Below are 283,684 nucleotides of genomic sequence, written 5' to 3'. Positions count from 1 at the left end.
GGGTCTTGCCGGCCATCCTCAACCCCCCTCGGGGCCCTTCCTTCCTTCCTCAATGAACGGGCGACACCGGATGTCTTTATGCCCCAAGAGAGTTCCGAGCTCTTCAGCCTTTGGGCTGCTGTCCCCTCTGCCTGGACTTCAGACTTTGCTCTTGTCCTGGAAAACCACGTCCTACCTCAGGGCTCAGACTCGCCAGGACCGTCATGGTCCCAGGGAGGAAGAGACGGAGTCCCGACCCCGGTTCGATCCGTCTGCTCCGCCCCGGGGTGACTGGCTCTGCGTCCCGTCTTATTAATCAGTAATTATTTATTGGTTTGTCGCCCTCCTTGGCCAGGCGTGAGCTCTGTGTTGACGGGATCGCACACGGCGTCCCGCGCAGCCTGCTGTGTGAGAGCCACAGAAAGCGCGGGGGTCGGATTGGCCCCTTCTCGAGGAGGACAGGCGGAAAGTTCTCCTGCAGGTAAGACCTGGAGCTCTATTTGGTCAAGGCCATTTTGAAAGTCAGATTTCAAAAGAAAGTTTCTTTAATCTACTTAATGCATCGTGTCCCAAACTGTTTATTAGCGAACATTAAAAAAAATCAATTCTAGCCATTAAAAGGAAAGGTATTTAACTATACGTAGGGCTAATGATTTTCTAGTTTCAAAATATACTTAAAACACAGGAAATTATGCAGGCAGCCCTAGGAAGCAAGACACGTTTTCCGAGCCCTTCGACGGAACCTGACTTCTCCTGGCGACGGCTGCGGGCTCTCAGCCGGCCGCCCGGGGCAGCCACGGAGGTAGATTTCTTATCTCAGGCTCACTAGCAAGAAGCAGATGTTGGTTCATCCGGGATCAGTGTCTCCTGTGGGCAGGGGCGAGCGGATGCGACACTGCTGTGGAGCGGCAGAGTGACCACGTCTATGAGGCTCGCCCTTGCTGTGATGGCGCAGGGACCCCCAGGTGTCCCCCAGGTGTCCCCCATCGCCGGCATCACGCGGTGGGCCGCTGTGACAGTCTGGGGGCTGGACAGTGCCCTTTATAATGCATAGATGGTGTAAAGCAAGCATGACCTTGAAGTCACCTTTGTTTTCCAAGAAGTAGACCAGGTTACAGAACGGTCACTGACCTCCATTTCCCTGGTGAATGGTGGGGACGCATGTGACACCCTGACGCTTGCCCCGCACGACGACAGCTTCCGGGAACGACCGGTGTGTAGTGGCCTCTAACAGCGCCACCCCCCCTCCCCGTCCGCTTTGTTCCCTGACAAGTTCAGCTCTTTCAGTGGACGCGGCAGTAGTTCTTTCCCTGCTTGCGCTGCCTTCGTATTCTATGGGATTGTTTTGACTATCGGGCGGTGGTGCCACCTGCTCCAGCGTTCAGGTCCCGCGGATACTGTTTTCAAAATTCAAATTAAGACTAGATGTCAGCAGGTGCAGCATCTCTGGGCATTTGCTCGTCCCCGGCATTTCCAGATCACCCAAGAGCTTGCCCGGACTGCGGAGGTGTCGTGGGGACAGCCCACCGGAGTCCCCCCACGGGGCTTCTGTCTGCATCTCCTGCAGATCCCAACAAGGTCAGCTTCCCGTTCCAAGTGGCAGGACAGCCGGCTTCCCCAAGAGAGCTGCTCGCCCAGGGAACACTGGGCTTCCTGGAAGGCTCAGCTCCCGGGGCGGCCCCTCCTCTCCACCCTCGTCCGGACCCTCCGTCCTCCCCCATTTCTCACAACCTCCTGCAGATCACTACCCTCTGGCTTGGAAAACGTCACTGAGGGTTCATCTGCTTTTACATCTCAGCAGGTTATGAACTGGAGAATTTGGACTGGGTGGTGCCCACGTGTGCCCGTGCACGATGTATGTGCCCCGCACGCCGGCCAGACCCCAGCTCTGCGGCTGGAGGAGACACCGGCAGCGCTCCCCCGAGTGACCGCGCTGTGTCGCCTGACGCGTTGGCTGTCCCCTGAGTGACTTCACTGTGTCACCCGATGCGCTGGCTGTCCCCTGAGTGACTTCACTGTGTCACCCGATGCACTGGCTCTCACCTTAGTTTTCGTGCTGATCTCCACGTTCTGGAAGTGAAGACTTGCCCTTCCAAATGAAGACTGTGTCTTAACCTTTCCTCCTACTTTGAATTCCCAGTACTTAATGCAATGTTTGGTTCAGAGCAGCCACTTAGTGAGGATTTGACGAGGCAGGAATGCGTGAAGCTGTGCACAGGTACCCACACAATACTTACTCACGCGGATGTAGAGCGATGGCTTCGCCACCAGCTGCCCCCTGACAAAACTCTGGAAACTAGAAACACACGTGTACAGTCTCACATAATAAGACTTGTGTGTAGCATTTACTAAGTTAAATTGCTTTTCCATGTAAATAACATATGGCGACTTTTCTGGGGGCCTGTCTGCTTTTGTCCACTTCTCCGCTACAAGGAATGTGTATTTTCACTACTTACTATAAAATTTAGACCTTAGGAAGCTCGACAAATATAAAAACAAAAAGAGACTTCAGACCAATGCTGCTTATGAATGTACATTAACACCCCGAATGCAACACTGGACCGTCCAGTGATGACGCGGCGACCCGGGAGCTCACCACGGAGTTTCTGATGATGGTGGGAATGGTTTGACACCGGGAAGAATTTCCTCCCGAGCATGCCATCGGACAGATGTCGCGGAGACGCACTGGGCGATGGCGTCAAGCAAACCCAAAAGGACTTTGTAGAAAACATCAGAGTTTGTGAAACTGATACAGTTCCTAACTCAGGAAGACCTTTTCTTTAAAGTAGGCTCCATGCCTGGTGCAGAGCCCAATGTAGGGCTTGAATTCACGACGCTGAGCACAAGACCTGAGCTGAGACCAAGAGTTGGACACATCACCGCCTGAGCCCCCCGGTGCCCCGAGACTTCATTTTTTAAACCAGAAAAGAAGGGCTACCGACCCCTCGAGCCAGCGTGAGCAGAGTCTCCCAGGGTTTCTGGGAAAGCCGGGAACGCGGAGACACGGTTCCATCCACGCCATTATCCACTGTTACTGCTCCGATTCCCGACGTAGCTGCAGCCGGAGCAGTGAAGGGTCCTGACATTACAGGATGCGGAGATACCAACAGGCCTTTAAGGTGGACCATACAGGACCTGACGGTCAGACAAAAATCACATGGAGGCCAAGGGAGTTCGGTCACTGGCTGGTTAGAAGTAGGTACGCACGGCCCGGAACGCCGAGGCGCCCGTGATGGCAGTTTGATGCGGGTCGTTGAAAACATTCCAAACGCACCGCAGTTCTCTCTACAACGGGGATCACGACGCATGCTTAGGAACGTATTTGTCGAGAAATGTGAACGCCTAAGCCAGGCAGAACTACGGAAAACACGGAGGCCCAAACATGCGGTGTCAGAGGCGCCGTGGCCAAGCAGCCTCCGTAGACGAGGACCCTCTGCCCCCGCCGCCCAGGCTGCCTTGTCAAGGTTGTTTCCGCGCTCTCGTGCGGCCTGGTCTCCTGGTCAGGCTGGGTTCGTGAGAGAAGACGATGCTTTTCTTACTCGCTGAGCTGAATGCCCCAAATCACACCGATACATGGTTGAATAAATTCATGGTTCAATGAATTTTTACCAATTTTGGTTGAAAAACTTTTCTGAAAAAAAGCAGTTTTGCATTTCCATTCCGCTCAACTCCTTCTGCTTGATAAGCGTGTCCTGGGTCATCTACTTTCCGCTGTGCACCCTCGGCGTGCAGTGGTTTTACAATTAAAAGGTCATTTCTTTAGGACGAAAAGGACGTTTTAAAATATTTCTGAAATTCACTTATGATAAAGGGTCAGACAAAAACTAAGAGCGGGCTCCAAGCCGTCCCCACTGGGCGCCGGCTGTTAGGCTCTGGAGAGGGCTGACGGCGGACGGGCGGGCCGCGGGCAGTCTGGTTCCAGCCGGCCCTGTCCTCGCGGCCGGTGACGAGCGGCTGTGCCCGGTGACGGGGGAGAGGAAGCTCTCAGACTGTACACACGATGTGACTTCAGATTCATTTAAATGTGTGTGGATATGTGTGTGAGTGTGTCCGTGGGTGTGCATGTGTGTTTTTGTGTCTGCGTGTGTGTCCGTGTGTCTGCTCGTGCGGGCGTCCACGTGTCCACGTGGGGTGTTGATGTCACTGAACGGCAGGTCTGCCCTCAGGAATCTGTCTCTGTTTCCAGCTCAGTGTTCCTGTGTCTGCCTGCTTGATTTCAAATTTGAGAATTTCCTTGTGTGATGACCTCATGGTCTTGTATGGGTTTTCCTGGTTCCTACTTTATGCAGCTGACATTTACGGGGCACACAGCACGCCCGAGGCATTGCAGGGGTCGCAGAGGTGACCCACCGCCCAGGGCCTCTGCCTGCAGAGCCGGCTTCCACGGGGCTCAGGGGTCCCACATGCGTTTAAAGAGTGCAGGCACACTCAGGTCACCGGGAGCCCTTCTGCACGAGCCGTTCTGCACCCTGGGCACCCCAGGTGGGTTCATATCCCTCCAGGGGCCCTTCACCGGGTCCTGCACCACGGCTCCCGACCCCCACATGTCTGGGAGGATGTGCAAATGCCCCAGGGAAGTTACCTGGGGACACCGCCGTCCCTGCGTGTGCTGGACGCTGGCGGGAGACGCCGCCCCCTGGGTGTGCTGGACGCTGGCAGGAAGGGGACCCCGTGGGGAGGCCAGACCCAGCGGAGCGAGCCTCCGAGTCAGAGCTGCTGGGATGAACTGCCTGAGCGGAAGCAGGAGCCCGAGGAGAGCAGAGGCCGGGGCTGCCCCACGGGCGCAGTGAGCCCCAGACCAACCCCAGTCTCCCCGCCCACGCTATTTAGGGGCAAACTCACTGGGCTTCTAAATGTTAACAAGTGATTCTCATGAAAACTCCTGGGGGAGCCTCTGGATTAAGTGAGCTCTGAACTCAACCTTCCAGGTCCTCAGAGGAAGGCAGAGGTGAGGCCCCGGAGGGAGGGAGAGAAGGGGGCGTGGGCGGTTCCCCTCCGGATCGCTTCCCGGGTTTCTCTGCCCGCCGCCCGGACGTCACGCTCCTGCACACGCGCAGCAATGTGGGCCATGGTCAGTGGGACTAACATCTGAGTCATTTACTTCTGGTTCCCTCTCCCTCGGCCCGTCCCGGAGAAAGCGGTCGTCGAGAGAAGCAGGGACCTGAAGGGGATCCTATCATTCCAAAGCACGACGGAGCAGAGCGCGAGCCAGGGCTGCCCCAGACTGCCGAGGACTCCGGGTGCCTCTCTGCGGGGTGCCGGGCTGGGGGACAGACACGCACCGGCGGAGGAGGAAGTGCGGCCTCACTGAAGGCACCTCTGCTCCTCTGGGTTCGACTCCCCCCACCAGCCCGCCTGCCCCGACGGCCGGGTCTCTGGGACCCACACAGCAACCCTGAGGGCGGACGGGGCCTGAGGGGCTCCAGCCTGACTTCCAGGGAGAAGGACCAGGACACGGGGATAGTGTGGGACGGGGCCGGCCGGGCAAGCCAGCCGGGGCGAGGCCGTTCTCATGGGCCAGAGTGTCCCCTCGTCACCATCACAGTCAATCCTCTGTACGGACTTGGTGGGATCAAATTCCATGGAAAGAAAGCAAACAGAAGAGTAACCTCTGTGTGAAGAAACAGGAATGGGATTCTGGGGGGGGGGGGGGAATGGCTTGATAATAGCTCAGAGTCGGCTCGTGGCGAACCAACTTAAGTGTGTCCAGATTAATGTATATTCACTTCAAACACATCCCAACTCAACCAGCTACAACTGATTCTCGGGCTTTGAAATGACGGAGTCTGCCACGGCGACACAGCTTTGAAATCCGGAGACGGCGGGGGAACTTTCTTTGTCTGGGTCGCCTCTACGCCCCGGAGAAATGACCGCGCGGGGGGCTTGCGATCGTCGAGAAATGTCTGTCTCTCTCACTCAACGTTTCTGGAGCAGGACCGATCAGGCCATTGTAATTCCAATAAACATCAGAAAATCTGGCCATCGTTTGGGGTAGATTCAGTCATCTACCTGTGCAACCGCTCCCCCCCTCAACGGAGACGTCCGCCTGGAGTTTTACTATTTCCCAGATGCAGCCTCAAGGCAGCGCGCGGCAGAGCGATTACTTGATTGTAGACCTGAAGGATCCAGAGCGTCCTGGTGAGGACGCGTCCTCTACTCAGAAGTGGAGAAGATGGGATGTTCTGTTGTTGGAGCGGAGAGCAGACGGCGCACCCCGACCCCGCCACCTGATGGCGGTCAACGTCGCCGCCAGTCCCGGTGTCTTTTCCTACCGGAGAAGACCCAGACACAGCCCTGCGTCTCCCCGTAGACCCGTGAGCGCGGGGAACGCCAGGGCCCTGGGCGGTGGATTTTCCCGCGGGAGCGCACCCAGGTCATGGGCTAGAGAGTGGACCAAGGGCTGATTTCTCCGTTTGGGGTTTTCTAACGTTATGGCGACGGACCCGGGCAGGAAAGCTACAGAACGGGGTTGGAGGTGAGTCGGTGCAGGGGAGGCATCGGGCCCCAGGCTGGTCTATACCGCCTGCACACGTGCTTCGCCGTCCCGTGGGCGCTAGCCGGGCAGTCGCTCGCCTCCTCTGAGCTGTACTGCCATCACCTGCAGAACGGGCCGGACGCCAGCCAGGCTCAGGGCTCAGTCAGCGCCGGCCACCGCGACCAACCAGGGAGGGACCGCGCAGGGCGGCTTCCCTCGGCATTTCCTCGGGCTGGAGCGCTAACCCTGCGCCCCGGGCACTTTGGCTGGCCCCGCCGTTGCTAACGGCCCGGAGGCCGCCAGGTTACTGCGTGTGTCCGCGCATTTAAAGCTGCTCATTTCCCGGGCCTGCCTCCGGGGCAGGGCAGCGGCAGGGATGCCGTGCCCGGTGTCCTTGCTTCTGTTCAACGGCAGCCTTTTCCGCCGTGTTTTGGTCCACAAAGCCGCGAGTACCAGCTATAATCTGAGAAAACAAAGTCTCCTAAACTTGAGTGATGGCCACATTAAATAGTAATGGCGCAGGGACTGGGAGCAGCTTTGACCCAATGTTCCGGCCAAAACTTGGGCAGCTGCCCAGACTCCACTGCTCCAGCCCCTACAAAGGAAGTCGGCCTTGGCATCTCTGTGCAGAGAAGGGGAAGAATTTACTCCCCGGCCCCCACCCCCTCGTGTCCTCTCTGAAAGCCCCCAGTCCCAGGGCTGCACATCGGCCGCCGCTAGAAGCTCCGGCCGGGGTCCCATCAGATGTCAGGCCCCACTGCTCATCTTAGGGAAAAGCGTGGGCAGCCTCCCTCATGTGGATTCTGTTCCCACAGCAATCGGGTGGGACACAGGACTGGGTCAGCTGAGTTTGCAAACTCAGGACGACAGAGGATCCTGCTGCAGGGGACCGTGTCTCAGCCCTGTCCCGGGCAGGGACCTCTCCTGGGGTCTGTGTCCACGCCCCAGTGCACCCGCTGTCCCCTACGGGGGGGACAACCACAGAAGACGTAGCACCTGAGATGTTCCCTCCTGGCAGACGGCAGGTGGCAGGTTCCGCCGGGGGTGACTCTGAAGGGTGTCCTGGCTCCAGAGCTCCCGGCAGATGTGGCGACAGCCTTGTACAGCCGGGGTCTGTCCTTCCTTTTGCCAGCGCACAGGCCATGCCAGCCCCGGACAATGTGGGGAAGGGCTTTCATTGGTTCTGCTGTTTTTTCAATTCCAAAGGCGTTGAGAAAGTCCTGACAGCCTCCTGCTATAGGAGTGACGGAACCCGACTCACAATTTACCCATCACCCTGCCGCTGGGGAGCTCCATGGAGAGTGGGAGCCACGGAACGCGGTCTGGGATGGGCTTAGGGCCCCAGGATCTCAGCCCGATTCCTCTCTGGTGTGATACCACCACACCGGCTGCCGTGAAGGCTGGAGGGCCTGAGCCGTGCAGACCGCCGGGCACAGGGTACCTGCTTGTGCAAGGGACTCCGACGGGACCCCGTGTCCCTGACCATCTCTGAGACCCCAGAACTGGGCCTTCCCCAGAACAGAAGTCAGGCGCTGCCTGCGGTTCTTCTGTGCACTGGGGGCTGTACAGTTTGGTGTACGGCACCAAACTCTGTACGGCAGTAGGTTGCCCCCCAGGGGCTGCAGCACTGTGTCCCCCGACTCTCAGCTCTAAGCCAGGTCGAGCCCACAGGGGCATCAGGAGGAAGAGTGAGGTGTGGCCCCTTCCCGGCCCGCTCCCCAGTGTCTCCCAGCCGTGGCCCCGACCCCCCGGCAAGAGCAGACTCCCCGGTCTTCTCCGGAGGCAGACGGCGCGCCGCCCCACTCCTTCTGGACCCTCGGTGTGTCAATCGCCTCCATGCAGCCCGAACTCTGTCCACACCCCACGGCCCCCTCGTTCGGTTCTGTTGAGCCAGGCCCGGTGGAGGGGCCGCTCCTTCCTGCCGGCATCCAGACCGACACAGCGGGCGACACCGTCTCGCCGGACGTCAGCGTCATGTGTCTCACGTTCTGTGCATGGCACGGCACATGACGCGTCCTCACAAGCAGCTCAGTCATCGGTCTGAGGTGATCATTCGCCGGGTTGGCGTGTCGGAGGCCCACCGCTCTTCGTTGTGACGCCTGCGGGCCGGGGCGTTGGGCCGGGTTCTGAGCCAGGATTTCAAAGGAACCGGGTTGATTCTTCGTTCTCTTCTGAAGGGGCCACAGGCACAGATCACGTGAGCTACCAGAAACATCGAGAAAAAACGAGAAAGTTTTCCGTGCTCTGGAGCGGCAGCTGAACGCCCGAGACTGTCGCTGGAGGAAGCGAACCAGAGGTCGCAGATGAGATTCACTAATTTTCACGTCCAGTGCACTGTTATTATCCAGTTTCTTATCAAAAAAATAATGCACAATAACCTGGAGCAGGTAACACGCGGGGGAGGCAGTAGCCACAGACATGTACTTATTTTCTCAAGTTTCCAGAAGTCGGTCTTTGCCCCGAGCCCTTGGGCTCCCTGCAGGAGTCACAGTCGGCACATTCTGGGGTGACAGAGGCCGGATACCACCTTATCTTTGGTTCGTTTTCCACAAGGGCCGCCTCTTCTGAAAGATGTCCCGGCCCCCGGTGGGCACCAGTACCTGGAAAGCGGGCCCTAATGCTTTTTCTCCAAGAAATTCCATTTCACCTTTGCAATGTCTCTCCATTCTGAAAGGTTATGACATGACGGACGAGCCCTCTTTTCAGGGAAGTCCCGGCTGGCTGACACCGCGCGTGACGTCGGTCGGGTCGCAGGCCGTGGCGACTCCATGCTTCCTTTCGTCACCCGGTGCTCACGGCCACGGCGCCACCCTTCACTCCCATCTCCGATTTCACCCACTCCCCGCCCCCTCCCAACAAATGAGTCTTTAAAACTCAAATCTTACAAACTTGGTGAACTTAGAAATAAAAGTTAGAGATAATTACTGTTAAAAATGTATGTCGTTTCTTCCGGGTCTCTTCCCGCACATGGATTCTTGTTTTGCGTGTGTGTGTCTATAACGACGGTGACATTCACTCACCTTCTACACGCCTGCTTTCGTCTGTGACATGGGAGGGTCGTGCCGTCTGCGCTTGGGGCACAGAGCCTGGCGTGGGCTCCTGGGTGTGCCGTCGGACTGCAGAGACCCCGTCGTGACCACTGCCACGTGCTGCTCATCACCTTGTCACAGGCTGCGTGTCCCTGAACCGTACGGTCCCCTGTGCATGCACACTCTGGACTCTGTGCTTGACTTCACCATGTAATGTCGCTGACTTTGTATGTCCAAGTCAGGTTATGCTCTAGTGCCATCATGATGTCACTTGAACGGATGACCGTCCTGTCTTCCGTCAGTGGATGTGCGAGCTGTTTGAAATTCTTCCCTTTGACACTCCAGGCTGCCAAGATTATCACGTTACCTGCTTGTTGGGAACTTGTGATGGTGTTTTGGTTGGTGGCTGGAAGGGAAAATCTGCCCATCAAAGAGCGTACACATTCGATTTCATTAGATATTGACACAGTGACTTTGAGCTCCTGGAAAACGGTCAGCGGTAAAGGCTGTTTCCCCACATCCTCCAGGAACTGGGTATTATAGTTTCGTTTTTTTGGTTTTTAAATCTTTGCCCGTCTGACAGGGACAATGGTGGCTCGTGTTGTTTTTAAGTGCATTTCCTCGGTTTTTAATGAGGGCATGTCTCCGGATACCTACCGGCCATTGGCACGGCTTTCTCCAGGGATTTCTTGTTCCTGCCCCTTTTTATACTGACTTTCTAGTTTTATCATTTTGTAATAATTTTTTCATAATATCTTAATTCTGTAAAAATTTACTTTTATTATTTTGCTTTTATTTTATTTTGCTTTTATTTTACTTTTATTATTTTTAAGATATGAAGGACATTGCTGTGAAAGTACGCAGCCAATAAAGTCGACATCCGTAGGTCAACAGAAACTGCGGAGTTGAACGAATATGTAGGACGTAAAGACATACATGACGCTAGTCTTTGTAAATGAAGACCCACGTTCATGACTCCTTCGGTCACAACGGGCAAGTGCACGTACTACGATGTGACCTCTGATGCAGCCAGAAGATGCAGGGGGCTGCCGAGGCGGTCGGGGTGGACGTGGTGGGTGTTGTCAGAACCAAGGCACGGAAGAGCCAGCTCTGGAGGCAACGCGATGCCGTCGAACCGCCAGCAGGTTCTTGTTTGCTGCTGTGGAGTTTCTTCAGCTCGGAAGCATACGCGGAATGTCCGTGGGAACACGGAGGCCTCGGACCGGGAAGGGGAGCCGGAGGCCGTGACCGCCTGCCATCTCTGCGGGTCCTCCGTGAGCTTTGCTGCTGCCGTGAAGCAGGCACCGGGGCCCACGTACCACAGTGACACCCAGCGCGACCGCCGTGTGCGCGGACGGGTGATGCCAGGCAGCGAGCAGGTGCGCAGATGGGGCTGCGTCTGTTTCTCCCACACCCAGAAACGGGAGCTTTCCCTGATGTCCTACCAGACAAGAAATGTCACTCCAGACGGGTTACCATTCTAGACGGGGAAGGCAAAACTAGAAGTGGGGGGTGTGTCTCCATCTCAGGAACCTGCTGTCCCTGTGGAGGACAGGGAGGGGCACAGAGCGCCAGTCTGCCGGGTGGTGCAGGGCTGCAGGACGGAGCTCTGGGGAGGCAGGAGCGCTGCAGGGGCGCAGGCTGACACTCCTGTGACCCTTCCTCACGGGCCGCTGGCCAGTCCGGGACATGAGGGCCGGTGGAAGCTTTGGGCGTTGTCTGTGCAGAAAACAACAAAGCCGAGGGTGGCGGCTCAGGCTGGGGCTGACCCGGAGCCTCTGAGCAGCGGGAGGGTCTGTAGCTCGAGTCTGGACCCGAGATCCCAAACCCCTCGTGCGCCTGGAAGGAGCGGACGCAACAGCAGCGAAGAAAATGCCCCGAAAATAACCCCAGCTCTTGAGAACAGGAATGCTGGGGACACGGGAGCCGCGAGGGCACAGGACCCGTTTGCCGGAGCAGCGCGCACGGACCCCTCAGGGCAGTGGAAACCCCTCCACCGTGAGGGCAAACCAGGTGCCTCGTGAGAACAAGGAAGGACAGAGGACTCGGCGCGCGGGTGTCCGCCAGGCGGGAGGGGCGACCCCGCGGGAAACGGAGAACCGCGGTGGGAACCAGGGGGGTCGGGAACTGACGGAAGAGAGAAAACCGCAAATCCACTCCGGGCGTGAGCAGAGCACGCATCCAGCGGCCGCACGCGGGGATCCTGCGGCTTCCGGGCCTGGATTCAAGCTTCCATGGAATTCTTTAAAAATCGGAAGCCGGCCAGCGATCCCTCGGAAGCAGCAGGGAGTGAACGGCCGGGTGAGCCCACAGAGGGAGGTGAACCGTGACAGACTCGTCCCACAGGAGCAGGCGGAGGGCGCCAGGGGCCGGGGCCGGGCGGCGGGCAGTGAGGGTGAGGGGACCCGGGATGCCACGAGCCCGGGTGCGGCACGCACCTGCCGGATCCCGAACTCTGCCTCTGACACTCATGCTGCACCGTATGTGGATTGAATTTTAAACAAAACATTAAAATAAAAATAAAAAACAATGTCTCAATTTAAAATACTAAATTTAGAAAAATGCTCCCGCGAGCTGTTTTCAACAGGACAACAGGACCCGCGTGACCCGGTGCCCCTCAGATGTTTCAAGCCGCGGGACCTGACAGGCTCGTGTTTAAGGATGTAAAATATTGTTGTGACTTGGCCAGCGGATACCGGCGTGAAGCAGCCCCTCCTGGTTACCGGGTGCGAGAATGGCTTTGTGCTTCCGACGGGCCCTGGGCGCATCAATAAAATAAAAATGTACCTTCTCAGCCCAAACGCCTTCGTACGAGTGATGATCACAGAAAGGGCATTTCCACGTGTCCGGCGCCGCTGGGAGCCGTCTGCACGGATGATCTTTCTCGCTCAGCCCCAGGGGCCTGGCCTTCGGCCGGGCTCACACCAGCTTCCAATCCCACCCACGGAGTGCCCCTGGGCCAGACTCCCCCTCTGCACCAGCGGCCCCGTCGGCCGGGGAGCTGGGTCCGGCACCCGAGGGACAGCGGCTGTGTGGACTGAGCGGGGTCATGCCCGTGGCAGCTTCTGGCGCAGGCGTCACGTACCTGGAAATCAGAGCTCCTGTGGGCCCCCCGGCAAGATCCGAGCACGGCCGCCTGGGCAGGAAGAAGCCGAGAACGGGACGGGCTGCTTTGCTCTCTGGCTTTGCCATCTTTCACGATGTTCAGCCCCGGAGAAGTCCTGGCTGTTGGGGAGCGGCGGGCAGAAGCAGCCCCATTGTATAGATTCGGAAGGACAGCCTCTCCCCCAAGGTCACGCATTATCTGCACACAATCAGAGGAGAAAACCCATTTTTGCTTCGCAGTGTACGCCCCATCCTCCCGAAATGCACTTGAAGTGATTTTAGAAGCGGCGGCAGTGGGGTGTTTCGAGGACGGAGCTGAGGAGGACATGCCTCATGTTTATGGGTTTTAAAAAGCATTCGAAGGACATTTACCCAAATGAGGTTATTAACACAACTTTTCCTCGCTGTCAGGTCCATTCATTGGCTCCTCTTTCTTTTCTCCATTTTCTTGGCCAATGAGAACATTAAAAGATTTGCTTAGTAAACTAATCTTTTAAGTTCGCAGAGAAACACAAGCTCGGAGCTCACATTGCTTCTTCCCTAATCTTTTTAGCTTAGCGAGAAAATTTACTGTGGTCCTCCCCATTTTTCCTTTCACAGACCATTGGTGACACATCATGGGGGATAATAAGTGAGAAAATGAAATTCTCTCTCCCTTCCAGAGACACGCAGGCACATCATTCTAGCCCCTGGCACTTTTATCCGTCCCTTCTCTCCAGCTTTCCCTGAGAATTCAGCAGGTCCAGCTGCACCTTGAAAAGAGAAATGCCAGGGCGGTGTGTGACCATATAGCCCATCCGTTTTTAAGTGCATTTCCAAAGCAACCTCATCGTTACTGGTTACACCCAATAGGTGATCTCCTTTCCTGAGTGGCTGGCGTGCAGGCCTGCCGAATGGCTTTTGACAGCCGGGCCCCAACGGGGGTTACACTTCCTGGAAAGAGGAACAAAGGTACTGGTTTTCAAGTCAAAGGCAGACAGTTACATTACAGAACCTAGTAGGGGGAAAGCATGCACAGGGAAGGTCTCAGGTGGACCTTGGCCGTCATGTGTGTGGGACCCTCCACGGTCCTCCAGGGTCCTCCAGAACTCTCCAGGCCACTCCACGGCTCTGTGAGGAGGTCTTCTGCCCCCCGATGACCAGGAGTCACTCAGCTCGCCCCGTCCTCTCCGCCTGCTTAGGACGACACACACCTCCCCAGAGAGATTGCCATCAGCCGGCTGCTGCTGTCCGAGAGGAGCCAGAGGGCCTGAAAGTCTGCGAGGGTTCCCCGGGATCTGGATTGTTAGTTCTTCCAATTCCCTCCATTCCTACCAACACAGATAGGGCTGTTCCCCAGTCTCTGAGGCAGGCTGGGGCTCCGGGGCCATCAGGCCACGATGCTCTCCTCCCCCTGCCTCCACCCTGCCCACCCCTGCAGGTCATTTCTAGCTCTGGTGAGTTCCTGGCCTGACCGTGACAATAACGGAGGGCTGTCTGTCGGTGCCAAACCGGTCACTAGTGTCCTCTCGTCCACCCTGTCCTCTGGGCTGTTCTCCGCTGAAGGGCCCCAACGGGGTCTTTCTAAATTGCAAAGTGGACACTTGAGCCTGCTTGGCACCCTATTCTTAGATGAAGTCCTGGATCACAGGCTTCCAAGGTCCCTGGTGGCCTGTCCCCCCTCAGCCCATGTGGGTGCCCACTGCAGGAGCCCCATGCCCTGTCCACATGCACACAAGCTTCTCTTGTCTGCTGCATAAGCCTCCGGGGGCAGCTGTCACAAAGCTCCTAACAGAGCCAGGACCTCGAGGTGTCTCTCAGCAGGTCCTTGATGCCCAGCTGAGCTCGAGGCTAGCAGTGGGGGACGGGACACCGGGCTCAGCGGGGACGCACTGAGACAGGGGTCTTCCCACAGGTACTTGGACCCCGGGCAGGTCTGCTGAGCCGCATGTGCTTCTGGGGTCAGCTGAGGCCGTCAGGCCACAGGGCAGAGGGAAGCTTTAAGGCTTCATCTGGTGGGGGGTGGGGGGTGAGGGGACAGGCGGAGCAGGGACACAGGTCAGACATCTGCACCCCTTCCTCGTGGCTGTCTGTGAGTCCTGGTGCTCGGCAGAAGGAAGGGCCCATCAGTGCTTCACTGGACAAAGGCCACCTGCTGACGCACCTGGTTCCCAGCAGAACCCCAGAGGGCTCGACCGTCTCAGGCTTTTCCAAAGATGCTTCTCGACGCTCGTGCGGTCTGTTCCGCTGTGCTCAGACCCTGCGGAAGCGGGTAAGACCCGTCCAGAGCTCTTCAGAATGCTCCAGGGACCTTCAGGACCCTTCAGGACTCTCAAGAGTCTTCTAGAACTCTCCAGGACTCTCCAGGACCGGCGAGCCCGGTTCGTCCCATCTGGGGTCTGCTCCGCGGTGGTGTCTCTGGGTGCCGCATCTGCGAGCCCGTCCACACCTGAGTGTCCGTAGCTAGAGAAGGACTCCGTCGACGGGGGACAAGGCTCCCTGCACAGGGCGTCCACGCTCCAGCCGCCCCACCACGTCCGGCCGGCGCATGCTTCCGTGGCCTGAAGGGAAGAACCGTCTCCATGGCTTTGCGTTTTCTTTTGATTTTTTATCAAATTCGCATTGTCAACAGCAGCGTGGGCTCGCCCATCTCCCGGCGCCTCCCCTGTGTGAGCTAGGATAGCGTAAAAATTGCCCAAGTCTCACTTTGTGTTTTGTTCTCATGAAATATGAAAGTCAGTAAATGCGTACAGGTACCAAGCCAAGATTTTTTTAATGGAATATGTCTGTAAAATTACATAACTCACGGAGACTTGGGAAAACATGCAAAACACGACACCAGAAAATCTCAGCAAAGGCTGGGAAGATGACAGCCACGCGGGAAGCAGGTTTGCTTTCAAACCACGGGCGGCTCTGGAGGGACAGTGGCTATTTGCTGACACCTGAAGAGTGTGTGACATCTGGGCCACAGCGTCCACAGGTGGGGGACACCAACACACGGAGCACCCGTGTGCTCACGGGATGGCGAGGGGTGCCTGTGCCCGGCGCCAGAGACTGCCCCATGGACTGCTTCACTGGGCAGGTCTGCTGACCTCGGCTCCCGGAGCTGGACATGCGGACCACGGAGCTGGGCCCCAGGGCGGGGAGCGGCCTCTGCGCCACGCCGTCCATGGCTGTCAAGTCCCGTGGCCATGGGAGAGCCCGTGTCGGCCCCCATCTCACCTTCTCTCTGACCCTGGGGGCTCTTGCTGTACACGTGCAAGTTTCCTTGTACAGACGTTAATTCTTACAAAACCCGGTTTAGATTTCCTCTCTCTGGCTCTTCCCGGGTGTTTGGCCTCCCTCAGAGCCCGCAATAGCGTCTGCGCCTTGCATTTGGGCATTTTTACAGAAATTCTGGTTCTCTGGAAAGCTAACCCTTGAAGCGATGTGACTCTCGTAGGATAAAACAGTGAAAACGTGGTCGTCTTATTCCTGTGCCCCGAGGGCCTGGGATCGGGGCCTGGGATCGGAGGCTGGGGACACTGGCCTGCAGAGCATCCGGTCCGCAGCTGCTGTCCATGAGGGCCTCTCTTGTTCACGGTCTGAGCGTCGCCTGAAGACAGGCCCAGTTAGCTGTGTCCTGGGATGCACAAGGCCTGTCTCCCATGGGCTCTGTCTCGGCTCTGCTCAGCGGAGGCGGACACCCCTGGGAGACCAGGCGTGGGGGCTAACGTGTCGCCTGTGTCCAGACAACCCAGCCCCAGCACTGTGCTAGATTCCTGGGCTCCCTTGACTAATGCCACAACTTGGTGGCCGACGAGAACAGAGCTTTACTCTCTTCATCCGGAAGCCAGAAGCTCCGGGTCATGGTGTGGGCAGGGTTGGGTCCCACCAGAGGTACAGTGTCCTCTGTCCCTTGGTGGCTGGCTGACGACAGTCCTCGTGTCCCCTGGCTTGTAGACACAAGGACATGTGCATCTCTGTGTCCAAACCTCATCTTCTTGGGCACTTCATCAGGGGACGAGGGGCCCACCCTACTCTGGTATGACCTCACTAGAACTTGATTTTATCTGCGAGCCTCTATTTCCAGATAAAGTCACAGTCTCAGGCGCTGGTGGTAAGGACTTAGCCCATCTTCTGGGGACATGATTCTGTCCACAAGTGACTGTGTCACTCACACCATCTACACGGAGGGTCTCCTCTGTTTTGTCCGTGTCCAGCAGGCCGAGATCATCTCCGCCCCTGCTGGGCTTTCCTCCCTGTCGTCTTCCCAGCGGCAGTGCTGAAGGTCACCGACAGGCTCTGACCCTCGCCTGACTCTCAGTGTGGCCGGTGATTAGATACAGCCGGTATGGGGACCCCACAGAGAAGCCCACGGCCCCCGAGATCCAGAGGCCGGCTTGCCACCATACAGCTCTGCACCCTGTGTGCACGGGTTTGGGGCTGGCACCGGGGAACGTGAGGCCCCTTCCCACCACAGCAAGGGGTCCCCGAGAACGGTTCCTCCGAGCTCACTTCCCGTCTCCGAGTCTCCGCCTCCTGCCGAGTCCTGGCCACGAGCCTTCCCTCCAGACACGTCGTAACCAGAGAGTGTAATAAACCCGATCCACACTGCGAGAACCGGAGAACGGGCTGTGTCTTCGTTCTGGGATCGCCCTGACGTTGTGGGCCTGATTGAAACACGTGCCGGGACGCACACGATCTTCGTGGGGAGCCGACGGAGCCTCTCTTCAGCCTGCAGCGCTGACCGGGAATCCGCTTTGCTGGGAACCGGTCAGCGCCCGGCAGGGTGAGAAGGGCCCGGGGACACCGCAGTCCTGGGGCCTGCGCTGGGCTGCCGTCCTGGGGTCTCTGGGGCTCACGGGTATCTGTACCTCTGCAGGCTCTGCCTGGGTGCGGGGGTCCTGACAGCCTTCCGAGAGGGGCTCCCCAGGCGGGGTCCTCAGCAGCCGGTTCGCAGCCGAGGCCTCCACGCCGCTCTGACAGTTAGGGCAGCGGCTCCGACTGTCCCTGAGCGGAACATTTTCCAAGAGCTCCGTGATGGCGGGTGAGTCTCGCCGAGCGCTGGGTGGCTCCTGCCTCAGGTCGATGTGCTTGTCTCCTGCGTTCTCGTAACTGCTGTGGTTTACGGGAGCCGTTACCGTGCGACGGAAGCATGAACCCTGGGCACGGCGGTGAGGCCCCTTGGGCGAGAGGAGGGTCGCGGGTGTGCGGAGGCCCGGACCCCGCCTGGAGCCGGGAAAGAAACCCGGTCACGCGTGCAGGGACCCCTGAGCACTTTCTCCTTCCTGCGGCTTTGGCCTGAGCTGGGGGTGAAGTCAGTAACCGCGGCTCCGCACTGGAGGAAACACAGAGCCGGGCAGCCGCCCCTCGGAGCCCGGGCACAAGCCGTGTTCGTCTCAGGCACGCCCGCAGCTCCGCGAGCCTCTTTGAGTCTGTCACCGTCCGGGACCCCACGTCCCCCTACCGGAGCGCCCGCTCGCTGCTGCAGAGAAGGAGGTGGAGGCCGTGCTGGGAAGGGGACTGCCTCCGGGACCTCCTTCGGGTACTGGGGTCCTGGACCTCTCTGATGTCCCCTCTGCAAGCCTCAGCCCGCGCAACCCCTGCTCCCCATTTTGCTCTGGAAATACGACGCCTCTGCCTTCACACGTGGGCCACAGGCACATGACCTCGTCCTGCGGGGCTCCGCTGCGTCCTCTCTGCCTCTGTGCAGCCCCTTGGCTGTCTGGGCGTCTCCCTGCACCTGGAGCCAATACCTGGCTACTGGCCCTGGTCTCCCCCGTCTGTTCCTTTGGTGGGGAGTTCTTCCCAAGAGGGGTGAAGGGCACAGCCTCTGGGAAGGGTTTCCTCTGCGTGGAGCCGGCAGGATGCCGCTAGAGGCCCGACCCCAGCTTGGCCGTCAGAACGCTGCCACGACCCAGTGGTCGGCCTCGGACGATGCCGTTCCAGGCCAGCCACCCTGAAGGTGTCCGCCATGTCCCCTTCCCCGGTGGGGGCCCCGCCAGCTTCCGTCGCCCGCACGCTGTGTCCCTGGGGCCCTGGCACAGCCGGCGTCCTGGTCAGGTCTGCCTTCCCTGGGCTCCTCCCGGCACCCAGAGAGATGCTGCGTGGGTCTGACCTCCGAGGGCCCCATGGAGGCCCGGGCCGGCAGCGGGTGCCCACGGCTGTGGGCGTGGTGCCCCATGGCCCTGGTCTGAGGCCAGAAACAGGACCTCTGGACTTCAGAAACAGGACCTTGGGGGTGGTGGGAGGAGGGATACCCACTGTCCGGGTTGTCCTGGGGCGGATGGAGACAGCACAAAACCCCCGGCGGTTGGCTGCGCTCCTGCGTGGTCTGCTTTGTGGTGCGCGCCCCTGGGCCCCTTTCTAGGCACAGCTGTGTCTCTGACCTGTGGCGGCTCTGTTCTGCAGCACCCCAGACACTGAATCAGTGATCGAATGTGGAGCTGTCGCTCCCGAGGAGACACAGGGCTCGGTCCCACAGCCTCCGGTCCCGGCGTGTTTCTCGGTGCATAACGTGGCTGCCAAGTGTTGTCCACAGACACCCTGTGTCCTGCACAGCCCCCGGCACTGCGACTCGTGCCCAAGGAGGCTTCCGGAGCACACCTGTCTCCTCCACAAGACGCCCCCCCAGCGCTCTTGCCCGCAGGAACCCCGGCCAGCATGTCGGCGCTGGGCTCAGGGGCCGCTGAAGCAGCAAAATCACCAGCAAAAAGCACAAAGATGTGCCAAGTCTGGTTCTCGACAGACGGTGACCTGAGACTCGCTCGTTGTCTCAGAGCGAGACAGGACGGGCGTGCCGCGCGTCTGACCTCAGCGGGCGCACAGGGCGGACCCGGACTGTTCCCCTCGCTCACCAGCCCGAGCACGTGCGAAGCGACTGCAAACGCAATGGAAGTAGCCGTCTGGGGGTCGCGAGTAAATTGTAGTGAGTGGGGGATTCACGTATGCGGAGAGCGAGGGTCGCCCCATCCGCCCTGCGTCCCCACACACCCACGACTGTCTCCCAAAGTGCCCCAGCCACGCGCCACCCACCCAAACCTGCCTCGTCCCCCCGAGCCCCCGCATCCTCGCTGTCGCTGGCTGACCGTGCCCTCCCACGCACCGCGGGGAGCGTCTCTCCTGGAGGTGTGCCGGGTCGGAGGCCAAGCAGGGGACAGCGTGTGGGGTCGCGACCGGAGGAAGCGATTGTGCAGGTGCGTGGCCCCAGGACGTTCCTTCTGGGCTCCGGTCCTCTGTCCTCTGTTGTGCTGCTCCATCCACGAGGACGGCCAGGGAGTGAGGTGACACGGGCGGGCGGGCAGGACCTGGCACGTGGTTCCTGGTGCTGCAACACGGTGGTCTTGCTTCTCTTGCTGGAGACTCACCCTGCTTGTCTCTGGGTGCTCTGCTCCCGTGCCTCTCCTGCTTCTGCGGTCCTGCCGGAAGGACTGAGCTCCCAGTCGCTCGCCGTCCTGCCCCGGCGGGGCCGTCCCCAGAGCAGACGGGGGCGAGCCACAGGTCTGCATCGCCCCACCCGGACTCCGTGGGCGACCCCCGTGGCCAGCCCGGCACCGTCTCTGTCTGCTCCCAGCGTCTCCCCTGGGACCCCCTCGTGGGGAGATCGAACTGTCTTCTTCTCCTGGAAGAAATGACATTTGTATCTGTTTAGATGCCCTGACAAATAAGGCTTCTGAGGTAGAAAATGTTTTCATGTTATTTATTGCCATTTCCAAGAAGAAAATCTGAATTTAGATCTAAGCCATCGATAGTGCTTACAACCCTCCACATTACTGTGAAATTCTGAACGACCCATCTCCATGTGTCCGGCCCGTCTCTGAGTCCCAGCACACGGAGCCATATTTCAGGGTGAATTACCAGCCGGCGCGGCCGTGAGTCTGGACCCCGTGATGGCATCTGACCAGTTCACCCCGTCGGCTCACGGGGCACAGACGTCCCCCCACAGAGGTCTGGCAGGAACCCCAGAGGCTCCCCTGTGCCTGACAGTGAGGCCTTCTGGAGGCGGGGAATGAAGCGGTATACTTCGGCGCTTAATGCATGCGTCGACAGAGATGGAAAGGGGTTCCTGGGTGACGCAGCAGCTCCAGGCGACTTCCGCTGGGTGACCAGGACGAGGGGCAGTTGACACCCCCACGCCTGGGGAACCCTCTCGAGGCGCAGTGGCTGGCGAGGGGCCATTAGACCCCGGTCACCATGCTTGGGGCGCAGGGGATCCTCTCCGCACGGTGGACGCGACGTGGCCGGCTGGGTTCCTTGGGTGACGTGGCCTGTGACTCCCCTCTACTCAAGCGTCTGCAGGCCCGAGTGGGGAGCCGGACCTGGAGCGGGCAGGGCCGGGGCGTAGGACCACCGTGGAGGTCCCAGCAGCCACACGCACGTGGTCAGCTTGAGATCGGGACCTCTGTCCCCCGCCGCCGTCCGCTGCCGTGTGCATCCCAGCCCCGGCGGCAGACTGGATTTGCCCGCCGGTGTCCTCTCCTCCAGGCTGCCCTGGGTCCGCATTTTCCCTCACTGTGGTGGTTGTTTCGTTCCTAGTGATGGTTTTGCGGGGGACGGGCGCCGTGTGACTGCCTGCCTTCCCGTGCCCCCGATGGGCGATGTGACAGACTCCCCTGGAGGGCCACCCCGCGGCCTCCGTGGAGCGCTCAGGGCGGCTCATGAGCTGCGGGAGCTGTTAGGAAGTGTTCGCTCCGAGTTTGCAGTTCTGAGACACGGAGTCCTGCCCTGCTCTCTGCGACCCGAAAGGGATCTGGAATCGGCCGTTTGGGGCCATAACGGCCAGAGAGGCAAAAATAGACCAAATCAGGAGGAACGTTTTGTTTTAAATGAGCACTTTTTTATGCTCGAGCTCTCAGAAGCTATCTCCAGACACATGGTGGCTTCCTATCCAGAGACAGGGGCCTTGCTCACCCTCGTTCGTGGACCGAACACCACAGTCCTCAGGGTCTGGGACAGGACACTCTTCTGGCCCACACTTGGGGACGACTTCAAGGCCGTGGGCCACAGTCTGTGGAGGAGAGCCATCCGTTGGGATCCGGTGATGCAGAGACAACAGAGAGCTTTCTGGAAGCTGGGTCTCAGGGCAGCCTGACCCGCGAGAGCCTGGGGGTGTGGGGAGTCCCCGTTATTCCGATTGAAGGGCTTAAAACTAACCTCCAGTGAGACAGAGATACGCTGTTCAAGGTGGCTGACGGGACTGGACACAGCTGGAGCCGTGGCTTCATTTTCTTTTTTTTCTGCTTTGCTGGGTCTGGGACGCAAGTCTCATGTCTGGCAGGAGGTGACCAGGAGCTACCGTCGCCCCCAAGGCCCATGTCGTCCGGTTCTCGAGGCCAAGGGGCCAGACTGAGAGCATGTTCCTTGGTGGCTTTCCACACTGGGCTTCTAGAGTGGACGCGCGGCCTCTGGGCACCTCCTGCAGGGGAGCCGAAGGCCCCTGAGCCCCCTGAGCCTGGAATGGATGTGATTCTAGCACGTTAGCCTCGGGGGACTTCTCTAAACCCATCTCCTGCGTGTGCGGTGTCAGAGCTGTCGTGCCTCCCTTCAGAACGGGGCCAGGAACACGCCCAGAAAGGACAATCCTCCAAGATGCCTGGGAGCTTTCTGGTCAAGCACCGGCTGGACCCGTAAGAATCGGTCGGCTCTGCCGACTTGTCTCCCGGGACCCCAAGCACGGGGTGGTGTTGCTTCTCGGCAGCGACGGGCTCTCTGCGTGTAACGGAGCACGACCCAGGCACGACCAGCTCCAGTTTTCACGTAACTAATGCTGAATTGCCTCTCCCGGCAGTGGATGGCGTGTGTCTCAGGGCAGTCCCTGTTGCGTCAGCACGAAGCCTGCCCACGCTCCTGTTTGTGACGACGAGTCCTCAGCAGCTCCCGTCCCATCCCGACCGCATGGGCTGGGTTACGAGGGGCCACCCCCTCGGGGAGCACCGAGCAGAAGCAGGAATGAGCCCATCTTCTGGCAAATCTGTCGGTTCTCAACACAAGAGTTTGATCTGGACTCGGGATCGTTAGCGGCTGGGACCGGTATTGACCGGGCCGGGAGATCCAGCGACCCCGTGCGAGCCGAACGGCCCTGCTGCCTGGAACCCACGACGCGTCACCTTGCACGGCAACGAGGACTCTGTGGGTGTGGTTCAGTTACGGGTCTTAGCTGCGGAGATGACCCTGGATGACCCGGTGGCCTGATGCCATGGCGAGGAGGGAGGCTGAAGTTCCCAGTCCTGGGAGGTGATAGAGGAAGGTTGGAGAGGGACTGGAAGGTTCCGCGTGCCTGGCCACGGAAGTGGAGGTAAAGGGTCGTAGCCAGGGGTCAGCTGCCTCTAGAGTCTGGAAAATTCAATTTTTCACCCTGAAGCCTCCAGAAATAAGCCAGTGCCACCGACTCCGTGACCCCAGCCCGGCAGACAGACCAGACTTCTGACCTTCAGAGCTGCAGAGGATGGGTTTTGTTGCAGCGGCCGCAGAAGCAAGTACACGGATGTGGCAGGTGGGCCAGGTTCCTCTGGGGTTTCATGGGGGCCCCTTCCTCACGGCCGCCGCTCAGGTGTGGCCAGGGAAGACCCCAGCAGGAAGCAACAACTGAGTTGAGGTTTTCAGGATGGGGGGTGGGGGAGGCGAGAAGCTCGCCGGTCAGGGAGAGCAGAGCACGAAGGCCGAGGGCAGAGCGCACGGTAGCCGAGGAGCCCGGGGCAGAGGCCAGGGAGGTCACGGCGAGAGGCCGCAGGTCTGCGCGGGGACAGGCCTGCAGGGCCCTGGGAGGGGCTGCGACAGGCTTGGAGTGCCGGGCCGGGAAGTTTCTCGTTCGTGTCTGTATTCCACGGACGGGGTCGGTCGGGAGTAGGAGGCCAGGAGAACTGGACCAGAAGTACCCCAGGGACAAGGAGAACCTGCAGAAACCTCTCCTGGCGGGCCGTCCCCTTCCCACGAACACTTCCCAGCAAGAAGGGAGCCGGCCGAGGGGACGGTCTCACAGTCTCACCGAGCATGAGCGCTTGCCTCCGTCGCTCAGCCGCCACATCAGCCTCCGCGCAGCACGCAGCGGGTGACTTTCCGTCCCAGCGCCGCGAACGCTTGGGCCGGGAAAATGAAGCCACCGCAGGTGCCACTCCGGCTCCTGCTTCCTCCGTCCTTCCCCAGGGCCGTGGCGCCACCTCCGCCCTCCACCCCCTCCTGGTCTCTCATTTTGCACAAAGGGAAGCTGTAGCTAAACATGCTGGGACTTGCCAGGCGTCGGCCTTGTCCCCAACCCGCAGGCGGGTCCTCACAGTCCCGAGCACAGGGGTCCTCTTCGTGGGGAGCAGCGCGAAGCTCAGAATCAGGGCGTGGGGTGGCCCCGAGGGAATGCTCCCCAGAGGGAAGAGCAGAGCGGCTCCGGCCAGGTGGTGGGAGAGGACGTCGCAGCTCGGAGCTGGCGCCTAGCAGAGGCAGGGAGGCCAGTACCGGGCCCTGGAGACCAGCCGTCCGTGCGGCACTGCCCTCGCCAAGTGCCAGGGATCTGAGGCTGTCGGGACAGGCCCAGACTCAAGTGTGGATTCCAACGTCCCCAGACCGACACCCGATTAGCGGAGTTCAGACACTCCCGTAGAGCTGTGGAGCAGACGGACCGAGTCGGCCTGTGCACACCCGCCCATGCGCGAGCATCCCCGACCCCGGCTTTGGGACGTCAGCACGAGAAGACCGCAGACCCAGTCAGGGCCATGCTTTGCACAGCGGAGCTCCCAGACGTAGGTAACAACGTTCCAGAGTGATTACGGAGGAATCCAGAGACAACCTGGTGCCCGGATTAGTGCATGCCCACAAAGGCCGTTGCCCTGAGCCTTTGGACAGCAACGTCCATGTTTCTGCTCACCGTGATGCGTCTGCGGCCTTTCGGAGGTGCTAATGGCCCCTTCCACCTGGTGTCCTGCAGGGACCGGAGGAGCCAAGGAGCTCGGGGGCGGAGCTGGCGGCGGCCGGATGTTTCCCAACTGTGGCTCCAAGTATGAGCTGACCGTCCTCTCTCGCTTCAAGTCATTCATTAGGACGCGCCATCAGCGGAGTTGGTAATTACTATTCACGCGGGTCTTTTCCACGTAAGCCGGAGTCGGCGACCGCAGCAGAGAGGAGAGGCCCGGGTCCGCCCAGCGCGTGGCTAAACCTTCTGCTGGAAAGAACAAAGCCAATGATGGCGCATGGACTTCGCTTCTGGGCACCGTCTTCCTCTACCCAAGAAGCTCTCCCTGATGTTGAGAATTTGGAAATGGGAACTGGAGGGACGTCTCCAAGTTTTCTGATGAGGAGCTAGCCAGGGCTTCAGCTGGCTAACAGCTCTCTGGAGCTTTAAGAGGAATTAATGCCTGTGTCCTTGAGTGAGGGCACTTGGCCATTAGAATAAGCTCAGGGTTTCTCTAGCTGAGAATTCTGTGATTTTAGCAAAATGAACACTTCACCTTGTTGGCCGCTGGTGCACCATTTCTGGAAGGTGCTTTGGGATGGCAGGGAACTGAATATGGAATGTAGAATGCGAATCCCCATGCTCGTTCGGCGTGTCAGAACTTACGAGGAGCTGTGCACCCGTCACGTGATTCCATTCCCACGCGGACGGTGCCGACCTTACCGCTCGCCGCTCCAGGGAGATGGAGATGATGTCCCTGACTCAAAGCTGAAGCCCAGATGGTGGGCTCCTGAGAACCAGACAACGCATTCTACAAATGTTTGTCACGGGGCACACATTCTGGGGGGCAAGGCCCACAGAGCCAAGGTCAGGCACGTGGTCAGAGGTCTGGGCTGACTCGTGAGGGAATCTCTCAAGGCTCCGCTGGTGGGCCACAGAGGTGGGTGAGGAGGGGCCCCGCAGGCAGGCTGCACGGCCGCCGGTGGGTGTGAGTCAGCACGCGGAAGCAGCGTGGTAGGAATGAGAAGCAGGTGCGTGTGAGGGCTGTGCTCCTACCTGGATGCCTGTTGTTGGGGATCCTTCCAAATGCCCTGGGTGTACGATGCAATTTTAGTATAATTAAAACTTGAATCACTCCAATTATATAATTAATTACATTCCGCTTTAATCACAATTTCTAATTGGTCCCAGTTGCTGGTTCTGCACCTGGAGACCTGGGGCACAGCAGGATCAGCGAGCAGGTGGCCCGGCCTGGCGGCACCCTCACTCCCATTCCATCGCCTCCCAGGAAAATGCCTCGAGGTAGGTCTCAGGGAGTCCACCTGCCGTGCGCCTGTGCCCAAGGTACGCACGCGTGGTGGGGCATGTGCTGAGGGTGGAAAACTCAAAGACCAGCCAGAGCCCCCGAAGGAAGGCTCGGTCCAGGCCCCTGAGAGTCGGAGAAGAGCCGTGGTGTCAAAGGAGGACAAGGACCCTGCTGGTGACAGAGAATTGTACTCCAGCCCAGCAAGCACACACCAGATGTCTACACCTGCTGGGTTCACCGCCCCCACCACGAGCCCCACACCCCACACCCGCACTCAGGACGCGGAGAAGAATGACAACACCAAGACGTCAGAGGCTTGCCAAGCCTCCAGAAACTGCCACCGTATGTGGGCTCACACCTTCTGGAACGATTTCCAAAGCCCTTCCAGACTTGTCACATGACCTTAGCGAGTGAGAGAAATAGTGTAAGTGCCACGTGGAAAACAGTGCCCCGTGGGCACCGTGGTCCCAGCCTTCGTGAACGCAGCGGCTCTGCTTATCTCTAGACCAAGCTGATGCCCAGCTCTTGCAGATAAGCCCGTAGAGGAGCACTTGTGTAAGCCTGTGGCCCTGGGTCGGCCTCCTGGTGGCACCATGTGGCCCCCACATCCTGAGATGTCATAGGCCCACATCTAAGCAGACAAAAAATAGGATCATTTTAAAAAGGGTTCCTATGACCATCGCAAAGAGAGCCTCCTGTTTGTTTTCTTTATCATTTGAAGGAAGAAGACAAGAAAAAGAATAGGATTTACTTTTACTTCGGGGTCAAAAACCACATTTGACACGAAGCCGTCTGTTTGGCCGGGTCTCGGGTTCCGAGAACGCCTGTGCCCATGCGCGCGGCGTGAGTGTCCATGAGTCTGTGTCTGAGCTTGGACTTTTGAAAATGTCAGAGAATGAAAGAGAAGTGCCCAGCCAGCCTCCAGGCCAGCGGTGTGAGCTCCAGCCGGAGCAGGGAGCAGGTGAGCTGTGGTCCTGCGGGCCAGACCCCGGGTGCCCTGCGGGTTCAGGCCGCCGGCAGAGGACCTAGAGATGAGCTGCCGGAGCGAGGTGGCTCGGCGGGTTTTCCCGGACGAGCCCCGTACATCTGTTACCTGCAGGCGACGGCCATACAGTTAGGGGATGGTGAAGACCTCAGGAGCCGCCCCGGCTGAAGGCTCATCGGTTCAGGATCTCTGCTCACCTCTTCCGTGGGGTCTGTGCCGAAGCCCAAGAATCTTCGCGCCGGGCAAGTGGCACCGAAGCAGAATTTAACCGAACACAAACGTGCGCAGCCGGAGGGCGGCCGATAACGTTTGGTTATGAATAACATTAGCCGGTGGTTCCAGCCAGAGAGCGTCATCCCTCTGCCTTTTTCCTCAGAGATTCTTAAACAGATAAAATGAATTTTTCAAAACATTTTAATAGTTATACATTATTCTAAGCTTTCAATTTATGTGCCTTTCTTTTCCCTTCCTGTTTATTTATATCTCACCGCTCTTCCCTCAAATCCAATACACCTTTTACTCAAATGGCTTATTTTTCCACAGGATCCTGTCGGAGGCTTAGACATGCACTATCTGTAGCAAAGTCTCGGACGTTCCAGAAAGACCCAGACGAGATGCACATACGTGCCGCGGCCCGGGAGGTTCAGTTCCGAGGGCGCAGAGCCGTGGGCTGCCGACGCCAGCTCCGGGCCCAGACAGAGCAACACAGGCCACAGACAGTCTCTGGAAGGAAGCAGGTTGCATGCGGTTTTGGTTCAAGTTTTGGTTAAAGTTTAAGGCCCAAGAGCCTTTGTAATGAAAAGTTTATATGAAGAATTTACATAAAGCCGAGGACGGGATGGGAATTCTTATGGATTTATATCAGTCGCCCCACACCCATGTACCCCATCGCACGTGCGCTTACACACACACACACACACACACACACACACTTCAATTAATGACCACAACCGTGGAGGTTGGCGGATGGAAGAGTAAGTCAGGAGCTGACGGGTTTTGGAATGAACCACGGAATGCTGAGGGTTGAGAGTGGGCTTTGGGGTCAGACGTGCCCGGCCCGAGCGCTGGACTCTGCTGTGTACCAGACGCGGGACTCTGAGCCCCGGTTTCTCGTTTGTGGGATGACGTGGGACATCTCCACGGGTTACCGTGGCCCCGACGATGCGGCCACTGATGCAACAAGCGTTTGGTCAATTGTCCTTCGATCCTTGCATCCTGGTTCTGGGCCTCGTGGAGACGACCCCACCTGAGACAGGACAGTAACGGCCCCAGCGTGCCCAGGACCTTCCTGGTTTGCGGACTGAAAGACTGGTGTCCCGGGAAGCTCTCAGTCCCCCGCACGCCGGACGGCGGGTCATCCCACCTCTTCCCCCGCCGCCACAACAGCCACACACCCCTGCCCTCGCCCCGGGATCTGGGGATGACATTTCACGGGTGAGAAAACAATTGGAAAGGAGGCTTCGGAGTCTCCGTCTGGTCTATTTCATCGATTAGCTTAATACCAGGGGAGGCGTGGGTCTTCCCTTGTCAACCGTCCAGGACGGTTTCAAATCCTTACAGTCTAAGTCAACCAAGAGCTGATTTGTTGACACCAAAGACCGCGACAGACGACTTTGACTTTGCTCTGCGTGGGTGGAGTTTCTCTTTGCTTCTTTTTTCTATATCTGTGGTGAGAACGATGGTCTAGATGTTTCTATTTAGCTTCTTTTGTTCCAAAAGATTGCAAAGTGCATATTCAGGGCTTCGCCGTCACACATGGATTATTCTGTTACTGCCTTATCCTGCCTGGGGGTGTGCTCCCCGGCGGGGCGGGATGTCGTCCGCACACACCCGGTGATGTCCGCGTCCAGACCCTTGAACACGCGGATAAATTTGGATCTGCGACAATGGAGAGGTAACAGATGAGCCTGAAATAAATCGGGGGATGGTCCTGGGCCCTCCGACGGGCTCGACCTTTCATGAGGGTCGTTGAAAGAGGAAGCTGGGTCAGAGGCGGAGATACCTGCTGTCCAAAGCGGGGCCGGAGAGGTGGGGCAGCGGCTCCGAGCCGAGGAAGGCGGGTGTTTCTAGAAGCTGGAAAAGGCAAGGACACGGATCTCCCTGGAGCCTCCGTTTTAGCCCGAGACCCGTTTTGCATGTGTGACCTGCAGCTCTGTAAGGCGGAGAATTTCCCAGTTTGGGGTGATTTGTTACGGGAGTGCTAGAGAACAACACCGTAGCACAGGGGATTTGATTTGGGCGTTTTTACCAACAGACATAGTTGCTGGGAAAAGTGAAGAGGGAGCCGGACGTGGACCCGTATGCCTGGTTTCCGGCAAGTCTGCAGGGACAGCGGGCTGAGAGATGTCCCCCGGCAGGTGCCGGTTGACGTGGGAGCCCAGCTGTTCCCAGGAGCTGTCCAGGTGATGCACAAGGGCCGCCTGCCCCTGGAGGGTCCCTAGTGACACTGACCAGCACGTTTGTCGCCTGGACCCCGGGAGAAGGCCCCTGGGTGCCTGGTTTCCAGTCCAGAGAAGGGCAAGAGAGGGTGCGGAGGGGACGCCAGGGGCCCGGGGGCTGCCCAGTGTAACAATGGGGGACGTTCATGGCCATGGGCAGCCTGGGGGCCCCCAGACCTACACAGGACACGGGTCAGGTCCGAGGCAAGGCAGGTAGGTGAGCAAGAGGACATGTGGGCAGGGCTGGGTGGGAGCTGGACAGACACACGGGCCTGATGACCTTGCTCCTGACTGCACACCCTCCTGGGACAGTGAGGACCCTGCCTGCCCCCCACGGCAGCCTCCGTGCTGAGTCAGGAGCAGGGACTGCTTCACTGGTCAGCGGCTTCCATGTCGTACCTTGAAGCCACAAAACAACCCTCCCGAAGGTCTTAGCGCATCTACTGTGCAGTTCGGATGCCTGGATCCCTGACCCTGCCCTCCTCCCCAACCTGGCTGCCCAGAGCTCTGAATAGAGGACAAAGTGCACACGGGTCCCTCCTATGTCTGGGGAACAGTCTGGCCCTCAGCTCACCCCTCCTGGCCTCTCCCACCAGACGGCCGTCTACACTCTGCACCATCTGCGGGGAAGCGATCACTTCCAACACACTGTTTCTCGCTCCAGCCCCAGGGCTCCCAGTCCGCCCAGCTCTGCCCTGCCGGCCACTCCCACTCATGAGCAGAGGCTCTGGGTCTGCAGGGCGAGACCTGCCCACTGCTCAGGATGCTCCTTCTCCTGGAGGCGGGACACCTGCTGCCAGGGACCCACCTTCTCAGCACAGCGACAGGACGCAGCTCTTGTCTGATGGGCTGCTGGTTGACTGGTTACTGGAAAAAGACAGTAAAAAAGGAAAATTATACTCAGTGTTACATAGCTTAAATTTTTTGAGTGAAACATAAACATTCCGTGTAGTCTTGAAACGTGGAGTAGAGCCAAGGCTCTTTTCCGAGCAAGTTCCCACCAGCTGGAGTCCTGCCCCGCCTCCTGCCATCCTACCGGGCCCCCCTCCTCCCCTCCTCCGCATGCTCGTGTGGCTGCCGGCCAAGGTCAGAGGCGGTGTCGTGGTCCAGCTAGCCATAGGTCATTCCCTGTCACGTTACAGTCCAATGGCTCCTGCAAGAGACGCTCGAAGCTTCGGGCTTCGGGATACTCCGTGAGCTTGATTCTAGGGTCCGACGTCTGCCCCTTTGCTCCTCACTCTCTTCCCTACGAACAAAATCACATGGAGCAGATGAGGCACACGCAAGCAGTAAGCTCTGAGTATCGATTCCGATTTCACACACACACGCACGCACACACACACGCACGCACACACGCGTGCACGCACACACACACGCACGCACACGCACGCACTCATGCACACGCACGCACGCGCACACGCACGCACACACACACGCACGCGCACTTGGAAACATTCGAGACGCTCACGGAATGTTCTGAGTTCATCGGAGACGCCCGTGGGTGTCATTGGCTCCCCTGAGAGTCGGAGCCATGAACCGTAATGGTCGATCTCCTCCAAGTAGCTACTCTGAACTCAACAAACCAAAATCATTTGTTTCTCATGGAAAATCACCAATGTTCCTGCCTGACGTTGCACTGTGTGCAGGACAGCTGGTGTGCACTCCGCAGTCTTGGTGTCGGAGACCAGAACGGTCTTCCCAGCCGGGCCTCCAGCTCTGGGGAGGGGCACCAGCCCCACGAGGACATAGAACAGGACGCGGCTTCCTGCGCGGAACCTTCGAAAAAATGTATGTGGACGTCCTCCTCTAGGATTTCAGCTGAGTCACCCCAGGCTCGTCCAGAGGCCCTTGGAATGAAACAGACCAGCCTTCATGCTTCACAAGCCTGGACTCTGGCAGCACAGAGGAAGACACCTGCTTGAGCTGAGAGACCAGCAGAGTGACCTAGCCCTTCCCTGTGGTAAGATGTGTCCCATAGGCTGCGGGTCTTGGGACCCTGGGATCCTGTCCTAAGGACCAGGCGGCCAAGGCTTGGCCCTGCAGGGAGCACGGACCACCCTGTAGCTGGAGAATGTGTGGAGTTGTGTCCACTGGACCCTGGAGACGGGGACAGCAAGCCTGGTGTGCAGGAGGCACTGCTTGGTCTCAGGAGGCACCCAGGAAGTTACAGTGAGTGTTGGTGGGAGCACCTGTGTCCCAGGAGGTGAGCTGGAGCCCAGGGACGCCTGGATCTCTTGTCAGGACATCATCGTGGGCGCCCGTCCCGTGAGCGGGAAAACCCTGCTAAGCAGTCACGCTGCGGATTTTTCTGAAAATCGGATAATCACGTTTGGGTCTGGGGTGCAGGCACACCACAACTTTGTGTCCACATTCATACTTCTGTGCCCCGGAGATCAGAGCCCTCGGGCGACTCCAGCTGGGACGTCTCTGTCAGCCAGCGTGCTGGGAGGGAAGACTCGGGCGTCACTTGACTGGCCCCAAGGACCGCGTGCTTTCTTCCAGAGCCATAGGTCACATGGACTCCAACGCGCAGGTCGGGCCAGGAGGAGAGGTTGTGTGATGACCATATCCGGGGGCACCCTCACTGGTGGAGGACGTGGAAGGCTCCGATCACGTGACTCCCGCAGGAGGTGAAGGCAGGTGTTAGGGTTTCGGGGCACACAGCACAGACTGCTGAACTGGACTTCGTTTCGGCCCATCCCAGTCATGAGTGATGTGGTCGCCCCCGGGGAACAGATCCCTTAGCAGCTGCCGGGCCCCTCTCCAATGAGGCCGGCAGAACCACAGAGGGAAATGGATGCCTTGTCCGTCAGGCTCCCCGTCCGTCAGGGTCCCCGTCCATTAAGCGTCCCTCCACCAACCAGCCCTGAAGATCAGCGAGTGAGCTTGGGTACGCACCGTCCCCCATCTCTGCGGAGCCAGCTGCATGTCCTGTGGTTCCACGTCCCGTGGTTCCACATCCTGCGGTTCCACGTCCCGCGGTTCCACGGGCCCTGGGCTGCTCCTTCCACTCTCACCGGGGACCACGTGCTCGCGGTGGCTTGACCTGGGGGAGGAAGGGGGCAGCCGTACCCACAGAGGCCAGAGCAGGTGGGGGTGTGTGGGGCTCCTGTGGACAGTGGGGGTGTGGCCCCGAGCGGGAAGGGACCCACTGTAGGCAGAGGGAAGTTTCCGGAGCCATCCAGATACAGTCATTCTGGAGGCGCAGAAACTCTCCCCACTGAATGAGAGCATGAGCACTCTGTCACCAGAAAAAATTGTCTTAATTAGAATATCACGTCCCTATTTCCAGAGCCTGAAGAAACAGGGACCTGCCGTGTGCAGCAGGGATAAAAAATACTCCAGTTTAGATTTCCAAGGTCCAAAAGACCCTCAGACAAAATGTCATCATTCCAGACTCTGGTCCTGAACATAAGCTCCTGTTCAGCCTTTCCGAGTCAGTGAAATCGTACTATGGACGGATGCCCGACATGGCTCCTGCCTGCTGGGGCAGCTCCTCCGATGGCACGGCCACCGGACCTGGCTTCAGGCACTGCATGGGGACAAGCTCTGAGGGAAGAGACAGCCCTGGTCCAGTGGGGAGACAGACAGAATTCCGGTCATCATAAACTGACTGTGGAGTCTCGGTGTTATAAGTGCTGAGCAGGGAAGGCTCCCAGGGCTATGGGGAGGAGGCAAGAGGGGTCTAGGCCAGGGACTGGGGTCAGGAAGTCATCTCTGTCAAGTTGCTCCTGCGATGAGTCCCCCATGGATGACCGGGAAGTGGTAGAAAGGATGGTTGTTGGGGGAGCAGAAATGCAGGCAGAAATCATGTGCAAAGGGCCTGTGGCAGGAAGGCCAGTGGGTTGGAACCATAGCTCGTGTGTGATGAGGCTGGGGTGGGGTCTTTCTGGACAATTATAGTGAGGGTAATAGCTTTCCACTGAGTTTTTAAACAAATAAATTGTATTTAAAGTCAGGTCATAGATAAGAATTTTGAAGTTAACTATAGTTTTAAAAGTAATTTCATTTCACCATTCATATATGGTAATCTTGATGAGGGGTTTAATCAAAATGTAGAGGAATTCAATTATTTTTAAAAAAACCTGCATTTTGGGCCACTTAAGGGAACAGAAAATCTCATTTAAAATATCCAACTTTAATAATATAAAAATAAGACTATCCCAGTAATTACAAAAATCATATTTTGCAACTGGTTTAGTGTATTCTTAAATTTTATTGTGATGAGACATTTCTCCATTCACTATGCTTTGGGGAGATGCTTGTCAGCGGATGTGAAAGACATTTCTTCTCCCGTCCAGATTCTACCAGGGGCCCCAGACCGAGGCTCATTGTCTGTGGGTCAGAAGGTCTCCTTTCCAGAGATGGGTGGGGGGGTCGTCCTTGCGACCTGAGCGCAGGGAGGTGTGCTTCCAGACAGGGAGATGCCCGGAGATTTCCGTACACAAGAGAAAACATCTCAGCATCGTTCGCTCCAGGTGAATAAAAGGGTCAAAGAAAAATGAAGTTTAAAAGTGGTATTTCTTTTCATTTTTTTAGAGATTTGGGCTCTAAACCTTGTGAGAGGGGGATGGTCTGAGGCCAGGACCCAGAAAGCCCAAGCCCCCTGCCGTTTCCCAGACACTGGCTCCCGGGACACCTGCCCCTGGGGGGTCTGGGGAGGGGCTGCGTGGGGAGGCCTGATCCCCAGGCCTTCAAGGCTGACCCGCAGGCGCCGTCATGGGGGCACATGTGAGTCTCAGCCCCGCCCCCACCCCCGACGGGGCTGAAGACGCAGCAGGAAGATTCCCCGTGGGACGGAGGCCTGGACCTCGTCCACACAGCAGACGGCCGGGACGCTTGGCACAGGTGGATCCGAACTCAGGGAAGGGACTCCGCTGAGACCAGACCAGCTCACGGAGGCCACCCTGGAGCTGGGGCTGAGGAGGGGGCACCGGATGCAGGTGTGGGTGGTGCAGAGCAAGGCTTGGCCCCCAGACTCTGGCCCCAAACCTCATGTCAGAGCCTTCTTCCTTCCTGGGAGGGTCTCCCCGAGACCGGAGGCTGACCATGGGGGCTCTTGGCCTCAGTGCTCACCAGGGAGGGGGACGGGGCGAGAGGGGGCTGCTGTGGCCGCACGGGGCCTGGGGGGCCCGAGGAGACGTAGCACCGGGGCCCCGAGGCTGTCCCGTGAGGGGCCGGGCTGTGAGGCCCGGCAGAGGCTGGCAGCGCACTTTGTCCCAAAATGAGAGGGTTGGGGGGGGGCTCGGTGTCCTCCCCCGCGACTCCGCAGGGTGCCCGCTTCTCACAGACTGAGACCCGACTCAGGGAGGGGCAGGACACACACGTTGCCCAAGCAGCGCTGGCGGAAACACTCCGTTCCGGCGAGCTCAGGACCGGAGCGCGCGCTCAGCTTACCGCGTGGCATCTCGGAATACAATTTTTTTTTTATTTTTAACAGTGACCCCTCGAGGCGTAGTGCTGTAAAGCTGCCTGCTCTCCAGTAATCACTGCACGACGCACTTACCACCAGTCTCACGGCCCTTTTTCCGAGGAACACGACTACTGATTCCAGAATGGCTGGGAAGCCGGGAAGAGAGAGCTCGGTCCAGAACGTCCGGATGCGTCTTCTCGTCTCACGGTGGTAAAAGCTACAAGTTGTGCGGGACAAACCGGCGCAACCATGATCCGACGGGTCGCCGGCGCAGACACCCCCAGCGGGACCCGGACGTGGGAGAAAGAAGCAGAACGTCTGCCGGACCCGCGGCCCACGCAGACCCCACGTCCTCCGCGCGGAGGACACAGGTACGCGTGGAGAGTGACACGAGGAAGGGCACCGGGGGGCGGTGGAGGCTGCGCGACCACTGGGGACACAGGAGCTTCCCGGAGGCCAAGCCTCACCCCCGCCATAAAGCAAAGTGAGGAGTTTCGGCAGAGGGACTGGTGAGACACGGTTGTCGCCACGGACAGCACATGGAAAAGCCAGTGATGACACCACCTGGGCAGGACAGCGGGGTGAGGGGCACGTGCTGGGGAGCGGGCTTGGGCAGCCGCTCTGCTCTGGGGGTGCTGGCCGGCCCCTGGATGTGGGCTGGAGCGGAGGCACCGTGCACCGTGCCGAGAAGCCTGTGGAGACTGTGCACCCGAGCACCGTGCACTGCGCCCAGGCCGAGGAGCCTGGGCAGGGCTGGGTTTCCCTCCAGAAAGATCCCAGGACGGGCCTGAGCTGGAAACCTATGCAGAAGGCTAGAACGGCTGACCCGGCAGAGGGGCTCACTGCCCGGGGTCCTCCCGGGGACCCAGAGGAAGCCCGGAGGGCGCGGGCCGGGCCGCGGGAGACCCAGTTCAGGTGGGCGCGTCTGCAGGTCGGAATGAGGCGACCGGACACCGCGGATGGGCTCCGAAGGGGGAGAGGAGACTCTCTGGAAGCGGGGGCGGGGGTGACGCCATCAGACGCTGGGACGTGCTGTAGACGGTGTCTCTAGAAGCCGTGCCAGAGGGTGCAAATCCACGAGGGAAAGTGGGCCACGGAACCAATCCGTGTCCCTGCCGCACTTGAGGCTGGCCCACAAGGACCCGTGGTGACCGAGTCACCGTGTCGGAGGAGGCAGCCGGGAAATGCTGGCTTCGGGAAAGGAAGGGCACCGCTGCCAGGGAACGGAGCTCATCCCGGTGAACCCAGTGGAGGGCCTGGGGCGGAGAAGCTGCTGCCCGACCGCAAGCCCCAGGCTGCAGGTCCCCAGAAGCCGCCGAGCCTGTGAGGGCACCGCAGGGGGGGCCGAGCAGACCCAAACCCAGGCTCCCCGAGAGGGGGACGTGAAACCGCGGAGCTCCGGAGAAGCGGGAGGCGTGCCGCCATTCAGAACCTCCTGCAGCTGTGACGCCAGAAGGAGAAAGTGGATGAAAGGAACACAGCAGACTTGGGTGAGAAGGCACAAGAGGCAGGTCTCTGAAGCAGGGCGAGTGGGAAGGCCGGGCAGAGTCCTCGCGGAGGGGGCGTCCAGCGGGAGGGCCCGGGAAGGCACCGTGGGCCGGTGAGTGCGGGGGCACGTCTCAAGCCCACGGGGTGTCCACGCTCCCAGCAGCTAGACCCGAGGCCCCGCGGAATGCCCACCAGACTCCCCAGACCCTGGAGGGACCATCCCTCGGAAGAAGCTAGCCCAGGCTTGCCCAGAGTTCGGATGAAGTCAAGCCAAGGAGGGAACGGGCAGAGACGACGCTGACTCTTACCTCATTGCGTTCACAAAATTTAGCTTCAGACAGAAACAGAAGAAAGTGTAAAGGCTTAGAAATATATTTCTGGAAGAAAACGTAGGAGAAAACCTTGCATTAGGCAAAGATTTCTGAATCACTCTTAATCATAAATGAAAAGAATTGGCACGTTGGACTTCATCACAATGAAGTCTTCTGTTCTTGTCCAGTATCATTAGACGTGAAACGATGAGCTGCGGCCCGGGGGGAGGTAGTCCCCGGCGTGTTCTTGACGTATCTGCGTCCGCTCTGAACGCGGTTCTGCGCAGAACACGCAGGGGGCTGCCCGGTGCCTGGGCCAGCCTACCCTGCTCCAGAGCACACCGTGGACGGGCTCACACAACGCTTGTGTCTCACGGCGGTGGGGCTGCAAGACAGAGATCGCGGCACGTGGGGGCTGGCTCTCGGGGACGTCACCCCGCCGGGCTCACCGACCGCCGGCTCCTCCACCTGTACTCGTGTGGCGGACAGAGATCTCTGCGCTCCTCGTCCCCTCACGAGGACACTAGTCTGACCTTTGGGGGCTCCCCTCACCACCTACTCACCTCCCAAAGGCTTCACCTCCAAACACCATGCCTGGGGATTTCGGGCTCATCATGGAAGTTTGGGGATGGTGAGATCAAACGTCTGTCCCCGGCAACCTAATGAAGCGCAGGCAGAACACAGACGCTTCTCACAAAGAAGATAGTTGGCGACTGATCGATGCATTCGAGGGTCCACATCACGAGTCCTCAGGGAGGTGAGGTAAAGCTACAACAAGCACTTTGTGACCAACGTGGAATACGCTTGACGCTACGGTGAAACCACGTCCACGAAGCGCAGCGGCCCGGAGAGCTGCGCTGTCCGTCTCCGCGGAGGCTGGAGAGTTCGTTCTGGGATGGTACAGAGTGAGGTGGGGACATGGGCTTGGGCCCCGGTGGGCAGCTTCTCACAGAGGCAGACGGTACCTGCCACCTGAGCCCTGGTCCCCCACCTCGGCTCTCACCCGACAGAAAGAACAACCCGACGTCGAGTCAAGACGTGTGCCGGGCTGTCCGGACCCGCTTCACCCACAATCATGATGTTTCAACAGGGGAATGCATACACCGGGTTTTGAAAAGCATTCGCAATAAAAATGAGTAAAATATGGACTGACACAACCACAGGGATGGGCCTTAGAGCCACGGCGCTCGGCACAAACCGCACGGCACCGCACGCTTCCTCCTCCGTGTTGGCAGTTCTCAAAGACTGCAGCCAACCCTCAGGAACAGACGGGTCAGCGGCTGCCCGAGCGCTGGGGCAGGAGGCCTGGCCAGGAGGGACGTTAGGGCCTATTTTAGAGGATGAAAATGTACATATTTGTCAAAACTCATCCAACCACTCACTTCAAATAAGTGTGTTTTAAGGTATGTAAATTGTTCTTTAATAAACTCGATGTAAAGTGCCGTGTTGTACCACTACCGAGGCCGGCCAGCGGTTAACATGACATCCGTAGGTAATACGGCCTCTCGGAGGAAATCGGGAGCCACTGGAACCCTTGGATACTGGCAGAAAGCAGATGAACCCTACGTGGTAGTTTATGGCGAGTGTCAAAACTGCACAAAAACACGGACGTCCCAGTAGAATAACAGGCAAAATATTTTACTGGAGCTCGTGTAATACAGGTGGGACCGAGAGCATACATACCTGAGTGGGCTGTGGTGGGGCTGGGCATCACGAGGGGACGGTGGACTCTCCCGTGTGGCAGGACACTCGGGCACGTGCCCCTCCGTCCTGATGGAGGCTTGACGGACAATCGCCGGCGTCCTGCGGGACACGCGGCACGTGCACGGCGTGGGCCCCTGTATGTGCAGAACATGGCATGACTGGTCCCGAGAGCTCCGGCACGGCCGAGTCAGAGGGCACAGCTGCTGCCAGCAAAGCCCATGTCGTGGGTCTTTCACTAGTGCACGAAGTGTTTATGGGCTGTTTTACCGATCTGTTTAAAGTAAACGAGAGACACTCAGCAGAGAGCATGGACACGACACCATCTCCCACAATCAGCAGCTCCCTTTCGTGTGCTGGAAGGACGGAGCCCGTGCACGCTGGTGCCGGTCTAAAGAGCCCGCGCTTGGCGGTGGTGCAGGGGCACCATGGACAGAAGCGGGGGGACGTCCTTGTGAGCCGAGGTGTCTGCCCGGCAGCCTGGAGACACGTGCGTCTGGACAGCAACGCCGCTAGCTCTGCTCGTCCCCGGCTCCGCCGTGTGTTATGTTATTGTGTAGAATGTGCTCTTAAAACTTCATCTGTGCTTTAGGAAGCGATGAGTTATCTGCCAGAGAAATAATTCGAAAGTAGACAGCCCGTGAAGAAAACAGAAGTCACTCACCTTTTTCTACAGAAGCGTGCGTTGATGCAAAATGAGCGACGCTGAATGCCGTTCGGTACAGACGCGTCGACCTCTCGGTGGGCAGGGCACAAACAAGCCTGGAAGCCGAGTGCTGTGCTGGGATCGGGCCAGCGCCAGCGTTCTTGCCGGGGCAGAGCTTCGGCGGGAGCCGAGGGTGCGCGTGCCGGGTCGGTCCCACAGAGGCGCGCAGTGAGGAGGAGACGGAGATGCATTCGGACCCCGTGTTCTTCCTCGTGCCCAGACGTCATTCACAGCGATCGCACATCCTACTAGGGAAGAGATGAGAAGGAGCTCCTGGCTTGTCCCTGGGACCCCACATCAGCGTGTAACTGACCCCTGCGGCAAGGTTGTCAGAGGAGGACTTGGGGCGCAGGGCCGGGAGCCACGCCGTCAAGCGGAGCCGTGGATTTGGACACCAGAAAAGCTAAACCCAAAATGTCACACTCCACCTGCCTGCTTCTGTATCATGCCCCACTTTTTATTAAGACTTTTGGTTTTTGCTTTTCAAACATCACAGTCATCCAGCAAAGCGGAAGACCTGCTTCCTTCGCTGAATCAGACGATTTCCTCTTTTCAGACAGGCCGGGAGCTCGGTGGCCTCACACCAAGCAGCCCTCCCGTTTCATGCCTCAGGATGGGTTGCAGACCACGCGTCCTGAATGTAAGTGAGGGTGCTCGTCACGCCGCACGCCTTCCACGCACCCGCCCCACGGGACCCTGCCCAACGGCCCTCATGCCCTGTTCTGACGGACCCACGGCAACACCGAGCTAATTGCTCAGGTGGAGAAGGAAGGCTCTTTGCGAAATGAGGCGGCTTACTTCGGAAACATTACATTTCTGATATTGAGGGAGTAGAAGGTTTAAGTCATTTTTAAACTCCTGTGTAAAACTCACTCTCATACAGCACTCGCTTTGTGAACCACAAGAAAAACACTCGCGGGGGCAGACATGATCATTTAATTTCCATGTCAGAAAAGCAGCCAAGAAAACAGAGAACAGCTTGAGAATGTGGCGCTGCCAAGTAGCACAGCTTAACAATTCATTCCAACTTTGTAAAGCAAATATTTCTCCTCCCACTTCGGCAAAGCGCAGAAGGAGGGGTCCCGGGAAGCCCGCCGGCTGGGTGGTGCTGGTGGCAGTCACCATGGGGGCCCATCTCCCCGGGGAAGGGGCAGGGGTGGGGAGCTGGCCGGAGCTGCCCAGGGAGCTGATGGGGGGGGGGTCGTGGGCCCTGGGGCTGGGTTGCAGGCCGCCTGCGGTCCTGAGTGGCGGGACGACCTTGCCTTATCGACCAGGAGGACAGATCAGTTACGGCCACACCGGGCACTGGAAGGCAGGTCCTGGTCCAGACTCGGGGTCTAGGAAAGTTGGATTGGACAGCACCGCCTGTTCGAACGTGACCCTGCAGTGAAAGTTCACGAGCAGGTCCGTGTCTGGTTTGCCTCCCTGTCCCCGAAGAAGGCGCGGCCCCTGGAACCTCATGGGTGCCCAGTGGGTTAATAATAACGCTGACCTGGGGCCCCTGAGTGGCTCAGTGGGTTAAAGCCTCTGCCTTCAGCTCGGGTCATGATCTCAGGGTCCTGGGATCGAGCCCCACATCGGGCTCTCTGCTCAGCGGGGAGCCTGCTTCCTCCTCTCTGTCTGCCTGACTCTCTGCCTACTTGTGATCTGTCTGTCAAGTAAATAAATAAAATCTTTAAAAAAAATTAATAATAACGCGGATCCCAGCAGAGGCCAGTGCTGGTGTGCACGGCTTTGAAACTCCTTTGTCCCATCACCGTGCTAGGACGCGTGCATCCTTGCAACAGATGAGCAATCCAGGGTTCTTAGTGGCTAAGAAAACAGGTGCAGGTGTCACTCTGAGGTCGAGGCAGAGCCGTGGCAGCAAGCAGGGTCTCCTTGTGCACTAGAACCAAAGCCTCGTCTCCCTCTGCCGAGACCCGAAGATGTGCTCATAATGCAACACCTGGACAAGCACCAACACGGCTTTCAGTGATTCGTGTGGCTACGGGGCAGGAGGTGTGAACAGCACATGAACACAGAACGTGGCAAGTTCGGGCAGGAAATGGAAGCCTGGGTTTGTTTTCCCTCCCAGATGCCCTTGATGCCCCGTGCCTTCAATACTCCTTCGTCCCCGGTGCAGGCCAGCTTCAGCTGGGCACCAAGCATAGTCCCTCAAACACCGTGCCCTGTCCCGACAACGTCCCAGCTCCAGGAGGGCAGCTGCCCATAAGGAAGGACAAAGCACGGTGTGAAGTGCACGTCAGAGGAATGTTCTTGTTTTTCGAGAAACATCACAGAGGATTGGCCACCTGTGTCTGCGGTGTTCAGGCACACATCACCAGAAAGGTGCATCTGACCTAGATTTTGAAGAAGCCAGACCAGCGGGTAGCGGAGAAGGCCCTGGGCTTGCAGGAGAGAGACGCCGGGTTTCTGGGTACAGCAGGCGGTGGGGCAGGACCCGCTGGTGGGGCAGTCGGGGCGGTGAGGTCAGCCGTGTGCAGTGCAGGGGCTAGACCGGCGTCAGACGCTGCAAGCTGTGATGGGACAGGTCAGGTTTGTTGGGTGGAAAGCACTCTAGTGCAGGAGTCGTGTGCACATGGCATACGTCGTAAAGGGAAGGTACAAGCGCCAAAGCAGGGAAACTGTGGAGAACGGGGTGGTCCCCTCACGCAGACTCAGAGCAGCCAGACGGATGGGACGGAAGAGCCTTGGAAGGACCAAGGCCTGGCACGGGGTCAGTGAGGGGCCGGCGTGTGCCAAAGACGGCTCCACATGTCCCCAGTGGGCTTGAGAGGCTGGGCCATCCTCCTCCGAGCAACAATTCGGAAGGGGGCAGATGGTCGGGGTCAGGGAAAAAGATAATGAGCTTTGGGCATGATTCTGGGTGCTGGGGGTCAGGAGGCTCTTCTGGGACTCAGTGGCAAGTGGCTGAAGTCACTCAGGGAAGATATTTCAAGAGAGAAGAGATGGCCGAAAACAGGTGACTCTGAGATAGACCGAAGGGTAGAGGTCAGGCTGCGAGAGACCATGTGGGGTGTCCCATGTGGGGCATGCCAGGGAAGGGTCTGGGCCACGGGCCCCAAGAGAGGAGAAGGTCAAGGAGGGGCTCGCTGAGCCGGAAGGGGAGGCAAACTGAACGGAGAAAAGCCATCGCCGTGGTCACGCTTGCGACGAAACTCAGGCCGGGACCTGTCCGACGGAGCTGATGCCGGCGACACGGAGTGCGCCGCGTCCTGTCACGTCTCCCCGTCTGGAGCCCAAGTCTTGGCACTCAAAAGAGTATTTTGAAGGAGCGAGTATGGGACTGACTCTCTCTTCCACGCAGGATTGGAAACCACAGACTCTGTCCATGTGCTGGCGATGACGCCACGTACGGATGCGTCCTCGGAGAGCCCCAACGAGGCCTCGCGGGTTCACTCGGCGAACAATTACCTGAGAGCAAACATTGCGGCTAAAACTCTCAAGATCACTGCGGCAGGGGGTTCATGATTTGGGAATCAGCAGTGCTGAGGGTTGCCGACCTGATGCGCCCCAGCCGGGGAACGTCAAGGGGCCTGTGGATCTTGGGTCCTGTCCTGTGATGTCACCGTCATCAACCACTCCAGGTCCCCCGGGCTGTCGCCATGCCTCGCCACGGATGGACAGCCACTTCATCCACTGAGATGCCAGGACCGTAGAGGCAGGACAGCTCCTCCTCCCCTGCGGAGGAGGGACTGGGCCATCACCGTGGCTGAGATCCAGGGTGTGGCTCCCGGTGTGCCACCGCCTCCAGGCAGACCCCGTGGTTTCAGGCTGTCTTGATCTAGAGCTCCGGCGGTGCTGGGGAACAAATCTGCAGGGGCATTCGAGGTGAGATGGTGAGAAACCAACGGTCTCTGAAGTCTCTTCCCTGAACGTGTAAGAGCCACTTGGCGGCCGGACCCTCCTTCAAGTGTGCCCTCTCCGACCCGCAGGAGCCCCTCTGAAGTCGAACCTAGTGTCTGTGAACCACATCTTGCCCAGATACGATTGAATTGGATGCAAATGAGATGGAGAGTCAGAAGATTTTCTGTATGACACCAGCACGTTCCCCCTCAAATGCTGTGAGAGTTCCCTTTCGCAAGGGGCCCACCCTCCTCCTTCCAGAATGCAGCGCCGGCCTGGCCCTTGTCCGCGCTGGTCCTGCGCCAGGAATGGGATGCAGTTTTTGGCATGGCAGCACAGGGGCCAGAGCCCCCAGAAACCTCCGAGTCCCCTTCAACCTCATGGACAGCCACGTGGCCCCACGCAGGGACCTCTGATGACCCCGTGCTCTCACGAGGGCAGGCTCTGTGGGATGGTTTGTACCCCCACGTCTCCCGATGGGGGGGCGTCCCTGCTCTTCCCAACGCCCCGTCCTCCTCTCCCTCCGTTCCTGGGGCATCTCCGGGTGAGGGGGTCACATGACCAGTTGGGTCAGAATCGTTATGTCACCACCAGGCCAAGTTTCTGGCCGTTGAGGCAAGACCCTCCAGCAGACGGAGGAAGCTTGGTGCTCAGATGACGCAGCCTCTGGGTCTGGCCTTTATCTGTCCCTGAATCACCGCGCGAAGAGAGCCGGCCCTAGTGCGTTCCCAGAACGGCAGCCGACCTCGCATGAACAAGAAAACAGCTTTGCCTGCCAAGTCCGGAGGTGTGGGCGACGTGGGACCCCACCTGCGCTGGCAAATACGGCCGCCTTGAGCCCAGACATCTCCCTCTTCCGAGCACGCGAGCGCCCGCCCCCACCGTGCGTCCGTGCCCCCGCGCCCACCCCCGGCTGAGCCCCTGCCTGCTCCTTGTGGCTCCTGCTGTCGCACGAGCACGGCCCTCTGGAGGCACTTTGTCAGGCTCGATCACAGCCGCCAGCTTGCACGTCTGCCTCCCGCTCCCCAGCACAAGCTCCTTAAGGATGGGCCTGTGCTTGTCTCATTTATGGTTACGGCCTCAGTGTGTGTTCAGGGATGTTTGTCCAACAAATGAATGAATGAAAGCTTTGCAAAGAGAAGAAAAATTGTATAATGCAAATAACGACTTGCTAATTTATTGCTTATGTGAATTAGGGATGGTTTATGTTGGGCTGTTTTAAATGGGACACACATGTTACACCACGGCTAGAATCTAATTTTAATTAAGCAGGCACTTCTGCTGAAGTTGTTCTGGGTTTAATCTTTTAATGTCTCACATTGTTCACCAGCAGTCCTGCCTGCCGCCGTGCCCTCGGCAGCGTGCAGGCCAGCCTGACTTTCAGGAACAGCCCTCTGCCGCCCTGGCAAAGTAGTCAGTTCAGACTGGGCGAACGCTTCTCCAGCGGGGTGCCTGGGTGGCGGGGAGGGGGTTCCCACTCCACGGTATCGGACGGGCTGGGAGGGCGGCCGGGCCAGGTGCGGGGTGGTGACTCACTCACCGCACGAGTCACACAGCGGTGGACGGCCTCAGAGGGTCTTCAGGTGGGGCCTGGCTCTGCTCCCACCAACCATCTACTCACCCGTTTAGTCTGTTGCTGGCTGTGGGCCGGTGTCTGGACCCACGGCGAACGGGTGCAGCCCTTGTCCTCAAGGAGCTTAGAGGGACTTTCTTTGGAGGCCTCTCCCTGCAACCCTCCCCCCATGACAGGTACATGCACACACTTGTACACACACTGCACACACAGACACATCTGTGCACAGGTGCACACACACATTGGTACCCACATGCACACCTATACATGCGTACTCATAGACCCCCGTGCACAGAAGACCCCTCCCCACATGCACCTTCAGGCTTCCAGGACTCCCTGGTGGGAGTGGCCTGCTGGGTCCCAGGCCCCCCCAGCAGCGGCGTCAAGGCACCACACTGCCCTAGACGGCGAAGCCCGACACCTTGTCACAAAACCTTCAAGGGAGCCGTGCGTGACCACAAACTAGTTTTCCATGGAAGCAGTGGCTCTCCGGTCTCCGCGCTGTGCCGACACGCTAAGTGGGCGCTGACACCGCGACCGCGGACAAATGGAAGGGACAGTATCTGCTTTGGGGGATTTTGCCAAGCGCTTCTCTCAGCTATGAAAGGAGGCACGGTCGGCCCGCAGCCCGTTGCTTCCCGCAGCAGGACGGCCAGGACGCGGCGAGCAGCGGGGTGGGGGTGGGGGTCCTCTGAGCTCAGGCGACACCGGGAGCACGGCGGACACCCTGGCCGCCACGCGCTGCCACCAGCAGAGTTGACTCAGAGACAGTGCGAAGCGGAGCGGGTGACAATCGAGGTGACGCAGACAGCCTTCCTTCCGAAACAAAGGGAGGCATCTGTCATTTCATTTGCTGGGGATGTTCCATGGAGAACTGGCCCGAGCGTCTCTATCACGAGTCCCCGCGTCATTAGTTCGGGATCAGGAGCAGGGAAAGGAAGCGAGTCTCTAACGCGGAACCCCCAAGTGACACCGGCGGGGTCTACCGGAGGCTTGACTCCGCGTGTGGGCAGGTGCTCTTGGCCGCGGGGGGCGGGTGCACAGCCTGGCTGAGGCCACGTGGGCGTGAGTGTGCGAGGCTGGGCGGGTGAGCGGCTCTGTCCTAATCTGCACATTCCCTGCTCCTCTCCCGCAACCACAGATAATTGATGACGAGGAAGGGAAGCCGCGAGGGGCATCCAGACGGCGAACGGCGTCCTCCTCCGCGCACGCCTGGTCTCATCTCTCAGCGGCGCCCGCGGCACCTCACCGCTTCGTGCCGTAGAAACCCGGTGACAGGCCGGCTGGGAAGCCTGTGGTCTGCCCCAGGCACGAGGGCACGAGTGGACCGAGCCCATAGCCCTCTCTCTTACGGGGCCAACAGAGGTCCCTCGCACCTGGGGCACATGCACGGGTGAGCTCCAGAGCCAGAAGATCAGCAGAATATTTCTTGTTAATGGGGATGAAAGCAGTTATGCTGAGCGGACGTATCTCCCCACTGAAAATCTGCGGTCATGGATTTTTAAAGCTCCCGTAGAAAACGCTGTCTCTCCTGTTCGTTTCTTTGTTGTCAAAATACTGCTTCATGTGAGCGCATCTCTGATCTCCTCCCCTTCTCTCTCCGCGCAGTAACTCATAATTGTGCCAGAATCTCTTGCCAGGACGGGCCCTCATATTTCTTTACCCAAACCTTCATTTGCAAGCAGCGGGCCCGCCTGAGCAGAGCTGAAGGAGAAAGTCAGAGGCCGTCTTTGCAAAATGACAATGTCCATGGTCGACTGATTTCTAATGCCTGGCAGGAGTGAAGAGGAAAGCTCTGTTTACCCAATATCGCCAACAAAATAAAATATGCTGCATCTTCTGAACGTGGAATAGGCATCTGGGAACCCAAATCTGGAAGGGTCTGGTTGGTCTCAAAGTGTCAGGATTGAACGCCGCACCTCGTGGCCGTGACGAGCCCCACGTGCGGTTCCTGGTGATGCCGGGAGTCCCCTGGCCGAGATGCAAGCGGCCACTCCGTCTCTAAGAGTGGGCGTGGGATGCCTGGCATCATGGATGCTTGACCGTCATCTGTTCTGGTCCTAGCCTCAAGCTGGGAGCCAGGACGGCCCACTGGGGTAACTGAGGTCCACGTAGTGCATGGTGGGGGCCTTTCTCCCTCGCACAGACCTTCTGCTTGGATGAAAATCAGTGACAAGTCAGGGTGCAAACTACCAATTTTATGAGCACAGAAACGAAAACCCAGAGAGCAGCGTGTTCACCAGTGGGAGACGTTAGCCCCGCAGGACTGCTGAGCACACCTGTTTCCAGAAAGCGTCCCGACTGAAGGCACGTAAATCTGTTATCTTAACTCATTTTCACTGTTGCGTTTTAATGGCGCTGGGTTGCTGGGACGCCGGTGTGGTGTGTGTGGCGGGGTTCTGGTCTTAGGGATTTGCCCGAGTAGTGCTCCTGGGACCCTCGGGCCTAGGGCATCTCCTCTCTGGACGTCTATTGAATCCCCGCTGACCACAGCCACGGCACTGGGCGAAAGAGAGAGCAGTTTAGGGGTAGAAGGGCTATCAGACCCTCGGGCCCATGTTCTGTGCCGAGCCCGTTGTTTTGAGGGAGGCCACCGCTCCACGGAGTGAAGGGGCCGGACCACAGGCTTGGGCGCCCAGAGGCGGGTGCGCCGGGGAAGCCCGAGTCCAAGGTGGATGGCAGGTAGAGTCTGTCTCGCAGGGCGTGGTGTCCCCCAGCTCGCAGCACGTCGGAGAGGGGGTGGGAACAAGCCACCGGGGCCGTGGGCTGGCCGAGAGCGTCCCTCTCTGACTGCTGTCCTCAAGTGCTTCCGACATGCTTCCAAGGGAGGACTCCTTTCCGGACACGAGCTGTAAGCTGCGGTGCACAGAGATAGACCAGTCCGGAAGGAAGGCTACTATCCTGCCCCTGGCGAAGGGGGAAGGGCCTCGGGGCTCACGCGGGGCAAAGCCGCAGGAAGTGGGACGCCACCGCATCTGGCGTGGCTTTGAAGCCTCTTCGGCTGCGAGTTTAATAAGGTGGCATGGAAAATAACCCCCGATTTCTTTCTAAACTCAGGAAATGAAAAATCTCCTCAGATACTCTCTACCATAAAAAGCCAAATGTTAGGTGAAGGGGTTCTCAATTATAAAGTAGAAGCTTCGTGGGCTGCCGGTGACTCTGAGCCCCACACTGGTGTCGTGACCTTCTGCCAGCATGGGGGGAGGAGCCGGGCGGGTCTCGCGGGCTGGAGATCGCTTTGACTCCTGTAGCGTCTCGTGGCGGGACGGCAAGCATCCGGGCCGGACTCCGGAGTCCGCGCTGCGGGGCTGGGAGGAAGCAGAAGCGCCTGGCCAACAGCACCACGTGCCTGGCACCGTTCCAGGCACTCGAAGTACCACCCGAGGGATTTAAACTGCTGCTCTCCGAGGGGAGCATGAACGAGCCCAGCCCACGTTGGCAGGGTGGGCCCCGGTCACAGAGCTGCACGGGGACCTGCAGTCTTGCGTGCAACAGCAACAGCACGGCATCGACAAGGGGGACACCAGGAGCACCGTCCCTGCTCTTCCAGACGGTCCAGCGTGCACTCTGGCGTAGACCCAGACACGGGATGGAGAGGAATGGAGTCGTGACCCCTCAAGGTGGGCGGCACCGTGGGGAGAGCAGGCAGGTGCGGAGGTGGACGAGCCACGGGCCCTCCTGGTGCCGTGTGCACAGCCCAGGTGTGAGTGGGAGCTGCTGCCTCCGAGAGACGGCGCTTGGGGGAGTGGGGGGCGAGAGCCGGCCAACCTTCCCGCTGAGACGGGAGCTGCTGGGCGGCAGAGCAGGACATGCCACCGCCACAGGCGTCTGGGGGCGCTTGCAGCGCATGGATGAGGTGTGCATGGGCATGAGGCCATTGAGGAGGCCACAGAGGAGACCACGGAAGAGGCCACGGAGGAGCCACGAAGGAGCCACGCAGGCACAGAGGCTATGGTCTGAGCCTTGAAGGACCAGGAGAATGAGGCCGTGAGCATGGGACAGTTACGGTGGCCCTTGGCCCCCTTACAGGCTGGCCCAGGACCCACGGGGAGAAGGTTCTGCCCGGCTCGGCGTCCCTGCGGCGTCACCCGGCCCAGCAGGTGCAGCAACACTGGTCATGGGCGGGGCTCAATCAGGCTGAGGTCGGGCCAGAAACAAGGCGAAGGAGGGAAGGTGCCGGCAGGGGAGACGTCCCAGGGAGGCCCAGGAGGGGCAGGCATGATGGGCAGGGTGAGGGCGGCGGGTGTGAAGGGCCCAGAAGCGTTGGTCCATCTCTAGGACGGGAGGGTTGGGGCCGCGGGGGTCCCAGGAGTGGGTGGCGATGACAGGAGGTGCCTTCAGGGATGGGTGCACGGGGGGTTGTGAGCGTGTGTGGGCAGCAGCTCTTGGTGATACCGAGGCCCCGTGACTGGCAGGAAGGGGGTTGTCCCGTGGGACGGGAGAGGCGGCTGCGGGGAGGTGCTCCGGGGATGTGACTGTCGCGTGGCTCACTGGGCAGAGATCGAAATAATCTCGTATTTGGACAGTGACACCAGAAAGGGACATTGAGTCGTCTGTGAACTTCATGGAGCTGTGGGTGTTGATGGTGGGTCAGCTGGTCACCAGCAGGTCCTGTGGATGAGGGCTGAGGCTGACATGGTCCCCCTGACAGACTTGTCCAGGGCCAGGGTCAACGGTGGCGGGATGGTCACGTGGACGAGGCTTCAAAGGGCACCACCGAGTCCACCCTCTGCTCCTCCCCATGTTTGGCACCTGTGCACCTGCTGCCCCTCCCCGCAGGGGTGGCTGCGGGGAGTGAGGTTGGTGGACAACTAGGGTGCGGAGGTGGCCCACGGTGAGGAAGGAGATCATCAGACACCACAACCACCCTGTGCACTGGAACCCACAGCCAGTTCCCAGTCCTGCGGTCACTGTGGAGGCATCTGTAGCTGTGGTTAGTGACTACACACAGCTGCTCACCCTCCATTATGTGGGTGGGCCTCATCCAATCAGGTGAGGGCCTTATGAGCCAAAACTAAGGTTTCCCAGAGAGGGAGTGCTGCCTGAAGACTGCGGCATCTGCTCCTGCCTGAGCCTCCAGCCTGCCCTACAGATTAGGACTTGGCAGCTCTACGGCCTTTTAATTCCTTAAACCTCTCTATCCAGAGAAGGACGGACAGGTGATGGATATACGTGCAGGAGTGGGTGCAGATGTAAGTGTAGGGATAAGTGCAGGTGTGGGTGCAGGTGTGGGTGCAGGTGTGGGTACAGGTGCAGGTGTGAGTGCAGGTGGAGGTGCAGGTGCAGGTGGAGGTGCAGGTGCAGCTGTGGGTGATGCAGGTGTGAGTGCAGGTGCGGGTGGAGGGGCAGGTGCACGTGCAGGTGCAGGTGTACGTGTAGGCATGGTATGTATACACACACACACACACATGTCCTCCTGGTGGTGTTTCTCTAGAACACCCTAACTGATACTGATACAAGAGTCACAACAAAGCATGTAAGCCCAAGTTGGCTTTCTCTTCCTTTCTCTTAGCAAACATTCAGGGGCACTTTCAACTCCCATCCACCTGGAAGTCATCCAGAGTGAGTCTAATCGGGGACTGGGGGCGGAGGGAGCCCAAGACATCTGTCACCTGCTCCAGAAAGGACCACGTAACTGAGCTGCTTCCTCACATGGGAGAATTATTTTAGGTGAAAGTATTAATTCTGAAAGCAAAATTATAAATAAATAGATTCTGAAAGTTGTTGTGTCTAACTCAACGGAGTCCCACTGGCCAGAAGTTGCCTCTGGGGGATTTTATGGAGCTGGGACTTAAATCATTTAATTTTTTACCAGGCTATTTTTGCAGTTGAAAATTCAAATTTCACAATACAGTAAACAATAATTTTTATTGCCTGCTCCCACTACTAATTTACTTGCAAAATTTCTTTTTTTTTAGAGGGAGAGAAAAAAAAGCAGTTCTCCTGTGAACAGTTGCTGGAAGCACACTGAAGTCAAGTGTCCCACGTCGAGTGTGAGTTTCAGAAATTCAAGACCAAGTGTGCAGCGCATTGACGCACCCACTTCCGGCGAACTAGCCAGAAAGGAAGAAGAAGGGCAAGAATTGCCCGATTCTGGGCTATTCATCACGGGGGGGTGGGGTTTCCTTTTATATTCAGGAGTTGAGCAAAGCCAAGGATGGCGGCAGAAGTGATTTATGGGGTTTTGCACCCATTCACTCCAGGCCCCACACCAGGCCCCCCAGCCACCCGCACGCCACTCCCCTGAGCCGGCACCGAGCTCTCCAGCTCCCAGCGCAGGGAGCCTGTGGGGCCAATGCCAGCTGGATTGCAAGTCCCAAGCAGCAACCTGTGTTCAGGAGGTCGCCCTGATGGCCCAGGCAAGTGACATTGAAGTGGACCGGCCTTGCCTGTCTCTGGGCTTCCCGTCTGCTCAGTGAGGACTCCACGAGGCTGCATGAAACTTGCCGCTCGGTGTGCAGCTCGTGCCAGAATGACTTTGGATGATCCTGGTGGAGTGCTCTCTCAGAGCCTCACAGAGGTTTGGGTCCCTCTCTGCCGCGCGGGTCCTGAGCCGTGCCGAGCCCGGATCTGCGGTGTTGACTTCACGTGGCTTTCGTGGTGTGTTTGGAGACTGGAGCGTGGAGGTAGACACACAGATGCTGAGCCTGAGTTTAAATCCTTGCTCTCCCCTCTTAGCCGTGTGACCTGCAACGTGCTTAGCCTTTCTGTGCTCTGGGCTCCTCACTGTAAACGAGGGGTTGGAAAGGGAGCAGCCACCTGCCAGGTGTGTGTGGGCACCAGAGCAGCCGCATGCGCACGGCGGCCGGCCGCACCTGGCACGACCGGGCACCGTTGGCACTCGCTGTTGCTGTTCGAGATTCATCATGGCTCTGATGAGCTTTGTTCTTCCCAGCACAGTTTTAAGTACCCAGAAATTAGAGTGAAGTGCAGAGTGGCTCAGGTCTCAGGCATGGTTTGAATCCCAGGTAGAGCTGGGAGCTCCGTCCCGGGCTATGATGACAGGGTCGGCTCCCTGCCTGCCCCACATGCCATACAAAAGCCACAGGGCTCCACGGGTCTCAATGACACAGAGAAGCAGGACCGAAGTAGGTCCAAGTCACAACAGAAAGAAATCCTGATGTTGGAGAAGCTTTCCTCCCTAGCAGGTGGCACAGGCTGGTAGTGGTGGGGGGCGGATAACCAGGATCACACCATCCTCCCTGTGCTCCGAGCACTGGGTGCCCCCCACCCCGACAAATGCACACCTACAAACACACTGTGTGCCTGTCAGTGACTCTGTCCCATCCTGGGCTGTGCTCAGCAGGTTTTGGGAGGAGACACAAGTTTTGAATAGGAAGGGCCTCTTGCCAATGCAGGGCCAGTCGCGGCCCCTGGTCAGCACGGGAGCGGAGGGCTGCTCTTCGTTGTCCACCGAGCTCCTGCCGGCCTTGCGGAACAGCTACCTCCTTGCCGGAAGCATGGGGCTCGTGCTGACCCAGGGCTGTGGCTCTGCCCTCCCCTCTCTGCAGGGACATGGAGAAGGACTGAGCCCCTCCCCACTGCCTGGTGGGCGACCCCCAGGCTTCCCGGACGGCAGGTACCGATGCTCCCATGGGCTCCTGCGGGATGCATGGGGCTCAGGGGCGTCACCCCAGGAGGAAAGTGGCCCCCACACCCGCAGCCTCAGGAGCTCCCCATCCTGTGCACAGTTCACTTTCCCTCTTCAGGAACTAGGCAGTGCCCTCAGAGCCTATGAGATTTTATCAGGAGATTATTTCCTTCCAGCAAGGACAACTGCAGTTTGGCTCTGCAAGATTTATGGACAATAAAAAATCTCGCGCGCAGAGAGAAATGCTGGCAACAGGCACACGGCGTGTCCGGCCGCGGACTGTGGGGCGGGCGACACGTTTCCCCACTACCTCTTAACCTCTGGGTGTATTGTCTGCATCGATGGTGAGGAATGTAAATGCATCATAATTCAGCTGATGGCCTTGCTGGAGGACACGCAGAGGGCTCCGCAGAGAAACGGGCTCGACGCCCTCGCCCAGAGTCCGTGGATAAATGTTGCACCAAACAGCAGCCTCGGGAGGGCCATCGGTCCCTGGGTAATGAAGACTGAGCACAGAGGTTTCCCTCAGAGGTGACCCGCATAACTCACCCGGGAATTTAGACTAATTCCCCGCTGCAAAACGACCGTCCAACAAGGGGCTCGCTGGTGCGGCTGCATTTGCGGATTCCAGCCCCGGACCGCCGGGCACCGAGGGGACAGGTGTGCCGGGGACGGTGGCCGCAGGCCGGAGGCTCACACTGCTCACCTCCACCGCGGGAGCGAGCGACGCTGGACGGGGAAGCAGGGAGCCGAGGGCTCGCCGTCAGGCAGCCTGGGGAGCTCAGGCACAGCCACGTCCGGAAGCCAGGGTGGGGCCTCGTGAGCGGCCGGTGGGCGGAGCAGGAGGCCGGGTGCAGGACAGACCCCAGACTCCATGTGTGCCCTCCTCAGAGGAACAGGAGGCCCCGAGGTCAGGAACCGGGTGGGGGCGGGGAGAGCGGCCGCGAGCTGGTGAGCTGGCGAGGACCGCGGAGGCTGGCGTCGGGGCGGCTGTGGGGTCCAGGCTGTGGAGGCCGGGGCGGGGCCAGGACAGACTTGGTCTTGGGGTGCCCTCCTCCCCACAAGCGCCCCCTGAGAAGCCACGTGGACAGATCGCTGTAAGAGTTTTCTGAGCAGGTGCACCGCTCGGGGCGTCGAGGGGAGTCTGGGAGTTTGCTGAGTGTCGCCTGCAGAGCTCTGTGGGGGGAGGTCCCGGGCCACAGCCGGCGCCCAAGCAAGGCCGAGCATGAGGTCGATGGCAGCAGGTCCTCCCAGCTCGGCCCCCGACCCCAGGCCCCTCCCAGAGGTTTGCTTGAGGAAGGGGCAACAGGTGGGGAGGCCACAGCCAGGCAGACCAGCCCTCCGGGGCCCTGCTTCCAACCACCGCTCGCTTTTCTTGCAAGCCCAGGGCCCGGGTGAACGGGGCTGCCACCCAAGGGCCCTGGCAGGCGGTTCATGTGCCTGTGCTAAGCGGGTCCCCACGACACTGAGTAAACCCAAGCTTCATTTACCTGAGACCTGGAGGGGCTTTGCTGGCGTCCCTCAGGGAAGGACTCTGCGCTGAGGAGGCCGGAGCAGGCTCCCCGTGACCACCGTGTCAGCATCGTGGTGCTCCCGAGACCACCCTGCAGAGGAGCCGGCTGGACTGCAGCACACAGTGGGGGGTGGGGGAACACGTCCTAGCACCACGCCACCCTGGGTGCGGGAGTCACAGGTGAGCGCCCTGTGCCGGTGCGCTGGAGGGCCACCATCTCTCTGCCCCAGAAGACTGGCCACATGGGCACTGTGTGTGCCTGATGTCCGGCCACCCCGCTGAAACCCTGCCCTGTCCCTCTTCCAATCTCGCGAGCCAGGCCGGGCTGCTCAGCACTTTGGTTCGTCCCTTCCCCTGCGAAGCCCGCGGTGGCCATGCCTGCTCCAAGCCCTGCGGATCTCCTGGCCGTGGGTACATATGCAGCCATAACGTCGTTCCTGGCACGTTCTCGGGGCTCGGTGAATGTATACAATTATCCCCAGACCATTTTACCACCACACCCTGAGCACTGAAGGACAGCTTCCCTGTATTTATAGGACTTTCTCGCAGTGGAATTAGAAAGTAATTTTTGGTGAGGCCTCACACCCTGGGGGTCAGAAAGCCCTTGCTGGCCCGAGGAAGGATTCGCCAGCTCGTTTGGTCTCCTGCAGGCGCCCCGAGGCCTGGAACAGCAGCACTGCCCCTGTCCCCTCCTGGAACGGGCAGCGACAGCACGGTTGATCACCGTGGCCCAGGTTTCCGGGTCAGCCTCCATCCCTGACAGTGCAGGACCCGGATTCTGAACGGTGACGGGGTAGACGGGTCCCGTAGCCCGGGGAGGAAGGATCTCCCTTAGCAGGTCTCAAGACCACAGGAAACCAGCCCAGCAATAAAATGCCCTCTGTCCTCCGGAAGCAGACCCAGGGTCCAGGGTCCGAGGCGGACTTCATGCTCTAGGTCCCTCGGGGAGGACCAGGAGTCAGGGGACAATGGGTCTCAGACCCTTGGTGCATCAGCTCCCCTCCAGGGATGTAGCCGGAGTGTGGGGTTCAGTGGTCCTGGCGGGACCTGGGAGTCTGCATTTCTAACAAGCTCCCCGGCGATGCGGGAGATGCTTCAGGCTGGGAGTGAGTTTCTGAGAACGACTGTCCTAGATTCCCGTCTGCCTGGAGCTGCAGGGTGTTTGCTGGAGGGAGTGCAGCGGGGGGGGGGGGGGGATGGAGGGGTGAGGTCTGCGAGGTCTGCCGGGCCTGCGGCACGGGCTCCCAGCCCTGCAGGCGCTGACCTCCTGAAGGCTGCTGTGCTTGCGCTGCTGGGAAACCCTGCTGGGGGCTCCTGGGCCAGGGCTGCGGGAAGATCACGGGAACTACCAGGCCAGCCGCCAGCTGAGCTCCTGCCCCTTGGACCCCCGCTGGTCACGACTCCCCCCTGCTTTCCTGATTTCTCAGCGAGCTCCTCAAAGCTGTCTCCCCTTCGCCACACTCTACGAACCTAACCCACACCCACCGCGGGGCCCCTTTATGGGATCCATTTACCAATGGTTCAATACATAGTTTCGCTAAACGGAAAAGTTGACGTGCTCAGCAAACATGTATTACTTGATTTTGCTTAGTGCTGTGCCTGCTGCTGGCATGGGACTCTGAGCAGTTGACCCCAGCCCTGGGTCCTGATGCCCCTGCCATCCACGCCAGGCTCCCTTGAACACAGGAACACAAGGGCCTCTGTCTCCTTGTGCAAATCCCTGTGGAGTGTCCTAGCGATGCTCCCTCAGGAGCCCCCAGGGCCCAGGCCAGCTGAGTGTGGAAGGAGCAGGTGTCCACATGGAGGCCAATCTTAGGACACGAGTGCCATTGTCCCGAGCTGGTTGTTTCCCTGGGAACATCTCTAGATCACAACTTGTTGCTAAACAATAACAAAGGAAAACCAAAGACACAACCCAAAACTCTGGCAAATGTTCCTCCGTGTGCCTTGAGGACACTGAGTTTGAAAGCCAGAACGTGTCCCTGATAGTTTACATGTTACACACCAAACACACACATGTTCATATGTATAGAGACGTAGACACATGAGTATGTGTGCAAATTTCTACTTCTTTGATTCTGAAGTCAATGATCCTGAAAAGCGGGACTTAGAGCCGCCATCTGGGAGGAGGGTAGAGGAGACCACAGGTCTCACATGAATAACTCAAAACTGCATGACTGGCACCGAAAGAGCCAGAGGAAGAGTGAGCCACAGTTAAGTCTAAGGGAACGTTTTCTCCCGATGACAAAGGTCGTGTCCCTCGGGAAAGCCAGTGAATGTAGGGGACTAGGGGTCAAGTTCGAGGACAGTCACAAAAGTCCTTCTCAGAGAGAGCTGCTGGCTCCATCTTTGCTTTCCTGTGAGAACAGGGGTTGGCCAGGAAGCCAAGAGGAAGGCCCCCTGCAGAGGTCAGTCTCCAGCCACAGTTGTAGGCACCTGGGTTGGCTTCCCCATTCAGACCACTGTCCTCGGTCATGGACCACCCATCCCATGCCATGTCCTGTTTTCTTAGCCTCTCTCTACCCCATCCCCAGGGTCGCTCTGCTCATGGCCTCTTCAGGGGATAACTGACATGCGACAAAACATGCCAAGGATGGGCCCTTTGGTCCATGCGACTGGGCCACCAAGGCTAAGGGGTGGCTACTCCGAGCCACAGAAGCATTTGGTGGACCATGACGTATAGGTGGACTCCCTCCAGACACCATGACGCACAGGTGGACTCCCTCCCCCAAGCCCAACTGCTTCAGACCAAGCTCACCTTGTCGGAGAGAAGGACATCTACAGGGCGAATCCATGTCTGGCTGGAAGAGAATCCTGCTGGGATAGATTTGTAACATGGTGACGACTCACAGTCTCTCCCTTGCGGTGTCCACTCACACTGACTCCAGACGCCATCAGGGACATGGTCTGGGAGGGGCTGTGAGCTAACATGTTGCAGCAGAAGCCTGAAGAGTTCTTCCTGGGTTGGGCTTCTCTGTCTGCTCGTTCCCAGTGCACACCGGAGGGTACAACAGGTGGGAGAAAACCATTAAAGTCCCATAGACAGACATCCAGCCTCCAGACGTGGGGGTCTGGCCAAGACGGAAGAAGCACCAGAAATCCGTGATTCCTGAGCCGGACAGACGTTTGTGTTTCAGGCTGCTGAGTGCGGGGGCCGCTTGTTACGCAGTGGACACTGCAGCTGAGGATCACCGATGCACCTGCACTCGGACCTGACGTCTGCAAACACGGGCGCACCAGCTGCTCTCACCGAGGCGCAAGAACAGGAATGAGAGAGACCGGCCTTCAGGCATGCTGGAGCTTCCAACTCCATCGACCCCTGCCTGGAAGCAAGCCCAGAAGGCACTGTTCATTGCAGAAAGGGACAGGGAGCCACCTGCCAAGTCTTCTGTCCCAGAGTCCCTTGTGGTGTTTAGGGAACTCCTCTTTTCCTGTGTTGTGGCTGGAATGTTCACACCAGGAACCTCATGGGGAAAGAAAAGGCAGAGGGGTAGATGGGGTCCTTTCTAAGAAATGAAGGTGTCACCTTCCTGGGAGCAAACGGTACATCCAGGGAAAGAGGGAATCATCGTCATGAATCTCATAAAGGTAAAGCCTGATTGTTCTTTCCAAAACGGAGTGTGTGATCTCACCATAAATGCAGCTGCATGGTTTGACAGGCTTTTACAGCGTGGGATATAATGATCGATACTAAAAACACGAGATGATGCATTCGGACAGTGATGAACCAGAGGAGAGGAGGATTGGTGGAATTAAATTAAACAAAAATCTGAAACAGGCACTGACTTCCCATTATTTGAACTGAGGAAATACTCATTTCTGTAAACATTTTTTTTAAGGTTTCACCCAGTCATTTCAGGATCTCAATAACTCTTGAAAATGAGACAAGCTGGCAATTTAAGACAGCATTCTTTTAACTATTCAGTGCCAAAGGAAAACAAAAAAAATGACTTTATTTTAATGAATAAAATTTACATATACTATTGACCTTACGGGAACCCTCTCATTATATGAAATATACTGTACACCGTATCATCCGAAACACATTTTCCTTTCAGGCAGTTGACATTTAAGCGTGCTTCTTAGAATCAAGAAAAAATACCACGTTAATCTTGCTTTTCCATAATCTAAAGAAAGGAGGGGAAGAAAGAGCAAATGAACATTTTCCTTGACAAGAGGGCGTGCAGCTCGTGCCTGGAGCGGGGGGCTCCTTCCGCAAGCATGGCAGGGAAGGGGGCCCACTAGGGCCACATGGATTCTCTTGGAGAATGGATACCCCTATTCCCTCCAATGTTTTTGAGCAAGCCCATGAACAAGGTTGGCCAGCCCTTGGACACCCGGTTCTGTCTCCACAAGGACAGAACTGCTGTGGTGGTGGGCGGGAGGGAACCTAACATCTCTACCTATGTCCCCACACCTAACCTCTAAATTCACCAACTGTGGCTTTGCTCGGTGATGGTGGTGGAATCTTGACCTTGCCAAGCAGCTGGTGTCAGCTTCCCAACCACACTCTTTACTCAAAGAATTTGTTTTCTTCTTATTCCTGACTCTGTCCTTGCCAGAGGCTGGTTTCCTCCTTCTGCTTCAAATTTGCCGCATAAGGATACAGGCCATTTTGCTTAGCTCCTCCTTGAACTAAGAACCGAGTATCCTGTTATCGCCCTTGCCTCAGACCTGTGAGCCCTGAAGTGGGGGCCTCAGCATCCTCAGAGCACACACTCACTCACTCACTCACTCACTCGTCCAGGTGAGGGCTTGCTGTACATGGGCAGAGGAGATCGAGTTCCTGTCCTCCAGAAAATCACATAAAAGGATGTAATCGTACCATCAAGACATGCAATGAGCTCTGGGAGCAGAGTGGGGTGTGGGATTAGACATGCCACAGAGGTAATAAGATGCTTTTCTTAGGTGGAGATAATTGATTCAGGCCTTGAAGTATGAGGACAGAAAAAAAAAAAATGGTCGGTAACTTTCTTGGCAGAGTTTGCCTAAGGAAAGGACATTTGTACCACAGAATAACGAACAGGGACCATCAGCCAATGATTCGCAATCAAAAGCATACACATGGACACTAGTTAATAAACATGTTTTTAAAAATGATTCCGCCTCTATAAGAATCCAATATATAGAAATTAAACCTACAAGACAGGGTTAGTTGTTGCCTGCCAGACTTGAAGGATTTCAAAAATGACAGACACTCTGTGGCAACAAGACATGGACTGACTTAGTCCCACACCACCAGCCTCACAGGAATTTTAGAAGCATCACACTCTTTGGCCTTCTGTAACCTAAAGACAAAGATTCCTACACAAAGACAGTCATACAATATTGTGTGTGTTAGCAAAATTGGGAAATCCTAAATACTCAACATAGGATTGTGGGACACTCATCTATGGACCATTATGTGGCTGTGAGAAGTCATGTTTGTCAGGGGTGACTCTTGACTTCAGCGCAGGTCATGATCTCAGGGTCATGAGATAGAGCCCTGCATTGGGCTCCACACTCAAGGTTTTCTCTCCCTCTGTCCCTCCCCCTCCACTTTCCCTCTCTAAAAAAATTATATTTCTCAGGAACGTTTAGTGATACAGAAAACTAATGATAGTGTAGGTGAAATTTTTATAAAATTGCCTAACGAATGTTCTCAGAGCAGCATATAAAAGACAAGGACATATAAGTAAAATTTGGTAAAAGACAGTGAAAAGACTGGAGGACCATAGTGTTTAAAGATGAAATATATAATGATCGAAAATAATAATAATTTCAGACAAAAAGTATTTAAATCAAATTAGAATGTGGTAAGGAAAAACACAAGATAATATTATATGATTCTTATTTCATGACCACTTATGACAGATTAGCTTAGAAGAACTTATCTTCAGTCCATTAACTAGAAAACTGGACAAAATATATAAATACGATTTTGGAGTCTTTCATTAACTGGCAACTCCAGACTGCACTCCCTGAGAGAAGGTAAACAATGCAGGTGAGCCTCTGATTGTCTGCTCCCTTTTCTCCCTGGAGGTATTTTCCAGACTGTGGCACAAGGAGCCAAGAACTGGAAGCACGACATCCCTACCAACAGTGTACGGCAGTTTTGCTGAGTTGAGGACACAGCTCAGAGTTGTGGCCAGGCTGATGGGTCTGGAATTTGCAGAGAAGTTCACTGGACAGCAAGAATCTATGTGGACAAAGGGCCCCATTAATTTTCAGAGGACCCCCATTACATACTTGGCTAAATATTGAGCTGCACGTGCATGATATGAACTCTATAAAATTAGAACAACTGAAAGGACCTCTGACCTAGGGCTGTAAAATGAGCGATTCCATGGCTCACACAGAGCTGGAAGATGCTTGGGTTCTGACTGGCCAGACAGAGGAAGGTGGTCTTGTTTTACACCAGTTCATTCATCCAGGACATGCAGGAAAACAACAATAAAAACAAGGATGTATTGTGGAGTTCATATAAAATTATTGGAGTCAAACGAGTACAGCTAACATAGAGAGGGGAAAGGGAGAATCAAAGTAGATGGTTGTAAGTTTCTTACACTAAATGTGAAGTCGTGTATTAGCTGAAGGCTGGTGATGATGTTCAGACTCTACAGCCTCTACTAACATTATATGATTATATTATAGGATGGTTTATTTTAGATACCTTAAGCAGTACCCTTAATGCTGTCTATTCATGGTTTGCTGATGTTATTCCTCAGGGATGGAAGTTGAGTTCTGTCAAATGCATTTTCCACATATTTTGAGATCACTTATTTTTCACTCTTTTAATATGGTAAGTGACATCGGTTGATTTTTTAATGTAAAATCACTCTTGCATTCTGAGAATAATCACCACCTGATAATAATATACTATTCTTTTATATACGTATTGTGAGGCTCTACTAAAAAGACAAACAAGAATATTTCACTAATAAGCCAGTGGGAAAGAGAAAATGAATACTAAAATTTCCCAATTAATCCAAAAAAATAGTAGAAAAAATGGAAAGTGGAAAAAAGAGTTGAAGAAGAAAGGATGGGACAAATAGAGAAGGGTGAAATTGTGCTCTTAAGCCTAACCATGTCAGTAATTGCACTAAGTGTAAATGGTCTAAATTGCAATGAAAACACAGATTATTACACTGGATAAAAATGCAACACAAATCTATGCTGTCTTCAGAAAATGTGTTTTAAATATAAACAAAGAGAAATACTGAAAAACAGAAGGATGATGAAGTATGTCATGTAATTCTTACCGGTAAAGGAGCTGGAGCACCTCTATGGTCGCTAGATAAAACATGTTTGAGAAAGGAGAAACATCACTACATAAAAATAAAAATCTTTTGTAATGAAAAATGGATCAACTCATCAAGAAGAAATAGAGTCCTAAATGTGTATGCTCCCAATGATAAAACCTCAAATACTTGAAGACTGAAGCTCAGAATTCAAAAGAGAAATAAGAATCAACAATTATAGTTAGAGATTTCTTGGTTCCTCTTCATTATCTCAGAGCAAGTAGGCCTGGGGTCAGTAAGGGAACAGAGGACTTAAGCAATGCCATCAGCCGGGTACCAATGCAGTCCCCACTGGGTGTGTAGTTCCACAACAGTAACGCATACTCTCCTCAAGTACACATGAAATGTCACCAAATAGAAAATATACTGCCCTGAAACAAATCCACATAATTTAGAAGGGTTGAAATCACATAGGTTATCTTCTCTGAGCCAACTGGAATTGAATTACAAAGAAAGAAGAATACTATCTCGAAAATCTCTAAATATTTGAAAATTGAGCCAAAATTGAGTAATAAGAATAGCAAAGACAATATAGCCAAGCCTGTGGCGTGCAGATAAAGCTGACGTGTATTAAGAGCTTAAACTACTCAATCAGAAAAGAAGAAAGTTTTAAAATTAATCATCAAAACTTGTACTTCAAGAAGCTAGCAGAAAAAGGAATAACATAAATCCCCAAAAATGTAGGAAAAAGGGAATAATAAATATTAAGAGAAGAAAACGAGGTAAAAAATGAACAAAACACAGAGGAAGTAAATGCAAAGTGATATTTTAAAAATCAATGAAATCAATGAGTCTGTAGCTAGACTTATTTTTTTAAAAAATAGACAAAATACAAATTGCTAGTCTCAACACTGGAAGGGGTGACACCACTATAGACCCCACAGAAAGCAATAGGATAGCAAGATTAGCCTAAGTGACTCTATTCCAACAAACAAACAAACAAACAAAAAAGGCAAGTTGGAAACTTCCTTGAAAAGGAGTACTGTAATACAAATGATACCAAAATATAGCTCCTTATCTAGTAGTGTAATTGAATTCATACCTAAACCCACTCAACACACACATACACACACACACACACACCCTAAAACTGCAGACCCAGAAGGTTTTCATGGTGAATTTCTTCAAATGTTTAAGAAAGACGTCATGCTACTATCAAACAAGCTCCCTCGGAATGTAGAGGAGAGGACCCTGCCCAGCTCATTTATGAAAAGAGAATTACAGGACAGGGAAGCTACAGACAGGTATTCCTCATGAATATAGATGTGAAAATCCTTAGCTAAATATTAGCAATTCAAATCAAGCAATATATAAAAGAATAATATATTATTATCAAGTGGTGATTATTCTCAGAATGCAAGAGTGATTTTACATTAAAAAATCAACCGATGTCACTTACCATATTAAAGGAGTAAAAAATAAGTGACCTCGATATACGTGGAAAATGCATTTGGCAGAACCCAACACCCCTTCCCGAGGAACAACATCAGCAAACCACGAATGGATGGCATTGCTGCACCTGCTTAAGGTGTCTAAAATAAACTATTGACCTTGTATCCTCTGACCTTGCTAAACCCATTTATTTATTTATTTATTTATTTTTGCTAAATTCGTTTAGGGGCTCCCTGATTTTATTCTTCTCTGAAATTATTTTGGCTCTTTGGTTATTTTTAGTTTTCCTAATGATCATACGACATGATTTTAGACTTACGATGACATTACCTTAATCAAGAAAATGTGCAATTTGCTTTCAGGGTAGATTGACAGGTCAAACAAACAGAATATGATGTCGAGGTCATTCAGTGGGAAGCAGTCTTTCTGGAAGCCACTTCTGTAATACCTAGGACCTCTGGAAATGCACTACTCTTAAAAGTGATGAAAACAACATAAAGACTTACCAACACCTTTTTTTTTTTTTTTTTCAGGACTCTAAATTAACCATGGGCTTGCAACCATCTGAAGAGCACTCCTTCAAGAAAGAGGGTCAGTCCTGGAATCATATCCAAAACCTCACTAACTCATATGGTGCAGTAAGAAGATGAACACTCCTTGGAAAGGATGGAAAAGAGGACGAAGGGTTAGACGACGCTTCAACAAAGAAAGTATTATGTTCTCTATATTGGATTATACACTTTAAGTGAATTCATTCTATTCTACCTAAATCAAATCTCAGTGGAATTGATTTAAAATGTTAATATTATAAATGTGGCAAAATATTCAAGGAGATGCTTGACAGAGTAATATGTAAAACTGACAAAAAGGCACAGAAAAAATGTTCAATATCACTAATAATTATCAAAAGGCGAATTAAAGCCCAGTGAAGTAGGACCACAGCTACACTAATAAGGGTAACATTTTAAAATTAACAACTGTAAGTGAATATGAGAAGCATGTGGTGCCTCATGCATTTCTGGGCAGATTAAATGTGGTAACACCACTCTGGAGAATAGTTTGTCGATTTCTTATAAAGTTGAACACACACTTGTACATCACCCCAAATTCCACTTGTATATTCACTGAAAGGAAACAGACATATGTCCACACAACGACTCACACATATGTTTATAGCAGTTTTATTCATTGTGCCCTAAGCTAGAAACAACTAAAAAAATCCATCAGCAGATGAACTGCTAACCAGGTCTGGGTATACCTACATAGTGGAATACGACTTATTCATAAAAACATGCATACATCCCAAAGATACCATGCTGCCGGAAGAAATAAGATATAAATTGGTGAAAATTGCAAAAAAAAATGCTTTTATATGAAGTTCTGGGGCAGACAAAATGAATTAATAAGACACAAAGCAGGTCAATGTTTGCCAGGAGCCTGGGTTGAAGGGGTAGCCTGTGGGGTGATATTTAAAGGGCCCCATTGGGACATGTCCTATATCTTGATTATGGAAGTAGTTACATTTTATTTATAAAGACATTTGAAGTTGATGCATCATATTCCATATAACATACAACTCAGTAAGGTTTATTTAAGACATCAAAAAAAGCCTATAAAAAGCAGAAGTCAAAATGGTTAGCAAATTCACCTATTTACCAGGAGAAAGACCATGTATCTCCTGAAACTTGAGGAGGACCTCGCAGTCTTGAGGGTGATGCACATCCTGCCAGGGCTGCCTGTGCGGAGAGACTGCGGCACACACGGAGCAGAGACATCTCCAGGTGGAAAGTCACTTTGAAAAAGCTGTGGCTGGAAAGGTGGCAATCTTGAGACAACCGGCCGACGGAAGCACTGGGTGCGTGGGCAACCGCAAGGCTGGCTGCTGGACCACAGGGATGGTTGACCGAACCTCATGTCCTGAAAATGACACCGCAGCTGCGAGCTGTGCCGATGTGATGTGGATGCCTGCAACGTGCCAGACACAGAGAGTTCAAGGATATTGCTCAAGGTCGCAGAGTCACGACCGTCGGAGCCAGGATGCACACTTAGACACTTAGCCACTAAGTGTAGGGTATGGTACTTCCCAGAAAGGATTGTCACATCTTGTAGAATCAGCCATGGTTGTGAGAGGGTCCGCTGACACAGCCTACTGGAGATCTGCATATTTTTTGAAGTGTCATTTCTCGTGAGATAGTCTCTATGTTTGAGATTGCTAGTTGTCATCTAAAAGCCTTCTTCTTTCCTACGGAGTGACGGGTTTTTAAGCTGAGACACCTGCTCCTCGTAAGTGTAAATATTGCATTCCCAGAATCTCTTGCAGATAGGTCCGGCGGCGGGATAACATAGTGGCCAGGAGGCCCTCCGTGGATGTGGCAGTCTTTGGAAACTTCTCAAGAGATCATCCTGCTCATCCTATAGCTGGAGGCCCATCTGGGACTTCCTAGAACACACCAGAGGGCTCTCGCCCTGGATGGCTGTCCTCAGCACTTCTATGTGTGAGAGAGGAAAGCCCCAGACATCCGTGCTGAAATCGAAACGTAGACAAAGCTGACAGGTGTTTATTGGTGCTAATTTTTAAAAGAACCTCATTTGAGAGATTAGAAAAAAGTACATATAATTTTATTTCTTAGGATAAGCTTAACTATAAAAGATTTACTCCATGTGCACTTACAGAGAAAACCATCTCTCTTAGGTACAGATGTAGCGGGGCCGGACAAGAAAAGAAAGAGGAGCCCACGTCATCAGTACAGAAAGTGAATTGGGGTGGGGCATGGGAGTCTCTCTTTACCCAGTGTTTAGGAAATACGTACCGTGTCCATGGCACTTCAGCGGCCGCGAAGACCCAGCCCACATGCTCCTGAAAGCAGGGTGTGAAGACCTCTACAGAGAGCGATATTTACCCTGGCTTTGCACGTGCCATGGCAGCACTGTGAGGTAGATGGCGGGTTGTCCGTCCTGTTTCCCAGAGACTGAACGGCAGGCGTAAAACGTCTTGCTGGGTATCAGAAAGTGCTTCAGCTAGGATTACCCTGGCAGGCAGAATCCGCTGGCCGAGTTCCCAGAGCATACAGCAGCCGCGGGAACCCAGCCGCTCACCGAGGCCGGGGAAGGCGGCAGAGGGGGGAACCCAGGAGGCTGCGGGAAGGGACGGACGCGGCAGCAACCGGGACCACCGCTGATGGGAAGGTTGTGTGCACCAAAGGACAGAGCCAGGTGAAGGGGCAGCCCACAGTAGAGGAGAAAATAGCTGGAAATCATGTGTCTGATAAGGGGTTAGTATCCAGAATATATAAGGAACTTCCATATTCCTTAACAACACAGCAAACAACCTGATTACAGAACAGACAGAGGACCCGAGTGGACGTTGCTCCAAGGAAGACATAAAAATGTGGTGCGTAAACAATGAATTTTGGAACACTGAGAAAAATAAAATAAAATAAAATTTTTAAAAAATGGCCAAGAAGCCCATGAAAAGATGCTGAACTTCCTTAGTCATTAGGGAAATGCAAGTTAAAACCACATGCACCGTTATTCAAAAAAGTAACAGTTATTGGAGATGGTGTGGAAATAGCCGAACCCTAAACACTCAGTGGGAATGCAAGATGGTTCCGCTTCTATGGACAACAATATACCAGTTCTTCAAAAAATCAGAAATAGAGTCACCGTACGATCCAGCAATGTGGCTGCCGAGTGCACACCCGACGGAGTTGAAAGCAGGGTCTTGAAGACACGCGCACACCCACGTTCCGGGCAGTGCTATTCACAAGTAGCCACAGACTGGGAACACCTCAGGTGTCACCATGGAAGAGCGGACTAACAAAATATGGTCCCTCCATCCTGCGGAACCTTGTTCAGCCAGAAAGAGGGAGGAAGCCCTGACACCTGCTACAACACGGGGGCCCTGGAGGACACTAGCTCTGGGGAAGAAGGCACAAAGCACGAGTGCGGGGCAACCCTGCTCATATGGGGACCCCAGAGCCATCACAGCCCTGGAGACAGAGAGTAGATGCCAGGCACTCAAGCTGGGGGAAAGGAACAGCAGGGAGGTGACGTTTCATGGCCAAGAGTTTCAGGGTTGGGAGACCGACAGAGCTCTCTCTGGAGCGGCGTGGTGTGGAGTGCCCATGAGAGCCCGCTCCGCACCGTGAGCCGGACGCATCACGATGCTTGGATGACAGATGTGAGGACTCGGGTATTTTGCCTCAGCATTTTGAAAATTTAAATTTCAGTAAAAAAGAAAGCATACACGTGTGTCAAAGGAGCCCTTGGACGAGGCACCTTCCCATGGAAAGATTCACAGCTTGGAGAACACCCGGCGGGCGTCGTGGCGTGCTGAGCGAGTGCTGGAGCCCGGCTGCGTTTGCTAAGGTGGAGTTGGTCACTGAGTGGACAGAAGGAACTAAAAATGGTACAGGATATAGGTACACGTAACATTTCTCCGTGCCTTTGCCTCCCACCATCCGCCCCCATAAAATATTCTAAATAACTTTTTGCGAACCGCGTACCAACTGTCCTCCGACGCTGAGGCTTCACACGGCAACCCCTTCTTGGCAATTTGTGAGAAGCGATGAAACAGTGTGTGGGCTGATGGTAATTAATGCCTCAGGAAAAGTCTGTCCTTGGCACGAAACAGGATTCTCTCCCCTCCGCGGAAGGAGTGTTGGTTTTGCTCCATGCGGCGGCGTGGCCGGCCCCGTGGGTCTCCCGTCCTTCGGAGCAGCCTTCCTGACCCCCAGAGCAGCCCGGGGATACTTTTTGGTCTTAGAGTTGCCTGTCGGCGACTCTACTGTATCCGTGCCGACTTGGGTGTTGTGTAGAGACTAACAAGTTGAAAGAGGAGCTGCGCCATTTATTTTATTTGTTGAAAATATCTTTTTAGATATTTGCATCTTCTGGTTTGTTTTTCTGTTTGCATGTGATCACATTTGGGTGGCAAGCATGTGCGTCCAGCAAGCTGACCGCGTCACCAGTCACGCCCTGTTCGCGGACCGCGTAAACTTGTGGGGTTCGCTCACTCACACTCTCATTCTTTCCTTTATTCTCCATCACTCTGCCGTGCATTGATGCCAGCTGTATGCCAAGCGCAGCAGTGGGTCCTGAAGTAGTTGAAGGTTTTCAGGTTTGGGGTGGGGGGCACGACCAAGGCTGATACATCATGGTGCCAGAGCCAGTGCCACGTGAACACAGGAACGATAGGAGGTGCCAGGTCCTCGCAAAGTGGTGGACATTGGCGAGACAGGAGGGTGGGCACCGACGGAAGAACTCACTCTAGGAGAGGACAGCACCACCCAGAACCAAAGCAAACTTCCTTGTGTGTGCGGAGTGGCCAGTGCCCAGGTCAGCTGGATGGAGGAATCATCCCGTAGGATGTCCCTGGTGACCCCGCCCGGCCCCCCCGCGCCCCTCCCTGCAGGCGCCAGTGCCGCCCTTCTGTGCTTCCTCTGACTCCTCACCCACGAGGCTGGGCAGCTCCCTTCAGCAAGGCTCTGGTGGTCTTTATGTCCCTCCGGTCCTTCCTCAGAGCACAATGTCTGCTTGTGGAGCATCTTGTCCCAGGAGAAGGCTTGGAGGGGAGCAGAGGAGACATCCCCAGCCCCACAAAATGAAGTGGCTTGAAACCCACTTGAAACTCCACAGGTTCCAAACCCATTCTTCTTCTCCGTAACGTCCAAGGCAGGTTTGCCCACACGTGTGACTGCGTAGCAGGCCTCTCCTGAGGGAGAATGTCACCATCCTTCCTAGGGAGTCTGGGCAGCTGCTCGCCCACAGGGTGTGGGCTCAGGCTTCGGAGGAGCCCGGGACAACACTCCCTCAATCAGGGTGACTTGCTCCTGAAGCAACCTTTGCGTGTGGCAAGGGGCTGCTTTGGCAGTCTTTAAGCCCACAGACGCTCCTCTAGGGCTGATCTGGTGGATACCCGTGTCGTTCCTGGTGCTGGGAAGGCGCTCAGGCTTTGTGCTCACGAGCTCACCTCACGCCTCACCCCTCCCAGCCTCTGCCGCACCCGGGGAGGATGAGGCTGCTTCTGAATCTTTTATTCATAGACTCTTCATGAAGCAGGCTCCCAGGGGACATCCTCAACAGCATGAGCGATGGTATTTAAAAGCATCTTGCCACTTGATAGTAAAAGTGGAATTATTCTTGTGGTGCAACCCATCAATCTTGAAATATGGGTTTTTAATGCTTTTTCCTATGGAAGGTCAAGTTTGAATGAAATACCAGGAGGGGCAGCCTTGCCGGCTGGTGCCACCTTTGCTTTATGCTCTTCCTTAAGGAGTATGAATACAGAATTCTCCTTCGGAGCACGTCGTTGAGGAGAAGGCCTTTCAGACACAGCAGGAACGTGCCCCCCAAGAGTAGAGCCATTGTGCGGCACCCGCTGAAGCTGCTCTCAACAAAGTGGAAATACGAGGGGACGCGAGCTGGGCCCTCTTCAGAGCATGCTGCCTTTGTCAGCCCTGGGGATGGGGTCTTCTGCTCAGCCAATGGAAGCACTCAGCTCGAGTCGTCTTGGTGAAGATGGATTGGAAAAGGGAGACGACCCCTGGAGTAGGGCAGGCGTCTGATTTGTGCAAACCCTATCTTTTCATGGAATTAGCAATGGGGAGTTTAGGGACCTGTTTGCTAACCTCTGCTTTGTTCCTTGTCAAGCAGAGGGCAGACAGACAGAGCCCCAGGGACTGAGGAGGCCATCTTTTAAGGAGAAGGCTCTCAAAGAGGTCCATGTGGCTCCCAGTCTCACGCATGCGGGGCTGGTAGGGGTGTGCGGAATAACAGAGCTTTATTATGTTGGCTGTCTCCAGGACGGCCTATGGACTTGGCTTCAAGATTTACTTTTTTGTTTGCTATTTTCTTATCCTATGACACTGGCTCTCAGCGTTGACAGATTCCTCTTATGGGATATTTGCCAGTGTTTGGAGACATTTTTTCATGATTGTGACTTGCGGTATTGCTACTGGTACCCATGAGGAAAGGTTAGGGATGCAGCAAATATCCTGCAGTGGCCCGGACAACCCCAACCACAGAGAGAGAGGTAGCCTGAAGGACTTCACACCTGTAACAGCTTCCCTGACACAGACACTGCCAGTCTGCTGTGGGTAATTCAGTGCTTTCTAGTGCACCTGCCACTTCTGTAAATTTCAGAACACTTTCATCACCCCATAAAGAACCTCCCGATATTTAGCTATTATTCCTCTATCATACATCCCTTCCAGCCTTGAGAAACCACCAGCCTGTTTCCTGTCTCTACATGTTCACCTATTCTGGACGCGTCATAAGGATCGACTCATGTGATGTGTGACCTCTCGTGTCTGGCTTCTTTCTCTCGGCATTGTAGCTTCACAGTTCACTCGTGTTGTAGCAGGTGTCAGTATTTCATGCCTGTTCGTGGCCAATGTTCCATGGCATGGTAAGTCACGCTTGTATGTCCGTTCCTCGGCTGATGGGTATTTGGGCTATTTTGGCTGCCTAACTCATTCTCGACAGAGGGGCAGTGGTGTTAGAACGACTGGGATCAACAGGCAAAACAAACAACAACAAAATGACCTAACTGTCACATGTTATGAGAAAATCAATTCAAAATGAATTATGGGATTAGTGCAAAATATGAACCACAAGATACCTGGGACTAAACCTAACTAAAGAGGGAAAGGATCTGTACTCTGGGAACTACAGAACACTCATGAGAGAAACTGAAGAAGACACAAAAAGATGGAAGACCATTCCATGCTCTTGGATCGGAAGAATAAACATTGTTAAAATGTCTATACTGCCTAGAGCAATCTATACTTTTAATGCTATCCCAATCAAAATTCCACCGGTATTTTTCATAGAGCTGGAGCAAATAATGCAAAAATTTGTATGGAACCAGAAGAGACCCCGAATCGCTAAGGAAATATTGAAAAACAAAAATAAAACTGGGGGCATCACGTTACCTGATTTCAAGCTTTATTACAAAGCTGTGATCACCAAGACAGCATGGTACTGGCATAAAAACAGACACATAGACCAGTGGAACAGAGTAGAGAGCCCAGATATGGACCCTCAACTCTAAGATCAAATAATCTTCGACAAAACAGGAAAAAATATACAGGGAAAAAAGACAGTCTCTTCAATAAATGGTGCTAGGAAAACTGGACAGCTATATGCAGAAGAATGAAACTCGACCATTCTCTTACACCGTACACAAAGATAAACTCAAAATGGATAAAAGACCTCAACGTGAGACAGGAATCCATCAGAATCCTAGAGAAGAACATAGGCAGTAATCTCTTCGATATCAGCCACAGCAACTTCTTTCAAGATATGTCTCCAAAGGCAAAGGAAACAAAAGTGAAAATGAACTTTTGGGACTTCATCAACATCAAAAGCTTCTGCACAGCAAAGGAAACAGTCAAGAAAACAAAGAGGCAACCCACGGAATGGGAGAAGATATTTGCAAATGACAGTACAGACAAAAGGCTGATATCCAGGATCTATAAAGAACTCCTCAAACTCAACACACACAAAACAGACAATCATATCAAAAAATGGGCAGAAGATATGAACAGACACTTCTCCAATGAAGACATACAAATGGCTATCAGACACATGAAAAAATGTTCATCATCACTAGCCATCAGGGAGATTCAAATTAAAACCACATTGAGATATCACCTTACACCAGTTAGAATGGCCAAAATTAGTAAGTAAGGAAACAACATGTGTTGGAGAGGATGTGGAGAAAGGGGAACCCTCTTCCACTGTTGGTGGGAATGCAAGTTGGTGCAGCCACTTTGGAAAACAGTGTGGAGATTCCTCAAGAAATTAAAAATACAGCTTCCCTATGACCCTGCCATTGCACTACTGGGTATTTACCCCAAAAATACAGATGTCGTGAAAAGAAGGGCCATCTGTACCCCAATGTTCATAGCAGCAATGGCCACGGTTGCCAAACTGTGGAAAGAACCAAGATGCCCTTCAACAGACGAATGGATAAGGAAGATGTGGTCCATATACACTATGGAGTATGATGCCTCCATCAGAAAGGACGAATACCCAACTTTTGTAGCAACATGGATGGGACTGGAAGAGATTATGCTGAGTGAAATGAGTCAAGCAGAGAGAGTCAATTATCATATGGTTTCACTTATTTGTGGAGCATAACAAATAGCATGGAGGACATGGGGAGTTAGAGAGAAGGGAGTTGGGGGAAATTGGAAGGGGAGGTGAACCATGAGAGACTATGGACTCTGAAAAACAATCTGAGTGTTTTGAAGGGGCGGGGGTGGGAGGTTGGGGGAACCAGGTGGTGGGTATTATAGAGGGCACAGATTGCATGGAGCACTGGGTGTGGTGCAAAAACAATGAATTCTGTTACGCTGAAAATAAATAAATAAAAATAAATAAATAAATAAAAATATGAACCTTGAAACTTTTAGGAAAGAACAAAAGAACATAGGAGTAAAAATCTGATATCTAGGACCAGGCTAAGAGTTCCTAGATTTGACCCCAAACCTATTACCTACAAAAGGGGGGAAAATTTTAAAAAAAAACTTATAAAAATGAAAATATCTTGCTCTATGAAAGACTCTGTTCATTGGGTGACAAGAGAAGGTAAAGACTGAGAAAAGGTGTTTGCAAACCATCAGTCCAGCAAAGGATTGTCTCAAATAGGTGAAGAACCCTCGAAACCCAATGGTGCAAAAACAACCCTGCTGACGATGGGCAAAGATACGAGGAGGATTTGACTGAAGAGGGTGTGCAGGTGGCGAGAACACAGGAAGAGGAACTCGACATTACTACCAACTCAGCCTACCGACTTCACATCTGCCGGAATGACTCTTGTCACACCAAATGCTGGTGATGATGAGGAGAAACCGGATTTTTTGTTCAGGAACGTACAAGAGTAAAGCCTTCCTGACATTTGACAGCTTCTTTGAACGAAACGATCACAGGACCCAGAAATCACATTTCTGGGCACTCATCTCGGGGAAACACCACATGTTTCTGGAAGGACCCACGCGTTAGTGTTTGTGGAGGCATCGTTCAGCTTAGCCAAGACCACAAAGTCATCCGGGCGGCCTTCTGTGGGTAGACCACGACACCAACTGCAGTCTGTTCACACCACGAACGGCTGCTGAGCAGCTGGAAAGAAGGAACCTTAACGTGCGCGACCACCCGGGCCATGTGCCGACCATCACACTGAGCGACCAACACCCACCACAAAGGTTCCCGCCATGTGATTCTGTCTGTGCCACAACCCTGAAAGGACGCAGTCGTACAAATGGAGAGGAGATTAGTGTGCCCGGGCGTCCAGGACGTGGTGGGAATGGCGTCGAAGGGGCGTGGCAGGAAGGACAGTGCGTGGGGTCCTTGGGATGGTGACGTGCTCTGTCTCTTGACCACAGCTGGACCGACCGCTGGCTGTGTTATGTACCACCGTTTTGCAGGACGTTACCATCGGGGGGACTGGGTAAAGGTACAGAGAATCTCTCTGTGCTATTTCTTACAACTGAGTGTGAATCAACAGTGACCTCAGACAAAAAGTTTAATTTTGAAAAGCATAAAACAAGTGGCTCTATCTTTTACCTATGTTTCTGTGAGACGAATGCGCAGATAGTACAATGCACATATCTTGAGGGCAGAATTTGATGAGTTTTGATAAATGTTTGCACCCATGTAACCCCATCCACCGGAGATACAGAGCACGTTCATTCCCTAAGAGAGTTTCTCTTCAAGTCAGTCCCCATCCCTATGACAACCACTGCCCCAATTTCTTTCACTGAAGATTATTTTTCCTGTCCTTGGATTTTGTAAAAAAAAAAAAAAAAAAAAATGGAATTAAGTATGCGTTCTCTGATGCCTGGCTTCTCTCCGTCAGCGTAATGTCTCCAGACAATCAACAGTGCAGACATCAGGAGCGCACGCGCTCTTATTGCTGAGTAGTAATTAACTGTTTGAATACACTGAAATTTGTTGTCCAGTATCGATGGACTTTTGGGATGTCTCCAGTTTGAGGCCACGATGACTAAATGTACTAAGACATTTCATACAAGTGTTCTTATAGACTTTTTAAAAGAGTTTATTTATTTATTGACAGAGAGAGCAGGAGCAGGGGGAGGGGCAGAGGAGAAGCAGACTCCAGGCTGAGCAGGGAGCCGGGGGCAGGCTCCATCCTGGGACTCTGGGATCAGGACCTGAGCGGAAGGCAGATGCTCAACCAACCCAGGGGCCCCTTACAGCCGTGTTTATATGTATCTCAGCTGGAAATTGAGGGTCCCGCCACCAAGGTTCCCGTTAAAAGAAACCAGCGAACAGAGCCGCAGACGAGTGGGACCACCAACGTCCTTCTCTGCAGAGCACGAAGTCTGGTTACTCCACGGCCTCACCACACCTGCGATGGTCAGTTTGGTTTGTGTCTCAGTTAATTCTAGCCGTCCTGGGGACGCGTGCCATGCATCTCCCTTGGGTCTTAATTTGCATTTTCCGGGTACTTCATGACATTAGGTGACTGTCCAGAGCTCACTGACGTTTAGTGAGCATCAGGGGTGCGTATATCTTGTTTTGCGAATTGTGTGGCCAGCCTTTCTTACTGGGCGGCCGTCCGCCGCGCGACTCGTGCAGGACGTTCTTCATGCTGGACGTTTGCAAACTCTGCATCGTTTGTCAGATAAATGTGCTATGAATGTTTTTTCTTCCAGTTTCTGGTTTGCTTTTTACGTTTTCTTCGTGGTGTCTTCTGAAGAGCAAACGTTCGCATTTGTCCTGTTGTGTTTCATGCTTTCATCCAAGAGTTCCAAAGCCATTTGTGGAACGGACTTCCGAACAGCCTCCCTACTGACCGGCTTGTCACGTCCAACCATATTCGCCCTTTCCACAGGGAGATGTATTTGAGGATTCACTTCCTATGTTCTATTAAAAAATGACTTTTGATTATTCTGATTGCATTAAAATTATACATCAGTGTGGGAAACTGGCAGCTTTAACATGTTGAATAGTCACACCCATACATATGGTTTATCCACTTCTCAAGATTTTCCTCAATGTCTCAACAAAATTATATGCTTTTACCTGTAAAAACAATTACACATTATCTGTCAGAGTACTCTCAGGAACTTCATCATTTGTATTACTATTTTAAATATTACATATTTTAAGTTTTACATTTGACTTGCATGTATTCTGGAAATGCAAACAACTTTTTTAGATATTGATTTTTAAAAAACTGCCAAAGTCTATTTTTATTCCTTTAGTATTTGCTCTGAAAAATCCTAACATGCATATTTAATTTAACAAAGTGAAAATTTAGTAAGTATCTTTATTTCTTTCCAGATTTACATGCCATTTTTTTGTCCATTATGTCATTATGACCTAATTTCTAGCTCCCCCAGGACGCATGTACTGTCTGTTGTCAGGTGGGGGCCCGTGTACATTTTGGCCGCACGTCCAGGCTTCCTCTGCTCACTGTTTCTGCTGCTGTCTCAGACGCGGGCACCACTTGTTTTCTCTCTCCAGACCTCCCCATAACTCCCGACACTGAGGGTCTGTTGTAGGAAATGCTTTCAGATTTTATTTGCTTCCACAGAGCGTCATTCCGCCCCCGCTCTGTGTTCCACGGATGCTGGGTCCTGTGTTCCCCATTCATCAATCTCCGTGATCTTGTTCATTTCTTGGGCACCAGAGTCATCCGGCTGCCGTACCCGCCGCTAAGGGAGATGAGATGTGTCAGACTTCCCCGCAATGGCTACTACGTTGTCTATTCAAAAGTCTGCTAGTGTTTACTTTATGTATCCTGAGTGCCTGTTACTAGGTTCCTGCACACTTGGAGCTGTTCTACAATCTATTCATCGTCTGCCCCTCTGGGGTCCTGTTTCTCGCCCCATAGTACTCTTTGACAGCTGTGCACCTGGACTAGCTAGCATCTCCTGGTTCCCGCTCACATGCAGGGCTGCCCCTAATACTGGGGACACCGTGGGCAAATATTTTACATGGGGTCTTGTCTATGGAAATAACTTGATTTTTAAAAAGATTTTATTGGGCGCCTGGGTGGTTCAGTGGGTTAAGCCGCTGCCTTCGGCTCAGGTCATGATCTCAGGTTCCTGGGATCGAGCCCCCGCATCGGGCTCTCTGCTCAGCGGGGAGCCTGCTTCCCTCTCTCTCTCTCTCTGCCTGCCTGTCTGCCTGCTTGTGATCTCTGTCTGTCAAATAAATAAATAAAATCTTTAAAAATAAATAAAAAAATAAAAAGATTTTATTTATTTATTTGTAGATCACAAGTAGGCAGAGAAGCAGCCAGAGAGGCAGCAGAGAGAGAGGAGGAAGCAGGCTCCCCGCTGAGCAGAGAGCCCGATGTGGGGCTCGATCGCAGGACCCTGGGATCATGACCTGAGCTGAAGGCAGAGGCTTTAACCCACTGAGCCATCCAGGCGCCCCAGGAAATAACTTGATTTTTAAAATGCATTAGGAAGTCCACAGGCCCATTTGAGGTGCTGTGATGTGTCCATGAAGGTTTTGAGCTGTGGGCGGACAAGAGGGTCAGCCACATGGAGACACCTGGTCATTTCGAGACCCCATCTCTTACTGGTCAGGGGTGGGAATGTTCCCTTCATGTGATTTATTGCCACATGCGTCATTCCTGACCAATTTCGAATCTCCCAATAGGAGGAAAAGACAGCAGGGCTGGTCTGACCCATGGAGCCCCGCTGACTGGAGTATGTGCCTGGTGCCCTACACGTCTCCCCTCCTGCGTGTGCATGAGACGCGGCTACATCCCTACTCCGGAAGGCATCCGTCGGTCCTGCGGCCGGTCAGAGCACGCCCCGGGGCACCCTCGGCGACGGCCACACACGCAGGACGTGCGCTCGAGGGAGCACCCCTGGCACGTCCAGCAGCTGGACTCGTGGCTCCGTGAGTTCTGGACACTGTCTGTCTGGGACCTGCCGAACGCCGCCTCCCCTCTCCTCTCTTCCTTCTGCCACTTTCTGGAAAGGTCTCTTGCAAGAGACACACTAGGCTTTTCCCCTATACCCTCAGAACTCCACGGGCGGCTCTCGGGATCCCGGGGTGCTCCTCTGCCCAGTCCTTCCTGTCCTCAGTGCGGTCTATGCTGCTTTGTAGTCCACATCCCCTGGACAGTGAGTCTTTTCTCTGAAAGAGTCAATAAATCCACGTACACATTCACCTCACTGTCTTTATAATCTCTCCTTCTTTAGGCGCGACGTTAGGACAGTATTTTAAACTATTTTAAAATAGTTTCTGCAGAATGAATTAAAATATTAAATAAATCTATTTTTCTCGGGGCCGATCTTTCCATTTCATGTTTCTCCTCCGACCGCAGTCACATGACTTCCGTCCTCGCGTGCTGCCTGCCCCGGGTGCGCCTTTGATCTGCTTCTGAGTGAGGCTCGTCTCCGCCGCTGGACTTCTCGTGTCTTCTTGGGGAGTTGCCAGGGCTTGCTGCCAGGAGCCCGTGCCCACCTCCCTTCACGGGCCACCTCTGATCTTCGTTCTGTCACGTGGGCGCTGTGAATGCCGACTCCAGCCTGCGGGAGGACAGTCCGTGGTTGTCCACTTCCAGAGGACGCGTTTCCTCCCCACAGCTGGGCTCAGGTGCACGGCGGACGTGTTGCTGCCTCCTCTTGCGGGACGCCCTTCCTGGCTCGCAGGGAGGACGTCACCCTCGTGGGGCCACCTCTGCCTGGCCTTGGGCCACAGCACCAGGGACATGGACATCCCCGCGGTCAGTGAACGTCTGGTCAGATGACAGCTGCAGCTTCATCCCATCACCATTTTGGATTCTCTTGTCATTTTTGCCATCTCGGGATTTCCTCTACTTGTTCTTTTATTACCCGATGCAGCCTTGTATTTTTCTAACGTTTTTCAGTGTTTCACATGAGAAACTTTGTCCGCAGCATAGCGTCCGTAAGAGCCTTATTCAGCCAGCGCATCTGAGAGCGCTGGCCGATGGTGTTCTGGTTCTGAGAGGGTGACATGTGCCGCTTCTAGTCTAGAGATCCTGGCTGCAGAAGGAAGGGGGTGGCGGAGGACTCAGGACCGCCAGCGCCCTGTCCCCCACCCCGGGAGTGCCCCGCAGGGGCTGTTGGGTGAGGACAGTGAGCTGGGAGCCAGGCACGAGGAGGACATTTCCATTCATCACAAGAGAAAGCACGAGGGGTGACAGGTGGCACTCGGACCGAGCCTGTGGGTGAGGGGCAGAGCCGTGCAAGACAGCTGGGTGGCAGCCGGCGAGCTGAGCTGGGACAGGGCTGCGGGAGCGGCGTCGGGAGGCTGTGCGAGTCGGCGAGGGCACAGGAAATCCTAGCTCTTGTCCTGAGCATTCAGGAGCAGGGGTCTTGCCCACTTAGGTAGACGCAGGGCCACAGTGGGGTTCAGGCCCTGGGCAGCTCACCTGTGCCGCTGCACCCCAGTGTCCTCACTGGGCGGGTGCTCTGGGTGTCAAGGTGAGCCAAGTAGGACACGGAGCGTGGGCCGGGGAGCCCGGCCCCCACCATCTCATAATTAACGGGAAAATCCGCCCACTTCATCTGCCGCAGGCTACTGGGCCAATTCTGGGCAGGCTGAGGACCTCCAGCCTCGTGTGCCCCCTCCAGAGGCCTGCGGACGTCTGAGTGTCGCGGTGGCCCCAGGAACCTTGGACGTCAGCCCCTCCCAGCCAGCACTGCTAACGCAGAGGGCTCTCACCTCGCGTGATCACTTGTCTTCTGCAAATTCCGGCGGTCACAGCGGCACAGAGAGCAGGTGCGGGGAGAGGCCGAGGGGGGAGGGAAGCCCTCAACAGAGACCTGCGTCGGCGCAGCGGACCCCTGAGACTCAGGCTCTGGGCGGCTCAGGCGGGACTGGGATGTTTCCTGGGGGACAGTCCTCTCCTTCCCCAAACCAGTCTGTTCATCTGTAACCGGTCCTTGTCGTGCTGGTGCAAGACAGACTGTGGGCCAAGGGACCAGGACCCTGGTCCCGACTCGGCTGCCGGAAGGGCCTCGGGTGCCCCGGGCCTGCCTTGGGGGAGCAGCGGGAACTTGGTGGGATGGATCTGGGGCTCTGGCAACTGAGGGTGGGCTTGGGAGGCCCACGTGCCCGCAGCCTGCTCGCCCCAAAGCCCAGCTGCGGTAGCGTCCGGAAGGATCCTGGGTCCCAGCCTGGCTGTGGTTCTGGGATGTGCGGTCCGTGTCTACTCACGGGCAAAGAGTTCTTTTGGAATGAAGACCTGGAGAGCCAATACGCCTCCTCTTCCAGGTTTATTTTCCTTTACTTTTAATTTAATTTAATTTAATTTAATTAATTTAATTTTGCCTTTTTCTCTGACTTCAGAGGGAGGTATCCCTTCTGAGGCCCCAGAAGGGTGTTGGGACAGGCCCGCCCCGCACCTGGCGCAGGGCCCCCAGACAGCCCAGGGCCTCAGGGCTGGGTGAACGCCCGAGGCAGTTTCGCCGCTGGCCCTCGGAGAGGCTGCTGCCCCATGACTGTGTCGTGCAGGAAGGTCCCTCTGGTGACACCAGCTGCTTGCAGTCCTCGAACATTTCATATGATTTTGGAACGGAGGGCAGAGGTTTTGTACGCGCTGCTCTGCTTTGAATGTCTGTCCCCCGGCCTCCCAGACTCATAGGCTGGACCCCTACTCCCCGGCATGATGGCACTTGAGGATGAGGCCTTGGGGAGGGGTTCGGCTCGCTGAGGTCACCGGCGGGTCACGACGGGCTCGAAGGCATTGTTAGGGTTCCGCCACAGCCGGCTTGCCTCTGCTCTCTGCTCCGCAGAACTGGGAGAAAGAAGGTTTTATGGGTAAGCACCCCGGCTCGGGCCTTCGGTTGCAGCAGCCGAAGCAGACGAAGACACATGCGTATTTTCTCACTGAGCTGCTATGTTCCAGGCACTGTTCTGGGCAGTGGGGACACAGCCAAGACAAAGAAGCTGAGGACCAGTGTCTGAGCTGCTGGACACAGGAAGCCCGAGGACCATACCAGCCGCTGGAAAATATCTTCCTCAGTTTGCTTCTGTGGGAGCCCTGCTAAGTCGTGTGACCCGCGTCTGTCTTCCATTTTGGGAACTGTCCTGGGCAGCAGGACTTGCCCAAAGTCACATGCCCCCGAGACACACGGAGACTGGGCTCAGGAGGTGCCACACTTGGTGGGAGACGACCGACTCCATCCAAACCTTTCTCATATGCAGACCCCTGAGGTCCAGTGATGTCAGGTTAGGGCTTGGCCGGGGGGACGCCCGGGAGCAGAATTTTGTGACCTACTTCAGGGAACTGGAATTGGGACCTTGGGCTGCCTGCCCGCAGCCCCCCACGGACAGATTATGGGGGGGCGGCCTGGCGGCAAGACCGCAGCTCTGCGAAGTCGCTCTCACCTGCTGGACCTTGGGGCAGCCCAGGAGCTCACAGAGCAGCTTGCTAGCTGCACGATGGCCCGCTGTCCCTCTGCCAGCAGCCCTGGGAACCTCACCCTCAGAGTCAGGGGTTTGTGTTTGTGTCTCTGCTCTACCACTTACCTCTTTAAATAATCCAAATCTGTGCCCTGTCTAATTCTGAACTTGGAAAAAGGTCAGAAGTCTGATGCCCCAGAGACTGGTCCCAAAGCAAGTGTATTTCACCATATTTATTAATGAGCTGGAAGAGTCAGAGAAAAGGTTAAATGGCAGAATTTGCTGAATACACAGAATTATTTAAGTTAACATTTCAGGGGGAAAAAAACCCTAACTGTGAAACTCGGTTTTTTTCCTTGCCCTAAGACTATTGTATCAAGGTGAAAAATAGTAAGACGATCAATAGTGCAGACAGCACATTTAGACTTTCCTCGGGTTTTTTCCCCCGTTGTAATATAATTTATTATGGAGAACGGAGAATTTGGATTGGAAGCATTACGGTGGCCGGGTTCAGCGTTGTCCCCACTTGGGGTGGGAGCTGTTTGCCCAAACCGAACCGCGCAGAAAGGCTGCGGGGCCGGACGCTCCCGGGGGAAGCGGAGAGCGGAGCCGGGCGAGGAGGCCGAGGAGGGGCGCGTCCGCCTGGCCCGAGCGCCGGAGCACGGCCGGCTCGCTGGACACCCCCTCCGCCCTGCGCGCTCGGGCTGTCGCCCCGCAGGCGGACCGCTCGGTTCCCGCCGCCCCGCGAGCCTGCGTCCGGGGCGAACTCGGCGCTGCCCCCGGGGAGCCGGCGCGGTCCGCCTGCGGGTCTGGGTGCGCTCGGGCTCCTGCGGGCAGACGCCGAGCTGCCTGCGCGCCCGCGCCCTCCGCTCCCCGGGAGCCTCGTTGTTCCGGAGCCTCGAAAGCCGTGTGCTCAGACCCTGCGCTGCGGAGCTGGGGGCTGCGCTCCGGGAACCTGGCCGGACGGCGAGGAGCGAGCCGTGGGCCCAGGAGGCCGACGAGCTGCCGGAGGAACCAGGCCGCGGGCGCGCTAAGTCTCCTCTGCCGCTAGGCGGGGGCGCGGCGGGGCTTCCCCTTGACCCGTTACCTTGTGCTCCAGGCCGGGCCCCCAACAGTCAGACTGTGATAAAGCGCACGGGACACTGTACTTCTCCCGGGTCGGACCACGCCGCTTCTCCTCCTGAGTTACTTCCAAGTAGCAGAAATGGTGTCACGGGTTTCCCAGCCCGGCCCGTCTCACCAGGCAGTGGGTCGCAAGGCCACAGCGCAGTGAGGCCGAGTGACCGCCGCACGTGCCTCTCGCCGGGACGCGGATCCTGGGGACCCCACCCCTCCCCCGCCCTCCGCAGCGCCAAGAGCACTTGTGTCCGGCGGTTGGAGCGGCGTCCCCCCCGGGCCTCCAGCTGGTGTGAGGAGACCGGGCTTCGACAGGACAAACTAAAACGCTCCTGCGTGCGGCGTTGGTGCCAGCAATGGGGTCCGCTTGGCACGCCTCAGGCTCGCTGTTGGGCTGGGCTCTGCCATCCCAGTACAAACAGTTTTGTGTCTCCAAAACCCACAGATCCTGCCATCAGATGCCACCAGTTGTGTGCCACGAATGAGGGAGGGACATCGCTCCGCGCTTCAGAATGCGTCCACCTGCGTCTCTGCCCGTCCCTCCTCGTAAGTGCCTGCGTGATCGCCCGGGAGGCTGAAGACTCCCACCCCCTCCACAGCAGCTGGGGGCGGCAGAGGGCACAGGAAGGGGCCGGGAGTTCTGCTGGGGGGCAGAGAGACCCCCAACACTGTGGGGAGCCCGTCCGGGAGTGCCCCCCAGTCCCACAGTCTCTGACCGCCCCCCCTGCCTTTTCAGGTCACCCTGGTCCAAAGAGCAGAAAGAGGGGATGAGTGTGGCCTACCCTGAGCATGCACAGCCAGCCCCTGCTCCCACTTTTTGCTCTGCAGACCGGAGCCTGCAGGGGCTCCTTCAGCCCTGACCAGGACCTACTGCTCTGGAGAGCCACATGCTCGGTGCTGTCACTATATGAGGGACAACTCCCTCTCTCCCTGTCACTCTCCAGGGCTCGATTCCCCGGGCTGCCTCGGTGTGATCTCAGGAAGTCGCCTCTCTGGGCAGACTAATCTGGCATGTGGCTGGGTGGCAGCCCCCTCCCCTCTGGTGCACACGACCTTCAACGCCCTGGCTGTGTTGCTGTCTGTTGTGTGGGACGTGGCCGTACAGCAGATCTCCAAGTCCAGCGGAGGCTCAGGAGTGGGGCATCCGGCCTGGGTCTTCTGTTCACTGGCACTGGCTAGTGCTCCCCGAACTGCCGAGGGAGGGAAGAAAGAAGAGCGTCCGGTCCTGCCGTGCCCGGGATGGGGAGCTGAGCCAGCAGATGTATGTGCCTCGTGCCCCAGCACGGGTGTGGCCCCGGGGACCTGCTCCGGGGAGGGTGGAGGCTGTGGGCACAGGGAGAGCAGCCGGGTTCTCACCTTGCCCTGGGAGCCAGGGAACAAGCCTCCAGTAACCACAGGGGGGTCGGGGTTCCCAGCAGTCTCCCTCTGTTCCTCACGCCTCTACCCACTCCGTTATTTGGGATGACGTGTCAGAGATCGGTGACTGTGGATGGATGCATGGATTGGTAAGTCGATTTTTGTAACATCCTGTTACAATGTCCCTATTGTCCCATGGTGTGCTACTGAGTTCTCATTAGGGCACAGGTTCCTTCCCCTTGAAGATCCTCAGCGGGGGATTTGCAGTGCTGTCAGGAAGCAGCTCCCCTAGGAATTTCTAATACTGTGGAGAAGTGCTTGTACTATGAAGTTGAGTGAAAAATAACATTTAATATTATATATAGCACAAGCTGAATTAAAACTTTCTTTATAAGGTACGATTTAATATAAAATGCAATATTATAAGGGCACCTGAGTGGCTCAGTTGGTGAAGCACCTGCTTTTGGCTCAGTCCTGAGTCCCGGGTCTGGGGCTCCTTGCTCAGCGGGGAGTATGCTTCTGCCCCTCCCCCTGCCCCTCCCTCTGCCTCTGCATCTGCTCTCACGAGCGCACAAGTCAATAAATCAATAAAATATTTTAAAAATGCAATATTATAGGATGCGCTCTGTGAGATACTCATACAAGATACACAATCACGTTATATATATATATATATAGAGAGAGAGAGAGAGAGAGAGGGAGAGAGAGAGAGAGGGAGAGAGAGAGAGAGATGAGCTGGAGAAAATGCTATGGAAGGCGATGGAAGGGATGTCAAAGAAGTTCCCGTTCTTTTTCTCTCAGTGGGTTGTATTCATTAAGCTTTCCTGTTTTCTAGATATTCTAGAGCCGCACACTTATAGTAAAACGGGTCACAGTACCCTTTATCAAGCATGCACACTCCTGCCCATCCATGATGGATTGAGGTCACTGCCTGCCTGGGTTTACCCCTCTGTTTTTTAGGGAGCTTCACTCCCCAACACGTGACCTGGTGAGCAGCCTCTCCCTCCCCACTTTGTGCTCCCCTGGGGTGACCCCACGCCCGTCCCTGACCCCAGGGACTGTGAGCTGACCCCAGTTCTATACCCCAACCATGACTCTGCTCCCAAACTCCTGGCTGAGTTTCCAGCTGAGACAGCGTATCTGTCTGGGGGTCCCACGGGGGCTTCAACGCCATCAAGCCTGAGTCCACCCTGTCCTCGAGGCCAGCCACCCCTGAAGTTCTTGCCTCGAGACCAGGGCTCAGCTGCAGAATCTCCCAAGTTCGCCAAAGCCCGGGAGCCACTCCTGCAGCCTCTCCTCCTGGAGCCACCAGGCTCCCGCGGTGGCGGCGGCTTCCTGGCCTCCACCCAGGGCCTCATCCTGTCATAGTTGGTGGGTGTTCAGGAGGGAAGGACGAGGTGGCATCCGCACTGGGGTGGGGACGAGGCTCGTTTTAACTCGCAGGCCTGCAAGAGACTATTTTCATCGTCTCGTATTTTTGGATTCTATTAGCTTTTACTTAGAAAACAGAGTAAAATAACTTGGAATAAAAAGAAACACCTTTTACAGTCTGCAAAATCTTATTTCATTGATCTCTCCCTAACGCCCAACATTATTTTTTCCTGAAAGGTAATAAACAATTCAGAACTCATTAGCATACGTCAATAATTCACGGGTTTTTTTTTTTTTTTTTCTGGTGTGAATCTCCTCTTGCCTGTTAGTCTCATCTTAGCTGCAAATTTCTGCTGGTTTTCCCCTGAATAACATGAACTTAAGGCTGTTTTTATTGGTTAGAAGAACTTGAACCTAATTGTGTATAAAACCCTTTCTAAAGAAAACTTCTCACCCAGAAAACGGGCCTGATTTGTGGGGTGCTAGCCACGTGCCCTGCCCTGGGCTGACCTGCCGGGAGGCGCTGCCAGGCACACCAGTAGTGCGGGTCTGCCGGGCCCAGAAGCCTCCCTTTGCTGGCGGGCGGTTCCCTGATTTCTGGTCCTCAAGGAGAGCTTCCTGCTTTAACAGAGTCCTTTAAATCCCCACTGGGATTAATGTGTCTGCGGGTTGAGTGGAGAGTATGGGGGGAACCTTGAGATGAATCTGATTGAAACAAGAAACAGAAGTTGAAGACGAGCCCGTCTCCTGCATCCCCTCACATCAGTTCATTTATTACTGGAAATCACTCTGCATGTGTGTTGTCCTAGGCCATGTCTGTAGAATTCACACAGTATAAGAAAACATTCAAGGCACCGTAATAAATGAATCCAGTGAAGCCCATGGCAAGAAATAGCCAAGGAGTTTGGGCTACTTTGCAGTTATTCGTGTGAACAGTGATTTTCCAGCTCTCATTCAGAGATGAGCACAGTGCACTTAGGACCCTGGAAGGCCCAGGGACAGAGGAAATCACCAGGTGACAAACCCCCGCTTGAGTAGAACCACTCTAAGGACAGTGCTGTGAAGCAGTGGGGGCGAGATTCCTCCCCAAGTGCTGAAGCACCCACAGATGATGAGGATGGCTAAACCTGCCCTCCCAGGAGCTGGGGGTCAGTGGATGCGGCCATTTGCATACCCCAAAGGAAGCCATACGCTGCCACCAACGGTCCCCAGTCTCTAGCCCCCAAGGGAAGAAGGGGGGCAAAAACTCGGCTTCAAACAGGCCCTTGAAGAGGTCCACATTAGCCTGCCGGAAGATGCCTGCTCCGGAACCCTAGTCAGGCTGTGACCATCAAGATCAAGACACTGGGACCCCCTGTGCATGCACGGACAGATATATGCACATGAATTAAGGGCTTGGGCTGAATAGTAACAGCCTCTAATCTGTAGAGCTTTCTGATTTTAGGTGAGAAAAAACAAAATCTTGCCAGTACTTTTGCATCAAAGAGAAAGCTAAACTTGCTAATTGAAAACTGGTTTGCATGGAGGAAAGTATGGGGATGCCAGCTATGTAAATTAGCATATGCCCGGATCTACAAGAAATCATGCCAGGCCAGGAGGAAATTAAGCAAATTAGGACGAACACACAAGGCTAGAAGCAAACGGAATGCACCCTGCTGCCCTAGGTGGTCTCAGAGGGGGTGATCGGCAGAGCAGTTCAGAGGTGATGAGATAAGGCGTTTGGGGAGTCCCAGCTGTCCTGTGGGTGTAGGCGGGTGGGGGTGTTACGCTGTCCGTCCAGGTCAGGGGGAGCTTTTCATACATGCCCTTGAATGCATACACCCTAATTCGGTTCCCCCTTTCTGCTTTCTGGGGCAAGAAGCCTCTTCATCCAATGCTGCAGAGAAGCACAGGCCCCCCAACTGGCGCTGGGCTGCTCCGGCTCAGCGACCTAAGCAGCAGATTGTCTCACGAGCCGCCCAGGGCTGGGCTAGGTCTCAGAGCCGCTGCTGCCGGCCGGGATCACACCGAGGTGAAGGGGACCCGGCTCCGAGGAACCTGGGTCTGCGGCTCGAGGTGGACCCGAGCGGCTGGGACGCGCCGCCTGGCGGTGACTGCGTGTCACTGGCGCTGTACCTGCTCCCTCCGCCGGCGGGGGCTGTGCTTTGGGCTGAGCGAGGGTCCTGGGAGGGAGGGGTCCGTCCTCAGTCCCAGGCAGCTCAGGGTGCCCAGCAGAAGCCGCTTGCCGTGGGTAAAGGAGGAGCACAGTCCTGTGCCTGGGAGAGTCTAGGACCAGCTCCTAGTGCGATCATGGGGCCATCGTGTGCAAAGGCCCAGAGGCGGCCTGCCTGCTGCGTGCTGGTGGGGCGTGGAGTAGGGGCACCCGGGGCAGAGGACCTGCCGGCGGGTCAAGAAGTGTTGGGCAGATTTTCCCGAGACGGAATCTGACCGCGTCCAGTGGCGATGGACGCCCCCCTGGCGTCGGGTCTGCAGCCAGCATCCCCTCGAGGCCCTGAGACCTTGGCCCCGCTGAAGCCAGGCAGAGGGCGGCTGGCCCCGTGCCAGTCCGCGCCCCGGCCCCGCCCGGCGCAGGACGTGCCCGGCTCCCGCGCCGCCGGCCTGGCCTCCGCTCGCCGCCGCGCTTGCATTCGGCTCCCGGGTCCGGCCGCGCTCGCCGCCCCTCGGTGCGCACCGTCCGCGCGAGCCAGCGGCCTCCCGCGCGGCACCGGAGCCGGGGGCGCGATCCGCGGGATCCCGGCCCGCGCGCCCGCGCCCCGGAGCCGCCCGCCCGCGCCGCCGCTGGGGTCCGGGCTGGGGCTGGGGGCGGCGGGCGCCCGGCGGCCGCGGGAGGAGGGAGCAGCGGACAGCGGCCGCCCGGAGTCGGGGGGCGCGCGGGCCCGGCCCGGCCGGGGAGGCGGCGGCGGCGGCGCGGGCGGGCGGCGCTCGGAGGGGCGGGCGGCGGGCGGGAGGAGGGGCTCCCCGCGCGGGGCAGGGGCGGAGCGAGCGGCCGCGCCGCGGAACCAAGTGAGTTGGCTCCGGAGCCCGCGCCGCCGCCGGCCCGCACCTCGGGCGCCCGCCGCCCCCGCCGCCCCCGCCGCCGCCGCCCGCGCGGGGATGCAGGATGCTGGTGGGCGCCAGGCTCCAGCGGCGGCGGCGGCAGCTGCAGCAGCAGCCCCGGCGGCGGCAGCCTCTCCTCTGGCCGATGAATGCAGACCCGCCGCCGCCGCCGCCGCCCTGGGTTTGGATGGTTCCCGGCTCGGCCGGGCTGCTCCGGCTGGGCGCCGGGGTCGCGCCCCCGCCCGTGCTGCTCGCCTCGGCGCAGCCCCCCGCCGGCCCGCTGCTCCCGGGGCTGCCCGGCTGGCAAGCCCCCGGCGAGCCCCTGCTGCCGCTGCTGCCGCTGCCCTCTGCGCCAGACCACGCCGCCGCCGCCGCCGCCTCCGTGCACCACTACCCCTTGCTCCACGGGCAGGTAACGTGTCCCCGGCCCCGGGATCCCGTGGGGGGGGTCGCCGGCTGCCCCCCCAGCCCCGCTCCATCCCCTGGGCGCGGCCCTCGCGTGGCCCCCCGGGCGGCCCTGGCCCTGCGGCTCGCGCCCTGCCCTCCCCGCGGCGGTGCTCGGCTCCTCGAGCCATCAGGGCGCAGCCTGGCAGCCATGCATCGGCAACAAAGTTCATGCTTCGACGTCCCGCTCTGCCTCCCGGCAGTTTCGGCCGCACGTCCTCGCGGCCCCGGGCCGGCGCCGGGGACTCCGCGCCCCGGGCGGGAGCTGGGACCGCCCTGGCCGCAACTTTCGCGGGGGCCGGGGTCGCTGTCCAGAGCGCGGTGCTGAAGTAGCGGCCGCTGGAGCCCCGCGTTGCAGCCGCGTTCTGTGGCTGACGTATCGCCGAGAAGTTAATACTTTTACAGTCTCTGCCAGACTTGAAAAGCAAGCTGGGAATCAATAGCTATTTCTGATTCTGATCTGGGCTTCCCCCCCTCTTTTTTTCTTTTTCTTTCTTTCTTTCTTTTTTTTTTTAAATTTTACAATAGACTCAGGACAATGCTTAAGAGAATTCAAACCAATGGGAGCCGGCAAGGAAATCCTGTCTTTAATACTGAGAAATATTGCTGGCGATTTTCCCTTCCACCTAGGTCAGCCTGAGTCCACTAAATTAGCTAATGCCATATTGCACTCTAGAAGAGTTTGGGGTTTAAAACGTGGAATTAAAAAGAAAAAGTGACTGTACCTTTGATTAATGGTGCAACAGAGCAGGGCAGGCTGGTTTTGGCAAGACCCATTGTTTGCTGTCTAACATGCAGATGCATTTAAATCAGGGAATAACATGTATTTTATTCCCAAGATTGTCCTCATTAGCATATTCAAATGAGTGGTGTGTTAGAATACAGCATTTAATTAATTTAATTCCAATATTATCTCGTGAGCTTTTCTAAAAAATGTTGTTAAACTCCTCCTAAATTGGTCTTCAGACTTAAGGATACATCACATATAAGGTGCCGGGTATCACGTTCTGATATGTGATGCAGTTCGTATTGGGTTTTATCGAATAAACGCCGGTAGCTTTTTCCGTGTTTTGAAAAGGTTGTTATATCAGAGTCCTACCACTAGAGGTATATAACGTCAAGGAACTACAGTTTTTTTTTCAGTAGGGAACACTGCATTTGTGTGTGTGTGTGTGTGTGTGTGTGTGTGTGTGTGTGTGTGTGTGTTGTGTGTATTTAAACAGAAAAATCTAAAAAAACTTATCTCTTAAATATTTTATGCTACATATTTTCTGTTCAATAACAATATTTAGAGCCAGAAGAATATTTTCACATTAACAGGAAGATCAAAGAAGCTTCTACAATTTTAAAACAAATAAATATCAAAGTGTTCCGTACCATCAAACAATAATCTTATTAGTTCTCCACTGATGACGACTCAGTTATTTAAATTAGAGAGACTGTCTCCTAAATGTCTGCTCCCCCTCCGATGTTGCTGTTCTGTTCTGTGCATCAGGATCTTCAGTTGTCTGATAAGCTCACTTATATTTTCTCTGCCTTGGAGTGTATTTGCATTTGTGAACCTTGGGAAACTTTGAATCCTAACCCCTGAGCTAATTTTATTTTGAAACTATTAGCTGTGTTGGTTTTTAAATGATAATTATAATTAATACAAGAATTTGTGTTGAAAGCATTATCATAAAATAGAGCTTCCTACTTGCTTGTGAAAAGAATTCCAGAATTATAGAAGGAATACCCAGCATTTCATCTCTCCATTGTGGTTTCTCATTATCTTAGGGTAGAAACCCATTTCTTACCATATTCTCATGGCTTTGTGCTTAGAAATTCTTTCCCAGTATCGAAGAATGCAATGTTGGTGATGCTTTGTGATGATTCCAATATGAAAGCTTTAATACATTTTGAAAATTTGTGATTATTTATGGTTTTTCTTCACTCTTGAAAGGAGGAATTTCTCTCCTAATCGAATACATATATTTTAAAATTATTTTCTTAAAGCAGCTATGCTTTAACATCTTGTGGTACAAAGTAGTTGATAGGTCTAGGCTAACAAGCACTCCCTTGTGTTTTCTTGGGTTTCAGTGGCTGTGCGGTGGCCATTCTCCGTCCATAGGACTCTCTCCCTCTCCCACTGTGGAGCTGGTGCCCGTTTTCCCACACATCTGCCCGTCTGCCCTTCCACCTCCTGTTGGGAAAAGTTGGATAGAAAAAAGGATACCCAATTGTAAGGTAATATGCAAGTAGTTTAATTAGATGAATGGGCCATTAATTATTAATTTGTTGGGCATTTCCATAACAGCAGAAAACATTGTGTGTTTTCTAATTGCAATATCTAGGTCTAGAGATAAATCTTTTCAGAATAAGGTCAATCTGTTCAAAAACACCAGCAGAGGTGGGGGGTTCTTTTGTTTTAACTGAAAAATCTGGATTCCGTGGAGCCATGAAAAGTTTCTACTTCTGAATCAGAATCCACTTGAAAAATTTTTTTTCAGTTTTTAGATCTGTAAGCATTGATCAAAATATAGTCTTAAACATTGTATACTTTAAGTACAAATTTTATGAGGTTTTTCTTGCTGTTACTGCTTTAAGTGTTCATCTTTCTGATGATTTATGTTAGCTTTTGGATTCAAATTTAAGTGCCACACTGTGTTTACTTGAAAACTAAAGACAAGTAATATGGTGACTTTCCCACGGCACACTGTTTACCTCACTGAGGGATTCTTCCATTTGTAGACTGGCCGCTAGGCTCAATTAAGCACGTCAGTGGTAGAAGAGTAGCCCAGGAGACTTCATCTAGAAGGTGACCGTTGTCGGCACCATGGATCTTCAGGGTTTAGGATGATGCCTTTAGAGGGTCCCACTTGCAGAATCCCCAGTATTTGATCCATGTCAGAAAGAGAACTATTTTACAGCAGGGTTTAGCTTTTATCATGTGTCTTTTCTTACGTGTTATGCTCGCTTTATTTTTGGACAGATCTTTTTTAATAATTCCTTTGCTCTGGACTCAACGTGGATATATCCTGAGGAGTCAAGGTTGTTCCGTGGGCATGAAAAGCCTCATCTGTTGGCGAACCAAGTCGCCCTGTCTCTATCCAGACCAGCTCCTGCCTCCTGGCCTCTTCCCACGGGGCTGCTAGCACCTCAGCTAATACCAGGTTGGTGCCCCAAATACATATTATTTTTTGTTTCTGCTTTAGTCACAAGTTAGTTTTAGGTATGAAAACTATATTTGTCATTTTAGCAAAATGATTATTTCATGTTGTAACTTTTTTTCATGAACATGATTTTTTTTTATAAAGAAATTGGGTGTTGAGTAGTTTATTCGTTGTGTTTTTAGACTGTGGAATCTGTTTTTAAGATCAAGGTATGGCTGGGGGGATTTTGAGAGAACCCCAGTTCTCAGTGCTCAGATTTCAGGCTCGGGCTGAGTCTTCTGCTCTTAATAGGACTACTAATGGATCAGACAGGTCATTGCCTGCACATTCCTCGTGTGGCATAGGGCTCATGTAGCCAAGCTCCCTGGTCTGCAGGACGGGGGCACCTGAAAGATGTTTGTGAGTTTTGCCTGCATGCTGGGGGTGATATTGGGAAGGACCTATAAAAATACACTGTTTGGAAGATGGATTTTGTTCTATCTTTGGAGCCTAGTGGCCTGAAAGAACATTTGTCCTGGAACAGACTCTCATGAAATAATCTCTGGATGAAAGATTATATAATAAACCTATGTAGCAACAGGAGAATAAAATCATCTTATGAATTTTTAAATTGATTTTTAAAATCACCTTAACATAGATCATAGTATAAAAGCAAGCGTTGTCCATGCCAAGATGATCTTGCAACGCCTTCCATTATGGAATATTTTATGACTTCAGAATTACATTATCTTCCTGTAATCTCCTACCTACCAAGCTTTTCTCAATGTGCGTCTGTAAAATTCAGTAACAAGGATGTGTTCCTGTGGATAACACCGTGCCAGTTTAGGACATGTATTTATCTCCTTCTCCCTCTGCCTACCTTGCATGTTCTAGTTTGGAAGAGACCTTGTTTAGTAATAAATCAGGAGGAACAGCTCAACTATTTGTGTTTGTCACAGGCTTTGATAGTTCTTGACTGAAACTTGCCTTCTGTCCTTGCAGTGGTGCATTACTGAGTCATTAAAATCTGCATACATATCACGCATACATTTATAAACATTTTAGGCTAAGATGGTCCTGTTTCCTATTTAATTCAATGACCATACAGGATGATCAGATTACACGTATCACGTAAAGACTCCATGACTTCAGATGGCTCACGTACCATCCTTGAGTATCACAGAGACATTTCTCGGTATACCTGCTCCTCTTTTTAGAAAACCCTTACTGTGGGGACACCCGGGGGGCTCAGTCGTCAAGAGTCTGCCCTTGGCTCAGGTCATGATCCCAGGGTCCTGTGATGAGCCCTACATTGGGCTCCGTGCTCCGCAGGAAGCACATTCTCCCTCTCCCACTGCCCCTGCTTGTGCTCCCTCTCTCACTGTGTCTCTTGCTGTCAAATAAATAAATACATAAATAAATCTTAAAAAAAGAAAACCTTTACTATGAACGTGTTAAATACATAGTTAAGGATGCTCGTGGCAACTAACAGATTTTCTCTCGTATGGATATTATTTATTGTGTGGCCAAAATCTCATACTTTATTTAAAGCAGATTTATGTTCATTTTACCTTTGACTTTTGACTACTTTATTTTAAAGGGCATGTTCTAGTTGATAATAGAATGGTTGATAATAGAATAATCACTCTGACCTGGTCCACTATCTGAAAAATCTCTGCTTCTGTTTTCCCCTGGTTTTGTTTGTTTTTGTTTTTGAACTTATAACCCATAAGAATATAAGACTTACATTTTTACTTGTCTTTTGGAGAGAAATGTGTCTGTCCCTAGAGGTAATTTAATAACAGTTAAATACATGTGTTTGAGATGGGAGTTTTCAAACTTTGTGAAAATTTTGAATTTTTAAATAAATTTCAGAATCTTTAGGAACTACTGTTGTGGAAAGCAGGTGTTAAATGCCCTGTGTACAAACAAGGTATTGAAGGGGTGGATTGTGTGTTACTAACTGCTTAACAGAGAAGCGGGGAAGAGAGCTCGTAACTGCAGAAGGCAAAGTCAGCTCCAGGTCAGCTAACAAAGACGTCATTGTAGGTTCACCAGAGTTAAGAAAATAAAAATGCACTGAACCATGTTACAGGTCAAGTTCCGGAATACTGGTAAAAGTAATCATGAAGGGGCGCTTGGGCAGCCCAGCTGCTTGAGCAGTGAGTGGGCTCTTGATCTCAGCTCAGTTCACGATCTTGGGGTCATAAGATCAAGCACTGGGTCAGGCCCCCTGCTGGGCACAGAAACTGCTTAGGATTCTCCCTCTCTCTGCCCTCTCCCACCCCCACCACCTACTCACCCACTCAGGATCTTTCTCTCTCTCTCTTTCAAAAATTGCTATTAAATTTTTTATCCTATTATAGATCAATAAATTTAGATATTACATTTATTTTTGTTATATAGTTATACATTTAAAATATAAAACATTGCATATCTTCTATTAATATATCATGTACAAATATGACATATAGTTGATTTTTAAGTTCATCAACCTTGTTATACACTGTTCTATTTGTAAGTCAATGGTTTTATATGATAGATATGTTTTATTGATCTGATTTCAATTAATCAAAGGAACACCATCAGAACTCCGAAAGAAACAGAAGAATGAGTCAAACCCCCTCATTTTAAATAGGTCTAGTGAGCGAAGCTCATTTTCCTTTCTTGGGTGGGTAGTAATTTTGTGTAACAATCACTTTGGGAGTCATGTTTTGTATGCAGGACAAGGTCAATATGTGCCATGAGCTCCAAAGATAAGACATAGATAGCAGCTTTGTTTGACTAATTGCGCCGTTCATTGAACTGGATTAGACGTTGAAACAGGCAGGGATGGCGGTGTTGGGTGGCCTTGGAGACTTGTGTTAATATCTCACAACCTGATGTGTTGTTGGGTAGCTGAGTGCACAGCAACAGGGTCTCATGTAATATTAGCATAGCTGTGAATTTAGATAAGTCATCTGAAGCCTAATAAATATTATAAAGGACCTTACTTCATTTTGATCTGTATTAGACTCACTTATATTGAAGGTACTAGGGCCGCTCTGCCATCATATGCAAATCTGAGAGAAGCACATTGGCTGCTTTCCATCCTGGAACCGAATGGTTAATATCATACTCTTGCTTCACTCCCTGGACCACGCTCCTGCCGGCCATGCAGGGTGCTGGGAAGGAGGTCATGCTCCAGTGGGGAACAGGCAAGTCAGAAGATGAGATCATGCGACATGGATCTTGTATGCTCACTGTGGACCTTTGAGGAGGTCTCGGGATGGGGATCATCAGGAGAGGGCCCACCCCCGGCGGGGAGGTGATGACACCTGACACACATCTCCAAGACTTAGCAGAGCTTGGATAGGGCAGGAGAGGGAATGGGGTTCCAAACGAAGGGCATAGAATGTGCCAAGAGACAAACACATGAGAAATGTGTCTGGTCATCACACGTGGCTGAGTGTGGCCACACCACAGAAGAAGACAGAGAGGGGCAGGGAGCAAGGAAGGGGCAGCAGTCGTGAGCCCCAGGGTCCCACTGGACTGGGTGGTGTGAAGCCCCGGCTCTCCACAGGGCGCTGTGGGATCTTCCCGCTTTCCTTGGCTCGGAATCCGTCGTTCCTTCAGCAAAGTGAAGCAGACGCAGAGAAGACAGAGCATTTTTCTCATTGAAAAGTAAATCCAAGCATTTTAAAAATATGCAAAGTTACAGCTGTACTAGAAACTTAAGTCTCTAATGAATAATTTAGCGGCTTTTTAAGGAATTATCCCTAATTACAGTGTGAATGGGTTGAATTGAGAAATAAGCCAGGACTCATTCATTCCCAGATCTAGGAAATTGATTCAAGGCAAGACTGCTGGGGAGGAGAGTCAGTGGGCCGCCCGCACAGACACACTCTTCTCTTGAGGAGCTCCCCCACACTTAGGTAGGTGTCTTTGCTTTCTCTCTTCCACCGACATCCCCTTTCTCTCATGCAGCAGGCGGGGAGCCCATCTTTCCACATCTTAGGACACAAGGATGATAGCAAGCAGAAGAGGAGACAGGGCCAGTGTGGGAGCCATGCTTCCTCTGGAATCTCTGTTCCGTACTTGTAAAAATGAGAACTTCTGGGTCCCTCAAGGTGCTCAGAAAGAAAATTACTTAGATTCAGAGTATCAAGCAAAGGGAGGTTCTGTCCAGTAAAGATGTATGAAATAGTAGTTTGGTGTAACGTGGAGATTTGTCTAAAAGTTGTCTGTACAACCTTGCCCTTTAGCTTAAAATCAAAGAACCTGATTCTTCCAACACCTTGGTGGAAAAAAAGTCAAACTGACCTCATTCAAAGATGACCAGTGAGAGAGAGAGAGAGAGAGAAAGCTGATGGAAGATGGGGTGGGGAGCCTAATATTCTGCTCCATAAAATATTCTTTTATTCAAAAGATGTGGAAGAGAAACAAACCTAGGAACAGGTTCTTGCATGGGAACTGATAAATATTTTGGATAAATTAACATTCGGTTTACCTTATTAGAAAAAAAAAAGAGTGTTATAGAAAAGCAGCAAAAAATAAGATCAAAAGAGAGCAGCCAAGATGCAAAGTCATGCAGAAAGATACTCAGATGCGAGAAGAGAATGCAAGGGAACTTTTGAACGCTGGCAATTAAAATCCTTAAAGAGAAGAGCTGATTCTGGATGTAATGATGGAAGACAATGCAGGAAGAGTCTCAAGCATGCGTTTCTGGAACAAGAGATGAGGATGATGAGATGAGGTGATACGTAAAATAGAAAGCAAACAGCACATCGATTTGTCTCCGGCCTCCATGCAACACCAAGAGCAGCAGGGGTGTGCAGTGTGGCTGCGCCATGTGTCTTACCCACTATGTCCTGATGAACTGTATGCATGAGAGGGAGAGGCACTGCTTGACCCAGAAGCAGACGTAGCTTCATGTCATTCTTCAGCACCAGACACCGTTAGTTGGTGGGGGAGCTTTTGAGAATTATGAGGACAAAAGTCTGTGATTGAAGAAATGTATTCCAACAGGGAAGTCAGACACATGCATCAGTAAGGGAAACATGTTCTCAAATGAGCAACAGATCAGCTTTGTCACACCAAAGTTTTTGCCTCAAATTCTCCAGGGAATGTTATTTTTCTTCTGGCTGCATTATGCTACATCTCCGCGTTGTTTCTCCTGTGGGTTTTGCCTCGTCTTTTGTTTTAAGCTCAGGTTCACTATTGAAAGGCACAGTCTCTGCCTTTGCCTTTTAAAGATGTAGTTGAGCATATTTATGTCTGATTTCCTGTTTTTTTTATTTCTTCTGTTATATTATTGTATCTTGTTTCTAATGGTATCTTGTAATTCCTTTATTTTTATTATTTTTAAAGTTTTTATTTTAGTGTAATTTAACATACAGTATAATATTAGTTTCAGGTGTACAATGTAGTGATTCAATGCTTCCCTACAGCACCTGGTGTTCTAAGGACAAGTGCACCCCTTTAACCCCATCACCTGTTAACCCATTCCCCCCACCCCTCTGGTGACCATCAGTGTGTTCTCTGTAAGTCCTTTCTTTTAATCTGTTTTTATTCTTTTGCTGTTCCATTTATGTTTTGACTTTGTCTACTTTTATATGGTTATGTGGGATGTGCTGGTCCTCTTTTCTCAAGCAGTCACCAGTTAAATTTTAAAAAGCAGACTTGATCTTACATTTCCTCTGATTTCCAAATCAGGACAGCACCAACACTTTAGAAAATCATGACACTTTAGAATCCTTTTATAGAATATGAGAAATTTGGGAAAAGTTTATATCATAAAAATGTATAGTCTCTCTTTAATTTCCTCCACCAACTGAGAAATTAATCTAAAGCAAAAACTAAGAATGGGGCTAGTCAGGCTTCAGAATATCTGTAGTTATAAATAATCTGCCAGTCACATAGAATACTTTTTAATTTCGTTACAGGAGTAGGTGAATAATTCTAAGCAATATTCTTGATGAGAAGGAATTACAATAATAATTATAATCTGAATGGACAACCCCAAAATTTACTGATATAACTGGGGAGAAGAGAAATGAGAAACATGAGCACAAACTCAAAATCCCTCAACTTTTTTAAAAGAAGCAGAAACATTAGGAAATTCTTATACTTAAAGCCTCGATAAGAAGGTTATCTGGGTCTGAGACTGGACCAGGCCTGCTGTCCACTAAGCAGATGAATGAGAGCAACAGCCATTTGCTGGTGTTGCAGGGCAAGACACGGAGAGTGACCCTTACTTGTGACGCAGAAATAGGAGGGTGGCTGTAAACTGAAGGAGGTGAGCACAAATATTAAGAAAGTCTGTCAGATACCCCAGAACTTCCCCAAGCAGAAGTCATCATTAAAGGGGTTTGAAGCCTCTAGGGTGTTACAGGCTACTGCAGCAATGAAGTCCAAATCCAGGTCAACACTCAAATATATGGACATACATCTTTTACTAGCAGCTTCACAGAAGAAAAGGGGTGCCCATTTTTAGGAGTAAGTCCTATTCATTGCACCCTCTATTGTTCTACTCATCATGTATGGCATTCAACTAAAAAGTTATAAGACACACAAACAAAGCAAGAGATGATAAACCATAATCAAGAGATAAAATAAGCAACAGAACCAGATCCTCAGATGACACAGATACTGAACTATCAGATAGAGACATTGAATTACTATGATTAATATCTTCATGAATTAATAGGAAAGGAGGGAAAACTACATAAATAGATGGAGAATTTCATCACAGATATGGAAAATATAAGAAAAAATCAATCTGAAAAAGGCATGGTATGAGAAATTAAGAATTACTTCAATGGATTCATGAGTAGATGTGATACATCCAAGGAAGGGATGAGTGAACTTAAGATAGGTCATTAGAAATTGCTGAAATTGTAACACAAAGATAAAACAGGTGAAAAAAATAGAGGATACTTTCTCAGTACTATGACATTTATAACAAATGGTTTAATATACATATAATTGAAGTCTGAGAAGGAGAGAAAATATGGCATAAAAAATATTTGAAGAAATAATGACCAGAAGCGATAAAAAAAAATTACGAAACTGATCAAAACATGACTCCAAATTCAGCAAGCTCCCAGGACTGAAAACTAGACAAATCATATTCAAATTTCAGATTCAAAGATTAAAAATAAATCTTGAAGACAACTAAAGGAAAAAAAACACACCACATATATAGAAACAAATCTTAAAATTGCAAGAGTTTTACTGTCAGAACCTATAGAAGCAAGAAGGCACCAAAGGACATTTTTAAAAGACTGAAATAAAAATATCTTAGCAACAAAAACAGCACTCAAAAATAAGGTGAAATAAATATTTTTTCCAAACAAACTAAAGCTGAAGAGAATTCATTGTCAGCCTGTATTCAAGAAATTATAAGGAAGTTTATCAAGCAGAAGTTATATAATAGGAGGGAGAAGCTAACTGTGCAAGAATAAACACAGAGTTCTAGAGATAAGCTACGGTAAGGTAAACGTAAGTTGTCCTTTTTTAATTGCTCCAAAAGATAACTAACTGTATAAGGAATAAGCAGTAGTGAAATAATAGATGTGTATCTCCAAGTAAAAATTAAAATATATGTCAGTAACCACAAATGATGGAAGGAGGAACAGGAAGTATGGAGCTGCAAGGCTATTAAACCATAGAGTAAGTTTTATAATATTATTTGGAGGTGAATTCTGATAAAGTCAGTACATATTACAAAGCATAGAGTGAACTCTTAAAATTATTAAAAAGTTGTAACTAATAAAACAATAGTGGAGATAAAATTAGAATAATAACAAATGACACAAAAGCAGGCTGGAAATGAAAGAAAAGGATCAAAGTACAGATGGAACAAATATTTTAAAAAATAGCAACCACGAGCACCTGGGTGGCTCAGTGGGTTAAAGCCTCTGCCTTTGGCTCAAGTCATGATCTCAGGGTTCTGGGATCGAGCCCCACATCGGGCTTTCTGCTCAGCAGCGAGCCTGCTTCCTCCTCTCTCTCTCTCTGCCTGCCTCTCTGCCTGCTTGTGATCTCTGTCTGTCAAATAAGTAAATACAATCTTTTTAAAAAATAGCAACCACAAGATGGTAGATTTAAGTACAAAGGTTTAAGCTCCCCAATTAAAGGCAGATATTCATCCTCAAATATATGATTTTCTCAAGAAAATCATTGAAAGGGTGCCTGGGTGGCTCAGTGGGTTCAGCCTCTGCTTTCGGCTCAAGTCATGATCTCAGGGTCCTGGGGTTGAACCCCATTTGGGGCTCCCTCCTTGGGAGGAAGCCTGCTTCTCCCTCTCTCTCTGCCAGCCACTCTGCCTACCTGTGCTCATTCTCTCTGTCAAATAAATAAATAAAATCTTAAATAAAAAGAAACTCATTTAAAAAATACAGAAGTAGAATAGATAAAAGTAAGAACATAGAAAATACACAGCAAATACAGATCAGAAGTAGGTGGGGTATTCGTATTAGGCAGATTGGAATTCAGAACATGAACTATTGCCATAACCACCAAAACATACTTAAGAGCATACGAGGAGGCATAACAATGCTAACAGATGCGTCTGCATCTGTGAGAGAACTTCCATATGCCCGAAACAAGGATGGGTTGAATTGAACAAAAAGAGACACGAGGGCAGTTGGAGATGCTGGCAGTCATCACTCAGGATTCCACAGAGCAGGAAGGACAAGAATCAGTGACACGGAGCACACTTACACAACACTGTCCACCAACTCGGGTCAACGAACACTTATAGAACGCTCTCCCTACCGGCGGCATGTGTGTTTTTTGTGTGCATATGGGGGATGCACCTAGGTCAATCATACTCTTAGCCAGAAAACAAGTCAACAGCTTTTAAGTAAATAATAAAAGATATAAAATTTGTTCTTCTGCCACAATATCATTAATTTGGGGGTCCCTACCTGAAAAGAAGTCCAGAGAATTTTCAAATATCTGGAAATTAAATGAAAACCTGACAAGTAATGTGTAGCTGAAAGAGGAAGTGAGAGGAAATTTAAAAATATTTAGAATCGAATGTAAGTGAAAGTCAATTTTAAAACTGCCTGTGAAACATAGCTTAAGCCATATTTGGACAGAAATGTATAGCATTAAAACTCCTATATTGAAAAACAAGACATTCTCAACAAAATACTAGCAAATTGAATTCAACACATCAAAGGAGGAAGCGGACGCCACAGTCAAGCAGGATCCGTCGCTGGGACACAAGGATGGTTCCACGTCCGCCGAGTGGTAAGTACGATGCGTCCAGTGAAGAGACGGAAGAACGGAAACCTGTGACCCTCCTAACAGGGGCAGGAGAAGCACAACATACAACGTCCTCTCACGACCAAAGGGCTGGATGAGCAGAGGACAGAAGGAACACCCCTCAACATAATTAAGGCCTGTGTGACCAACCAGCAGCAAACGCCACACTCCGGAGTGAAAGGCTGAAGGCTTTTCCCCTAAGATCAGGAACAAAACAAAGGTGGCAGCTCTCACCGCTGCTATCCAACATAGTTCTGGATGTCGTAGCTGGAACCATCAGGCACGAGGAAAGAAAAAACACCCAGGTCGTAAAGCAAGGAGTAAAATTGTCTTTATTTGCAGATGAGGTGATCTTATACAGAGAAAATCCTAAGGACTAAGCCAAAATCTGTTGGAACTAATCAATAAATTCAGTAACGTCACAGGATAAAAAATCAACAGAATCAGCCGCTCTTCTATTTCCTATAATATATGAAAAAAAGAAATAAGGAAATCATGATTGCTTTTCACTATAGCAAACAAAACAAAACAAAACAAAAAACATAAAATACTTAGAAATAAGTTTAACCAAAGAAATGAAAGATCCGTACTCTGGAAACTACAGGACTTTGATGGAAGAGATTGGAGAAGACACACAAATGGGAAAACATGCATCTGTGTTCATGGATCAGAAGAATTAATATTGTTAAAATGTCCACACTACCCAAAGCCTTACACAGATTCAGTGCAACGTCCATCAAAATTCCAATGGCATTTTCCACAGAAATAGAAAAGATCCTAAAATATTTATGGAACCAGGAAAGACCCTGACTGGCCAAGCAGTCCTGAGAAAGAAAGAACAAACCTGGAGGCACCACAGGTCCTGATTTCAAACTATAATACAAGCTACAGTAATCACAACGGCACGGTACTGGCATCAAAATGGACTTTGGAAAGCCCCCAAACGAACTCTTGCATATATGGTAAACTAGCATTTGACGAGGGAGCAAGAATATTAGTGAGGAAGAGATAGTCTCTTCAATAAATGGCGCTGGGAAAAGTGAAAATTTCATAATATATAAACAGGCAGAAAAGTGAAATTTCATAATATATAAATGTGAATTACTCTGTCTTATATCTGAAACTATTCTAATGCTGTATGTCAGCTATAGTCAATTGAAAAGATAAAATCGGACCTCTGTTTTACAACGCTCAAAAACGGAAAAGACTTGAGCATGAGGCCTCAAACTGTGAAACCCCTTGATGAAAACAAAGAAAAAACTCCTCGATGATGGTCTTGGCAACAAGCTTTTGGATACAACACCAAAAACATGAGCAACAAAAGCAAAAATTAAAAAGTGAGACTACATGAAACTTCAAAGATTCTGCATAGCAAAAGAAGGAGGAGGAGGAGGAGGAGGAGAAAGCAATACAGCAACCTATAGAATGAGAACAAATATTTGCAAACCAGACCTCGGTTAAGGGGTTAATATCCAAAATATATGAAGAACTCCTAAGTCAGTAACAACAACAACAAGCCATCTATTTTAAAAATGTGCAGAGGAACTAAATTAGACATTTTTCCAAAGAAGACACGCAGATGACCAACAGACGTGCTCACCATCACTCGGCATCTGGGAAATGCAGATCGAGCCCACGATGAGCCGTCACCTCGCACCTGTCAGAATGACCATGATCCGAAAGACAAGCACTCTCGGTGGGGGTGTCATTGGTGCAGCCACGGAGCAAAACCGTCTAGAGCTCAACCCTACAATTAAAGGTAGAACTACCCTATGATCCAGCCGTCCACTTGTGGGCATACAGTCACGTGAACTGCAGTCCTGACCTCGAGGCGATACCTGCGCTCCCGTGTTTACTGCGGCGTTATTCACACTAGCCACGGCACAGAACCAGTCTCAGGGTCTGTGTTGTCCCTCATGGACAAGCAGGTGGTAATACACTCTAATACACTCACGCAGTAGCACTCGGCCGGGAGAAAGAAAAGAATCCTGTCCTTCCTGACAACACGACAGACCCTGAGCGCATTCTGTTCAGTGAGGTAAGTCAGATGCAGAAAGACAAGTACTGTCTGACCTCACTTCCACGCAGGATCTATCAAAGCTGAACTCAGAGAAAGAGGAAATTGCTGTCACCAAGGTTGGAGTGGGGGTTGGGCCGATGTTGGTCCAAGTGTACAAACCTGCGGTTGGCAGATGCGGCCTTCGGGGGTCGGAGGCACAACTACAGTCAGCAATGCTGCGTCATGCGCTTTACAGTGGCTCAGGAGCCAGACCTATATTTTCTCATCAAGAGAAGAAAAATGAAGAAAGGTCTGAAATCAATGATCTAAAGCTTCCACCTTAAAAATCTAGAAAGGAGAGAGAGCTAATTTACCTGCAACTAGCAGACGGAAAAAATAGTGTTGAAAGAGCAGACGTCAAAGAAACGGGAAACAGGAAAATACAGAGAAAATCAATGAAACCACTTTCTTCCTCCCTTTCCTGCTTCCTCCCCCTCCTTTTCCTTCTCCCTTTCTTTCTCAAATGGTCCGACCACTGACGACCACTGACGAACCCCTGGCTACAGAGAATAAGAGGAAAAAGAGGGGCACCTGTGTGGCTCAGTCAGGTGAGCATCTGACTCCGTCTCTGCTCAGGTCTTGATCGCAGGGTTGTGAGTTCACAGCCCACACTCGGCTCTACACTGGGCGTGGAGCCTACCTAAAAAATGAAAAAAGAGGGACAACACCAATTATTAATATCAGGAATCAGATGAGAAATGTCACTATAGATCTCATTATAAAAATGAAACAGGAAAATATTACTACTTCCTAACAATAAGCTCAACAGCTTAGATGACGGAGACAAATAATTTGTGAGTCACAGCTACCTGTGCTCACTCAACAAGTAGAAAACACAATAGAACCATATATGTCAGAAATATTGAATTCTTAATTTTAATCTTTCCGAGAGAGAACACTCCAGACCCAGACAGCATCAGTGGAGTTCTACCAAATATTTAAGGAAGAAATGATACCAAATTTAAGTAAACTTGTTTGAAAATAAAAGGAGGAATAACAATGCCCGATATTAATTTACTTATTCATTCATTATTCATTCGTTCACTCACCATTCCTCTGATTTGAAAACCAACGAGTGCAAAGAGACAATTACAGACCAATATACTTCATAAACCGAGATGCAGATGCCTTCAACATGATGGTAACAATATATAAAACTGATAATACATCATGACCAAGCAGGGCTCTTTCTAGGAAATCAATGCTGGGTCCACATTAGCAAATCAATGTTATTTACTTTATCAAAAAGATAAAGAAGAAAAGCAATATGATCATTTCAATAGATGCAGAAAATGCATTCGTCAAACTCAACATCTATTCAGATTTAAAAAATAACAAATGAAGCTCTAAGTCAACTAAGAATTTTTTTGGTAAGATTTTTAAATTATTTATTTGAGAGAGAGCAAGACGGAGTAGGAGCAGGGGTGGGGGCAGAGGGAGAGGGAGAAGCAGGGGGAGTGGCAGAGGGAGAGGGAGAAGCAGGCTCCCACTGAGCTGGGAGCAAGGTATGGAGATTGATCTCAGGACCCTGGGATCATGACCTGAGCCAAAGGCAGACACTTAACCAACTGAGCCCCCAGGTGCCCTCAAGTCAACTAGGAATTAAAGGGAATGTCTTCCAACTAAGAAAGGACAACCTTCAAAGAGTCACAGCCAGTGTTGTATTTAGTAGTGAATGTCTGATGTTTTTTCCTCAAAGAAGGCAAGTGTTTGTGCTCTTCCTGTTCCTGTGCGAAATTTTGCTAGAAGTCCTAACTTCTGGGTGGAGGCAATGCAATAAGGCAGAAGGAAAACATACAAAGTGCCAACAGTATACAGACAAAATGATTGTCCTACGACTATCCCAAAGAGTCTACGAAAAGCTACTAGTTCTCCTGAGTGAGCTTAGCAAGTTTCTGGACACAAGGTTCATGTGAAAATTCAATTGTATTCCTGTAGTACTGCTGATGAACAATTGGAAATTAAAATAACATAGCAGTATCATTAAAACACTCAAACCATGAAATATTTACAGGTTATCCTAACAAAACATCGGTCCTGAAAACCATGAGACATTGATTGGAGAAATCAAGGACATTAATAAATGGAGAGATATTTTATATTAATGGGCGAGAAGACTCCATGACGTTAAGATATCAGTTCTCTCCAAATTGATCTATAGTGTATGTCATCCTAAACAAAATCCCTGTGTGTTGAAATCGGCAAGCTGGCTCTATCTGGGAAGCTGGAGAAAGCAGAACAGCCACCGTAGTTTTGAACAAAAATGCTGAGGAATCATACATAACTGATTTGAATGCTTACGATAAAGCTACAGGAATGGAGGTGTTATATAATTGGCAAACCCATAGGAAGAAAGATCAATAGACATAGTAACAGACCTTCCAGAAATAGACACACACATGGATGGTTAATCTGTTTTTGACAAAGCTACAAGGCATTTAATAGAGAAAGCTTGCCTTTCCAATAAACGGTTTAGGAACAATTCATCTTTACAATAAACAAAGAGACCCTAAGCAATACCGTACATCATATACAAAAATTAACTGAAAATAGATTATAGACTTGATTACAAGACAAAAAACCCTGGAACTTCTGAAAGAAAACATAAAAGGAAAAAATTTTAGCCTTGAATTAGGGAAAGACTTCCTAGTTAGGCACAAAAGCCTGAACCATAAAGAAAAATGTACTGATACATTGTACTTTATCAAAATTACCTGTTGTTCATTGAAAGGACTTTTAATAAAATGAAAAGAAAAATCACAAGGTCATGCAGCCTGGTTACAGCCCATAGATAGATTAGCAAAACATATATCTGATAAAGAATTGATATCTGGAATATACAAAGAATTCTTAGAAGTCAATAATGAGAAGATGGGCAAAATATGTGAGCAGACACATCGCCAGCAAGGATATATGGGTGGTGGCTGAGCCCATGAAGACATGCTCAGTGCTCTCTACCATTAGGAAAATGCAGACTAAATCCATATTGAGACCCTCCCCTTCACATTAGAAGAGCTGTAATTGAAACCCTACACAGGTGGAGGCATGTACGTGGGGAGAGGTGGGGCAGCTTGCTGCTGGGAATGCGAAAGTTAGGATCACTTTGGAAATCAGTTTGGCAGTTTCTTGTAAACACACCCATGTCCTGTACCCCGTGATCTCATTGCTGGGTATTTACCCAAGAAAAACAAAGAGGCATGTCCACACGAAAACCTATACACAATTGCGCACACTGGCTTTCTTGGTGAGCAACAAACTTGGGGACAATCCACATACCCACTTTGTCTGACTGACAAACCTGGGCACATCCAAATCATGGCCTGTGATCGGGATGGACCTCGGGTGCAAGGCGACCGAATCCCAAAGACGTGACGCCAAGGGAAGTGCAGGATCAGACGCTTGTGCTGCATACAATGCACTTTTCCTGACGTTCCAGGGAAAGCGACACTGCGGATCCAAAGCAGATCAGTGGTTTCCAGGGATTAGGGGTCGGAGGGGGGTCCTGACTACAGAGGCACAGAGGGCATGGTGTGGGGTTGTGGTCAGTTGTCCCAGACCGGCATGGCTCCACGTGGAAGACTGAATTCGTAAATCGTATCTGAACGCGCCAACTCCTTTTTAAGAAGAGTCGTTAGAGACCTCCCCAGTAACACATGCAAAATTCCTGTGATCCTGGTTTGAATAAACCAAACCAAAAAACTGTGAGACAACTGGACACTTAATACAAGTAGGTATTAATAATTCTAAGGAGGCTGCACTAGTCTGGCACAGCTGTCGGGGGACAGGGGTTCCGTGCTCACGCTTTCCAAAAGAGCCCTCGGCTCCCAGGGTGCGCGTGCTGCAGCCGGTGCCCAGAGCTGCAGGGGGGTCGGGGGCCGCCGCGGAATCGGGGTGGGGGTGAGCAACGAGGGTGCTGGGGAGGTGGGGGCCATCGCACTGGCCTCTATTTCATTACTGCGGGGGCTTCGTAACGAAAATGAAAAAAAACCAGAGGAAGTGCATTTGAGAAAGCACAGTGACGGCGCGACCCCGCCGGCCCCAGCGCCGCAGATTCCCCAAGTGAGGGTGAGCTGTAAGGAAGCCGGAAGACGACGAGAAATGAATGAATGAGGCAGAAATCAACGCAACAAAAACAAGACTTTTATAAAATAACCAAACGCGACGTGCACCTGTTCCGAGGGGTAGTTCGCGGCCAGTGGTACCTTCCTCCCCGGCCCCGGAAACCTATGCCCCCAGTGACGATGGTGCTACCACGGGCACAGCGTAAACTTGCTTTCAAGGCATCAGGAAGTTAGAGAAAAATTAGGAAAATGATAAAAACAAGGACAGACATTCATAGTTTAAAAACAAATAGTGATTAAAAAACAACTCACCCCACTCATGGTCAGAAAAAAATAAACATATCAGGTGGAAACATTCCTGGTCAATATCAGTATTTCTTTCTTCTCTTTTCTTTTCTTTTCTTTTCTTTCTTTCTTTCTTTTTTTTTTCATGACTAGATGAAGTGTTTTCTGGGACACAATGAGCCCTTCAGCTGGATCAAGGTGGGGCAGCCTGGTCACAGCCCACAGTCCCCTGCCTCCTGGGACGGCTGCCAGCTCACAGATCTCGGTCACTGTCGCGGTCCGTCCACCTGCGTCCCTGGCCAGGCGCTCCGCACATGTCACCTGTCAGGTCTCCAAACTCCAAGGAGAATCTTCTGCGACACAGAGCTTCTTTCCGAACGTAGAGAATAGTAGTTTGCTGATGTAGGTTATAAAGCCGCTACCCATTTTACCAACGTTTCTCAAAAATAGGGGGAAAAAAGAGAAGCAAATAAATTACTTAGACAAGCAAATACATTACTACAAGATCTCACTTGTAAAAGTGGCTATAAAAATCCTAAAAGTATTAATGAGAATGTAACAGTATGGTAACAATAGCGTCTGCCAGGAGCGACTGGATACATTTCATGGTGGCAGAAATCATGTAATGACAAGAAAGGGGTTGGCAACAACATCCCATCAGTAGGTTTAATGTGAAAGAATATTCCTTAATTGGATTTGAGGACGATGTATTGCTTGATAAAATTCAACAACCATTTAAAACATGAGAAAACGCAAAACTGAAGGGTAAACCTTCAACATGATACATATTTATCTAAAAGCTGTCACATCACACAGCAAACATCACTGTCATTCCCGTGAAAATCAGTCACTATGTATCTTTGGCTGCGCTGTTTTCTGGAAGTTCCAGCCATTACAATAAGAAATGAAACATAAATATGAAATTCAGCTTGAAGTTTGTACACCTTTATATTTTGAACTCACAACACTCAACCTAAAAATTCTCAGAATTATGAAGGCAGTTAAGCAAAAGGGATTGATAAGATATAAACATACAAAAGACAGTATGTTTCTTACATGTTGACACGTATTTGGAGATCGCAGCAGGGAAAATGCTGTCTTTGCACGTGGAAGACGCACGTAGTGCCGGACGCAGCCATCGACGGGCCGCGGCCTCAGAACCTTCACTGTGTATGAATCTAAACAAAGGAAATGGAGAATTTGCCAAAACTGGTACTTTTCAACTGAAGAGACTCACTGTAGGTTTGGATAGGACAACGGAACATCATGAGGATGTCAGTTCTCATCTTTGTTTATGGCTATAATAGAATGTTAATTATATTACTTTTATGAAGTGTGAGAAAATCATTTTAAAGTGTTGATCAGGGAATACACAGGAGATGGGCAAATATATATCTTTAAAATCTGTCAGATGGATTTAACTTCTTATTCCAAAGTGGCATCAGTTTTTAAAAATGGGATGCTGGTATACTAATCTACATATAGATTAATGAAATGAGTGTTAAAAGAATTGTTATATGGGACAATAGTCTAATACCGTCGTAAAAAATAGACAGACATAAGCAGATGACTCACAGAATAATTATAAATGATCATTATGCAGTATGTGGTTTACTCATAAGTTATTCAAGGATGCAAATTTAAACCACCAAATATAATATTCCTATTAAATTAGCACAGACTTCCAAAAACCTTGGCGCTGCTCTGTGTTTGCAAAAATGCAGTAGGGTGTGCGCTCATCTGAACGCTATTAAATGTAGTGTGTAATGGGTCATGCACTGTGACTTTCAAATCTTTTGAGAAAGTTAATATCATTTCAGTGATTCCACCTCTTGGAGAAAGAACAAATACGTATGTACAGAGTCAGTGCATCACTATTCAGAACACTGTACCCCAATGTTTATAGCAGAATACTGAAAAGAGGAAATAAAATCTCAAATATCCATGACTAGGTAGTTGGTTAGATGAGTTAGGACTCGTTGTTAAAAAATAAATAGTCTTCACCATGAATAAAATCAGATGTGGAAGGTTATTTAGACAAAAGGCAATGCTCTGGTTTTGTTTTGGTAAGTTTGAAAGGCAGCTTGCAAAGTGTATGGACAGGGCGTTCCCAATTTCAAGAGCTCTGTTCACACACACGCACACACGTACGCACACACACACACTGATGAAGGCCAGGGAGACTCACCGGAATGATCGAACCTATTTCGGGAGGCAGAAATGAGGCCTTTTATGCGTAACTATAGAGTATCTTTTATTTTCCATTTTTTAATGAGAAGGTATTTCTTCTATAATCAGAAAAAAGGCCATAAAATGCAAGAAAATGCTTTCTCCTTCGTGCTATTGAAGAGGAGACTATTCTCGGCCGCTGGGGCCGTGCATCTACTGTGCACGACGGGCAGGACCCGACCACGGAGCTGTGTCCACCTGGGTCACAGAGAAGCGACTGTGTGCCGGTGGCGCTCCGTACCCCAGCCCTCGCCCTGTCTGGGGAAGCAGCGGTGCCCCAGGCCGGGGCCTCTGCCTCAGACAGGTGTCTCTTTCTCGTTCTCCTTGGACACATAGCCCGTGGATCCTTGGGGGACGGCACAGGGGGTGGCACATCTTCCTGACAGTGGTGTCCCCACAGAGCCCTCCCCCGCAGCGGTCAGATCCGCCCCCGCCAGGACTGGGGATGGGTGAGGCGGGGCGAGCATGGGTGAGGCGGGGCGAGCATGGGTGAGGCGGGGCGAGCATGGGTGAGGCGGGGCTCATCACTGCCCTCTGGACTCAGCCCGGCTTCCTCAGAAACAAGGCCGCGAGGCCCAGCCGTCCACCCTTTGGCCTCAGCTCTCCCGCTGGCTGCCCAGGGCCCGGGGATTTCTGCAGCGAGAGCACAAGCAGGGCTGCCTGAGTTTGAAGGGAAACCGGGTATTTTAGTGGAAGATGTGAGTGTGTTTGATTCTTTCGGGAAACGGGAAGCCCTCAAGGGACTTGAGGCTGGCGTGAGCAATTCAGGGTCTGCTGCGCGCCTGCCAGGATGCTCACCCGTCCCTCCAGCCCCAGAGAAAACTGCTGGGGGTGTGCGGGAGGTTGTCCAAGAAGCACTGCGAGTTGCGCCTTCTGCAGGAAGCCAGAGAAATGCCGGCGCAGGAACGACACTCATCCGATGTCATCCTCTAATGAGTGACTTGAAAGTGTGCTTTGGAGAAGTGACATTACAGAGGGCAGGTGGCCTGAGCTTAAAATGACTCTGCAGCTTGCTTATGGTACCACCTTAGGGACACTATTTCTCTGTGTAAAGTGGGACTATTTCCAGAATTCAGCACATTACTGTGACGTGTCAGCAATCCATAAAATGCTCACAGCCCCATCGCATCTTGGAGGCTGGTGCTGTCCCGGCGGCTTCTCTCCAGACACGGCGGTGGCAGCGCCTTCTTGGAGATCTAGTGAACCAGCTGTCCCTCCTGATCACTTTATATTTTCTCTGTATCTTGACTGTACTTCAAGGCTCCATTTCTAGGAAAATTGGTTGTGCCCCCAGAACCACTGGAATAGTATTCGGCGATCAACAAGAGTTCACAGGCTGCCTAGACGATGAACAAACTAACCAACAAACTCCTATCTTTTCACACAACCGTGATTTTTTGTCCTTGAGTGTATGGGGACATGCCACAAAGTCATGAAATACTCTGTGGAAAGAGGAGAGTTGTAGGTCACAGATTTGATTCTGAATCACCGTATTGGTGCTGAGCCATTCAGAAGATAATGAGGGGAGTTTCAGCATTCCGTGGTAAGCGTGGACGCTAAAATCCAAATTAGATGTGCTCATTCCCCACTTTCTTCTCAGGAGAACTTTCCAGTTGCTAGTACCTATTATAAAACGCTATTCTCTTTTGGAAACATACTGTGGACCACTTAGAGAATTTTAAATGTTCTGGTACTCATAATTTAATGAAGTATAATGAAAGCGGTGGAATTAATTTTACTTAATTTTATTTAGCCTCACCTATGCAGAACACTGTCATTTCAACATGTAATTGGTATAAAATTTTATAAATGGGATATTTTTCTCCTCCTCCTCCTCTTCCTCCTCCTCCTTCTTGTACATTGTCTTGATATTTTTTGTATTGTATTTTACATGCGTAGCACACCTCAGTGCAGACCAGCCAGTGCCTGGTGTCCTCGTGTGGCTAACGTCCCCCGTGTGGGACAGGGCAGCACAGGAAGATAAGAACCAAGCACATCGGAAGAGACGTGAAAGAGCCTTTCCTCAGGATGTTTTATAGAACAGCTAGTCAATAAAGTGTGAAGACAGCATTTTAAATAAATTTGCCCGATGCCCATTCCACAAACAACTTGAATTCAAATGTGACCTTTCTATGTCTATGATCTTATAAAAATAGTTAAGGCACCAATTCTATCCTACATCTAGAATACTTAAAAGGTAATAAGCGTGTATAATTTATATGCACAAATGGTTTGCCTTTCATTTGAGCACATTTCACTTTTCCCAATGGGAGAATTATCCATATCTGTTAGGTGTGCAGAATTTGGAAACTCCAAAATGTAGAAGGAAAGAAAAAAAGTCACTGGAGGCCGCAGGATGGATTTCCAAGCAACTACTATGTTGCCGCAATAGTGTAGCTACCGTTTTGCATTCTACTCCGACTTAATATTTTAATATGCATATCTCTATCCTATACATTAGGAAATGTTACCTTTAATAATTTTTTTTTCAAAATCCAGATGACAAATCAGAGTTTACTTCACATAAATGCACAGGGAACACTATTTCCACATCTTCGCTGTGCATACAAGTTTTTTTTAGGCATTTAGCATCACTTTTTCCTAAGTCCCCAGACTTCGTAAAGGCCTCTCGAGCCAAGTTGTCACCACCTTTCACTTGCTTTAGAGGACACAGGATTGCTTTGCGAGAGCCACACAAGTATTGATCATTAGGAAAAGGATCTGTTTCTTCCTTCCACTCTCATGCTTTTTAATTCCACTTTTAAAAATTTTATTTTTGCCTTTGCTGTCTAGGACTTGAATGCACTGACTAACGCAGCAATGACGCAGACACTCTGGGCCATCCACATTTAGAAGGGGGTCTTTTAATCCTTCCCATTAACACTGATGTGTGGTGCGGCTTTGATTAATTACCCGTTATGGGACTTAGGATAAGTTCCTGCTGTTCCTACTTTGCTAGTGGTTATTGCTTGTTATCATAATTGAGAGGTAAATTTTTTTCAATTTTTTCTATTAAGATAATCACAGTTTTTTCATTTTAATTTGTTATTGTAGCGTATGCTAGTAAAAAGATTAATAATGTTAAATCACTGGCAATCCTTGGATAAACCCGAGTTCTTCGCTGTGAATTGCCTTTCTATACGACGGCTGTGGTGTTGTTACCCCTTGTTTCGGGTGCTTGGTTTTTTCTCCTGATTCGCTCTTTCTTTTCTTCCACTTTGCTCACCTGGTTTAGTGTGGATGCTGTATCGTGTTCATAGAATAAACTGAGAAGAGGACCCTCTTTTTCAATTCTTCGGGAGGGTTTTACATTAGAATGAGATGCTCCTTAAAAAAACAGTATTTAGGGCTTGCCAGTTAAATATAAGATCCTATTTTTTTCATTTTGGAAAGATTTTAAGCACCTGATTTAATGTATTTATTTGCCTTATGACTGTTCCTGCTTTCTGCTGCTTATTTCTGTAAGGATCAATGGGTTATAGACATTTTTCCTAGAAATCATACTTGCATTTACATTTTCAAATTGTTTTTGGCATACAATAGTTTATGATATTTACTTATTGTTTTAATATACTATACTAATAGTTTTGTCTTTTTAAACATGTAATATTCCCATTTATACCTCTTTATTTAAAAAACAGTTTACCTGTTCAACTTCACTAGAGATTTGTCCATTTTATTCGAACTTCAAAGAAACAAATTTTGCCCTTTAAAAATACTTTCTATAGCTATTTTTATACTCATTTATTTCTGATTTTACCTCTAGCTTCTTTCATTTTCTTTGGATTCGTTCAGGTTTTTTCTTTTTGTAAATCCTTAAGTTACATATTTGCACATTAATTTTGTCTTCTTTTTTAATAGAAGATTTAAAGCCACACATTTCTCTCTACATATCACTTTCACTGCTTTCCATAAATTTGTAAGCCATTTTGTCATTCACTTTTATAGATTTTGCATTTTTATTGTAATTTTATGTCTCATAGATTTTTAGGATATATCTGTTTAATTAATTTTATCATTTATAAGTTTTGTCCTTTTCTTTCTGTTAATCATTTATAATTTAAATAACTTGTGGTCAGATGTGTGGCCTATATAACAATGATTCTTTTGAACCTCGCTGAGATTTTCTTTATGGCCTAATACCTATGTCAAGATGGATCAGAATGTGCTTTGGTTAATGGTGGACACAAGGTTCCTTACGTGTGCATTTGAGTAAGCTTGATAATTACGTTGTTTATAGGATTTTCCTCTTGAAACTATTTGAGAAACATAGGATCAGATCTAGTACTGTGGTGGTAGATTCCCCAATTCTACTACTCCCATAAATTTTGGCACTATTTCATTAGGCTTATTCATATTTCGAGTTATTCTATTTTTATGGTGAATTTTACATTTTTACTGATAATGTGGTCACTTCCTCCCCACCCAGGGCTTTGTTCGTACAGCGTTCTCGCTCATTAGCTGTCTCACAGGGGTGTACTACACCGGCACTCTTCCCTTCTGCGCGCCTATGTCTTTTTCCGTAGCTTTGCTCTCAGCCCTTCTGCGAATCCTTTCAGTTTAAGTGTACCTTCTTTAAACATTGAATAGGTGGATTCTTTTCCAATTAGCAACCCATTGTTAACTGCTCAGTTGGTCGGTTTACCTCTGTCTTGGTATTTGTCTCTCCGGACTTTGCGTTCCCGTCCTAGGTCGGCATCACTATGTTCCTAGTTCTTCCCTTCTCAGAGCTTACCTTTATTTGCTATGAATTTAATTTTTTATTTAAATATTCCATTTTCTGCTATTGTTTGGAATTTATACACTCTATTTCTATTATTTAAAAATACTCTTTTAAAAAGTTTTATTTATTTATTTAGGGAGAGGGAGAGAGAGTGGGAGGAGGAACAGAGCAAGAGTGAGAGAGAATCCCAAGCAGACCCCACTGGGCACAGAGCCCAATGTAGGGCTCAGTCTCATGACCCTGAGATCACAACCTGAGCTGGAATCAAGAATTGTACACTCAGCCAACTGAGCCATCCATGTGCCCCTCTATTATTTAAAAATTCTCTTATATTTATGCCATCAACAGTTAACTTAAAAAGTCCAAAGTTGAATATTGTCTTGCCATTATTGTCCTAAATAACATAAGGGCATTGTCATAATTTAATACTGACCGTCCTTTTCTACCTACTTTTTCCAAGTTAGGTGCTTATGTTGTTCATTAATCAGTTTTTTTTTAAAGCACATTTATTGTTATTATTGCTCTTCATACTCATTACCTATTTGACTTTCCTAAGACAATCCTTCCAGGATCATTTTTCTTTTTTGTTAAATCCCAAGAACTTTTTTAAAGTGAAGGTCAGCAAGTAGTAAAATCTCTTGCTTTTGCCTATCTGAAAAAACTACTAGTTTTCCTCCATTTTTGAAGGGTGGGTTTTCTGGCTGATGGCAATTCTTTCCTCAAACCTTTACAACTACTATTCCAGGAATTTATGGGATCTATTTATTTCTGCCAAGTTTTCCATTATTTTGATGGTGTTCCATGTAGGGGATCTATCTTTCATCTCTGGAGTTTTTAAGATTTTTGTCTGACTTTAGGATTTACAATTTCATCACAATGTGCCTAGCTGTGGTGCTCTTAAAAATTCATAACTCACTGAATGTTATGCTTCTGAGGCTTTGCATCTTTCATCATTTCTGGGACATCCTTCAAATGCTGTCCTTCTGTTTCTTCTGAAATGTTGATAAGAAATATTCTCAGCTTTATTACTTTAAATTTTTTACCTTTCCTTTCATGCTATTTATCTCTTTGCTCTTTATGCCGTGCTCTGGGCAATTTCCTCGGGTGTATTTTCCAGTTGCTAAGTCTCTCTTCATTGGTCTCTAATATTCTGTTTTAGCTTTCTACCACGTGTTTTATTTAATCATTTATAATTTAATATTTAGAAATCCCATTGGCTTCTTTTTTAAAATCTGCTTCATTGCATACAGTGTCTTCATCCTTGATCCTCTTGAGAACATGGTACACACAATTATTTTTTATTCAATGTATGAAATTCCAATATTGTTGGTCTTTGAGGATCCAGATTAGTTGCTTGTTATTTTTGATGGGCGTCACCCATGGTGATTTGCTTCTCATTTGATTTGGTGTACTTTAATCATGACGTTATTGCTTTGTTATAATATGTAGAATGGCAGTGGTCCTGACTTTGTTGTGCTTTCCTCTAAAGAGGTTTTATTTTTTTTAAGATTTTATTTATTTATTTGACAGAGAGAGAGAGAGAGAGAGAGAGATCACTAGTAGGCAGAGAGGCAGGCAGAGAGAGAGGGAAGCAGCCCCCCCCCACCCCGCACAGAGAGCCCAATATGGGGCTTGATCCCAGGACTCTGAGACCGTGACCTGAGCTGAAGGCAGAGGCTTAACCCACTGAACCACTCAGGCACCCCAAAGAGGTTTTATACTTACTTCTGCAAAAATAAGGGGTGCCACTAACCCAGGATGAGATCAGTCCCCAACGAATATACAACTCCTGCCCAATTCTAAACTCCTAGACTCCACCATCCCATCTAACCATAAACCAGCCTCCAAGAATGCCACATGGTATTCTACCCTTCCCATCTGCCATTGTAGACCTGAGGCTTAATTATTCCTGGTAGTGAGGAGAGATGCAATCTTTGGAGACCACTTCTACTATTGGCAACTTTAGGAAAGCATTCCAAAGCGGAGTTTATCAGGACTGTCCTTTCCAGTGACAGGAGAGTCCTTTAGTTAGAATACTAACTCATCACACTGTTGGGGATATAAGTCAGCTCAAACTCTCCGACTGAGAAGACCAGCCAACTCAGTGGCCCATATCCACTTACGTCTGTAATTGTGTAATATCTGTTCCTCCAATAGAGTACTTTTTTTTTTTCTCACATTGGGTACCCTCGTGGTTGGATAGCCAGGCAGAGTGTCATAGATTTCTCTTGAAGTACAAAATCACGAGCACTGTTTTTCAATCAAAAGTTAGGTTCAAGACTTATAAGGAATGAACTTATGAGACAGAATGTTTTTGATAAAAGTTAAATATTTAGCTTGCCTGACCGTGGTTTTCTTCCTTTAAACATTCAGTGTCAGCATCGTGCAGGTGAGAAGTGAGTTCTTCGAGAGCAAAAAGCCCGTTTTGTTTACTGCTGGGTCTCTACGGCCTAGCAACGTGTCTTGCCTCTAACGAGTGCTTGGAAATATTAGACAAGGATCAATACCACAAGGATGGATTAAGCACCTACCACCTACCGTGCTCTGGGGGATAGATGGTAAACCAAACAGGTTAAAAGGTTGGCTTCTGTAGGTCTTACATTCTAGCTGATTTTGTTAATATTTTAGTGTGTCACTTTTTGTATGCATAGATTAAAATACCCTTGGTGGAAACTTTTCAGATAGGGAGACCCAGTCTTTCTGGTACAACACCCAAGGATATTTTCACTGGTTTCTGTAATGAAGACTCACTTCCCTTCTGCTTATCGGTTGTACCGACACTGCAAATTAAAACAAACAACAGGAAAACTGCACCAGGATTCCTAAAATTGATGCTTGTTTCTAAAATTCCCTGTGATCATTGTTATATCTGTTGACTTCATGTCAATGTGATTTCAATTAGAATTCTGAGAAACTTTCAAGCGTTTAGACCTGAGTATCTAACTCTTCTGTGTACTCCAAGAGACGGGGGTTGGGTCAGTTCTTTCCAAGTGGCTTTGCAGAAGCGTGGGTTTTCATTTGTCTTGGACAATATTTACTTTTAGATACTGAAGTTTCTAATAAGGGGCAGACCAGGTGTTTGGACCATGAGATTAATGCAAACCTGGTTTTCTTTTCAAGGAAAAGCAGACCAAGTCACTAATAGGAGTTAAGGATGGAGGCTCGAGAGGGTTTGTGTGAACAGAGCTCCCTGGAGGGTAAGCCTCAAGAGCTTCGAGTCAGATTTGCTTTTGGAAAGAATAAATATCTGAGTGTTCTCCAGTGACCAGTACTTGTTTCTTCTTGTGATAATGACCTGGTGGTCCTGAGTTTTATTTAGGAAGTTGCAAAATCCTGGTTCCTTGCTACATTAATATAAATGCCTTTTACCTAAACAATACATTATTCACTCATTTAAGGAAAATAAGTATTCATTTCAGGTAACATTATCTTCAATACAGTGGATTTTTTTAATTGGAAATGAACCTTGAATCTCTTCGGATCTAATTAGCCTATTTGCATGCATTCTTCATGTTGGAGCGATGAGCCTGCATAGCAGATTTCCTTCTGCAGTGTGTGTGGGGGGGAAGGGCATCCTTCGGATGCATTTCTGCAAGACCTTGCTCATAAGGGACACCCCAAAAATGCCTCCTGATTCAGTAGAAGGAAGATCAAATGCAATTTGGAATGCAAAAAATGGAGTTTTACGATTTGCAAGAGAAACTTCGAAGATAGTGACTGTTGGCCATAGATTTTTGCTTTTGATAACATGAGAAAGAGGTGTAGAGACACTGTTGCAGGCTCAGATAAGAGTTAAACAGTTCTCACTGATCACACAACAAGTTTCATAAATGAGCTTGGGATTTACTGAGTTTGGGGATGTAAGAGGAAGGGCCCCAGGGTTTACTTGGATTCCGGGGCAGCAAAACTCTTTCCTTGATGTTGGGGAAAGGAACAAGTTAAGGCCCAGGGTAGCCTGACTCGCTGCCTCGGTGGCTAGGCTTGCCCCCGCCTGGCCACTTCCTGTCACAGGTGCCTCTCCAGGGACACCCAGGCAAACCGGTGACTGATTCCCCACATTGTAACCATAGAGAGGACAGGTGTGTGGTCTTGTGCATCTAAGGACACAGGCTGGCTCTTACATGGAGAAACTCTCACCAAGGGAGTCGCCCGCGGGCCGCACGGGGTCGGTGCTCGGCAAGCGTGCGCACACTTGGCCGCGGGGGACCCTGGTCTTGTTGGCGGGAGGCAGAAAGCTGCCCTCTTGTGTGAGGAGGCCCAGCTACCCTCCCGGCCACATAGCTGCCCCCCCGCGCCCCGCGCTTGGCAGGCTTGTGGAGGCTCTGGGGCAGGCTCGCTTTGCCTCAGACAGTCCTCAGGATTCAGGAGCGGGGCCTCAGAAATGGTCCCAAGCCTCCTTTGTTTCTTTCTGATCTCGGTAGTGGGCCTGCTGCTTTTAAGTCCCCTTTGTCCTCGGGGATCAGCCGGTGGGGAGCCTGCGGGCCAGCCGGTCCGGCGTGAGCAGGGCTGCCTTCACCCCTGTCTCTCCCGATGCCGGCTTTCCGAACACTCAGGCCGGCCGCACAGAGGGCAGCAGTTCTCCCAGGACGGACAAGGGCACCGTGTCTTGCCATCCCCCCCGCGTGGGCTCGGGAGAGCATCTTTGAGCAGCAGCTCCCCATGATGAGAATGCTTTCTCTGAAAATTTCTTTCTTAAAATTTATTCTCAAGGACGGTGCATCGTCATCAGGGAGTGGTGGGAAACCCCAGTAAGAACGGTGGTCCCGGGAGGCTGTTTTGGGGAGAAGCACTTGGGTTTCAAGGAATAAGGTCCTCAGTGCAGACATGGTTACCATGACGTCATCCGCGAACGCCCCAGCCACCGTCCTGAACCTTCTTGCGAGGGAACAGACGCGTGCGGTTACCTGGGGACGTGAGGGGACAGAACCACTCCGGCAGGTGGTGAAGGGAAAGGCGTATTTGGTGTCTCCATTATGAGGCATTCAATCATCTTAATTTCATAATGAAGATAGGCACGGCAAAGCAGGAAAATGCCTAAAAATTGTCAGCTGGTTGATGGCATCGCTGTCTAAATGTGTCTCCGAAGAGGGAGACGCGGGCGGAGAGTAATTTCCTGTGCTTCATTACTGCGGGGGGCGTCACGAGTCAGGTAAGAGGTGAGTGTAAATCACGTGTGCGCGCATCACGAGGGGCTTGGAAACAGCTGCGCTTACGATCAACAGCGCAGTTTTGTTAACGCCTTAAGGAACCGCCGCACAACTTTTGTTGTGCCAACAAATAAGCTTCTGTCCCGCATCAAGGTCAGCAGAACCTCCAGCTTCCTGTTGGAAGTGTAAATGGATTTATTTTAAGACAAATGGTAATCTTTCCCTGGGGCCACTGTATTCCAGAGAGAAAGGCCCTCCCTTTAGGCACCGCCATGCGCACTCGGGGGAGGGGAGCTGTGGGGCAGGCGTCCCGGATGCGCTCAGGAGCGAGCCGCACTCAGGAGTGAACTCAGAAGTCCTTGTGGACCCACGGAACCCACTAAGCCCGTTCTGGAATGAGTCCTTCAGAGGGTGAGTGTTGTCTAGGAGCCGCTCGACGGGCATGCATCTGTTAAGCACCAACTGCATACACAATATCTGGACGTGTCCTGTGGGTACAGTCCCGCCCCCAGGAGTTTCTAAGTGTGTGTGGTGGTGGGCAGGTCCTGGATGTTCTGATGGAAAGTGAGTCTAGTGGAGTCAAGGGACAGTGCCGAGCCGGCCCCCGGGCTCAGCTCGACCAGCTGTCCCCCCACCTCAGGGTCTGTCCCCCCCCCCCCCCCGCCTGGTCTGCCATACGTGCCGCCCCTTCCCGTGGTGGCGCTGGGATTCCAGAGCGGGAGCGGCTGCCATGGAAGGTGCTGGCCCAGAGCAGAAGGCCGGGCTCACGGCGCTCGGTGGAAGCTGCTGTCGGTCGGTCCGTTGTTTCTTGACGAAGAAAATTGCTCCCCGGCTCTGTCCGCCCTTCCCTCCCGGCCTTGGTTTATTACAGCCATCAGGACGTTTGGATTATCCCGTATTAGCGGCAGTTTGTTCTTTGGGGTAGTATAATTAATCTCTAGTTTTAATAAAATGAATATTCAAATGATTGTGTACCAAGTTACACGAAATCATTAAAAGAAAACAGATCAGTATTTCTAAGCTGATGCACAGAGAGAAGTGAACTGGCCACCGTCTTAGCGTTGAATAACTCCTGCGTCCGCAGACTCCTGCGGTCTACAGCGCGGAGGCACGAGAGCCCACGCCATGCTCCTGTCCCGTGCGCGCCGTCCCCAGAAAGTGACTCCGTGCCGAGGTACTTGGGCTTCCGTCCCACGGTGGTGCGGGCCTCATCCACGTTGTCCTGGCGGGGTCCAGTGACCTTTCTGAGCTCCTGTTGTCAGCTGTCCCTGCTAGAGACACACCGTTTGCTCTTCAGCTCCCTGGGGGGAGCCCTTGAGGGTCCCCTGGCTGTGAGGAGAAGGAGCTGAGTTAATCCTGGCTGGAGGCCCCTTCAGGGCCAAGAACCAGGAAGCATGGCCACAGTCCGTCAAACGGTCTGGGGTCAGTGACCTGGAGGGATCGTCAGTCCTGAGGTACAGGGCTCCGAGCAGCCCCATTGGGTCCTCACAGGCTGTACCCACCGCTGTGGGCACGACCCCAAGACCCTGAGTCCACCTAGAGTTACACAAAATAACTTTGCAGAAGGGGGCTCCACGGCTATGGATGGACACTCGGTCATTTCCACAGTCACCACCGCTGCTAAGTGTCCATACAAGGAGAAAAATGCGACCGGCTCTGATGTCACTCCTTGGGAAAAGCTCAGCACGTGAAGACGCAAGGGCCGTCACCGACTTGCTGGGAGGACGTCCTCGCGGCTGGGACCAGAGTGTCCGGGCTCTCGGGGTCAGGAAGGGAGCCGGGACCTGGACTCCAGACGCCGAGCCCCGCGGCCCTCCGGACTGCCCGCCGCAGGCCCAGACTCGCCTCTGAGAAGGTCGCCCTCACACACCGCGTGCCTGAAGTCACGGCTCTGATCAAACAGTCAGTTTTGCAGAAATAATTACCAGTTGGTAGATATATCGCCTGAAGGATTTCTACGGGAGCTGAAATCATTTGCTAAGTAGACATAATAAACTAATGATTGTTTATTTTTTGAGTATGTGCCTCAGCACGGAGAAGGGGGCAGCTGGCGTCATCGTAGGGGTTTCCCTCCCTGCAGAAGCCTCGCGGCCGCCCTGTGGCTCACGCGTCCCCCGCTGCCGTCCTGACACCTGTGGCTCTTCGCCTCCCGAGGGGCGCGCTCCCACTGAGGCGAAGGTGAGCGCGGCCTTCTGAGAAGATGCCCGTATCTGCTCCGCAACCTGCTGCTGGTTTGCCTCCCCAGCTTGGGATTTGGTGATGCCCTGACCTCAGAGCAGCCCTGGGAGGCTGCGCGCCCCTCTGCAGGGGACGGGGGGGCAGAGGCCAGAGGCCAGGGCTGCGTCCCCTCCAGCACCGCCTGTCCTCCGAGGTGGCTGAGGGCCTCCTCCAGGCGGAGAGCACGGCCGGCGTGGGGAGCAGGAGACCCTGGAGCCAGGACAGACAGCGCCGTCCCCACCTGGAGCCTGCACCAGTGCTGGGTGTTTCTAGAGTCCCCGACTGTCCCACTGTCCCCATTCCCTTGGCCACTGGCCTTCCTCTCGTTTCCTCATTGAATCTGGAGAAAGCAAACCAGCTGCTGGCTTTGGAAGGGTCCGGTAGGCGTGCGCGCGTGAGCACGGGCTGCCGCCAGAGCCTGCCCGCCCCGGGATCACCGAGGCCGTGGAGGTGAAACGGGCCAGCCTCAGGGCCGGAACCACAGGCCCCCTGTGGGCTCAGCGAGTAGAGGAGGAAGGCCTCCAGCCATCCACCCGGTGTCTCAGACGGGAGGCAGCACACGTCCAGACGGTGGGGCACCAGCGCCCGCCTTGCAGGGGATCGAGTCAGACACACCTGACCCTGGAGTTTGGCCCTGATGCTCCAGGGCCTTTGTGAAGTGCAGGAAGCTGCACTGAGCCCCACTGTCTCTGGCCGCAGAAGACAGTGGACGCTCTTTTCCGCAGGGCTGCGGGAGGGATCACTCAGAATAAGACACGCAAACAGAGCTCTTTTGCAAGGAGGTAGACCATGGGAGCCCTGAGAAGACAGAACCCGGGGCAAGGCTCCCCCCGCTGCCGGCCGCACGCTCTCCTCGGCCGGTCTTCAGGGGAAGCTCACGGTTAGTTACGGTCTTGCTTAAAACATTGATTTTTTATAAGTGATCCTTATGGGACAGCATTCCTGGCTTATCGCTTAGCTGGCTTAGCAGGTTTTTTGGCTGGACCTCTTATCTCACTGTTTATTTACTCAGCTAAGGGGTTCTCTGCAGTCCTTGGGGGAAAGCAAGCTATGATAATTATTATCAGTCGACACAATTTATTGAGTGCCTGCTCATCTTGCAAGACTTGGCTCCAGAGCCACCCCTCGGGGGAGCAGATGGCGTCCCCAGGCTCTCTCGGGCTCTGTGCACCTGCTGGCTGGCGTCCGCGGGCAGAGCTTCTCTGTTTGCACGGGTGTCTCCTTTCATGTCGTCTCCAGTCCCAAGCTGGGCAGTTGGGCAGGTGGCTGGGGAAATGCCTGGCCGAGGTGGCACACAGGGGGCACACGAGGTAGCCAACAGCTTCCTTCCCAAGCTGGGCTCCCCTAATTTTATTACTGTGCGCTCGTCTGCAGTACGGGCCCCCGCAGGGCATCCTGCTCATTTGCACACTTGCACATGCGCGTCGGGGCTCTTGTGTGCTCTCGGGGTGCGGGGCCTGGGTGCAAGCCTCCGCTCCCACACCGGGCTCTGGGTTGGCCCCGCTGTGGCCTGGATCCTGGCGGAAACGTGGCCGCAAGAAGACCAGGACACCTTCCATCTCGTCCAGCAGTTAGGAGCCTCATTTCGTGGCTGTTCAGCAGCGTTCCGACTTGACCCATGTTCGGGTAGCTTTGTGAACTAATGGGAGCACTGCCTTTTTGTATGTAACCAGATGAATTCAAGCAGGTTAAAAACTATCTTTCCAGGCTTTTTTTTTTTTTTTAATAGGTAGATAAGGTATACTTATCTGTTTTCCGTTGCAGCTGGCTCATTATTTTTTCCTGGTTTTATTGAGCAGTAACTGACGTCCGTTACTGCATAAGCATAAGGTGGGCGGCATGTTGGCTGGATTTACGTCCCTTCTGAAACAGTCTCTGTGGTCGGGCCGGCCGGCATCCATCTACTCGTATAGAGATGATACAGAGTAAAGAAAAAAGGAAAAAATGTTTTTCTTGGTGTGATGAGAGCACTCAGGATTTTTCTTCTAACCACGCTCCTCTGCATCCTTGGGCAGCGTCCGCCCCAGGTGTCCTGCTGTCAGTGACGTCCTCAGCACCGTCTCTACACCTGAATATGTTCCCCTTGACGCCTCCTCCCCTTCCCCCACGCCCCCTCCTCACAGCCCCTCTGCCTCTGGGAGCCACAGGGATGATCTCTTTCCATGAATCGGGAGTTTTGTTTTTATTGTATTTTTTTTTCTTTTAAGATTCCACATCTTGGCGAAATCACATGGCGTTTGTCTTTCTCTGTCTGACCCACCTCACTTAGAATAATGCCTTCGGAGCCCGCCCGCGTTGTCAGAGACGGTATGACCTCCCGAGCTCCAGAGCTGAGTGGTGTCCCTGTGCTCACACACATGTTCTTCATCCGTTCATCCCTCGAGGGACACCGTGCTCTCCACGACTTGGCTGTTGTGACTCGGGCTGTGTGCCTGTGCGTGTAGACTCTTGAGTTAGTGTTTTCATTCCCTGTGGATATATTCCCAGGAGCGGAATTGCTGGGCCACGTGCTCGGCCTGTGGTTAACGTTCTGGTGGGTCTTCCGAGCTGCGCTCCGTGGCTGCACCCGTTTTAGCCGTCCGCGAGGGCTCCGTTGCCTCCACATCCTCGCCAGCATCTGTCATCTCATCTTTGGGGAGACGGCCCTTCTCACAGGTGTGGGGAGACCCCTCATCTTGGTTTTGATTTGCATTTCGCTGATGAGGAGTGGAGAGGACCGCCGGTTTGCCCCCATCTTTCCCACATCTTCTGTGGAGAAGCTTCTACTGAGGCTCCTTCCCCATTTTTAGATTGCATTATTTGTGTTTTTGCTATTGAGCTGTGGGCGTTCTTTATGTATTTTGGATATTAACCCTTTATGGGATATATGGTGTGCCGATGTCCATTTCTCCCATTCTGTGGGTTTCCTTTTCAGCTTGTTGTGCAGAAGCTCTTTGGTCAGATGTGGTCCCGCTTGTCAGTTTTGTTCTTGTTCTTATGCTGTAGGTGTAATTTCAAAAAAAGTCATCACTACGACCCACATCAGGGAACTTTGTTCCCAGGTCTTCTCCTAGCATTGTGGTTTCAGGTCTTATGTTTCAGTCCTTAATCCATTTTGAGTTAATTTCTGTGAGTGGCGTTAGACGAGGGTCCAGTTTCATTCCTCCAGTTATCCCAGTGCCGCTTAAGACTGTTTTTTCTCCGTGAGTGGTCTTCACTCCCTTGTGAAGCGTTACTTGGCCAAACATGGTTGCATTTATTTCTGGGCTCTTGATTCTGTTCTGTGGCCTGATTTGTCTGTTTCGGTGCCAGTACCGCACTGTGTTGTGATTATAGCTTCATAGTAGAGTTGAAATCAGCAAGTGACATATTATTTTTGACAACAAAATCGCATGATAATAAACATGTCCCTATACGTCCATCTATGAAATGCACTTGCCTTGGTTTCTGCTTCTTTTAAAACACCAGTAATGACTTTGTCATTCGTTTCTAAAAGGTCATCCTCAGTTTGAACAGTAGGTCGGGGCTATTAGACAAATCCAACAAGCAGCATGTCACTGAGGTCATGGAACTTTGTGGTGTGTCTCCCCCGTGGGTCTGTCTCTAAACAGCGCAGACTGATGGCTGCACCCCAGTGAACACGCCCTCGGAGAGATCATATGAATGTGTGGATCCTGAGGGAGAGAAGCCAGGCTTAATAAGAAATTGTAGAGGGCTCTAATGGTGTGCTGGCTTTCACAAAATTACCTCATTAAACTGACACAGGTGCACCCAAAAATACTCACACTGCTTTGACCCTGAACGTCTGTCCCAGAACAACAAATGCAGAAATGAATGTTTTTGCAAACTGTTGTTTACATCATGTTTATTTATAATAGGAGGCAGCACCTGTTAGGAAGGGGGATAGTAGTGAATGTGGCAAATTTGTGTGGCAGCTGAATTGCCTGGAATGCCGGGCTCCGGTTAATAATTGGACTGGGTAAGCCATTTAATGGTCAGGGAAGTGCTTATTTCATAACATCTCCAAAAAAGAGCTGATCCTGCAGTCTGATGGGACACCAGGGCAGTCACACCACGCCCCCAGGAAACTGGGGTTTGCTGCATGACAAAAAAATGAGCCGTGTTTGGCTGGGGGGTCCACAGGGACATTTGTACACAGTGAGTCACTCCATTCTATGACTTTTCTATAATAGGTTTTTGTTATCAAGTACGATAATATATTTAGAACAGTGGGGCTTTTTTTCTGACCACAAATGTGTATGTGACAACAAGGTCGGGCTCCTACACACCTGTCAGAACGGTCAGACTCCGAACACTGACCCCAAAGGCTGGCAAGGACGAGGAGCGTCAGGAGCACTCGTTCCTGGCTGCCGGGGATACAACATGGTACAGCCACTTGGAGAGACAGTCTGGCGCTTTCTTACAAAGCTGAATGTTGTCTCTCCATATGATCCAGCAGGCACATTCCTCAGTATTTACCCAAATAGAGAACTTGCGTCCAAACAAAAACATGCACACACATGTTTATAGCTGTTTTATTCATAATTGCAAAAACTTGGAAGCAAGCAGGATGTCCCGCAGTAGCTGAGTGCGTAAGTGAACGGGGGCCTCTCCAGAGGACGGAATTCTACTCGGTGATAAAAGGAAAGGACTTCTCTTGCCACGAAAAGTCAGAGACTTCAGTCACACATTGCTGAGTGGAAGAAGCCCGTCTGGAAAGTCTACTTAATGGATGTCTGATTCCAATTATACGACATCCTGGAAAGGGCAAACTGTAGAGATAATAAAAAGGTCTGTGGTTGTGGGGTGCGGCCGTGGGGGCGGGGGATGAACAGGCAGGACACGGGATTTTAGGACAGCGGTGCTCTTCTGTGTTCTGCTCTGTGATGGGAACGCATGACCGTCTGGCTTTGGCAAAGATCAGAAATGCGCAACACAACCACAAACATTGCTGTCTGCCAGGGGCTTCGGTTAGCAACAGTGTATCAGTTTTGGGTCATCCGTCGTAACAGGTACTCGCTGGCACTGATGGGGGCTGTAAGCATGGTGGGGGGCGGGGTGGGGGTGGGGGGTGGCGGCGTACGTGCCAACTCTCTGCACTTTCTGCTCCACTTTTCTGTACGCAGGAACTGACTCTATAAAAATTAAGTTACATTTTTTAAATTTGTATATGCCCATCAAAGGGAATTTGAATACTGTGGAAAGACAAGCAAAGGCAGACGGACAGAATCTGGCTGAGCGTAGCCACGACCCAGCTGCCCCCTTCCTGTCTGTCGCCAGCAAAGCAGGCAGGGTGCGACTTGAGATGACGGCAGAGCTTCCCCGCCCCTGCACCCCACCCCTCCTGGCAGCTGCAGGCCTCTGTGTGCCTGCAAGGTCAGTCGCCCCCTTCCCCACACGCACACTTCCTCATCCCTGCCCTCCGCTCCACCTCCCTGACCGCCACCGCCTTGCAGCTTCTGGAACACACTGGGCTGGCGCCTGCCCCAGACCCTTTGCACTTCCCCACCCCTCCCCGGCCAGCTCTTCACTCTCGCCTCCTGCAGGCTGTCAGCGGTGACCCCTCTTCCCAGGGCAGACCTTCCTGACGTGTAAAGATGAAGCCCACCTACCAATTCCCAGTCCTTTTTCTTCCTTGCTTTACTTTTCTGCGTTGTGCCCATCAACCTATAACACAAAACAAATAAACGAGGGAAGTATACGCCATGTGTCCTCCCCCCCTTGGGAGGTGTGGTCCCTGCAGGAAGGCCTTCCCTCTGCTCGGGTCACGGCTCTGTCCCTCAGCTGGAACATGGTGGACACCTCGTCAACCCAATAAAGCATTGTTGACTGAATGGCTATGTGGTGTAGAAATAGAAATGATTTTGTAAGTTGCTTTGTTTTCTGAACACACCGTGAGCTGTCCCCTGTGGCACTGGGTGTTCTTCCTTGTGCGGTTCTACTGGCTGCTCAGCGTCTCGCTGGCTGGACCACTGTTAGTACAAGTATCTGCCCTTTGCTGCTTTTTCCAGTCTCTCGCCACAAACCTTTATCTGAAGGCATTGGGCATGTGGGCGAATTCTAGGAAGGGATACATTAGATCGAAAGCTGTAAACTATATTAACATTTTTTTAAAAGATTTTATTTATTTGACAGACGAAGATCACAAGTAGGCAGAGAAGCAGGCAGAGAGAGAGGAGGAAGCACACTCCCCGCTGAGCAGAGAGCCCGATGCGGGGCTCGATCCCAGGACCCAGGGACCATGGCCTGAGCCGAAGGCAGAGGCTTTAACCCACCAAGCCACCCAGGCGCCCCTATATTAACATTTTTAAGACACATTTCCAGATTGCTTTCCAGACCTTGCACCATCTGTGTAAGCTGGTAGTTACAGACTATTTCTTAGAAACTACAATTATTTAGGGACCAAAGAGTCCTTTTAAATCACAACTTTACAGAAAAGGCAGAGACAGAAGCAACGTTTCAAGTGTTTCCAGTTCTGCCAGGAAAGACCAGCCGGAATGCAGGCTTGGGGCCCGGCTCCTCACAAGGGGCCGCCCAGGCTGATGCGGCGTCGAGGTTCTTCCTGCAGGGACCGGGCATGTGGCGGCCGCGTCGTCGAGGATCAGCGGAGCCTCCTGGGCTCTGGAGAACCCCCGACCCCGACCCGGGCTGTGTCCCCCCCGACCCCCGCCGCCTTCTCCTCGAGCCCATCTCCCGCCCGCCTGTGTCCTGTCTTGCCCTCCCCCTCCCTTCGCTGCTCCGAGACACGGCGTGCTTGTCACCACCATCCCTGGTTACACAGATACCACGTGTCCCCCGCCGCCGGGGGTAAGGCACGTGTGTCCCCCGCTAACTAAGCCTTGTGACTCACCGAACGTCACAGCGGTGTGCATGTGCTCTGCACAATAGCATCTGGACAGATTGAGAACTCAGCCTGGGTATTTCTGGGGTATTGGCACACGGCACGGGTTTCCAAGAAATGGGTCAGCGCTGCCCTTGTTTTCTGGGTGAGGATATGCTGCGTCGTGGATGGCGCCTCCCCGGGTGACCCCGGGCTGACCTCCCTGTCCCTCTTCTGCAGGTGGTTGTCACAACAGCCTGAAGCCTGTCGGCAGCGCCCCCGGCATTGCCATCACCGCCACGGCTGCCGTGGTGTCCGTGGACCCAGAGGGACTTGGGGGCCCGTCCCCCTCCAGCGTGCAGCCCTGCCACTTCCTGACCTTGGCGCCCATCAAGATACCCCTGAGGACCACCCCCTTCTCCGGTAAGCACAGAGCGTGGGCTCTCAAAGTCAAAGCCTGGAGCTGGTTCAGAGCTCACCGTGTGGGGGACAAGGCAGGAGCCAGCCTGCCTCTGGCTTTGTGCCTGGATTCACGTGCCGAGGGGCTCCCTGGGGAGGACATGCCGGGTGGGGGGTCACCCAGGTTCCGCCCCTCTTCATGCTCCTCCACCCCACTGGGGAAGGTCTTGCTACGTCAGACTGGCTGTTTCCTGCCGTGAGACCAAGTTTGAAGTTTCTATTCAGAGAAGCGAGGCTTCCCTTTGCTAAGTGTTTAGGGGGAATAATGTAGTCAGTGAGAGTCAAGACACCCAGAGGTGTGCGGTTTCCCTACGTGGAGCTCAGAAGGAAGCAAAGGCAGCACGCCAGCAAAGGGCTGAGCATCTAAGTTAGTAAAACACAAAAAAGTGCAATGCTGGGACTCACTAAGTCACACCCCACCCCCGGGCTTGCTGGTTGCCTCGTTCTGAACATGAGGCAGGGACCTCGGGAAGCCCAGACACGTGGCTGACTGTGAGGGGCGTGGGTGGCCACAGAGGTCCTCGGCTTCCTTAATGCACGTGTGTGCTCTTCTGGGAAGCCTCCAGGACGGACGTGGGGCTGGCAGACGCCTTGGAGCCCGAATGGTGCCATGATGCGTGTTTGGGGGCTCAGCAGAGAGAGGGAGGGCCCTCGGTCCTGCCCTGATGGCGACTCTGTTGTCCGTGTGTATGTTCACAGATGTAGGTGTGTGTCTGTTAATGGTGACCGCACACCGTGTGTCCAAGCCACCCGTGAACGTGAGCTTAGGTCCTTCCCTTAAGTGTAGCAAAAGCAACGTAGACTTGGAATGAGCCTTCGGTAGGTGCTCAGACCCAGAGAGCTGGAACTGCTGCTTGTGTGTTAGGTTTGCTTGTGATGCTAAAGACCTGAATGGAAGTTCCATGGGTTCTAGTATTAATCAGGTGCTAGAATTCTAATGTTACCATTGATGTCCTCAGTCACTAGGTTATTGGTAACAGGAAGCATCACCAGATTGTGAGACACATGCGCACACATCCAAGTTCATGGGAGAAAGGAATAGCCCAGTTTTGTTCTTTTCCTGTTTTGGGTTGCTGACATTGTTCTGGAAAATCAGATGCGGTCTTTGGCGTCCGTATTTCTCTATTGGCTTGATAAATGAGTCGGCCAGTAGAACATTGTATTCTCAAGAACAAAATCTTATTTCTATTTCAAGCTGTTAGTGAACATGCATTTAGGGTGTGATGGGGAAATGAATAAAACACATGAATAATCTCTCATGTGCAACATAATTTACAGCTGCGTCAAGATTTCCGTTAAAATCCATCAGTCCATTGGCATTTATTAAGGATGACTTACTGTTTTCCGAGAAAATTAATCTTAGAGGGAACCCAAACCCGTGTACCCCAGGGGTGGCTTCACTTTCCATACCTCGTATGATTTATAAAGTGACATAATAATTAGGTGTCTCTCTGTGTTTGCATTTTATAAGGTGCTATGATCAAATTTGCTGCGATGTGCGTTCAGTTGGAGGACGAGTGTGTCAACATGGTCGGTCTTGCAGCTAACCACTGTAGTGTGCCCTCGGGAAGAAGGAAAGGGGGTACTCCAGGGCAGCTTCTAGAACGGCCCCTATGCTGTTGATTCGAAAACTGAGCACTGCAGCAGAGGGACCCAGTGACAATCGAAAAAAAGGAGGAGGCAGTGCCTGGTCTAGACCCACGACCCCAGCCTGGGGGCAGCCTCCATCCGAGCTCTGTGCCCACGTCTGCCAACAGCAGCGTCTGTGGTCCGACCCGGAGTGTCCCTGCTAAGTGGGTCCTTTGGGAGATTGGGCCACCTTGCAGTCTGCCCCTGGCAGTGTCCGCTGGACATCGGCAGAGCACATCTGGTGAGACTGGCCGTGCCCGTGATGAGCCATTTCCAGAATTTCCTTGAGAACTTTCTGAGAACCGCGGCTCGGTGGAGCCTGAGCCGACGGTCTGTCCCTCAGAGCTCGTGCGAACCGCGGTCAGTGGCTCCATAGAATGAGACTCATTGAGGTCCCGGAGTTTCGAGGGTGATGAGTGTTCTCGAAGCTGGGGAATTCCTGCCACCCGGCAAAACAGGCACCTGAGGGGGCCGGATGGGGCGGAGGGCTGGCGGGGCTGAGACAGAACCGTGTCCCCGCGAAGCCGATTTCACAGACCAAGAAAAACGCACAAAACGCACCCGTCTGTGAAGTGTGCTCCATATTGAAATTGATTTTACAAAAGCATGTGAATTTTAATTTATCTACGGGTGAATAATCTCGTTTTTGTTCAGAGAATTCACAAATTCGGTGAAGGACTAGACTCATTTATTTATGCCCCTGCTTGGTCCTGAGAGCCCGTGAAGCTTCGAGACCCTGCGGGGAGCAACTCTCTGCTTCTCACCCGGGGCAGACGGCTGGTGACGGCGGAAGGCATTTTTTTGGTTGTCCTAAGTTGGGGGATCCTACTGGGATCCGGCGGGCAGAGGCTGGGGAGACAGCCACTCTCCCACAGTGCCCGGGACGGCCCCCGCGATGCAGAATCACGTGGCCCAAGATGTTAGTAGTGCTTCTGTCCAGAAGCCCCGGTTTAGATTGCAGAACTCCCCTTAGCGAGGTGTGGAAAGCTGTGCCGGTGCACAGATCCGCTCGCTGGGGAGCGTCCGCGATCCAGCAGCAGAAGGACCCCGGAGGAGGCAGGCGTATCGCGGGAAAGGAGGTCAGCCGGGAGACTCGCACTTAATTACATGCCTTCAGCCTAATTTAGCTTCTCGAATAGGACCCGGTACCCGAAGAACCCCACGAGCTGGTCTGCGCCTGTCGTGAATCGGGCTCTTCCCTCCAGGGCGCTGCGGGCACACGTGACGCCGGTCCTTGCTGTCCTTGCTGGGACCACGCAGGCCGCGGGCCTCTGTCCGTCCCCTTCCCTGGCCTGTAGGTCCTGTGCGGTGGGGCCGCGTCTGCCTGTCCCCACCCCCAGCCCGCTCCGGGCCCGGGCCGTGCTGCTTCCCTCTGCTTCCTTCGGCGTCTCGCCGAGGCCCGTCTCCGTCCTGCACGACCCGTCTGTCATTCCCACCATCTCTGCCTCCGCCAGCGTTGGTCGCATCCCTGCTCCTGAGTCGGGGTGACGTAGACGGGAGGGGAGGCGGGCGGGGCCGGGCCTGGAGATGCCGCGTCCCTGCCCTGTGCTGGCAGCGAGGGCCACCCCCTGAGGGCCTGTGCCCGCGGCTGGAGCGCCAGGAGAGTCCTTTCCTCCTGTCCTCCTGTCCGCTCTGTCCTCCTGTCCGCCGTCTGCCGGCGGGCTTGCACGCTGATGCAGCGGCTCCGTTAGATGTCAGAGCTCCGGGGGAAGAAGGAAGCGTTCGGAGAAAGGCGGATCTGGAACCGTAGCTCCTCTCCGTTCTGAGGAGACGGGAGCTTCGGGGGAGCCTGCGGTGCACAGTGGGGGACAGCTCTGCGGGCCACCGGGGCTCGCACCTGCCGGCCTGCCCGCCGCCTCTGTCCCCCGCCCCCTGGGGGTCACCATGCCGCAGGCTCTGGCACGGCCCGGAGCTGAGGAAACACAGGAATGGATTCTGATGTTTTTAAGACCGATGGTCGCTCGTTTTAAAACTTGGCCCACACTTGGCAAGCATTCAAGTGAAAAAGGTAAAATATGAGTGATCGTTACGGCCGCTCATAGAGCGGCTGGCGGTCGAACACAACTATTAAAAAGTACCATCTGTCTCAGAAGCCATTTACCACCTGTTCTTTTGCTTCCAGAACTATCCAATGGTTTAAATTTCGCATTTTGTCCTGCCACCGAACAGCTGGGAAGTGACTCCTCTCCTTTCTGCCGGGAGGGCGCGTCCAGGCCCCATCCCAAGCCGGGGAAGCCCCCACACCGGGGCCTGCCAGGGGCCTCCGCGACTGCCCCCGCGAGCGACACCTGCACCCGCCGGCACGGGCTCGCCGCAGGAAGCGGCCGCGGGGGAGGAAGGCTCTTCTCTTTCCATCCAGGAATTACTTCCTCCTCCGCTGTGACCAGAATGTCATCAGGCATATTCACACTTTAGAGATTTTCCGAGACAAAAATGCTCCTAACAGGGAAATCGCTGGCGCTCCCAAGTGTCCGGCTTCCGCGAGGCGCAGGTGTCTCTAACACGGGGATCGAGCTGCTTTCCCCAGAAGTACTGGGTTTACACAGACAGAAGGGCTCTGTGTACCATGAGCTCCTGAAGGGCCGAGCTGCCGGTCGCCGGGTCGGCCTCACTACCTAGAGACGGTGCAGGTCTCCCCAAAGGGAGACCCCAAAGCGGGGATCCAGAGGGGCCGCGGGGATCGGCTCCCGCGGTGAGTCCTCCCTGAGAGCGAGCGCACCTGCTGTCGCTCATGCCCCTCGGGAAGGCCCCCTCGGACCGTCTCGCCACCGGCCGGCTCCCTTCCCGGCTGCCCGTCTTCGGCCCCGGGAGCCGCCTGCACCCCCAGCTGCGATTCACTGCTTCCTTGAAAACAAACGTCGGAAACCCGCCGCACGCACGGAAGCACGTGTGTGTTTACGCCGCTGTAGGGAACGCCAGCACCGTAGAGCCCCGAACGCGGCCGCTGGGCCCGAGTACGCGGCTGTCCCCGCGCCCCCGGGCCCCTGGGAGCCTCGACTCCTGGCGACCCCCGGGGGTGCTCACTCTCCGGAACATGTGGGAGCTGCCACTTCGCTGGGTTCTGGAAGACTCTTCCCACATACGTATCATCTCCAGACAATGCGCCGTGTGAGTGAGGCTTCTCCGGATTTTACGTAAGTAGCATGATCCACGCACTCTCTGTGACGCCTTTTCTGCTCAGGGTGACGGTTTGTCGCTGTTTGTTTCTTTATACTGTCCCCCGGAGGCTCCGAGTTCTAGGGCGGTCGCGTGCCCTCGGTAAAGCCTGCGTTCGTGAGCGGAAATCCTTGCTGTGTGTCCCGTGTTCTGCCGCTGCCGGGCGTCTGGGCTGTTTCCTGAAATGCCAAGCGTGGTGGTTCCCGCCTGCTGGTATGCGGGGGAGGGGTGGCGTGGGTGCACAGGACTCTCCGGTGTCCCAGACCGCTTCTTTCCAGTCCCCCAAACCCTCTGCTGACGGTAACTCACCCAGCCTTTGCTCTCAGGCCCGTGTCTCCCTTGAGCGCTGATGGGTTTGGTTTCCCGCTGGGCACCTGCTCTTTCTGATGGTCGTGTCTCCAGTGGCACTTTCCTTTAAAGGGAGTATTGTTCCTCGGCCTGCGAGAACGGCTCTCCTGCGCCTGCTGGGTAAATCCCGTTCTTCCTGAGGACCTGCCTCAGTCTGCCCGAAGGGGGCCAGCCTTGGCCCACTGGGCTTCACCCTCCTGACACCGGCCCCCAGGGCCACCTTCCCCATCCAGGCCAGCACCACCGGCAGACTCTGGCTGCTGCTGCTGTCTCTCTGCTCCCACCGTGCTCTTTCATATAAGCCGTCTTCCACATGCGGCGTGTGGGTCACTGCTGGGGCTGGTCTCGGGACGCTGGGAGCAAAGCCCAGGCTTCTACCCAGAGTCCCTGGGACCCACAGTGTGTGCCCCAGCCTGCACTTCAGCTGCTGCTTGCCCCAGGGCCTTTGCACTGGCAGCTGCTTCTGTCTTCAGCTCCCCTCCCAGTGCGGTACATGCAGGTTACTCCTCCGTCATTTGGGCCTCGGCTCTGAGACCCAGGCTTCCTGTTCTGCAGCGCCTCCGCAGTAAACCCCGTCTCGCCGGCTTACTGACTTCCAGCCTTGCTCATTGCCCAGAATCCTCCTCGCTGTCTGTTTCAGGCTTAGTGTGTCTCCGCCCTCCTAATCCTGAACGTTAGCTCCAGGAGAGCGGCGGCTTTCTGGGTCTCACTCACCCCGAGTCTAGTTCTGAGGCCGGTGCACAGGGCACAGCTGTCTCCCAGCCCCTCTCTGCTGAGTGAGGCCCAGCCAGGGGCAGCGGTGTTGTTTAGGAGAGGTGATGGGCTGCTCCGAAGGCGTCCATCCTACACCCCACCACACCTGGCCAAGGCCCCAGGCTCACGGCGCGGGGAACCTTTTCCTGCCTCAGACTTTCTCCGTGGAGTTTGGGACCAGAAATGGCTCCTGAAATATTCGCTCAGCATTGATGGCAAGGGACTTCTCAGGATGGGTCACGCCTAAAAGCTGCATTCTTGCAAGATTGGAGCTTCCCAGTTCCCCAGACGTTCACCCTGAAAAGGCTCTGGGACCGCATGCGACCGAGCCCATTCCTTAAAGCTGGGAGCCAGGGCAGGAGGCTGGGGAGGTCCCCTAACCTCTGTGCTGGGGCTCAGAAGGGTGGAGTCAGCTGGTTCCCAGCCCCCTGTCCAAGGGCCCGGCAGGTTTTTCTAGTGCACCACCGGCCCTCTGCCCTGACCTCTCGCCAGCCAGTCACACTCAGGGACAGAGCCGTTGTGCTCAATCAGTGATCAGGACTCTGGAGGTGGGGCCACCAGCACCGAGGGGACATTGACCACATCCAGCCCTGTGGCTCGGTTCCCCTGCTCCAAGGGCCTTCATCCAGAGTCTGCGGCCAGCCCCCGCAGAGGAGGGCAGAAAGCACACTCACACGCTCACACACAGCATGGCGCACTGTACGACCCCCGCGGCAGACCTGGTGATCTCCTAGGGGCCATCGTTACAGGAGAGCCTGGAAGGGCCGTGAGAAGCTCAGGCTGCTCGGAGACACAGCAGTGAGACAGGAGCCACGTGGTGGCTTTGATGGAATGAATCTCCAAGGAGGCCTGGGTGCTGTAGCCACGGGCCTGAGCATTGTCTTGGAGGCTCACTGGGACCGGAGCACCCCGACCCCTCCCGGGCAGGGGCTGTTCACTCCTGCTGTTCTGGATTTCAGCACTGGGGGAAGAGCGTCCACAGCCGGTGGCCGGTGGCCAGCATCGAGGCCGTGGGAAGGGACCCTGATGTGCACTCGCTGGAGGCAGCTGGTCTGGGGCACACCCAGGAGGATCTCTGAGCTGAGCTGCTTTGGTCTGAAGTCTCAAACAGACCTGTTTGGTGAGACACCAAAAGATCCAGGCCACACAAACATTGTGGGTAAAATGCAGGTGCATGCAGGTCTAATTTCTTGTAGGGATGTGGAAAGCATCAGGAGAACAGCATTCAGTAAGGGAGAGACGGCATTTTACTGCCGATGCTCTTCTTTGTGGGTCACATTTCTGACAGCATGGCCTGTGCACCTCCCCTGCTTCAACCCTAATAACAGCTTTCCCAACAGCCAGATTTCTGGCACAACCTAGAAACTGAGGCATGCAGAGGACGGAAGTCCTCTGGGCACGGAGGTGGACAGCTGTTGCCAAGTGCACGCCCTCTCCTGGCTCTGGAGGTGCCGGGCAGACCGTGGGTGGGACGGGAAGAGAGCACAGGGGCGGGCGAGAGCCTGAGCCGGCCTGGCGGCCTCTGCCTTCGGGGCCGGGGTCAGTGGAGCAGCAGGCGGTGGAAGGGCGAGGTTGTGCGGAGCGAGATGGACACGAGCGAGGTGGACACGAGAAGGGAGGAAGGGCAGGCGAGGGGAGAATGGGGTAGAAAAACCGAGGTTTGCGGTCAGTGTGGACCGGCAAGCCCCAGCACTGGACTTGGGGGCCACGACAGGGTGGTCAGGGACTCAGGCCAAGATGCAGAGGACTGAGGGTGTGTCAGTGCAGATGGTGGGCGATCCCACGAGGGGGAGGGCTGCTGTCCATGTCCTCCTGGAGTTCTCGGGGACCCCGCGCGTCCTCACACGGACCCGCAGACTGTCAGCACACTGACGCTGCAATATGCTTGAGAATTCAGCCCGTCCTCCGCTCTCCGAGGCCTGAGCGGCCCGGTGGGGGTGCTTACGTTGACCCGAGATGCCGCAGCTAGGGGCTGTGCGGGGGTGGGACAGTCGGCACTCTCAGCACGGTCCACGGTCACAAGAACAGACGCGGGAGCTGGGGAAGCCATTCAGCAGAAAGACAGGAGCTGTTGAAACGCAGTGTCCGCGGTTGAAGGTTTATGAGCGTCGGTGACAAAGAGGGTGTGCTCTGACTCTGTCTCCGTCTCTGTCTCTGTCTCCGTCTCTGACTCTGTCTCTGTCTCCATCTCTGACTCTGTCTCTGTCTCTGTCTCTGACTCTGTCTCCGTCTCTGACTCTGTCTCCGTCTCTGTCTCTGTCTCTGTCTCCGTCTCTGACTCTGTCTCTGTCTCCGTCTCTGACTCTGTCTCTGAGTCTGATTCTGTCTCTGTCTCTGACTCTGTCTCCGACTCTGTCTCTGTCTCTGTCTCCGTCTCCGTCTCTGACTCTGTCTCTGTCTCCGTCTCTGACTCTGTCTCCGTCTCCGTCTCTGACTCTGTCTCTGTCTCCGTCTCTGACTCTGTCTCTGTCTCCGTCTCTGACTCTGTCTCTGTCTCTGTCTCTGACTCTGTCTCTGACTCTGTCTCTGACTCTGTCTCTGACTCTGTCTCGACACCCGCAAGCGAGCCGACTGCTCACTTCCCTACGAAGGCAGCTAGACGCCTGGCGGCTCCCTCATGCGAGAGGAGCCGTCGGGGCGCTGCCGTGGAGCCGGCCCCCAGAGGTGTGCGCTCCCTGCTCCTCCTGCTTCCCTGCAGGGGGGTCCGGACGGCTGTGCTCAGACAGGGTCCGAACAGCGTCCGCGGCCGTCTCCCGGGGTTGCGGTCCTCTGGACCCGGGCGCGCTGGCCGTCTGTCCATGTGGAGGGAAGGGCGGCCGCGTGCACGGAGCATTCCCCTGCGGCCAGTGTTTGTGTTTTAAGTGTTCCTGGTGGGTATTTATCGGCCACAAAAACAGTCCGAACCCGACCACCGTTTCGTCCGTGGCGCTCTCCCTCCCGCCCTGTTGCAGGTGCTGCTGCCCCGCACGCCTGTGCTGTCCTCAGACAGTTTCATCCCGAACGAGGAGCCTGCTAGTCGGCTTTGTCACCCAGTTGGTCGGGGACCCCCATAGACCGTGGGTCACAAGCTTGAGGCACAGGACACCGTGACTTCCCAAGGCCACGTGGGCCCACGTGGTGCCGGCGGGGGTGGTGGGGAGGCCCAGTGTGACAGCCTGACCTTGAGCTTAGCGCTCAGCCCATCAGCTCGTCTCGCTGGAGTCCAGCAAGGCCAGAGTGGGAGTGGGAAGAGCAAGTCCGCGCCTCTGCAGCCCGGCCCCGTGCCCTGGACTGTGGCTCCGCTGGGACACGTTCTGCTGCAGGAGCCACTCGTGCTCCTGGGAACGCACCCCTCCTCCCGACCCTCGTCCTTTCCCTGCTCCGTGTTACTTCAGTGCGTGATAGTGCAGGGCTGGTGGCCACCGAGGGTCCCAGGCTCTCCCAGCACCGCGTGCCCACGTGACAGGGCCTGTCCAGGGATGGGCTGCAGGACCGTCCTCATGAGAGAGGGAGAGCTCAGGAAGGAGCAGGTGCCTGACTCCTAGCTGTTGTGCTTTCCCCCCGGGCCTCTTTCCGCGACCTTTCCTTGCCCCTCCGTTCACGCCCACCCTCAGTTCTGGAAGTCCGGTGAAGCGCTGACCTTGTCCGTGGCACCTGCCGGACCCCTCTCAGCCGCCAGCCTCATCCTGTGCTTGCCTAACCCGCCCCTCCCCTGGCCGCGGGTTGTTGACAAGTGTGCCTCATCCCCCCGTGGGGACCGTCTGCAGGGCCAGGCCCATAGCGCTGCACCCGCTCGGGCTCAGCACGGCTCCTGGGCACACAGCCGTGGCTTAGAGGATTTCCTAGGCCGGACGCTTTACCTGTCATTAGTGTGGCTCCTGAAATTATCCCGTGTCCTGAGATAGCCCCTCCCTTGTTCATGCAACGTGTCCAGAATGTGGTCCTTTCCTCTAATTTTCCTGTGAAGATGGCCTTTCCGACCTAAGGTGGAAACAGCTGGGTCCTCAGGGCCCTTTTCCTCCTACAGGTGACCTCGGTGTCTCCGGTCTGCTCAGTTCCCTGAGCCGTGCGCGCCGGCACTGCCTCACTCAGGGAGATGCACAAGCTCACGGCTCCTTCCCAGTCCCCGGGGTGTCGTTCCCAGTCCCCGGGTATCGTAAGTCGCGTCTCTGTGCTGCCCGCTGCATGGACATCGGTGATGCTCCCGTGCCATCCGGCCTAACAGAGTCCAGAAGGACTGACCTTCCACACGCTGGGAAGCGGCCCTGTAACCCTGTGTGCTACATGTGGGCTGGGGGCACCCGGACGGCCAAGCGCAAGGTGCAAATGCCCTCCCTCTCCTCGGGGGCGAAACCGGAGCCGTGCGTGGGGAGCTGGGCGGGCAGAGCCCCTCCCCGGGCAGAGCCGGGGGGCCCAGAGGAGCCCACTGCTTCTGATGGAGGAATGGTTCCTCACCTGTGGGAGGGGCTGACCCCACGGCCCGACCCCACCCGGCCCTGCCCGCTCAGCCCAGCCCGAGAAAGCTTTCTGTCTTGTCGGCGGTCAGGGCAGCTGTCAGCGCTGGCGAGACACGCACGAGGCCTCTCCCTGGTCCGCTGCACGCTCGGGCAGCCCCACGGTCCCCTTCGGCAGCTGGGGGCGCCTGCTGGCCCAGCCCCCGGGACCCCAGTGGTGCCAGATCGAAGACCTCCCTGGTCCACGCTCAGCACCATCTCCCATGGACAACTTCCAGACGCTTTTCCTCTTGGCTCCTGAGGGAGGCTAATGTGCGGAGTTCTTAGAGTTCAAACCCACAAAATGCAGAGTGAACCGTCCGCTGTTTGGACGTCCATCCACCAAGTGCCGGGTCACCAACACCACCTCCAGCTCCAGAACATCTTCCTCACCCCCAAAATCCCGGACCTTGTGGACCAGCCCCTCCTCTCACTGCCGCCCCCCAGCCGCTCCCGGCCGGCGTCTGAGCCGCGGCCTTACGGTCACCCGCCGGCAGGTTCCACGTGCGCACAGACCGCGCGGGGCCCTGTGTGACGGCGCGCCCTGGCCTCGGGGTGTCTCTCCTCATGCTGGAGGAATCTCCTGGGGCAGGACTGGTTTGTTTCCGGGGGGACGGCGGGAACCCTCTGGGGAGTCTGCTCGGCTCTGCGCTTTTTCTCTGTTGGAGGAGTTTTAAGTAATAATATTTTTTCTACTCACATGACTATTTAAGTTTTCTTTATTTTCCTGCATCACTTTGGGCCAATTTCTCCTTCCCTGGCATTTGTCCTTTGCGATTCACGCGGTAAAGGTCGTCCCGGGTTCCCGCTTCGGTCGTGCCCGCACAGCCGTGCTCTAGAAAGGTTTTGCGGTAGAATGACGGTTCCCTGCTGCGCGCCCGGCCAGGCTGCCGTGTGCGGTCGGGGCACCGAGACGCTCACTGTCCTCGTGGAGCCCACGAAGACACACACGTCCGCACCTCCCCCCGCAGCCCGTCCGCACCTCCCCCGCAGCCCGTCCGCACCTCCCCCCGCAGCCCGTCGGCACCTCCCCCCGCAGCCCGTCGGCACCTCCCCCTGCAGCCCGTCCGCACCTCCCCCCGCAGCCCGTCCGCACCTCCCCCCGCAGCCCGTCCGCACCTCCCCCCGCAGCCCGTCCGCACCTCCCCCCGCAGCCCGTCCGCACCTCCCCCCGCAGCCCGTCCGCACCTCCCCCCGCAGCCCGTCCGCACCTCCCCCCGCAGCCCGTCCGCACCTCCCCCTGCAGCCCGTCCGCACCTCCCCCTGCAGCCCGTCCGCACCTCCCCCCGCAGCCCGTCCGCACCTCCCCCTGCAGCCCGTCGGCACCTCCCCCTGCAGCCCGTCCGCACCTCCCCCTGCAGCCCGTCCGCACCTCCCGCTGCAGCCCGTCCGCACCTCCCCCTGCAGCCCGTCCGCACCTCCCCCGCAGCCCGTCCGCACCTCCCCCTGCAGCCCGTCAGCACCTCCCCCTGCAGCTCGTCAGCACCTCCCCTGCAGCCCCTCCTCCCCCTCACCTCTGCCCAGCTCTGGCTCCGACCCCAGTTCCAGCAGGAAGGGCACCCACAGGGCCAGAACAGCTCTGGGCACAGCGGGCATCTGCTGTCCCCTCACACCATGGCAGTCCCGGTGACAGTGGCCTCCAGTTTAGGTGTTGGTGAACCAAAGACATCTTTTTTGGCTGCTGTTTTCCTCTTCACTACATCTTTCCTCGATTTCCCCAATTATTAAAGTGACTAATGCTCACTTGGAAAATAATCAAGGAGCGTGGAAAGTGAGAAAGTTAAAGTTGCTCATAGTCCCTTGGCCTCTGTGAAGCGTGGAGACATTACTTGTCGTAGAACAATGGTGAGCCTGTGGGATCAGCCCATGTGCAGAGCTGCACCCCGTGCCCGGCAGCCGCCTTCCCTTCCACTTCACCCTCATACACGCCGCAGGCGCTGGAGGAAACCCAGGCAGACGGCGGGGGCTGGTGGTGCTCAGCGGCGACCTCTCGGGGGTCCTTTGGGGGCTGGGTGGGCTCCGCGGGCTCCACGGGCTCTGCTGTCGGGTGTGCAGGCAGGATGCGCTCCCTGCGTCTTCCGTCGGCTCGGCGGGGTCCACGCTCCAGCCCGCTCACCCTCGTGGTCAGGCGCGTCCTAAACCCGGCTGCTCTGATCTCTCCCAGCCGCTGTGCCGGCGCTGGAGCCGGGTCTGAGTGCGGCGTCGGTGCTGGCTGCTGGGCGGGTGCGCGCTGCTTTCTGCCAGGGCAGCTCTCCCCGCGGGGTGAACGCCAGGGTCTGGATCATTCCAGGAGCCGGGGCAGAGGACTGTCCGCTGTCCCCAGGTTCTCCGGAGCCGGCAGACAGCTCATGTGTTCCTGGACTGGTTTGGAAGGGCAGGAGGACATGGCTCACGGGGCCCCTCTAAACCTTCCCTCAGCGCGCATGAGAGTGCGGGTCCTGCCGGCCGCCGTGACGGCCAGCGAGCGAGTGTGAGTCGGTGTGCTGACGTTTCCATTGGGGACGTACGTGGCTTGGTCATCGACACAGGTGGCAGGAACCTTACAGAAAAGGGTCGATGGTGTGGAGGAGGGAGGCTGTGCCACGGCCGAGGGCTGACGGGCAGGCAGCAGGGGCGATTGTGGGACTTTGCTGGTCACTGGGGATGTGCCCGCATTCCTGGCGGGCACCGGGCGGGCATCTGGAGGCTTCGTTACAAAGCTTGTGGTCGAATAGCGAGGGGCTTGGACTTACCACACAAGCCATCTGGTCTGCATCGATTACGGGATGTAGCCGTCGTCCTCATGTTGCAGAATTGGCAAGTTTGGTGAAGACTCGTGTGGACAGCGGAAAACACGCCTACGAGGGAAAGACCCTGGTGAATAAGCGGAGCCTCAGAAGAGACCTTCCTCCCAGGAAGACGCACGGCGGCCGAGAAGCACGTGAAGCGATGCCCAGTGCTGTGACGCCTCAGGGAGCAGGAATCCCAGCCTCTGCGAAGGCCCTTGGCACCCCAGGCTGGCCGGAAGGGAAGGGCTGGGTGGTGACCCGTGCCAGCGGGGCTGGGAAGAGACGGGGCCCCTCGCGGCCTGGTGAGTGCAGAACAGGGACGACGGCCTGGCAGCTCCTCGGCTGCTCTGACAGACCACAGGCTCCATGGCTTCCCTTCTAGAATATTCTCAAGAGAGGAAGACCTCTGTCCACACAAAAGCGTGTGTGCGAGTGCTTGTAGCAGCATTACGAACGAGAGTCGAAGAGTGGACACACCGGCTGTCCGGGAAGTGCTAACACCTGCCGCAACACGGAGGGACCTCAGGCACGTGAGGCTCCGTGAGCCAAGCCCGTCGCAGAACCACACAGTGGACGCTTTCGTCTGTATGAAACGTCCAGAACAAGCAAATCCACCAAGACAGAACGGAGAACCTTAGAGGCTGCGAAGAGTAGAGGGCTGCGGGGGAGGTCGGGGAGAAGAGACGTGGCTGCTAATGGGCGCGGCGTTTCTTTTGGGGCGACCGTGTGCACAGCGGATGTGCTGATGGCTCCGGCCCTCTGAGGCTGACACCACCGGCTCTGTTCAGGGGGGGATTCTGTCTTAAGCAAGCCGTTACGGGAAAACGACACCGACAGAGCACACACTTCGTTTCCAGCCCCCACACGCCACCTTGCTGGGGGGTCCACAGCCTGCAGCGCCAGGCCCCCGAGTAAAGTGGGAGTGAAAACCGCTTCAGATCCCAGCACTCGAGCGCGCCTCCTGGGGAGAGAGCCAGAGCGGTCTGTCAGGTCGGCTAATTTCAGTAATTTTCTATTTGAATGTTTTCAAGTAATTTCGAGCTCTTGCCCGGTAGCTCTGCAAATCTGCGTGACTGTGGTCGTCATCTCGTCAGAGGCCTGGGCTGCTCGCGGTGGGGCCTGGGCTGCGGGGGGAGGTCTCAGGCCTCAGACCCTTCACTGCCCTTCTGTGTTGGCCTCACCGTTGTGACATTCCAGCTTCCTCCCCAGGATCAGGCAAAGGGGTTCCTGGGCAGCTGGGATGGAGGCATGGGGTATAGGTGGGGCCTGTGGGTCTGGGAGATGGAGGGATGAGGTACAGGTGAGGGCCTGGGGGACGGAGGCATGGCGGGGGGCCGGAGAGCGAGCTGGAGGGCAGTGCAGGCCTCTGCAGCCCTGGGATCGGGGTCGGGGGAGATGCTGCGTCTGGCGCTGGGGGCCGCCCTTCGCAGGTGCCCGCGGGCGGGGGTCCTGACTGGCCCTTCCTCCCCAGCCCACGCAGCATCAGTTGTCACCTGGTTCAAGGGGAGGGGCGTCCCGCAGGGGGACTCTGGTGTCCGAGTGACACACACCCCGTGGGATCACACGACGTCCTCAGACACATTTAGTAACTGGTGAATCTCTGCTTTTGAAAGTGATCTTGTTATTTTCTCAAATGCACATGAAATTATTTGAGTTATTTCTGTCATGTTTACAGAGCGTTTTCTAAATCCTCTTCTGGTAGCGACAGCACGGGAAGGTGACCTGCACTCTGGCTCGGCTGGCACCGCGCGGCCCCGGCTGAGCCTGCGGAAGTCCCTCTGCTGTTGCCCAGAGCAGTGGGCACCTTGCCTCGGCAACAGGCCCGCGTGTGTCAGTATTTTATTTCCTCTTCTTCAGTCCGGAGAGCTGTCCGTCCTGTGTCTGTGTCTGTGTCAGGTCCTGGCCTCGTCGCAGGGCCCAACACTCCCAGAGATGAGCCCAGCCCGGGGTGGGGACACTCGCCACCTCACGCTGTTCCCCGGAAACCAAACTCCTTCTCAGGAAGGTTCGGGCGAGAACGCGTCTCTGCCCAGTGAGTCAGGGTGTCCTGGGCCCGGAGTGAGGGGTCCCTGCCCCCAGTCCTCGCTGACACACGGGCTCCTCCCGCAGATGGTGCTCCCCGGCTCCGGACCCCAGGGCCTCCGCATCTGCCCGTCTTCCTGTGGTGCTTTCTGGCGAGTGTTCGAGCTGCTGGCCTCCCGGAGCTGTGGACCCACCATCAGAGCCGCTCACGCGGGAAGCCACACGCACACGGGCTTCCACGATGAACTTTCTTAACCCTCCCCTGAAAGAGCTCGGGGATCCGAGACCTGGTGTTCGTGCCCCGAATTCACGTTCCGCTGGTTGGCTCGGCCGCCGCAGGCTGATGTCAGCTCACACGGGACAGGGTGTGTGTGTGCCGGTGCGTGTGAGCTGCAGGGTGTGTGGGCGGGTGTGACGGTACCTGGGAGTCCCACGGGCGTGTGGGTGTGATTTTGGCCACACAGGCGGCTGGGTGACCTCAGCGCCCGGGGCAGGGCGGGGAATGGAAGCGCGTCCGCGAGCCTGGCAGACGGTGAAGGGACAGACTTGGGCCAAGGAAGCGCTGGGGGAGACGCAGTCTCAGGTGACCTGGGCTGGCGGCTCTGGGACGGCGGCTCTGGGACGTGTCCTCGCTCACGCGTGCCTCCGTCCGGCCTCTTCGTCACACCCGTCTTCAGGGGACAAAGAAACCTTGCCCAGGATGGGTTCTGCGCCCCAGGGGTCCTGTGGCTCCTCACGGCCGCTTCCCGGGGGGCGTCCCCAGGGCGGGGAGAGCACAGTGTGGTCAGGCCGGGCCCAGCAGCGACCCTGACCCGTATGTGGGCGCGGCACCGTGGATGAGGGTGGGCAAGAAGGCGCAGGTGTGATTCGCCCCAGCTCGTGCATCGCAACGCTTCGTGCGCCGACACTTGATTTACAGTCACTGGCAGAAGCGAATCCACAGACAGGACGCGGGGCCTGACACGCGGCAGGTGGGAGCACCGGCGGCCGCTGCTGCTTGCACAGGAGGCGGCCGAGCGCCGCGTCGTGAGGGGTTCAGGTCAGGGCTGCCTCCCCGCGGAGGGTGTCGCGGCCTTCTCCCTGCTACGTGTTGTCGGACCCGCGTCGGCCTCCCCGCACACCTCTCGGCGGTTGAGCCAAGGCCCCGGAGCGCCGGGAAGTGGGAGTGAAAGCTCAGGAGGACGCTTGTGAGTCAGTCTGAGCCCGGGCTGCCGGCCCCGAGTCCCGGCAGTGCCCCGGGAGGGACGGAGGGCCCGCAGCTGGGTGGGCGTCTCACCCTCGCGTGGTCCCGCCTGAGGGACGGAAGGTGGGTGCGGAGTCTCCCCCGTGGGTGCCAAGCCCCTTGCCACTGCCGGGACGTGGGCAGCGTCCCTGGGGCGGCCCCGGGTTCCAGCCTCCTCAGGCAGGGAGGGCCCCGTGGAGGAGCGCTCTGCGGGGACAGGGTGGAGGAGGGAGACGGGGTTTAGGGTCCCCCAACTCCTTCTTTCTTCACACCTTCTGTCCCCAAACACCCCTGGCTCTCCCTGCTCTGGCTTGCCCATCACTTCCAGGGCCACTTGCACACTGTAGTGGGCCGCCCAGGCCACGTGGTGTCCAGGCCTGTCTTCCCCCCCGGTGCCCAGCATCAGGCCCTGGCCTGGTGGGCGGGCCTCTCCCGGCCCCGCCCCCGCCCTCCCGGCCCCGCCCCTGCTCTCCCGGCCCCGGCCCCGCCCCCGCCCTCCCGGCCCCGCCCCCGTCCTCCCGGCCCCGCCCCCGCTCTCCCGGCCCCGCCCCTGCCCTCTCGGCCCCGCCCCTGCTCTCCCGGCCCCGCCCCTGCCCTCTCGGCCCCGCCCCTGCTCTCCCGGCCCCGCCCCCGCCCTCCCGGCCCCGCCCCTGCTGCCCTCGCCCGCTGGTCTCCCACCCTGGTGCTCTAGGATCTGCGTCAGCATCTCCGTCTCTCAGGACGCCCTCGCCTCTCCCCACGGTGCTCCTGGAGGCTCTTGCCCAGCCTCGAACTCTGAGCTGGCCTCACCTCCAGAAACCCTTCCTGAGCAACCCCCCACCTGTGCACCATGCACCCCGGCCGTGCTGGGCCGTCTGTCACCAAGAATCACGCCGTGTCGGTCCCTCACTGGACGGGAGCCCCGAGGGCATCTGCCCCCCAGACGTCCTGCCGGATTTCTAGCCCAGCCTTCCGCAGGCCCCACCTCACACAGCTCCCTCCAGACGACAGCCACAAACATTCCCCGAGGTCATGGCCACCCCTGTGTCCCTCTCACCCCTGCAAACTGTGGTCCCGGTCCTGGGGGGATGTGCTGACTCACTGTTACTCGGGAAGGACACAGGAGCTGCTCTGGGAAGCGCCCCCACCCCGGTCTGCGCTGTTGCCGTGGAAGGTGACTGGAGAAGGCCAGCGTCCTGTCCGAGGCCCTGGGGAGGGCGCAGGGCTGCGGCGGTGGCTGCGGCGGTGGCTCCCGCACAGGGAGGGGGTGCGGGGCTCCGGAAGGGCTGGCGGTGTGCTTCACACGCGGAATTACTGTTGGCGCCCTGGAAGCCAGAGCCCGTGTAAACCTCTCACAGCGTTTTTCAAACTTATTATCTTAAGCCTATTAGCAAGCCATGATGCCGGCTGTTATTTCCAGAAATAATTAATCATAGACCAACTAGAGGAATTCCAAAGAGGTTAAGCTGGCGGGGCTGCCAGTGGATTAAATGCTGTAATTAATAGGCCCCTGCTGCCGTCGGGTGCCGGACGCTGTCCTCACGGTCCGCCACCCTCCAGCGCGAGGTGAGGCACGGTGCCCGCTCCGTGTGCCATGGCCGGGTGCCCGGGAGACCCTCGGAGAGGGTGCCAGGTCCCGCTGGACCCCCATGTCTGACGCGGAGGAGGGACCAGAGTCGGGCTCCCTCTGCGCAGCGTCCATGGGACCTGGGCGTGGTCAGGACCTCACTGGTCGGGACGTCACCCCTGCGGCCCCTGCCTGGGGCTTCTCTTCACCCTTTCTGCCCCGGGTGACCCTGTAGGACCTTCTTCTTTCCTCTGTGGCCATGGTCACCCCTGCTCCCTGTGTCACTGCCCCAAGGCCAGAGTGTCTTGGCATGGAAGACACCTGATCCCACCTGTGGTCGAGAGAAGGGAGATGTGCCGGGTCTCTTGTGATTCCCCCTCTGCCCGGGGGAATGGCCCTGAGTGTCTACACAGGGACTGAGCTGGGCTGGGACCCTGGACCCTGCAGCCCATGGCGCTCTCGAGGCCACACCAATGACTTGTCCAGAGGGAAAGCACTTTCACACTGTGCCGTGATCTCTGTGGCCAGCAGCTGGAGAAGCCCTCCCACAGTCGTCCTGAGCAAAGCCTATCCAAGACGTGGCCTCATATCCTTGAGGCCGAGTCCGGGGGTTCGTGGGAAAGGCAACACTGTGTGCTCGTCGGCGGCCGTTGGCTCCAGAGCCTGGTAGCCATCCCCTGTCCCCCCACGTAGTGACTCCTCCGCTGTCCCTCCAGCCACCACACTTCAGATGACCTTTGCAGGCTGCCAAGAGTGTCCTCCCTCACGAGGTGGCCCCTTTGCACAGCTACCTTGTGGGGGACTGCGCACTGACCCCGAGCCCCAGGGAGAGCACATGCCTCTCGCAGGTGGGGTGTGTCTGGCGCTTCTGTTTCCCGTGGCTCTGACTTCAGACCTTTACACATGTATGCTCATTCACACACCTGTGCTGGTGAGGACAGAGGCTGTGGTGAAGAGTGAGGGTCTCCCGCCCCAGGGACCTTGCACCCCCACTCCAGAAGCGGCTTCTCTCAGTGGCTTCTACTTTCATTTTCTGTCTTGCATTTTTGACGGTAAGTTTTACACTCTGACTTTGCACTCATGCATTTATTTCTTCATCTGTCCATTTTAGACGATGTCTATTGACATTATACGACAGATGAAGATTGTGGCTTATTGTCTGTGGCTGCATAATGGACACGTGAGCTTTTGCTGACTGGCAAACCCTCCCAGTGTGTGGTGGCTTCAACGAGTGGCCACTTATTTAGCCCACAATGTTTTAGGTCAGCAGTTTGGGCTGGGTTCAGGCAGATGGTTCTTCCACAGATACAGTGCTCTTAAAAAGTGTGTGTGTTTCCTATGTATTAGATCCAACAACAGATCTCTAAGAGTTACAGTGACTATAGGATTAGTCCCTGCAAGTTGTCTTACAAGACTTTTTCTTTCCTTCCTTCCTTCCTTGGCTTTGTTTCCTCTTCTTTCCTTTAGAGAAAGGGCATGAGTGGGGGCGGGCAGAGGGAGAGAATCCCCAGCAGGCTGCATGCCCAGCACAGAGCCCAACGTGGGGCTCGATCTCACGACCCTGAGATCATGACCGGAGCCAAGAGCAGGAGCTGGATACTCCACCAGTGGCACCCCCCCGCCCAGCACCCGTCTTCTGGGACTTGCCGTCTGGCTCACAGACAGGCCCGGCCTCCCCGAGGTCTGGCAGTGGCCCCCCAGAACTTCCTCCTTGCCCCTGGCTCCGGCTTCACTGTGGGTGGAGAATCACTTACCTTCTGAGGCTGGGAAACGAGCCCCGGCCTCCAGCTTGAGAGTCTCGGCCTGGCTCAGTTCTTGTAAGCCGAGCGCTTGAGTTTCTTCAGCGTCTTTGCTCACCTGTGTCTCATCACAAGCAGGTACAGGCCAACTGATACTTATGGCCTTTTTCTCGGAAGTCCTGCCCCGGGGCCCATGGGCGACTTTGCGTCCTATAGGTCGTGGTGCGCTGGGGTGCCTGTCCCACGGGACAGCACAGTGCCCACGTTCTGACTCATCCTTACACTCGTGTTATGCTGCTTAGGTTTCTGCTTTGGTGGTACTTTCTGTCCCCAGGCATGGGAGGTCATGTCCTGCTGGGTCTTTCGTTGCCTGAAACCTGGAGGCATGCAGCACCCAGTATTTACGTGGCTCGTGCTGCTGCGGTCAGTGCTGGAGGCCGGGCTCCGCTGGCCAGTTCTCCAGTTGCTCCTGGCTGTGTCCCTTGGTGTTAGACAGCTGTCACTCTGCCCCAAGGCTGGATGACCTAGGGCAGTGTTAATCACATGCCATGGACACCTGGGGGCTCAGTCGGTTGAACGCCTGCCTTCAGCTCAGGTCAGATCCCAGGGTCCTGGGATGGAGCCCTGCGTCGGCCTCCCTGCTCTGCCTGTGTATCCCTCGCCCTCTACACCTCCCCCCGGCTCGTGCTCTCTCCCTCTCACTCACTCCCTCTCTGGCTGTCATATGAATAAAGAAAATCTTTTAAAAAAATCCCATGCCCATCCGCTGGCAGCCTTCTGCCCGGGAGGAAGGGGGACTGGCCACTTGCATCTCCCGAGCGGGCACATATTTCACGGGAAGGTTGTGGTTCTCGGAGGAGGGAGAGACGGTGAGGCTGGAGCGGTGGGCAGGCGTCGGCCACACGTGTGCTGCTGTCCTGCGGCCAGTGGGGGCTGCGGTCCATCCGGGGGCTGGTGAGGGTGGACGTCCCACAGGGCGCGGGCAGCGAGGGGGAAGAAAGCCAGGGGCTCTTGCTGCCGTGGCCTCCCTCAGCGCATGCCCCAGGACGAGTCTCCCATCCTTTCAGGTAGTTCGAACCGAGGACTCTCTACATAAAACTTTTATTTTTTTAAAGATTTTATTTATTGGGACGCCTGGGTGGCTCAGTGGGTTAAGCAGCTGCCTTCGGCTCAGGTCATGATCCTCAGCGTCCTGGGATCGAGTCCCGCATTGGGCTCCTTGCTCAGCGGGGAGCCTGCTTCTCCCTCTGCCTCTGCCTGCCATTCTGTCTGCCTGTGCTCGCTCTCTCCCCCCCTCTCTCTCTGATAAATAAATAAAAAATCTTAAAAAAAAAAAAAGATTTTATTTATTTATTTATTTGACAGACAGAGATCACAATGAAGCAGAGAGGCAGAGAGAGAGAGAGAGAAGAGGAAACAGGCTCCCCGCTGAGCAGAGAGCCCGATGCAGGGCTCGATCCCAGGACTCTGAGATCATGACCTGAGCCGAAGGCAGAGGCTTAACCCACTGAGCCCACCAGGCGCCCCTCTAAATAAATCTTAAAGCAAATCTCTAATTCTCCTTTCATAAAAAGGTGAGTTTTTCCCGAAGATGGCACTTCTTTTTTTTAGTAGCACGAGGACATTCACACCCCCGTCTCCAGCTCAGCCTTCCGAGTTCTGAGCTCTGCTTCTCTGTTGTCGAGGTGTGGATCCTGGATTCTGTCCACGGGCTCCCCCGACATCTCCGGGCCTCGACCAGAGCCTGCTTCCTCACGTTCGTAATTAGGAAAACAAGCGTTTTCAGGATTGTAGTGAGCTCGATGCCGCTCCCTGGAGAACACCCGCCCCCGAGACGCCTCAGTGTCCAAGCCCAGCGGGGACCTTTTCTCGTCTAAGTTGTTTTGGTCACACGCGGTCAGGGAGGCCTTTCCCTTGCGCGTCCGCCTGTCCGTCTCTCCCTGCGCACTGTTCTCTCCCCCCACTTCTGTTTTTCTGATTCACCCGCTCCTGGCAGAGCCCGAATCCCATGGCCGGTGCAGCGCTCCTGGTCCCGCCGCGTCCGGCCTGGTCATGGCGTCCCTCTCCCGGGGCAGATCTGAGCATCCCATACCAGGGACAGCCGTCCGCGTTTCCTCGATGGTCACATTCTCACGTGTCTTCATGCTGGGTTGGTGGGTTGTCAGGTGATAAGATAATTGCGTCAACGGATGTTCCTTCAAAATTTTAAAGGAGCTGCTCTGTCACCTTCTGAAATCCCAACTCACAGAAGGACTCACTCCCTTCTGTGGGTCTTCATAGGTGGCTTGCGTTGGTGTTTTTTTGTGGAAAAATACTATGGTCATAGTATCTTGCTTATCTTTGATATTCAGAGATTTCTAATGCTGCACATTTTTAAATCATCTGTGGAACATTCTATGAGTGTTTCAATAGGAAGATTCATGCTCGTTACTTCTGGAAGATTCTCTCCTGTCTATATACACACGGACACACACCCACGTGCATGCTCTTAGCAGACATGACACACGCACTTTCACATTACGTATTCCATGTTTTATGTCGGAGTAGGTGTGAAATACATGACGATACTTTCTGTCTGTTATAATATAAAATGCCGTCCACAGCGTGGTCGGGCTCACGTGCTGTAGGCAGCCCCCACCCCCACCCCTGGCTGGTGTGTGCTTCGGTCCCGGGGCACCTGCCCGTGAGCCGCGAGCGCTCCCGGGTTGTGCTTCCTCGTCGCTCGTTCTCTTCCTGTTTCACTTCCTCCCACACACGGAGACTCCCTTGTCTTCCTTTCCCAAATCTAGTGACGTTTTAAGGCATGCGTTTGCGCCTTCCAGAGCCTTCTCTGCCTTCTCTGAGCGGATGTCCGGCTCTGCACACTTTCCCGCTCTCCCCGGTGTGCACGTGGCGTCAATGGACGTGCCCCGCGTCCCCGCCGCTCTGCCCGGCCTGGGTGCCTTTCCCATGGGTCATCGTGGTCTCTTCCCTGCGGCCTCGTCTATGCAACTGAGGAGAAACCCTGGGATTTCTGTGTGGGAGCCGCGGGGTAGAGCCTCCCGGGGTTCAGCCACGCGACCGCTGCCCTGCGCCCCCGAGGGGACCCCCTGGCTCCTCCAGCCCCGGTCACTTCGCTGCTGGCTCCTGTCTGCTTCTCCGTCCAGAAACCCGTGGGAAACCCTGGCCGGTGAGGGACCCGCTTTGCCACCCGCACTGGTGCTGGCTCCTTCCCGGCTCCTTCCTTTGCATCAGGAACCCCAGAACACGGGTGCGTCCCCACTGTCTCAAGGCTTCAGTTGTGTGCTATTCTGTGAGACCATTTGGCTAATGTCCTTCCCCTGAGACTAAACTGGGTCGGGCTGGCACTGTGCCCGCTGTCACGGCTGCACCCCTCGGGCCTGGCCCCAGGGGAGACGCTCGCTCACCCGTTCATTCATCCATCCGTCCTTTCTTTCATCAAACTCGTGCTGGGCCCTTACTGTGTGCCAGGCGCTGGGCCACGTACTTGAGACCGTCCATCCCTAGAAGAGGCAAGAGCCCCGGATCCCGGAAGCCTGCGGCTTAGCCAGAGGACGCAGAAGATACACACAATCCGTCAGCTCCACATGCGTCACCCAAAGCATGGGAGGGGCCGGAACATTTCTTGATTCCTGGGTGCCCGCGACCAGAGGCTGGAGCAGACGTGCGCCGTGTCCCACGGATGCTGCCGGGGGCCTGAGCGTGCCTGCTCCGTGCACCGTCCACGCTCAGAATTGGACACAGCGAGGGACAACAGCAGCTGGGGATGTGCTCCCAGCACAGGCCGCGCATCTCCCTGCAGAATTAAAGACGGGGTGGACGTGCTGGTGCCGGGCTCCCAGGGACAGGCGTTCTAAGGTCTGGGGTCATGTCCCTTCACAAGGTCAGGACAGCAAGCATGTCTGCGGTGGGACCCTTTCCCCCGACCCCAGGTACCCCGGTCCTCACACCCCTTGACCTGCATCAGTCTGGATGGGGCTGCTGGCCTCCGTGTCCTGGCAAGTTTTACGAAGTTCCCATTCTAGAGGCCACGAGGAGCCCCAGAAGGGTCCTGACTCCGACCCAGGTTGGGACAGGGTCTCTGCCGGTAGGATCTCAGGCAGAAAAGCAAGTGGTAAGATTGCCATCTCCCTGGAAGTGATTTCCCCAGGTTGCCTGGCCCTGAGGTCCTCAAGGCCAGCCTGCAAGAAGCCTCTCCCCGAGCTGCCCCGGACCTCCCGTTGCTGCTCCGCTCTGCCCGTGGGCCGCGAGGCGCCCGAGCCTGGAGGGAGGTGTTCGGGAGACATGTCTGATTATTACCCAACTTGTTGCTGTCATTTGACCGCTGTCAGATCTGCAAAGAGCTTTCTTTGGAGGAATAAATAAGTAAGCAGATAACTAGGCGACGGACTCTCTGTTGGACGTGCCTTTATTTTCAGGAGACCAGACGCATGTTGACATTTCATTCTCATTTGTGATCTGGGCGCTCCACGGATGTCTTCTGCACGGGGTCTCTTCCTATCTGCAAGTCTTTGGTTCCCATATCAGCAAACAATTTTTGGGTTGTTATTATTATTTTTTATGTCTGATAAAGGCTGTGTTCAAGTGAAGGCGTGGAATTAGACCTTCAGGAAGGCGGCCGCCGACAGCACTTGTGTGTCTGGGTAGGAGTGAGGGGCTCAGCTCTGGGCTGCTTTATCTCCTGGCTTCTTGGCAGCTGGCAGCCCCTGCAGACGGCCCTGGCCCTCCGGGGAAAGTGCTCTGTTTGGTTTACAGCAGACGGCAAAGCGCACGGGCTACATCTGTTCTCAGAGTTCAGGGCGGCCGGCAAGGAGTTGGAGGGACCCGCTTGGAGAGGGGCTGAGCCGAGGCTGCGGCCGGCCCCCTGCCCCCCAGCCCCTGCTCAGCCTTCCTGATGAGGAGAGGGAGGCCCATGCGGGGCAGCTACCAGGGCCCCTTTCCAGCATGCAGCCCCAGGACTTCCAGAACAGTCTGTACAAGTGCCCCTCATGTCAAGTCCTTCTTCTCCTTTCCTGGCGCCAAGGCCGTGGTGGCCAACGGAGGCACGATTCCTGTCTCATGGAGTCCTAGAGTGCTCGGAAGAACACCAGGGGTTGTGGACGCCCAGAACAGCTCCCATTAGGAGCCCATGCAACTTCCAGAAAGCTTTCTCTTGGAGGAGACGTCTTCCCGTGGGTCACGGTGGCTGTACGAGAAACCGAGCCGTCCTCACTGTGCCTGCGGGCACCGGGGCCGCTGAGAAGGAACCGTCAGGGGCCGCGCGGGCAGCGGACGTCCTCGTCATGGGATTTATAAGAGCAGCGGTCCGGGCATCCGTAGCGAACTCGCGCGTCCGCTCCCCGGCCTGTGGGGCTACAGCTGGTCTCACTCACCTGCCTCAGACGTTCCCCCCCAGAGCCCAGCTCCCTGCAGACTCTCGTTAGAGACCCTGGGGTCTCTGTTCAGGGATCCCACCCCCGGTGAGTCCACAGCTGTGACCAAGGTGGGGAGACAGTGGACAGAAGCCTGTTGTGCCCCTTACCCGGTGGGCGTGGCTGTGATGGACACTTGTCACCTTCTCTGACAAACAAGCTGGGTTCTGAGACAGGGGCACGGAGCCATGCTGACCCCCATGTGCGGTGACATTGTGGCACTGGCTTCCATGGCCCATTACCAAATAGCTGCTTTAGTTAAATTGTTTGAATAAGCAGCAGTAATGACTAATTTTCTGAGAACCTTTTTTCACGGTCTTGATGTTGAATCATCGATTGAGGTGTGTGACCTTAAACGTGTCGACATGGAGGCCCACGGCCCCTGGTGGGGGTGACGGGATCTCAAAGCTGGGGCTTGCATGTAAGATCGACCCACAGCATCTTAGGAGACAGAGCGGAGGATTGTCCTGGACTTTGGGGCTGAGTTAGGCGTTGCGAGCAGACCACGGCCTGGTGCGGGCATCCGGGTCCCCTCCCTGCGGTGACGGGTCTCGTCAGTTCTCGGTGAGGGACAGTGTTCACGTCGCACCTTCCGAAGAGCTCTTTAATTCAGAATTTATTTCCTGAAGATGTATCTGTTGTTTGAAAATAGTGAACAAGTATGTTTTCTGTTAGAGATTCCGCAGAGCGCAGGCACAGCGAGCAGGACGTCACTGCTCCGGCGTCACGTCGGCCTCCAGGGTGCCCCCGGGACTTCCGTCCCTCCTTCCGCCCCGCGACAGGCACCGCACAAACAGGGAATTGTAAGTGCTGTTCTACAAGTCGTTTTTTTAAATTGTGGTTAGAACATGGAAGATGAGATCTGCCCGCTTACCGTGCTGTCATGCACAGCGCTGTGTTGTCGCCCGCACGATGTGTGTGGCTTGTGACGATGCTCTAGAGCGCGTTTGTCCTCCATGACCGAAGCTGCAGACCTGTTGAGAGTCTCCCCGTGTCCCGGGACCCTGCGCCCCTGGAAACCACCCTTCCTTCTGTTTCTGTGGTGCCACCAGCTTTGACGGCTCCTGGAGGAGGAGTCACGCGGCACGTGTCCCTCTGTGACTAGCTTCCCGCTTCCCGGACCGCAGGTTCGTCCCTGTCATCACGGATGGCAGGTCCCCTTCCTTTTTGAGGCCGCGTAACCTTCCGTCGTGTGGGTCTGTGGGGTCTTCTCCACCCGTTCTTCCGTGTCCTGCTCCCGTGAGCCGCACTGGGAGGCCCCCCACGGAGCAGACGTCCCTTCCAGGTCCTGATTTCAGTTCTTCGGGACGCACAGATGCCCGCAGGCGGGACCGCCACACAGTATGGCAACTCCTGGTTTTCGTCTCCGAGAAGCCTCCATGCCTGCTTCCGCCGTCACCGCATCCTTCCGCGTTCCAGCCACTGGTGCGTCAGGGTGTCGGTGTTTCCACGTCTTCCCCGGCACCCGCTGTCTCTCGCCCTCCCCCGGGCGAGACGCCAGCTCATGGTCTTGCTTCCTGGATGATGGGTGACGAGCGTATGTGTTCACACGCCCCTGGGCCGGGCGTGCAGCTTCTGCAGGGACGGGTCTGTCAGGGTTTTTGTCCACTTTGTACTTAGGCCACTTGTTTGCTCGAGGCGGGGCGCTTCCTTCTGTGTTTGGGACACTAATGTCCTATAAGGTGTGGTTTGCAAATACTTTCTCAGCTCCGCGATTGCCTTTTCAATTAATTCAATCAATTAATCGAAACTAACAAATGCCATTTAATCTGATACAACTCAGTCCCTCTTGCTGACTGGTTCCTTTGCAGGAGGATGTTAGTCTCGTTATGCCTCCTTGCCTGTGTTTTTGGTGTCGGATCCAAAACATTATGGCCAAGACCAGCATCAGGAAGCTCTGTCTCTGTTGCTCAAGAAGTTTTATGGTTTGGGGTCTCACATTTCAATCTTTTCACCCATTCCCACTTGCCTTTCGAGTATGGCGTGAGGTTCATGTGTGAGCAGTTTTCCTGACCCTGTTGAGGGGCCGCAGTGGAACTTACGGAAGTCGATGAAAGACATTCAAGATGGAAGTGAAAGGAAAGGCATCCGTGCCCGTGGGCTGGGACAGTCCGTACACCCTAAGGAATCTGCAGATTCCGTGTGGATTGGTCAAAGCCCAGTGACACCTCGTACAGGAAGAGAAACAATTCCTAAATGCAGACAGAACCACAGGGGTCCGGGCAGCCACGGCAGCCTGGAGAAGGCGCCGTGCAGGGGCGTTGACTTCCTCACTGCAGAGCACACCGCAGGGCGGCCACCGTTGAAGCAACGTCGTCCTGGCATGGGGACAGATGCAGGGGTAGAGGGAGGGGAGGGAGAAGTAAATCCACAGGACAGTCAGCGGATCCGCACGCGGTGCCGGGAACAGGACAGTCGGCGGGTCCGTGCGCGGTGCCGGGGAACAGGACAGTCGGCGGATCCGCACGTGGTGCTGGGAAGTGCAGTGGGAACGGACAGTGTCTTCACTATTGTTCCAGGAAAACCCGTTTCGTACCGTCATCATTTCTGCTGGAGAGGCTCCCATAGTGGCCCACGCAGACCTCCCTCATTCTGTTAAAGTCACTGGGACACGCCCTTGTTTGGACCTACCGAGACTCGTGGGCTGTCGGCATTGTTTTGGGTTTTGGTCATTGCAAACAATGGGCACGTGTCTCTGTGCCTACATGCACCGTCTTTGGGACAGACTCTCAGAGTTGGAATTGTTGGGCTAAATGTTAAGCACTTTTTAAATTTTAATGTAAAATAATGCTGCCCAGCGGCTGCCCAGAAGGCCCCCCCCCATCCTCTCTCCCTTCAGGAGCATCGACATCACTGAAATTCTCCTGGACAACAACTCTGCTTGGACACTTGGTCCAGAAGCCACCCCAGGCATGGGGGCTGTCCTGGGTGCTGGGGCAGGAACAGACCCTGGTGCTCCCGTGCAGGGGTGGGAGCCCCCCAGCAGCACCTTGCGGAAGATCCTGCTGCTCAAAGACCCACCACCAATGGGAAGGGGCCAGCTCACGGGGCAGCCCGCCCTCTCCTCCCAGAGCTGTCCTCACGCCGGGCATGCGGGCCTTCCGCGGGCCTCCAGGCCGCTCTGCGGAGCCCTGGAGTCATCCCGGGTTTCTCAGAACTTTCTCAGAACAGATTTCCAGAACGTGCCCCATGTTCTTCGAACTTCATCCGCTCTGCTAATGGCGGTGACAGACCACAGAACGTGCTACTGTCACAGCCACCGTTCCCGAAATGACACGCGTAAAACCCGCTTATCCGGTGGCGCAGCAGTCTCCCGACCGCGGGCGGACGAGGCTGCCTCTGTCTCTCAGAGCAACTGGCCGCGTTGGCTGGAGCAGGAACTGATCAAACAAAAACACCTCGTGGTGCACCTTCAGGGATTTTCAGGGAATTAAAGATGTCCTTGAATGTTTAATGAGAATTAAAATGACAGATTCTCTTTCCACTGCGATAGTATTTCACAATTTCAAACCGTGTGTTCTCATGTAGCATTAAAAATGGATTATAAAGTTGCATATAAAGACCAGGGCGGCTCAGAGGAAATGTGTGAACAAAAAAGGACTCAGTAAACCACAGGTTACAGAAAGACAGAGACGGGGAATGCCTACGTACGTGTGTACAAACACGTGCATACGGACATTATGCACACGGTGTGTTAGTGTTACCTCATGTGTATAAGAACGTACTGTGACGGACGGGGGGGATCGAGACAGTAGGAATACGTAGTTAATAAAAATACAGAGTCAGTGTAACTGTTAATGACTGGGAAACACAACTTGTGGCGGCGAGAGCACCATGTTCTACTCCCTGATTCCTCCTCCTGCCCTCCTGGGCTCCTCCCTTCCGTGAGGTCGGTCCTCTGCCCCAGAGGAAGTGGAACCAAGGCTTGAGGCTGCTTTTATCCGAGTAAAGGAGCTTTCAGAAAGCGTTGTGGGGACCAGTGTCACTCGCCCGGTGCGTGCCGACAGCCCCTGACCGGTCGTTGTGCTCGGGGACCTCAGCCTCAGGAGGCGGGAAATTGACCGCAGCCAGAGTGGCCAGTGACGCTCAGAGCGGCCGCAGCCTCCACGCCCGCGGCCTCCACGCCTGCAGCCTCCGCGCCTGCAGCGCCGTCTGTAAATGCTTCTCAGAGGCAGCTCTTCCCGTGCCTTTCCTGAGAGCTGTTTGCAAAGAGTATGGGGTCATGTAAGATGCTGCTTGCGCACAGCGTTTCCCGGTACAGAGATGAAACTGGGGGGACGTTGTCCCGAGGCGAGACTCGCTCCCCGGCCGCTGTCCCCGGGGAGCCGCAGCAAGGGCGTCGGAGTGACCGCGGCAGGGACAGGGCCTTCAACAGCACCCGCCATGGCAGCTCCCGGGAGGGTTTCCGGGCACAGAGCGCTGCCCTCGGACCGTGTTTCTATCCACTGCGATTCTAAAAAGAAAGAACAAAACTTGTTTTGTTTTGAACTTGTTTCGGGATTCATCAGCCTGTCTAACTCGAGCTTTTGTGAACCAAACCGGGCTGCGAACCACGCCCATGCGTCAGGGCAGCGTGTGGATTCCTCCGAGCGTCTCTGGGGTCGCAGGTGTGCTTGCAGGAGTGCCAGGTGGCCAGGTGTGTTGCTGACCTGTGCTCCCCGGGCTGCGTGGACAACCTTGGTGGCCAGCGTGACAAGTGTCCAAGGATGTCCATCTCGGGCCATACGGGCAACGGCTCACCTTGATGGGGCCCCACCCAGGTCCCGGTCTTGGCGGGCAGTCATAGGACTGGGATGGCCCTGTGCAGACGGACAGCCCACCCGCCTGGGCCCCGCACGCCCCTGCTCCTCGGCCGCCCGCCAGCCGTGTGGGTCATAAGGGGAGGGACCGCCTCAGCCAGGAGCAGCACAGCCACGGCAGCTTGTGGTCCAGGTTCTGCAGGCAGGGCCCGGGCTGCGCGGGTGTGGCCGGGACTCCAGGGACGACGCAAGCTCTCCAAGCATGGCTGCTTGCATCTGAAGTGAGACCGGTGACACTGGGCTCCAGAGGGCATGGCTGGACAAGGATGTGTATGTGTCTGACACACAGTAGGTGCTTTGAAAGCGATTACTAGGCGCCACTGACACAGCATGGACCACAGCATGGCGGCCACTCCAAGGAGTGCAGGATATGCTGGCGGCTCACCGCTGGCAGAAGCGCCCGGCCTGCCCTAGGGCAGTGCGTGACCCTAGCAGAGGCCACTCCCTTCCCGCTCCTGAGCGCCGGTCGGCTGGTTCACCCGTCCTGGCTGCCCCCTCCCGACCTGATGGTCACGCGCCTGAGGGTCCTCTGGGCCTGTGGACTGACCACACCTGTGTCTGGAGCAGCTTCTCTCCAGCAGGTGATTGTGTGTGGCCGAGAGTCGGCGCTCCTGACCCGCTGTCGGGCGACACAGGGACCACCCAGCCACGGAGGCCCCGTTCGCCTCAGGTTTAGTGCAGCTGAGGTCACGGAGGTTGGTCCGTCCAGTGCCCCATACGAAGGCTGAGGTGTTCCTTCAACAGATACGGTAATATTAATGATGGGAATTTCAAAACTGTCTGTGGAAGGGAAGGTGCATCTGTAAAGGTGTACATATCACACACATGTACAAGCATGTGTACACGCACGCTGTGATCACATGTCTGTATGCACACGCACCACGCATGTCTGCGTATCATGTTCAGGTTCTCTGGGGAAATGGATCCAGCAGGATCTACGCTTACATCCGTGTATCTCGGTCACGATTTACACATGTCCCAAGCTTACAGGACTATAATGAGGTTTATCAGCAGGAACTGGCTTCAGGAGGCCACAGGCTGAGACTCGGGGAGGCCAGAGCCTGGACTGAAGGCCCGAGAACTGGGAACAGACGGGGCGGGAGGGGAGTTCCTAGCCTGTTAGTCACACTTCTTCCATCTTCTTGTGCTATCTGGTCCCTCGCCCGATTGGATGGTGTCCTTGCCCCCCGCGAGGGGACATCTTCACTCGGCCCCTGGGTGCAAAGGCTACCAGCACCCAGAACACTCCAGCAGACACGCCGGGACAGTGCGACCATGTGCCAGGGCACCCCGCGGCCCAGGCGGGGTGGCACAGAAGATTAACACGTGTGGACATAAAGCTGGGAAAGTGGAAACGTAGTCACATGTGAAAGCTCTTATGCTCTCTGCGGAACGTCATGGAAGTGGCTCCAGGTGGCAGAGCTCCCGGGGATTGTCCCAGGCTGTGTCCCCGCAGGTGTGTTCAGGACCGCACGCCCTGACCGTGCTCTGGGCTCACCTGCGGGCGTCGGACCCTGGGACGCACCTGCCCGAGCCACGATCCTGCCTTCAGTGCGGGCTCTGCCCACAGCTGGCTCTTGCCTGGAGGGAGGACTGGGCTGGTGGCCGTCCTCGGAGCGTGCACGTATGTCCCCGGCACAAAAGCAGGCAATCGGACTCACAGCAGGGGTCTCTCCGTGGGCTGGGGCGCGTTCACGTCCACTCTGCTCCCCTGGGCTGCGGACCCGCTGGCTGTGGGCAGGGGGAGGGTCCCCCGGGGATGGCGGTCGTCCACCTGCTAAACCGTGCTCCCGCATGAACATATGGGCCGTCAGGTCTCTGTGCCAAGCAGCTGAGGCTGAGGTGGGGGCTCTCCTCGACTGTCCTCCCCTCCGCCTCCTTCGGGGCGCGGGACCAGCCTCTGTGGGGAGAACAGAAGGCCACCGTCCGTCTCATAAAACACAGCGGCAGGGAGGGGCAGGCTGCCCGGCTGCCGCGAGGGCCCCCCCCCCCCGTCCTGATTCTCATCATCCGCTTTCCCACAGCAGAGCGCCCTGTCTGCTCCGGGTTGTTCCTCCACTTCCCGGAATCAGAAGCTGGTGTGCCAGCGAGGGGTTGGCGTTTGTGCCTAACATTTCTTAACCTTTACTGCTACGGCAGCCTTCCCTCGAGAGGAGCGAGGTTGAACGGCCTCAGGCCATGGGGTGAACGTTCGAGGGGGCAGTTCGGCTCTCGGCGTCGAGGGGGGCACCACATAAAACGTGCGTGTCGTCGGCCAGCAGGACGTGACCTTCTCGGATCCGTGCGGGCATTTAGTTCCCCTGCCCATCCATTCAGAAGGAAATAGAAAATGAAAAAGGGAGGGTTTTTTTTAAACCAATTTTTTATGTATTTATTTGACAGAGGAAAGAGAGCACAAGCAGGGAGAGCAGCAGAGGGAGAGAGAAGCAGGCTCCCCGCTGAGCAGGGAGCCCGATGCGGGGCTCGATCCCAGGACCCCGGGATCATGACCTGAGCCGAAGGCAGAGGCTTAACAGACTGAGCCAGCCGGGCACCCACAAAAGGGAATTCTGTGAGAAGCATTAGTTCCCCAGGCTTAGTGCTTTGGCGTAGGTCAAGCAGGAGGAGTGAGACCCCAGGCTGGGCCGTGTGGTGACGGTGACCCCGAGGCGGAACCAGGAATAGAGACCCACAAGGTATGAGGGTCCCTTTCCTGTGCTCTGAGGCACGTGGAGGCATCCAGCTTCCTGCTGCTGGGGTGCCCCTGAGAAGCACAAGCTGGGGGGAGGCTGGGGGGGTGGTAGCCTCACCAGGAGGAGACAGTGGGTGTTGGGGTGCGGGGCCCCGGGAAGACGGGGGAGCGGAGGGTCCGGTGGCAACCAGCCCACAGGGCCGTCTGTGAGCGAGGGCGGTCTCCAGCCTGGCCCGTCCCCATGGCCATGGAGCGCTGCCTTGAGAGACCGTCTTGCTCGGGTCAGCATAAAATGCTCCACGGAGGCCGGAGAAGAATTCCCCTTGCTGCTTAGAAAGTGAGAAATAAAGAACATTATCTGTAACTGATCAGTGTTTCCATGACCGCGACCGTCCTGCTTTGAACGATCACAGTGGATGTCCTGGTGGTGTGCTCAGCCCGTTCCCGGGAGTTGCACGTGCCGGTGACAGCCTGCCTGACCCATTCGGGCTCTGGTCACGTGGCTGAGCTGAGCCCCGGGGTGGGGGAAGGTCTGCTCCCCTCCCCCACCCCACCCGCCCCCCGACAACAGGGAGACCAAGGCAAAGCCTGAAGCCCGCGTGGCCCCGTCCATCTCTGCCCACGGGTCCCGGCCCACCTAAGTGCATTCTGCTCTGGTCGTTTGCCGGTTCTGAGCCCCGCCGGGTGGTCTTCCCCGAGACCACCATCCCAGGCAGAGAGGGCAGCCCTCCCTGGGGACACCGGCTGGGCTGCACTCAGACCCGCCATTGCGTCTCCGGCCCGGGTGTCAGGCGCCACAGGAAAGGAGAGCTCCCTTCCTAGGGGCAGTGGCCACACCCACGGAACGTTCTGGAGAGTTGCCGTGTTGGGGGGCTTGTGAGGGCAGAGGGCCAGGCCCCTTTTCAACGTTGCTGTTGTGAGGAGGCTGGAGGCCAAGGACACACCCGGAGAGCAGGGGAGAAGCTGGGGGAGGGGAAGGAAGTGTCCTTCCTGCCCGGAGCCCACCCGGCCTAGCGCAGGGCCTCCAGCTGCGGGAGTGGCGGAGCCCCGGGCGTGGGATTCCCCACGTTCAGGTCTTTGTTTGGTTTCAGGCCTTTTACTTGGACGCAGGAAACCGGAGCCCCTCCAGCTGGTGCAGGAACAGTAAACCAGGACGTTGCATGGTGCCCCCGCCCTCCGGCAAGAGCAGGGCTCCTCTTGGTTCCAAATGAACCTAGTTTCTGCTGCCTGAGCTTTAAAACTTATAAACCATAATTATTTTTGATTACATGTATTTACTATGTGGCTAATTTACCTTGAATGCCTCGAAATTGAATTTGCGGGACGTTTCTCTCTCGCGCGCGCCAGCTGTCCCGTTGGTCGTCTCCCACTTCCTTCTCTGTCTGCTCCATCAGGCCACGCTCCAGTTCCCTGGCTGCCGAGCAGAAAACCCACTCCTGCTGAATGCTGATTTTCACGGGGAAGATCCGGATGTTTATGGTTCTGAAGGAGATGTTGAAAACTCAATCATTTTCCAGATTCCCCTCTCTTTTGGAAAGGTAGTCCCCTGTTTGGGGACTGGGGTTCTTCGGAATGAGGAAATAATCAGGCCATTTAGACGTTTAAGGAAAATGGGTGCCCAGGGCCCAGAGTGTGTTCCTCTCGGGTGCGATCTTGACGTCATTAACCCCGGGGGATGACTTAGAGACGAGTCATTAACGTGGAGTCTGTGTTCACGAGGCTGCGGCTCTCATGTTGGCCCCGTGCTAAGCTGGGGGTTCTCGCCTGCAGAGGTGAGTGCTGGCTCTCCTGGGAGGGGCTGGTCGGTGCCGTCGGGTGTGCAGTGCTATGGAAATGTGCCCCAGCTGCCTCTCAGGGAGTCCGTACCGCGGGACTTTGGGGGACCTTCCACACCGGCTCTGGGACCTGGGGTTCCCTGTCAGATGCGCTGCTTTGCTTATGAGCATCAAAGTGCGTCCTGGGTCTGCGAGCAGCACAGGCTGGGGGCATCAAGGCAGCATGAAGGGCAGAGGTTAATGCTCTGAGCCGTGTCTCGAGGTCGTTACATTAAAACCACGAGGAACACCTCTGTTTCCCCCCTTCTGCCTGTGGGGAGGGTACTGTGCTCTGTAAGCAGAGGCAGCCCCTCTCCGAGCCAGTCCTCAAAGGCCCTTCCTGATGATCTGGGTGGTAGCCCAGCTTTTACAGTCTGCCTGGCCCGCCCCGACCCGGTTCTGTGCTCTGGGGCTTCCCGTTGGACATTTGTGTCTGGGGTGAAGAGCCTGTCCCAGAGGGAACTCCGTTGGGCTGCGGCAGTTCTGCTCTCCGAGAAGCTCACGAGGTGTGTGACGTAGAAGGAAGCGCAGGCTCTAGCCTCTGGGGGCATCTCCATGCCGCCACTGCCACCCTGGGCTTCAGAGCCTCATTGTGCCCGTCTATGCAGTGGGAGGATAGGCAGACTTCCCTAGGGTGATACGCTGACAGCATCTGGGGTCAGAGCTCTCCTGTGACTGCGAGCCAGTGCTCCTTAATGCATTCAGAACGTCTACCCCGAGACACAGAGGCTCTACTTAGAGCAGAAACTGGGCCTTATCAAGGTTTGAACTTGCAGAAGCTCCTCTGTTGAACTCCACACGCCATGACGCTCCTCTCTGTCCCATCTGTGTGACACGGAGAGGGGACACGGAGACAGAGATGCCAGGTGGTCTCCGCTGTGTCTCCACTCCCACCGGGCCGCGGAGACTGGCATGACCTATGACTCAGAGAGAAGCCTGTGGTCCAAAGGCGCCAGTACCCCAGCCGGCAGAGCGCAGCCGAGCCTGGGAGGGAGCGTGGAAGTGGCTTCTCTGGGGCTTGGACACCAGCTTCTGGGGAAGGCTGCAGTGGCATTTTCAGGAGCTGGGGTTGAAGGACCTGGCAGACAGCGGGAAGGACCTCGGAGACACCACCTGACCTCCATAAAGCCCGGCAGGCTCAGCGGCCCTCACCGTGGTGGATGGCAGAGCAAGGGGAGAGAGGACCAGAGCCCGGACGTGGCAGAGGTGGTGCCTGGGGAGGGCTGGTGCTCCGCGTGTGCAGAGTGGGTCCTCGGGGACTTGCTCATGTCAGGTCCCAAGGAGCAGTGGCTGCGGGAAGGGAGGGACTCAGAGATCACCCAGGGGGCTGTAAGGGGCCCACCCAGAGCTCACAGCAGACCTGCAGGCCGATGGGTCCCGGAAGGTGCCGCGAGGCAGGCTGGTCGTCGGCGTCCGGGCATGTGGGTGGCCACGTGGACGGAGCCCCGAGAGCTAGGGTAGGGAGTCTGAAAAATGCCCCAGGAGAGGTTCCCGGAGCCCTACTTGGGGAGTCACGTGGGCAGACTTCGCAAATGTCCGCTTCACTGAAGAAACCATCCACCGGCCTGGAGCGCACTCCTCTCTCACGGGGAGGCCCAGCACCCCCGCTCGCACCCACAATCACTCAGCGCTCACACCTGCACTCGCACCCATGCTCACACACATGCTCACAATCACACCCGCACTCACACCCACAATCACTCCGCGCTCACACCACGCTCGCACACATGCTCGCACACACGCTCACTATCACGTCCACGCTCACACCCACAATCATTCCGCGCTCACACCACGCTCTCACACACGCTCGCAGCCGCAATCACACCCCGCAGGGCCGGGTTCCTGATCCTGGTGGGGAAACTGTGGTGTTCCCCATCTGCCGGCCGGGCCGTGTGCCTCCGTGGAGTGCTGGGTGCCGGCTGAAGAAGCCGGCGCAGTTTCGGGCTCACGGCCTGTCAGCGCGGCACTGATTCACGCAGGGCAGGAAACAGGGCGGTGCAGAAGGCCGCCATCGCCATCCAGCGAACACCGTCTGTGATCGTTCTGAAGCACTGGTCAGGTTGGATGCTCTGGTGCCTGCGCGAGTCAATAATTCTTTTTCTGACAAATCGTCACATTTGCTGTCCTGACACTGGAGACGGCCGTCTTGATGGCCCGGAACCCGTAAGGCAATTTCATACTTACCATATAGTATGTTACACGGTTGCCGTCCAGACCGAGTGAGGCCGTCCTCTGTCCGTCTGGGGTTGTTGAGGACTGAGGGATGGGCCGTTAGTCCTCGGAGTGCTGTAGGACGCGGGCAGAAATCAGAACACCCTCAACCCCAGGCGGCCTCGTCCACTGGGTGCGGGAGGCGAAGGCTCTTGCTGGGATGGCCACATGGGCTGCCCGTGGGCTAACACAGACGGGACGGACCGAGCCGTGCGCACGCGCTTCCTCCTGTCCCTCCCCGACAGCTTCAGGCAGCAGGAAGTGAGTGCAGGCAGCCCTCCTGTCTGGGTGTGACGTGTTCTGGTGTCTGCCTCTGGTGACCCCGTCAGCTGGAACCTGGTACCGATAATTTTGCTTTTAGTGAATAATCACAACAGAGGTGACCTTTGACCTGCGTCTGGCACACTTTTTAGATGTATTACTTCTGGGTGCTGCATCCCTGCTCTGGGTCTCTGGGAAGTCTTCTGTTTGGGGACAGGTGCCATGGTTAGAAGACCCCGCCTTTCTGGGGCTGCCCGCTCCCGGGAGCGCTGCTCAGGGCTCCGCTTGGCCCTTGTCAGAGTGCTTACTTGTCATCGCACCCCAAATGGGAGCTGCACTGGGTTTCACGGGCACGGTTGTCATCTCGTGTCCCTAAGCCCTAAGGCAGGGTCTTGCTCAAGTTGGGTCCCTGATCACTGTTTGTAATTAATGCAGGGGCAAGATCCACCAGCACAGGTCACGGAGCAGGGCCTGTGTTGGCTCAGGCTGGTGGGGGAGGGGAGGCAGGAGGCCCTGTCCTTCAGAAGAGGCCGCACTGGTCGGGACAGCTGTGTGGAAACCACGAGGCCTCCGTGCCGGCCTGCTCTCATGCCTCTGCATTGCCTTTCCGGTCCGGAGAACCCCCTGCCCCACAGCAGGCTGGCAGGGGCTATGCCTCTCGTCGGATCCGATGGGAGATATTTCCAGGCTGCCTCGGTGGCCTGCAGGGAAAGACCCTTGGTGCGGGGAGGGGACGCAGGGCCGCCCGATGGCACAGTCTCTGTAACCCTAGACTGTGCTGGCCCTGCTCCCAGGGCAGGGGCTAAGATGTTGCACACACCCCTGCTCCAGCAGAGCCACTGTCGGTGCCTGGTTCTGCCCCAGGGCCCTGCTCCACGCCCCCCCCCCCACCACACCGCCCTCCTTACTCTGGCCTTTAAGTACAGCCGAGGGTTCTGGCAGTTTGTCAAGATCAGAGAAGCCAGGCAGGGGCGGGGAGGGGAGGGGTGGTCAGCAAAGCCCTTTCCCACAGCTGAGGTGGGACTCTGGGGGTGCAGGGCAGTCCCTGCTACACCCGGGGTCTCAAGACACCCCCTTCTGTCTCTGGAGCCTGCCCCAGCCCACAGACGCCCCAGGGATCGGAGACCCCGAGCCCGTCTTTCCTTCTAGTTCATTTCCAAACCAGAAGAGGAGCAGGGCCCGACTGGGTGGACGCGGTTCTGTTGCACTCCTAAGTACTCAGCCGTCAGTGTGCAGGGGAGACGAAGGCGTGCTTGCTGCCCCGCTGTGCGGGCTCCCTCAGCTCGTGCCCGGCCACCGCTGGGCGAGGGCAGCGGCTCTCACCAGACCCCCACAGCGAGCTCTGTGCCTGGTTTCTCCCCTGAACTGTCCCCTGGCCAGCGCCGGCTGCACAAATGTCCTACTGTGTGCACACTTGCCCTCTCACAGGCGGTCCCTGTGCTTGGCTAGGAGCCTGGCGCATAGTAGGCGCTTGCAGGTATTTGCTGGTGCACTGAGTGGCACTTACCCTCTCTGCAGCCCGGGGCCTGGATCCTCAGCTCCGGGGGGGGAGGTGTGCTGAGGCCCCCGGGCTGCCTTCCTCGCTGTCCGCTTGTCCCCAGGCCCCCAGCTTCTCCAGCTGCCTCCCACTCGGGAGTCTGCCGCTGTGTCTGGGGCACAAAGCCCTGCAGGTGCACACTGAGCACTCATCATGACCTGAATAGTTCTCCGTGTGTATGCGAGTGCGCTTTTCTCCTTAGCAGGGGTGTATGGGCCCTGCTTGAACCGAGCTCCTGCAAGGGTGGCTGGGCCCCGCGCAGACTCACGCTGCTGCAGGGGTGAATGGGCCCTGCTTGGACCAGCTCCTGGAGGGGTGACGGGCCCCGCCCTTTTTCCTGTGTGGTCACTTTTTGTGAAGATATTTTTGTGTTTCTATACATACTTAACTTTGTCCTTTTCTGTGCTTGGTTTCTGGGAACCCGTGGCCTGGGACCATGTTCTTCCCTGCTTTGTAGCCATTTTCTCTAACTTGGGGCCTCACTTTCCTGATCTTGTGTCACTGCAGCCCTCTCTTGACTGTCCCCCGCTCTCCTGCGAGGGACCCCAGAGCCCGCAGAGCCCGCAGAGCCCGCACCTCCCACCGTGTTCCTTCCGGCGGCTCTCACCTCTGCGGGGGCCCCCTTTGCCCCGCTGGGTGCCATTCGGCCCTGTGTCCCCCTGTCTAGAGCCCCGTGACCTCGTCCATACACGGGGACCTCCTTCACCAATTACGAGTGTCCCATTTTAATCACACTGGATCGGAGCTACAATCTCCATCTGTGTTTAAATATACATTGAAGGTCATTTTCTCTCAGTAGTTGATATGTTTGTCTGGTGGCGAGTTCTGCACTGAAAACGCTACCGTGACTTGGAGACAGTCTCCCGTGGTTGGCGTGAGTTCTGGCTCCCGGCGGGGTGCCGTTGATTCACCGATCATGGCCATTCAGGGCAGAGTGCGGGGCAGGGACACGTGGCCTAGAGGCTTCCCCGGGATCAGAGATGGCCATTGGGTCAGGACCACGATACTGTACATCTGGTGGGGTGACAGGGAAGGGCCCGCGTGGGGAAGCATCACAGGCCTGAGCTGAGTGCTGCTTCGGGGGTGGCCCTGGAGGGAGCTGGCCTGGACAAGCCTGCCTGGCACTTGCTCCCGGGGACCCCTCATCCCCAGTAGGACACCCAGCCTGGCCCTGAGTCCTGAGTTACCCCTCTGTGAGCCGGGACGCCCCCGGTGCCCACCGCGAGGGCTGGACTGAGAATCCAGGAGGCACGCGTCCGTGGCTAGAGCCGCGCAGAGCCGCGCGGGCACCCACACCCTCATCTGACCATCTCGAGGGTTCGAAGTCCTCCTTACGCTGCGCCGAAGCCTGGCTGCCGCCCCTCAGACGGGGCCCGAGAGCTGGGCACTGATGGGCTTTGCAGGACACACGTCAGTGACGGAGGCGGCTTCTTTCCCTCCTGATCACACTCTTCGGTGGAGATACAAGTGTCAAGGACAGTCAGTCCTTTATTAAACTGCGAATCTGAAGACTTTCTAGAAGGAGGGGGGAGACACTGCTCAACCCAGGACAGAGGCCAGGGGTGGGGGAGGTCGAGCCGTCTCCAGGACCAGCCGCCCCTGCTGCTGGGGCATCAGGAAGGCCGTGGGTTTCTCAAGGAACCGGGGTTCACCAGCGAGTGCCCAGATCTGCAGCCGACAGGGTCACTGTGTTCCGTTTTGTTTGTTTTACTTTGAAAGTGTGTCCTCAACCTGATAGGAAGAGGACCTCTGCTGGGTTATCTCCGTCCACTCTGAGCACTCCGGGCCGCCCTCACTGCAGGGCACACTGGGGCTGGGGTGCTGCTGGGGACGTGATACCATGGTCCCCCTGCGGTGGGTGCGCTGCTTTCCTCGGGATCGTGCCCAGGGAGGGAGCAGAGCTCTGCGCATCTGTAGCCCCGAGCACATGTGGGATTGAATTCTCATGGTCGTGTGTAAATTGTCATTTCAATTAGGCTTTTGTTCAGTAAACCGAGCAGAGAGCAGGACACACAGAATCCCATTTGCTCAGGGCTCACCTGGAGCCAGGTGCAGCGTGAGGTGCTTGGCATAAATGAGCTCATTGAACCTTCTCGGCCAGCGGCTTTGGGGACAGTTCTGTGACGGCCCCCGTTTTACAGATGGGGACGCAAGTCCCGGCCAGCCAGGCAGAGCTCGACTCTCCGTCTGATTGTCACTAGGTGTTTGAAGAACAGAATCATGTTTAAACACCTGTGGGTGTTTCCAGTGGAGAAATTTTATGATAGGAACTGTTGCTCCAACTAGATGTGTTTCGTGTGTTTGCGTGTGTGTGCAAGTGTTGAACGAGTGTGCCGCCTGGACGCCAGGCTCTGCCAAGGTCATGGCGGATCGATGCACAGGCGTTGACTCTGAAATGTGTCCTCTTCCTGGGGGCCAGGGCCATGCTGACCCTGGGAGGGGGCCCCCCTAGTGTCCCGGGTGTGGCCTGTCCTCAGTCCAGGGCACACCCCTCTGTGCCTGTGCAGCCTCTGACTGGGGCTGATGAGGGAACGGCTTTCTGGGCTGCCTGCCTCACGGGGTCAGAAAGGGGCATTTTCAGGCTGATCGGTAACTGAAGTCTTCAGCCCCGGCATGCAGCTGAGGGTCGCATGGCTGAGAGGGTTTGGAGGACTTCTGTGCTGAGCGCGTAGGCGTGCGGCCCTGCACGGGGTACTTTCGTCACCTGCCCGAGCCCCTGTCACCGACCGTCCAACGACCCATGCCTTCACTTCCTTCCTCTAAGAAGAGGAAGGAGCTTTTATTTGCATCTGTGGCTGCTTAACGCATCCACGGGTTAGTTATTTTATTAGCCGCCGGTTCCTAGACCTAATTTGGGAGCTCTGGGTGTGATAAGAATCTTGCAGTAACAGATGTGTGTACGTGTAGACTGCCGGGTACTGAGACCCTCCAAAGGATTGTCATGTTTGATGCATCACCTCTCCCCGTTGGTGGCTTCATGAGCGACTATCACGCATTAAGTGAGGTCTCCTAATCTGGTCTTGCAGAAGCCGAGATGAGCAGGTCCCATCACGCATTTGATGTACCCTTAGCTTCGGGGCCACCAGTGTGGGCGCGGCGGCGAAGGAGAAATTCTTCCTCTACCCTTCCAGGCCTTCCGCTGGATGAAGAATTAAATTTACAGGAGAGAGATCAACAGGAAAAAAAAACCCCAGAGTTTTATCCTGTGCACACAGAGGCCCAATAATGAATCTGAGACCCAGAGAAATACCAGGGCAGGGAGTTTTTATACTGTTTCAGCCAAAGAGGTAACAGATCTGTGGGGACTCGGCAAGACAAAAAGCACTTTCGTCCACTCCTGAGCTTCAGGAGTGAAAAGTGCTGAACAGAGTCTGGGCCGGGCTAGTAAAGGAGGAAGACCTCCCAGCCTGAATTCCCCACCTGTGGAGACAAGGAAGTCCCTTTGCCTCCTGATACGGGAGGGCCCCTTCCCTGTGGGAGGTCGAGTCCCTGCTTGCAGAGGGCAGAGGGCAGTCTGAGCACCCTTCTTCCCCATGCTGTCTTCTTAGTAAACTTTCATTTAAAATAATCAATATGCGAGGCGCCTGGGTGGCTCAGTCCGTTGGGCGTCTGCCTTCAGCTCAGATCATGATCTCAGGGTCCTGGGATCGAGCCCCGCATCGGACTCGCTGCTCAGCACGCGTCTCTCTCTCTCTCTCTATCCCTCCCCACTAACTTGTTCTCTCACTCCCTCAATAAATAAATAAAATCTCAAGATGAAACAGTCAATATGTCAAAGTAGACATTGGTGGACAATCTGCCCTGGGCCCTACAACACTGAGAAGACCTTCAAGATCTTTTCATTAAGACCTTGCCAAATAAACAGAGCCGTGAGCCTGAGGGCAGTGGGGGGAAGGGGCGGCCCCCGCCCACGCCCTGCGTCTGCGTTGAGATGATTCAGCAAGTGGAGGCAGACCCACAGTTAGCAGACCTGCCTGCAGGCTCACGGTCTCTCAAGGGATGAGTCCGTCTCCCATCCAGCTGAGAAGTTAGGGTGCCGCGGTCTGGCGCACACTCGAGTCACAGCCTGTGGGTGCTGTGTGTCTAGGAGCCTTGCTGGACTGAGGGCAGCACTCAGACTTAAATTCAGCTGGGAGATTTTAGGGGTGGGAGCAGAATGACGTTTCTGGTCTAGGAATAGGCTTCTTCTCTCCAAGCCAGGTCAGTGCCCTGCTGTCACCTAGACTTGTCAATAATCCTATCCCAGAATAATAACTAGCGCCCGCCTTGGGGCCAGCAGGTTCTAAAAACTCACTCGTCTTGTTCTTGCAATCTCACGGAGAAGGTGCTCCAAGGTGTTATTACGATTCCCTCCCCAGGTGAGGGCATTGAAGCACAGAGACGTTGTGCCTTTTTCCTGCGGCCACACAGCCAGAGGGGCAGAGTGGTTCAGTCCTGTGGCCCCTGCCCGTGCTTCCGCAGAGGGCATCAGCTCTCATGGAGAGAGTGCTGGTCCGTGAACACAGGTGGCCGCTCGCCAGCCCAAGATCCATGGAGCCGCCGTGTTTTATGACCTGCCCTTGCTTCCCGACCTGGGAAGAAAAGAAGACGCATAAAGGGTTGAGGACGTTCCCAGCAAAGGCAAAAAGACAATCTCACTTAGGACTAATGATGTGGAAATTTCTGCTAATTTGATTACTTTGCTACTTGATGGTCCTTGTACAATCCCTTCCAACCAGAGTCACGGATGCCGCCAGCCGCTAGTGGGTGCAGCTCTCTGGCGCTTCTTGGGGCAAAGGCTGAGGCCACATCCTGGCAACACCCCTTCTCTACCTGTGCGATCCAAAGCTATAAATGCTAGCAGCACCCATCACATATGTGAGAGAAGCCGTGGCGGACCCTTCTGGCGGACGGCCTCCTGAGCGCAGGGCCCAGTTCCGCGCTCACTGCCTGGGAGGTGACTGGAGACACCGCTCGCACCAGGGTGTCCCCGCCGTGGGTCCTTCTTCTGAAGATTCCGTGGCAGCATCGGCATCAGCGGCGTCCGTGTCCTTGTCCCCAGTCTGAAGCGGCACCTGCTGGTCTGATGTGACCGGGAGCATCACTACCATGGCACCGAGCTATTCGATGGGAATGGAGAGGTGGCCCCTGGCATCCTTGTGGGTGAGGGCCGGGCTCTGGAACCCGGACGCCGTCCATGAACCTCTCCCCGCCCCGTGGCCTGGGGGCTCTGCCTCCTCCATTTGAGTGACTCTGCGCTTTGTGTGTGTCTGACTTCCCAGGGCTTGAGGCTTTCGCTGAGGCGTGGAGCAGGCAGGCAAAGGGGCGCTCCCGCCACACGGTGACGCTGAATCGGGCCTTTGGCAGTTCAGAAGCCGGCCAGCTTTCCCCCAGAGACGGATTGTAACTCGTGCAAAGACAATTACAAAGTGGCTGTGACCTTGCATGTTAGTTACTTTTATTCTGAAAATGTCTCCTTTTGACGATAGGCCGTGGTAGGGTCGGGCGGGTACCCACCTCTCATCCTTCTGCTCCTCTCCCCTGCGTAGGGTGTGAGCTGGGGAGGTGGGAACACAGACACCGTGGAGAGAGGGGCAGGGACAGCGGGACACACACACAGACATGGTGCAAAGAGACAGACAGACACAGGGAGAGACACAGAGAAAGAAGCTGAGAGAGAGAAACACGCAGAGGGACGGAGACACGGGAGAGACACACACACACACAGACTCAGAGAGAGATACAGAGAGAGGGACAGAGGAAGAGGGACAGAGACACCACGGGGAAGAGAGAGATATAGAATGAGAGACAGAGACACAGACGGCAATAGGAAGAGACGCAGAGACTCGGGGGAGGGTCCAGCTGAGCACAGGGGACACTGTGGGACCTGTCCTTTGTCATCCCCACCTTTACTGTCCTTCCTAGAGGCCGTCCCTGCAGAGCCTTGAGGGAGGGGTGTGGGCTCTGGGCCTCAGATGGCCTGGACTCCTAGACCGGGATCCTGCCTGTGTCTGCTTCCAGTGCCGTTCCGTTCCCTGGCTCTGGAACCCTCCCTGACCCTGAGGCTCTGCACTCAGCCCCTGGTCTGGGGTTGCCCCTGGGACCTGCATTTGAATGTGACCGTCAGTTGTGGCTCAGCTCTGGGAGCCTGGGGGAGGCTCAGAGGAGAAGCCGCATGAGGGAGGCAGGCATCTAGAACGGGCTGCCTGTCTGGCTTACTCTCTAGGAAAGCCAGCGACCACCCAGCAGACCGTCTCGCCCCCAGCTTGGTGACAGTGCAGCAAAATAGAGTAAGAGTTGGGGGGAACAGGCGTGGGACCTGGCCGGGAGTCCAGGCTGCAGGCCAAAGGGACTGGAGATGGCAGCCTCACCCTCCCACGGTCAGGGCGGGTGCTAGAGAAGAGATGTGTGGCCCAGGAATGAGGAGGATAACGCTGGTCAGCATAGGTCCCTAACACCTGGTTTAGGGTTTGAAGGCCATGGTCTTAAAGTCCCATATCTGTGGTTCAAGATCTAGCTTTATCATGTAAGAGCTGTCTAGTCTTACTTAGGGAAGCCGCTTCTCAGTGTTTCACTTTCTTCATTATAAAATATGGATTGTGAAGGTCGATGGAAGAATTCAGTGAAACATTGTATCTAAGGATGCTTAGTGGAGGGCCTTGTACAGAGGAAGGCTCCAAAAGCATTGGTGTCTATAATAGAGATGGTGGTGATGATGGTGACAGTGATGGTGATGATGGGGATGGTGATGGTGATGTGGTAATGGTGGAGATGGTGGTATGGATAGGGATGGTGATGACGCTGATGGTGGTGATGGTGGTTATGGCGATGGTGGTGGTGGGGATGGTTGTAGGGTTGGCAGTGATGGTGGTGATGGTGCAGTGGTAGGTGACATGTGTGAGTGGGGGTAGGAGCATTGTGAAGAGCAGGGTCCCCAGCACAGCATGGACCCAGCACACCAGGGAGGGAATTACAGTCGGAAGCCCACCGCCACCAGGCACAAGGGTCAGTGAGACAGAGTTGCGGTTGGCCGCATGTTCAAAACTCAGTCATACTCTGGGCTCACCAGACACTGTCTTGATTTGGAGATTCTAGTCTAATTAGAGTCCTAGTTATGTGGGGCTTGAGGTCCCAGGGTGGCCCCTGCCCCTCCACACTGGCTTGGTTACTGCTTTAGTGGGAAAGGGGGCTGTGGGGCCTGCAGTGGGACGGACCTGCCTGCGCCTCTGCCCAGACAGCATCCACCCATCTCCCGTCCAGCGCGATCCTCGGCAGCCATCCGCAGGGCACAGGTGCAGGTGCCGCAGGCAGCTCTGCAAAACAAGCCTGTAGCATGTCCCCGGGTGGGTCTGAGTCAGAAGAGCAGACTGAACGGAATGTCTCTAGATGTGTTGTTTTGATTAAAACATTAAAGTGCATGGCAGCTCCTCGTGGAGATTGTAAATCTTCCTTGGAGGAAAATGAGCAAACAGGAAGAACATGGAATGATGACTTAGGGTTTCGGAGGTTTGCGGTGCCGGCTTGATTTTCCATGGGAAACTGTGTACTGCAGCTCCCAAATTAATTTTTGGAAAATGAGTTATTGACTGCAGATGTAATTTATTATTAATAAGCAAAATATGTTTGCAACCTGGGCCCGATGGGATAGTTAGCCGAGCTGGAAGAAGGAATCAGAAGAAGGGGGTGGGGAGGGAGCCCTCCGGAGGGTGAGGAAGAGGAGGGTGTGGCCCTAGGACTGACCTGCTGGGGTCCTCCCGACACGGGATCTCATGCTGCGAGGTTCTGAGTTCATTTCCTGCCTCCCACTGGGCGAGGCCGCGCGGCTCCCGAGTGTCAGAGCTTGGCCCCAGCCGGCACCGTGCTGCCCCCAGATGATCGGATTCCTCGTCTCCCCCTTGAAGTTGCCCAGGGTGTCCCAGCTGTGTGGGGATCTCCTTGCTAGAGGGAGCCGTGAGGGGCCCTGGTCGCTGTTGGGATGAAGGCGAGAAGCTGGGCAGGTTCTCAGCTCTGCCACGGGTGATGGACTGAGAGTGACAAGGGACCTGGAGGGGGCGGTCTGGAGGCAGGGAGAGCTCGCGCGTCTGTGAGCCGACACCTGCTCCTGAGCCGGAGGCAGGGAGAGCTCGTGCCTCCAGCTGTCGGCGACCCCATCTGCAGAATGGGCTCCCGCAGCTCCCCGCGCTCCAGAAACTACGGCAGGGACAGCAAGGAGAGGAGGCCAGGGTGCTTGGAAACGGAGCCTCACACACAATTGAGGTCAGTCCTTGTTCTTCATCTGGCCGCTCGAATCTCCCAGACGGTCCTTGCTGAGCCGACACTACCTGCTTGGAAACTAAGACAAGGGAAACCCCCTCTAGCGTTTAGCTCTCACTCGTGTTGGTCTGAGCGCCCCGCGAGTGACGGCGGCTTCCCCGGGTGCTGCGCTCCGCAGTTGCTGCATTCGGAAGCAGGAAGCTGTTTGAAATCCCGCGACCTCCGTGCTGCAGGGTCCGCGTTCAAACTTATGCAACAAGAACATCCACAAAGCATTTATCTTTGAAAATTAATGTTAACACCAGGAAGTCTTCTTTCGGCTTAAAGGTGTTTACTTATATTTATTTAGATAGTTATCGAAGGGCTTACTTAATAATTGATTGTGGTAAGTATGTAAATGATTATCAAATAGTCGTCGCCAGGGCACTGCTCGCGGGTGGGGGGGGAGGGCGGGAAGACGGATGGGCGTTGAGCTGCCAGGGCCCGCGGAGCTGGAGCGATTTCGCGGAGAAGGCTGGCGGCGGTGCGGGCGAGGAGGAGGATACATTGTGTATTTATGAGCCCGTTTTTCCAGAACGTTCCCATTTGTGATAATGGAATCATTGTACAAGTCATGCCATGTGCATCTAAAAAGGTCCGTTCCTCATAGTTCTAAGAACAATGTCCTAAAGCTTTTGAAACCAGGTCCTGCTTCCATCATAATTACGGTGCGCAAGGGTCCAGCGTCCCCGTCCTGCTTCGTCCTCACTCCTGTCGAAGTGCTTCGTGGTTTCCAGCTGTGTGAAGGCTGAGGGTCTTCCGGAGGGTGGGCAGCGGCCTCAGCGGCTTCTCCTCCCACGGCGCGGTCGCCCGGTGTGGTCGGGCAGGGGACCATCCACAGGGCCTGTGCTTCGGGTCTGTGTGCGTTTTCACTGCGCACGCCTGTCTGCTCAGACGCCAGCGAGAAGAGGGTGCTCGGGAAGCGGAGGCTGTGTGGGAGACGGAGGACTCTCGGAGCCGTGGGGTCCACGCCACCACTGCAGCCTGGGCTGGACCATGTCCCCATGGAGCTCATGCTTCTGGGCCTGGTCGTGTCCCTGCTGTCACTGGGGACGCTGAGGAGGGCCAGGCTCATAGCCCCTCCGGGGCCTGGCAGTCAGGGTGACTTAGACCCCAGAGCGGTCATGGCTTTCCCAGCTGGAGTAGTCTGGGGTCCCTCGGGGAGGGGTGCAGGACTGAGCCCCCAAGGAGATCTGAGGTGGCTTATGAAGGTCAGTCTGTTTTCTCTCAACCTCAGGGTCCTGTCCCTGGAACCCCTGCGGGGCTGGGTGGGGTTAATCTCCACCGTTCGTGTGTCAAAATTCTACCAGGTTTTCATTTATGGACATGACTGCATGAGCACAAGTAGAGGCTGTGCACCTGCACCCCATGTTCTGAAGCCTCTGCCGCATGAACCCAGGGGACCTCTATGCAGACGCGCAGTGTGTGCGAGACCTCCCTCCAGCGCTGGCCGTGCTCCCCGGTCGCCTCCAACTCTGAAAGCCACGTGGGCTTGCGGTGTGATGGTCGGGCTCTCTGCAGCGTTCTGGACATGGGACAGGCTTGCCTCCGCCCCCTCCCCGCAGCTGCTACGTACAGGCAGTAGGCTCAACAGCGGGTGCCCCCTGCACAGACTCCGCACCCCCGCCTGGGCTCGCAATCAGCCTTTACAGAGGCCGGCGGCGAGCACTCCCCGTGCACTGGTGGCCTCCTGGGCCTGGAGCTGCCCTTCTCTGTTGGCTTGTCGCTCCCCGGGTGTCCTGCCCTGAGTTCTGTCTTTCCTGGACGTCTGTGCGCCATGGAGGTAGTGTCATGTCCCCAGCACATCCCTGCACCCTGTGCCCCGTGCTTAAGCTGCCTTAGTGTCCACCCAGGGGAGCGTCAGCTGTGTCCCAGTCCACTTCCGGGTTGGCGACTGTGGGACCGGCATCCCTGTCACCGGACCTGGTCGTTCTGATGGGACCCCCACCCTTCCTTGTGCGGATTCTCTCCACTGACCTTGGCTGGACCCCCAGCAGGGCGGGTCCCGGGTGCCCGATTGTCCTTTCAGTGTCGGCTCGACATGTTATTCTGGAATGCAGAGCCCCTGCCAGTTCTCCAGACTGGGGAATCGGGATGACCGGGTCTGGGGACCCTGGGGGTGGGGCAGGTGGGGCAGGAGCCTGATCATCGCGGCCCCAGGACACAGCCGCCTCCTGGGCTCCTCATCTTGGGCTCCCCTGCCGCTGGGGACTTGAACCCAGCTTATAGGGGACAAATGTCTGCAGCGCTGGGCCTGCGGGGCCGGGGTCTCAGCGAGGTGGCCCTGGGGGCTGCACTGCCCTCCAGTATGTGTCCCTCAGTCCACCCGGGAAGGCCGCGGAAAGCGGTGCTGCTGCAGCCGGAGCGACGTAGGGGAAGTTTGTGTTTTATTATTTTCCCAAATTGAAGTTCAGGCTGTTGCAGAGTGTCCGTGTGAGAGACGGGCCGGCGCGGGGCCGCTCCGCGGAGAAGTCATCGTGGGAGTAATTCACTTCTCGGGTGGCTCCCTGAGGGGGCCGCGCCCAGAGCCCAGCTCCTTTCCTTTCTCTCACGGTTTGAGATTCTCGTATTCCTCGGGCATCAGGAGGAACTGAAGGGCTGTTTAGGGTTTATAGTCTCACAACTCACAGTACGTGTCCTGGCCGGCAGCTGGGAGGCATGAGCTCCTGAGGCTCGGGGAGGCCGGGCGCCCACTTTAATTTTTCGTGCCTCCCCACCACAGAGGTCTGCGGGGATGAGAGTATCAAGTGCTAAGACGAACATTCTCTTTCCCTTGTAAAGGGAACCACTTATCAAGCCCAAAAGGCAGTGAGATCGGTCTGATGAGACTGGACTGCGGGGGGTCGGGTCAGCTTATGAAATGCATCATTGGAGGTCACTTTGGCCGGCTTCCTGCGGCGGCACCTGAGCCATCACCAGGCCGGTGCAGAGGCAGGACTGGTCCTGGCTCAGACCCCGGACAGGGACCCGCCGAGCCCACGGCCCATGGGCGTGAGGCTGAGCTCGGGGTGCCGGACGTCCCCCGCCTGCCCGCAAACCGCTCCCCCTGTTCACCGGTGAAGCTGGGAGGCGGGGGACGTTGTTCCTTGTTTCTTCTTGGTATAAAGGACCAAGTGATGTTCAAGCCTGTGAGTGTCTCAGGGTATCCATCTGTGACTTCTTACGCAAACCCCTTGGTGGTTTCAGTTTGTAACAGCTTGGAAGCAGGAAGCACACTTTGTAACATCTTCTAGAAAAAACTCTATTTCAGAAGTACACTGGGTTGGATTTACACTGGCCCGGAATCCAAGGACTGGTGTCCTTACAAGAGAGAAGAAGGGACAGACAGGGAACAAAGCCCCATGACAACAGAGGCAGAGGTCTAGAGTGAGGGGTGGACACGGCTACCAGCCCAGGGACACCTCGAGACCCCGCGGGAGCAGGAAGAGGCAAGAGCAACCCCCACCCCCAACCCAGAGCCTCTGCAGGGGCACAGCCCGCCGACCTCTGGGCTCAGGCTGTCTGGGTTCTGGAGCCACAAGGGACTACACTCCTGCCCGTGCGAGCCAGCGCGTGGTCACTGAGCTGGGCAGCCCCAGGACACTAGTACAATGAACACAGTGAAAATGTGTGGGAATGCTGGGGCGACGTGTGGTGCCCACGACACTGCCCAGGACACCCTGGCCCCCCAGGCCTCCGGATCCCCCTCTGTCCGGCTGTCTCCTTCCTCAGCAGGGCTTTCCTGTCCCCTCCTGATGGTGCTCTTCACCGTCTAGGCTGTCACAGGTCTGATCCGCATCCCCCCCACTGACCCGGGGGCCGGGCAGTGAAGGCACCAGTGGAAAAAGTCACCTACCAAGTGGGCTTCTCCCTTAAGGGAAGTCTGCTCTGAGGCCAACTGTCCCCTTGTCATGTTGCTTCGTTGACTCATGTCGGCCAGCAGAGGAGGAAGGGCAGACAGCGCCTTTCATCCAAGGACACGTGCATTTGGTGTCCCCGTGCCCCGCACGGCACGGGAGCTGCTGGCTGGCGAGCTGCTTGCCTCGCCGGAGGTGGGGGTCGCCTGGCCCTGAGAGACGGCCTCCCTTGGGAACGAGCTTAGCGGCTGCTTCCTGGCACCTGGGGGCATCTAACCCTGTTCACCCCCATTTCTCAGCCATGCATATGGAGGTTACGAGGACAGGTAACTTGCTAGTTTTGGAGCCTGTCAGTGGTGGGTCTGGGTCAAGATCCAAGCCTTCTCGCACATCCCGCCCCCCCCCAGCCCTTACTTCCTTCCCGCAGGACCACACCCAGCTTGCCCCGCGACAGGAGAGAAGGAGGTTGTCACGGAACCCAAGGGAACACGGCCCTCCAGGCAGGCTGACGGTGCACCTCCGGCCAGGGCCCCTCCACAGCCGTTCCTACCCTGCAAACGGCTGGTTCACACTCCGCAGCCCGGGGGCCTTTTGCCGCCGGAGGCTGGACAGTGGTGTCTGTGGGGGGGGGGGGGTGGCGTGGGAATGGCGGGAGCGGTGAAAGCCAGTGGGAAGCCCAGTTGGGCTAAACATCCTCAGCCAGGTGCCAAGGGCAGACGTCATCCAAACATCTCCCTCTTCCGCTTGCCTCTGTGATGTCTTGGAGCCTACTTGTGGCAGTGGCAGCTCACGGCCAGATGACCCAGTTAAAATGACTGTAATTAAGAGCAAACATTATAGTTAATTCTGTCCTGTAAAGACATTCACTCTATCCGGGGCCGAGCCTGCTCCCCAGGGCAGTGAGGCTCTCCCTCTTCAAGCGACGGTGTAACTAGAAGGGGCTCCAGGTGGGTGCCCAGGACTTGCCTCGTGGACTCTGGGAGACCCACACCACGACCCGGAAGAGGGATCCCAAGGGCCGTTGGAGGAGCTGTGGCCACCTGGCAGGTGAAGTGGTCACACTAGCGCCCTTCTCGGTTTGCCGCTTCTGGTCCCCCCCTCTCCGCTGTGTGGCTCTGGAGATCCCAGCTGCCCGCTCAAGACTGGCCACTGCTTTTGAGCTGGAACTGGGCTGCCCTTCCCCGGACACGCCGAGCCCAGGCCGTCCACTCGGCCAGGCCAACCGCCAATAGAAGCAGAAGTGGCTAGTGTCTGCTCGCTGGCACGGTGGCTGGGGACAGGATGGTGTACTCCATCATGCGTCCCCTGCCTGCCCTGTGATGCCGGCCGCGCCGAGGCTCTGGGGTGCAGGCCCGGGAGAGGAAGGGCTACTTCCTGCATCACAGTCACTGACACTCACGGGCTCCAACACTCGTGATGACTCTTCCCCAAACCCGAACGGTTTTGCTGGGCAGGGAGAGTGGCCGGCCATCTCCTGCCTCTCCCCGGGGCAGACACGAGCACGCCTGTGGGCCCGAGGCAGGTTTCCTGTCCGACGTGGCTTGTCTGATGACCGAAGAGCCATCGGGCACGCCTCCGCCCTCAGCCTCATTTAACACCCGTCCTCCACCTAGTAAGTGGGTTTCGAGGGCCGCACAGTGAGCCATGGGGACAGAGGGAGGCCGTGAAGAGGACCCCCTCCCACGGGGACACGGTCGGGAGGCGCCGAGTCCGGGGGCTGCTCTCTCAGCCCAAGCGCCGTCCGCAGCCGCCACAGCTGCTTGAGGACTCCCCTTTCAGACTCTCCGGGGCTGGCGTCACCACGGGTCTTGAGTTCCTAAGCGACGTTCCGGGCAGGTGCGCCATGAGTCAGGCAGGTGCACGTCCGGGTGGCCTCTGGCCCTCACCCACCGTGTGGAGCCCACAGGAACCTCTTACCCCAAACCTCCGCGTGGAAAGCCAGCTGATTCATGGGCCGTGTCCCGCAGTCTCCAGCGGAGGGGCCTGTCTCCGTCACCAGAGCTTAATGAGCTAAATGTGTGCTTGCTCTGGATGAAGCTGTGAAACGTGACCGTATTCTATTTAAGAAATGGGGACAATTTAGAAGTTTATAGAATCTGCCTCCTCTCAATCCCGTTCTTCTCAGGAAAGAAACGTCTCTTGGTAGGGTCACGTGAGAATCAGACAATCTCCCGAGCGGGACGGGGCACACATGTGTATTCCTGTTTGTTTTATGCACGTGGGGCTGTGAAGTGCAGTGTTCAGCGGCACAACTTAGAAGCCCAGTGACACCGAGACAATGTCCAGTCCTAACTGCTCCGGGAATGTTCTGCAGTGTGGGCATGAACAGACTTGTCTGCGGTTGGACGTCATGTTGCTCACGTGGGGCCATCACAGATGGCCCTCGGATGGTTTGTTCTACTACGCGCTTCCGCGCTTCCTGGAGCAGGTGCAAACGTATCACATGTAGCTGGTGATCGTGTAACTTGACACAATGTTTCTAGAAAGAAATGAATGAATAGAAATCAAAATGCTTACCTTCGTTTGTCTATTACTGAGTCCAGTGGTTCCATTCACGGGACTCCATCCTAAGAAACCCGCTCATCAGAAATCCCATGTGGGGCTGCAGCCCACAGGACCAGCAGAGACGGCCACCCCCACATGGCTCCTGGGGGGCATCTTCTTAACTTACGTGACACAGACTCTTTCCTCCCCTCACCCGAGGGGCTGACAGGGGTCCTCCCAGCACAGGGCATGCCTGGATGTGGGGGAGGTTGGGGTCAGGCTCCGTAGCCAAGTGACCGGTCGATCCCCGGCTTGAAATAGCACCTGAAAGCTTAGAGCATGATCACGGGCCCACATGGGGGAGGGCCGGGCATAAGGACATGCCAGAGAGTATAGTCTAAAATAGGCTGATCAGAAATAATAAAAGCCCAAGTGCCCAACAGCAGGCCCAGAGCACACTGGAATCTATACTTAAGTCGAGAGATGAGGCAGCTGTTAACATCATGCCCGTGACGAGTTCCGGAGGCTTGGAGATGGTGTGCTGAGATACCGAGTGAGGCCAGCCACCCCAGGGCCTCAGCCATGGACTTGCAGACACACCAGTGAGGCCGGCGCCCCGAGCCTGAGCTGCTGACCCTGTGTCTGTGTGACCGTGTTCGCGCCCAGTCTTCGGAGATGCTGGACTGTGCCTTCACTGCCGCTGGTGCTGTCCCCTTGCCACCTGGCCACGGCTGCTTCTGTGGGGTTGGGGTGCAGTGCTCATGGGCATTTGGGAGGCAGCCTGGGGAAGGGAAGGGCAAGTTCCTTTCCCTGGGCCGGCACAGGGGGGTACCGTTCCGTGGCCCGATGCTCCTGTCCAGCAGGGCCAGGCCGGCCAGGCCAGGTGGACACAGCTCCCCGGGCAGGAGCAGCCGCCTCCTCTGCTCTCCCTCCGTCCTGCCGCAGCTGGCTGGGGAGCGTGTGGGTGCGCAGGCTCATGGGACCAGGTTGGAAGCAAGTGAGTGAAAACTTCTTTCAGGTGTCGATGTGTCCAGCCATACGATGGGGAACCACTTCTATTACCAGCTCGTCCTGTCTGAGTAGATGCCATAAGGCAGCATATACGTGACCCACGCGCCACACGTGGCCGTGTTTCCATCCTGTTGGGCATCCTCCCGCCGTACCCCCGGGGCATGGACACCGTTGGAAGAGCGGAGCTGGGAAGACTGTCCAGGAGAACGTCGCTAGGAATAAGCATTTCCGTGGCCCATTTCAGGCAGGGATTCACGACCTTACTCAGCCTTGAAAATCAGGTTGGGTTTTGAGGTCCTGAGCCGGGTTCTGGCTCTCCTCACAGGGTTCTGAGCTGTCAGGATGGTCGGTGTTTCTGTCAGTTCCCCGCTCTGTGGTTTCCGAGTGGGGATGTGGCCTCACGAGAGGGAGACAGCCACAGCGGCCCGCCGGGTGAGGACGACGGGCGGGCTGAGATGCAGGCTTTCTGCCCACGGCTCCAGGCGCCGGGGAGGCCTGCTCATGTGACAAGGGAGTGCACCTGTTCGCCCTATCACCGCCGTCCTCGTGCTTGTCGGAGTCCGTCCCAGATGTGCTGAAACCCAAAACATGGCCTGGACCAGCGGCACAAAAGCAGGATCTGCGGCAGTGGAAGGGCCTGATCCTGGGTCTCTGCTGCTCTCGGGGACCCCAGGAAGAGGTGCTGCGCAGATGATCGGGGGACGGGTCGGATCTCATTACGCGCAAGCGTCGTCTGCCCAACTGTAGCATCTTCCTTTGCTCTTTGGTCTTAAAATAGCATGTGTATGTGTGTGTGTTCGTGCAAAAAGTTTGATCAGTACGTACACAAGTGCACGCATGCCTGGGAATGGAGTCCGTTCCTCTCAGATCGGGGGGGTGCCGTGGACCGTCAGGACGATGCCGCCAAGCAGACAGAAGCCAGCAGTTTCGTTAGGAGGATGCATCCGTACCTCACCCCTCTGTCTGAGTTCAGGCAGAACTGATGAGGGCAGGCAGGGGTTCCTTACGCGCTGTTGGGGTGAGGAGGCTCACCCTGGTACAGCACAAACCCGGAAGCTGTAAACGAAAAGACTCACAAATCGGACCCCTTAGGAATAAAACCATGGGCCATAGAAAGCATGATCATAATGGAAGTAAAAGGAAGACAGCATTTTGCCATCCCTTCCCCAACCAAAGCTCTGTGAACCTCTAAGACAAAGATCCAAAGGAAGCAGAAGCAGAAGCCACGGGCATGGAGTTCAGGGAAGAGCGGACACAGCACAGAGACCGTCGGCAGCTGCGGGAAGGTGCGCTCCTCACAGGCGCGGCGATTCCGGGTCCGTGTTCATCAGAGTGGACGTTCGGGGGTGCAGGAAATGTCATGTTTCGTTCCCCATATGCTCCCCTGGGCCAAGAACCATGCGTGACACACAGTAGGTTCTCAGTTAGCATGTGTTCAGTGGAGGAGCCCAGAGTAAAGCGACCTCTCATAAGACAAGCATCGCCTCTCAGATTGGCCCCAGGCAGTGCTCGATGCCCGTCTCGTCGCCAGGACGCCAGAGGCTGGGAGCTCCCCTGGTGGTGCAGGGGCGTGGCGATGGGGGGGTCACTAATTTAAATTAGAAATGGGATGGCTAGTTTGGCTACATCAAAATCAAAATTGCAGAGACTGTAGCCTCCTACCCAGCTGCACCCAGCCGCTCTCTTACGGGGCTTGCCTTGGTCTGAACCGCTGGGGGCCGGTGACAAGGAAGCAGGGCTGCTGTGGCGGTAACAGCTGTGAGAGCCGGAGACTAGAAAAATCTTCATGTCTGTACAGTAGCACCCAGTGAAAATGAGCGTGCTCTGCCTGTCCCCCTGCAGAACTTCCAGAAACAGGGAACGTGAGCTTGTGCAAGCTCTGGTCGTCTGTACAATGGGTATTCAGAGCTGTTGAAAAGGACAGTGCAGGCTTTGTTCACCTCGCTCTCAAAAACACAGGATTGGATTTAAGAGGAAAGGCACAGTGCAGATCTATATTCTGGTGCCTCTGTGTTCAGAACAAAGCGTGCACCCTTGTACTTGTGTAAGCGTGCAGAACGTCCCAGGAGGCTCGCAGGAGGGGGTTCGCGGGCGTGAATGTGGGTTTAGGAGTGCAGGGAAGTATTTCACATTATATTCTTCTGTATTTTGGGGGAATTTGAATAATGATTCTTTGGGCATATTCTCTATTAACATTTAAGTTGATTTAGAAAGAAACGTAGGGAGCCGGGTCCCACGTACATGGATAACTGTCACAGGCAAAACTCCCAAAGTCAGATCTATTGAAACACTGGTGTGAAGCATCTTTTGAATTTTCTGTAATAATTATCCTGAATTAATGTTAATTACGTGCCTCTTACTGAGTGTAGGAGTCACTGAAATATCAAAATTCAGATTTGTTTTTGCAATACTTAGATGCTGGGGCAGCCCCCAAGTAAAATGTGCCTTTTCTCTCAGAAGCTCTGTGCCCTCTCACTGTGGCCTCTGCATTTCTAGTGGGTAGAGTAATGGAGCAGCCAGAGGGGTCTTTTATCTCCCTGTAAAACTTTGAAACCCATTTCCTAGGTGTTCTGCATAGAAACTAGCCGAGCGTGCTCATTTTTATTGTGTTCTGTTGTATCAGACGGTCCTTTGATTCCCACGATTTCAACTCAGAAACCTTGCCATCAATGAAACTAATTGCGTCAGGAACAGCCAGGGAACTTCACGAGCATTCGGCGCACATAAATAACACCGCCAATTAACCGCCGGGACGGGGAAGCCCTCCATCTTCTTGTCAAAAGCCGGGCGCTGCTGGCTCTAATTGCACCCGGGGTGGGTGGTGGTGGTGAGTGCTGGGGACAGAGCGGGGGTGGGGCTGCCCTTTGGGAGGACGGGAGCCCCTCAGGATACAGACGGTGCATTTACTCACTTCCAGACGGATCCCTTCTGCCAGGCCGGAGACCAGCCGGGGCAGGAGCAGTGGTTGTGCGGGACGTGGGGGCTCCCCTCTGCTGGAGACCTTGTGGGCTCCCCCCTGCCTCTGACTGCTCACCCTCCATGTCCCAAAGCGGTGGGACCAGACGCTCGGGAGTGGTTCTGTGTGGGCCCGCAGGGGAGCTCCTCTGCTGAACCGAGTGGCCCAAACATCCCAGTCAAAGCTGTTTGCTTGTTGGCAGGTAGTGGGTTGGGGCGGGGGGGTTGGTGGCAGGAAGTTGAGAAGTTCAAGCGGAGAACCAAGGCGTCTCTTCTGTCCACACGGGGCAGATGACCTTGGCCTTGGTTTTCTCATAGTAGAGTGGACGAAAGGCAGGAGTGATGCCCCCTCGCAAGCATACTTACAGGGCAGGAGTGGGTAGGTCCATACCAAGACCATGGGGTGGAGCGTCAGCAGAGCAGGAGACCAGACTGAGTCCTCCCCACTGGGCCACCTGGACATTGTCGTGTGTCCCAGACAATGGGAGCATCTGGGACCGCTCTAGATGACCTCGGTCCTGGACTCTCAAGTCACACGACCCTCTTCCTCCCCCTCACTCCTGCCCACTCCTCAGATCCTTGTGCACAGGGAGCAGGGGTGGGGCTGATGGCCTCCTTGACCAGCTGGCACTGTCACTGTGGTCACTGGATCAGAGTCCTGTGTCATCCGTCCTAGGCACTGTGGCCTGGGCTTCCCGAGGACTCTTAGAGCCACAGAGTGTGTCTCTGGTGGCCTTCCCGGGTCATGCACTGGCGTGGAGGGGGGGAGTGGGCTGCCAAGGAAGGGCCCGTGGGGGCATTCAGTGCAGACTGGCAGGAGGGTCTAGAGCCTTCTGAGCAAATCATGTTTTAATTGGGTTGTTTGTCTTCTTATTAAGTGGTTATAGTTCTTTGTGTATTCTGAGTGCAAAACCCTTTCCAGATAAATGATTTGGAAATATTTTCTGCCATTTTGTGTGTTTTTTTTTTTTTCACTCTCTTAATGTTGTCCTTTGATGCATGCAAGTTTTTCGTTTTGGAGAGGGTGCAATTTCTCTATTTTTTTCTTCTGCTGCTTATGTTTTTGGTGTCATAGCCAAGAATGAACTGCCAGGTCCAAGGTCACATCTCTATCTTTTGAAAATCTTTATCACATTCTTCTCTATTTTGAGATATTTGATGTTGTCTTTCTTTTCTTTTTCCTTTTCTTTTCTTTTCTTTTCTTTCTCTTAGGGAGAGAGAGACAGTGTGAGTGGGGGTGGGGAGGGGCAGAGGGAGAGGGAGAGTGTCCAGCACAGCCCACACCCAGCAGGGACTCCAACGCAGGACTCGATCCCACCACCCTGACCTGAGCCAAAACCAAGAGTCGGACCCTTAACCGGCTGAGCCACCCAGGTGCTCCGATTTCGTCTTTCAAACGCATATATACATATATTAATAGAAATTCATGTGCATATGTATGAGCTAGAGAATAAGACAGCCCTGGAAATAGGAGTATGTAAACATTTACCAAGGAGTGTGTGTGTGTGAATATAATTTAGTGTGTTACATATTTCATGCACTTTTTCCTAGAAAGCAACCGTGCTTTCTGATTGTTTTCCACATTCCTCTCTGTTGCGTGGATTCACTGCCGATGCCCCGCCCGTGTCCCACAGTGGACCTTTTCTTTCCTGCTGTGGACGTGCTCAGGTGTCCAGCAGCCCTGACTGCAGGATCCACCAGGAGAAACCTGTGACTTCTGTGCCCATGTACACATGTTCCTCAAGGCCAGGCATGCCGGGAACTGGCCGTTTGGTGGTGGGACCCCTTTGATGACTGCGTAGAGGGTCTGCTCCAGTGGAGGACCTCCTTGCTGGCCTGGCTTCTGCCAGATCCCGTGTCCCGCTTCTTGTTCACTCACTGATTTATTTCTCTTTTGTCTGATTGCTCCGCACGAGGAGGGGTCAGGTGGAGGAGCCCACTCACCGTTCCAGAGGCCACTCCTCCATCTGAGCGCGTCTACGTCTGATCAGCCATCCGACATTCATTAAGCATCTACTTTGCGTCGATCACACAGTTCATTTAAAATAGATTTAAAGATCAAAAGGCATGGCTTCTGTTTTCCAGGAGCTCACAGACATGAAACCAGCCCTTTGGATGTGCTATGCTGGCATAGAAATATATATTTGAAAACACAGGACAGTGAGGTCTTTACCCTGGGCAGCAGCCTACGTGAAGGCTCTGCGGAGGATGGCTTTGTCTTTTGCACAGAGAGGAAGGACTGTCAGGCAGGAAAGTAGACAAATTCTAGGAAACAGTAGCATCCAGGACAAACCCAGTGCGCTGAGTTGGAAAAGCCCCTGGCTCAGCCCGCCAAGGTAGAGAGGAGGAACGGTCACCGAGGTGGAAAAGCAACTTTGGCGAAGGGGGCTGGGGACACCTTTGAACTCCGGGCCTGTGCAGGTGCACAGCAGACAGAAATGCTAGACGTTTTAGTACGTTTTAGTTTTAGTACGATCTGTAAAGACATGAGAAACCGAGTAGAGGGCAGAGCAAAGATGCGCTCGCCATGGAGAGCTGTGGACGGTCGTGGAGGGGATGAGCCTCGAGCTGGGTGGGGGGGGGACAAGGTGTTCCAGCCTGAGCAGGTGTCTAAAGCCTCGTTGTTCTGGGGAGGGAGGTCCGGGCAGTGGAGGGCTCCTGAGGAACAAGATACCAATGCACAAGGAATGGGATCTGGGGTGCCACTGAAGGGCATTGTGTCAGATCTCAGTAGTCATGTGGTTGTGGACAGAGACTCTGACTGTAGGTGACACGGAGCTGACACAGGTGGTAACCAGCCCAGTAGACTTGACGGAAGGTACAATCAAGATAAGAACCTTCACTGGGGCATTTCTGAAACAAAGGGTTTCTTCTTACTAGTGTTTTATATGTGTGGGATTAACTGTTTTTAATTTTTAATACCTTTACAAGAAGTAGTCATTAAAAACGCACGTTCCTTAGAACATGTCTACCATCGTCCGAGCCATCACAAGCCTCCATCCCGGGCAGTGTCGAACATCATACACAGCCCTTGGACTCGTTGGGTCTCCTGTTCCCTGACGTTCCACAGCATGCACGTGCCCTTGTCGCGAAGATGCGTCGTGCATGTGGGGTTGGGCTGGCTTCTTGACGGCCTCGCGGGAGGATTGTTCTTTCCGGTGATGAGTGGTTTACTCTGCAGCCACACCAGACCGGATCGTGCAGGCTGACGTCACAAATCAGCATGTGAAAACAGCACTGTTTCACATCTCTTAGCACACAGACTAGCAATCCCAAGCCTGTATTCATTAAAGGTCATGTTTGCCTTAAACTAATTAAAGCCATTTGTATCAAATGACTGGAAGAACGTCCCTTTTGAAAATAAAGAAAATAACTGAAGGAACTTGGATTTTTTTTTAAAGTCTGAGTTAATTTCATCAACTGAAATGAGAACTGCACTATTAATTTTATTACATCTAAATGTGAGAATAAATCAGCTAGGTGAGGACGGCATTTTCATATAAATTAGTCTGCAGAAAGTCAGAGCCGACTCGAGATGGGCTCTTCGGAGAGCAAGCAGACGGCACATGCCAGGATGGCAGGTGTGGGAATCAAAAGGCCGCCACAGTCCATTGGGGCAGCCGCAGACGATGATTCCATTGGCATCACCTTTTCCTTTAATCATTTAGAGTTACAGGAAACACAAGTACAGCTTTGCGCACTGGGCATATATCCTTGTAGGTATCTGTTCATTTCAATAATGCGAATGAGTTGGGTTAGGATGAATTTATCACAAATCTTGATTTACAGCTTAGAGAATTTTTAAAATAGACGCTATTCCTTTCAACGTAGGTGTGTAATGAAGTCCAGCTGGTGCCAAGCTCCGAGGCAGGTGCAGGGGCCAGAAAGACAGGGGCGAGTCAGGCAGACTATCAAAGTCTTTACAATGTGATAGGCCCTTGATACAATGTTTCATCTCCACCACACGATGACAGCACCAGGTGCATTTCTTAGGACATAGGAGGAAATTCTTCAGGATTTTGTCTCTTATCTGCTCACAGGGGACCCAGAGCCATTGGAAGGGTCTAGCATGTTCAGCAGGTATCTTGAGTCAAAGCCTAGAAAGGTAGGCACCTGCACAACATGCACTTGGACCCTCTGCCCGCAGCCGAGCCAAGCCGATGTCTGTGTCCCGATTCACAGCTACATATTCGTGTATGAGGATGCTTTGGGAGGAATGAATCGTCTTTCCCGATATATTGGGAAGCAGTCAATGTTTCGTATAAACTCCTCTTGCTAGAATCATTGCCAGCACGATGTTCTGGAAGGCCCATCTACTTGACCAGGCTGTACTTGTCACGAAAAGTGGATGGCCCTGGGGGCCTGAGTTGGCACTTGGGGGGAGTGGGGAGCCAGCGGACCCTCTATTCCTGACCCCAGGGGTCCTCTGCACTTGCTCACCCACAGGCAGAGTCTGCCTAGTGGACAAAGCTGGTTTGGGATGATTTTCGCCCCCAAACCGCTCGAACCCCCATTGCATGCACCTACTGGGATAAACACTGCACAAAACACCGCCCATTGCCAGAATCTTCCGCATGGTTTTGTTACGGACAGAATGCCCTTGCTCGCAAAGGCAGGTGTTGAAGCCCTAGTCACCACGGTGAAGGTATTTGGAGCCGTGGGGCGGTCAGGAGGTTTAGATGGGGTGGTGAGAGGGGCCTTGGCCATGGGTCAGTGCCCTTGTGAGAAGAGAACCAAGCTTGCTCCTCCTCTCCTGGTGAGGATGCAGTGAGCTGGCGGCAGCGGCAGGCCAGGCGGAGGCTCTCAGCGGAGTCGCGTGAAGCCGGCACCCTGGGCCGGGACTCCTGGCCTCTGGGCCTGCGAGGAAGACATTCCTGATGCTCGCGCCCCCCACCCCGTGGTGGGAGACACAGGCCCCTGTAGGGCACAAACACGCGTCCCTTCTTCCCTCTGTGTTCTTTCGCTAAAATGATCGTTTGACTCGCAGAAGAGATTAACAGGAGGAAAACAAACTTAATTATGTTTGTCTTGGAGCCCCATAAAGAAGGAAGGGGCTCCTGGCCTGTCCGGCAGTGTGGCTTACCTGCCCTCCTGAGCTAAGGAGAAAGGGGTAGGGAGGTAATTCACAGGAGGCGGGAACAGCAGAAGCTCCAGAAGTCCTTTTTCTGTTAAAAAAAAAAAAAAAAGTCACCTTTGGAAAGAGCTTGCTTCCTCGTACAGGCCTCTTATTGCAACTCTACAGAAGGCAAAGGCAGTAAGGGGGAGGTAGAATGCTCTTCCTGTCGGCGGGGCTCTGATGGCCTTTCGTCGGAAATAATCCACATTCTGTGGTGGCCTGCCCTGCACCCACCACCCCCATACTGTGGGGTGGGAAGCGGCCCAGTCTTGGTTGGATTCCTACCGCCCACCCAGTGCTGAGCCCTGTCTCCAGTCTGGTCCCCCGGCTGCTGGCCCATCGTCCCTGATTCCTGGTCCTCCCAGACCTGGTGCAGGCAGGGGAGGTCCCTCCCTGAGCCACCCTGCCCCCTCCTCCCCCCCCGGACCGGGGTTCTGTGGTGGCAGCTGGAGGACTAGAGAGTGTGTCTCCCCTGCAAAGGCCCAGAGCAGCAGCATGGAGCCCCTGGGCTGGCTCAGTTCTATGAGGCCGTGGGGCGCTGTGCCCTGAAATTCCCCTCATAGGAAGGAGGCCTGTGGGGTGCTCATGAACCCAGAGACCCAGCTGCACGGCTCCCCTGGAAGCCAACCGACTCAGAAGTTGTAATTCCTGCCCTGGAAATATGGGTTTCACAGCCTCCCTGTCATGTTACAATTGCTTTAATTCTGAATCCCATTCTTTTATAAAAATGTTCCTATTTGATAAAATTTAATGATGTAATTTAAAACGTGAATATATTTAATCATGCATTTCTCTTCCATATGTCATGAGGGCTTATGAAAAGGTGCTTTGGAGATGTTTTAAAGTCTGAGGCCGTGAATACTCCCGCTCACATAACTAAAGTGCTACGGCGGTGCTTGAACTCTGGGGCAGTGAGACGTGGTTTCAGCGTCGTCAGAGCGCTCCCAAGGGTGGTACAGGCCTCTCTCGAGATTCCTTTCTCTGTGAAATCCTAGTAACAGTAATTGGGGGCCTTGAAAAAAATGTTCAGTGTGAAAATAGAGTTCAGTTCTTTCTACCATGGGTATAAAACCTTAAGAGACTGCACCGCCTCATAAACGGCACTGCTTCCGTTGGCAAGGCTCCATGTCACGGTACGCACGTTCCCCATCTTGGCTGCTCCCGGAATGTCGAAATGCAGGGCAGGGGCTGCCGCTTGGCTACTCGGCTCCCCGCTGGCCCGGCTTCCCTCCCTGGCCCCAGGGTTGGAGGTGGGTCCAGGCTCTCTCAGCTCCGGGACTTTGCACCTGCTCATTCTCTCCCTATGATGCCCCGTGGCCCCTTGTCCCCAACCCATCCCGTCTTTGGGGTCTCAGTGCCTGCCCTGGAGACTCTCCTTGCCCCTCGTGTGTGCAGGTGTCCCGCCCCCCTAGAGAGGGGCCTGGCCTGGCCTGGTGCAGGGGCCCCCGCCGCCGTGTTGGAGGGCCCCTCGCTCACTAGTGGCTGCCGGTGCTCATGCCGGCCTCCTACTTCGCCTTTCTCTGTCTCAAACCCCTCACGTTTCATGCTGAGCTCACAGCAGGATAGCTCGGGGCGTACTTCTGAGCAAGAAAGGGAGAAATGGCTGTAAACCCTTTATCCTCAGGCAGCCCTGCTGTCCCGGGGCGCAGGGACGGACGTGCACACCTGTCGGTGGCAGGACCAGAAGGGGTGCGTGGGCTGTGAGCCCAGGGACAGGCCGGCGCACGGTCAGCCGTGACCAAACGACCACCGGTGCCGTTTAAGGTTCTGCCCACTTCCTGGAGATGCTAGATTTGCGCAGCTGCCACCAACCTCCAAAGCAGAATCGATACAGTCTGTGGTCCATGCTCAGTGACCAGGGTTGGATGACATCGCTGCGAACCCCCGTCCCCGGCTGCCCCGGGGGTCCTGTCGGTGGGGCTTTGTCTGAACTTCAGGAGGGTCAGGAGGCTGGGGGGCATCCATAGGCCGGGCCCCAGGCTGCCGGGGCCTCTGAGGGCGGGAGGGGCCCTCCTCTTCAGGACACACGGCGCTGGGAGGGGCCGTCCTCGTGCCTCTGTTTAGAACATTCTCGAATTAAAAGTTTAAAAACCAACTTAAATAACATGCATTTTGATGTTTTCATGTTTATCACTGAAGCCAGTCCTGCCTGCGAGTGTGACTCGTCCCTCGCCGTGTCCCAGAGGAGGGGACAGAGTGTCCTCACCCCGGTGCTGCTCTGGGGCCAGGTGGCCGCGGGGGCGTGGCCGTGGGGCCGTGGTGCCAGGGCCCCTGCTCGCATCTGGCCCCGCAAGGACCTGGTCCCCGCCGTGCTCAGAGCCCAGCCACCCCATGTGTGTGACGTCCACCCGCCTGCGGGGAAGCTGCGGCCGCACGAGCGGGAGCGTGTCCCCGGGGTGTGGACGCGCTCGGGAGCACATCCGAGCTCCGTGGTACAGGGTCCAGTGCGCTGCTGGTGTGGCTCCGTCAGAATCGCTGCTTTCTCATTAAACAAATCAATCTGTGTTTCCTTGGAGTGTGCGGAGGGGTCCCAGCTGTTGATTCTGTTGTTTAACTTGTTGAAAGAGAGCCGTCGAGTGTGGAAGACCAGTCACCCCGGGAGCATTTACGCTGAGGCAGGTGCCTGGCTGGGGGACTGGACCTGGGCCGAGGGCAGGATGCTCCCCCAGAGGGCTTTGGGACGGACTGACTGGGGGTCTCCAGGCCGGATTCCAAAATCAGGATGAGAAGTGTGGAGGGCAGGTGTCCTGCCCCGAGGTTAAGGAGCCCCACATCTCTGAGCCTGCGCACGCTCAGCCACCCGTGGCTCTTGCCGACCTTTCAGGGACCACCCCAGAGCCCCGAGAGGCTCCCCGTCACATTCATCAAGGCCCAGCTGATGACAGAGAGAGATGTGCAGGCTCCAGACCCAGACCGTCCCTTTCCAAAACTACTTGGAGGCCGTCGCACCAGTGAGCTTTCCCCTTCCTACGGGGGCCCCAAAAACCTGCACTGAGCTCCTAGGATGTCACTTGTGCCAGTGACCTGTTTTACACGCATCATCCTGATAAAGGGACACAGTGAGCTCAGGGGTGCAGGGTCTTCAAGCAGCATCCTAAGGGAGCTTCCCTGAGGGAGATCAGCTCTAGGGGACCAGTGCGTCCCTGCCCATGGGCCGCGGCTCCTAGAACCGTGCCAGCACCTCGGAAGAACCGGCGCCCCGTGACCTCAGGGTCTGGAAGCAGCTGTTTTGTTAGGGTCCCAGGGGGACACGAGGATGCGTGGAAACGACTCAGGATGAAGGGGAGCGTGGCCGTCCGTGATGGACAGGCTGGTCAGAGGAGAGGTGGCCACAGGCCCGGGTCTGGTCCCGAGGAAACAACTGGCAGTGACTTGACCGTAGCGGCCTTAGGGGTTGGGGGGCTACTATTTAGGGCGGGAGTGTCACCAGAGACGGAAAGGAACGGGTGTGGGTCTGAGTGCTCAGCGTTCTCTGCAGGGGGGGCGGTAGCGGGCCTGCACCCTCACGGGGGTGTGTCCCCGAGCCCGTCCCCGAGGCCTTCCCTGTTCCCCTGTTCGGTGCCCCGGGAGCAGGTGTTTGCTCGCTCAGGCCTCGGAGGGCGTGCGGCTCCCAGGGCCCACACCCCTTCCCCTCCCCTGGCCAGAGGATATTCGATAAACTGCCCTTCCCCTGGGCCTTCCGCTGTGGGAGGGGAATGAGAACACTTCTGGGCAATTTCCAAAGATGTTGTCTGTGTTTCGAAAGTGGTGCGGAGCGTGTATGGTTTTTACGCCAGAGAACTTACGTTTGATGTCCCGTCCAGAAGCGGTCCCCGCTGACATTTTGTTCGCGCGTTTGCAGCAGATCTCCGTCAAGTTTTCTTCCTTTCCTCCCTGGTGTGTGCAGCCCTGAGGCTCACCGAGCCGAGCCGCGGATCCCGGCCAGCGAGCCGGTCTCCTGCGGTGGCCAACAGCCCATCACAGTGCTGTTACCTGTCTTCCGTGTGCATCTGTGTGTGCACACGTGTGTGCGTGCACACGTATGTGTATGCGTGTGTGGAGGGGGCGCATGTCTGCTTCCGGTGGGTACCTGAGCCCCCGGTGCCCCCTCACGTCCCCAGAGGAAGCCCAGTGACCTACCGGCTGTGACTTCACAACGGCCAGGCGGGCGGAACAGGCCCCGGGTCGAGGGAGAGAGGAAGTGACGCCTGCTTTCCGCCGCTCACTCCCACGCCTGCTTGAGGGCAGCCGTGGCTCAGGTCACTCAGCCCAGTGTCCCGACATGGGCTTCTGCTTCTGGAAAAGCTCGGAGGCTGTGCTTTTGCAACACGTGCTGCGGGAGCCGGAGGAAATGCGTTAGCGATGTTTGCGAGCAGACGCGGCCCCGCCTCCCTCCCACCGGGCCTTCCCGTCCACGCCTCACCTCTGCGTACACGCCGGCCTCCCCTGCCCCACTCCTCCCCTCTTCCTGGTCCAAGTTGGTGGCCAGGCCCACCGTACAGCTGACAGGGATCAGAACTTTCTGATGGAGATTCTCCTGCACGACAATACCTCTGTCGCCTTCAGCTCCCGACCTGTGGACGACAAGCTTAACGTTGAACGTGTCTTTGGAAATCGCACGGGAGGCACCTGTAGTTCGCTCACTCAGAGAACACACGTGAACGGGGTCCGTGGGCTGCGCTGGGGCGCTGGGCCTGCTGGCCACAGACGCTCTGCCTGGCCGCCCACCTCCTCTGCTCACGGCCCCATGGACCAGCTCTCGGACACGGCCCAGCATTGGGGCCTGTTTCCCTGGCAGCCCCTGGCCTCCCCCCGGGCCAGCGTGCCGCGTCCCAGTGCGGGGACGCCGCCCACTCCGCTCTGCCTCCTGCTGGAAACCAGGGAGCCTCCCTCGTCCTGCCGTGCTCCATGCAGACACTGCGCTCCCGTCGGAAGCTGCCTTCCTCAGAGAACTGGAGCGGCTCAGGTTCTAGAACAGTCTGGGGAGGTTGACACGCCATCGCCACAGGACACTCTGCCCAGCGGTGCATCAGCTCCTCATTGAGGCACACGGACCAGAGCAGGTTCTGGAAGGCCTGGCGTGGGATCCTGGCTGGGGATGGAGTGACAGAACCCTGATCCGGGTAGAACTGCGTTGCAGAACCCTGAGGCTCTCTGGAGGTGGGGGGACACACACACCAAGCTCGTGCCCTCCAGCGTTTGTGTTTTAAAGCCCTTTGTTCTAGCAGAGCAGGATCCATGATGCTGCAGACCGGCAGAAAACGAGTTCTCTCTGCAGTGCATCAGCTCTGGGAATCACTGCATGGAAGATGTGGAAGGCTCAGGACTGGTTTGCCGTTGACGCAAAAATAATCCTCAGTTACAGGGGAGCTCCAGAAGGTGCTCTGGGACCTCGTCAGCCAACCTCTTCAGGGGAGCAGAGAGGTGGGCCAGGACAAAGCAGGTCCTGACATCCCGATCTATTCATGTGACCCCTTGGACCCCAGGCCCCCTCCAGCACCTGCTGTTCTGGCCGCCCTTGCTTCCCCCACGGAGCAGCCTGAGATCATCGTCTTGGAGACTCCACTGCCAGTGGCCATCTGTCTTCCTCTCCTGGGAGGCTTTCTGAGAAGGTAGCCGGAGCACAGCGACATCAGTGCTTCGGCCTTTGCTGCTGACGCGCGGACTGCTGGCTCCCGAGCCGGGCTTCTCGGTCCGACGACAGTCTCTTCCGCGTGTCCCTGTGGACGCTCGGAACCTGTGGACGCTCCTTCACCACGGGGAGCCTCGCTCCACGTGTCTGGCTACTTCGACTCGTGGCTCACCATCCTGGCTGCGTTGGCTCGGGAAGGTGCGAGACCCAGCCTGTGCGGCCCCGGGTGGGAGGAGGGGACGGGAGCACAAGACCCTCGCGACCACCCGCCTTTGCCACCTCTGCCCCTGGCCACGTCGCCGCCCCTGAGCCGGCTCGAGGGTGGGGGCCTACCTACGAACTCCCTCCTCCTTCCAGAGGCTGGGCTGGCGGCGAGAACGGGAGGCCTGCTCGGTCCTGCCCTTGCGAAGCTCCTCCCCAGCAGGCCTTGGCTGGCTGCAGTGACATCAGGGGCGCAGGGACAGGACACGCAGGTCTCCTCGGGGTGGCAGGCTCAGATGGAAAAGCGATCGGAGGGGCTGTGGCTCCCTGGCACCCCGGTTCTCAGATTCACCGGCTCTCAGCTCTCAGGTCTCTGCCTCCTGCTTCCGTCCGTCTGTCTGTCAGGGCCCTGGATCGGCAGCTGCTGTGGATTCAGCACTGGGCAGCCCCAGCTTTCCCAGGGACAGCGTCTCCCTCGATTTAGTCCCGGAGGCCCCGTCTGAAAACCTATGTGTTCCTCATTTAGAACCGAGTGCAATGGGCCTGACTGTGTCATTTTTATTACCCGAGACATAAATTGCATTTTTCTCCTTATTTTACTGTCAAATGTTCGGGGGAGCTCAGTGCCGCTTAAATTGAGAAACAATTTCTGCCCTCCCTAATGGTTTATTTTGTAACCTGGAAAATGACTCACCTGGCCCGTTTCTCCGAGTATAAAATGAGATGATGGCTCCTGCTTGGCTCAGGCGTTGGGGAGATTATGTCCAGACGGGGCTTGTTCAGAGGGGGGCCGTGTGCGAGGCCGAAAGACCGTTCATTGTTCCCCTTAGGACACGTCTGTGCAAACACGATCGGTTCCCTGTTCCTGGAGGTGAGAATGTCCAAATATGGAAATGGGGTCTCAGACCGGCAAACCCAGAACACAGAGCCTCCATGACCCGAGGATTGTCTGCTAGCACTCGCGTGTCCACACAGGCCTGTCGTGAGTGGAGGTCCCTGGGGACAGACACATGTTTCCGGGCACGGCGTCCCTGCGGTGGGCTGTCCATGGAGCCCGTCTCGCTGTTAGCCTTCGACACACTGCGGGCTGAGGCGAGTGTGGACTCCGGGTTCAGCAGTGGGGACTTTTATGTAAGCCCCTCCTGTCCGGGCCTGGTCTGCCCCGGCCAGCCGACCCTGTTGCCCCAGTGTCCCCTTTAACCTCCTGCCACTCTGGGACATCACGGTCAGGGTCACAGGGGAGACACGGTGGATCTGGGGTCCCTTAGCCCCAGAGCAGACTCCCCACTTAATTCCAGACCCACCGGAGGACGTTCATTCCAGACGAGCCGTCCATCCGAGGTCACTGCTGCCTTCAGGGTAGAAGCAGTGAATTCTCTCTCTCCTGCCGCCTTCCCTGGGCTTCATCCGTGTCCCAGAGTCGGCCCTTCTCCCCGTAGGAACTCGGAAGACTGTCTCACCACCTCCCAAGGTCACTTCTCTTACTTTGGGATGTACCCTACGTAGTTCCCAGGACCGAGAGGTCTTCTGGATCATTTCATTTTGTGGATGGGGAGACTGGGACCAGAGTTAGGACTAGATGGAACCTAGAATTTTTCTTTGCATTAGGAGATACTGGTCTATTTCTCCTTTTTTTGACACGTCACATATTTTTGTCTGCAGTTCATGTTAATAATTATAAAAACAATGTTTGAATGTTTTTAAAAAAAATCCTGGCGTTTGTTCCCCTGAAGCAACCGTTGCTGAGAGGAGGGTCCAGGTCCCGCCAGTCCTGCTGCCCTGCTGTGTGCCTGGGAGCCGCCCCGCCGGTGGCCCGATGCCCTGATTTCTTCAAGCGCCTGAGTTATAGCCCCTTGTGAGCCTTCCCAGGGCTGTTGCTGTGTCCTGGCCTCAGGTCGCCCCCAGACTCGGGGGAAGAGCCCGCTAACCGCCCGCACCACCTTCCTCTGTGTCCCCTGCAGCCTCAGGGCTGGGCCGGCGTGTGCATGAGCCACAGATCAGGGCCCGTCAGCGGGTGGATGTGGTGATTTTCAGTAGAGAAGCCTTACCTCCTTCCAGACCTCTCCGCAGACTGGCAACTCTCACTTGAGACGAGGCTGGTGAGCTCGTGGCCTTGCCTCCAGGTCTCCGAACACGGACTTTGTGGAGTGCGTCCCTTACGGGGGCTGTGACCTTCCATGGAGGGCTGCGGACAGACACAGGGTCCGTCGCAGAGGACAGCTCACCCTCCCGGGCTCCCCGCGTGCATGGCCCCTCGAGGTTCATGGGAAATGCCGACCGATGGCTCCAACTTGGGTTGAGGGCGGGCAGTAAGCCATCATCTGCTCATTTCTAGTGACAAACAGGTCCCAGGGCAGGAACCACGTCGGCGGGGACCAGGGCCGTCCCCCAAGAGTGGGACTCTGGCCCAGATCCACGTGTTTCCATCCCTTGGGCCTGCCCTGGGCCAGGTCTCAGCCAGTGGGCTCAGGGCGTCTCTGTTCCCGGGCAGCAGGGAATGCGCATCTGAGGTCATTCCTGGTGACCTTGGAGCTCCTTTGACTCTGTCCTCTGTGGGCCTCGCAGGGCCAGGGCCTCCACGACCGCTTCTCCAGTGTCTCCTGTCACCGTAGAACACAGGGGTGGGTGGTGGGATCTAGGGGCCATGGGCTGAAGCCAAGACAGGGATCCCTGGGGTCAGGCGTTTCATCACTGGCCTGAGCCCCTCGGATGGGTCAGGTGGGACAGAGCATTCTAGAAGTCTCCTGTGATCCAGTGAAATCGCCGACACTCGTCCTATGGCCGGTTCCACGAGAAGCAGAAGGTGTTATTGTCGAGGTTGTTAGATGGTTGGGTCCTGAGTCTTCACGACACAAAGGGTCTCCACAGAGTAAAGAAAGGGAGTGGGCAGCCCTGGAGGAAGCGTGGACACCCGCGACTTGGACGTTGATGCTGGTGGATCAGGCGTCTTGAGGACAAGGCGTCCCCACATGCAGCATAAGATGCTGACAGAGTCGTCCCGGGATTTCAAACCGAAACATGCGCTCTCCTCGGACATCGGGTAAACTGAGTCAGGCTTTTCTCGGACACCGGGTACCCTGAGCCAGGCTTTTCTTCCCCTCAGCTCTCCCAGCAGTGCTGCGGCCCATGCTATGGGGCTGGGGCTGCGGGTTGGCGCCGCAGCCCCATGTGGAGCCCACGGAGCGCCGCGCCCCCAGACTCCTGCCTGCTGCCCGCACCTGGACAGGAGGTGGGCTTTGGGGAGAAATCCCCACAGGTTCTGGAGAGGTTAGCCCCATCCTGGGGCTCTGCTTGTCCCCATGAATAGTAATCAAGTGTCACCACTGCCCTGAAGTTAAAATTTTGATGGCTCAGGTTTGGTTCGACAGTTCATTGAAAGTTGACTGTTCCCTCCCCAGGGCTGATCTGGACATTGACCTGGATTTGCCGGGCCCTGACCCATGTCTCCTGGAGGGGGTCATGGCTGCCCTGGGGCCCGGAGGTCAGCGCTGACCCACCTCCGCGCTCTGGGACCGGCTGCCCTGTCGGCTGACCCAGCTCTGCAGCCGAGAGGGTGCCGGGAGCAGACGCCCACTGTGGACAGATGATGGGGGGTGCGATGTGGGCTCCCAGCATGCGTGGCCCCTTCCCGAGCCTCCTAGCCAGGAGAGGGGGCAGGGGAATCCATGTTCGCGGCGGGCTAAGGAAGGTGGGAGGGAGGGGCAGGAGGCTCCTTGGGGCGCCAAGTCTGCCCTTCCCCGGCTCCGCCTGGTGAGCACAGACCTCAAGGCACCTTCCCTGTGCCTGCCTAGTGCGGGTGTGCATGTGTGTGCGTGTGTGTGTGTGTAAAGCAGTGTCTACTGCCCCTTCCTGTCTTCCCCAGGGAAGGATCCGTGCCGGACGGACAGCAGCTCCCGGTCAGGCCGCCTCGTTCCAAGCGCCCTGACCTTCCAGGCTCGTCCAGACGGCATGTGTTCGTTAGGTTGGGGTGTGGTTCCATGGTTTGGGATTTTTTGCTTTAACTCTTCGTTTTAAAATGCTGGTCCGTTGTGCTGTGTCTCACTGCATCTGTTCGTGGCTTGCAGACATCTGGGGGCTGTGTGGACAGTTTGGAGTAAGAGGAAGCCTGATCTTTCTCTGTCGGCAGAAGCTACATTTTTGCCACTTCCCCTTCCTTTCCCAAACAACTGCTTTGCAAAGGGTCATGGCCAAGCCAGCACCCACATTAGTGATAGGTGCACAGGGGTAACTGGGGGTCTGCCCGGCGTGGACCCCACCCACCCCCCTGTCAGGATGGGGACCAAAGGTGGCCGCTTGTGGCCACCAGCCACCAAGGTCAAGAAAGCCTGGTTCTTCTGTCCCACGTTGGCCCTTGGCCCTTGTCAAGGTGCCTTTCCGTGTGGGAACTTGGGGCCGTCCGTCCAAAACCCCCATGGCCCGGTCCACCGGCTGTGGCCGGCAGCACTGTGGCTGGTGCTGGGCTCAGAAAGTGTAGCCAGAGGAGTTCAGTGTCCTGGGAGGGGCTCAGTCACAAGACCACGGTCTAGACCGGGGACCACACGGCCTCGCTGAGGGACGTACGGCGTGGGCTGCCACATTGAGTTTTCAAGGCCACTTTCTGCCATAGTTTAGTTTTCCAAAGGGACGTGACAAATGCGATGCTAACGACGTTGTTTTGGTCCAACAGACAGAAGCAGAGAGCACAGCCGAGCGCCCGGCCCCCCCGCCCTCATGCTGCACGCCGAGAGGAAGAGCCCAGCCGGGCCCGGGGAAGACAAGGTGGGTGTGCGGGCTCCGCTGGCGTCTCGCGGACGCGCAGCCGGGAGAGGGGCGCTCGGGGCCGGGACTCCCCGCCCTGCGCGGGGGATGCTCTATGACACGGAGCCGAATCGGGCAGGACAGTCCGGAGCATGGCAGAGGGTCGGGGGTCCGCGGGCTTCGGGAACAGCCGTCGCCTCCCGGGTGGGTCCCGTTCCAGGGCTCGCCAGGCGCGGGGAGCTTGTGCTGACCTGGTTTCCCGCGGGGGCTGTCCCCGCACTTCAGACCGGGCGGGGCACCAGGCTGCGGGACGCAGACGCCGCCGAGGCAAGGCCAGCGCCCGTGTTTGGATTGTTTTAGCTGCGCGTGCACCGCCCCAGCCACACACCTTTGTGTTTTCTCCTCTCATTCTAGTCAGAGGCTTCTCTTGGCCTTTCTGCCAAACAGCATTTTAGGACGGACCATGAGTGCGTCCGGCGCGGTTACCTTCCATGAACGACCCAAGGGATTAGCTTTTATTGCTACGCTTGAAAATCACGAATGGCACGTAATTTGCTCTGATCTCGAGCATCCCGGAGGCCCGCGGTCCGCCTCTGAGCCTGGTTCACGTTCACTCGAAACTCCTTCCAGCGGGTCCGTCTCTGCTGCGGGTGTGAACGTCCGGTCCCCGCCGGCCTCCCCACCGCGCCCCTGCGGGGACCTCCCCGGCTCCATCCTGCCCTCCCCGTCCTTAGCGCCAGTGTCGGCCGTAAAGGGGTCACACAGTGGTAGCGCACATGGACCTTCTGCTCCGGGACGTAGGATTTCTCTGTGAGAGATGAACGCCTGTGCCAGAATTCCATATTTATTAAACAAACATCCTTCCTGGTGCCTTAACTACTTTCTTTATCCCTGGGCTCCGCGTCTCTAATTCACTTTTATCACTTTAGTGCAGAAAGGGAGTTTTATGCCATTTTTATCACCAACAGGAAATCATGAGCGGCGAGTGCCACATGAAGAAGACCTTGGTAATTAGCGGGAGAGAATCCCAGCCTTGCCGAATGTAAATGTTCGTCCCGCCACAAATCATGCCCCCGCCAGATCTGCGTGAGTGATTAGCGGGGGTAACCCACGGCTCAGAGGCCCTCGTTGGGTTTCCAGCGTTCAATTAGCTTCATAATGAAAACCGCCCTTCGTTTCTCTAATTGGATTAGTAGTATAAACTCCGTTCTCCATATATTTTTTTAACACCACTTTCTGAGTCTTCCCTGTTATGTTCATTATTTATCCTGACCTTTTTTCCCTCACAGGAAGGAAAGACACCTTCTAGGACCCAAAAATTCTGGAAGAAATTATTCTTAAACTTAGGGATAATTATATAAATTAAAAATCGTTTCTCCTTATCTGTGGCAATGAATGGAGAACCACAGGCGGAGCCAGTGAAAGGCCCGGGGTGCTCACGCCTGAGTGGGATGGCCCCTCGCTTCCCCGGTGTCGCCTGTCCGGCGGGGGAGCAGTGCCCTGTCCGCTCCGTCCTCTGCCGACACCCCGCGGGGTCTTTTCCGGAGGCATGTTGTCAGCTCAGGACTCTTGTCCTTCTTGGCCGGCTCTGCTCCACTGGCCACTCCCGCCTGACCACGGGGCCCTTCGGAGTTCTTGCCTCGTGGCTGGGCGGGGGTGGGAGGTGATGGCCCCGCCGAGGGCCACGTTCCCGGCGTGGGGCTGTGTCCGCCCGGGCTCTCAGACCCTCGGTGTTCTTGGAGCGTTTTGTCTGACTCTCGTGTTGTCAGTGCTCCATAGTCGAGCATCTGCCTTTCCAGCTCGTGTGTCTGAGCCGAGGCTGACGCCGTGGATGCTGGCGGGGGTGCGCGAGGGCACACACGGGCTTCTGTGCGCGTGGCCTCCTCGCTGGTGGGCCCCACGGCAGGCGCTCGCATGGTGGCCCCGTTCGGCCTCCTGGTCGAGACCATCCAAACACATGGTTGATCACCTCCTCACCCACAGTGTCCCTTAAAGTCCCGGCTTGAGCCGTGCTGGAAAGCAAGATGGCATCCATTTTCCTTCTTTCTTTTATTCAAGGAATCAAGAGCTTTAATGGCACCTGACATTCTCAGCCAAGAGCTCTTTCATTGCTTTGAATAACATCCTTAGTGTTTTTACATCTCACCCGATTGTTTGAGAGAAGGAGAACCCCGTACTGTATTATTCTGAGATCGAAACTATAGAAGCAGCTGGGAAAGGAAAACACGTCCCCCATACTGCGAGCATTTGCTGAGCTCGCTGAGACCCCCTCCTCTCCTTAACCACTCCAGAGTCGAGGGGACACTTCTGACAATTCCTCCTCAGGGCCGTCCGGTCTGCCTGCAGGAACTCGGATGGGTTTCCCCTCCGTCTGGCAGAGAGCCGGCGCTCCAACGCAGGAAGGCAGCTAAATCAGTTAATCCAAACCTTCGGTCTGCATCTGTGTCTATCCTAGTTTCTATCTTCAAGCAGCTTTCATTTCTCTGCAAACTGTGTCCATAATGAATGATGAGCAAGGGTCCTGGCCATGTTTTGTTTTGTTTACCTTTTTAATAGTAGAGAATAAATCTTCATTTTCTTCTAGGTGGTGTCGTGTTCAGACATTCCTTATTTTCTAAACAGAGATAGAGTGATTTCTAAACGAGCTCTGCCTCCGCGTACCGTGTCCTGCCCCCGAACGCTGTCCCCAGCGAGATGCACAGAAGGGCGGCCAGCCGCACGCCATGGAGCGAGGAAGCAGGCTGTGTCCTCCGGCCTTCACAGGCCCGGCATGAGCCAGCCCCAGTGGCACCCGGGACCCCTCGCTGCCTCAGGGTCCCTACCGCAGTGCGTGGATTCAGATCTCCTGAACCCCAGCTTCTGAGTCAGCCCATTTCTAGAGCTGAATCCCACGTGATTTTATTTATTTATTTTTTTTACCCACGAGATGTGAAGGCGTCCAGAAGCATTCTCTTGGCCGCCGCTGCCCATCTCCGTGTCTGCAAAAGCAGATAGTTTAGCCAATTTGGGGTAATTAGGGAGATGCCTTTGTCTGAGTTCCTCAGCACGGTCTGTCGTGCCGTAAGTTCCGTATTCTCAGCATAATTGCCCAGTCCCGTTTGCTTTGCTGTCCTGAGCAGGTCATTATCGAGTGGGTACGTCGGCAGGTCTGTCTGCAGGAGACTTGTTACTCTTCCCTTGGTTGCCTAATTGAAGATGAGTGTTTAAATTAAAAAACAAAAAACAAAAAACAGCAGTGTTGTCTTTCTCTTTCTGTTGAAAGGAACCGCCATCCATACTAGTCACCAGAGAGGACAGTGCAGCCGAAGGAAACAGACCCGTGGCCTCCACGCCAGTGCCCGGCTCCCCCTGGTAAGATGCTCCGAGACCTGAGAGCAAGGACAGGTAGCCTCGTCTACACCCGGTGCCTGCTTGCTGGCACCAATGAGAGAATGTATGTTCCTTCGGTGATAGTGTTGTGCTTTAAAATACTAGTTTGCAGCTCCTGGCAGCTCCAGCTCCACCATTGTGACGTTCTGCAGAAAGAAAGTAGCATTTAAGTGATACGTTACCTTGCTCCATACCCTTGCGAATCTGCATCCAGATAATAAGCTGTTGCATGTCTATCAGTGAAAGACGGTGTCTGAAGAAAACCCAGCACACATTAGGCTTCAAAGGGCTTTTCTTCCGTCTCCTCTAAGAACATAGTCACTGAATGGCTGTTAATTAAAGATGTGTCTGGCTCTCTCCAGCTGCCCTGGGAGGACTCCTGATCTTTGAGTACGCCGTGCTCGAAAGACCCTCCACGAGGGAGCCACTGCCTTTGGTTTTTAAAAATGTCCTTTTATAATGGAATAATTTGGAAGCAGAATAAAAAGGTTATTATAATAAAAATTAGTTCTGAAACCTGAAGACGAAAGGGTAGGACAGAGCTGGAACGGACAGCGAGTTCAGACAACGGAGACCGCGCCTTGGCGTCTGTGTCAGGTGCGTCTGCGTGGGAACCGGGTGGGACATCAGCCTCACACAGTGTCCCTGGTGACCGGCGATACATTCTTCACTGGCGAGACGGGGCATGTGCTCCTTCCCCGCGCGGCCAGCCCTGGCGTACCCCCAGCCACGCCCTGTCTTCAGCTGAACCTGCAGTTGGCGCAGGCCCTTCTTTGGTTAGCAGTTCACACCCAGCTCTCCAGTCGTCCCATCACTTAGGGAGTGTCCTACAATTCAGTTGTGACGCAGAGTGGTCCGGATCCAAGAGCTAAGGGCTCCGTCCCTCAGTGGTGCCCTCGCTTCAGACCCGAATGCCAATGGCGTGCGGGGCGACCTGCCTGCTGGCCTGGCAGACCACCAACGTGGGGCTTCCTACAGCTCCCCTTGGGTGTAAGGATTTGCTAGGACGACTCACGGAGCTCAAGGGAAGGGTTTCCTTGTGGTTGCGGTTTTACAGGAAGGTTACAGCTCAATGGAGGAGACCAGCGCTTGAGCTGAGTGGGGAGGTCCGCGACCTTCTGTGCCCCCGAGAGCAGCACCCCAGACACGGGTGCTCACAAGCCGCGGTATTTATGGACGTGGCATCACAAAGGCATGGCTCCTTAGATCACTGTGCAAATGGAGTGAGGACCACAAAGGCATCTCTGTGACACCGCGAGGGCTGCCTGGGGCTTCCGTCACCAGACTCCCCGGTGTGTGTCCAGGGTAGGCGCACTTTCCTGTTGAGGGGGTGGAGCAAGTTCAGCGCAGGGGAGTGGGGCTTGGAGGATTATGATTCTGTCGAAAACATGACCTTGAGCAGTGGAGGCTCTGACTGTGAAGCCACGGCGCTCCTTCCTCTGTAATACCGCCTGAGAGCGCAGAAGGCTAATCAGACCAGAGCAGTCCTGCGGTCCCTCCTGTCACTCCCTGCAGCGGGGGGCCTTTGTGTGTAAACTGTGAACCACCCTGTGCCCTTCCTGGGCCTCCTGGACTGGCTGCAGCCAGCTGTGGAGCCTGAAGTCTGGTGTCCTCTCACTGACGCACCAGTAGGATGGGGATGGCGGCCCCGGGCAGGCCGGCTGGGCGCAGGCAGGGTCACCGTTCTGCAGGACGTCACAGGCCCGCAGGTGCGCAGACAGCTTCCACGACCCGAGGAGGTGCTTTCTGGGTGGGAGTCAGGTGTGCTGGCTGGAACCTGCCCGTCCCTTCCCCGAGGCTGCCGAGAGGCTGCCCCAGCCCACCCTCTGTTCCTCTGTCCATTCTTTTCTGACCCGGTGCCCTTGAAGGAGAGCGTTCTGGCCTTGTCGAGAGGCTGTTCGGTTAAGGGCCGGAGTGTTGACAGACGTGCTCCCTCGACACCTTCGAGCCTGGGTTTGCAGGTCCCCCGAATGCGGACCTTCGACCTCGCAGGGGAGTGGCCCCCACTCCCTTGTTCGGCAGCTGGGAGGCAGCTTCACGGGAGGCTCCGACATCCTCATCGGCATCGGTGTCGCACACTTGGGAGCCTGGCCCCCGCGCTCCGCACGGACACCCCAGTCTGTCGCAGGGAAGGCCCCTGCCTGGGGCGCCGTGCCTGCTTCCCGTGCGTAAACCGGTCCCGACAGCCTTGTTCTGCGTGTTTGCTCTGGGCGGCCTTTCTTCCGGGCCATTGGTTCTCAGGAAGTCGGAGGACAGAGGGACCCACGGCAGGTGCAGGGCCTGGCTCTGTCACCCTCACCAGCCACTTGTACATCAGGGCGTCGGAATCGGCCCATGGCATGCTGACGCCTCCGTTATCCAGACGGCGACTCTTTCGCGAACACGGTGCCTCTCGTTCAGAGGGTTTGATGGTGAGGTGTTCATGCGGAGGCGGGGTAGGGGTCGGAGGGACGTGACTGAGTCCCTTGGAGGTAAGCAGGGAATACAGGCATGTCCGCGGGTGTGACGGGGTGACCGTGGGGTGGACGCCATCCCCCAAGAACTCCGTGTTTTCACCGAGTCTCTTTACGTGTCACCGTCCAGCACCAGGGCTCCCCACTCAAGTCTGGGGGAATCTGGTCCTTGCTCTTCCCCGAAGGCATGCCTTCTCCGCGGTGGCCCCAGTGGTCAGGCAGGCCCCATTCCTGTCCCCAGGAGCAGACCCTCCTCCAGAGGGAAGTGTGAGGGCTCAGGCCAAGAGCCAGGAGCGAGACATCACCTGTGATCCTGAGCCTTGACCTCAGACCAACATTCTCCAGAGAAAACTTGGGATTTCTAGAAGATTCTAGAGCTTTCAGGATAGGTGGGGCAGGCCACATAGGCTGGGAAAGGACCACTCTTGACCACCACAGAGCTCCAGGGGGGCAGCTAGCATCACATAAGGAAGTAAGAGGTTTTGGAATCTATTCAGAATATGTAAAATGGAAAAAAAATGGAAATCAAAACATTCTTTTTTTAAAAAAAAAAGATTTTATTTATTCATTTGAGACAGAGAGAGGGAGAAAGAGACAAGAACCCCGGGGGGAGGCAGAGGGAGAAGCAGGCTCCTCACCGCGCAGGGAACCTGATGAGGGGCTCGGTCCCAGGACCCTGATGCTTCATGGGCTGAGCCAGTCAGGTGCCCCTAAAATGGAAATCAAAATATTCTTACTCTGCTAACGTTTTCACTGTGCTCACATTTTTACCAAATTGGAGCTGAGCCGTTGAATGTGTGAGAGGGCAGCAGGGTCAGCTAAGACCCAGAATCACTCTAACGTAGTGGGATAGGAGAAACTTGCTGTGAAAGGCTGGAAGCTCTGCTCCTTGGGGACCCCGGCGAAAGCTTTGCAAGCGAGACCGGGGCAGGCAGTCCTGCTCGTGGCTCCGTGGGAGGCCGGTGAGTGAGTGGAGCGCCGCGAACGAGTGGCTCCCCTGATCATTTCCGACCGTGCGGCCAAGACACACGGCCGACGTACAGCCTTCTTCAAAGCACCAGCATCGCACGAAGACCTTTAGAGATGCCAGGCCAGTGCCGGGACGCGCGGTGGACACGGGGGAGGGGCCGACCCTCATTCTTCCCGCCTGTGCCGGTCGGACCACGGGCATGGATGGCTCCAGAGCCCGAAAGGGTGTCTTCAGCCGGCCTGCGACTCTGAAGCTCGCGGAGACGCGCGCCGCCAGGAGGGCCTCAGGGTGTCATCATCTGACACATGGAATTTTCAGGAGAAAAAGAAAATGAAGACTATGTATGAGCTTTCATAGAAAGTGACGTCCTATCTGCCTCAACACGGAAGAAGCAGCCGGAGGGAGAGCATGATGGCATCCGGATGCGTCTTCCGGGCCGGCTCCCGTGTTCCGTGTCGGAGGGAGGGCATGATGGCATCCGGACGCGTCTTCCGGGCTGGCTCCCGTGTTCCGTGTGGCCGTCCGGAGCGGCGCTGTCGGTCTCTTACGGATCTCTGTGTATGCATTGCTCGGGCTCACCTTCCTCCTTTATGATTCGGGTTTTGACCCACAGGCCGTTTGGGGACAACTCAGCTACTCTCTAATTGGAGGGTCATGAAAATGTTCTCCTTAGAACCATTGAAGACACGAAAAAAAACGGAAAACTCTTAAAGTGTAAAGTTCATGAGCTTTGGCTCAATTGACAATCAGTGCTGGTGCCAATCAATAACATTTTACAATTCTTTACAAGACTATGGATTTACAAGTAATTCTCTATTTTTGTAAAATTTTAAAAAAATGAACACTGTTGTGAAATAAGACCATTTTCCAAGAAGTCAAAATTAATGTAGCAAGTTTTATGTCTGTGATGCCTTCAGAGCAAACCCCAACTCCTTTTCCCAGCAGCTTAGAAGGAGCTGAGGGTGTGCTCGGGACGACCAGAGCTGGAGGCACCGGCAGGAAGCGGACTCGGCCAGCCAGCGGCTGCCCCCTCCCAGCTGCCGTGAGGAAGGACACAGTTTGGCGGGAGCGTGTGGGACGCTGCCCAAGTGGCTATGGTTGGCGTGGGAGTCCCAGTGTGGCCACGGAGAAGCTGGTGGCACGTGTAGCCTTCTGCCTGGGAGCAGGAGGGCCTCCTCTGGACAGGAGCCTAGAGGCACGACGCCCGGGTGCACGCCCTGCTCACCCCGACTGTGTGACCATGGCACGCTTCTCATTCTGGTTTTATTCGTTGTCTTAGCCGCGACTGACGGCATTTTTTATTCAGTCGTAACTACCCATCCGCTGAGTGTGATGTTTTAATAGCAGGTTCTCTGGGTTTTTCTAAATCTTGGTAGTGGACATGTTTGGCTTGTTCTTGGGTGAAGTTGGTAGAACTTTCCCAGAAAGGAAATTCCCCAGAGCGTCGTCGGTGTGGATGATGTTTCACGAGAACAAGGTCATCAGAAAGTGCCGTGACGAGGGTGCCGGCTGTCCCCCTGCGGGACGTGCGCTCTCCTCGCGGGAGGTCACAGTGGCCAGAACCCGCAGCCATCCCTGCCTCGCGCACTCACCACTGAAGTGAAGCCAAATGTCACTGTGTCCCCTTAGCACTGTCGAGTCTCTTGTTCTGTCGAGGAAGGGACGGGTGACACGTGATGTTGGCGAGGCGATTCCGATGTTCAGTGAAATGTCAGTCCAGCTTGGGGAAGGCCGAGGAGGGGTGCGTGAGGAGGAGGCCATTTCCACCCACAGCGAGCTCCCGGGCGAGCAGCCCCTGGGACGCGGTGAAGTGTCATCCCCGCGCTGCTCCCCGCTCGCTCGCAGGAATCCCTGGGCCTCGCTTTCATGCCGAGGCGGTGATGGGGTGTGAGGAGCTGCTGCGGGACTCTGGCCTGCGTCCTGTGACCGGGAAGGGCCAGGGCCTGGTGCAGGGAGCAGACCCTATGTCACCGACACCGTGACTCCCCAGAAAGGCAGAGTCTCCCAAAGCCCAGAGCCACGGTCAAGATGGAGCCGTCGGGACCTTTGTTCTGTGAAGACAATGTGTGGTGGTCCTGGGCCTCGTTCAGGTGTTGGGAACAGACCTCCTGAGGTCCACGTCTCCTCTCCGAGAGGCTGGACAGACGGCAGCCGGGACTCCGGACGGGAGCCCAACTCTGCGCGCGGCTGCAGGGCACCTTCCTGCTGCTCTTTGAAAACGGGAAAGAGATGGATGCGCAGGAACCGGAGGCCGAGGGAGAGACGCTGTCCGGAGTTCGGACGGAGGGTTCCGGTGACCAGCGGGGACAGGCGCACACGGCCCATGGACCCCCATCAGCCAAAACACCCTCCCCGGGCGCTGCAGGGAGGACACAGCCCAGAAGCCGCCGCCGGCCATCCCCACCGCTCTGCCTCTCCTCGCCTCTTCCCTCCGTGGGAGGAGCAGGGCCCCTTCTCCCAGCGACACCGGATGTCCGGTGCCGAGCTGCCCCCGTCGGTGGTCCGGGCCGCGCGCCCTCAGCATCCTGACCTCTCCCCAGGTGGCACCCACACGTCCAGCGTCTGGACCGTCTTTTGTCTGGAATGACACTGCGAGGCCACAGCCTGAGGGTCTCCCTGGGGGATGGCAAAGCCACCACGTCCAGGTGCAGATTGGACATGAGTGTGTTTCCTCAACGACAAGTCATGGCTGTGGGCAGTTGTGGCCTTGTCCACAGGAGCAGACGTCACCTGGACATCCACGTGCTCTTCCCTGAACCAGCGCCGTCAGGCTGGGCGCTGCGCCCGGGGTGGCCGGGGCGGAAAGCGGGCCGAGGAGGGCAGATGGCAGCACCTGCTGGGTCTCCTGGGCTCTCAGGACTCCACGCACGACCTCACGTCCGCCACCCCCGCTGCGGGTCTTCCCGCACTGAGCCGTCTGCGACACCAGCTGGCTGTCCTCCAGGTTAACTCGGTCGGACCCTGTCTGCCTGCAGACGGCTCAGACCCCGCACGCAGGTCAGCGGCTTGGTCCCCGAGACCGCCCCCTCCCCACTGCGGACCCCAGTGTCCAGTCCAGGCTGTCCCCTCTGCTGGTGTTGACTGGCTGCGCATCAGAGATCCCTGTGACCCCTCCTCCGGCTGGATTAATTCGCTAGAGCGGCTTGTGGAACTGGGAAACTCTGTATGTACTAGATTTCCGGTTCGTTGTAGAAGGGACCAGCCCGGGAACGGCCGGCGGAGGAAGTGCAGGGGCGAGGTGTGGGGGGGGGGTGGCGAGGAGCTTCCACGTTCTCTCCCGGGGCCACCCCTGCCAGCTCCATGGGGTCACCCACAAAGAAGGCCTCCGGTCCCCCTCCTTTTGGGTTTTCGTGGAGGCTTCACCGTGTAGGCACGATTGACCAATCATTGGCCGTGGGTGACCCCCTTCCATCCTAAGAGCTGCGAGGGGGGTGTCGAACGTTTTAGCCCTCTAGTCACAGGGCAGGTTCTCCTGGCCACCTACCCCCATCCCTGTGGACTGTCCCCAAGTCATCTCTTTGGCATAAAGGGCTTGTGATGCGACTAAGAGACCATCGCTCTGCTCTCATGTCTTAGGCGATCCCTAGGATTTGGGGAGTGCTGTGCCAGAAACAGTGACAAGACCAAATATGCTTTTCTTACTGCAGATCACACTATCACAGGACGGAAGGCGGCAGGGAGGTTTTTACCTTCTCCTCCATTACTCTGTGCCCCTTACCCAGCCCGCCCGTGCATCAGCCAGAGCTCCTGCGTGCTGCTGGGCCACCCCTTCCTGAGCAGAGGAGGGGTGAGGACAGGGAGGGAAGAGCAAAGGGTGCCCAGACCCTGCTTTTCGGTCCAGGCCGTAAGGCCTAGGGGGAGACCCAGGGAACGTCAGGCTCTGTCCCCTCAGGACAGTCCTCCTGGGTCAGGCAGGTGGGGGGAACAAATCAGGTGGAGAGAGGGAAGGACCCAGTGGGAATCTTTGGATACTCCTAGAGCTACAATGTGGCCCTGGGGGTCTGCAGTCCTCAGGTGCCCCTGGGACCCCTGGCGCGTCCTGTAGCGGCCAGGGCAGCCTCACTAGACAGGATCCAGGTTCTCCTCTGTGAGGGCTGCTGAGGTGGGGGATGTTCTGTCCCAGCCTGGAATAACTGTGATGTGCTAATGACATCCTCTGGGACACGGGGACAGTTAAAGAGAAGAGGGAATGTGGCAGCTCTCCAGATACTGTGTAGCGTGATTAAAGAAGGCGAACGTATACATATTACTTAAAATGTGCATAAAATGATACATAAAATTAATTTTGCATGTTACAGCTGGCTCCGTCTAGTTGAAGCCAACCGTAACAAGTGGCCGGGCAGACTTCTCCCGGGGGCCGCGTTACTTACCCTGCCACCAGCTCTGTGCCTCTAGCCCCCCGTGTCCCCATGGCACCGGAACTGGGTTCTTTGTAGCCTGGATGGAAACGTGCCATGTTAATTGTCCTCGCTCGGCTTTCTCCCTGGCAATATCCCCCTCCTGGGTGCCTAATTAGGTCCTCGCTTCCCCTCCTCAGAGCTGGGTGGGGATTCCTGCCTACACTGTTAGGTTTGGGTGCTGGCCCTTCCAGTGACTCGGATGTGGGAGGGGTGTCCCTGGACTCAGCTCCGGGAGCTTACAGAGCCTGCGTGTCCCCGAAACAGCCGGCTGACCCAGAATCTGTGGAGAATTGTGCCAAATATGTCTCCGGTGTGAGTCTCTTCCTAGAGTTCACAGCAGCACGTGGGGCCAGGGGCAGGGTCCCTCGGGAAGTCAGTGGTAGAATGAACTGCGTGCACCAGGGGGGGAAGACCTGGGCCTTGCCGTGGGGCAGCATGTCTCCGAGTGTGGGGGCCGCAGGTTTCACTGGGGACTGGGCTCAGAAGGCTGGCAGCCCTCAGCGGCGACGCCTGGTGCTGGAGAGAGCGGACTTCCCCTGGCAGCTCCGGTCTGGGCTGATGTGACGCGTAGTTTTCTTTGAGAACCAAGACCCTGCCAGGAATTCAAGTGGGTCCCCCAGGCCCTGCCGGAGGTCGGTCCCACAGGGGCCTCCCCTGCCTCCGTGTCTCCACTAGAGGAGGCCAGGAACCTGGGGCCCCTCACACGAGTCAGCCTGGCCCTGGGCGCTGTTTCAGCACAGACCCTAATTCCCTGCTGGCCGGACCCACCTGCCAGACCCTTCTGTCGAGGCCTCCTGTCCAGGCCCCCGCTTGCACCCATCGGCTGGGCCATCTAGTCCAGATTCGGGTGCCCAAGCCTGTCTGCTCAGACTCACCGGGCTATAAGCCACTTGTCCAGAATTATTGCCCCAATTCACCCATGAGCCTCACCCACCCAGGCCCGCCTGCCCAGGCCCGCCTGCGCAGACCCACTGGCCTCCCTTGAGCACAGCGTCAGGTCAACACGAGATTGCTTCATAGCTGCCGAGGACCCAGAGTGGGAACGCTTGAGCCCTCGGACACTGCGTGACAGGCCGTGGACGGCCCAACCAGGGAGCAGTGGGTATCGCCCCCCGTCTTCAGCTTCTTATTCTCAAGTCCCCTCCGCGCTGCTGACCAGAACTTTCTCAGGACCCAGCACCCTGCCTGGGTCTTAAGGAGACGAGCGACTTAGAGTCGACCGCCTAGGAGGCCAGCTGCTCCGCGGTAGGACAGCCTCCCAGAGCCAGGTGGGAGGGCGTGGAGCTGATCTGAGGCTGGGCCCCTTCACGGACCTTGGTCCAGAGCCAGCTCTGCTCTCCCCCCATGCCCACAGCCAGACGGACAGCGCTCCAAGCCGCTGGAAACCTGCATTTCCACGGCCCAGCTGCCTGTGGGATGAACGGGCGTGTCCCAGGACCGTGTCCTGTCCGCAGAGCCCGGTTAACCACTCCCTTCCCGGTAAATATCTCACATTGCCGGCTGCGTCCTTGAGTGGCCATAGGGATGGCCGTGCTGTGTTTGGTGGCATCGGGTCTTGGTTTTGAAAACCCAGAGAGCAGGTCTTCCAGGGAAGAGGGAGTTGGTGGGGGCTCGTGGAGGCAGGTGTCTCTGGTGCGGGCACAGCTGCTGTCTCACCTGTTGGAAAGCCTCCTGGAACACTTAGTTCTTCCTCCCCTTTGGGATTTGTCCTGCTCCGTGTCCCAGAGGGAGCAGCGGGAGCGATCTGGATGCCTGTGCGTTAGGAAGGAGGGATGTCTAGGCAGGGGGAGCAGGAAAGCAGACAGGGCAGCTGCGGCCAAGACCGGGGGCCCTGGAGCATGGATCGCACCCACCCCTTCACCCCGAGTCAGGCAGTTAGGAGCTGCAGACAGCCCCAGCAGAGGCACAGCCTCAGGGAGGGGTCGGGACAGGCTGAGCACATTATCTAAGGACTGAGAATGCGCGGCCGTGAGTCCCGGGCCACCGAGCGCGGGAGCCGGGCTTGGGTGCACCTGCCTGTGCGGGGAGGGGCGGCAGCAGGACTGTAACTGGGGGCCTGGCCCCAAACTGGGAAATGAAGAGAAAAGAACAGAAAGTGGAATAAAGGCTGGGAGGGATTTAGGAAACCATCTGGGACTAGACCCTCGTCCATCAGCCTCTTAAAGATGAGGATGGCAAGACCACGGCTCCGCAGGCTGGGGTGCTACAGGCACAGAGGCCAAGCCGCACTGGAGGCCAGGTCTCTGCGCCCCCGGACGCCCAGCTGAGTGCTCTCTCCCTCCAGGGCTCCAGAGGAGGGAGCAGGTCAGTCAGTGCCGGGGGTGGGGCTCTGGGGCTGCTGGGGAGCCGTGCGGGGGACATGGTGCCCGGCCACCAGGGGCCGTGGTGCCCATGAGGTCTATTCGCTGCAGCAGGTTTGGCAGAAGTCATTCTCTGCACCATCAGGTGAGGTCGGGGCTCCTGGGCAGACGCTGTGGGGAGGGGCTGACAGGAACGCAAGGAGCCAGAGCTGCTCTGGAATATTCCGCTCAGGCCAAGGGCTGTCAGCCACCACGGACGAGCCTGCCGCCGGCAGCTTCGGACCCGCAGTTGGAGAAGCTTCCGCAGCCGCATGTGGGGCCGCGTGGGCCGTCGTGGGCACCAGGAGCGTGAGTGGGCACAGGGCAGTGACAGGAGGAGCTTGGCACCTGCTGTCCCCCCAAGCTGCTTGCCCCTGACCCGGCAGGATCCACCGTCCCGAGAAACCGGGTGCTGATGAGCACGGGGAAGCCATTCCCTTCAGCCCCCTGAGCGCGCGGGCTGGGCCATGGGGCGCCCCAACAAGGGCTGCGGCTGCCGGGAGCACAGCCCCCAGACAAGCCAGGTGCCCGCCCTCCCTAGAGCTGCGTCTGAGTGGGGAGGAGCCGCGTTGCTCGGACAGGGCTTGTGGTCCCCGCCAGCCCAGAATCCCATCCGGAGAACTCGGTGCAACGTAATTACCTTCGGCTTAAACTCTATACTAACTTCCGGTGCCGAGGAGTAGCTCCCGACAAAACTCGTAGCTCCTTCTGGCTTGCAGAGGCGGAGCAGGGCCCACCCAGGCCCGCGAGGGCAGGGACAGGATCCGAAGTCCGGCGCCCGGTTGCCAACCCTCCCCTCGACTTCCAGCCCCTGCACGGACTTGAGCAAAACCCCTGTGGGCCCAGGAGCCCCCTGCCTCTCAGAAACATGGGACCCGGCGACTTGCCTCCAAGTCCCCGTAACGGGGGTGGGGTGGGTGGGGTGGGTGGGGTGGGATAATGCACATTTCCATTCCAGCCCGTCCTATACACAGGATGGAACTGAGGCCACCTGGATGCGGGGGAAGCTCCCAAGGTCACCTGAAGGTCAAGGACAGGCCCAGAGCTGAAGGAGATGTCAGCCAGAGGGCGGGTCACCGTCTTCCATTTTCGTGTCTAGGCCAATGGTGGGCAGTGCGTGTGGGCCCGCTGCTTGGGGTTTGGGGGACTTCTGGCTGGAGGCGGGTTCTCGTGCTGGTGCCCAGGACAGAGAGGGGCCACAGTCTGCCACAAACCCAGAAGGTGCAACTCCACAACTCCACAAGCTCAGCATCTCATAATTCTGGAGGTCAGAAATCCCACTGCGTCTCACAGGACGCAAATCCAGGTGTGGGCGGGGCCGCCTGCTCCCGGAGGTCCGGGGGAGACCGGTCGCCCGTCCTCCGTCCCGGAGACCCACACGTGCGGGCCTCCCTCCCCCGCCCCCGCCTCGTGTGTGTCTGACCTCTGCTTCCGCGACCTCTCCTCTGACCCGGGGCCTCCTGCCTCCCTGTTCCACGCAGACAACCCAGGATCATTTCTGGTCTCAGGACACTGCTTCCCACAGCTGCAAAGCTGCCCTTGCTGTGGGGGCTCACACATTCCCAGTCCCAGGGATTAAGACGTGGACATTTTAGGGAGCCTCATTCTGCCGACCACACCCACGGCCCTGGCCCAGCCGGCTTGCAGATCCGTCAGACCATCTCCGCACCCCTCTGGGAAGGATCCTGGTCTGTTCAGAATCCCAGAACGCAGGGTTCAGCCCCCAAGCCCTCTGCACGGCCCATGGGAAGTGTCCGGCTGGGCAAGGAGGCAGAGGCCGGTTAGAGGGTGTGCTCTGTGCAGAGCTGAGTGTCTGGTGCTGGCTCGCTCTGTCCTGACGGTGTGCAGCTGCGCACGGCCGGCTGGGCACGGGAGCAGTGGGTCACCGGGGATGAAGGCAGGGCCTAGAGGCAGCTCCTTATCGGTCAGAGGTCCCCTGTTAGAGGAAAACCAATAGCCACAGGTGCTCAGTACATGTGGGCTTTCCTGCACAGTCCCACCGCTTCTGGAATCCGGGAACCCTGGCCTGCAGGGCTCTGGGAGGCCGCTGTGGGAAGCTGGGGCCCAGGGAGGGGGGGACTGGCCCAAGGAGAAACGTCCAGGAGCCCAGACCAGAAGCGGGCCTTGCTGCCCCACCCCGGCCCACCCTTGGGGCAGAGCCAGAGGCCGGGCCGGGGGCCTTGCGCGGCCGCGTTCTTTTGGCCACTGCTGGACCCGGGTTCCTGTGCACGGAGCCTTCCAGACCCAGTCACACGCATTAGGGACCCCAGCCTTTCTTTGTTTTGTTTTTCTTCACTTCTTGATCTTCCCCCCTCTTTGATGCCCTCCTCAGAGATGGGGTCTTCAAATGGCCTCTTACTCCGTTTGGAAATTTCAGATTCCTAATGTGAAAACACAAAGCTTAATTCTTTGTTCTTCTAGAAACAAACTGGAGAATGTGGGCAGAGCTGCTAAACACAGTGGCCCGTCTAATGTCTCGGATGTAGGAGAGTAGGATGTGCCGATGTCTCTAAGTCCTGGGAATCAGCAATGTGTACCGGGAAGCCCCTCCAAATCACGTGGTCCTCTGTGGGTGGCCAGAGGTCCCCAGAGCACAGGGTCACACAGAGGCAGCTGGCGTGCCAGGACGAGCTTGGACCCCCAGGGCCGCGTTGAGCTGCCCGCTTTGCTCAGCTCTGCTGTCCCTACCCCATAGAAGGACAGTCAGAGGAATATTTACCCGTTAGCTGAATGGGAAAATAGGAGAAGCTCTGTGAAGCTGCCCAGAAAACCAGACACGGCCATTATGACTTAGATGGGACAGAAGTACCTTTGCCAAGGTGAGGATTTCGGGCCCCAGGGGTTTCTGGGTCAGGTGGCACGCCGCTGATTTCTGAACCCCATGTCTTCGTAGGGAACTGAGGCGCGTTTTCCACTCAAACAGGTGTGTGGTCTGGACGGGCGACGACCGGGTCTTCTTCTTCAACCCGACGATGCAGCTGTCCGTGTGGGAGAAGCCCCTGGACCTGAAGAACCGCGGGGACCTGAACAGGATCATCGAGGACCCGCCCCACAAGCGCAAGCTGGAGGCGCCCACACGTAATGAGCAGCGGGGCCGCGGGCGACCGTCCCCCGCGCAGATCCCTCACCCTCAGGCAGGGACGCGGCGTGGGGGGGGTCGCCTGGCTGGGCCGAAGCTGATTTCTAAAGCGCTGTGTTCGCTCTTTGAGAATGTAGTCACTGAGGTTTTGTGGCACTTTCTGCCGGAGACATGTTCTTCCAGGGTGGTTGGGGCTTTCTGTCCGCGTTTGGTGAAGCCTCAGAGGAGGCTTTCTGGGTCCTCGGCTTCCTGAAGGCCCCCGGCCCGGTCATTGGCCAGCGTTTACTTTGTATTCCAAACGGTTCGTGAACTCCGCTTGGGAGACCGATGTGCAGACAGGAGCGCGTGTCCTTCTCCCTCACAGCCCCCGTCCCAGCTGCGAACGGACCCGTCCCTTGTTTATTCCCAGGGCGCTTGGCTTCCCGGGAAGGCAGGTGTTGGCGGGGAGGGTGCGTTCCCGCCCGAGGGGTCGGGCGCCTGGCGGAGAGGTCGCCGCGTCTGCGAACAACCGTGGAAATCCCGCTTCCCCGCAGTCGGAGAAGAACGGTTAGCCTTTCCGGCCAGAGTCCTTTCCGATCAGATGTGATGTGTTTTATCAGCCGCGGCGTTGGGAACGCCCGCTCGCCAGGCACGCGGGTTGAACAAGCGTTGGCTTCGCCTGGAAACTCAGAGTCAGGAGCGGCCTCCCACCCGAGAGGCGCACCCGGGCCTGAGAGGCCAGGAAACGGGATCTTGCCCCCTTGAAAGAGGGTTTGTTTTATTTTTACGGGATATTTTATTGAGTTTGCAATGATGATTTTCATTCTCATGATAGAGAGCCGATGCGTGACAGTATCTACCCATGGTCTCAGTCAAGGCGGAGGCATTTAACTGGAACTTTAGAAAACAGTGTTTGGAAAGTTTTTTAAACATTTTTAACCACGCCAGGAGCCTGGAAAATGGTGCTCTTCAATGCGCGCATGGTGTGTTGGGATTGGGGGAGGCAGGTTTCATCGGCTTGTTTCACCTAAGTTGACAAGAACATTCTCCAGTGAGTCCGGGGCAGCCCCCGCTGGGACACGAGGTGTCTTAGGTGCGTATGTAATTGCATCTGTGGAAACGCAGCTGCACGCAGGGACAGGAAGCGTTGGATTGTGGTTTTGTCTCCTCCTCTGATTGGGTGGCGTCCATTTTTATTTATTTATTTTTGTTGTTGTTGTTGTTTTTTTAAAATTTCTTTTCAGCGTAACAGAATTCATTGTTTACGCACCACACCCAGTGCTCCATGCAATACATGCGCTCCTTAATACCCACCACCTGGTTCCCCAACCTCCCACCCCCGCCCCTTCAAAACCCTCAGTTGTGTTTCAGAGTCCACAGTCCCTCATGGTTCAGCTCCACCTCCTAGTTCCCCCAACTCCCTTCTCCTTTCCATCTCCCCATGTCCTCCATGCTATTCCTTATGCTCCACAAATAAGTGAAACCATATGATACTTGACTCTCTCTCCTTGACTTATTTCACTCAGCATAATCTCTTCCAGTCCCGTCCATGTTGCTACAAAAGTTGGGGATTCATCCTTTCTGATGGAAGCATAATACTCCATAGTGTATATGGACCACATCTTCCTTACCCATTTGTCCGCTGAAGGGCATCTTGGTTCTTTCCACAGTTTGGCGACCGTGGCCATTGATGCTATAAACATTGGGGCACAGATGGCCCTTCTTTTCACTACATCTGTATCTTTGGGGTAAATACCCAGTAGTGCAATTGCAGGGTCATAGGGAAGTTCTATTTTTAATTTCTTGAGGAATCTCCACACTGTTCTCCAAAGTGGCTGCACCAACTTGCATTCCCATCAACTGTGGAAGAGGGTTCCCCTTTCTCCACATCCTCTCCAACACATGTTGTTTCCTGTCTTGCTAATTTTGGTCATTCTAACTGGTGTAAGGTGATATCTCACTATGGTTTTAATTTGAATCTCCCTGAGAGCTAGTGATGATGAACATTTTTTCATGTGTCTGATAGCCATTTGTATGTCTTCATTGGAGAAGTGTCTGTTCATATCTTCTGCCCATTTTTTGATATGTTTGTCTGTTTTGCGTGTGTTGAGTTTGAGGAGTTCTTTATAGATCCTGGATATCAGCCTTTTGTCTGTACTGTCATTTGCAAATATCTTCTCCCATTCCGTGGGTTGCCTCTTTGTTTTGTAGACTGTTTCCTTTGCTGTGCAGAAGCTTTTGATGTTGATGAAGTCCCAAAAGTTCATTTTCACTTTTGTTTCCTTTGCCTTTGGAGACATATCTTGAAAGAAGTTGCTGTGGCTGATGTTGAAGAGGTTACTGCCTATGTTCTCCTCTAGGATTCTGATGGATTCTTGTCTCACGTTGAGATCTTTTATCCATTTTGAGTTTGTCTTTGTGTGCGGTGTAAGAGAATGGTCGACGGCTGCGTCCATTTTTAAAAGCGATGTGTCATTGAAAGGTTTGAAAACAAATCCTCATAGAAAACAATCTCCCAAGGCCCAACTCACAGGGCAGCCGAGCACAGCCCCCCTTGGCCTCACGAGACCCTCCAGTCCCACGAGACCGGCCGAAGGGCAGCCGCCGCAGCTGCAAGTGGGTTTGGTTGGTCACAGACAAATAATGCAGAGTTTCCTTAGCTCGCGCTGGAGATGACTGGGTGCCACTCTCCCCTCCCTCCTCCCGCCCGCCCGCCCGCCTACCCCCTTCCCTCCTTCCCTCTTTTTCCCCCAAAGCACTGGCAGGTACGAGAAAGGAACTCATTAAGGCGGTGCACGGCTGCCCTGTGGCTTCTGTCCTTTGGACCCAGTGACACCGGGTCTAGGAGAAACAGAGGGGCGTTGGCAGAACTCGGCACTGAGCCTGCTGCCGTATCAGGCCGGGGGAGGACTGGGGTGGGGGGCAGGTGGAGGATAAACCGAGGTGTATGAAACGCTGCGAGAGTTTGTTTGTGCAGAAACTGGGTTCCCGTGGAGCAGGGCCACATCGGACACGCACCTGGTGCTGACGGGAACCGGGGAGAGGCGGGCAGAGAAGGTGGGATTGGCCATAGCTCCGGGCCCCCTTGGCGGTCTGCGACTGGCCATCCTCGGCATCGTGAGTGATGCTGCAGCCCTGAGACATTCACGGGCCTTGGTTTCAGTTTGCTTAAGTGGACCTCCCAGGTCTCAGAGCCCTGGCAGCCTAATGGCCTCTTGTTTAATTAATTTAACAGCAGGATCTAAATTACCCGGTTCACAGATCAGCGCTCCATCTCACACACTGTACTCAGGAAAAGTAGAATTGAAGCTGAAGTCCAACAACACAACCACAACCGAAATATCAGATTAATTGGGATTTGCTACAGCACACACTCGTCTTCCATTAACTTATCACAACGCCCCTAACTACTCTACCGAGATAGATAGACTGATATCGTTACGTGTAGTTACAAAACAAGTTTTAACCTTGCTGCTTCTTGTAAAAAGAGGACAAGACTTTCTTAAAGGAGTGTTGTGGGTTTTTAACCAGAACCTTAAAGATATGCAAATGACTGCAACCCCCGACTTCTTGTTGCGGGGTAGAATTGACATTTCCAGGAATAATTTCTAATTTTCTAAGATCCACCCACCCAAACTGTTTCGTTTGCTGCCAGACAATTAGGGCAGGAGGTATTTCTAGAGGATTAATTAGCGATTAGTGGGCAGAGTTGATGACCTCCAGCCTTCGGCAAGTGACACTTCTCCCTGTCTGTTCATCCATCGTGACTCATCAAATGATTTGACCTTGATTATTTTGAGAACCGGCTCTAGGGGAATTGTTCTTGGTGGAGAATTTTGTTTTTCACATTTTGCTCAACTCCAAGACATTACGGATCTGAATATATTAATACCTGTTTCTAGTCTGAAATAGGACAATTAAGCATTCCGGTTGATACCGGTTATTTTTCAAGAGGCAAATGAAGTAATTGAATTTTACCCAAGAGCGGCCGCAGGCCGGGGCTCCGGCCTCTCGACGTGTGTCTGCATGCAGGGGACACATGGCACGGTGTTGGGGGCGCTGATGCTGTGACAGCCTCGTGGAACAGGGTTCAGAACTGCCAGACGTGCTAAGCCACTCATCACTCAACAGAGAAAGGAAAAGTCCCCTCTTGATTCTGTTAGCATTGCTGAGGGACTCAGACAAAGACCTGAATTATTTCCTAATTATCTTGCGTGCATCGAGATTTTTTTCCGGGTCTAGAAGCTCTGCTGTGGGTTCGGAGTAAATGCCCGCTGAGCGGAAGGGCACCGGGAAGCCGGGCCGACGGCGTTCGGTGCAGCAGACGGGGGAGGGGAGGGAGCTCTGCCGGGAAGGTGCGCGCGCAGCCTGGTCACTTCCTTCAGCTCGGCCTCACGAGGCAGGGCCCGTGGGAACTGCGTGATCACGGGCTCCGTGGCTTTGCCCCACGCCCGTTTGTAAGCCGTGCGAGTCCCGGTGGAGATGGCGAAGCCGTGTTTCCTGGCCGCCTGGTTTCTGCTGCTCCAGGCTCCTTGTCCGCCTTCAGGGACAGCAGGACAGTGACCTCAGATCTTTCTGGCAACTCTCCTGCCTTCCTCCTCCCCTGGGAAGGAGGGTCCTTATGATTACACCGGGCTCACCCGGGCGGCGCGGGACGCTCTCCGTCCCCAGGTCGCTGCTTGCCGTCTGGATCCTCCTTTGCTGTAGAACCTGATGTGTTCACAGGTGCAGTGACCGGCCACGGCCATTCTGGGGCCATCATTCTGCAACCCACCGGCTTTCTACCCATTTATAGAAGAGGGAATTAAAGGAGATGGATTAACTAACTTGCCCCAGGTCCCATTTCTCTCCAGTGTGTGGGGGCGGGTCAGACCCCGCATCCGAGGAGGGACAGCCTTACCGGGCTTCTCCTGAGCCATGAGCCTGTGATAAGAACGCGCTTCTGGAAAGTGTTTTGCTCCCTGTGCCTGACATACCCATGACCAGGGGCGGGCAGCCTTGTCCTCTCAGCCACTTTGTCCCCAACCTACCGCAGAGGTGGCACAGATGTCACTTGGCCTCAGTTCCTCTGTAAACATTTTAGTCATTTATATTCAAGACGAGTGTGCATTGGTAATAATGTTCATTTTGCAAGTAGGACATGAAACCGTCCCTGTGAGTAAACACAGCTGTGGCTCGAGAGAGGCTGGCTCTCCCAAGCTGTATTTGCCCAGGGAGAGCACATGAGTCTCAGAGCCACAGTGGGACCAGGTGTCCAGGCTCAGCTGACAATGTCCCTGCTGACTGTCCATAGCCCACGGTTGGGATCACCTGCCCCAGAAATTGGGTTGAGGAGACCCCCCCCATGAAGAGTTCCCCCATCCCAGCTCTTTGGGAGGGACCTGACCTTCCCACGGGACCCGCATTCCACGCTCCACAACACCCATGGGCCCCTGGCCTGTGCCGCCTCTTTGCACAGTGACTGGTGCAGGACCCTGAAGCCAGCAGACGAATGGAGACACACAGGCCATCCGCCCTGGAAGGCGCCTGCGGGGAGCTGATGTGCTCCAGCAGAAGCTGCCAGGCAGCCGGGTTGGAAGGGGCAGGCCAGGTGCCTGGGCCCCGCGGGGTCTCCATGATGCCCTGTGACACTCGCTCTCCTCTGCGGCAGCCCAGTGGCCAGATGGCGGGCCCCTCCGGGTTTCAGATGTGCCACTGAGTGAGCACCGCTGAGTGAGCACCACTGAGTGAGCACCACTGAGTGAGCACCGATCCCAGGGCTGTGTCCCTTCTGTGCCTTTGGGCCACATGCAGCTGTGGGACAGGAGAGGCCGGGGGAGCGTTTTCCAAGTGGTTTCTCCAGAGCCTAGTGCTTCGGGCTGTCTGCTCCGCTGCGATCCAGGCGTGAGGGCGCACGGGGAGAGAGGACAGCAGTCCCCGTCCAGACCAGTCACTGTGCACTCGGAGGCTGGACTGACCAGCCCTGGGCGGGACCCCGGCCCCAGCCACGAGCAGAAGGCCCACGGGCAGTGACAGGAAAGAACAGCCGTGTCGTGGGGCAGGAGGAGAGGCCGCGGGTGGACAGAGCAGTGGGAGTCCTCAGACCAGTGGCCAGGGGACTTGCTGATGCAGGGCCGCTCACGCTGTACCCCAGGCAGTAGGGAGGGGGACCCACCCGGGAGCCCCGTGTCTTGTGGGGCTCGGGGAGGGGGAGGAGCCTGGGCAAGCTCTCAGTGAGCCTTGGGGGCAGGGGAGCGCCGTCAGTGCAGCGTTTCTAGGTGACCAGGCAGCTCGTCCCTCAGGGTGACTGACCCTGGGGTCCAGCTGGCCCCCGGCCTAGAGACCTCTCCCAAGGATTCTGCCCCCTCTGGGCCGTGTAGAACTCTGCCCGGCTCTGCTCAGGCCTAACTCTCATTCTGCACTTTTTCACAGGTTGACTATGACCTGCCACGAGCAGAGAACGCAGAGGCTGATTTGGGTGTCAGGAGGCGCCCTGCTAGCGGGGTCCGCAGAGCCACAGTGAGGGGCCTGGATCTACCCAGTGTGATTCCCTCACGTCCAGCAGTGCAGGCTGACGCCCCTCCTGTCTCTGCCACCTGCTGGGGGCCTGCCTGTGCAGGGGGAGCAGGGAGGAGGGGGAAGGAGCAGGAAGCAGGGGGAGGAAGCAGGGAGCGAGCGGGGGAGGGGGAGGTCCACGTAGCAGGACACCTGCTGCCCAGTCACAGTTCCGAGCCAGTAAACGCAGCGTGAGCTGTGTTCTGTGTTCTGTGGACTGTTCTAGCACAGTTTCCAGCCGGTCGGTCAGAAGTCGGGGTGCCCAGGTCGTGGGGGCCCAGCGCTGCCTCCAGGCTGTGAGTGCCAGAGTCCCGTCGAATTGTTGCACTTCGGTCCTGGCTGGGACCCGAGAGCCGGAAGCACGGCTGCTGCTCCAGGAGAGCACCGGAAAGGCAAGGCAGCCCTGCTGCTTGGCTTCTCGTCCCAGCGCCCACGACCGTGCCCCCGGGTCCACTGCCCCAACTCCCCCACCTGGGGCAGCTTCTGACCCAGCCATGGGAGGAGAGGTTCCTGGGGGCGCTCGCCCAGCTAGGACAGCACCCCTGCCTTGCCCCTCTTTTTGCCGAGGGCAGCCAGAGTCTTGGGGGTCTTTTTTCTGTGCCTTGGGAGGAGCCAAGGTGCGTCTTCTTCCCACGGTCTCGGAAACATCACTCTCGGAGGTCACGGGACAGGCAACTCTCACACTAGTGACTCGTCTGCTGCGAGGGTCACAGGTTTCAGCAAGCGGGGAGAGCGTGGTCTGCAGGCGCTGGGTGGGGACGTCCTGTCTGAGGCAGAGCCCGTGTGGGAGGCCAGCGCGTGCCGGGCCAGAGGGACCGGCATCCAGGCCTGGGGTCGTAAGTGCAGGGCTGCAGTGGGCCTGGAGGCTGGGCAGGGACCGGTGGGCGTGAGGGTGGCCCCAGGCTCAACGTGCGGGCCGGGGGGGAGGCCGAGAGGCCAGGAGGGGGAGCCGGGCGGAGCAGGCAGGGGAGTGAGCCTCCTGGGCTTCGGGGTCAGAGGCCAGAGGGGCCCCGTGGGAGGAGCGTGTGGAGAGGCAAGAAGGTGAACTTGGCCGCAAGTGAGCTCATTTCTCACAGGGGTTCTTTCCTGTGGCTCTCCGTGAGGAGGGGCTTCTGTCCCCTGGAGGGGCGGGACCTGTCCCCGCTGATCCTGGTACCTGCTGAGCATCCTCTCTCCAGCTCACAGGACGGCCCAGGTGTTGCTGCGTGAGGCGTCCTGAAGGTGCCACTAAGGGGTGGACACCAGCCTTCCCGGAGCTGGCGTCCCGAAAGCCCGCCCCTCCCCCAAGCACGCTCCCCTGTCCCACAGGGAGCCTCACTCCGCTCCAAGTTCATGTGCGCAGGGTCCCTGTCCGTGAGGCCCTTCCTGGGCCAGCATCTTCCGGGGTGGGACACTCCTGGGGCCAGTTCTCCGTCCCGTCCGTGTCCCCCTGCATCCTAGCACGCTGGAGTGCACACGGCGTGGCGTGGCTGCTCACGGGTGGGGGGCCCCAGAACCGGGATGAGGGCTGGGACCAACGCAGGCTTCCAGAGCCTGACTCCCTCCTTCCGCGGCCAGCCCCACGCTCAACACTGGAAGCAAACTAAGAGTGGACGGGGTTGAAGGCTTCGCCGGCTTCCAAACACGGCGCTCTCTGAGGGGGTGGGCAGTGTTGTCCTGGTGGGGCCTCTTAGGAAGGCGGGGCCGAGGGAGCTGGTGGTCCGGGGGACGTGGGGACCTGGGAATGCCCTGCAGAGCCCAGCCCCCCTCACCTCTGCATGCCAGGGACGGGCACATGGGACAGTGGTCCCCGGGCGTGATGGATGCAGAGCAAGAAGCGGGCTCGAAAGCAGTGTGATGCCGGGGAGCGTGTGGACCATCCGTGGGTCAGGACTGAAGTAATAACGTTCTAGAACCAGGTTGAGCCTTGTATTTTCCCTCCCTTTTGGAGACAAATATGAAATGCTGAAGCCCCTTTTTATTTTCCATTTCAAATCTCATCAAATATTTACCAGACCAGTCTCCTTAGGATGTAAATAGGAGACCTGTCGTCAAAATCAGTTTGGGTTCTGGAAGTAGACACGTGGTCCGGAGTGAAGTCGGTGCCATGTGCAGGGGAGGGGAAGGCGGCGGACAGAGGAAGGGACAGGGGTCTTGGTCTGCTTGCGAGCACATGAAGGCACACGTGACATAGAAGGTCTCCACCAGGGCCTGCCCATGGAGGGGCTGGGAGATGCCCACTGCCCATTCTCTGTCCCCTGGCTTTGCTGGAGGATCGGGCGGCTTCTAAAGGCCTTCTCTGCTCAGAAGGGCAGCAGCTTGCTCTTCTGCCAGAACATACAAGGAGCGCCGAGAGAAGCTGGTTCCAGGGCTTGGTCTGTGTCCCTCGTTCCCAGATGACTCTGTTTGAAAGGGAGTGCGTCTTGGTGGTTTGCCAGAGTGATGGGCGCAGACACTCCCAACTCATTCACCTGATTTTCTTCCAGCCGACCACAGCGACGGGTCTCAGTCTGAGGACGGCAGGGGAGACCGGAACCTGAGGACCAAGAGGAACCGGTAGGTGACAAGGCCTTTGGCTCTCACGTCTTTCTGCCGCAGGCAGCATGGAAAGTAAAAAAAGGTTCGTTTTGACTTTCATGACTGAGCAAAGAGCAGATTTAACCAGTAAGCAGAGGTGGGAGGGTCTCAGGTTCTGTGTTGCTGATGGCTCTGGGTGCCCCATGCCTTGGTGGGCAGGTGTCGTGGTGGCTCTAGGCACCAAGGACACTGGACCGCGTCCGGCCTGCACCAGCCCTCCCCAGGGCCCGTGTGCCCTGTCCGGCCTGGCCTCTGAGCCCTGGAGACACACACGGAGTCCGCTGGGAGCCTCGGGTGCCGTGTGTTGGGTGAGGGCGTGTCCGGCAGATCTTGGGTCGGACTCGGGGGCCTTCTGCGCACATGGTGATGTTGGACAAAGTCATTCACTGCGACCTCAGATTTCCGGTCTGCACGAGGTTGCAGGAGCTCCCAGTGGCTGCCCGAGGTGGCAGGTGAAGGGGGAAGGGTGCTGGTGACGGCGGGCACGCTCCGTGCACGCTCCTCTCTCGCGTGTGCCACCCTCTGGCTGTGGCGGCAGCACCCGTGGCCCGGAGACCCGCCGCCAGCCCCTCCCGCAGGCCCCGGTCTGTGGCTCCTTTCCTCCTGAGTCCCACACAAAGGGGTGAAACTCAGTGTCTGTGTGTCTACGCTCCCGGGAAGGCGGCAGAAGGCACGCAGGGCTGCGCGGCCGCCGTCTCCGGCAGGGAAGCGGGGGGATCTAAAAGGCACCTGTGAAAAGAGAGTCTTGGGCCACTTCTGAGTTCCGGGGTGCCCGCTGTCTGGCCAGAGCCCGGGCCTCCCCATACCCCATCGGACACATGCAGCCACGGCCTGCCGCCCACGTGTAGGTCCTCTCACAGGTGGCCTCGGCCTGTAGCAGGGGCCATGTGCCCGTGTCAAGGGCGTCAGCACTCTGGGTATGTGGGCATCTGGGGGGCGCGGTCAGTTAAGCGCCCAACTTGGTTTCGGTTCAGGTCATGATCTCAGGGTCACAATCTCAGGGTCGTGAACTCAGGTCATGAACTCAGGTCATGATCTCAGGGTCACAATCTCAGGGTCGTGAACTCGGGTCATGATCTCGGGTCATGATCTCAGGGTCGTGAACTCAGGTCATGATCTCGGGTCATGATCTCAGGGTCACGATCTCAGGGTCGTGAACTCAGGTCATGATCTCAAGGTCCTGATGAGATTGAGTCCTGGTTGGGCTCCACGCTCAGTGGGGAGTTTGCCTGAGACTCTCCTTCTGCCTCTGCCCCTCCCCTGGCTCACACACATGCACGCTCTCCCAATTAAATAAATAAATCTTAAAAAAAAAAAAAAGTGCCTTAGGACCCCGAGCCCATTCAGGAGGCAGGAGCTGCCGGAGCCCAGCCCCCGCTCCGCTCAGTAGAACAGGGCCTCCCAGTGAAAGTCAGGGGATCCACAGGCACCTGCGCCGTCCCCGGCAGGCGCAGCGCAAGGACGGCCACCATGACGGGCCGCAGGCGGGTGCTGGGTCGGCGGCCGTGCGGTGTGGAGGGTGCTGGGGTCGGCGTTGGCCAGGATTCCAGCAGCAACTTGTAAAAACTGGTGTTTGTCTAAACAGCATCACGAGTGGAAAATGTGATGGTTGTAAAGGAAAACCGTGCCCCGTGTATGTGAGGAAAACGACCTCACATCATTGACTTATGACGATTTCTGGTTAAAACCATTCTGCGGTCATCATTTCTATGCCCTTGATTATTCTTTGTTTTTTTTTTTATTTTTAAGATTTTTAAGGGTCTTCTTTTCCAGTCATCTCTCTGCCCAACGTGGGGCTCCGGCTCACCAGGCTGAGATCAGGAGCGGCGCGCCCCACCGACCCGCCAGCCCGGAACCCCATGGCCCCGATGATTCTTTAAGTCTGTGCTGTGTAAAGTCTTAAAAATACAGCTTCAGTATTATTTCCACCAAAAAATAGTTTCTTGGAAGAAGTGACGCCTGCCCACAGGAAGGGAGGAAAGTCCACCCTGGCCTCCTCAGCCCCCCGGGCCTCCTGGCAGCGACGGCGGGAGCGAGGGAGGGAGAGAGCCGCCCCGGGCGGTGGGCCTGGCACCTGACCGCCGTCAGGACGGGACTCTCCTCTGCGGCGGACGGACAGGGTAGGAGGCACCAGCCTGCGGCGTTCTCCCGACCAGCTTCAGGCCCCTTCATTTCGGTGCCGTTGGGCCTTTCCCTGCCACGCACCCCTCAAAAATTCATTCCTCTGACCACCACTTGGGTATATTGTAATTTTAACGGATAACAAACAGACACCACGGAACTTTCCAGAAACAATTCCAGGGTGGGTGAGCACTGTTGTCCCCTAGATAGGGGAGCGGTCCCGGTGCTGGGAGAGGGTCTCTCCTACCTGGGGTGACAGGGACGCGCACTGCAGTTGCCTGGGCACGAGGTTCCCTGTGGTGTGGGGCTGAGTACCCTGCCCTGTCTCACCTTCTTAGAAAGTCACCCTGGGCATCAAAGGACACTTGCATGTGCCCAGAGTTTGGACGTCGAGGCCTCGCTGGGCCAAGGGTTCTGGGAAAGGGAGCGAAGTGTCATGTCTTTATGTCCAACCACGGCTATCGGCCACGCCGGTCTCCGTCCCTCTGGTTAAATTCACGTAGAATCTTGGAAACAAGACGGCCTTCCCGAGGCACCAGGCGTTGGGAACTCCAGCCGCTGGGTGACCACGTGGAGCTCACGAGGGAGGAGAGGCTGGCCAGGAGCCGGAATGGCTGGGCCGTCTATCTACACGGCCTGCTTTCTCTCACTCTCCCAAGGGACTGGCCTTGAATTCTGATCAGTTGGCATTTAAGAAACGTCAGAACATTAATTTTGCTGTTAATCATCCGAGGGCTGTCCGGGATTAAGCAGCAGCCTTGGACCCGACCCCGAGGACTCCGGCAGAGCCGCCCTGCTCTCCACCCACGCATCCGTCCTGAGCTGCGGGTTCCGCCGTCCAGGCAGCTCTGCTCTCCCCAGATCCCGGGAGGAAACATCCCCTCTGCGTGGGGACGCAGCTGGACTGGGGACCTAGAACGCTCCACCGGCCGCTCCTTCATCTCGGGGCCATTCACATCCACCACCTGTTGTGTTCACCCCGTAGGCTCCCCCGGCCGGGTCTGCGTGTCCCTCGCTCAGAGCTGATTGCCCCAGGTGGTCACCCCGCCAGCGCCAGCCCTGCGTGTCTGTCTGTCTTCCAGAAGGTTGTCCATCTGTTCAGGCTCTTGCAAGCCCCTGACGGCCTCTGTGTGTTTCTGATTAGCGGGTTCTGGCGTATACAGTAGGTATACAGTAGTATGCAGTAGTATACAGTAGAACAGGCCTCCAGAGGATGGGCTGAAGTCCGTCCCTGAGGGCCCCCCTGTCTGCATAAATAACAGAACACCTCCTCATCCAGAAGCTGCCGCGTCTTCCCACGCTGTGCCGCTCACTGGCAGCCACGTGGGGAAGCAAGGGAAGAAGCCACACGCTCGCTCTGGACGCGGCTCCTGCTCCTGCGTCCCTCTGGAACCCTCACCGACTCCCATCCGCGGCGCGCGCCCTTCCGCGATGGGGGTCCATCGCTGATCGGTCGCTCAGGGCTGAGGGGCGCTTTCCCCGAAATTCCCTGCGAAGACAATACGTCACGAGGACGGGCTTTCGGGTTACTGAAACGTTTAAACGAGCCGGCGAGTGCCTCTCAGGTAGCTGGCGGTGGCCTGTCTGACGGACAGCGCTCCCGATACACCATCCTCTGTCCTCCCTGGGAGCGGAAAACCGATGGCGTCGCCCGTGCTTCCGCGGCGCCGCAGGAGCTGCCGCCTTCTGATGCGCGGTCTGGTCTTTGTTCAGACCTGCTTCCCGAACGGGCCGCCTGTGTTAAGAACTCAGGACTTCTTTCAAATAACTGAACTGAACTATTATAGGGAGTCAGCAGAAGGGAGGCATTTAGTCGAAAATTCACAAGGAAATGATCTGTGAAACACATCAGAGAAGAAGTTGTCCGCGACGCATGTGGCCTCCAGCCCTTCCAGGAGGCGCCTGCCTTCACCTGTGGATAGACTGGGAGACGCTCTACGGAGCGGCGCCCTGGAGCGCGGCAGGGGGCCCTGGCTCCTTTAGGGATGACGGGCCCCACGGCCTTGGCATAAATTCCTTGTCCTGTGGGCGACCAAAACAATCTCTTGGCTTGGAATAGTGTTTGTCTCTAAGTTTGTAGATTCTGTAGTTGGTGAGTTTGGGGGACACTTTGGATACAAGTGTGAAAGTCGACCTTACCCCAGGAAGCCGTCATGTTGCATAGAGTGTCTCTTTGGAGCCGGACGCAGTTGAGCTGGAGGCGACCAGAGCGTAGAATCAGCAGGAAGTACCTTGTCCCTGGTCTACTTGCTCCAAATATGGCCCGAGTATTCTTCTCCTGGCAAACCACGGGGGCCAAGGCACACTCCAAGCAGGTCCTCTGGACAAGGCTGGGTCACGGGGTTGAGACCTGCCCCCAACAGTTCCACACCCCACCTTGGGGCACCTAAGGTTGGGAGAATCCATCTAGACCAAAAAAACAACACTTTTGTGTCTTGTGTCTTTTCGTCCAAAAGACGAAAAAAAACAAAAAACAAAACCACCTTATTTAAAGTCTGGGGGTTGTGGAAGCACTGTCCCTTGGACTGCCCCCAGGTTGAGCCACATCCCGGAGAGCCAGCTGCGGAGCGCGGAGGGAAACACTCGGCCAGTGAGTGCGGGCAGCAGAGGGCTACACGCCGTGGAGACAAGGGCGAGCGAGCTGGGTTCACGTCCACACACACGGTTTCTAGGATCCCGGAAAAATTAGCTGCTCAGAAAGTAAGAGTGTTGCTTCTTTGAAATGCTCTAGAATAAGGCAGGAAAATAGGCAGACTTTAAAATACACTTGCTAGCGGAGTATGTCTATAGTTGACCGTATGGAGTGAGAACGGTCTGCATTCCGGGAGCAGTGTGGGAGCCTCGACCCTCCAGGGACTTCCTAACACGGGCACGGCGCATGGCCCCTTGGCCTTGCATGGCGAACCAGTCGTTGACACCCACTTGCTTTCTGAGTCGTTCTTCGTGCACAGCTCCTGAGTCGCGTTGGTCAGTGGTTCTGTGAAGAGACCTGTGGCTCTGTGAGCGGTAGTGAGTCTGCGCCCCAGGTCAGCAGGGCCGCCTACGCCGCTGACCTGGTTGTAGCCGCCTTGGGGATGGCGTGTGCGAGCCTTGGTTGTGACGGGATTTCAGTTTGCCGTTTTAACCCGAACTGCCATTTATTTGCTGTCAGAAAGAATTATAAACGTACGTATTTCTGAAAGGGGAGACCAGATGTCGGCATTCACCGTGAGCCCCAGGAGCACGCCGGACTGCCCACAGATGCGGGGCCGCTGCCCCTGGCCTTTTCAGGGGGAGGCAGAGTTATCTAGGCAGCGCCCACACAGCCAGCCCTCACGTGGAGGTGCACCCGAAATCCGGCCGGGGTGGGGGCCAGTCCGGGTCGGCTCCAGGCCCCCACCCCGAGCTCCCGCGCTGGTCCTTCATCAGGCCTCTCAGCCGGCCTTGCCTTCCTGGACCTCTGCTCCTGCAAGGATCTTGGCACCCGGGCGTCCTCTCTGACTGCACAGCGGGGTCCAGGAGAGCTGGCGGGGGTCCCCGGGACCGTGCTGGCAGCGGGCATGTGAACTCTGAGATGAAGCCGTGGTGGCTTCCCTCGTGTGGGAGGACGGCCTGCTGTGGAGTCCTCTTCTACGAGGGGCCCCTTCGTGCTGCCAGGAGCCCACACACGGCGTGAGCAGGGGAGGCTGGGGCCTTCCCAGCCTCGCAGGACCACCAGCAGGTGCCCAAACATAGGCCCGGAGGGCACACTCCCACGTGGAAAGAGAAGCTAGGTTAGCTAGCGCGCTAATCCAGCAAATGCTGAGCACCTGCTGCATGCAGTGCCGTGTGCCCAGGCCCTGCCATGTGGTCCAGGCCGTCTACTTCTGGGCGCCTCCCATGGCTCCGTCTCTCAGATGGACTGGAAGCTTTCGGGGACAGTGTGAGCCCCACATCCCCTGCTAGGACACATGGGCCTTCCATGAAAGGCCAGGGCCCTGGGAAGGCAGAGCGGACAGAGGAACAAACACGGGGCCATGTCCCCAGATCATAACCTGCCCCAGCTCTCCCCCACGGACCCCCCTCTCTTCTGGGCACACGTGGAGTGAACATCAGCGGCCGTCCGCCACGTGGGGCACCGGGGACCCAGGGTCAGGCGGATGTCATCTCCTGCTCTGGAGGCTCTGGCCAGCAGGGAGTGCTAGCATCCTAGACTGGCCATGCAGGTCTGTTCCTCCTTGGCTTGGGGGCCCCTGGGGCAGATCCCTGGAGGGGAATGTCTCCATCCCTGTCACACATCCCTTGTGTCATCACTGCTCTCCAGCGCTGGACCCCAGAACTTGCAGTCGTGGTCTCTGCTGAAGCGCCCCAGCACCCACGATGAACGTGGCAGAGCTGCAGCCCCTCCTCTCGCACGGGGACCCTCTGCTGCCGCACCGGGCCAGGCACAGTGACCGGGTCCGGGCCCTCCATGGACATCTGGCTGTGCCTGGGCTCTCTGCGTCGTTTGATCTGAGTACCTGTCCTGCCGCGGAAGGGGAAGGACCGGCACCGGCGGCCACACAGCTCTAGCCACGCCAGAGCTGAGGCCCGTCTGTGGCCCTTCCACGAGAACACGGCCTGGGGATTCTCTGCGAGGCTGCGTGGACTTTGGTGGTCAGGGAGGCAATGCATCAGTTGAGTCTTAAATAAGAGCATTTAAAAAAAAAAAAAAAAAAACCTTATTTATTTATTTGAGACAGAGAGTGAGCACAAGCAGGGGGAGCAGCAGGCAGAGGGAGAGGGAGAAGCAGACTCCCCACTGGGCAGGGAGCCTGATGCGGGGCTCGATCCCAGGACCCTGAGATCATCACCTGAGCTGAAGTCAGACGCTTCGCTGACGGAGCCCGCAGGACCCCCTTAAACAAGATACGTTGGGCGGGTTTTCCCCAGGAAGTAGAAGAAGAACCCACCAAGAGGGGCTGGAGATGTGTCCTCTCTCCCTGCAGCACCCCAGGCTCCGGGGCCAGGACAGGCCAAGGGAAAGTAGGTGCCTGTCCTACCCAGGCCCCTGGGGCATGGTCTCCTGCGCTGGCGGGGACCCGGGACTGAACTGTCCCTGGAAATGCTCTTTGACTCGAGAAGACAGTTTCAATTTCCACCTCGTCTTCAAGCGTCTGACTTAAGAGTTGTCCCTTTTAAATGGAATCCGGGGCATTTCCTCGCCTAGACCCATCTCCATCTCACAGACCGTGGCTGAGAAGGGCGGCGGCTGCTGCTGGTCCCGCAGGACTGAGCCACTGATCGTCTGAAACCAGCTAACGGGCAGTTCCAGTCCAGATTTCGGAAATCCCTGGGGCTGTTGGAGTGAGACACATTCTCGGAGTTGCCAGATGCCGGGCGGGCGAGCCCGAGGGCGCGTGAGGGGACCAGCGCCGGGTGTCCTGCACGAGGACACTCGCCGGCGAACACCACCTGCTTCCTTCCCAGAACGTGGCCCTCCTTGTGCAGCCTCCCCTCTGGTCACATCCGCCTTACCTGCGGCGCGGTGACGGCCCACGTTCGCATGGTGTCACTGTGGGCACGGGGAGACGCGGCCGAGTGCTGGGCGCCCTCTGCGGTGACCCGCCTCCCTCTGCGTGAGCTGGTTAGCGAGCGTCTTGGCTCCTCGGTCAGCCCTTGGAGCACAGATGTGTGAACACCGAGGCAGCTTTTTCTCTTGTCGCCATGAGAAAGCACGTGTTTGCCGCGGGCTTGGGAAAATGAGCTGGTTAGCGAGCCGACGTTGGATGTGACTGTCGCAGGAGCGCTCAGCTGGGGACATGGGGAGGGGCAGCGGGAGCCGTGGCCGCGGTGGTGGTGCTCCGGGACATGGAGCACGTCCCGTCCTGAAGATGCTGGTGTGCGACGTGGGGCGAGTGTCGGGACAGGGTGAAGCCGAAGACAAGGGTTGTGTGCGGGGAAGAGCAGGGGGCTCGACTCAGAGGGCCTGGAGCGGTGATTCCTGGTGAAGTCGAGAGGTCAGAGTGTGGGGGTCCCCCCGGGCCGCCACGGGAGAAGGCCCAACACCGTGAGAATGACCGACGTCCCACACTCAACTCACAGTGTCACAGCACACCGGTTTACAGGTTTTCAGTGTGACAACGTCCAGAACAGACTACGGGCAGCGTGTCCACCTCCTCGGGCACCTTCGGCTCAGCCACTGCCTCCCGCCAGCCCCGCACATGCCTGGTCCCGCCGCCCCATTCTGACTATTTTGGAACAAACCCCAGATCTCCTGTAAACCCCACGTGTGCATGTTTCAGGGTGCATGAACAACAGAAGATTTTTAAAAGATCGTCATTATCCCTCCTGAGAACAAGCAGCAAACAGTGGTTCCCGGACACGAGCTGGTCGCCCCCGACGCCCCCGACGCCCCCGACGCCCCCGACGCCCCCGACGCCCCCGTTCCCTCCGTTGTTTGAGCTTCTCTTGTGACTCTGTTTTCCGACCCGAATCGCCCTCAGCTCTGTGCTCCGCAGCCTCCTGGTCTCCTTCCGCAGTCTGCTGCCTGCACTCCTCTCCTGGCCCAGCCTCGTTTTCTTCATTGGCTTTGAAAGAAATCGGCGTCTTCCCCTCACGGAAGCCTCCCTCCCCCGTCGTGTGTCTGCGCCCCCGGCCCCCGCGAGCTCCTAGCCCTGCAGCTTCTGTGCCCTCAACGCCCACCCGGGTTTGGTCGGCGCTGCACGAGAGACCCTCGCAGCAGCCCCGAGTGCCTTCTGCCGGGCGGCCCCGCGGCTCGGGTCACCTGCCTTCCTGGGATGTGCGCAGGTGACTGGCGTGGGACCGGCATTTCCTGCAGGACTGGTACGTACCAGCAGGTGCGTTCTCCCGTGTCATTGGCACCCGTGAGCTTGAGCACTTTACAGAGCACAACGTTCTCCTCAACTCTTTGGTTCCCCGGAGTTGGAGCTCAGGTGGAAAACACGGGGCGCAGGCTTGATTCCCTCCCTTCAAAACTCACTTTCCCGACATCGTGTGGGTTTGCCGGCAGCTCCCACGGGGGCTGGACGCGCGGTGAATTCCCAGAGGGAAGCGGCGTTGGTGGCAGGGTCTGCTTCAGTCACGGCGTCTGTCCTGCAGGAGTCGGAGTGTGTGTCCCTGTCGTGGGGACTCGGACTGCCCCGGGTCTGACAGGCTCTTCACGACGTGGCTGAACATCTGTTTCCTACGAGGAGACGCCTCCTGAGCTCCACAATACCTGTGTCCTTCCACGCGTGCGCCTCATCGCCGGCCTCTCGGGGTCCACGGGGGGCTCTGTCTTTCTGCCTCCTCGGCTTCCACATCCTTTTTGTCTCTTTCTCAGGTTCTTTTGGTTTCTCCTCTCCTTCTTAGCTGTTTCCCCTCCAGGCGGCATCGGTGGTGTTTATTCTGCTCACATCTGGGCGCCTTCCGGTGCGTCCTTCAGTTCTCAAACTTTTCTCCCTTTCGTTTCTGATTTCTTGCATCATTCAGATGCTTTTTAGATGTTCACTTGGTCCAACATCCCCTTCCCCCCTGAGTTGTCTGTCATGATACACGCCGTGGTTTTAGAGCTTCTGTTGTGTCCTTTGAAACATTGTGTCCTCCCGAGCAGCGGGGTGGTGTTTCCGTCGGAGTCCCGGCTGCCCGTGGCCCGCGTCCCAGCTGCCCGTGGCCCGCGTCCCGGCTGCCCGTGGTCTTCCCCTGCTGTGGGTCCTTTGCTCCGCGCATCACTGTTCTCCGGCTCATTGGTATGGGATCGGACAACGACCTTTTCCTGCAGGTCAAGCTGAGATGAGCTGGTGACGGGAAGGCGGCTGGAGACGGCGTTCCTGGTCATGAGGCTCTGGAACTCCCTCTCTTTGTCGCAAAGCGGGGATGTGCCCTGCGTTTGGCGCCTGTCTGCGCTGCCCCTCACCCTCACCCCTGCCTGTCCTTCCCTTTCTGGGGCGTGTCTGTGTGATCCCATAGGCTCACACCAGTTCCTCTTGGCATTTTTGTCTGAGTTTTGTCCTGGAGGGACCCTTAGTTACCAGGCCCGGCCACCTCTCCCTTCCAAGCTCTGGGCCACATTGGCTCCCCTGAGTTTGGAGCCCAGAAGACCCCTCCAGCGTCAGCAGCACCCCCCCCCCCGCCCCCCATCAGCCTGCTCCAAGGCCACGGCCTGAGGCTGCCTCTCAACCTGGGGCATCTCAGACTCGCTGGGCCCAAAGGTCTTGGGATGTGCCTCCTGGGGGGGACGACCCCCGAGGGCTCGTGGGTGCCTGGGCTCTGGCTGTGCCTGATGGTGTGAATTCCTGGGGATGCGTCACCCCCTAGCTTGTGAAGACGCTGCCTGTGGGTTCCCTTCTGTTATCCTAATAGCCCAGCTGGTCTGCTTCAGTGTGAAAATTGGGGGAGACTAACAACTTCCCTCTGCTTTCTGTGTCAGGAGGTTGGTTTTGTTTCAGATCCTCGAAAGCCTGAGAGGCCTGGGCCCCGAGTGCACGTGACGGGACTGACACTTGCCCTCCAGCCTTTCCCCGTGTTTTGTTGATGCTGTTGCAACGCGAGTGACCCAGCAGCCTCTGTGAGACACACCCACGTCCCCCGAGCTGAGGTTATGCCCTGGGTGTCTCCTCAAGCCTGTGTGTGCTCAGGACGGGGGTGGGGGCGCCCGGCGAACCAAAGGAAGCCCCCCCATCTCGACAAACAGGGAGACCCCAATGCCGTGGGACCAGGCCTGGGTCCCTTGTGCTGGAACGCGTCCTGGACTCTGAGACCACGTGTGCTCCCCATGAGGAGACGGCACAGGGTCCCCCACCATGCTCGAGGGCCCCCACCTGCTGGGAAATCCTTTCGACTTCACGAAGACGAGCCCTGCCGACAGGACAGCCTGGCACCCATGAGCTGTGTCATAAGGAGGTCCACGGGTCAGCCCTGCCCTCGGACAATGAAACTGACCTGTGCTGGAGACCAGAGCGTCTGAGCTCAGGGTCACCCAGGGGGAGGCCATCGGCCACTAACAACAAACGCCCGCCAGCTGGTGGAACGGGCGGAGCACGGAAGGAACCATGGCCTTTGGACGCAGGGTGGCCCTTGAGCTGACAAATAAAGGTGCAGCCAGAACGGCCTTCAGACCTTCCGACGGCGCTCGTCGGCACAGCCATCAGGGTGGTGGAGGTCCTGGGCCCTGGGGTGTAACCGACACGCTACAACTGTGAGCACAGAAAGGGCTGGACGACTGTGGTCGCAGCACCGTGGAGACGTCTGCCGGGCTCTGCACAGCGGGGCCTTCAGGGACCCCAGGCCCTTTCTGGGAAGGTATCACCAGGACCAGAAGGTGGGGTCAGGCCAAGCTCCAGAAGTGAAAGCTGGGCGGGCAGGCGGGCAGAGCTTTGCCAGGCGGCCAGCGGTCCATGAGTCCACAGGGGAGAAGTGAGGTCTCGGGATGGGCACCCCAGGCTGGAGCCCAGATCCTCCTTGTCCAGGCAGTCCTGGGTCCCTGGCTGTCCTAGAGTCTTCCCTTTGCACGCAGGCAGCGGCTGCTACAGCCCATGCTCCCGTGCCCCTTGCTCCTTCCCGGATCCAGGATCTTGCCCAGGGCTGTGTTCCCTCCTAGGGAGGCATCCTGTTCGATGCCACCATCGACATTGAATCCCCACCAGGCCCCTGCACCCCAACCCTACCGAGGAACCCAGAACCCACCCTGAGTGATGTGCCAGTCTCCAACAGTGGCCAAAGGCAGCTCCAACAGAGCAGTGTCAGGGCTAATACCTACAGAATGCAGATCTTCCAAAGGTTGCCTTGTCTGAAGGCCATTTGTCTCAACCACATGACAGAATGTCTGAGGCCCCACAAGGCAGACATTCACAGAGACTTTGATTCCTGCAGAATTTCATACTGTGTCTAACACTGGACTTACAGGATGGCAGTATTTTGTTGATAAATTCCCAGCTTTCTTTGCCAGGAGAAAGAGCAAGTTCTTCCCATCCATTAAATCAAATAAAAGGCGAGACATCACCCAGCCAAACAAAGGGCTGGATCTCGGTGTTGGAAGGTTTAGTGTGGATGGTCAGAGGCTGCAAGAGACAATGAGAGTGAAGAATCATCATCACCCTCATCACATTACCAACATCATCACCATTGTCATCACCAGAATTGTAATCATCATCACCATCATCATCACCAGTACCATCAATACCACCATCATCAACACCATCATCAACACCATCATCATCACTAGCACCAGCATCATCACCATCATCACCACCACCATCACCACCATCACCATCACCATCGTCAACACCATCATCACCACCACCACCATCACCAGCACCATCACCAGCACCTTCATCATCACCACCACCATCACCATCATCATCACCTTCACCAGCACCAGTACCATCACCATCACCACCATCATCATCGCCATTATCACCACCATCACCATCATCACTATTGTGTTATCACCATCATCACCACGACCAGCAGCACTATCACCACCAGTACTATTTACAGACCAGCCATTGTGCTAAGTACTTCACATGCATCGTCTCAGTTTTCCCATCTATAAAATGAGGATGATAACCATGGCTGCCCTACAGGGCTGTGATAAGATCGCATGAGGGCAGGTAGGCAAAGTGGGAGGACAGGGTTTTATACACAGAATGTCAGCAAATAGCAGGTGCTCATATGACTTCATTTAATTATTATAAAACATCTTAAGTGGCAAGTGTTATAATTTAAATTTTACAAGTGAAAAAATCAGTGAAATGAGATTTTCCTGAAAATACAGTACATGTGTGTGAAAGTCCAAGTTCAAAGATAAGTCTATTGATATCAAACAGTTCACGCCCGGCACTCTGCCTCTGCCGTCATCCCTACAACGTAGCTCCCCGCTCTTCCCTCCCCCTGCCTCCCGTTCTTCTCTCCTTCCTCACCCTCCTCCTCCTCTTCCTTCTTCTTCCGATTATGAGGATGGGGTTATGGAGCCAGAAGAGGCTAATGGAAATCCAGATGACAGTTACGTGAGCCCTGAAGGCGTTCCAGGTACGCTTGGGTCCCGAAGGGTCGCTCTTAGCAACCTTTCGGGACACAGCAGTAGATACCGAACCACCGCACCTCCACACAACAGCCGTGTTCCAGGAGTTCCTTCGACAGCTCTTGCAAGAACAGCCACGCCTTCGGCAGGATCACAAGAACATGTTCACTACAGCCAGACAGACTCCGGAGGAATAGCTCGGAAGGGCACGGCTCTGCGGCTGTAAGAAAGACGTCTAAGCACCGTGACGTCTCTTCAGAAGGTGGGACCTGGAGCTCCACTGTGTCTAATGTGTCTCTGAAGAAGCCGCAAGGAAGAGACTCAACCCCAAAATCTAAGTCAGTAGCGTAGTCACTGCCCTTTGAGTGCCAAGCGCGGCACCTCGTGCCAGAGAAGAGCAGGTGCACAGGCCAGGGGCCGCCTGCGGGGACGCGCCGGGCGGTCGTGTAGGCGGCCCCGGAAGTGAGCGCGACCAAAGCGTCGTGTGTCCGGCCCTCCCGCTGCAGGAACCCCGCACTCTGGGCGCAGAGGGGAAAGCAGCGCAGTCACACAGAGTGGGCCGTGTCCCGCCGGGGCAGTGGCCGGGTGACCAGCGGAGCCAAGCCAGCTGCGAGTGGACAAGGGGCAGGACGAGCAGGTGTGAAGAGGAAGCGTCACGGGGAAGGGAAGCGTCATGGGGAAGGTGCGGAGGTGAGGGAGCGTGAAGACGGGGCCGGCGGACCAGGCTGGTGGGATGAGGAGCCGAGGAAAGTGTGGCTCGTCCTCCAGCATGGTCTGGCGGGGCTGCAGCGAGAAGAAATTGGGGAAGGTTGGCAGCCGGGGGCCACCAGCACAGGGATGTGGCCTGGACTGCGGGGCGTGCTGCCCTGTGGTGATGCCTTCGAGAGGCTCTCGGAAGACCCCAGCGTCGGCTGTGGGCAACCTGAGACGTGTCCTCGAGACAGACTTCTCTGCACAAACCGGTGTGGATGTTCTAGAAAAAAGCCCGTGACCCAGGGGTTCGGTCAGTCTGGGGAGCGTGAGGCTGGTGCAGTGCTTCCTGTATTGGGCTGGACGTGTCGTCCCCACGGTGCACACCCAGGAAGCCTCAGGCTCCTCACTTCCAGCCCATTGCTTCTCGCGGTGACGAGACCAGGATGGTCCCTGAGGCTGTGGGAATTGCTTGCTGGTGACGATGGCCCTGGCTGTGGGCTTGCGTGGCTTCGCCCCACTCCGATGCTGGAGCCCCGGCCCCGGAACCTCAGCCTGGGGCTTAATTTGGAAATTGGGATGTCGCAGATGTGCCGAGTTAGGATGAGGTCATTAGGTCATAAGCCAGTGACTGGTGGCCCTGTGGCAGGGGACGTGTGGGCACAGATGCACACATGGTTGCTGTGGGAAGTTGAGGACGGAGACCCGGATGACGCCTCCATGGACCGAGGGACACCAGAGACACCTGCGTGACCACCACGCCAGGAAGGCGGCGGACAGACCCTCCCTCTCCACCTCTGACAGCCACACACTGGTGATCCTGGCCGAGCGCTGCAGGTTGGAGGGGGGACGTCTGCTGGGATCGAACTGGGGGGGTCAGGAGCCACATGGCCTGCCCTGGTCACAGGGTTACACAGCGGGCCCACAGCACAGCTGTCGATGGAACTGGAGGAAACCCAATAGTGCCTGCCCTGTGAGAACAGTTCCCGGGCGTCCCCCAGCTCGGCTCGGACTGTAAGCACCCAGAGTTCATGCAGACCCCACTAACAGGTAATGCAGACCCCGCAGGGAAAGTAGCGTGACCAAACAAGTGTGTCCACATCAGACACCGGCAGAAAGTGGGATCCCCAGCCCATCCCCCCTCTGTCTGACTTGGCTACGAATATGAGGGTCTCCTAACCTCCCTGGAGGCTTGGTGATTTGTGGCAATGACTCCCAGAACCCCGGAGAGCACTGTACGTAAGGTTATGGTTTTATCATAGAGGGCACAGCCAAACGGAAGAGAAGGGGAGGGTGAGTTCTGGAAGGGTCCCGAGGGCCCGGGCCTCTGTCCACATAGAGTTGGGTGCCCCTCCCTCCTGGGGCATCAGGCAGCCCCCCAGCCCCACTGTTGGAGTTTCTATCAGTGCCAGGACGTAGGCAGGAAGGACCGAATGATCGGCCCTGTGACCAGACTCCAGCTCCGCGCTCCCTCCCTTCCTGCGGGCTTCAGCCCTCTGAGCTCTGGTGGTTTTCCAGTGGGCCAGGCGCTCCCTGGCCCAGGGCTCAGGAAATTCACACGGAAGCAGGGACAGAGGCCAGACAGTCTTGGTTACTCCACGGCCCACCCTTGCCAGCACACCGCCTGGCTAGCCGGCCCTCGCGCGGCAGAGTGTGACCCTGAGTGGTCTCTGGTCTCTGGTTACAGGCAATGGTGGTACAGCAGAAATGCAGGGGAGCGGATGGGAGGGCAGGGAGGACGGAGAGGTGGTCTAAGCAAACCCCCCTTGAGGAGGGCACTGCAGGCCGGCCATCGGCAGGGACCCCTGGTGGTGGCCGCGGCATGTGCAGATCCGGTCCTGTGGGAGGCTGGCCAGGGTTGCCAGGACACCTCTGCTTCTGGCCCTGAGGTCACCCTGCCTGTCGCCAGCCTAAGGGAGGGCGGTGTCCCCTGCCAAGTGGGGCTGGGGGGCCAGAGGCCACTGCTTTTGGCTGTTCCTGCCGAACGATTTCAGAGCAAGTTGGAGGGAGACGCAGGAGGCCTGGTTAGCGATTTCTAGGAACGGCAACGCTGGGAGGCAGAGCTAGTGAGTCGGTGGCGGAGCGGAGACTAAATGTTTCCGCAGGACGGAATGAGCAGGAGCCCGTCTGCGTCCCAGGACGGCGGTCCTGGAGGCATTTCAAGATCGTCTCATCCAAACCACGTTTTTCACCAAAACCAGGTCCACACAGCTTCCATAGTTTGCCTAAGATTTCGCAACACGCTGTCCCCGGGGGGCTCAGCCGCACACTCAGGGCCACATAGCCACGTGCAGTTTCTTCTCTGGACACCCAGGGTTCCTTCACACGAGATGGAATCACTCATCACAGCCTGAGTCAGCCCTTATCTCTTCCGTCTGTGCTCCGCCTCGGAGCAGTGGTTACCGAGAACGGCTTCCATTTCTGTGTGGACTCTCAGCTGATGGTGTTCGGCGAGCGGGGGGAGGGAGAAGGGAAGGGAAGAGGCGGAGAGGGAAGGAGTGGGGAGGAGGCCAGGATGACCGGTGGGGGGAGGGGAAGAGGGCGGAGCAGGGAGGGACGGGACGGGGGTGGGGGGAGGCCCCAGAGGCCCCGAGAAACACGCCCCCCGTGCGCACCTGTCGGAGAGCCGTGCGGTGCTGGCACCTCTCCGTCTCTCCCTCCTCTCCACGGGAAGACTCAGGAGCTGGGAAGAGGCGTGTCTGCGCGTCTGCGAGGTGACCCGTGGGGGCTGGCGGATGTGCCAAGTCCTGCGCCCCATTCCCTCCGCCTCTAGATAAACTAATTAGCATTTGTTGCCCGAAAATGGAAACGAGCAGCCAGATGTGCCTAGAATCCAGTCGCACTGCGTGTGAATCTAGTGACTTTTCCCAGATCACCTGCTGCCCCGTGCTCGACCTCGCACGCCATGCGCCCCTGCCCACGGGCCATCCGCGGCTCGGCGGGACGAGCTCAGCAGCGGTCACAGGGCGGAGGCGAGGGGCCGAGTGGGGGAGAACAGCCCCTCCGCGCCAGGTGGGGGAGCAGCCACCATAGTGTCTCCCGAGGATGGGACACGGGAGCCAGGCAGCATGCTGTCCCCAGGATAAAGGGAGCCCAGCACCGTGGCCCAGACTTGGGAACCCTTGCTCCGGGGGAAAGGCTAGACGTGACCAAGCCCTTTTCAACTTACCCATTTGGCCCCAAAGATCTCCCCAAGCAGGTGCCAGCCTGGCGAGGCATCCAACTGTTTCCAGGTGAGAGGCCTTCCCCCCACCGAGCCGGCGAGGCAGGTGGGTACTGCGGCCATGCCCTTGAGGACACGGCCTCTCCTCCTTGTACTTGGGCATGGAGCTAGCTTTATTCCAAGCATTAGAATTTGCTTTTTGTTAAATGTACCAAACTCATTCAGCCATGAGAATATTAAAAGTATATTTAGCAAGTTTGCATTTACTTCTGACCGATTCTAACTGGACTGAGAGCTTGCCGTTCTGGAAGGCGTCCAGCGGCTCTGAACAAGACGCCGTGTGGAACGAACTCTAATACGTGATCATCGCTGAGCTCGGAACTCCTGTGAATCCTATTTCAAGTCTCAACAATACGGGTCTTATTTCCACACTTCTATTTTTATCTAATGAAAATTTATTACAAAGAAATCCTAATTACACCCTCTGGAAAAGGACACAATTGCAAACCCACTGGTGATTTTCTTTTTTTGAAAATTCGCATAATCACGTAGGAAGCCAAGAATGCGCGTTTTCCTGAAATAGTTGGTCTGGAAATAAGATTCCGATGTTTTCGTTGTTTTTTGTCTCTGGACATTTGGCACTGGGGGGGGGGGGGTTCATCCACACTCCACGCCTGGTGAGTGCTCGAGGACCTTGCACGGTCTCAGCACACCCTGAAGTGCCCACGGGCGGATTCCCACAGGGTCCTGGATGGACAGTGATGGCGAGAGGGGGCAAGAGGCAGGGAACAGCGTGGTCAAGGGACAGTATTACCTGGGACGGGCCTTGACCTTGGACGGGTCTGCCTCCTCCACCCCCCACACACGGATTGCGTGGACTGGCTGGATAATTGTGGCTGTCTGTGCGGGGCATCACAGGGCATTCAGCCGCATCTCTGGTCTCTGCCTCTCCATGTCCCGGTAGCCACCAGATGTCCCCCGGGATTACAGTCACCCCAAGCAAGGGCACTGTTCTCTCCCTAGGTCAGGAAGCCTGATGTGTGTGGCCTGAGTGCCTCCTGCCCCCTGATTCCCGGGGTGAAGATTTGCAGAGAAGTGGGGACGTGCCATCCCCTTTGATGCGTGTCCTCTGCTCTTCCTACACCCCAAGAGCATGGGGCGCTGGCGGGCGTGCAGGGGCCACACCTCCCGGTGCCTGGCAGGTGTCTCAGCAGCCTCGCCTGACCACAGGCCTGCCAGAGAGGAAACGGTCTCTAAGACTGTCAGTCTAGGGACAGACTAGATTTGCGCCCCCCTTGTTGCTGGGGTCACTGGCCGTGGGACCTGGTTATGGGGACATGCGGGGCAGGGCTGGGCAGGGAGGAGACTGTGCAGAGGGTCCGTGGGGTCAGAGCAAAGGCTCACCAGGCCAGTGTAGGTAGACTCTGCGGCTCAGGCTGAGCACAGGCCGTAACAAGGGGACCCAAGCGGCGGCGGGACCAGCCGCTCCCACGCGGGCCAGGTCAGGAGGAGGAGGGCGTCACGGAGTACCTGTGTCGGCAGGGTCGGGGCGTTCGCCAGCAGCAGACAGGGAGATGTTTTGGGAGGAGGTCCCCAGTGCCACAGGGATGAGGTGCAGAACAGAGAGAGAGCTACGGGACGGGCAGCAGAGAACAGAAGGCAGGATGCAGAGCTGGTGCTTGGTAAGGCCGCACTCATCCTTCCCCGCCAGCGGTCAGCCTGCTGCCCGCCGGCCCCCGCTCCTGCCTGCTCTCCGTGCTGCCCCACTGTGGCTGGGCCGTGGCCACGGCTGTCCCCGGGCCAAGGGAGGAACAGTCCAGCGGTCCAGCTCTGCACCTTTCCCCAGGCAGACGGCCTGGGCGGGGTCCTGGTCCCTGCTGCTGTCTCTGACCTCCCCGGCTGGGTTCTGCTCCAGGAGAGCGTTTCGTACCCAGAGGGTCGACGACATAATCTGTGATTGTCTTTCTGCGTCTGTCCAAAACGAAGGCCTCCCCGAAACAAAGAATAGCAGGAGCAGAGCTGGACGTGAGCTCCAGTGATTTTCTCCGACGGAGAGCCTCACCCCTTCCTGTCCTGGACGCCAGGTCCAGGCAGTGAAACGCGACTCCGGGCTGTCTTCCTGGTGGCCCCGCTTGGCCCTCGCACGCCCCTGCCGTGACCTTGGCTCCCTGCTGGTGCCTGTGTCGGGGGTTATGGCTGCGCCCCAAGTGCAAAAATGCCGTCTGCGTCCAAGAGCAAAAGCTGCCCCCTCTGCGGCTGCCGGCCCCTGGCTGTCCGTGGTTCTTGGGTGTCCCTGGGAGCTGCAGACTGGCCCCCAGGGCACGCTTACCTCTCTGTGTCTTGTGCCCTAAAGGACAGAAGGCCATGGGAGTCCTGGGCCGGAGGAGGCAGAAGGACAGGACAAGGGTGCCGGGACGCCGCCGCCCCAGATCCTCCTGCCGCTGGAGGAGCGGGTGACCCACTTCCGAGACATGCTGCTGGAGCGAGGGGTAAGGACCGTGAGCAGATGACGGCTGTCCCCGAAGCCAGTCACTCAGTAACACTCCCCGGGTTCATGGAGTCGGGCTGAGTGGCGTTCACTCATTTGAGGCCCTGCTCCTTGCCCTGCCGGGCGGTCACCCCAGGGGCACACGTGGGAGGGGCAGGCGGGAGGGGGCGTCAGCGGACTGCGTGCAGAAATGCTCTGTGGCGAGGAGCTTCCTGCTGGAGCCCGGCAGCTCTCAGGGTCCACACCTCGCAGAGGGGCGTCCCCGGGCCTCGCCCTCCTCCGGCGACGGCCTCCACACCTGGGGACCGGGGCGACTCGTTAATGGAATCAGGCTGTCATGATCAGAGTTGACGTCTGCATCTCAGTTCAAATTTTGGGGAAGAACATTTTAGGATCAAATCCCCTCCAGTGACGTTTCTTTCCAGCTTTGGCTTTTGGGTATAGACGGGTCTGCTCTAACAACCCAGCTGGATTTCTCCGCAAAATGAGGCTGAACGCAGGGGCCGTAGGGGGAGCCCGTGTGCGGCAGCGATGATCGCGGACACGGCAGTGGCCTTGGGAACACGAGCAAATCCCCTCCGTGGTGAGCAGCCCCCACAGACTGCCTCTGGGCGGGCCGATCCCAGCAGCAGGCGCCATGGGCGCCGAGGCCAGAGGTCAGGACAGCCGCACGCCCCCCAGAGCCGGGGGTCGAGCAGGGATCCCCGGAGTCGGGCTGGCGGGAGGCCCTGAGGGTGCACGGAGACGGGATGGCCTCAGCTCTGGAGTATCACCAGTAGGACGGAGGCCGTCCCGCCACGGGGGAGCTCTCCTCCGGTGCCCGCAGTGTTAATATGCACGTCACTCCAGCTTGTTACTCAAAAATGAAATCCAGTCCTCGGCCATGAGGGACGGGAAGGAACTCAGAACCGCGAGGCAGCGAGTGAACCTAGATGAGCGTCGGTGTCAGGTGAGGCGGAGGTCCGGGAGGAACCCAGGCGGGACGGTCTGTATGCCCGACGACATGTTCACGGCCCCGGGCCAGGGCTGACCCACGTCGCGGGTTCCGTGGGCGCTGGTCTGCGGAGCACCTGCCGTCGCCTCTTCCTGTTGCCACGCTCACGGTGACCCGGCAGCATAGGGCAGGTCTGTGGCCTTCCCCTTGAGAAGCAATACGGCGTCTCGTCTTCCACAGAATCGCCCTAAGAGGCCGCCTCTGTCCTGGAGAGCCACGGGCATGTTCGCTCCCGGGCTTTGCCTGGGCCCTCGGTAGGTGTTGATGGACACGCAGGTGGTCCTCTGCCCTTGTGTGCGGAAACACATGTAATCGTGAGCGCTTGAATCGACCGGGCCGGTCTGTTCCAGTGCGGTCAGGCGCAGAAGACACGATGGCTCTCGGGGCCTTTGAGAAGCAGAGCAGGCCTCGCTTCACCTTCGGGACGCTGGCATTGCCCGTCTCTCCGCTTGGGAAACCAGCCAGCCCCCGCTCACCCGCACAGCCTCAAACTAACCTCACGGGAGCTCAGGGCTGCCCGGGACGCCCACCTTTCCTCCCAAGGCTGCCGGCAAGCCAGCTTGACGAGGCTGCTTGAATTTATCCCCGGGGCCTCGGTTGAGCAGTTTCCATGATGAGATTTCCAGCGCGTTCTTGCTTCATTGCAATGGGTGGTTCTCTTGGATTCTTACATCTTCTCTGTGAGACTCTTACGTGAAAGAAAATCAGCAAAAACAGCGCAGAAATATGCTGCGCCGCCCGGGGCTCTGAGTCTGGGGGCGACGGCTGAGCCTGTATTTTTGCGGGATTTCAGAGGAAGCCCACACACAGTTCATGAATAGAAAAGATCGATTTGAATTTACTGCTGATGTCCTAAAGCAATGCGGCCATTTATGACTTTTTGACTTTATAAAATATGCCAGCAGATTTTATAAGTTATTCATGCTCAAGAGCATTTGATAGCTAAGCCCATAAGATTTCTAGTTGCTTAGAAATGAGGCACAGAAAGGTCACTTTTTTCATGGACTGAGTGATTAATAAGGTTTTTTATTGCATTTGTTCAGCGCTCGCGTCCAGAAATCCGTGTGCTCGCAGAGCGACAGAGCCGGCTCCCGTGGGCTCCCGGTCGCGGAGGAAGGCCGTGGTTCGCGTTCTGTGGGGATGACGAACTGGGAAGGGGCTTCCAGGTCCGTGGTTTTGGAGAAGCTACCTGATGGCTCAAGGAAGGTTTTATTTTAATTTTGTTTTACTCTACGAACCACAGTAGAGTTTTGTTTTTTTTTTTTTTTTTTAACGAAAACCAAAACTGTCAGCCTGCGAAGGAGAGGCTTCACTGAACAGAAGATGATTCTTGAGACCCAGCCTATTCCGATAAATGTATTAGGAACATTAGGAACATGTGACTGAGAACTTGTTCCTCTGCCTCGTGTCCCTCAGGAGCGGGGGTGGCTTTCCCAGGGCCGGGAGAGGAAGACTGTGGGAGAGCCCTCGGTCTTGCTCCGGGGACTCTGGGCCCCGCACCTGCTGTCTGTCTGGGGTCCTTCTATGGGGCACCCTTGGCCAGCTTCCCCAGAGTGGGTGGCCTGGGGGAGGCTGGCTCACCCTGTCGCCGTCTACCCAGGTGAGCCTCCGGGAGGTTGGACCCGAGTCCATTAGAAAGAGGAACTTGCGGGCCGCACAGGCACGCCCGCCGGGCCACACCAGTCCGTCTCTGTGCAGAGATGGTGTCCGTCGTGAGGCCGTTGGTAGAAAGAGACGGTATCGGGTGTCTTCCTGCCAGCAGGGCAGTCGGGGAGGGCTTCTCCCCGCAGCTAGACGGCCACCCCCTCCCTGACTTCTGAGGCCCCTCCCACAGACATGCAGGTGGCTTTGCCTCTGCAGAGCCGGAGCAGGCACTTGGGCCCGGACAAGTGGTCCTCCCGCGCCAGCAGCCCGTCACGGCCCTGGAGGCGAGGCCAGCGCACCTGCCGTCTGCTCCAAGCAGTGACTCGTGCTTCTCGGGGAGCTGAGCGGCCCCGTGCTCTATGGCAACTCTTCAGATCTCTCAGGCACGTGGGAGCCCACGGATAACAGGCAAGGGCCTGGGCACGTCGTCTGTGCAGTGAAAGAGAATTGGCCAAAATAAAAGTCTCAGTGGGAAAAAAAGTCGCTCCAAATCCCATCAAAAGAGAATTATTTTCATCAGCAAGGTCCATTTCTTTCCAGTCTTTCTAATAATAGATTTTAAGATGCCAATAATAAATACTTTTGTCTTACAGTATAAGCAGGACTGAATGTAATGGAATGTGGCTCGACCAGATACTTCGTTTAACACAGGCCTATGAGGCTCAGCCGACTTATAAGTTTGGATGCTGTTTTCTCTTAGTATCAACCTTCGGAAAACATTTTGGATGAGATCGTGATATTCAATTCATTGTCCAAAAATCCTGCATTTTCATTCAGAGCTTGTGTTCTCCAAATGTGCTATTTTGAACAACAGCCCGAGTGAGCACGTTGGCGCGTGAGCTCCGTGCGTGTAGGGTGTTTCCTGCGGGCGTCGGCGCTGGGTCGCTCTTACCAAATTGCTTGGAGGAAAGTCGTTTTCATGCAGTGCGCTCATCCAGCGGCCACGGGTGAGAGGCCCCGAGACTGCGTCCTGCCCGCACACCCCGCCTGACGAGGAAGAACTGTAAATATTTATCATGTTTGAACCACGTTGCTCCTTTCCTGGGGCTTCTGTTTCGTCTCGGCTCCGATGCCGTGGTTCTTCTTTCCCGAGCGGACTGCCATGGCCCGTGGCGATCCGGATCTTTGGCTACGAGGTCAGTGGTGGTGAGATCCTGTTCTAATCACGTTGATGCCCTTGGGGAGGACCGTGGGCCACCACTCTCATTGCCAGGATAGGATTCTGTCGATGCCTAATGTGAAAACAACCCTCAAACGTGAATCAAATCAGCAGAGAACGCCGGTGGAGGGACAGCACGGAATCCCACATGTCTACTGCAGCGGAAGAGGCTGAAGTTGGTAAAATCCCACGAGCGTGACCACGGAGGGTGAGCGAGGACCACCCCTCACGGTCCTCGGTGAGGATGGACTGGGGGGCTGGACCGTCCTGAGCGCTGTTGAGGCCGGTGTGGGAGGGCGAGCCGGACCAGCTGGCTGGCAGAGCCCAGCAGACTGTGAAACAAGGGTCCACGTCTCCCGCCTCTGGTCCTGGAAGCAGAGCTGGGTGCCTCAGGCCGGCGGAGCTCCTGAACCTTCCTTCAGTGGCCACTGGGTCTCAGGCGTGGTTACCAAGCACCACGTCCACCCATACCCATGACCTCAGAGCCCCTCAGAGCCCTTGGACCGGCTCCCCACCTCCCTCTCTCCAGGGCCGGGAGGCTGCTGCGGCCCCGGACAGAGGCATTAGTCAATGTCCCCGAGGCGGGGCCAAGTGTGGGACCCTGTCAGTGGCCAGGGCCCGAGGGCAGGTCCCTGATGCCCAGCCTGGCCCCCTCCTCGGGCAGCGGCAAGCACAGGCCGCCGCCCACCCCTGTGAGAGGTTCTTCATCCGTTCTTCTCGTTTGGAGCGTTGTGGAAGGGAGCGTCATGCAGGCACGCACTCATGTCTGTGCGCGGAGATGGCCCGCAGAGCCGTCCTATGGCCCCTGGGTGGACGCAGCCTGAAGGCAGGAGCGTGCTGGCCACACCGTGTGGCTGCGGTGCCCGCGTCCCCGAGGCCAGAGCTCCTGTCGCAGAGCCGTGAGCTTCTGAGAGATGCTTGCTGTCCGCGGGGCGGGGAGGCCGTGAGACAGGGCGGAGAAGCCATGTGATGCTGGACAGTCCACGCTTGGGATTCCGGGGCTCTGCTGATACTACAGAGCAAGGAGCGTGTAAACACAGTGCGTCTGAGGGTCAAGTTTGGGCAAAACCTCAGCTTCTGAAGTACGTGCATTTGTGTTTGAGCTGGACATGAGCCCCCCGGAGACCCCGGGGCCCCCCAGCAGCATCCCTGAGCCCGGACGGCAGCCGCTGCGGGTGGGACCCTGGCCGAGCCAGCGGGAGGCAACGAGCCTGGTGCCGACGACGGACGGGTGGACAGACAGTCTTGGGCAGCTCTGCAGCCCTGCCTGGCTCCCCGGTGGCCCCGGCGCTCCCCGAGTGTGCCCCAGGACACCGTGCCCTGCTCCCTGGTGCTTGGGGCAGGCAGGACCATCCCCTGCCGCCTTCCCCCCTTCCCTGGCCCCTCGGCCCCCGGCCCTTCCGTGAGCTGGGCATTGACGGATGCTCGGAGTGGCCTTTGGCCTTGAAGATGGAAGCAGGGTCCAGCTCCTCCTTCGGGCGCCCTGCCCACGGGGGCCTCGGGCTGTGACGACCTCCCCAAGCCCGCTGTCCTCTCACGTTCCAGCCAGAACCCCAGACGAGACCCTTTTCCTCAGTCTTCAGAGAGGCTTTGGGGAAGCTGAGGCTGAGGTCAGAACCCGTTTTATCTGGAGGTTTTTCTTCTCTGCACGAGGCCGCGGTCAGCTTCAGCGGGCTCCGGCGGAGGGTCAGCCTCTCCTGTGCCCGGCCGGGAGGGGGACAGCCGCCGAGCATGGGGCACCGCCGGGGGGCCCTTCCAGCTGGGATGAGTGCTCAGAGGAGCTCAGAGCTCAGCCGGTCGGGGCTCCCCCTCTGAAGCGGGGAGGGTGGCTGGGAGGCCTCGGGGGCCTGGTGACCGGCCGGCCAGTCTGCGGGCTTGGGAAGGCGGGGCCCTGGAGCCGCGCGGGGACGCGTCCAGTCAGTGCCCTCGATGCTGCCAGGCTGGACGACATGAAGGACGGGCCGAGTGCCGGGGAGAGGTCGGCGGCACAGCCCCAGGATCGCACCCCGGGAGTACTCTAGGCGGCCAGCCCCCCAGAGCTGCGGAGTCTCCCGGTGGCCGGCTCGCCGAGGTGCACAGACCAGTCCGGGATCGCGGGTGACAGGAGCTGATCTCGGGCTCTCGGAGCCAGCCCCGCGGGGGAGACAGACTGGGCACGGGACCCAGCCAGGCTCAGAGGAACCGCGGCGCTCTGCAGGAAACGGCGTGAAATTGGCTGAGGAATTCACCTTTCAAGGACACGAGCACGTGGGAGCCCCGGAGCCCCAGACGAGCCGGCGAGACGACGAGAGAGGTAGCCGCGTGCTTAGTCCTGGGGCCTGGCAAGGGGCGAGGTCCTCAGGCAGCCCCGAGGTGCCCACCCCCAGGGTGCACCCGGGGTCATCCCCTCCCTTGAGAAGGGGTAGGTCAGTGAATAGGATGGTGGGGTTTGGGACGTGATCTTCCCTAAGACTCGGACGTCCATGCGGACTCTCCTGCCAGCTGTGGGGAAGTCAGCCACGCTGGCATGGAGGGGCTGTGGCAGGGAGCACTGGTGGCCATGAGTCTGAGGAGGGCTCAGCCGGAGACGGGCGGCCTCCAGCCCTGCCCCATGGGGTGAGCTTCCCAACCGAGACATGCCCCTGGGGGCACGGGAGTCAGGCCCAGGGAGTCAGGCTTTCCTCAGAAGCAATTCTCCCCGTCTGTCCCACCTGCAGTTGTCAGGAGCAAGTCCTCGGGGAACAGCGGGGCCTCGCGCATGAGGCCCGAGCGGGGCCCGGTCACACGCACAGCTGTCCACCCTCCCCTTCTGCTGTGATGCCCCGGCCCCGGGCCCCCCGCCTGGCTGTGCCTCTGTCCACCGCAGCCACTGTTCCCCGAACCTGATGCACCTGCTGGCCTGGCCCCCAGAGGGTAGGACAGTACCTGTTCTGTCGTTGTGAGTGACCGTCCCTGCCGAAACGGCTTCCCCTGCCTCGCACGCAGATGGGGACTTCCTTTGGAGGCAACCATAAGTTATTAATTTTTAAAGAGCGATCGTATTACACGTCCAGATCTGCAAAACCCTCCGAGCACCTGCTCTCAGCCATGCTCTGCCTTCCCTAGTGAGCAGAGATGGCGCTGTCTGCCGGGGCCCTCTGGGGTGGTTGGGAGCCCGTCTGTGTGGGCTGAGTTGTGCTGCCCACGATTTCTCTTGGCAAGAGCCCCGGTGCTGCTGTGGTCAGGGGCAGAGAACCACGGGGTCAGTCGGTCTGGACACTTCCCCAGGGAACCCCCTGTCCCTGCGGCTGGTCCACATTTCATCATGTTCTCAGTCCTTGGGAGAAAGTCTCTGCGGGGAGACTGGGTCATCCTGCCCAGGAGTGCAGTTCATGAATATTAAAAAGGGGCTTTTATTTTTATTAGGAAAGATAGAAAGTGTCCATTAAAAAAAAAAAAACCCACATGTTAGGCTGGACAAGTAAAGCACATTAGGATTGTGTCTCTACCGGGAATGCCTTGACGTGTCCAAAGGCAAGAGGGAGAGAGGGCAGTTAGCGGCCCGTTAGCCTCCGACTCCCCTACACCCCACCCAGCCCCGAAGAGCCTTCCTGAAACGCACGTGACCTGTGGCCGTGGCCCCCGGGGGAAAAGGCTCAGCTTCCTCAGTCGGCCTGGGACGCTGCCGCCGCTTCCGGCTCCTCCTGGGCTCCTGCACCCCCAACCGCGCTGCCCCCCTGCAGCCCCGACGTCCCTCCAGCTCACGACATGGTCAGAGCACCAAGGCAGCCCTTCCCAGACACGTCCCATCCCTTCAGGAGCCTGACGAGTGTCCGTGCTCCAGAAGAGTCCGTGCTTTGGACACTCATCCCGGAGCTGGTGGAGGCGCCCCGTGGCCCCTGGGCCCGTCTCCACCACAGGTGCCTGCCGGGAGGCCGTGAGCTTCCTTAACTGCCCGAGTCCAGACCACGCGCTTTCCGGTGTCGGGGACCTTGACTTCCTCTGGGTCCTCAGCACGCAGCGCGGGGCCTACGGCAGAGTCAATGTTTAGTCAGTGTTTCTAAGCGAGTGCACTATCGTGTGAATGACTTAAACACTTCCGTGCTCTGTCAGTGAGGAGAAGCCGGCAGCTGCACGTCCCACAGCCCGGGGCACACTCGACTGTCTCAGTCCTTCAACAGGGGGACCGGGATTCCCGCAGAATTGTCGGATTCTGGGGCTGAGGCGGGAGAGATGCCTCAAAGTTCCAGGAAATAAGGAGGTGCCCCCCCCCAGCGGCAGCCTAGCCGAAGGCACACAGCGGCCCACCAGCCAAGCCCTCCACGGCCAAAGCTGGAGCCACTCGAGCACAAGAAGGAAGTCACATCGGGTCATCGCCCAGATTGTGGAATAAACAGCCACGAGTCTGTGAGCAAGTCAGTGAGGGAATAAAGAAGTCGACGTGGGAAACGGGTGACCGTCCCATCCAGAATGCCAAGTGACCGGTGTTCGGATCCCCCGCCCCCCAGAGCGGAGCGTGGCCCTGGGCGTGGGCTGTACAGAGTGGGTCCCCCAGCAGCCGAGCACGGAAGGGGAACCGAGAGTGGACGTGCGGGACAGATCTGGGGACGCAGCCCCAGCCAGGGGGTCGGGGCCAACACCGACCTGCTGTACGTCACGGCGACAGTGAGAACCACGAGGGCGCGTGCTGACCACAGTGCCCGTCTCTGGGCTCCTCCCCTGGGACCCAGAACCCCGTCTCGTCATGAGCAAAGCTGAGATCAGTCCACGGAGGGGCGTCCACGGCGCGACCGGCACCCATCAAAACCGGTCCAAACAGCAGGGAAAGTAGAAACGCTCCCAGCCCAGAGGGGCCTTGGGAGATGCGACGCTTCCTGTCATGTGATGTCCTGGGTGGGACCCTTGCGAGAAGAAGAGACCCGTGTGAAAACCTAAGAAGTTGCTCGTGAGGACCTTGGGTAGCAATAGTGTAGACAGACCTGGGGTCCCTACCCGTGCGAGGAGTTAACATCGTGGCAAGCCGGGTAAGACGTGTCGGTTTGTAATGCTCTTACAACTTCTCCGTAAATCTAAAACCACCGTAAAATAAGATAGTTTGTTTAAAAAAATAACCTTCCTGAAAACGTTTAATTATTGATTAGAAAATCAACTGTTTGCAAGAAGTTGCCCCGTCATGGCCGTGGTGTTCTGACGGTTCTCACGAACGTTTCAGCCAAGACATGACATCCCAGATTGCTCCGGCTCCCCGGGTGTAACCGGGGCTTCCGATCGGAGGCAGGTGGCCCTGGAAGACACCCAAGGAAGACAGTGTCGCGGGTGTCGCGGGTGTCGCGGGTGTCGCGTCTGTCGCGAGTGCAGGAATCAAATCTCAAGCATCGGTTTCCCAGAGAGCTGGGCACGCCGCTGAGCCTGGGGTCCCTTAATGCGGTTCCCACCAGTGATCAGGCTCAGCCTCGATGCTAAAAGCGACTCTATTGAATATCTTTCTTCAGGTGTCCGCGTTTTCTACCTGGGAGAAGGAGTTACATAAAATCGTGTTTGATCCGCGCTACCTCCTGCTGAACTCGGAGGAGCGGAAGCAGGTAAGGCGGGGACGAGGCGTGGTGGGGGGTTCCGGACGTGCACACTTGCACGGCACCCCCCGTCCCCACCGGGGGATGCTTGCCTGTCGTGTCGTGTGGTGTCGCGTGCTCAGAGGGGAAGGGCAGTGGCAGACGGAGCGTACTCGCTCGTGAGCTGGTGCGTGGGAGCGGTGACCAGGCCGGGGAAGGTGACCCCTCCCTGTGCCTCGCAGACCATCGGGGGGTGACCCCACAGGGGAGACCCTCCCACCCGAGGATGGGGCTGCCTGTGCTGGGAACACGGACCACACCCCAGAAGAGTGTGTTAGGGAGACCTACGGTCATATCTGATCACAAGGACGGGGAAGACGGCCCAGTGAAGGGAGGAGCAGGGAGAGGGAGGTCCTAGAACGCGGGTCCCCAGAAAGCTCAGGAATGCATCACAGGACAGTTTCACCTGACAAGTCTGCCCTGGCTTGTTGACAAAGCGGGTCACGGAGCCAGTACTGCTTCCCAGATGAGGCAGAGGGACAGAGGGACGCTGTGCCGACCCCGGGGAGGGGCTGAAGCCGTGACGTGTGAGCCTGCACAGCTCAGCCAGGGTCTGGCGGGGGAGAGGGTCTCCCCGGAGCCCGGCCGGAAGGGCCCTGGCATCAGTTCCAGAAGATCTGGATGTGCTTGTCTCCGGTTCCCGAGGCAATCCTGCCTCTCCCTCCTGCACACGGAGAGCGGGTCATCAAGAACAGCCCCTGAAACAGAGGGGCCTGAGAGTGATTGCAGCGGGTGCTGGGTCACCACGGTCTGTACGGGCTCAGGAGGGCCCGGGGCCAAGGGGTCAGAAGGGGCTCTTTTCTCTTCCTTTCTGTCATGGCGTGAAGTTCCTTCAAGCCCGTGCTGGGATGACCAGGGAAGCACCAGGAGAGCCAGGCAGAGCCTCAGGACTGCGGACCCTGATGGTCCCAGAGATGGCAGAGCCCCCCTGCTACCCCCACCCCCAGCGCAGCCTTGTGCTTGGGATGGCCCTAGACTGGCCGCTTTAGAATATAGACCTTGGACCTTTCACGACCTTAGAATTAATGGTCCCTGCACTGCATTTCCCATGAGCTGTATTTTCCAGAAAGAAACATTTAAAAAATGTAGAAAATGTGCTAGCAGTGGCTCCAAAAAAAGAAAGAAAGAAAGAAGAGTCACAACAGAGCCAGACAAGGTTAGATTATACACATAGAATCCGAAGAAAGCTCAGACGGCAATCACCGATTCTGTCGCACCCTTTTGTTGTGATATTAAGGACCAAAGTCTGACTACTCGACTCTGAAAACAGGTAAGAAGCTTGTTTCTCTGCGGCAGTGAGGAGCGCGCTGGCTCACATCTGCCGACCATCTGCACATCTGTAGGCAGTCAGGACAGTCCTCTCCAGTTCACGGGGGTGTTTGGAAGGCATTCACCCTTTGGGGGAAGCTGAGGAAGTGAGGCTACCCGCCCGCAGAGAAACAGCCCATTTATGGCCTCAGGCTTTCTTCCGCCTCTGAGCGAGTGGGGCGTACGGGGCACAGGTGGCTGTGGTGATGAGCAGTTCCCCCGACCCGGGGTGAGGGGAACCCATGGAGCTGTCCTTCTAGCCATGGCCAGAGCAGCAGGTGCCAGGCAGGCGGGCTGAGACTCGCGGGGGGCCAGGACCCCGGGCCCAGGCCTGGACATGCCCTGGAGACTGGTCAGACTGGAATGTCAGCTCACACCAAGTACCCCCTCGGACCCCTGGGAAGCCCCAGGTCCCTGCAGGCCTGTATCGATAGCCTATAGCTTGGCTGCGGAAGCCTGTGGGGAAGAGCAAGAAGTGGCCTCTTGAGCCGCCCAGGCCAGCAGTGCCAGAGAGCCCATGACTGAGTGCCGAGTTCGTAAGACAAACCAGAGGTGGTCCGGGGAAAGGCGGCCATGGCTGTGCGCACCGGTGCTGGAGCGCCCCTGGGGAAGGAAGCAGTACTAGGGCCGTCTGCACACCCAGTCCTACCTACAAAGGCGTGGGTGGCTTTTTCCTGGGGGAGCTGAAGCTCCTGGTGGCCCATCGCCACCTCGCCACCACCAGGGCCTACGGGGGAGAAGTGACTGAGCCCAGATTAGGGGTCGGACAGCACCTCTCAGACCCATTTCCATGGTGACAGAGAACGTTCCCTTTTTATGACCATAGATCGTGCCATTAGGAGGTAAGAGTGAGCGAGGCCTCTTTTAAAAAGTCCTGCTCCGCTTGAATGAAAGTAGCATCACGGGTCGAAGAGGGAAGGAGACCCACGCGTTGGCTTAGAGCAGCCTCCGCGGAGCAGCAGCCCCAGGGGGAGGAGCGAAATCGGGTTCGCTGGGCCGGTGGTTCCGGCACCGGAGAGGCGGGGTCCCTGCAGCCTCCGACCCCGCAGCCAGGCAGGGTTTCTTCTGTCCAGATTCAAAACGAATAGAGCGAAACTCGGACTCGCGACGGAGCCCCATGCTTCTGTGTGGGGGATGAGCCTGCCTTCGCCTCTTCTCGGAACCTAAATTGTAAGACTACTGCAGGGCTAGGACACCACCGGCCTAGCGGGCGCGAGGAGCGGACCCGGCTTTCACTTCGACGTACAGGCCCACCCTTTCGGTTTCCGTCCTGCCCCGGCGCCTCCCGTTGAGGCTGACTCGCCCGGAGGAGAGCGGCTTCCGTTTGCCCAACCCCGTTGGGCCGGCGGTTACCGAGAGAACCGGAGAACGCCCCTGCTGTGGCCATGGGGGCGCGTCCCCCTCCCGCTCTGGGGCAAGTGGGCGGGACACCCCAGAGCCCGTGGCTCCGACTCACGCCTGCCGTGGCCAGGGACCGGGCTGGCTCAGGAGTGCTGCGTATTGGCCTTCTGTGATCACACGTGCGATCTTCACGATCTTTTTATTTACGTTTGCACACACGTTGGCATCATCTCCAGTGTTTTCTCTCTTAAGCTCTCAGGGCTCCCACAGCACAAGGCCCCCTCTAAGCTCTGATGCATAAATGGCGACTTGCCGTTGTTAGAGCAAGGAGCCGCCCTGGTCCTGGCGAGGGAAGATCCTCCGGGGCGGCCGCAGACATGCTCACGGCATCGTGCGGTTGTGTGGGCGGCTGGTTTTCAGTCTGCACGAGCTACAGTCCCAGAGTCACCGGGGCACCTGCCTGACAGACCACACTCGTACCTTTAGGCTAGGGAATGTGGTTTTCCCTTTGGCTTAGCTTGCAAAACCCACCTCTCGTCAGACAGGGGCTAGTGCGGCAGCTGAGCATCTGGCCTGCACTCGGGGGGTTTACCTAGAGGCTCCTTGACATGCCCAGAGGAGGCCTCCTGTGTCCGCATGCACCCCCGATGACCAGACCCCACGCTCACAGGCAGTCTTCTTAGGGACTGGAGGGTGGGGAACCAGAGATGCCAGGTTGACTCTCTTTTCACGAAGGTAAAATCGTATTTGGAGACCCAAATGCCATTCTGTTCCTGAGGAATCAACTAGAACAGACGACACAATCTGTCGTGTTACTGGGACTACCAGCGGCGATGTGACCGTCAGCCAGATGGTGTGACCGGACGAGCTACTCACAGCCTTCCTAGACCAGAACCATGGGGGCAGCGGGGCTGGGCGTCTGGAACCCTCAGTAGCTCCCGTGGCCTCCGGACGGGGCTGCGCCGCCCATCCTGCACCTCCCCGGGCAGGGCTGATTCGGGGTTTGACCCCGAGATGGCGCCTCGTAGGGACCCAGACTTCATCAGGCAGACACTTGTCTCATGACGCGGAGAGTGCCTCCCCTGCAAGGCTCCGGCCTCAGCCCCAGCCGCTACGGAGAAGAAGGGCCGAGCCACAGGCCCTCTCGCTGTGCTTTCGTGCTGTGTTTGAAGCCCAAGATTTCCTTTCTGATGCGCAGCCTCGTAATACCTTTCTTGTGTGTGTGTTTTAAGATATTTGAACAGTTCGTCAAGACAAGGATAAAAGAAGAATACAAGGAGAAGAAAAGCAAACTGCTGCTCGCCAAAGAAGAATTCAAAAAGCTTCTGGAGGAGTCTAAGGTGTCACCCAGGTACGGAGACGAAACAGACGCCGGGCGTCCCCAAGGCCGGACGTTTGCCCTTGACCGCAGACGGCTCTCATGGTCTGGGTCTGTTAAACCGCACACCCCAGCGGGCCCTAGACACCACGAGTGTGATGACGGCGACCCCCTGGGGAGGGAAGCCGCCTCCTCCCTGCCGAGGGGGAGTGAGCCTTCCAGTGGCCGCCGTGCTCCCTGCCCCTCCCCACCACCTGCGCCGCTGTCCCTCTGTTCCGCTGCCCAGATGCCTGGTTTTCCAGCCTGGCATCCCTGACCCCACGGTCTAAATGATCAGCAGGTCAGCACTGGGGAGGGGGGGTCTTACTTCAGATCTAGGGATCAGAGACTGAACACACAGGCCACAGACAGCAGCAGGAACATGAACCACCCCCACCCCGCTGGCTCCAGATGCCTTCCCGGTCGACTGGAGTGCAGACAGGAGGTGAACTCGCTGGAGTAAATGGGCCTGGTAACATTGTTGCCAAAATGCACATACAATAACCATCACTCCCACGAAATAGAACAAGCCCACAGGGGGCTGACATCACAAATTAGGAAAGTACGTGGACTTCACTGTTCTTAAAAATTAGCTCCCGTTGACTGATATTCAAAAACTAATGAATGTGCACTACTTCTGAAATGACAGAACTATCACTTTTATAAACAAAAAGTGTGGTTTATTTTCATTTGGGCTTAGGACATTAGGTCTAAGTGGACACGTATGTGTTAGTATTTTATAATAATCCCTTAGTACAGCATCGTTTTTTTAAATAGATGTTAACTGACGTTGCTTTCTATGAAGACCTATGCGGTGGGAGATTGTCCAGTTCTCCGGGTCGGGTTGGGTTCTGACAAAACTGCGGGAGTTTAAAGAGCAGATATTTTCTGAATGGGAGAAAATGTAGCATGAATGATCCCCATCACAAAATGCTAATCTAGAAAAGCAACTGTGCTTCTAGACATTTGTAATTGTGCTTTTCTACCATTAGAGATGAGAACACCGGCTTTTCTGTGTCCCCCACATGGTGACTCTAGGAGAGAGGAGATGATCTGGGGCCCCTGCCTCGGGGCACAGCCTGCTCAGCCCCTCCTCAGTGTGGCAGTGGCTGAGGCGTCACACGTTTCTGAGCTTCTGGTCTCAGGTCTCATCTGCAGGCAGCACAGCTCCAGCAGGCTCCCTGTGGGGTGCTGGCAGGGAAGCAAACTGCCTGGTACCTGGAAGGAGCTTGGTGAAAGGGAGGTCCATCACCACCACCAGCACCACCACCACCAACACCACCATCTCTACCATCACCACCACCACCACCACCACCACCACCACCATCGCCACCACCACGTTCATCACCACCACCATCATCACCGTCACCATCATCACCACCACCAACATCACCATCATCACCATCACCAACATCCTCATCAGGAACATTTACATAATATTCTTGATCTGTCCATTGGTGAAATGTTAACAATAAGCCAACACATTTCCCCTCCTCTGATGAAAACAAAGGAGAAAATATTCAAAATTCATTGAGCAATTAGGAGAATGATCACACACACACACACACACACCCCGGGAAAATGAGTGACTCCTGTGCGTATGTCATTTTCTCCCTGCCGCTCCCTGCGCATTCTACTAGATGTGCAGTCGAGTCGCTGCACGCTGGATGGGCAGGTGAGCTCAACACAGACCATCTGAGCATCCCTGGAGGCAGCCTCTCAGTGCTTCTTAGCTCTGACCCTGTCCCCACAGCCACATGGAGAGCCAGAGCCACCCCCTGCCCAGCTCTCGGGGTCTTGGGATGGGGCTGGGAGCCACAGGGGGTCGTGGTCGTGACCATGGCAAGGGCCAGGAAGGATCCTGAGTGTAGGGCGAGGCTCCCCAAACAAGCCACGCTGCCTTCCAGTGGTGACCAGTGCCAAAGCAAGGATGGGCACGCCGGGCCCAGGGCCAGCAAGAGTGGCCTGGGGCAGCCAGCAGATGAAGAGAGCCACGGACAGGAGGGGACCCTGGCGGCCACGGCAGTAATGGGCACAGGTGGGCGGTGGCCAGCTCTGAGGGACAGAGGCCAGACGCTGGTGAGACGGAGCCATAGCAGGGTTCAGGGGATCAGGTCCCTGCCAGCCCCTCCGGGGGGAGTGACACCCAGCACGGGAGCAGGTGGGGCAGGGGTGAGAGGCCACAGTTACAGCCTTCAGTCCCGTACCTGCCCCATGCCCTGAGTGTCCCCCAGCATGCCGCAGGTCCCGCCCCGTCCCCGACCTGCCCCACGTCCCGGCCCTGCCCCACATCCCGGGCCTGTCCCCAAACTGCCCCCCGCCGCTGTACCCGTCCCATGGCCTGCCCCATGTCCTGTCCCCGTGTCCCGCTGTCTACCTCATGCCCTTTCCCTGCGGCCGGATGACAGCCAGATCTGGTGAAAGGGGCTGTCCACCCCCAGGCGATGCCAAGAAACGTCACACCCACCCCCGGGGCAGGGGTTTCTCAGAAAATCTCTTGTTTTTCAGAACCACATTTAAGGAGTTTGCGGAGAAGTACGGCCGGGATCAAAGGTTTCGACTTGTTCAAAAGAAGAAGGACCAGGAGCATTTTTTCAACCAGTTCATCCTTATCCTTAAGAAACGGGACAAGGAAAACAGACTCAGGCTACGGAGAATGAGATGAGTGTGCAAGCGGCGCGACGAGCCAGGTGCGGGGCGGCGCGGGGCGCGGGCGCGGGCTGCTCTCCGAGGGTTACTGTTTCATATTGAAGCTCTTTTGTACGATGTTCCGAGTTTGACGCATTTCTAATTGCCGTGGTAGGTCGCTCCTTTAATTGTTTTAATTATGCAAATTCCTTGTAATATATACAAATTATAAATCTGCTGCGGGTTGTAACTCAGCAGAAACATCTATAACCGTCTCCAGGCGTTTTCATGAGTTGAGCCGATTATCTGAAACTTTTCTGAAAACCTTCGTGCGTCCGCGATGCCGAGCTCCTTCCGCGAGTGTGCTGGGTCTCGGTCCCGTGTTCTGAGTAGTAGCCGTAGGACATTCATCACCAATCATAGTGACGACCGTGAGCATCTCTGCACGTGGACCCTGGACCCCTGCAGGAGTCGACGGGCATCGCCTCGTCCCCGAGGGGGTGCCGGGCCCGGAGAGGGCGGCTGTGCTGCCGGAGGTCCTACTTAAAATGGAATTATTTTGTACAAAATCATCATATTAATATTTGAGTTATTTTTATTGTAATGCCCAGAGTTTGCATGAGATTTTTCTCATCATCTTTGTATAAAAAGAATTTTAAATTTTTTTTAATTAATAAATATTTTAAACCAGTGTGGCTTTGTGGTAAGACTTCTCACACGATCTTCGGCGGCAGAAATGTGTTTCAGGGAAGACACTGTGTCCTGAGAGACTCGTGAAGACGTTGGTGTGTCCGTACAAAGGCTGAGGAGTGTGCAAACTAAAATCTTGCTTTTTAGGCCCTGGGCCCGGAGGGGCCGCGTCGGCCACAGCCCAGCTACGGTGTCTCTTAATCGTTGTGTGTTTATCACGGGGTTCACGGAGCCTCTCTTTGGAGGGGCTGCAGGTGTCCCCACGCACGGGGACGCCCATCCTCGCCCAACCGGTGCTTGGCCAGTTCCACCCCACGTATTCATCACACAAACTGGTCACGGCGGGTCCCTGGGCTCGGCACCGGTGCAGTGAGCATAGCTCCTGTGTTGGTTCCGGGATCTGGGTTCTGGGGCCATTGCCCAGGTCCAGCCGGAACCCCGTGGCTTGGGCACCCAGGGCGTGAGCAGGAGGCCGACGCCGGGAGACAGGGTCCCTGCGGGTCCGGAAGTAGAGACGGCCTTGTAAACAGAGAGTTTTTAATGTTACCTGTTTATTTTCATGTCCTTATTTCTCCGGTGGGCAGCAAAGCCAGGCTTCCTGAGCGTCCGTGAAGCAGAGCCCGCTGAGGGGTCGTACAAAGCTCCCAGAGAGGGAGGGGGCTGGAGAGGTCGCCCAGAACAGAGCAATTTAATGGAGAGAATTATTAGGCTGGAGTGCGGCCCTGGAGTAATGCGGCTAGTGAGCATTGGTACCCCGGAGGACCAGGAGTAACAGTCATCACCCCCAGAGTTCAGAGCGGTGCCTGCAGGGGAGCAGGTGGGGCAGGTGCAGGCCCCTGCCTCTCCCGAGCCGTGCGGAGCTGGGGAGCTCGCTGGACGGGTGCAGCCGTGGCTCCGGGAGGGCTGGAACCCTCCCCCACAGTGTGCCGGGGAGTTTCTCGTGGGGTGGCGTCATGCAGGGCACACCTCTGCCCAGCAGCACCCGGAGAGATCTCAGGCAGGGGGGCTGCTGGCTGCGCGGGGCTCGGCACGGGGAGCCGGGGACGAGACGGAGCGGGGGCTTCCGGACACCGTGAGGTTCACACGTCTGCGCCCCTCCGGCCTGCTGGACCGTCCGCTCCAGAACCGGTTGACTTGCCGCTGGCCCTGGTGGGGACTCACTGCCTGGCAGCCAGCACAGAACAATGGCACCGGCCCCCCGGCCCTGAGCTCACTGACCCACCGGCGTGAAGTGGACCCGCGCGGCGGCGATGAGCGGAAGACGGGGACGACACAGGCAAGGCCGGCTCCTATGGTCCTCGGAGGCGTGCGGGGCCCCGAGCTCCCTCGGCACCTGGCTCCCCGCTGATGCCCGTCCCTGCTGCCCGCAGACCCCTCGTCATCCGTCAGCTGAGGGCCAGAGCCGCGGCCTGGCCGAGGGGTCGCATGTCCTGCTGTGGCTGCAGCCCACCCTCCGCGAGTCAGGTGTGGCCCCTGAGAGCAGGCGGACGCACGTCTCTCTGGGGCAGAGCATGAGCTCTCCTGAAGGACAGTCCTGTTAGCTTCCCTGGGAGAGGACGAAGGGCCTACGGCACGGATCCCCACTGATCTGCGGGCCGGGCGGGCAGCCCCCTGGTGGGGGGCTTGGAAGGCACAGGATCGGGCCATGGGCGACAGAGAGGTTAGGGGAGCATGGGCGGGCCCGGAGCTGGGCGTCCACACGCCCCGGACCCTTCCTACGAAGCCGGGCCGGTGTCTCCCTCACCAGCTGGTTCTTGCTCCGTGTCCCACACGGACCCCTTCCCCGGTTCCTCCCATGACGTCCTGTCACTGTTAATGGGGAGTAATTCATCTTCACAAAATGAATCTCTCAGAGGCCCATTCTCCTTCCCTCCCATGACACAGTCCATGCCCTTATGGAATGGCTCATGTACGGCACAACTTCCCACGAAGTTCCTTCTCGACCAAGACCTTCAGTCTAAGGGATAGATGTTGCCACCATAGGCTCATGGCCACCAAATTCACTAGCCCTCGCCTGCTGAAGGCACAGTGCCATCGGTGGGACCAGGCCCTGTGAGGGGGGTGGTGTCCTGTAGGGGAGTCACCTGCTGGCTTCAAACCAGCCATCTCCCTGGAATCACGGTGCTTGACTCTGGTCACCAAACAGGGGACGTGGGAGTGGCCCCCTCATTATTGTACACAATAACCCTCGTCCCTACAACCCCAGGCTTGGTGAACTTGGAAACCCTGTTGCCCCAGGGCAGAACCCACCACCTTGGTCCGGTTCACAGAAGCTGGGATCCTGGCCCTTCTGACTCCTTATGGTGCTAAGCCACCTGGGAGAGAAGGCGGTGGCTGTGCGTGCTGGGCCGTCATCCCAATTCTTGAAGGGAAGTCATGCTTCTGGTATCTCATGGGGATGGCGGAACAGGGTCAGGACTGAGGCGGCTCCCAGGCACCTGGAGAACCACTCCGCACCCATTTGGGGCTACCAAAGACCGAGGGCCAGTGGGGAGGAGGCCGAGGTCCGCAGTGCCAGGAGGGGGTGGGGGACACGGGGTGCTCGGCCGACGGCACGATCCCCAGCTGCGGTCCCATGACCCTCCGGAAGCAGAGGTCGCAGCACCCTGTTCTCACGTGGGTTTTTCTCTCCCTTCCTTGCTCCCGTTACGTCCCGTGGTCCGTGACTGTTGTAGCCGCTGGGTTTCAGACCCGCGACTGAGTTAATGAGCCTCGCCTCGTGAAGATGGAAACCGGCTGGAAGGTCGGCCACGCTGGGGCCGCAGTGTGGTCGCCACCCATGACGGCGAGCGCTCTGCAGGGCCCCGGGCAGACTCTCTCCCCGACACCCTCCCCCTGCCTGGTGGCCATGGAGCGTGTGCACAGCACAGCCCGTCAAGCTTCTTTCCTGGGGCTCAGCCTGGGCGGGCGCGGCCAAGCTCGGGGGCTGAAAGGGCCTCCTGCAGCCACGGCTTCCGCCCAGGCTCCCGCCCTGCTCCGTCAGGCCCGTGGGAGGCGGCCCCCGCACCGCTTTGCCCGGGCACGTGGCGTCGCGTGCCCACCCGGGATCTGGTCCTCGATCCTAACGGCCACGTGGACTCTGCTCCGTCACTCAGACCCCAGGCCGTCCGTCTGCTTGCTGTCAGCGCGACTTGGTCACGACCATCACCGCTACCGTCCCCAGACTCAAAGAGTAGTTCCCCAGACGCGGAACTACCGCAGCGACGGGTCCAGCAGGGGACAGAGGGCGTCGTGCGGTCCTCACCGTGGTGCTGGAGGAAGGTGGAAAACCCACAACCCTGATGCCCAGACACACAGGCGCCCGTGCGCCTCCACGGAAAGTCCTAGACACTCACCCAAATGTTTGGGAATTTCCATTTCAGTTCACAGAGCTGTGATTTTGAATCTAAGAAAATTAGATTATTTAAAGTCGTAGACAGATGACCCGTCGACACCCACGGTCACGCTCGTCTCTCGCCGGCTGTCCGCCGGCGAGCCGTGGGAGGTGGCAGGTCCGCTGTGGCGTCCTCAGGGAGAAGACCCAGAACCAGCCGGCGTCTGCGCGTCTGTGTTTCAACACTTGCCCACTCGGAAGGCTGCAGAAGTCATTCATCTCTTATGTCTCCCCCGTGAATTAGTGACATCATGGAAGGACCGCAGACGAAGATGTCGTTGAAAGGGTAGTTCTGCCTCCTTGTGTCGCACTTACCTTTCCTCCAAAATGCCACTGGGTAACTTGGGCTAACGCCATCGTGACCTCTGAGCTGCTGCAATCCAGCAGGAACTCGGAACCTGTCCATCAGCTGCATCCAGACCAAACGGCAAACGCAGGGTGACGGGTCCTTCTGTCCTCGTATCAGACCTCCGTGTCCCAGAGGCCTCAGCCTCCCCGTCTGCGTCCCACCTGAGTCCTCACCCCGGCTCCAGGGCACGTCTGACCAACCTGTCCTTTTCCCTGCCTCCCCAGGCACCAGGCAGCCAATCCCCGTCCTCTGGACCGAGCCCTCGCCCAGCTCTCCCGCCCACACCGGCTCGGCGGCACCGGGGCCCTGGACTGGGAGTCCTTCCTTCCGCGAAGACCTGTCTCCCTTCCCACCTGACTGTGTGCAACGCCTTCTTGGTGATGCCACGCCTGTCACCTCCTCCACCGGGGAGCTTCTGGCCCAGGATGGAGGTCCCTCCAAGAGCTCAGCCCCTCAGCCCTGGGGGGGTTCTTCAACCCGGGGGGGGCGGCGTTCCTCAGAAGGGGCCGGGCTCCGGGCAGCAGTGATCCGGCTGGAACTTGTGAGTCAGAAAAAAGGAGAAACCCAAGTGGACTCCTTCCTGCTGGTTTCCTTACTGACGGCCGTGACGATTCCTCCTCCTGAATTCGCTCGAGGTCTCTCCCCTTACTAAGTGTGTGGTCCCAACCGCCTGTTTTCCTGGGACTCCATTTGGATGACCTGCTTCAAACTGTCCACAGCGATAGTGGGAGAAAGTGGTTCATTTGTCTTTTCCCCAAATACTTACACTTTGTTTTCATTTTCCCCACAAGGTATTTGCAATGAGACCCAAGTCAAAGCATCCCAATTCCTCGGGAAAGGCTGTTGAGGTACTGGGGTGATGCCCTCGTGGGGGTGGGTGGGGGAAATGCTCGGAGGGGAAGCGTCCAGAACCACCGCGTGCTGGGCGGGCCGTGCGGAGGCGGCAGGGGAGAGAGGCTGTCAGGCGGGCGGGGGTCCGAGGGCTGCTCTGGCAGGGAGTGGAATTTGAGGCAAACCGAATTGTTTCCAGGGAATTCGGGTGATGTTTGTCACGGATACAACCCCTCTCTGCCCCCACTTCTTTTTTTCCCAAGAAACAGTCTTTAAAAATTCTACTGCACTTAAAAAACGCGGTTGTTGATGCTCATCAGAGAAACGTATGCTCGATGCAGGAGAGGGACAGCACGTGGACAAGGGCCCCATCGACAAGGGCCCCGTGGGCTTTGGTGGCTCTTCCCAGCCACAGCACGGAGCAGCGCCCGCTCCGCTCTGGTACGAGTCTGTGGTGGACTGAACCTCCCGAAATGCCCCCCCCCACCGACACAATCACCAGTGCCCTTGGGGCGCGCTGCCACTGCTGTCAGGGGTGGGGCTGGCGGGTCTGCGACGCCTCCAGCAAGAATGTGGCAGAAGCGCAGCGGCGGGCGGGACTCGGCAGGCGCTAAAGGGGGTCCAGACTCCCCTGCTGTCCCGGGTCGCGGCGGCCTCCCTGAGGGCCACACGGGAAGGGTGGACGGAACAGCTGTGCTCGGCAGGCCTGGCTGGGTCTCGGGGGACGAGCAGCACCGACAGCCGGGTGCGGAGCTCCTGGCCTTTGAGAGGCAGCGCGGACCCCAAGGAGAGCAGACCTCGGCTCCCCGGGTCCCCCCGAACTGCAGGCCAGCGGGCACAACAGAATGTGCCCCTGTTCCAGGCCAGCAGTTGGGGGTTTGCTCTACCATTCGAGAAACAGGAACACGGTCCCTTTCCGAGCGACGGGGCTACTTGATCTCTGAGTAACGGAAATGTTAATCACAGCAGATAATCCAATGAGCGCTCGCTCTGGCCGGGCTTCTGTTCCTTGCCCCGTCGAGTGTCCTGACAGTCCCCGGGGGAGCTTGGTTACCGTTCTCGGTTCACAGAAGATCCGAGGTCCGGAGGTGTAAGCAATTGCTCAAGGTCGCCTCGGTCCTGGGGCAGCCAGGAGTGAGCAAGGGTCTGTCTGACTCCGGAATCTGTGCTCCGAACGCCCCGGGCCTGTCCCCACCACCGAGGCTCCCCCGGGATGCGTGGGGCTCTCCTTTGTGCCCAGGCTCTGCTGGAAGGAAGCTTCGTGCACGGTTCACAGACCGGTGGGGGTCAACCCCGTGATCAAGCCGTTACTGCGGGTGGAGGGGCCCCCCTGGAGCGCTCGGCCCGGTGTGCGGGAGGAGAGAAGGGATAGGAACGAGGTCCAGAGACTGAGCGGGAGTGGGGGGCCGGAGGCCTGGGGCGCAGGCAGAGGGAACAGTATGTGTGGAGGCTCAGAGGACAGGAAGCAAGATGTGCCCGGGGAACGGCCCGTGGCCTCCTGACAGACTGTGACCTCCTCCTCGGTCGTGTTACCCCAAAGACTCAGCACCCCGCCCTGCCTCGGGGGCGACTGAAGGAGCAGGGCCCGCCGGCTTCCGGGAAGCCTGTGTGGAGGACGTGCGTGGAGGGGACGGTGGCATCTGTAAACCACCACGTCAGTCCTCTGCCGCACGGCTATCCGCGAGCTCCCAGGTTGGGCGATGGTCGGTCACCAGCACAGAGCACAGGACAGGCAGCCACACAGACGGGGCCTTGCCCCTGCGAGCTTGACGCTGGTGTGGGGAAGGCAGACCAGCAGAAACAGGCAGATGGCGCGGTCACTCTGGGGAGGGTCACCGAGGGAGCAGGGGCTGGAACAGAGGGTCTGGGGCTTGTGGCCCCTGAGGAGAGTCCACAGCCGTGGGGCCCCGTGAGGCACAGGAAGGGACAGGGGCACAGCTGGGACCTGGGCTCCGTGGGGGCGGGACAGACTGGGGCCTGTCTTGGGAGGACAGAGCAAGCCCAGGACTCTCTGGCAGGTGTGGCCTCTGTATTGTATGGTCCCCCGGAGGACACTGGGCCATCGGGCTCGCCTCTGTGATGTGCGCCCTCTCTCATGGGTCCTGAGTCTCCGTTTCCGTCCTGGACAAGAGATAAAGTAGCATCGTCCGCACGGGCTCTGTCTCTCCCCAGTTCTGCCAGCATCGTCCACACGGGCTCTGTCTCTCCCCAGTTCTGCCAAACCTCACTTTGCCCTTGTTCTCGAGCAGCAGGAGGGGCCGTCACCAGGTGAGAGCCGAGCTTCACAGCGTGTTGAGTTTGGGGAGCGCGTCCCCATGTCGTCCCTGCCCTGCCCTCCACCGCTCAGGGCCGGGTCCCCATGGGTTGCTGTCAGCACCCGGAGCCGAGAAAGCCAACAGGCGACTTCCAACCGACTGATTTCCTGGGACCGGACGCCGCTCTGACCCCACTCCTGGTCCGAGCAAGCCCGGCGCCCGGCAGGGCAGACACGGGAAGCCCGTTCTCCGGACCGTCTCCCCGCCACCTCGCGCACGGGCCCTGTGCGTCTCAGGTGCAGCTCGTGTCGGGCATTATGGGGGGATTTGCAGCGGGCTCTGGGGCTGCGTCTCCCCCACACGCACGTCTGGGATCGGAGGATGCAGCTCCTTCTCTTCAAAGCCTGGCGCAGGCCTTTGGCCTCGGGCGCTGGAGAGTGAGCGGATGGGAGCTGTGCAGAAATCCAGGAACGGAGCCCACCTCCGCACAACACCCCCTGCTCCCCGCCCAGGACAGCTGGGATGGGGCCCCGGGCCGCGTCGTCGGCCTGGGCTCTCTGGGCAGCTGCTCTGAAGCCCGAGCACACGCTTCTAGAAAAAGCCCCGTTACCGCTGGCGCTGGAGGAGCTAAGACGGGTCTGGGGGCCCCTGGGTGCTCCTGCGCTAGCCGGTTGGCCCTAAACTAGAGCAGTGATACGTCCCCACGTGGCCCCATCCTGACGATCCCAGATTCTGCCCCAGACTGGCTGATGCCCAAAGGACGATGTGGTTTAGACCTGCAGCCGCGCCCTCGGTGGACAGGACGCCGCGCCCTGACCCAGCGCTGGCCTCTGCGTCATTCTGCAGCCTCCACGCTCAGAGAATCTCTGTGGCCCCGTCCTCGTCCCCAGGCTCCCTGAGGGCTCTCCCTCACCGAGCCCCCTGCTCCCCTTCTGGAACGTGGTCCCCAGCAGGCAACGCCGCATCCCGGGAGCCGTCTGCGCACAGGTCAGGACTCCCGCCGCGTCTGCGCTCACACTCCTGGGCCCTTCTGCCTCCAGCCCTCGTCTGGGCCAGCATCAGGGCTTGTGACACCGTCGATCGTCCTGCGGGAGCGGCAGACGCACCCAGGCTGGCACGTCCCAGCGAGAGGCCTGCTTGCCCTCGTGGCATGAAGAGGCCGGATGGCAGGCTCCGCTGACCATGCTGGCGTGAACTGGCCTGCTGGGGACAATGTGGCCAGAGCTGTCAGGGGACCCTGAACTTTGCCATTCACTGTTTCTTAAATTTGTAGTCAAGCTGGGGTAGGGAGGAAGGCAAGGGGAGGGTCACATAGTGTCTGAGCCTGCTTGTCAGAAATGCCACCGAGGGGTGGTGACAGCCCAAGTGACCGTCCTTCCCCACAGTGGCCGGCAGCCTGCGCGCCTCTTCACTGCTCCCAGCAGGGACGCTGGGCTCCCGGTCCTGTCCGCAGGGCAGCCTCATGCCAGGTCCTGCCAGCACGGGCAGCCCCAGCAGGTGCGCAGGTTGGGGTGCGTGCGGGCTCACAAGGGGCACACAGCTTCTGCAGGGCTCGGCGGGCCGGCCAGAGGGCCCACTTCCCTAACTCCCCCGTTCCCGAATCTCCTTCCTCTTTATCTAAATGCCGTATTGACCCGAGCTCTCCGCACTCGCCACTGCGGGGGATGGGAACAGACAGCCCTGCCCGTGCCCAGCTCAGGAGTCGTGAATCATCTTCACGTCCAGGGCTCTGCCCCCGACGACGCGTCCCAGCAGGTCGATCGCAGGGCTGGACGTCCCAGGCAGTATTTCTACCTGCGGGTGCATTTCCATGAGTGGAAAGAGCCGCCCCCCCCACACACACACACTGTGCACACCCGGCTACTGCCGATCGCCCGATGCGGCGTTTGCCCAGAAGGGACCCTTGTCTTTCCATCGCGGCCTTTTTGCTTTTGCTGCCCTTGCCTTTGACGTGGTCACCTCTAGCGGGGAGCTCACTGGACACAGCTCGGGGCCGGGAAAACACTGTCTCACCCCCTGCTTCCATGTTCTGTCCCTCTGGCTGGAACGGCGGAGGGCAGGGCCCCAGTCTAAGGGGAGGCGGAGTGAGGACGGGCTGGCCAGTCGTGGCGCAAAGACATCGTAACGTTTTCATTTCAGGGGAGTCAGGCTGAGCTCGCAAGGACAGTATCTCCTTGGCATTCGAGGGACATTGAGACCGGGGCCAGGGTGGAGCCCTGCGGGGCCCGTGCCCGATGGGGGAGCTCAGAGCACACGACAGCCGCAGCGGCGCAGTGACGAGCCGGCCGGGCCCGGCTGCTTCCCCCCACCGAGGCCAGCGCCGATGGGCATACGTGGGTATGTACACGCGTGCGTGTGCTGGGAATGCACGTGGGCGTGCACGTGGGCGTGCACACACGTGTGCTTGAGCAACATGGCCCCAAACGGTCCTGCTCCATCCGCCCACCCCCGCACGGACAGTCCTGCCCTCAGAGCCGGTGAGACCATGACTCTCTCCACAAAACGCTGGGAACATCCGAATTTCGGATTTTCCATGTGCCCTTCCTTGGATGTGGGCCCTGGTCTTGGCCCTGTGGAGACTGTCATTTGGCAGGTGACCTCTGCCTTGAGTGGACAGAAACACAGGGTGGCCGTTTCCAGGAGAGGACAGGCGACCTTCCCAGAGAAAGCATGGCTCGGAGTCTGCAGGGATGGCGCTCGACCCAACAGCATGCCCATCCGAGACCCAACAGCACGCCCATCCGAGACGGGTCTCTCCGCTTCAGTCCTCTGATTCCGTCTCAGGGTCTCCAAAGGTGGGCGTCCCACGTGCTTCTCTCTCAGTAGGTCACTTGCCGGCAAGATGTGTCAAGGAACGTGTCCCTTCCACTGCCCTGGGACTTCCGCGACCTCCCCACACCCGCATTTAACACCAGCGTCTGGCCCACAGCCCGTCGTTGTAGCTCAGACTGACGGACTCCGAGTACTCTCTGGATCCAAACGGACTTGCAGACCTACGGCCGTCACCTGTCTTCGGCTTCGTGCCCTCCCGTGTAACAGACCTCCTGCCACAACAGGACAAGAGGCATCCCGCGGGGCTGGGTCTAAGTGCAGAGCCCAGCGTGTCGCTCGACGTGGCCCGGGCCCTGGGTTTGGGGAAGCCGCTCCTCTGTGTTGCGTCTGACCCTTTCCCATCTGGCCGGGCTTCGTTCCAGACAAAGCGGCCGAGCCGGCTCTTGGCACCCAGGGCTGACAACTGCCGGGGTCGGGGAGCGTCCCATAGCTCATGTTCACTGCCACTAAATTTTGGCTGAATCACAGAGCCAGGGCCACAATGCGAAGACATAAAAGAGGCCACAAAACACTCGGGACTGGGGGTTTTATTTCGGACATAAAAGAAATAGTTATCACAGTCCTACACACCATAAATATTTCCTGCCACATGCATTATCACTTTGCAACTTACGCCGTATTCTAGAAATAGAAACGGCCCATAAAGGCCCCAGCCATTCTGCTCTGGCTACACCAGCGTGGCCCGGCCACCGGGAGGCGGGACCAGCGTACTCCGCCCCTTCTGGGCAGCATCGCACAGGGACAGCGCGCGGCCGGTTGTTTCCTGTGCTGGTTCCTCAGCCGGCCTAAAGCCCGGGGACCGAGGGGCTCTCCGGGAGGTCCAGACAGCAAGCCCCGGGCTCCTGGCTTGGGACTCCCTTGTTCAGGGGCTTCACGGGCGGCCTGAAGACCAGCCACCACAGTTTGTCTCACCTGTGGATGCAGAACAAGTCCCACGTTGGGATATGCAGTGACAAATCGCAAGTACTCACCCCGTATGTCTCAGGGGAAGGAATGGGACCAACAGAGCCCCTGCTGGCTCGGAAGCTCACAGGGGTGCTCGGCAGCCACGGGCACGTCCGCCAGGCCGGCGCAGCGCGTCACGCCCCGGGCACGGATGGCGCTGGAGCAACGGTGCTGCTCTGACGTCTTCACAGCCCTGCACGCTCTCGCCGGCCGTTCCGCGTTGAGGCACCAACTCATGAAATCCTTACACAGACCCTCCGGAGAGGCAAGACCACTGCCCGCATTTCACAGATGAACGAACTGAGTCAACAAGAGGCAGTGAGCGCTGGGCCTGGGACGGGGCACCAGCAGGCGGCCTCCAACACCCAGTGTCAAGCCACTGCTTCGAGGGACTCCCCGTGTAAGGATAGCAGGTGACATCACAGAGGCTCAAAGCCCGCGTTTTCTCCAGCCCCACCAGACCCTCGCGGTATCCTGTTCTGATGCCTTCTGAGGCTCAGGCAAGAGAAGTCACCTGCTCAGAGCCACAGATCCAGCAAATGCCTGACCTCCGTTTCCCTCCAGGGCTAATGGGTGGTCAGTGTTGTTCAAATAGAGCCTGTGGGGTCAGAGTCAGGTGCTCAGCAGGCGAGCTTGGGCCAGCTGCTGAAATTCTCAGAAGCTCACGGCTGCACAGCGCCAGCTCCCGTTGTGCGGAAACCTGCGGGGAAGAGGAGCCGCGGGTGTGGACGGCTGGACAGGACGGGCTTGGGCCAAGTCACCTGCACGACCAGAAAGCGTCCGTTCACTCCTGACGCCCTGGTCCCTGGGAAAGGACTCTAGGGTCTGGGCTGCCTCGGGCGTGGCCAGTGCCCTGGACCCCTGGAGGCAGAGGGTAAGGACGGGGGACGGACGGCCCCAGCCAGCGGCGGCCGGGAGACCAGCTTTGCGCCGTGACTGCTGCACGTAATTGTCCCTGCGAAGGTATTATTGTTATCCCATTTTCCTATTATTCAGGCTGATAGGACAGAGAATGTGGAACCTGACGGTGTGCCGTATAACGTATTAAGCCAGGAAGGTCTTAAAATTAAAACATTTAAAAAGAACTATCTGGGGAGGCAGTTAAAATCCATTTAAATCCTTATCAAATAATGAAAATATCTTCAGGAAAAAAAATCAGCCTCTTAGCTATGTGTTCCTTCCAACATCATCGTGTTTTTAGCTTAAGTCTAAAAACAAATTTACATGAAAATATTTAGGATTTGGAAGTCCCTTTCGGCCACAGGCTGAGAAAGCGGGCTGCTGGCAGAGTGAGCTCCGTGAAGGTCATGATCAGGGAGGGCTCGCTGGCTGTGAGCTCAGCCTGTTGACCCCTGCACCCCAGCGCACGGGCCAGCAGCACCCTGTTCTCCTGGGAGAACTCCGCTTGGCCAAGCCTGGCGGGCCTCCGGTTCCCCAACCCGCAGTGGGTGAGGGTTTGGATCCCATCATTTCTAAGCTTCCTGCTCCACATTCCAGAGTTCTCCGCCAAGGTCAAAGCCAGTGATACAGGAGACTGTACCATTGGCTGAGCTGGAAGAGCTTTCCTGGGGTCGCTGGCAGCTGGGGGCTCGCGCACCTGCTGGCTTACCTTGCATACTGCGGTAGCTCCCACGGGCTCCTTCCTCAGGGTTCGCCACACACTGCACTCGCTTGTTGTCCAGGTCAGGGGCTCAGCATGGAGAGACGGCCTGTGCCGGGCATCTGCTAGCCCCATGGACCAGCTTCCCGTCCCCCTGCCCAGCCTCCATGGCTGTGAGCTCAACCTCCTGGGATAAATGCCCCACCTGTCACTTCCAGAGGTGACAGAGGTGTGGCTGAGCCCGGCTCCCACGTGTCCACGGCACTGGCCTCCCTCTGCTCCAGAGACTTAGCAGGAACCTCAGTGCTGGCTGCACTCACAGCCACCTGGGATTGGCCATTACAGACCCAGTCACGCAGCGAGCCCCCACCCCCAAGTTCCCCCAGGCCCAGGACCAGAAGTGGTCCCACTCTCTGTGGACCCACCACCCCTGTCCACACCGGGCTTAGATCCCTGGATGACAACCTGGGCCTGCCCCGCCTCTCCCTCACTGTCCCCTCATTTGGTTTTGTTTGGTTTTGATTTAGTCCTTACCCTGGTCTGCAGAGGAGGCCCAAAGAGGCAAGGTGACTGTCACAGGCAGGACTGGGGCTGTACCCGGGGCTCTACAGGCAGCTGAGAGCCCATGGTCCTCGTGGGTGCTACACTGTGGTGTGTGTCCATGGCAAGCTGACCAGCAGCCCTGGGGCAGTGGATGGGGTCCCCACGCCCCACAGTCTGGGGCCTGATGAAGCCTCTGTGTGAATTTCATGACCTAATCACCTTCCCAGCCGTCCTGGCGCCAAACAGAGCAGTAATGGGGCGGGGGACACTGCCGGCCAGCCCTGTGATTGTTGGGGCCGCCCGGAGACCGTGCACTTCCTGCAGGCACTGACCGTCCCTGGGGGCTTCATGCAGGAGCCGGACAGGATGGAGGGACGCAGGGGCAGGGACACCCCACAAGGACCTTTATCCTCTCGTGCTCGGAACAATGCTTCCGTGTGCTCAGATGGGCACGTGGGATGCTGGCCGGGATGAATTGGGGCCCTCAGATGGGGTTTTTCAAACACATGAAGTGTGGACCAAGAATCATGACCCCTAAACCCCACACCTCCATCATAACCACCAGACTTTGAAGTGGGTTCCTTGGGTGCTCCCTTCCGCGTGCAGTCCTGGACCTCACACCCCCACCTCTTGGATTCTAGGGTCAGCGCCAACAGAGGGGCACCCCCGAGCTCATGCGAGGCACCACGGCCACACTCTGGGGCATGACCTGGGCCTCGCAGACTGCGCCCTGGTACCTGCTGGAGTCTCAGCATGGAGAAGCCTGCCCCCAGGGGACTGGGCATAAAGTGGCCACGTCCCTCTGTCTCGTCCGGTTGCACTGGCTGGGAACAGCCGCAGGACCCGGGAGCTGTTCTGGGGACCAGCATCGCGCCCTGGGGGCCGGAGCCTAGACCTCACTCACTCAGAGAAGTCACGGTGCCCACCGGCTTCCAGCAAAGCCATGCACGAGGGTGCTGCCTCCAGCCCACATAGCTCCAAGCCGGTGTCCTCCGACGCCCAGGGGAAACCCACCACGCTCCGCAGGCCAGGTCCTCACGCACGGGCCGGCTCACCGCGACCTCACCGCATCGCTCGTGTGGCACAGACGTGTTGTCCCGGAGGAGTCGGACGTGGAGCCACACCGCCTGGGACCCAGGGAAGACGAGACTCAGCGGCAGACGCAGCCCGTCCACGTGAGCCCCCGAGGGTCTAGGACGGCACCTGGCCCGCGCGGCTCTCGCTCTGCCGGCCTTCCTGCGGTTTTCCTGGTTTGAGAATCAGCTACTCAAAACATAAACTTGCGATAAAAGTCCAATAATGAAATTAGGACAGAATTCGCGTCTTCAGACATGAGCATTGATAACCTCATCCTACAAAATGTTAATTGAAGGATTTTTTTCTTCTGCAACAGGAATGCAGTGAGCGCTGGGTCAGCCGGAGTCAGGGACGCGGCACAGAGTGTGGCCCGCAGCCCCTGGCCCAAGAGCTGGCCTCTCCCGGGAACTGTGGGGTGCAGTTTTCTCTACCATGGTCTGCCGAGCCCTTCGGAGCTCGCCCTTCAGAGCCACAGGGCTGCCTGCTACGCCTCCTGCACCTGAACGTGAGCGGAGGCTGTCGCCCAGGTCACGCTGGGGCCCGCGTGTGCCAGCGTGGCAGTCAGGGCTGTGTCCGCCCGCCGTCGGGCGTCAGAGAGGGCTACAGAGGTGGGTGCCCAGCCCTGGCCGGGAGGAGCCTTCAAAATCTGCCGTAATGCCAGCACTCACTCCCTGTGACCAGGGTCTCTTGTTAGGAAGTGCTCCGAGTCGTCTCCCCATCGGAACAGGGAGTGGTCTGGGACAGGGATCTGGTGCGTGGAAGGACGAGGCCTCTCAGCCCACCCCCACCCCCAGGGCAAGCAGGAGACCAGCTTGATTCCAGGTGGGATCCTCACCTCTGGCCTCCCTCCCGCCTTGGCACAGGCAGCCTGAGTGCCAGTCCTTGGGGACTACCATCTTGCAGGGGCAGACGCAGGGACACCCTTCCCCCGCCAAGAGAGTCCCTGGAGACTGAGGCCCCAGCCAGGGCACCTGCTCCGTGGAGCTCTGAGCCTGCATTTCCCCGGAACATCACCCGTAATGCCTCTGCTACAAGGTCGGGACCATCTGGGCGATCCGGCCAGGACTGGGTGTGGTCCAGACCACTGGCACTCGCACAGCACGGCCTGGGTGTGCGTTTCTGCTCCGAGAGCCCCCCCGGGTTCCGCACCCCTGCCCACCCTGGAGAATGCAAACTTGACATCATTTGGGGCACAGAAATTATTAAATGCATAAGGTCCTTTTGAAATATTAATTTTGTTTGCCATAAAAATTTTTGTAATGAGCACATAAACATGGAACGTGGTGTGGCTGTTGTAGAAATGTGATCGTGTGCGTGTAGATGCTGCTGAAAAATATTACAACCATATTTTTCCAAGGGACGTGGCTTAGGAGGCAAACGCTTCCGAAGAACCTCCCGCGGGGCACTGGAGACCAACCACAGCCGGGGACAGGGGGCAAACGGACAGCAGGGCGGCGGGCAGGAGCAACAGGGCCACAAGGCACTGCCATGGCCTGCAGAGGACATGGCTTTCAGCAACGCACCCAGAGAGTCTCCGGGTCCTGCAGAGCCCAGCGCGGGTCCAGGCCACCTGAGGCCCAAGCCCCTGCTCTCGGCCGGGCTCCTCACAAGACGCACGAGGTCCCTGCCCTTTGCCGGTCCTGCCGTCACCACACCCCTGGACACGGGCTGTGCCCTGCCCTCCCCGTGCCGGGAGCTCAGCGAGGGACACGTGCCCCTGGCCCCTGAGACCCTGCCTCTGGCACTGACAACCCCTCACCCCGTGGACAGAAGCCAACGTTCTGAGAGGGTCCCTTTCGGCCTCTTTTCTCTAGAAAAGAGAAAAGTCGTTCTCTAGTCGTTTGTGAAGCTGTTTCAGTGTGTGTGACAACCCGCTGTCACCTGTGTCCCTCGTGATGCTCAGGTCGCCCCAGCGTTGACCAGCGGGTGGCGGGTGGGGCGGGCGTCCGTGTCCTCTCACCATCTGCTCGGGGCTTTTCGGGAAGAACGAGATGTCCCGGCTTCACCCAGGGCCCTGCGGGGCTGGGACTCAGGATCCCCGATTCGCTTCGATGTGCAGAGAGAGGAGACGATACGGACGTGCGTGCGACCGCATCAGCCAATTATGGGATTTTATGTGTATCGTTTTCATTCGAAACTGGATCTTTAAGGTCATGGTTCATGCTGACCCCTCCGTCTCCAGGACAGGCTCGTCCCACATCCCCCGTCCGCATTCTGTCCCCTTCCCCGCAGCGAGGGCCCCCACTGCCGCGTCATCACACGACGCCACACACACCACATAACACCTCCGGCCCTTCAACAATAAGCCTAATTGAAACCCAACCCTTTGCTGCCCCTCTCCCCGACCGTGTCCTGCTACGGGCAAGCAGAGTCATCTAACAGGTTTGTGCTCCATTTTTGGGTGACTTTTGTCGTGAATTCGTGTATGTTGGGGTCCACTTGTTCCCTCTGAATCCGGTTTTACGGCTTTTTCCCCCTCATTCTCTCTCTTTTTTTCAAGTGGAGCCCAACGCAGGGCTCGAACCCCCGACCCTGAGACCAAGGTGGGAGCTGAGATCAAGTCAGACGAGCCCCCCAGGCGCCCCTCCCCATCCGGTCTCAATCACCGTCTCCTGCAAATGTCAAGTATTTACACGGTTCAAATTGAACCCGTAGCGCAGACCAACCGGCGAAGTCCCGCTTCCGACCCGTCCTCCGTCCTGCTCCCACGCACGCCCCACGTCCCGCGGCTCTGTCTGCAAGAGTGAGCGACTGCGTACCACGCACACTGCTTTGAATCGTTTTTCTCACTTGAAAGTAAAGCAGGTTGTCCCCGGTGTGGGTGAAGAGAAGGTCCTCATCGCCATTCGCCATCGGTCCGCGGGCTCCGCGGTCATCCGCTCCGGGACGCCTCCCATAGCCCCAGCCTCCAGAGGCGCAGCGCAGGGGAGGACCCGGTTTTTCAGGGAGATTCTGCAAAGGCCCAGCCCCCGCCCCAGGGAGACCGCACCCTGTGACCCCACTGCCGTCTGGCCATTGGGAGGGTCACCCTGAGGGGTGACTTGTGGGGTCAGCGTATGGTTTTACTGTGTTATTCTCCATTACGAGTAAAGCTGTGAGTATTTTCTCACACTTTGCTACTTATCTTGAGTACGTTTGTAGGGATTTTGCACCATAAAAAAGCTGCCGGTGCCTTGATCCATCTCATATTTTGTTGCCTCTAAATTCTGAGTTCCCAAGTAGGAAAGTTTCTCTCATTTTCAGGTTAAAGAGTTCACCCTCACTTTCTCCAAGATGAACCAGAGCCACAGTCGGCCTCATGGAAGGAAGTCGAGTCTCGTCTTATTTGGAGCTGTTAATGCGCTCTGACTTCTGTGTTCCTCTCGGAAAGTTTGCATTTAAAATTCTCAACAAGATTTCTTCACTGAGTTATCACTGGTCAACCTTGAAGGTTCCTTTTATGAATTTGATTAAGGACGCATGTGCAATACACAATCTCTTTCCCATTTTTTCAACTGGCCACCTTTCATGGGCACGTTTGCCAGTCGCTGATGTTACCGTGTTGGCGTCACGACTGGAAGACAGGACACAGGTGAAGGGGGCTGATGTCTGAAGAGAGTGTCCGGTTTCCTGCAGGAAATCCACACTTGAGCAATCCTTAGCACGGCCTCTGCATGAGTGTACACTCCCTTTTCCCGCTGTCTGTGTCAGGAGTAACGTTCCTCACTGTCCAGACGCTTGCAGGGCACTGACTGGATTAAGAAGCTCACCCCAAGGATGATTCTGGTCCTTGGAAGGCACCTCGGGGACCCATAGCTGAAAGTCCAAGAAGCAAAAGGATTGTCCGGCCGCAGAGATCGCACACCTGGATGGCCTCCATCCTATGAACTGGGATTCTCAGACCTGGGCCCCTAGGTTTGCAGACGTCCTCAAGGAGGTGGCATCATTTTTCCCCTGTGTCGCTCCAGAGCTCATGCGCAGGTGCGTGTGGAGGGAGTCCCAGGGGAGGACAGCAGCCCCGGGTCCCAGGGAGAGTGGCCATAGACGGGGCCTCTCTGGGTCAGAGAGCAGAGGGGCAGACGTGAGTCTATAGCCTCAAGTGGGATGTGGTCTAAGAGCTGGACAGATGCACCTGGACGGCACCTGTCTCCGACCGTCCACTCCCGTGTGCTGGAGTCCACTGCAAGGTGCCGTCCAGGGGAGGGGAGGGGCGATGCCCATTTCTTGTTCTCCCCTCCCCCAGCCCCAAAGAGTTACCCAGACCTGGTTGCTAGAGAATGTGACTTTGAATACAATCAAAAGTGAGAACAACTGGGACCTTTGGGGAAAAGAGCTTCAGATGTCGTAATCCTATGGGGACCCGCAGAGTGTGATGGTTTTGAAAGAACGGGCAGGTCAACGGAACAGGCTGAGACCCAGCTACACCAGGGCTCCGGACGTAGTGGGAACCCCCGGTCAGTTGGGAAGGGGTGCATCTGTCATGTACTCCACCAAGCAATTTCTTGGTTTGCAGAAAAAAGACTAGGAAAAGGGAAAAAAAAAAAAAAGACGTTTGGGTTTTTACACTACGTGGTTATATAACATAAAAGCTACATGGGGCTTAAACAAAGACGCACGGCCCAGAGGAAGGGAAAAGAAAGGGATTTTAGGAGATTATTCGAGATCTGGATGGGCAGGAAGTTGCAGATGTGTTTGGTTGAAGTATGTAAACAATAAAAAAAATCACAAGAGGATAATTTATTTCTGGGTATGACTAAATGAATATTTAAAGCATTATTTTAAAAGCATATTAAATGATTTGCCAGCCCAGGGGCAGGAAGAGAGCTACAGAAAGGCGGGACAAAGGGTCGCCTTTCCGAGAGGCAAAAATTCGTGAGCCATTAATTAATCAAACGTCTGCAAAGTAGCCCAAGGAAATGAGTAGATTATTTGCAAGATTATTGATAAACAAACATAAAAACGACTTAAATTCGCTGGTGGATGGGGAGAGGCAGCTCATCCCAACAGTGGGACATTTGCTCCTTACTAAGTTAGTGAGGTTCACAAATACTGAGGATGTCGCGGCCCCTCGGGGGGAGCGCAGGGCGTTCCAACGGCCGGGCCGGTGCTCTCTGACTGGCGCCGTGCGGCGGGGAGGTTCCTCGTCTCCGCGTCTGTCCTCAGGAAGCGGTCTGAGCGACCCTCAAGCAAGTGTTCACAAGACGCTCATCACAATATCATCCGTAACAGCAAAATAAAGCAAAAATCGTACGTCCCAGCACAGGGGAATAATTAACGTGTGCTAGATCATACAATAGATAATTACATAACCACTAAAATAATTCTTGAAAATTGTCAACGCCTCGTAAAAAATTTTACTACATAGTATTAAGTGGAAAAAAATCTGGATATAAAACGCGTCTGCCATATAAGCTCAATTATGTAAATATATGTGGTTAAGACCAGAAGAAATGCGGATGAATTCAACAGCGCTTACCCCTGGGTTACGGTCCCGTAGGTCTTTAAAGCATGTTTCCTCTTTTCATTTTCTCACAAGTATGTATCACTTTCCAAAAATAATAGAAAGGCAGAGAAAGCCAGGGAGCGCCTCCCCTAAAGAGCAGAATGGGGCCCTGCAGCTGAGCGAGCGAGAGTGCTTGGGTTCAGACCCCGAAGTCACCCCGTAGGTCTGCTCCCCAAAGCCGCAGCCTTCATCAGCCTCCTGCAAAATCGTACCTTCCCCTTCGGCTCTCCGGCGACCAGAGGGGCTCGTCCTACAACATTACTCGTTTATAGATCTTAATTTTCCAGGCTGTTGTGGCCCTTTCTTGGGTTATTGTTATTCAGTTTATTTTATGTTTATGATTGAAACACAATTTGGGGTGGGGTTTTTTTTTTTTTTTTAGTTTTTCTCCTTAGAAATGAGGTGTTCCCGGCCACTCAGCGGATGTGGCCATGGACCCTTGCGAGGGACAGTTCTGGGGGAAGGAGACACTCGGTCCTGTCCTGCGACGGGACTTTCACCCTGGCCCTCTGGGGGCTCCTGCTGGGCTTTCCCGGGAACCCAGGACCGGGCGCTTTCCAAGGAGGGGAGCCCTTTGCTCCGCACCGCCGCACGCCCCTGCCAGGGTGTGGGGATCCTTTGCTCCGCACCGCCGCACGCCCCTGCCAGGGTGTGGGGATGCAGATTAGGGACGGCCGGTTGGGAGGTGTTCGGGCGGCGGCTCCGGGAGTGCAGGAGGAACAGTAGAAATGACCGCCCGGGCCACCATCTTCCAGCACCCCGTTCCTTAACCCTTGACTCTCCCGCCAAAAGGATGTATGCCCAGGTCACGTCCCCATAGGTAACCCAGTACCTATGCAGGAAACAGGAGCATCAGGAACCCCCCATACCCTCCCATCACCAAATACCCTCCCATGTATGGATGTGAGCCCCTGCCCTGCCTTGGCCCGATAGAGACCCCGCCGACTCCCTCCCAGCGCGACTTCCCCCGCTCCCCTTTCCGGAGTCGCAGAACCTCGCCCGAGGGTGCCCACCTCCTCCCTGTGTGCGTCTCCTGAGCCCCGAAACTTCGCCGGAGATGCCTTTAATAAATCTTGCCTTGTGCCCACCTCGCCTGGTGTCGTGTTTACCTCGCCTGCGAAACTTTACAGGAGGCTGGGCTGGGTCCGTGGCGGAGTCTCCGCCTGTGATGTGCAGAGAATGACCAGGGAGAGTAACAGGTCATGGATGGGACGTGGTTTGTAACCTCGACATGCGGCTGCCGGCTTCCAGGTGCTGGCCCAGTGGCTCCAGTGGAGACCAAAACGAGGCCACTGGCATTTGTGCTCGAGAACAAACAGAAGCTGCCTGCTGACTCCCACACGCAGCACACGTGTCAGGTCGAGGGGGAACGTGGGTCTTTGGGTCTGGAGGCCCCTGCGTGACCCCAGGAGAGGGACGCCTCTCAGGACAAGGACTCTGAGTATCGGCTCATGAATGAGCCCTGTGGTCATCGGGCCAGCTGAGCCCTGCAGCAGGCGCTCTGCCGGCGGCTGGGGCATTGGGAGAGCAAGGTGGGGCACTAGGCCAGCTACCTCCCTGAAAGGTCAACTGACCCCCAGGGGCCCAGCCCTGCTTCTGGACCCCTTCTGCTGTATCACCGTCAGCGCACCCCATTCCCTCCTGTCCCAGCACCTCAGGGCCCCCATGGCCCTCTGCTCCACGTCACCAGGGGGCAGAGACGACCAGGAGGGGCCAGCCGCAGGCCTGGAGCTCCCACAGCTGTGACTGGCACCGTGGCTCTGAGAGGCGGGAGGTGCGGGTGCCGCTGGAACCAAGGAGTGGGTGCGAGGCTGTAGTTCTCCCGCACGGACTCCCCCGGCTGCGGGAGCAGCGGGTGCTCTCCCCGGCCCAGGAGGACCGCCTGTGCTGGCCGCGCTGCTCTGTTTGGCCCCTGCAACGCGGACAGTGTCTTCCTGCACATTCTGCTCCTCCCTCCTTTATAGAGCACCCCACGTCCCTCTGCGGAGGGGCCGGACCCCAGCTGCTGGGGGCTCTTCCCCCGAGGCCCTCGGAACCCATGGAGAGTCAGGCTGCCCACAGATATTCGTCTGCTGGAATGCCCTTTGGGGCCGGCGCGGTGTGAGCCTGCCCTGGCCTGGAGGAGGAGGACACTGGGGCACGGAGGAAATCTAGGAAAGCTTTTCACATTTATTCATGTATCTATTTGAGACCGAGAGCGAGAGAGCACCAGCAGGGGGAGCGGCAGGGAGAGGGAGAAGCAGACGCCCCGATAAGCAGCGTGCAGGACGCGGGGCTCCATCCCAGGACCCCGGGATCAGGACCTGAGCTAAAGGCAGACGCTTAACCACGGAGCCACCCAGGCGCCCCGCTCCAGCTCTGGCGGATTTACAGCTGCGTCACTTTCCATGGAGACTAATGCGGGCGTCTCAGGAGGACGTGTGGGCCGGCAAGGGTGCTGGGGACGCCGGGGTTTCTGGGCACAAACCTGCCACAAACCCGACGTGTAGTTCTGTTTCCGAGGACAGCGGCCCTGTGCCCTCTTTGCCTTTGTAACTACATCACGCGGGCGAGTCTAAAATTCCTCGACAAATTTTGGAAATATGAGAGCAGGCGTCCTACAAGCCCCCGTGCTCCGTGGTTCCCCGCTCACTCTTGCTGGGACCTGGAAACACACGTGATAATGAAGGCGGATGACCGTGTTGTGTGAGAAACGTCCTCCGCTCTCATTGTCTCGTGCCGAGATGGTTTTCCAATGCACGTAAAATAATCGACACGAATCTTAGGCCAATAATACAAGAAAGTGAACGTTGAGCAGAAGGCGTGGATGAGGTTCCCCCCGCCCCTGCTGGGCTCCCGTGGGTCGGGGGAGGCCGCGGGTGGGCACCGTGACCGGCCATCTCGACCGCCCGGCTGACGTGGTCTCTCATCTTAGGGTGGTAAATGCCGACGGTGCTTTTTCTGGAAAACTTACAGTCGCAAAGCACACAGAACTTCCAGAATTTAATTCCCCAGGAGAGTCT

At 56.1% G+C, this 283,684-nt stretch overlaps 1 protein-coding gene across 1 annotated transcript; it reads left to right on the top strand.

Annotated features, from left to right (window-relative positions):
- The first annotated feature begins 86,230 nt into the window (after positions 1–86,230).
- Positions 86,231–261,390, top strand: TCERG1L (transcription elongation regulator 1 like). Its single transcript, XM_082717821.1, has 12 exons — positions 86,231–86,625; positions 88,737–88,883; positions 89,629–89,809; positions 126,804–126,986; positions 199,533–199,624; positions 202,866–202,954; positions 216,058–216,212; positions 225,192–225,261; positions 244,570–244,705; positions 253,952–254,041; positions 257,953–258,071; positions 260,586–261,390. The coding sequence occupies exons 1-12, from the start codon at positions 86,278–86,280 to the stop codon at positions 260,740–260,742; spliced, it is 1,767 nt and encodes a 588-aa protein (XP_082573947.1). The 5' UTR covers positions 86,231–86,277; the 3' UTR covers positions 260,743–261,390.
- The last annotated feature ends 22,294 nt before the right edge of the window (positions 261,391–283,684 follow it).

Source organism: Mustela nivalis, assembly GCF_964662115.1.
Source record: "Mustela nivalis genome assembly, chromosome: 2".
NCBI classification, from domain to species: domain Eukaryota; kingdom Metazoa; phylum Chordata; class Mammalia; order Carnivora; family Mustelidae; genus Mustela; species Mustela nivalis.
This window is presented reverse-complemented; position numbering and strand designations above follow the sequence as displayed.

What these genes read in the sequence shown, in the direction of transcription:
- TCERG1L (XM_082717821.1), top strand. Translation starts at nt 86,278, where the DNA reads ATGCTGGTGGGCGCCAGGCTCCAGCGGCGGCGGCGGCAGCTGCAGCAG. An exon ending in GAGGACCACCCCCTTCTCCG is followed by an intron (nt 126,987 to 199,532) that starts GTAAGCACAGAG and finishes TTGGTCCAACAG; the next exon opens with ACAGAAGCAGAGAGCACAGC. An exon ending in CCAGTGCCCGGCTCCCCCTG is followed by an intron (nt 202,955 to 216,057) that starts GTAAGATGCTCC and finishes CCACTCAAACAG; the next exon opens with GTGTGTGGTCTGGACGGGCG.